This window comes from Salvia hispanica, chromosome 3, assembly GCF_029641045.1.
Source record: "Salvia hispanica isolate PSC_SH4W2 chromosome 3, Shi_PSC_v1, whole genome shotgun sequence".
NCBI classification, from domain to species: Eukaryota; Viridiplantae; Streptophyta; class Magnoliopsida; order Lamiales; family Lamiaceae; genus Salvia; species Salvia hispanica.
In genome coordinates, this window is record NC_142694.1 from 2,968,483 (window position 1) to 3,248,137 (window position 279,655).

The 279,655-nt window shown below is 35.6% G+C and overlaps 36 protein-coding genes, 1 long non-coding RNA gene, 3 other non-coding genes and 9 pseudogenes across 62 annotated transcripts; 18 read left to right on the forward strand and 31 right to left on the reverse strand.

The window, feature by feature from the left end:
* Positions 1-9,294: 9,294 nt before the first annotated feature.
* On the reverse strand, positions 9,295-14,324 carry LOC148929945 (endoribonuclease YBEY, chloroplastic-like). Of its 2 annotated transcripts, XM_089069247.1 has the most exons (12): positions 13,917-14,323; positions 13,404-13,655; positions 13,233-13,328; positions 11,775-11,955; positions 11,560-11,628; positions 11,355-11,455; positions 11,157-11,249; positions 10,792-10,863; positions 10,268-10,387; positions 10,134-10,184; positions 9,840-10,028; positions 9,295-9,700 (listed from the first exon to the last, which is right to left on the reverse strand). In XM_089069247.1, exons 1-12 carry the CDS (start codon positions 14,298-14,300, stop codon positions 9,533-9,535), a joined length of 1,776 nt encoding a protein of 591 aa, XP_088925373.1. In that variant the 5' UTR covers positions 14,301-14,323; the 3' UTR covers positions 9,295-9,532. The 2 variants fall into 2 exon arrangements, with proteins under 2 accessions (XP_088925373.1, XP_088925374.1); XM_089069248.1 differs by lacking the exon at positions 9,295-9,700 and having other exon boundaries at positions 9,874-10,051; positions 13,917-14,324.
* A 381-nt stretch (positions 14,325-14,705) lies between these two features.
* On the forward strand, positions 14,706-17,568 carry LOC148929946 (uncharacterized). Of its 2 annotated transcripts, XR_016136520.1 has the most exons (7): positions 14,708-14,881; positions 14,977-16,400; positions 16,493-16,576; positions 16,671-16,826; positions 16,986-17,091; positions 17,186-17,335; positions 17,439-17,568. It is a non-coding gene; the product is annotated as an uncharacterized LOC148929946 (long non-coding RNA). The 2 variants fall into 2 exon arrangements; XR_016136519.1 differs by having other exon boundaries at positions 14,706-14,881; positions 16,671-17,091.
* LOC148929947 (receptor protein-tyrosine kinase CEPR1-like) lies at positions 15,246-17,642 on the reverse strand. The gene is made up of 2 exons (XM_089067301.1): positions 15,860-17,642; positions 15,246-15,565 (listed from the first exon to the last, which is right to left on the reverse strand). Exons 1-2 carry the CDS (start codon positions 17,640-17,642, stop codon positions 15,246-15,248), a joined length of 2,103 nt encoding a protein of 700 aa, XP_088923427.1.
* Positions 17,643-17,952: 310 nt separating this feature from the next.
* LOC148929948 (amino acid permease 8-like) lies at positions 17,953-21,472 on the reverse strand. The gene is made up of 7 exons (XM_089069418.1): positions 21,324-21,472; positions 20,678-20,902; positions 20,252-20,345; positions 19,574-19,791; positions 19,017-19,156; positions 18,701-18,922; positions 17,953-18,506 (listed from the first exon to the last, which is right to left on the reverse strand). Exons 1-7 carry the CDS (start codon positions 21,412-21,414, stop codon positions 18,084-18,086), a joined length of 1,413 nt encoding a protein of 470 aa, XP_088925544.1. The 5' UTR covers positions 21,415-21,472; the 3' UTR covers positions 17,953-18,083.
* Positions 21,473-25,239: 3,767 nt separating this feature from the next.
* Positions 25,240-27,928, reverse strand: LOC125214820 (amino acid permease 8-like). Its single transcript, XM_089067356.1, has 7 exons — positions 27,723-27,928; positions 27,137-27,364; positions 26,898-26,991; positions 26,580-26,797; positions 26,289-26,428; positions 25,980-26,207; positions 25,240-25,788 (listed from the first exon to the last, which is right to left on the reverse strand). The coding sequence occupies exons 1-7, from the start codon at positions 27,823-27,825 to the stop codon at positions 25,357-25,359; spliced, it is 1,443 nt and encodes a 480-aa protein (XP_088923482.1). The 5' UTR covers positions 27,826-27,928; the 3' UTR covers positions 25,240-25,356.
* Positions 27,929-29,775: 1,847 nt separating this feature from the next.
* On the reverse strand, positions 29,776-32,294 carry LOC125212482 (mitochondrial import inner membrane translocase subunit TIM17-2-like). Of its 2 annotated transcripts, none has more exons than XM_048112670.2 (3): positions 32,155-32,294; positions 30,800-31,588; positions 29,776-30,001 (listed from the first exon to the last, which is right to left on the reverse strand). In XM_048112670.2, the coding sequence occupies exon 2, from the start codon at positions 31,496-31,498 to the stop codon at positions 30,815-30,817; it is 684 nt and encodes a 227-aa protein (XP_047968627.2). In that variant the 5' UTR covers positions 31,499-31,588; positions 32,155-32,294; the 3' UTR covers positions 29,776-30,001; positions 30,800-30,814. The 2 variants fall into 2 exon arrangements, with proteins under 2 accessions (XP_047968627.2, XP_047968628.2); XM_048112671.2 differs by having other exon boundaries at positions 30,791-31,588.
* A 291-nt stretch (positions 32,295-32,585) lies between these two features.
* Positions 32,586-34,720, reverse strand: LOC125212485 (signal recognition particle 19 kDa protein, putative / SRP19). The gene is made up of 4 exons (XM_048112674.2): positions 34,597-34,720; positions 34,014-34,199; positions 33,823-33,922; positions 32,586-32,898 (listed from the first exon to the last, which is right to left on the reverse strand). The coding sequence occupies exons 2-4, from the start codon at positions 34,188-34,190 to the stop codon at positions 32,768-32,770; spliced, it is 408 nt and encodes a 135-aa protein (XP_047968631.2). The 5' UTR covers positions 34,191-34,199; positions 34,597-34,720; the 3' UTR covers positions 32,586-32,767.
* A 4,589-nt stretch (positions 34,721-39,309) lies between these two features.
* On the forward strand, positions 39,310-42,557 carry LOC125212484 (cell division control protein 2 homolog A-like). The gene is made up of 8 exons (XM_048112672.2): positions 39,310-39,982; positions 40,063-40,247; positions 40,498-40,618; positions 40,873-41,046; positions 41,378-41,541; positions 41,656-41,743; positions 41,828-41,881; positions 42,166-42,557. The coding sequence occupies exons 1-8, from the start codon at positions 39,974-39,976 to the stop codon at positions 42,253-42,255; spliced, it is 885 nt and encodes a 294-aa protein (XP_047968629.1). The 5' UTR covers positions 39,310-39,973; the 3' UTR covers positions 42,256-42,557.
* Positions 42,558-43,185: 628 nt separating this feature from the next.
* Positions 43,186-48,457, reverse strand: LOC125215819 (histidine-containing phosphotransfer protein 4-like). Of its 6 annotated transcripts, none has more exons than XM_048117384.2 (8): positions 48,194-48,457; positions 46,740-46,880; positions 44,672-44,726; positions 44,132-44,262; positions 43,973-44,041; positions 43,815-43,886; positions 43,562-43,634; positions 43,186-43,478 (listed from the first exon to the last, which is right to left on the reverse strand). In XM_048117384.2, the coding sequence occupies exons 2-8, from the start codon at positions 46,799-46,801 to the stop codon at positions 43,458-43,460; spliced, it is 483 nt and encodes a 160-aa protein (XP_047973341.2). In that variant the 5' UTR covers positions 46,802-46,880; positions 48,194-48,457; the 3' UTR covers positions 43,186-43,457. The 6 variants fall into 6 exon arrangements, with proteins under 6 accessions (XP_047973341.2, XP_088923401.1, XP_047973342.2 ...); XM_089067275.1 differs by having other exon boundaries at positions 47,689-48,457; XM_048117385.2 differs by lacking the exon at positions 44,672-44,726 and having other exon boundaries at positions 46,769-46,880.
* A 4,248-nt stretch (positions 48,458-52,705) lies between these two features.
* On the forward strand, positions 52,706-57,314 carry LOC125213166 (casein kinase 1-like protein HD16). 2 transcript variants are annotated; one of them, XM_089068149.1, is made up of 16 exons: positions 52,706-53,282; positions 53,636-53,767; positions 53,848-53,921; positions 54,006-54,075; positions 54,179-54,234; positions 54,346-54,420; positions 54,708-54,802; positions 54,911-54,977; positions 55,075-55,204; positions 55,284-55,502; positions 55,607-55,749; positions 55,823-55,997; positions 56,115-56,205; positions 56,318-56,475; positions 56,566-56,754; positions 56,833-57,314. In XM_089068149.1, the coding sequence occupies exons 1-16, from the start codon at positions 53,190-53,192 to the stop codon at positions 56,890-56,892; spliced, it is 1,827 nt and encodes a 608-aa protein (XP_088924275.1). In that variant the 5' UTR covers positions 52,706-53,189; the 3' UTR covers positions 56,893-57,314. The 2 variants fall into 2 exon arrangements, with proteins under 2 accessions (XP_088924275.1, XP_088924276.1); XM_089068150.1 differs by having other exon boundaries at positions 54,349-54,420.
* Positions 57,315-61,605: 4,291 nt separating this feature from the next.
* LOC125213167 (lachrymatory-factor synthase-like) lies at positions 61,606-62,290 on the forward strand. The gene has a single exon (XM_048113549.2). It carries the CDS (start codon positions 61,708-61,710, stop codon positions 62,149-62,151), a length of 444 nt encoding a protein of 147 aa, XP_047969506.2. The 5' UTR covers positions 61,606-61,707; the 3' UTR covers positions 62,152-62,290.
* A 3,056-nt stretch (positions 62,291-65,346) lies between these two features.
* On the reverse strand, positions 65,347-68,686 carry LOC125214348 (alpha/beta-Hydrolases superfamily protein). Its single transcript, XM_048115339.2, has 7 exons — positions 68,145-68,686; positions 67,184-67,222; positions 67,004-67,074; positions 66,503-66,567; positions 66,296-66,385; positions 66,112-66,204; positions 65,347-66,029 (listed from the first exon to the last, which is right to left on the reverse strand). The coding sequence occupies exons 1-7, from the start codon at positions 68,564-68,566 to the stop codon at positions 65,592-65,594; spliced, it is 1,218 nt and encodes a 405-aa protein (XP_047971296.2). The 5' UTR covers positions 68,567-68,686; the 3' UTR covers positions 65,347-65,591.
* Positions 68,687-75,245: 6,559 nt separating this feature from the next.
* On the forward strand, positions 75,246-76,091 carry LOC125216124 (uncharacterized). The gene has a single exon (XM_048117749.2). It carries the CDS (start codon positions 75,413-75,415, stop codon positions 75,986-75,988), a length of 576 nt encoding a protein of 191 aa, XP_047973706.1. The 5' UTR covers positions 75,246-75,412; the 3' UTR covers positions 75,989-76,091.
* A 6,532-nt stretch (positions 76,092-82,623) lies between these two features.
* LOC125215279 (Leucine-rich receptor-like protein kinase family protein) lies at positions 82,624-86,703 on the forward strand. The gene is made up of 3 exons (XM_048116650.2): positions 82,624-82,794; positions 83,077-85,596; positions 86,175-86,703. Exons 2-3 carry the CDS (start codon positions 83,121-83,123, stop codon positions 86,507-86,509), a joined length of 2,811 nt encoding a protein of 936 aa, XP_047972607.2. The 5' UTR covers positions 82,624-82,794; positions 83,077-83,120; the 3' UTR covers positions 86,510-86,703.
* Positions 86,704-93,555: 6,852 nt separating this feature from the next.
* Positions 93,556-98,427, reverse strand: LOC125214361 (homeobox-leucine zipper protein ATHB-8-like). Its single transcript, XM_048115358.2, has 17 exons — positions 98,175-98,427; positions 97,460-97,673; positions 97,210-97,369; positions 96,963-97,063; positions 96,780-96,870; positions 96,594-96,689; positions 96,388-96,501; positions 96,237-96,320; positions 95,981-96,136; positions 95,816-95,890; positions 95,413-95,712; positions 95,149-95,334; positions 94,838-95,053; positions 94,416-94,741; positions 94,201-94,306; positions 93,962-94,111; positions 93,556-93,864 (listed from the first exon to the last, which is right to left on the reverse strand). Exons 2-17 carry the CDS (start codon positions 97,669-97,671, stop codon positions 93,718-93,720), a joined length of 2,520 nt encoding a protein of 839 aa, XP_047971315.1. The 5' UTR covers positions 97,672-97,673; positions 98,175-98,427; the 3' UTR covers positions 93,556-93,717.
* A 10,070-nt stretch (positions 98,428-108,497) lies between these two features.
* Positions 108,498-110,123, forward strand: LOC125215680 (GATA transcription factor 9-like). The gene is made up of 2 exons (XM_048117175.2): positions 108,498-108,898; positions 109,188-110,123. The coding sequence occupies exons 1-2, from the start codon at positions 108,656-108,658 to the stop codon at positions 109,884-109,886; spliced, it is 942 nt and encodes a 313-aa protein (XP_047973132.2). The 5' UTR covers positions 108,498-108,655; the 3' UTR covers positions 109,887-110,123.
* A 6,356-nt stretch (positions 110,124-116,479) lies between these two features.
* Positions 116,480-119,241, forward strand: LOC125211211 (Regulator of chromosome condensation (RCC1) family protein). 2 transcript variants are annotated; one of them, XM_048110928.2, is made up of 5 exons: positions 116,480-116,640; positions 116,725-116,901; positions 117,288-117,323; positions 117,427-117,551; positions 117,631-119,241. In XM_048110928.2, the coding sequence occupies exons 1-5, from the start codon at positions 116,544-116,546 to the stop codon at positions 118,930-118,932; spliced, it is 1,737 nt and encodes a 578-aa protein (XP_047966885.2). In that variant the 5' UTR covers positions 116,480-116,543; the 3' UTR covers positions 118,933-119,241. The 2 variants fall into 2 exon arrangements, with proteins under 2 accessions (XP_047966885.2, XP_088924571.1); XM_089068445.1 differs by lacking the exons at positions 116,480-116,640; positions 117,288-117,323 and having other exon boundaries at positions 116,773-116,901; positions 117,404-117,551.
* A 125-nt stretch (positions 119,242-119,366) lies between these two features.
* LOC125211212 (uncharacterized) lies at positions 119,367-121,590 on the reverse strand. The gene is made up of 2 exons (XM_048110929.2): positions 120,490-121,590; positions 119,367-120,417 (listed from the first exon to the last, which is right to left on the reverse strand). The coding sequence occupies exons 1-2, from the start codon at positions 121,322-121,324 to the stop codon at positions 119,645-119,647; spliced, it is 1,608 nt and encodes a 535-aa protein (XP_047966886.2). The 5' UTR covers positions 121,325-121,590; the 3' UTR covers positions 119,367-119,644.
* Positions 121,591-122,623: 1,033 nt separating this feature from the next.
* On the reverse strand, positions 122,624-127,377 carry LOC125213430 (protein unc-13 homolog). The gene is made up of 5 exons (XM_048113981.2): positions 126,754-127,377; positions 125,009-125,878; positions 124,299-124,754; positions 124,017-124,206; positions 122,624-123,914 (listed from the first exon to the last, which is right to left on the reverse strand). The coding sequence occupies exons 1-5, from the start codon at positions 127,297-127,299 to the stop codon at positions 122,986-122,988; spliced, it is 2,991 nt and encodes a 996-aa protein (XP_047969938.1). The 5' UTR covers positions 127,300-127,377; the 3' UTR covers positions 122,624-122,985.
* Positions 127,378-131,338: 3,961 nt separating this feature from the next.
* Positions 131,339-134,383, forward strand: LOC125212292 (YebC-like protein). The gene is made up of 7 exons (XM_048112411.2): positions 131,339-131,512; positions 131,596-131,759; positions 132,361-132,422; positions 132,792-132,948; positions 133,066-133,340; positions 133,666-133,786; positions 133,949-134,383. The coding sequence occupies exons 1-7, from the start codon at positions 131,416-131,418 to the stop codon at positions 134,039-134,041; spliced, it is 969 nt and encodes a 322-aa protein (XP_047968368.1). The 5' UTR covers positions 131,339-131,415; the 3' UTR covers positions 134,042-134,383.
* A 14,319-nt stretch (positions 134,384-148,702) lies between these two features.
* LOC125215432 (dehydration-responsive element-binding protein 3-like) lies at positions 148,703-149,636 on the reverse strand. Its single transcript, XM_048116852.2, has one exon. It carries the CDS (start codon positions 149,491-149,493, stop codon positions 148,819-148,821), a length of 675 nt encoding a protein of 224 aa, XP_047972809.1. The 5' UTR covers positions 149,494-149,636; the 3' UTR covers positions 148,703-148,818.
* A 5,437-nt stretch (positions 149,637-155,073) lies between these two features.
* LOC125215433 (uncharacterized) lies at positions 155,074-158,109 on the reverse strand. Of its 4 annotated transcripts, none has more exons than XR_016136485.1 (6): positions 157,765-158,109; positions 157,286-157,393; positions 157,122-157,192; positions 156,099-156,418; positions 155,646-155,781; positions 155,074-155,434 (listed from the first exon to the last, which is right to left on the reverse strand). XR_016136485.1 is itself a non-coding variant. In XM_048116853.2 (4 exons), exons 1-4 carry the CDS (start codon positions 157,945-157,947, stop codon positions 156,166-156,168), a joined length of 615 nt encoding a protein of 204 aa, XP_047972810.2. In that variant the 5' UTR covers positions 157,948-158,108; the 3' UTR covers positions 155,900-156,165. The 4 variants fall into 4 exon arrangements, 1 of the variants encoding a protein (XP_047972810.2); XR_016136484.1 differs by having other exon boundaries at positions 155,074-155,461; XR_016136483.1 differs by having other exon boundaries at positions 155,074-155,781.
* Positions 158,110-159,693: 1,584 nt separating this feature from the next.
* LOC125214836 (berberine bridge enzyme-like 27 pseudogene) lies at positions 159,694-161,301 on the forward strand (annotated as a pseudogene).
* A 3,049-nt stretch (positions 161,302-164,350) lies between these two features.
* LOC125214842 (endo-1,4-beta-xylanase 5-like) lies at positions 164,351-166,591 on the forward strand (annotated as a pseudogene).
* Positions 166,592-166,593: 2 nt separating this feature from the next.
* Positions 166,594-169,289, reverse strand: LOC148929949 (glutamine--tRNA ligase-like; the record flags this gene model as incomplete). Its single annotated transcript, XM_089068866.1, has 14 exons — positions 169,266-169,289; positions 169,069-169,185; positions 168,945-169,000; positions 168,790-168,880; positions 168,642-168,728; positions 168,400-168,573; positions 168,233-168,331; positions 167,851-167,982; positions 167,634-167,770; positions 167,447-167,549; positions 167,249-167,329; positions 166,963-167,063; positions 166,771-166,876; positions 166,594-166,686 (listed from the first exon to the last, which is right to left on the reverse strand). Coding segments are annotated over exons 1-14 (1,401 nt in total), but the record flags the coding sequence as incomplete, so codon positions are not given.
* A 623-nt stretch (positions 169,290-169,912) lies between these two features.
* On the forward strand, positions 169,913-172,467 carry LOC148929950 (endo-1,4-beta-xylanase 5-like; annotated as a pseudogene).
* A 2-nt stretch (positions 172,468-172,469) lies between these two features.
* On the reverse strand, positions 172,470-175,165 carry LOC148929951 (glutamine--tRNA ligase-like; the record flags this gene model as incomplete). The annotated part of the gene is made up of 14 exons (XM_089068873.1): positions 175,142-175,165; positions 174,945-175,061; positions 174,821-174,876; positions 174,666-174,756; positions 174,518-174,604; positions 174,276-174,449; positions 174,109-174,207; positions 173,727-173,858; positions 173,510-173,646; positions 173,323-173,425; positions 173,125-173,205; positions 172,839-172,939; positions 172,647-172,752; positions 172,470-172,562 (listed from the first exon to the last, which is right to left on the reverse strand). Coding segments are annotated over exons 1-14 (1,401 nt in total), but the record flags the coding sequence as incomplete, so codon positions are not given.
* A 623-nt stretch (positions 175,166-175,788) lies between these two features.
* On the forward strand, positions 175,789-178,581 carry LOC148929952 (endo-1,4-beta-xylanase 5-like; annotated as a pseudogene).
* Positions 178,582-181,926: 3,345 nt separating this feature from the next.
* On the reverse strand, positions 181,927-184,727 carry LOC125214858 (wall-associated receptor kinase-like 8 pseudogene; annotated as a pseudogene).
* A 3,417-nt stretch (positions 184,728-188,144) lies between these two features.
* Positions 188,145-189,403, forward strand: LOC148929953 (E3 ubiquitin-protein ligase ATL42 pseudogene; annotated as a pseudogene).
* Positions 189,404-189,866: 463 nt separating this feature from the next.
* TIP4;1 (tonoplast intrinsic protein 4;1) lies at positions 189,867-191,335 on the reverse strand. Its single transcript, XM_089069246.1, has 3 exons — positions 191,048-191,335; positions 190,632-190,873; positions 189,867-190,435 (listed from the first exon to the last, which is right to left on the reverse strand). Exons 1-3 carry the CDS (start codon positions 191,172-191,174, stop codon positions 190,061-190,063), a joined length of 744 nt encoding a protein of 247 aa, XP_088925372.1. The 5' UTR covers positions 191,175-191,335; the 3' UTR covers positions 189,867-190,060.
* Positions 191,336-193,270: 1,935 nt separating this feature from the next.
* On the reverse strand, positions 193,271-195,262 carry LOC125209008 (bark storage protein A-like). The gene is made up of 5 exons (XM_048108579.2): positions 194,889-195,262; positions 194,757-194,824; positions 194,527-194,682; positions 194,152-194,403; positions 193,271-193,863 (listed from the first exon to the last, which is right to left on the reverse strand). Exons 1-5 carry the CDS (start codon positions 195,103-195,105, stop codon positions 193,492-193,494), a joined length of 1,065 nt encoding a protein of 354 aa, XP_047964536.2. The 5' UTR covers positions 195,106-195,262; the 3' UTR covers positions 193,271-193,491.
* A 1,783-nt stretch (positions 195,263-197,045) lies between these two features.
* On the reverse strand, positions 197,046-201,000 carry VTE1 (tocopherol cyclase, chloroplast / vitamin E deficient 1 (VTE1) / sucrose export defective 1 (SXD1)). The gene is made up of 10 exons (XM_048118839.2): positions 200,738-201,000; positions 200,215-200,459; positions 199,502-199,581; positions 198,983-199,059; positions 198,629-198,798; positions 198,428-198,525; positions 198,110-198,217; positions 197,809-197,925; positions 197,476-197,625; positions 197,046-197,360 (listed from the first exon to the last, which is right to left on the reverse strand). Exons 1-10 carry the CDS (start codon positions 200,998-201,000, stop codon positions 197,184-197,186), a joined length of 1,485 nt encoding a protein of 494 aa, XP_047974796.2. The 3' UTR covers positions 197,046-197,183.
* LOC125211598 (putative beta-1,4-xylosyltransferase IRX9H) lies at positions 200,996-204,078 on the reverse strand. Of its 3 annotated transcripts, XR_016136997.1 has the most exons (6): positions 203,847-204,078; positions 202,489-203,678; positions 202,008-202,257; positions 201,706-201,887; positions 201,521-201,627; positions 200,996-201,122 (listed from the first exon to the last, which is right to left on the reverse strand). XR_016136997.1 is itself a non-coding variant. In XM_048111464.2 (5 exons), the coding sequence occupies exons 2-4, from the start codon at positions 203,385-203,387 to the stop codon at positions 201,711-201,713; spliced, it is 1,326 nt and encodes a 441-aa protein (XP_047967421.1). In that variant the 5' UTR covers positions 203,388-203,590; positions 203,847-204,078; the 3' UTR covers positions 201,312-201,627; positions 201,706-201,710. The 3 variants fall into 3 exon arrangements, 2 of the variants coding, with proteins under 2 accessions (XP_047967421.1, XP_047967420.1); XM_048111464.2 differs by lacking the exon at positions 200,996-201,122 and having other exon boundaries at positions 201,312-201,627; positions 202,489-203,590; XM_048111463.2 differs by lacking the exon at positions 200,996-201,122 and having other exon boundaries at positions 201,312-201,627.
* A 1,316-nt stretch (positions 204,079-205,394) lies between these two features.
* LOC125212884 (uncharacterized) lies at positions 205,395-209,532 on the reverse strand. 3 transcript variants are annotated; one of them, XM_048113172.2, is made up of 8 exons: positions 209,278-209,532; positions 208,319-208,409; positions 207,992-208,206; positions 207,775-207,846; positions 207,564-207,668; positions 206,739-207,463; positions 205,920-206,607; positions 205,395-205,845 (listed from the first exon to the last, which is right to left on the reverse strand). In XM_048113172.2, the coding sequence occupies exons 2-8, from the start codon at positions 208,360-208,362 to the stop codon at positions 205,616-205,618; spliced, it is 2,079 nt and encodes a 692-aa protein (XP_047969129.2). In that variant the 5' UTR covers positions 208,363-208,409; positions 209,278-209,532; the 3' UTR covers positions 205,395-205,615. The 3 variants fall into 3 exon arrangements, with proteins under 3 accessions (XP_047969129.2, XP_047969128.2, XP_047969127.2); XM_048113171.2 differs by having other exon boundaries at positions 208,319-208,438; XM_048113170.2 differs by having other exon boundaries at positions 208,319-208,494.
* A 6,871-nt stretch (positions 209,533-216,403) lies between these two features.
* On the forward strand, positions 216,404-219,795 carry LOC125215802 (protein tesmin/TSO1-like CXC 5). Of its 3 annotated transcripts, none has more exons than XM_089067724.1 (9): positions 216,404-216,580; positions 216,708-217,037; positions 217,214-217,318; positions 217,441-217,579; positions 217,831-218,127; positions 218,525-218,622; positions 218,714-218,808; positions 219,052-219,450; positions 219,525-219,795. In XM_089067724.1, exons 2-9 carry the CDS (start codon positions 216,709-216,711, stop codon positions 219,551-219,553), a joined length of 1,491 nt encoding a protein of 496 aa, XP_088923850.1. In that variant the 5' UTR covers positions 216,404-216,580; position 216,708; the 3' UTR covers positions 219,554-219,795. The 3 variants fall into 3 exon arrangements, with proteins under 3 accessions (XP_088923850.1, XP_047973312.2, XP_047973311.2); XM_048117355.2 differs by having other exon boundaries at positions 219,049-219,450; positions 219,525-219,794; XM_048117354.2 differs by having other exon boundaries at positions 216,404-217,037; positions 219,049-219,450; positions 219,525-219,794.
* A 1,227-nt stretch (positions 219,796-221,022) lies between these two features.
* LOC148929954 (polygalacturonase pseudogene) lies at positions 221,023-223,506 on the reverse strand (annotated as a pseudogene).
* Positions 223,507-230,176: 6,670 nt separating this feature from the next.
* Positions 230,177-235,870, reverse strand: LOC125214380 (TOM1-like protein 9). Of its 2 annotated transcripts, XM_089068571.1 has the most exons (11): positions 235,511-235,525; positions 235,099-235,177; positions 234,085-234,178; positions 233,867-233,965; positions 233,667-233,780; positions 233,401-233,561; positions 232,887-232,968; positions 232,626-232,711; positions 231,715-231,906; positions 231,082-231,506; positions 230,177-230,979 (listed from the first exon to the last, which is right to left on the reverse strand). In XM_089068571.1, the coding sequence occupies exons 3-11, from the start codon at positions 234,085-234,087 to the stop codon at positions 230,369-230,371; spliced, it is 1,773 nt and encodes a 590-aa protein (XP_088924697.1). In that variant the 5' UTR covers positions 234,088-234,178; positions 235,099-235,177; positions 235,511-235,525; the 3' UTR covers positions 230,177-230,368. The 2 variants fall into 2 exon arrangements, with proteins under 2 accessions (XP_088924697.1, XP_088924696.1); XM_089068570.1 differs by lacking the exon at positions 234,085-234,178 and having other exon boundaries at positions 235,511-235,870.
* Positions 235,871-237,285: 1,415 nt separating this feature from the next.
* Positions 237,286-240,246, reverse strand: ADCL (D-aminoacid aminotransferase-like PLP-dependent enzymes superfamily protein). Of its 2 annotated transcripts, XM_089067094.1 has the most exons (5): positions 239,857-240,246; positions 239,731-239,780; positions 239,263-239,441; positions 237,929-238,602; positions 237,286-237,569 (listed from the first exon to the last, which is right to left on the reverse strand). In XM_089067094.1, the coding sequence occupies exons 1-5, from the start codon at positions 240,041-240,043 to the stop codon at positions 237,475-237,477; spliced, it is 1,185 nt and encodes a 394-aa protein (XP_088923220.1). In that variant the 5' UTR covers positions 240,044-240,246; the 3' UTR covers positions 237,286-237,474. The 2 variants fall into 2 exon arrangements, with proteins under 2 accessions (XP_088923220.1, XP_088923221.1); XM_089067095.1 differs by lacking the exon at positions 239,731-239,780 and having other exon boundaries at positions 239,857-239,994.
* Positions 240,247-241,082: 836 nt separating this feature from the next.
* On the forward strand, positions 241,083-243,438 carry LOC125214890 (uncharacterized; annotated as a pseudogene). The gene is made up of 3 exons (XR_016137185.1): positions 241,083-241,591; positions 242,317-242,393; positions 242,694-243,438. The product of XR_016137185.1 is annotated as an uncharacterized LOC125214890 (transcript).
* Positions 243,439-243,661: 223 nt separating this feature from the next.
* Positions 243,662-247,691, reverse strand: LA1 (La protein 1). The gene is made up of 10 exons (XM_089068664.1): positions 247,546-247,691; positions 247,372-247,450; positions 246,603-246,752; positions 246,383-246,525; positions 246,012-246,160; positions 245,377-245,475; positions 244,918-245,293; positions 244,378-244,525; positions 244,098-244,176; positions 243,662-243,961 (listed from the first exon to the last, which is right to left on the reverse strand). Exons 1-10 carry the CDS (start codon positions 247,588-247,590, stop codon positions 243,850-243,852), a joined length of 1,380 nt encoding a protein of 459 aa, XP_088924790.1. The 5' UTR covers positions 247,591-247,691; the 3' UTR covers positions 243,662-243,849.
* Positions 247,692-248,199: 508 nt separating this feature from the next.
* Positions 248,200-248,616, reverse strand: LOC148929957 (egg cell-secreted protein 1.4 pseudogene; annotated as a pseudogene).
* Positions 248,617-249,572: 956 nt separating this feature from the next.
* LOC125214901 (transcription factor MYB3R-1-like) lies at positions 249,573-256,371 on the reverse strand. The gene is made up of 12 exons (XM_089068487.1): positions 256,076-256,371; positions 254,838-255,059; positions 254,550-254,604; positions 254,055-254,112; positions 253,762-253,856; positions 253,565-253,668; positions 253,097-253,225; positions 251,135-252,959; positions 250,539-250,783; positions 250,343-250,457; positions 250,034-250,258; positions 249,573-249,952 (listed from the first exon to the last, which is right to left on the reverse strand). The coding sequence occupies exons 2-12, from the start codon at positions 254,921-254,923 to the stop codon at positions 249,827-249,829; spliced, it is 3,063 nt and encodes a 1,020-aa protein (XP_088924613.1). The 5' UTR covers positions 254,924-255,059; positions 256,076-256,371; the 3' UTR covers positions 249,573-249,826.
* A 1,408-nt stretch (positions 256,372-257,779) lies between these two features.
* On the forward strand, positions 257,780-257,891 carry LOC125217300 (U5 spliceosomal RNA). Its single transcript, XR_007175712.2, has one exon. It is a non-coding gene; the product is annotated as a U5 spliceosomal RNA (small nuclear RNA).
* Positions 257,892-258,286: 395 nt separating this feature from the next.
* On the reverse strand, positions 258,287-260,607 carry LOC125212762 (2-oxoglutarate (2OG) and Fe(II)-dependent oxygenase superfamily protein). The gene is made up of 4 exons (XM_048113008.2): positions 259,912-260,607; positions 259,131-259,306; positions 258,926-258,996; positions 258,287-258,821 (listed from the first exon to the last, which is right to left on the reverse strand). The coding sequence occupies exons 1-4, from the start codon at positions 260,590-260,592 to the stop codon at positions 258,619-258,621; spliced, it is 1,131 nt and encodes a 376-aa protein (XP_047968965.1). The 5' UTR covers positions 260,593-260,607; the 3' UTR covers positions 258,287-258,618.
* Positions 260,608-261,298: 691 nt separating this feature from the next.
* On the reverse strand, positions 261,299-261,418 carry LOC125217294 (U5 spliceosomal RNA). Its single transcript, XR_007175707.1, has one exon. It is a non-coding gene; the product is annotated as a U5 spliceosomal RNA (small nuclear RNA).
* Positions 261,419-261,948: 530 nt separating this feature from the next.
* On the reverse strand, positions 261,949-262,067 carry LOC125217295 (U5 spliceosomal RNA). The gene has a single exon (XR_007175708.1). It is a non-coding gene; the product is annotated as a U5 spliceosomal RNA (small nuclear RNA).
* A 176-nt stretch (positions 262,068-262,243) lies between these two features.
* LOC125212928 (BURP domain-containing protein 6-like) lies at positions 262,244-263,858 on the reverse strand. The gene is made up of 3 exons (XM_048113230.2): positions 263,702-263,858; positions 263,499-263,610; positions 262,244-263,287 (listed from the first exon to the last, which is right to left on the reverse strand). Exons 1-3 carry the CDS (start codon positions 263,738-263,740, stop codon positions 262,377-262,379), a joined length of 1,062 nt encoding a protein of 353 aa, XP_047969187.1. The 5' UTR covers positions 263,741-263,858; the 3' UTR covers positions 262,244-262,376.
* Positions 263,859-275,989: 12,131 nt separating this feature from the next.
* LOC125211436 (indole-3-pyruvate monooxygenase YUCCA6-like) lies at positions 275,990-278,894 on the forward strand. The gene is made up of 4 exons (XM_048111227.2): positions 275,990-277,006; positions 277,638-277,886; positions 278,016-278,138; positions 278,265-278,894. Exons 1-4 carry the CDS (start codon positions 276,347-276,349, stop codon positions 278,481-278,483), a joined length of 1,251 nt encoding a protein of 416 aa, XP_047967184.1. The 5' UTR covers positions 275,990-276,346; the 3' UTR covers positions 278,484-278,894.
* The last annotated feature ends 761 nt before the right edge of the window (positions 278,895-279,655 follow it).

Here is a 279,655-nt window from a genome sequence, read left to right on the forward strand (position 1 = left end):
TGACATATTATGCAAGATGAATTGATATGTTGTTTTACGAAATTTATGAAGATTTACGGAAATTTTATCAAATTTTGACATCGATTCATATGCATGTAGGATCTCGCTGGAATCCATATAATATCATCTTTAATTTCATATATTGTGCGGAAAAAATAATTTAAATCGAGAAAGTTATATGCTTTAAATTTTTAAAATATTTTTTAAAAATTAATTATAACTAATTTGTTGTTAATTGATATCCTAATTGACATTTTTACACTTTGGAGAACTTTTTCCATTTTGAACAAATAGGTGGTGTACTTCATTTCACAATTTTACTTTTAAGTTTAACACCCTAATTTCCACTTTTGTGGGGTGCAATTTTTATACTTATACGCGATTATTTACTAATAGGGTGAGAGAAAAAGGAAAGTGATCCATAAAACCAAAAATAATAATGTGATAAAAGTGGGAAAACATGTGGCCCTAAATTAAATTTTGTGATGCGACTTAGGGGCCTTTTTCAAAAATTTAAACACCTCATTAATGTTGTTTATTTCAATAGCACATACATGTAATTAATATTAGATGATATGTCTAGTCGCCTATTTAATACTATAAATAATAATGATACAAAATTACATAGCATATGTATTTTCGTTGATTTTTTAGCAAATGTTTAAAAAAATTAAGTTAGATCAATGAAAATAAAGGTGTGAGGGACATAATTATAAATCAAGAATACCTTAAAAAAAATTATGAATATTATTAACAATAGTCAGACGACTGAAATGCCATTTATTTCCAATTTTAAATTAATAAACACACACGTCGCACTAATTAAAATAGTAGTAAAAATTAGAAGAGGACAAAAAAAGAGTGTCAATTTAAACAAGTGGCATGTTTGTCAAGAAACGTGTCACAAAATTGGACGTTGATGCATGAATTATATATGGTGTTATTCGTTTGTGTATAATCTTAAGTGGCGATAATAAGATAACACGTATACTAAAATTACGTGAAATCAAAATGGTGACGTGTATTATTATTATTTTTTGTAAAAATACCTATTTAGCTGTACGCCACCTACACCTTTGCTTCTATATAAAGTAGCTTGTGATTATCACAGGCTTATTATGAAGAAGCAGAAGAAGAAAGTACTAGATTTAATCATGGGATATTGCATAATTTGGAGATTTGTTATTTGACCTAAATAATCAATAAATTATATAGTGTAATAATTATACTGCCCAATCACCCGTTATATTTTAGTAGTTCATGGCAGTGTTATATAGTTTTTAAATTAGAGGGAACATATTTTTTTTTCCATGAATTTTGCCAAAGTATCATTTTAGGTCCGTCAACTATGAAAATATCATTCGAGGTCCATCGACTATGAGTTAATATCATTTGAAATACTTTTTTACTATTTTCAAGTTTTTTAATGAAAATACCCTCAATACCTTGAAGAACATGTATTTTTAATAAACTTATCATATACTCATATTTTTTATAAATATATTTACAATATATTTTTTACGAATTTTTTAAATATAATTTGACCTTCAATATCATCACTTAATTTTGTGACAGGTAAATAAAATTGCTTCTTAAATTTTTTTATTAAAGAATTTAAAATTGAATAAAGAACTTTTCTTTAATAATAAAAAATTGAATAAGGATCTTTCTTGCATGTCCCAAAATTAAGTGATAATATTTAAGGTCAAATTATATTTAGAAAATTCATCAAAAATATATATTAAAGATATTTATAAAAAATATGAGTATATGATAAGTTTATTAAAAATATATATACTCTTAAAGATATTGAGGGTATTTTCATCATAAAAAACTTGGAAATAGTAAAAAAGTACTTCAATTGATATTAATCCATAGTTGGCAGACCTCAAATGGTATTTTCAAAGTTCATGGACCTAAAATGATACTCTGGCAAAGTTCGTGGACCAAAAAAAATGTTCCCTCAACCTTAAATTTATTTGTTCTTTAATTTTTCTATAATTTTGGATTTAATATTAACCTTTCTACAAATAAAATAGGGAAAACAATAAATTTTGGCTTCCGAAATTTCAAGCTTTTGATTAGATCCTTCTAACGTGTTTTATGATTTATTGAGCTACCAATATTATTTAGTTATAGTAATCTTAATGAATTTTGAATTATTTATTTGCCCTCTACACTTATACACTAATTAAATAAGGCGGCTATAAAAATAAGTACTACTACTACAATTTTGAAAGATACAAGAATATCCATTCACGATTCTCTTATTTTTCCTTTTTATTACGTAGGTATGAAATATTTTGAAGTGCTAAATGCCAAACACGTGCTACGTCATTTATTGAGGTAAAATAATACTCTCCTAATTTAAATATCCCAAAACTTAAGCCGTTGATACTCGGTAGGAGTATATAAATTTATACGCTTCAATCAACCTAGTGCCTACACTCAAAAAATAAATTAATGATAATCAATCGTGTTATAGCGCAGTTGGAAGCAGTGGCGGATCCAGACCCCAAAAATGGTGGGGGCGAAAATTTAATATTTAAATATTTAATATTTAATTTATTAATATTTTTAATAATTAAATAAATATTATTGTATCAATATTTAAGTAGCACTAGCTTCGTTAATAAAATATAAACATGAATTACTATGCAAATATAGGCAAATTAGTAAAAGTTTAGATTTCATAAAGTATTTAAAGGTATTATTTTGATGATAAGAAATAAATATGAATAGATTTTATAAAGTATTTATATAAATATGAATAGATTTTATAAAGTATTTAAAGGTATTATTTTGATGATAAGAAAGAAATATGAATTGATAAACTAAAAGAGTATAAAATTAAAAAAAAATGCTCTTGTTGAGGATTGATCCTTAGACCTCTTAGAAAAAAATCAACACACGAACCATTAGACTACTCCATTTTATATGCTATTTATTGAAAACAAAGTATATTTCTACACTCCACGGAGGGGGCGGATATGCTATTTTCGGCTCGAGTCAAGGGAAAGTTTAGGCTCTACGAACGGCCGGGAAGGGGCGACCGCCCCCTCCTGCCCCCCCCCTAAATCCGCCGCTGGTTGGAAGTGCGGAATTATGATGACCTTGATGTTACGGATTGAAACCCTCCATCAACTGAGAGATTTTCGGCCTTAATTTGCAAACTCGATTAAGTAGAATTAGTCGGATTCCGCCAAAAATAAATTCGATACATCGGTTGTCAAAAAAAATAAATAAATAAATCAATATATCAATGCAGTACTGTATACAAATAAGAAGTTCAAAAACTATAGTAAAATCCAACACTACATGTCATAATTTAAATATTCTTAAAATCATAACCATAGCGACAAATCAGTCGACATTGAAATCTTGTTTCAATCTTCGAAGATTGACCATTCTCTAAAAAATTGATGAACGTAACTACTACTACTAGTCTACTATAGGAAATGTAATCCAAATATATAGAGGTGGGTTTGATTTATTTAATTAGTTTAATAAAATATACTAGGGGTAATATATATTTCGAGTATGAATATTAATTCCTTAATGCATTTTTCCATGATGTCATTTTGATATCTTTCACTTTCACATCACTAATTTAGGATATTGGTATATAATGTCAAATAAAAATACTCACGACCATCAACGACGCTGTTTCTTATCCATTTCTTAATCCCCTCATCTTTTCACTATTAATGGCCCCACTGCACTTTTTCACTGCATCTCTTAACTAAAAGACAACACCTACATCCATCCATCTCTTAACCATCTCATCTCTTATTCATTCAATTTTATTTTTTATTTTTATTTTCAACAAATCTAATTAATAAAAAACATACTTCATTAAATAAAATAAAATTACAATTTAAAATCCTAAAAATATAAAAAACACATAATTAAAATCCTAAAAAAATAAAAACACATAATTAAAAAAAATTATGGATAATTGAGTGAGAATAGAGAGTTTTTTTATGGTGGATAATTTGTGGGAATGATTTGGTATTTATACAAGTGATTGGAGGCTTTAAAAAAATTGAAAAAAAAATAACAAATTTGAAAAAAGCGGCTATAAACGGCTAATATAATTTTTGGAATTTTTATATATATATTTTTTAATTTTTTAATTTTTTCTGAATTAAAAAAAAATCAATTTTAACGGATATAAACGGCGAGTGAGCGTCACGCACGAACCATAGCTCGCCACGTCGCCAAGGCGCGTGACGAGACGTCTCGCCAGCTGCCTCTTCGGAAGGAGACGCGGGACACGACGGAAACGAGATGACGACGAGACGGAGCTTGCATCGTTGTCTCACTGACGAGATGGAGACACCCACGCGATGCGGGTGCCCTAATAAGCTCAATACTCTCTCCATAACTTGTCCTATTCAGACCGAAACGGATTTTAGAAAATGTTAAAAAAAATTAATAGTAGAATTGATGTCTCAAATTATATACGAAATATTACTTTTATAACAAAATATAATTAGAACAAATTAATAAAATCGAAAGTCTATTTATATATACTCCTACTATATTGTACTATGATGTATTTAAATCTCTTTGCATTGCAATGTGAACAGTCAACATATTCACTCGTTTAAATTGAGTTCACAAACAATTTAAAATATCAACAAATCAAGATGAAGGTCTTATTTGTAAAGGTAAAGTGATCTATGCGATGTGTGACTTAATTACTACTCAATATAATTGATAAATTTTCTTAAACAACCATATGTTGAAAAGTAAATATTGAATGAGTGAAACAAAGGTTGACTTTTAGATTGTAACTCAAAACCAACTACCACCTCTCTTGCCCAACTACCTACCACAAAAAAAAGGTTTAATTAAATGGTGGGAAATAATCATAATAGCAGTAATATAAAAACAGTAATAAATATAGGTAATACAAAGAATAGTACTCAGTAATTATTTTCGCAATTTAGAACACTTATTGAGTTGCTTAAATTATTTTAACTCATTTAATTTTAAAGTAAATGAGCTATCTATCCTGAATTTACATAAGTGTAAAATGGATATGTTTGTAGCTTTGCTACCTAACATTTTTATTCTATTCTACAAATTAAAAGAGGAAAGTTGAGAATTAATTATAAACATAGGCCACAGGGTTAGTATTGTCAGTTAAAAGTATTATAAATAAACTAGGTATTTTTTGAGGTAATAAAGTGTGTTTATTCTTCATAATGCCGTAAATATATGGATGGCAGTTTTACTTTTGATTTTTTTTATCCTTTCCCTAAAATGTTACTACTACTACTTATTTAATTCATATTCTGTAACATTTTAATTATGAAAAATATATTCCTTAAAATGGAAGACCATGAAAAACCTTTATTTTTAAAATATACGGAGTATTTAAAAGGAATAAGTTATGCTCATTAAAAGTTTAAAAATATTCCGTTATATAACCAAAAACAAAAAAAAATATTCCGTTACTTTTCGTAAGTCAAAATATACTGTATATTTTGTTATCATAGATTATTACACAATATCTTACTGTATTTTTAAATTGGCTAATCGGTCCTCGCACTTCACACTTAATATTATTATTATTATTTATTTAGTAGTAGTAGTATTTTTTAATATGTTGCATTATTTAGTTGACGTTTGATATCGGCTGTTATATTTGCTTGAGTTTTTTGGATTTTTTTAGTTTTTAAATAGTCGTACAATTTTATTTTTGCGCGCGGGGACACGCAAAATTAAATACAGATATGAATATTTAAAATGTACTCCCTCCGTCCCCGATTAGGAGTCACAGTTTGACCGGGCACGAGTTTTAAGAAATATAAAGAAAAGGTGATTGAAAAAGTTAGTGGAATGTGAGACCCACTTTTTTATATTGGTTTTATAATAAAATGTGAGTGAAGTAAGTTAGTGGAACGTGGGCCTACTACCATTTATGGTAAAAATAAAGTGTGACTCTTAATTGGGGACGGGTCGAAATGGAAAAGTGTGACTCTTAATCGGGGACGGAGGGAGTATTTATGAATTTTTAGAAATATGTGAGAAGTCATTTTCAATCCTTCTGAAACCACGGTGGTGGCTAAACTGCACTTTTTGAGGACAGCTCTCATCTCAACTACCCCTTAATAAACAAACCCACCATTCAATGGTAATAACCAAAATAAAATAAATAGTGATAATAATTACTTTTCGGGATATGGTCCTTGAAGTTTGGAACACGCAACTCATCTTAAATTAATTTAAAAAAATCTCAAATGAATGTAAATTTTTCGATCACAGTGTTTAAACTGTGGTCATATTTCTTGCATGTTGAAAAATATGCTTACTATAGGAAACTTGGATTTTCAAAAGCTGAGGTGGGGCTGATTTTATTTTATATTTTTGTGGGATAATGGGTCCATTAGTGTTTGTATTCTTTGTCTATAAAGTTTGAAAATCATGGGAGCCAAACAATACCCAAATTTGGAAGGAAATAAAAAAACTTTGGAAAAAGTCGAGAAGGTTAAAAGCCTAAATATGCGACTTTGGTTATTGAGATGTTCCCCCAAGCAGGGTTCAACTGTTTGGCAACTCGATACACGATTATTGCAATAACATTTGCGATTTTAGGGTTCCAAATAAAATAAAAAATTATTATTATATATATATTTAAAATTTTATATCATAGATCATTATAATTAAAAAAAATCTATTTTAAATGAGGCTATTATATCTAAAAATTACTAATAGTTTTTTTTATTGATTTTAGTCAGGTTCATCTACTGATTTATGTGTGTCAGTTTTATGCATGACCGTGCTAGTCTTTATAAAAACTTTAAAATTTTATCGAATAAAGGGGTCATTTGGTCCATGTTTAGGTCAATTTAATACAATCCGTTATTGGGTTCACACATTCGATACCTCTATTATTAGTGGTAGTCACTGGTAGAGAGTGTATGTATGTAGTGTAGTGACATATAAAATGAGAGGCACGAGGGGCTTAAGTTCCCTACAAAAGTTTTTTAAAATTATTAATTTTATTGAAATTGCTTAAAATTATATTTATCGCTTATTAAAACGATGTAGATTAAAATCAAATTGTTATGGGGATTGAATACCATGATGCTAAAATTAGAAAACAAAGTAAGAAAAACACTAGCTCCAAAAGCTTTCGTGTCCTGCATTGCATGTGATTCAACTAGTGCACTTTATATTTTAGGGTTCGTCTGATAAATTATTCATATTTTGACTCATTAGAATAATAATCATGATATGCATCTAATTAGTGTGTTTGATAGCTTAATTAAAACTTCAAACTTCACCTCATATTTATTGCAAAAAGATAAAAAGATAAAACATCATTCCTAGACAAATTGGGAGTAAGAAATATGGAAGACATTTTAGTGATTTCATCTCAATATCTAGGTCCATCCAAAATTGTCATTATATGATACTCTCTCCGTCCCAGATAGTTTGTCCCACTTCTTTTTTTCCACTCGTTTGCAAAAAATAATAAATAGTTAAAATAGAGAAAAAATAAAGTAAAAGAGAGAATAATGTAGAGAATAGTTTTACCTATATTATTCTTTCTCTTCTTTACTTTCTTTTAACTTTACCTATTTATTATTATTATTTTTATAAAATAAGTGCGAAAAAGGAAGTGGGATAAATTATCTGAGACGGAGGGTGGAGAAATTTTGTAGGCTGAAACATAAGCTTCAAAGTGTCTTATCTGAATCTAAGTAATACTATTTGGATTGAAGAAAGAATAAAATGTGTTAAATAAAGGTTGAATAAGAGGAGCGATCGAGAGCACTCGGCGGAGGAGGGTAGGCTATGTGGTGGTGGAGTTTTCTTTCATTAATCAACAAAGTCCCACTTTCATTGGTTCTAAAATTTGGTCCATGCATTCCTCAAACATAAAAGAAAATAAAAAAAAGTTGGGCCATGGATTCGGATTTAGAAAGTATAGTACATAAAGCATAGTCACGAGTAACATTTTAATCTTTATTTGTCTTTCCCTCGAATGAATGAATATGTAATAATCCAAAATTAATTAAATTAAATCTTACTACTAAATCTAAGGGTTTCTACACACTTTTCTCACCGTCTCCCGAATGTCCGAAACTAGGAAAAGACACGAATATTGGTTACAAACGATAATACGCTCACACAAAAAAAATATTTAGGAGGGGACAAAAAAAATATGAGTAGTGATAAACGTACGTATACGTACGTACATAACCGAACTTTTTTAAACATTTTACATTGAAAATCATTTTATAAACATTAATTGATTTAAAATAAATTTCATACTAATCATTTTGCAACACTTCAAGAAAGATTTAAAATTTATACTTAAATATTTGTATATTTAATAAAATATATATTTTCTACTAAATATTGTATATTAATTCAAATCATAGTCGAAATCATGCTACGATTCGACATAAAATTTCTATATCACTTCTTTGTTATTGCTACATATATTACAATAAATAACAAAATTAATTTTTAATTAAATTCACTTAAATCTAAATTTTTTTAAAATATTATGTACATGTACAATTATGTACGTTTATCTTTTCCCAATATGAGTTTATCTTTTCCCAATATTGAGAGCGACTAAGTTTTCTAATTTCATTCAATAATATATTTATATAAATATTTTTGTATAACAGTTCACATAAATTTTGGATAGATTTAAAAACTTTATAGTTAAAAAAAAATCTATGGAGACTTAAGCCCCTTTAACCTCTTATTTGTGTCTGCCACTGTCTTCATCTCATGCCAAATTGCATCTAACAAAGACGTAAGTATAAGCTACTGTCTGCTACATTTTCTTTGTGGAACCTACAGTTGGTTTTAAAAGCTAAGTAGGAGAGTCAAGTTGCATCTTTCTAAAGACATAGCTTATACATACGTCTTATCGTTAGATGCAATCATGCAACTATAAGTCATGCATGCTTTTTCCGAAAAAATCAAAACCTTATTATTAAGAATCGTAGTCTATGATATATATCCTCTAATATTCATTACAGATGTCTAAGTCATTAGAATGACCCAACTTGGGAACCCATCATTGCAATTAGTTTTTCATCTCTATACTTAAGTCAGACGAATGATTTGCACAACCTCGCGAATTTTAGGCTGGCCTAACATGCCAACCTAGGCTCATCTGGAACGAGAGCCGTTTCGGATTAGCCCGAAAACATAATCTATAACTTTTTGAACCGGTCTGGCTTGAACCCATATAACCAATTCAGCGATGGCAGTGATGATGTAACGATAATTATCAACGTGAACTTGACAACAAAAGGCAGAAAATTTGGGCTTTCAAGGAGTACTATTAATTTTGTTTTTCCTGATACAAGTCATTCAAGAGAATGGAATGAATTTTCTCAAAATTCTGAGTTTATAATGAGAGTCGAACGACAGCTATAAACCAAAACCTAAAGTCTCAATATCAAGAGACTCTTCAATCAAATGGGATTGATTTCAAGGTACATTAACCTTCAAGAGCGACACCAACTGCATACGATTTGCAGCCAGCGTCTCAGAATGCATAACGATATATAGCGTCAGCAGCTCCATCTTCATCGTTGCTGATGCCTATGATGTTCGCTACAGCTTTTGCCTTCTCTGATCCGTTGCTGAGAGCAACACCCAAAGAAGCCAACTGCAGCATCTCCACATCGTTTTCCCCATCCCCAATGGCCATGACCTAGTATTCAACGAGAAACACCAATGAATGCAAGACTTTGACAAAAATTGCAAATATAGATAATAAGCATCTTAAACTGGAATCCTTGATCAGAATCGTGCTGACTTGAGATGTGAAGATATGAGGACGAGCGATATACCTCATCCGGAGTAGCACCAAGATGATCAAGAAGTATTTTTACTCCGCCTCCTTTAGATGTGCCAATCGGGACAATTTCAAGCATATCAGGTTGTGCTTGGACAACAGATGCACGATCACCTGTAGCTTCAGCCCAATATGGCCGTATAGTACCAGCAACTCCCTCAGCAGTATCTAAGAAAAGGAGCTTCTGCAAACGATCGTGGTGTTGCACTATGAATAACAATAGCTGCGTGACAAAAAGTCAACGGAAAAAATGAATATGCATAAACAATAGCAATTAGATTAAACAAACCTGTATCTCAGCACCTCCCATGAGCTGCTCAACTGATGGTATTATTTCTGCCTATAATGAGAAACCATATGTGAACTCACTAACATAAACAGTTTAGAAAATAAAGTATAAAAAGGTATATATAAAAAAAGTACCTTTGGCTCGTTGTACACGGTATGAAGTGAGTCAACAAGTTGGTGTTCAAACAATGTCAAGCACCTATCCTCGCTAAAGGCAATAATCGGAATTTTATGCTCGAGAGAATAGAGAAGTGCCTGCAAGCAGAAACACACAAATTTTCTAAAGCTACCTGATGGAAAACAAATTGCGAATTCTCTACACAGACAATACCAAAAAATCTCCAAGTCAGTAAGAATTAAAAACGATAAAGCACACACTCAAGAAGAATGCGGCCCTGTCAGAACTCAGGTAAGGTTGTAAAGAATAATCAGGCAGCAGACATAAATCAGCCAGATAACACAAAAAAGATCAACTGTAAGATATTTGCTTGATCTCAAGTTATAAATAACCAAATGAAAGAAAAGGCCACTTATTCTTGAACAAAAAAATTAATAGCTTATATAGAAACTTAACAATAACAAGTTTTAGAAATTGCCAAAAAAGTAGAGATTTTAAACAGCAGGACATTTACATCGACATGGAAAAGATATGTACCCACCTCTTTGCAGACTGTAGGCTCTAGATTCTTTCTGAATATTTCTCGTCCCTGCCTCCCATAGACAAGCAATCCCTGGAATTCATAATGGAAAGCATATGAGAGTGTATAGTTGATACACATGATAAAATTTCCAACCCACAGAGCAAATAATTAATATCACAGGTCAGGTTCCCAACTACACAAATCATGTCAGTATTTTATCAAATATGTAAAATGATTATGTCACAATACAATTGAAAATGATGTTAAATTGGAAGTTTGAAAAGAAAATAGTTGTAAAAGAAACCACTCCCTCACAAAAAGTGAAAAAACTGACACAGGAAACCATGGATGCACATGCTCAATCGACATGTTAAAAGCTAGACCTGTACAAAAACTCCCGGTGATGATTCTGAAAGGATGCCATCTTTGCCTGCCAAATCAGCCTTCTTAAAAATACTCATCACAGCTGGGCGACTCTGTATCACAGGTTAAAGCAATGAGAAGATAGCAGCATCGAGCAAATTGTGCCCAAGGAAGAACTACAGATGTTCAACCAGGATGTTAAAAAAGTACATTCATACTTTTCCAGTGGCTATCACTATTTTTACACCCCTTGACGAGGCTTCTTTCAGAGCTTCTGCTGTTGATGAAGAAATTTGACTTTTGCTGTTGAGAAGCGTACCTTAAAATTGTAATATTGAAAATACATAATGAGACATCAATCACAGTGATATCCTGTTTGTAGAAACTGAAAACCATATTGAAAAAAATGACTTCATATCCTACCATCCATATCGCAGAAGATGTAGCCAAATTTTGGTTTGTAAAAGCGGAGACTGCCAGCTTTCTTCCTGTCTTTTGACAATTCAGAAATGTGATTTCTCTGGGATATCAGAAATAGAAATAGAGCTATAAATGAATGGCAATTATGGCATAAAGGTATCCACTTAGATGTTTACGTTAGAAGAGCACAGCCTATGAGAATTCACTCAGAATATTACCATCTGATGGAGGATGATCACATGAAGCTCCATTGGCTTCAGCATCATACGCACTGTGAATCAAACCTTTCCCCTTCCAACCAAGACCCTTCAGCATAAGTTCCTCTTCATTCTCCATTTCCTTTTCTGCTTCTTCACTTAGCTCATGATCAAAACCCAAAAGATGTAGCAGCCCATGAACCTAGAATATAAAAGCCATTATGATAGTTATAACAAATAAATATCCAGCCAGCAGATTATTAATCACATTTTTTCACAGAATTCCAAACCCATTTTACAATGTTATTCATGTATGAAGCAATCATTATACTTACAATCTTCAACAATTATATGAGTCTCAAGACTGCACAAGTGCACATAGTAAATGAGTTTGACCATTATATATGTTTTCTTCCTACTGCAAAACCAATGGCGGAAGGATTTTAATAATGGGGGGTCCAAATTTTTACTTCATCCGTCCACAAAAAACAGGCTCACCTTTTCATTTGTGTCCATCCACCAAAATTAGTCTCTTACTAAAAATGGATAGTCACTCCTAATTTAGTATTCACCTTTATCTTTCTCTTTTCTACTTTATTCACATTTTCTCTTTCTTTCTCCTATTACCCACTTTATGATTATAGAATAACAATGTTTACACAAATAAAAAAATAAACACAAATTACACAAATTCTAATGTGAGAAAATAAAAAATAATCCAGCAAGTTACAAAATAAATAAATCAATTAAAAATAAATGAGAAACAAAATAGACACCAAACACCAAAAAGTTGCAGAAGATAAATAAATCAATTAATAATAAATGAGAAACAAAATAGACACCAAACACCAAAAAGTTACAATAGAGGGGATTCAAACCCATGCTTACTGGGTTCCAAGCCGATACCCTTACCAACTGTGCTAGCAAGCATACTTAACTTATGTCGTATACATACATATAATATAGTAAATCATCAAATGGTTGGGGGTCCCAAGGACCCCCCAAGCTATAAGGTAGGTCCGCCTCTGTGCAAAACTACATTTTTTGTTACACAATCTAATATCTCTCAACTTTGTGAATCTAGTTTAATATAAAGCATGTGCAAGTGCAACCACACCAAAAACATGCTAGGGAAATATCATCAAGAAACTAGTTTTACCAATATGTTTTTCGAAGTAAAGGTGAATCCATACAAAGACCAGTAGTAATATTATAAGAGCTTGTCTAATGTTCCTATGTAAGTCTCAAGTGCCTGAAGATGAGCATATCTATTAAGAAACATGGTCATATCAAATCTAAAACAAAAATATCAATTTGTAGCCCGTATATTCTTCCAATTTTCAGAATTTCAAAACCAGTAACTAGACAGACGAGAAGTTTGTTGAACATGCTCAATTAGTCAATCCAATGGTGATCCTTCAACCACTGGCCCCTTTTCTATCATTAACAAAACCATTGAATAGGTACTGTTAAACCAACCATGAGGATACGGATTTCATCAATAAGAGTGTGTCCTCTCTCCTCTGCCTGCCGTGCAGCCGTCTCAACAGAAATTACGATGTCACCCAACATTAGCTGCAACACAGATAGCTATCAGGTTTGCTACCTAATCTTGTCTACATACAATAAAGAGATTTTAGTGTTGCTTACAATCGGAAGCTTCAGCTCAGGGATGTGTTGCGACATTGAAAGGACATCTGTCGCGTGATCCTCGCCTCTCCAGTCTTTATTTAGTTTCTGAATGAAATCGTCGTTGCAAAAAAGAACTGACAGCTCAACACTCTCATAGCCGCCAACATCAGTTATTACGGGGTCTCTTGTGGTATATTCTGAACCGTTTAGACGTTCAAATGCCAATTTCATTGCCAGTGGAATATTAAGCCGCATGATTTCTGTTATATCCTAAACATGAGTAAAAAATTACAATCAAAAGCCAAAATAATCAATTTATTGCTACATAAACAGCATAGCTGCTCAAATGCTAATTTCAGGGCCATTGGAACATTAAGACGCATGATTTCTGTTATATCCCGAAAATGAGTAATTCAACTAGCAAAAAGTTTTACAAAATCATTTATACCTAAAGAAACACACATCAAATGCGAATAAAAACGGCTGGAGGAGAAGAGCATTCGAGCACAAGCACAAAATCAGTCGATTTACCAGAATTTCAGGATCTTCAGGCAATTGTTCCTCGAGGCAAATCTTCACGCTCAGCTCCAGCTCCTTCTCCTTGCTCTTCTTCGCCGCCGCGACTCTTCTACTCCTAACTTTCCGATATTCTCTCCGCCCTGCCGCCACCACAACACCTCCATTTCTGCCGCCGATACGCGAGCCACCGCCGCTGACAAATATCCTCCTTCCGGAAATAGATGCGACCTCCGCGCAGGACGCCAAAGCGTAGAATCGGCGATGAGGCGGCGCATGAGAGAGCCTTGAAGGCAGGGCGGTAATGGAGGGGAGCACGCGAGAGATAACGCGCGCCGCCATTGAGGAAGGAGGGGGGAGAGGTGCGGCGCGGAGGAGAGGAGAGAGGCGAGAGAGCATACAGTTCAGTCCACGGTTTTATCAATTGCGGATTTTTTTAGGATTTATATAAAATATTTAATTATTAATTAGGAGAATTAATTATTGTTATTAATAAGCTGCTATTTGATAGCGACGTCGCCGTAGGCGGCTGTATCCCGCGGCGGCGGTGATATTAGCCGGTTTATTCAAGTAGTACAGATATTTTATTTGGATAAGAGATATACAGGAAAAATAAAATTAGTTAAAGATACTGAAATTTCATATAGTTGAAAATTGAAATAGTAGTACAATATTAATTTATGGAGTTCCATGGAAACGTTCAATAATAAACACTAAAAAATGAAAATAACTGATGGAAATAGTTAAAAAAGGGTATTTATTTGTAAATTCTTAAAATTCCCCAAATTCTCGGTCGGTAACTAATAATTATCATTAATTCTAATTATTTACTACTATCATTAATTCTAATTATGCAGCTAAACTATTGATTTGTATATGACTTTGCAACCAAACTAATGTTTTATTATGACTTTGAAACCAAACTATTGTTTTATTCAGCAACCAATTAATACACTATTTATTTAGTTGGATCTAAATGGGTATAGTGGAGTTTATTTATTGAATGTCAATCTTTTTCTCTCTCAAGTGAACTTTGAAATTATTTCAGTAACTCGATGCCTCCATTGTATTTCAGTAAGCAAGCTGTTTGATGAAATGCGCGAGAGGGATTTGGCGTCGTTGTATTCGACAATCTATGCATAACCGAGGTTGAATTTCATCATTAAGATCAAACAGTGTTTCATGGTGAATTGGGGAACAACTGAGGCTGCTTTCAGGTACTAATATTTTCACTTTTGTTAAACAATGTTGCATTTCAGGTAAAAGCATAATTTCATGCATACATGTAACACGATATAGCTTTGGATTTATTTACACTGAGCTCGAAGTCATTCGACTACAAGATCAGGAAGAATCTCTTGTGCAATTCTGCAGAATGTGCAAACAATCCTTCATGAATGGCCTATTAGAAGGTGATGTAGCAGTACAGATGACTCCTAGCCGAAAAACGGTTATGATTTGGTCCATGTAGATCGTCTCCCTGATCTCATCATCCACTGCATCAATAATGGCATTTGTATCTCTGTAGTGTAGGTGTGCCCTTGCTGCTAGGTTCATATGATCTCCATAAGTAACAGCTTCTCTTCCTGTAGTCAATTCGAGTAGCACCACTCCGAAGCTGTAAACATCAGTCTTTCTGTTCACTTTCGATGTGTAGGCATACTCTGAAATCCATGTTTCACTAGTGAGGCGATTATTTTTGGCACGAGATTTAATAAAGCTAGGTTTAGTTAGTTCAGCGAAGAACGAATAAAGTAGGAGAGACAAAGTAGATAGAATGAAATAAGAAAGATTTTATAAGTGTTGATTTTTGCCAAAAAAAGGTAACGATTCACTTACCTTTGGATGTCCTAAAAAGGAATATGAATCACTTAACAAGGGACGAGGACAGATGGAGTATATAGTAGTATTAGAAATAAGCAATCAGTTAGAGATGTTGGGGTTTGTGTAACGCATACCGGGGGGAATGTAGCCAAAAGTTCCAGCTATACTTGATGCTGTTTCTGTGTCTCCCTGGCTGCTGAGCAGTTTTGAGAGTCCAAAATCTGCTATTTTGGCATTGAGTTCCGAGTCCAGTAGTATATTTCTTGACTTGATATCACGGTGGATGATAGTTGGGGAGCAGTCATGGTGCATATAGCATAGTCCTTGTGCTGCTCCAATGGCGATATGTAGCCTCATCGGCCACTCCAATTTGGTGACTGGACAGTCACCAGCAGATGATATTTCCCTGTTTCTGCCGTGCAGCCATTGGTGAAGGCTCTTGTTCTCGACATATTGGTAGACGAGAAGCTTCACTTCTTTGCTTGAGAGATAGCATAGAAGCTTCACTATATTGTTGTGCCATATAGTCCCCAGCGTCTTGATCTCTGCTAGGAATTCCTTCTCGAGTCCGTGGTCTGATTTTCTGGGATTCACAATGCTCTTGATAGCAACAGCAATGCTTCCTTCATTCACGAACACTCGATATACCTTTCCCGAGCCTCCATACCCAATCAGGTTTTCATCTGTAAGACTAGACAAGATTTCTGTTTTATTGAACTTCAACCTCTGAAATGTAATCATCTTCCATTCGTCTTCTTCGCTCACAGAAGGACTGGACGGCCAGATTTGCCCGCGTCTTGAATCAGTGATCTTATGCCTCTTGAGCAACCATCTTCTTACCAAGTAGAAAAGTACTGCAAATACTACATCCCCGCAACCAACTATCACTACTACCATTATCACAAAATGCTTCTCTGATTCATCGTGTTTGGATTGACATTTCAGATATTCCGGACTTCCTGGTAGACCATTTCTCGGGTCTTCAGAACAGAGGTTGGAAATATCAAAACAGTTCTCATGAAAGAAGTGGTTCACAAATTCGCGTGGCACCTTTCCTGAGAAGTTGTTAGAGCAAAGCCTGAGTACGCTCATCGGCCTCAGGTGAACCACGTTTTCTATGCCTCCAGATAGCTGGTTTTCAGACAAATCCAGTGTCCTTAATCTCGTTAGTTCAGTTAGACTTTTCGGAAATCTGCCATATAATTTGTTGCGAGTAAGATTTAGCTCTTGCAGCCTGTACAAATTCATTTTCTCTGGCAGTTGGCCGGAGATGGCGTTGTGACCAAGAAGCAGATGATTTAGACTCATTTGGAACAGCCCGGTGGGGAGTTCCCCATCAAGCAAATTCATCGACAAATCCAATGACGTAAGTTTGAACAAATTATGTACATCATCAGGGATCGATCCATTCAAGTTATTTTGAGAGAGATCAAGAACTTCTAACCTCACTGCTTCTATAGGCGAAGGTATCGCCCCGACCAATCTGTTTCCATGCAGCCATATATGCGTCAGCCTTTTATGCAACAGCAGCTCACCCGGGATCGTCCCAGACAGCTCGTTCATGGACAGGTCCAGCCTCACTAGTTTTGAGCAGTTGTAAAGGCTGGCAGGTATGTCCCCATACAAGAAGTTTCTAGCCAGGTTGATCGAATCGAGGTTTTGTAGCAGACATATCGTTGATGGGATTGTTCCTATTATGTTGCTGTCTGCTAGTTTCAGGCCGGTGACTGCACCAAAGGCGCATTTGACTTCTGGCCAGTCACACGAGGATGAGGTCGAATTCCACCAACGTAGCGAGGGGGGATCGTCCCAATGCTGTTTCAAGCTCAAAAGAATAGCTTGCTCAGAAGACAAGCCTTGTGAGTTTACTTGAAGGTGTAGAGGAGTTAGCAGGATGAAGAGGAGAAGAGGTGCCATGGCTGCAAAATTTTTGTATTTTCTTGACTTACATATATTTTCCTAAGTCAAGTCAAGTCAAGTCAATGCATTAAGTATATGTGTCTTTTTTAACAGTGATGTCTTACTATTTCCACGTTGACTCTAGTAAAGTGGGAAGAACACGTCAATGTAGATATACTTATCTCCACAACATAGTAAAATCAAGGAAGAAACTTTTTATAGTAGTAAATTTTCAATACTACTTGCTTGCTATTGTCATTATAATGTTGAACTGATTTGCACAATATCACAAAATGAGTTCAAATCAATAGTTAGTAATTTACAGATAAATTTTAAAGTTGATATGCAATGACGAAAGTTTATAAATTTAAAACTAAATCACCTAAAAACATCACAAAATCCTATTTAACAATGAGCAAATTAATCCCTAAGTCTTGTGCTTGCCTAAAATTTTCTACACTACTCCACAAACTTAAAAGGTGTGTAGCCCGTAAGCCCTCTGCTAAGACCTTCAACCGCACCACAGCCGGCGGCTACAGCCACGAGCAAACAAGTCACGTTGATCGTCTGAAGGCCGAGCCACCGCCACGTGTGCCAAGGGATCTTGTTCGTGGTGATGTACAACTCGATGGGAAAAAACACTGTGAGAGGCCAATACCCCACAGCCCCAAGCAAGGCTAGAATGTCATTGAAGAATGGAATTATCATTGAAACTAGGGTTGCAAGTGCTACAAACATAGTCCTCCAAATCAATCTGAACAAATTTATGGTCAATTTATGCTTGCCAATGCCAATGCTGTATTCTGTGTTGATGAACTTCGATTTCGGGAATCTCCTCCGGGTCCGTTGCTCGATCGCCTTGAAGATGGGCTGCGCGCATACCTATAAAAATGTACGATTGAGATATTTAATTTATAGCAGCACGCTTAGAACAAGAGGTACAACTGTACTAAAATAGCATTGGTGATGTAGAAGGTTCAATTCTTAATAGTACAACTCGCACTCACAAATAAAAAATCATGGATGCGCCACGCATATAAATGCTTTAAAAATAGTAACAATAGGTCTTTGCTAACCTGATACGCCCCGACAAGATGCGCCACAACACAGGCGTTGGCAACATTGACCAACCAGAATGGCTCGTAGAAGCCGGTGAGCATATTCCCGGGCGCGTGGTTCCCGAGCGCCGCGTAACCGAAGCATCCGCACATCATGTAGAACGCGGTCGTGGTCGCCACCGCAATGGTATTGGCCCTTTTCATCACTACGTTTTCCGGAGGTGTTGCTTTTAGTGTATCCTTAAACAAGACCCAAGAAATATAATTTCTAAGCAAATGTAATGAGACACAAATATATTGTCACATTTTTTATTTTATTCTCATATATGTTTACCTGAATTTCAATCAAGATTATGGAATAACTATAGGCAAAAGCAATGTTACCAAAGGCTCTGAACCCTCTCCACATCTTCTGAGAAGGAGATAAACCTATACCGATCTCGATGCCACCAAGGCTGGTCCCTCCCCCTTTCCCTGTCAAATTAATACAAGAAAATATTTGTCACAACAATTTTGACAATTTTTTTTCTTCTAGTTTCACACTTTTCTAAAAATATTTCTCCCGTATATGTTCGTCCATACATGCTCTTCTTCATGGTCACACATTTTCTAAGAAATGTGAATGAATCTGATTGGAGAATGATAGCAAAATGTGTGTCAATTTAATAAAATGTGAGTGAATTACGATAGTGAAATGTAACAGTATAATAAAACTGAAATGAGACGTGTGATGACAATTGTCTCATTTTGACAAAATGAAACATGTAATAACACTATCTAATAAAACAGTAAACGACATTATTTCAATTAAAGAAGGTTTTCTTTCTCTTTTCTTATTTTAACACCGTGACTATCATGCAAAAAAAAATGATCAAGTTATAGAAATTGTACCTGAAACGAATTTTACAAAGGCGAGGCCTGCGCCTATGGAGGCATAGGCTAAAGACATAACAGCTGCAAATAAAGAGAGGAATGATAGTTTATCAAAATTAGGGATTTGTGACAACAATACTTCAACAATTCCCATCCCAATCATGTATTCCATGTAAGAAGCTCTGCATACAGCTTCATGCCCTTTGATGCGAAAGCACTCTGATTTCTCAATCGCCCTATATATATATAATTAAATCCACCATAAATCATTTCATATAATTAAAAAAAATTGCATAGGGTAGGGTAAACTGCAGGATTTGATCAACTTCCACTTAATTCCGCAACTTTTAAAAATGGCTAATTATATTACTTTGACAATTTTTCTCAATTGTCCTATAATTTCAGATTTGGGGAAATTATGTATGTAGTAGACAAAAAATAATATGTGAACAAAACGTTCGACTACTTAAATCATGTCGGTTAATATGTCAAGTCAGCTATATCTTTAATTTTTATGCATGTATACATATGTCATGTCAATAAATTCATACGCATAGTACACAAGGATATTTCATCGTAGGACGGTTGAAAAATACGATATATTTAATCCTTTTTTAAGTTGCGAAATTAAATCAAACTTGATTGTTTTTTAAGCTTATAAATAAATTAACATCATATCATTATAGAGTATCATACACTATGCTTATCGATGTTGTGATGGTGTAACCGACCAGCAATCCACCTAAGATGGCGTATTGAACCGTCGCACACAGTCCATACATCGCCTCACCTAAATACACACAAAAAATAAATATATTCGGATTAATTTATATAAGCATTTTAGCTAGCTTTGCCAAAAAAAAAATGAGTATTAAACTAAGCATTTTTACTTTAAATCCCACCAATTTTGGGAAAAGAAGTTCAATTTATACCTAATACTATTACAAAATCAGACTACGGAATAATGAATCACTTTTCGGTTAATTGTGATTCATCATTCGTAGCCAGATTATGCATCTAATCGCACTTTCAAAATTGAGAGTTTTAAAGTGCGAGTTTAACTTAAGACATCTTTTTTTAATAAATATTGAAAGATGCAAACACAAATTATGAATTTCATACCGAAGTTGTTTTTGATGACTTGTGTGTACGTATGACAAGGCGCGCCGGTAGGAGTTCTATAGCAATCTGCTAGTAGGTTTGATGTGTACAATGTTACGGCAGAGAAGACGACGAGAGTTGTGACGCCGGCGATCCATCCCAACTGCGCCATGGCCCAAGCTAGTGATAGAACTCCCGACCCTATCACTGCTGTGATAATGTGTGCACTTGCCGTCCATAGATTGCCTAATTCATGTTCAACGTGTTAGATTAGATTGCTAGTCGAAAATACTCCTCTCATCCACTATACACTATCCGACTTTGACTCAACTTGCGTTTAATAAACATAAAAGAAAGTGAGTGAAAAAAGTTTAGTCGAATTAGTGGAATGCAAGATTCATTTATAAAAAATGATTAAATGAAATAGTAAGACATTTTTTTTAATAGACATCCATGTTTGGCAAAACCGAAAATGGTCTCCCCCTAGTAATGTTAGTTAGACATACATGCAATTTATATGGCCATAGTTTCATTTAGATGAACATTTCATTTTCTTCACTTTTTTTTAGCTTCAAGAGTGAAAGATATAGAGAACTCAAATGTAGGATTACAACATTTTGATGTTGTAAAAGATAAAACCCAAAAAATTAAAATAATAATGCAATACCTGTCCTCTTAATTGAGTTTTGAGATTTATCTGCTTCCAATCCAGATTCAATGCCTTCAACTTGTGTATTCTGATCTATCACCTCTTCCATGAATTATTATAAAAAATGAGGACTGCAATAATAGCTAATTCATCATAAAATAAACACGACCAAAATACTCCCTAAAAACACTGTTACAACAATTGTATGTAAAAGTTAGTACTAATAATTAATCACGAAATATCTGAATTTGATGAAAAAAAAGCTTATAATTAAGTAGAAGAAGCTTTGAGCAGAAGCTCCATATTTTTATACGTATATCAAATCTACGATGGCATTTAACAGAATTATAGACGTTAATTACGGATAATATAATATATTACCTTTTGAATTGGTAGATTCTGTTTAGGCAGTAGACTAAGCCATATAAAACAAGTCAATTGTCCTAAAATTAAGATTTTAAATTTTTAATGGACGAATGAAACTATTTTCGTATTCTATGCATTTTATGATTTTTGGAATCTTTGCGATTTACAATTAATTTTAATATTGTCAATACAAAAAATAGAGTTTGACTTAGCATCACAATGCTCGCTAAACTCATTCATCGTCGGTGCTTGTTACTCTGTGAGCAATGTTTTAGTATTATTATTCTGAAGGCTTATGATATATAGATCATAATTAAATCATACGTGGAGACATGTAAGCGTTATAAAATCTATGTTCATAATTTGTACGCAATTGAAGTTGTGATACCATGATACAATGAACAATGCAAATAAGATAATTGTTGTAACAAAAGTTACAATTATATCTTACGCAATTTATAATGTGTGTTAGTATATTATGTTGGTACGTAGTACTCCCTCCGTCTTATAAAGATTGTCTCATTTTAACTGGGCACGGATTTTAAGAAATGTCATAAAAAGTGAGTTGAAAATGTCAGTGGAATGTGGGTTCTACTTTTATATACATTAGTTTTATAATAAAATGTGAATAGGAATGAGTTAGTGGAATATGAGGTCCATTGTCAAAAATAGTAAAAAGTGAGATAAATTTTGTGGGACAGATGGAAATGGAAAAATGAAACAATCTTTGTGGAACGAAGGGAGTATATTAGTATATGGCAATGATAATGATCTGATCATCTAGTTACGATTTAGGTACTCTCTTTGATTAAATAGATTCTATTTATTTGTCTTAACATTTAATTATACCGAATAATGTTTTTCCTCAAATTTTATAAAAGAATTACCAAATACGGAGTAAAACATAGTACTTATGCAAAATATGCGATGAATTATATCAGATCCATTGATAAAATGTTTCCCCTTAAATTAATAGGTTGTGGATCAATCACCTATTGTATACGTGAGAATGAATTATTTATTAATTAAATAAAATTATCTTATTTATTTATCGTAAAAAATCTATATTTAGCATAATTTAAAACAAGTAAAAAAATTACTAATAGTATTTTTGTGCATCCCGGCGGACTGGCCCACCTAACCCGCCAGCCTGAACAGGCTAGCTTTTATAATTGGGTTTTAACTTTCCAGCCCTAATTCTCTAATTTTCCAGGTTAATCGGACTAGCCCATCCATCGTGCTTGAGTTGAACTAAGAGCATCCGCATCGCGTCTCGATGAGGGCTTGATCTCGTCTCGGCGAGACGAGGCCGCATCGAGACGGTGATGCAAAAAAAAATCCGTCTCGTCTCGGCGGGTGTCTCGCTCGGGAGAAGCAGCTGGCGAGCGCTGGCGCGAGGCGTGACGCCCACTCGTCGGCCCGCGAGTGGACGCCATCATGCTGACGCAATAAATAATTTTTTTTTAAATCGAATTTCAGAAAAAAAAAAATTAAAAAAAGATAATATTATCATTGTAAAGTTAAAAAAAATATTTTTTTTTTCTTTTTTATTCTATAAATACTCCTATCCTCTTTCATTCTCATCCTCTTACTTTCTATACACAAACACACAAATCATCTCTCTTTCCTCTCCAATTTCTGTAAAAATGTCCGGTGACGGAAACTCCGTCGGCTTCGACTTGAACGCGTTTGGCGACTGGGGGGCATGTACAATGTTTTGGGTGCTTCCGGTTCCAGTTCTTCGCCGGGCACCCAAGGCTCGTCGACGCCGGCAGCGTACCAAACACCATATTTTGATGTGATTGCATACTATCGTCCCTCTGCCCCGAGGTATGGGCAAACGCAGGGATTATCCCAAATTAGGGAGAATATTCCGGATGAACGCACTCCGGAAAACCTTCCGATAGGAGCTAGAAGAGGAGGAGACGGAGGAGGACGAGGTGGTGGAAGCTCCGCTAGTCGCGAAGCCGAGGAGGAAGAGGAGGATCTAGGCCGTCATCCATACATCCGCAACGAGACGATGACTCTGTTCAACGCTTGGGTCAGCACCTCGTACGATCCCATCGTCGGGAATCAACAAACCTGCAAGTGTTTTTTGGGAAAAGGTCACCGACACTTACAACGAGCAAAATCTAAAGGGGGCCCGCCGCCGCAACTTGAAGATGCTCCGCAGTCATTTTGACCGATGCGACAGAGATGTCATAAAATTTTGCGGGATCTACAGGAATGAAGTGGCGAATTACCAAAGCGGAGCCAGTGGAGCCGACATTCTGAGAGCGGCTTTGCGAGTCTTTAAAGACGACAACAATAAAGATTTCAAACATGTCGATGTTTGGCAGTCGGTCAAAGACGTTGAAAGGTGGGCTGGCGGTGTCCAATCCTACACGGGGTCGAACTCGAAATGCACGAAGCACACGGCGGGTGGACAATACTCGTCTAGTGAGGGCGGGGAAGGCAACGCCTCACAAGAGGTTGGGGGCCCTTCAGCCGATGCAGGAGGCTCATTCGATACACGAAGTCGGCCGCAAGAGAACAGGGCGGCGAAGGCGGGTAGAGGAATGGGGAGAGTGAGGGGGAGGGGCCAAGGCGAATCAAGTCAGACGGGCTCCCAAGGGTTGTCGTCCTCCCTAATGCCCATGTACTTCACCGCCACGATGGCGGACACTTCTCGCATGACGCCTACCCAATTTCAAGCCCATCATGCTGGCATTGTGTATCTGGCGGGGCAACTTGGTATTCCGCCACCGCCACCGCCTTCGTAGGATGATTCGCCGGCGGAGATGGTTAATTGTAATTCTCTTTTATTAAATGAAGTGTGTTTTTATTAATTGAATTTGTGAAGAAAAAAAAAATGAAATTGAATGAATAGATAAGGGATGAGATGGTTACGAGATGGAGGGATGCAGGTGTTGTCTCTTAATTAAGAGATAGAGTGAAAAGTACAGTGAGACTCATGAATAGGGAAGGGATGAGACGGTTAAGAGACAGGGATACGGATGCTCTAATGCCCCTATTCAAGTTTTACTTGGGCTACATGATTTAAATGATAATGCCTAATCCAATCCGGATTTAATTGTTTGGGGATAAGGAAGAAATGTAAAATGAGCCCAATTTAAAATTAATTAAAGCTGGGCCTATTTCTAATCTATCATCATGATAATTAATATTTATACATGTATAAAAGAAAGGTTTTAGAAGAAATAACAAGGATGCCCCTCAAAATTAATATAAAATCATAGTATTAAAAATTAAATAAAGTAATTAATATGAATTTTGGCCAAATTCTGAACTAAAGGTAACTCTAAGTTTGTATTTGATTTGCCATACATTATTTGGTTAAATGATTTTTAATATGCATGATCATTGTCTAATAGTAAACTTATAATGCGCAGGTTGGATTCTATCTGGGCGGCTGTTGGGTGTGTCGCCGTGGAGAATGGGTCAGTTCAATTAATCACATTTATTTAGTTCAATCTATCTGCTGGGGTGGCTGTTGGGTGTGTTACCGTTGGAATATAGTTAGTAACCTATATTCCCCCTTTTCTTTAACTATTTTCATAAACACATATCAATCATTTCACATTTATTTGAACATTATAAAGTTCAACTTTAGTTCAATCAAGATCTTCAAACAGAAAAACTACCAACTCTTCTACAAAGAGTTGTTAAATCTCCATGAACCATCCTAGTCCTTCACCTTGAAAGGCTCATAGGTCTCGAGCGACTTCCCGAGCCCTTGGAGTGAGCCGCAAGCCGCAGCCACGGCCACGAGCAAGCACATACCGTTGATGAGTTGGAGGCCGAGCCACCTACGGGTCCACTTCCCAACCCTATTATTGGCAATGTACATTTCAATGGGGAAATACACTGTCAAAGGCCAATATCCTATTGCCCCTAGCAAAGCTAGCACATCATTGAAAAATGGCATCAACAATGCAACAAAAGTTGCAAATATCACAAACAAACTTCTCCATATCAATCTCAAAAAGTTAAGGCTAATCACCACCCTTTGCTTTTTGTCAAGGCTTATGGTGTACTCCCCGGTCACTAGCACCGACCTCGGCCACTTCTTCCTCGCCCACGACTCCACGACGCTGTAAATAGGTTGTGCAAATACCTAAAAAGAACATCAACATTGTCAAAAAGAGAGAAATATTAGACTTATCAAATGGGCCGACACAACCCAACTTAGCCCATGCCCGGTATAGGTGGGCCCACCCAGCCCCGCCCAATCCAGCCCACTTCAAACATGTGCTTTGGGCCCGGCCCATTTGACAAGGATAGGAAAGATCATAGCATGAAGTATACTTGATATGCTCCAACTAGGTGTAGCACAATGCAGGCGTTGGCCACGTCCACGAGCCAGAAGGGCTCGTAGAAACCGAAGCCCGTTAGCAGATTCCCGGGTGCATCGTTGCCAAATGCAGCATAGCCGAAGCAGCCACACATCATGTAGAAAGCTGTAGTAGTTGATACAGCAACAACATTGGCCTTCTTCATCACTTGGTTTTCAGGAGGGCTTGATTTTAGTGTATCCTAAATAATTAATCATGCAAATATTTTAGGTGTCTTAATGTTTGACAAAATGCAACATAATTAAAAAAAAAAAAAAACTACCTGAATTTCAACCAAGATTTGAGAATAAGTGTAAGCAAAAGCAATGTCACCAAAGGCTCTAAACATTCTCCAAATCTTCTCAGCTGCTGTTAGACCGGCTCCGATCTCTACACCCGTGAGCGAGGTTCTTCCCCCGTCCCCTGCTCGAGCCAAGAACCATGTTACTAACGCAGATTTTTCAAATAAATGAGGCGTTGATCAATTAAACTCGTCAAAATCAATATTTCAAGATCATTTAGGCCAATCAACCACTAGAAAACAGAGTTCACAGAAAAGGGATCCATTCATAACCTGAAACAACTTTTGCAAAGGCGAGCCCTACGCCTATAGACGAGTATGCAAAAGACATGATGGCTGCAACGACAGAGAGCATCGACAACTTGTGGAAGTTGGGGATTTGAGACAGGAAAATCTCAAGAACTCCCAATCCTATCATATATGGATTGTGAGAAACACTGCATGAAACCTCGTGGCCTCGGCTATGGAAGCAATCCGACTTCTGGATAGCACTGAAGAACACCAAACCATAACAAAGATCATCTCATAAGTTATAACGAAGATCAGCACCGTCTCATGACAGATTTTAGACAAAATTTTCATCATACTTACGCCATACTTATCGATGCTGTGATGGTGTATCCGATCACCATCCCGGTTAAGTTCACATATTGAACCATTGCACAGAACATATACATCACTTGACCTAAAAAATCGAGTAAAAATAATGTAACTTCAGAAAAGTTTCAAGATGAACCAAATAAATCCTATTTAGACAACACAAGTATACATGTAATTTCAAGTGTTATGTAAGTAAGAGATGTCTCAAAAGGAAACAAGAAATTCATTACCAAGGTTGTTCTTGACAACTTCCTTGTAAGTATAGTTGCGTTTTCCAGTAACTGGGGATCGATAGCAATCTGCGAGGAGGCTGCCTGTATATAATGTGATGCCGGAGAAAAGGACAAGAGTCGTAACACCGGCAATCCATCCAAGCTGTGCAACTCCCCATGCTAGTGAGAGAACTCCAGAGCCTATGATTGCTGTAATAATATGTGCACTTGCAGTCCAAACGTTTCCTATTTCGACAACACAAATGTATGCTATTTCAACTGCTGTTTATAATTATGATGCATATATAAACATGATTTTGGATGTAATAATCTGTGCACATATATGCAAGTTCAAGTGTAATGCAAATTTGCAATAATGCATATGTAAACATAGTGTTAGATGAATTAATTACATATGTGCACATATTTTTTAGATGAAGTGATTTAGTAATGTGCATAAAGCCAATAAATAAACAGACATAACAAGTCACTTTTCCTTGCTGTTTTTGATGCATTTAAATGTAAATACATCTTGAAATTAGTTCAAGCAAACATGAATGCAATTTTTCAAAGAGAAATTATTCTAATAGTAGTAGGTTTTTACCTGTTCTCTTAGGCTTCCCATCATCATCAAACTCATCATTTCCAAGTTTCTGAATTTCCAAACCAGATTCAGAGCTAAAAATCTGGTCCCCAAATCCCTGCATTATTAACTCTTACTCTTGCACTAGAATAAGTAACTTAGATTTTTTATTAGAGTTAATATGCTCTTGCAGTTGCTAGAAATTTTGAAACAAGAACACTAAAAATGCAGATTTTATAGACCTGCATGCACCAAATATACTGTATAATACTATTCCATAATCCCAATAAAATAATGAAAAAAGGGTGGAAAAAAGTAGGTATTGAGCAAATCTGAATAAAGGGAAAAAAGATGAAGAGGTGGGGTTTTTTTATATTTACTTTGTTTTCTTTTCAAAAAAGGGGAATTTTGGAAACTTTAAAAAACAATAGCAATTGACTGTTCTTCACTTGTGTTATCAAGATTGATGATAATTTCAGACTGCAGTGAAAGGTGAGACAAGTGTAAAGCACACATTGTCTTTAATGCTAAATGGAGAATCATTTCTTTATTTTTAAAGTGAAAAGATATTTTAAATCATCGATGTATCCGTTTCAAGAAAACTGGTGAAAATAAATGCTCATTTTGAATGGTAATATACATCTTGAGGAATAAAATGCAAATTCTGGATAAATTAATCTTTAGCTTAGTTTATTAGTACATTTGTTTTTTTCTTCTTCTGTACATATTGATATAAATTGTTGGAGATTAGTTTCAGCTCAATATGTTATGATGAGAAACCGACAGGTTATTAAATCTTATTACTCCATAAAATTATGTTTAACAAATGATTTATTTGACCGAAAAAATTTCTACTAGTTGTGGGTTTTTTTTTCAAAAGAGGATCAATAATATTTTCATTTATCATGTAGTAATCATGATTGGAAATTAGGAACCCTACTATTGATTAAAGAGAAATCGTCTTACTCAGTAGAAATTTTTCTTTTTCAAATTTTATATATTAATTTGGATGGTTTATATTAGTGCTACACAAAGCAAGAACGCAATGATGTATAATCTTGTAAATGGAGAATAAGCAATGATACGATCTCCTATGATTTCCTTTCGATAAGTATCATCCCTTATAATATTTGCCATCATCTTCAAAAAGGCTAATTTTCGAGCTTTCTTCCTATAAATATATACTAGTAGCAATTGACCAATTAAAAGTTGATGAGACTCTTCAAATTTGTACAACTACAATCACAATCCGTCACAACTTCTTCGTGCCTAGTGTTTGAATTAACTCCTTCCGATCGTATTTCTCCCAAAATGAAAGAAAAAAAAATTTGTTTTTCCGAAACTACGGTCTTAGACTCTTAATCAAAAAAATCTTGTAACCGTAAAATAAGGAAATTACATTTCCGGTTCTTTACCCCGATCTTGCTACGATATTCACTTCTTAAAATATCCTACATAGGTATGAGATTCCGATAGTCGAAAAGGAGAAAAGTAATTACAAGTTGAAGGGAATTTGTAGCAATTATATCATCTTTATCATGGTAATTATTTGCTTTTGAATAGACACTCATGAACACTGAATTGAAGAAAAAAGTGATGCCTTTCCCACCTAAACTTCAAACCCAAATATATAGGTTACGAATAAATTGTTGATGACATGTCTAAAGAGCATTTTACTTCCCTTGATAAGATAAAAATAATTGCACTTTCTTGGTTGATTTTATATACAAAAAAAAGTCCAATATAAATGAAATAATACTGAACAATACCAAATTCTGTTAAGATTTCCTTTTACTTGACTTTGTAACAAGATTCTTCAAAATAATGCAATCTGCATTTGCTGGTCTAAAAGAAGTAAACAATGCCAATGGATGCATGTGGATAAAATTAATCAATTTAACAACATTTTAATGATATTGTTATGTAACTCAAGGTAGTTAAAAAGACAAGTTTTCCAAGGGAAATGTGAAAGGAAAGAAATGGTAGCACAATAATTGGCTGAATAAATCTGGGAAACTAAAAAAAGTTTGATCATGACCTAAATATTCCTTGTTATAAGATCAAAACATATATCTAATTGGAATATATTATGTTAGATACTTAGATATATTAAAGTGTCAAGTTCCTGAGATAGCAAGCACATTCTAGATTCAAAATACAGACAGCCGAATCAAGATTATCAAAAAAAAAAGATAGATAGATGAAGCTGCTTTTATTACAAGTTTCAAGTGCTCTTATCATCAATCTCCGACCGTGCATGGATCACAATGCTGAAACCCGACTACCAACAGTGGATAATCCTGCAGAGTCACACAAGAAGATCGAGCTATGTCACAAATAGCATCATACAAGAAAAACATACAGTGTTCGAAATTGAATACCTAACATCATTTGCAATGGAAAATAAATGGTTTTTTCAGTCCTAAATTTTTTAATACAATTCGAACTCAAACTGCTGCACACGAGTTTTTCAACCCAAAACAATAGCTTTTGTAGTCATAGCTGATGAAGAAGCTGTTAAGCCAAAACACTTAGTTGTGAGTGAGCTTGGTTTATGCCTTCTATTAAGTCATCTTCCTAAGACATGAGCTTTTTCACCAGGAATCATTCTTGAAACATCCATTTTGATAGATAGCATTTTGACCGTTTTACATTTAATAAAGTGTGTGTGTGGGTGTGGCTGTGTGGGTGTCTCACAATGCCATAATACGGATGTTCAAAAGACACGAAAATAAGGTACAAAAATTGAAGAGACATCATAATAAGTGGATACTGGATTGCATTCATACTGAATCTAATTTAGTGGGGATTTTAGATTTTCAAAGAATCAAAACTCATCACTATCTCATGGCTATAATATATGCAACAAATGTAAGGCACGCCAGAAGGTCTTACCGATAAATGAAGTGATACTTAAACAAAAATTTAATCAAACTCAAAAAAACAAAACTGAATATGCAGCTTAACTATAGCCTATATCAAACAAATGCAGTATTGGATCCCCAAAACGACTAATTAACAATGCAAGATCAGAACCAATCAATTCACAGTTAAATGTAATAGATGCTAAATGAAAATCATGATCGTACCTCCCTTACCAGATATTCCCTTCATCATTTGTACTCGAACGTTGGAGGAGTTGGCGCATCAAAGCTCTCCAACACCTTCGTCTTACTTCCATCACCTGGCGCTGCCTCTTCCTTCTGACCAAATAGGCCTCCAAACCATGACGAAGAAGATGAAGATGGTGATGAGGAAGAAGAAGATCCTGCACCCATGCTGTCAACACTAACTGGAGGCTGACCAGGCATTTGACCGGGATATCCAGGCATACCAGTCACGTTTGGAACAGGATCCTCCATGGGAGGTAAGTTTTGTGGTGCACTCATCACTTTGTTCAACATTATCCCAGCTCCCTCAATCAAAGCAAGTAAAACGCCACCAAACAATGCTGACCGAGAAGCAGCACCCATTCCCTGACGCATCTGCAGAAAGCCTCCCGTTGCTGCACCTGCTATGATCGAGTTCCATGGATCCTCTTTCTGCCGCATGTACACCATGGTACAGTCAAAGGTGGAAAAGAGCCCACCCCACACTGCAAAACTCCCACCAACACGAGGGGCATTCATGCGAACTGCTTGAGAACCCCCGATCAGACGCTCACCTTTGGGAGAGTTATAGGTACCTTTCAAGAAATGGAAGGCTGCACCACCAACAGCCCCCATCCCAAAAGCTCCACCTACGTCATCAAGGATACGATCCGGGCAAGGCTCTCTAGATGTTTCCGGAGTGCCCATAGATCAATTCCGGCAAGCCAACAAGATAAAACGTACACAAGTATTCCTAACACTTGTTTCCGGCAAATCAAATTATCTCGATCGCCTCCCCTAAAAATTAACACGAATTAGACCACTTTCAAAAGCAAAACGTATATGCTTGTTTGAATGATCATATAATGTGTAATTATCAATTCCACACAACAAAGATCAAGCTACTTTTCCATAAAAATTCATTCATCACAACACACGCACACAACATAGTAATAAAAAACTTGACTAAAAACTCAATTGATTATCAATTCAGTGAATCCTAAACAAAATAACACACATCCATTTCGCTAAATTCCAGACATTTAAAGTATTATTCGTTTCATTCAAAATATTTCAACAATTTTAAAAAATCACAACGAGCTGAAAAAACAACTAAAAATGGAGATTAGCAAAATAAAACCCAAATATTGTGGAGTGAAGAAATCTAACAGAGTAGTATTTGATATCACAAAAATTTCAGTCCACCAATTAATTATCCGATAAGTTAATGGTAGAAATATAGCTAAAAATAAACAAAACATCGTAAACGAGAAAATAATGCATTCGTATATTACGCGGCGATGAATTCAATAGGCAAAACAGGAAAAGAAGAAAGAAAGAGCTAGGAAGCAAGTAGAATTTACCTCAGAATGCGTCGTTTGGTGGGGTTTTGGACGATCTTCAAGGGTGAAGGGTTTAGGGGAAAGCCGGTGACAGAGATTCGAGAAGAGAGAGAAGGAGAGAGTTATAATTTGGATTTGGGCTTCACAGTTCTAGTTTTGGATTTGGGCTTCGCCTATTTTTTAACTACTGATTATTTTCTGATAATTTGAATAATCAAATGAGTTTCTACAATTTGCACTACTACTTAATATTGGTAAATTTATAGTATTAATTTATTCATGTAGCCTCAAGAAAGAAAAAAAAAAGACCTCAAGAATTATTGACCTTATAGCATATTTTTGTAATTCAGGTTACATCAATAATAAAACCTAAAAGAGTGTACAAAAATGAGACACGAAATAGTATGTTGATGTTCAGCAATATATGTGGAATAGTATCAAACGCCAAGACATTTGCAATGTAAAAGTACAATAATTATTTTTTTCAACCAAAAATGTAGTACAATAAACAATAGTAATTTAGTTAGAGCAGCTACAAATTGACATTTGAACAATCCACCATTAAGAAGTACAACACCATCTCCAAAAATGTCTCACAACACAGCATGGGAAGTTTGCAGAGCCACACTATGTTCTACCGCTTCTTCTTTCCACCCTTTCCAGATTTAGAAGAGCCGGCTGCAGCTGATGAGGCAGCCTCCTGTTTCTTCGTTCGACCCGGATGTCGAGGAACCAGCTCTGCAACTTGAAGCATTAGTTGCTTCCCTGCAACACAGCAGGAGATCGAATTAGCAAGACCAGGACAGAGCTCATGGTACCAATGCGAGTAACCAATCACCATGACAGAAAAACACATAACAAATTAACAATGCCATAATAAAAGGCATTTACTTCAAAATTCCACTAGAGGAAAGCCTAGGACAAGTTACTCGAATAATTTTTATGGTGGAACAGGAATGAGAGTAAGAACAAACGCACAAAGGGAGAAACTGTTTTTGCATTAGAAATTGCTTTGAAATTGTGTTGAAAACTTGAAATGTATGAGGTTAATTTAGACCTTTCACAGCAACTACTTTGAGATATGAAAAAAAAATTGGTTTCTCAATTTCACTAGTCAAACAAGTACCCAGACAGCCATGGTGGTGCAGATCAATAAAACAACACATTTAGATACTCATGTCTTCACTGAGATGATCCTCTAAATAAGCAACCACATATCCTCGAAACATAATTTATTTTTAGAGCCAGAAAGTGTTTCTGTAAATGAGCCTAACATCCTTTTTCATTGTCTGCCTGAGTACTTTCCTGAATACTTAATGAAGCACTTTCAATACGAGATTTTGTGTTTCAAGTGTAAGTGGATACAATTAACCATGCTGTGCAGAGCAACACGGTGGAGAGCATGCCTGTGACCAGTGAGTTAGTGACACACCAATAAGAAAAATTCCCGAATTCCCTTTAATATGGCCGCCAGAAAATTTACTCCTGAAGCAGCAACCCCCAACTCTAATACACTGTACCAATCTCATAAGATATCATAGACCTTTACCATGCTATCATTAACCACAGACAAATGAAATCGAAATACAAAAAGACAATCATCCCAAATTCCAAATTAGACGGAAAACACCATAGCAAAGGTAAAAAAAATGCTGCAAACACACAACAAGACCAGAGGGGACTACTTACTCGAAGTAATAGCTGGATTAGAGAAGCTACCATCTGCCTTTTTCAACATCACTCTCACTCTACCTCTTTGCATAAAATCTCGAGGGTATGCCTTCTCAGTCTGATGTGAAAGTAAAATCCAATCAAACCAATCCAATTTATACAACAAAAGATAAACTAACAACAACAAGAAACTAATCAGAGGAACATACCTCAATCACACAGGGGATTTTCAGGTGAGTGCAGCAATCATAAACCTCGGCACATGTAGGATTTTCACAAGCTTTGCTGGCATTAATTCTCCGCCCCTCGGCTAGGGTTTTCTTCGAATTTATGTAAATTGGGTACAAGATCACCCATTTCTTGATATTCTGCAAATCGACATCCATAATTTTGTCCTAAAATAAGATAAAAGTAAATCAATTCAATATACCATAAAGTAATCCCTAAAATTTGTATCAATGAGCACACTAAACTGATCAATGCATGTCAGTTCTGAACTTTTCACAATTCCTCTATCAGAATCAACTCTCGCAGAAAATCGAGTTACACACAATTACAGATCAATAAAGCCAGGCGAATTAAATTCCCGTTCAACAGTTCTGAATCTCCTCAACTACGTCATAAAGTAATCTATAAACATCGACGGCGTGATACTCCAATCAATTATTCACCACATCTTATTAATTTGATTTGGAACGGAAAAACAGAAACAAAACCGAAGATCAAAGAATAAAATTTAGATTGTGCACCGATCGCTGCGAAGAAACAAGGAGAAATGAATTGGTGATTTACCTCAGGCGGCAGCGCGACGGGGGTTTTTGAGAAATCTGGAGAGGAACGCCGGTGGTGGTGTGAGAAGTTTTAGAGAGAGAATTGGTAGTGTTTTGCGTTATTGGGCCTCAGCTTTGGGTGATAATGGGCTTTTTATGAGATTGAAAAAATATATTGATAATAATAATCATTTGGAGTAAATCACAAACTTGTTGTAATTAATCTTATAATCTTTAAATCATAATATTTTTAATTTATTTGAAATTATTCCACAATAATAAAATGAAAATTAATCTGACAATAAATTCATTTCATCCCGGATAAATCAACACTTTTTTTTTACTTAAAACTGAAAATAGAATGACAATGTTCTATGTCAAACTATTAGTTTTAATTTTTACCATTGAAAAAACTGCAAAATATAATAAATTCTAATTTTTTATTTAGATTGAACTGCATAAAAGGACCCTAACTTTTCGGTTTGTTGCACCGGAGACCCCTAACAAAAAAAAATCTCATCACAAGTATCCAACAAAATACATAATCACAAACCTTGTGTTTTTTGCCAATTTTCTGACGAAAATGCCCAAATGGGTTGAAGAGCAATTTAGTCTCATTATCCCTCAAACCTAAACAACAATGCACACTACTCTGTCAGTACTACACTATTTATAATTGATTTGTCAAATCATAGAGAATTTTGTTTCCACTTTTCTATGATGAGTACCTGCAACTATAAAATAACTAATACTCAATAAATTATTTAATAAATTATATCACAAAATCACACAAAATAAATAATTAATACTAATAATTTATATAAAATAAACTAAATATCAACTCACTTTTTGAACTAATTATTTGATAAAACTATGCATCATTACATTTATACATATAATAATTAATTAGCCTATACCATTAATTTTTATTTAGTTTAATTAGCCCATACCATTAAATATTTAGACCATGTTATTAAATATATTTTAAACCTAATTTACTCTCTTTCTCCCAGCGCGCCGTATCTTCTTCTTCCCCTTCTCTGAATTTTCGCTCTCTGTTCTGCATCTCAAATTTCCTCCACAACTTCTTCAACCATCTACAACTCTCCAAAATCACTGCTCCCATTCGAAAATACAAAGGATGAGGGGACCAATTACAATTTTCAGGAACTTCAAAAAGTAAAAGTGAAATGCAGTAGCTACAGTGCTACTGCATCTTTGCCGTAACACTGTTCCAAAAACGCAAAAAAGGACGATTTGGGATGCGTTTTGGAGTATGATTGGAGGTGTTTTCCACTGCAAATTTTCGTTTTTCAGCATCGTTGGAGATGCCCTTAGCCAGCAGGTCGAAGTAATATCGGGCAAACATATCATGATTGATGGTGTCAGCAGCCTCGGAAATTCTATCAAGAGTCGAGTTGGATGGGAGCAGCGAAGCACTCGCAACAGAGTTCTTCGTAGCCGCTTTACTCTCCATAGAAAGAGGAAGAGACAAGTCGGGTGGGGGCAGCGAAGCACTAGTAGTAGAGTTCTCCATAACTGCCTTATTCTCCACAAGAAAGAGGTAGAAATTGAATGAGGAGTGAAAACCTTGGAAATGGAGTGATGGAGTGGAGTGAGATGAGAGAGAAAAGAGTGAAAGTGAATTAGAGGGAAGAGAAAGAGAAGTCTTTTTTAATGTTTATAAAATAACAATGCAAGTGAATTGGAGGGAAGAGAAAGAGAAGACATGACATTTTGGGTCATATCATTAGTAGGTGTCAGCCACAGTGCATATTGCAGAGGCTGCGTCAGAGCATGCTGGAGCAATTAGACGAGAATGTCCTTTAAGGGCCTAAGGGTGTTATCGTCCGAGAAAACGTGGTTTATGATTGTATGTTTTGTTGATTTCCTGTGGTGAGATTTTTTTTTTGTTAGGAATATTCGGTGCAATAGGCCAGAAAGCTAAGGCCCTTTTATACAGTTCACTCTTTTATTTCAAAATAATGATATTGAAACATAAATTATTCACATAAAAATTAGCAACCAAAATTCAATAGGAAAATCTTTCAAAATAAAAAGGAAAGGAAGAACTACTATGTAAATTACTGTTGAATAATAATTATAAATTACTTCTACCAAAATAAAAATACAATGACAAAGTATGACTATATTTAATTTCTCAAATCTTTTTAAGGAACAACCTGTCTTTTTAAGGACAGTGCAATTACTTGCATCGAAATTTCAATATATTTTGTCAATTTAAATTATATAATTCTAAAATACCATTCAATTCTCATAAAATCAGAGACGGATCCAGGAATTTATATGAAGAGGGGCAAAATATACATAGACAAAATTTAAGAGATTTAAGAAGGACAATTAGTGAGAAATTTGAGGTGGGATATGTGATGAAATTTGAGGTGGGATATTTGCTCATGCCAACTAGTAGTTGGATCCGTCTATGCATAAAGTTATTATTTTATTATATTCGTGATAAGAAAGTTGAGTCACTTTTTATTTCACTTGTTTTAAAAAATATATACAATAAATAGTTAAAATGGATAAATAGTAAAGCAAAAGCAATAATAATGTAGATAAGAGTAAGTATAATTATTGTTTTTTTCGAATAGCAAAAATTGTTTTTAGCCATTATGGAATAATTGTCTTTAAAATTACAAAAATAGTTCAACTCTAATACAACTAATATTTTTTTCTATGTCCAGTCGTTAGCTTAACGACAGCTACATGCAGAGAAGATCTTATGCCAACAGCCGTTATGATTAAAATAAACGTCTGTTAGAGTGTCAGAAAGGCGTGCTAGTGGGTACTAGAAGTCGATGGATACACTTGTGAATATTCAAGCCTCAAATAGATAGTATAGTGGATATGAATTTGGTATGTCACATAAAATATTCCTTGGCGTCCATGAAACCCTAAACAAGCCTTCAAATACATGCTATGGTTGCTACTTATGATATACAGGGAAAACCGAAGTGGCCAAGGTATTGGTGTATGCTACATACGATATACAGGGTTAATAGAGTTGTAGAAATTATAAGTGTGCGATTAAGTATAGACGATCATACTAATCGATTCTTAAATACAAATAGCATTTCAATATAAAAGAATATAAGTCTGTTGATAATGGAAAAAGAAAATAAATATATTTAAAATGGAAAAAGAGAAAAAAGAGAGAAAAAGGAAAAAGAACGAGTCATGGTAAATAGTTGGAAACGTCGTTTTTGCCTTCATTTATACTTGGACCATAAATTTAATTAATGGTCCTGCGTTATTTACAAGGACAACAACCTTACATAGCATTTTCCAGATTTTGATTTTTTTTATATCAAATAATTACAATAACATTATAATTGACATTGGAGATTGAGAATATTGCTTTGTTTTTTGGATAAAAAAAATTAAGTCTTTGACTCTTTGGTCAAAACACTGACATTATAGTTCCTCCGTCCATAAATAGATATTCTACTGATTTTTGCTGCACTGAATTTATGAAAAATAAAGAAATAGGTATGAGTTAAAAAGGTTTATTGCATATAAGTAAAATGAAATGAGACTTAAGGAGTTACTGAGCATATTAAAATGGCTAAAAGATATTAGTACAAAATGGCAAAAAGATTTGTTAGATACTTAGATGTAGGGAATTACAGTATTTTGTTTATCAAAAAAAATAAATCATGTTTAACGATTAAAATAAGTAAGGCCCAAGTTCGATCCATTTTCCTGTCATGGGCCTTTTGTGTGGGCTTGATCTTGTTTTACGGAGTAATTGATATTACTACTATTAGTTAATGATTTTAAGAATACCAATTTAAGTAGGGTGATCGAGTGACACGTAACTCGTTCGTCCTTAGTTATGAGAGGATTGATTCTTACTTTTGGGTATAAATCCTTGATAATTACCAGAAAAAAATATATTTATTGAATACCCATATTAGAAATTTGATGGAGGAAACTTTAATTGGATAAATTTACTTTGCAGAAAATCACATGCAAATAGCAGAGAATGATTTATAAGCATAGAAGTCAGAAGAATAACATAAACTAAACCAGTATAAAATATTTTCGTCGATAAAAATAGTCTTACTTTTACTTTTTGGTTTATCCAACGAATTAGTATTTTTATTTATAATAAGATAGATTTTGTTTTTTCCTCTTCATCTCTCTTACTTTATCAAAAGTTCTATGAAATTATGTCGGCCACTATTTTCGTGAACGAATTTATACAGTACTCCTACTCCATAGCAATATCATTCCACACATAAATTATTAACCTACCCAGCAATCAATTTAATTATCGAAAATATGATTGATATGATAAAAAATGTTAACAATATTAATAATGTAGATATTCATTTATAATCCCACAAGTATTGGAATATAGCATACTGTATGATTACTTTTTTCTCAAATAACTATATAGGCATGAAAATAATTAGTAAATAAATTTGCTAAAAAGAAAGAAAAAGAAAAAGTAAAAGCAAAGAAAGTGACCTGACTTACCCTTTGGTCAAAACGTTCAACCAATGGATGCATAGTAAAATGGAGAAGAAAAATTAATTCAAAGCTTAGCCAACCCTATATAAAAGCTCAGGCGAGGGTAAACTGCAGTAAACTGAGTCCATTCCCTCCCTTTTTACTTGCTCCGTTTCTCTCTCGCTCTGCAATTCACCGATCTCTGGTACGTAAACACGCCATGATTTATGAAGTTTTTTTCTGCTTGCTTTTGCATTTAATCAAAATGCAACTAAGTTAACCGTGTTTTTTCTCGCATCATCTGATTTTTTAATGCTCGTGTGTGTTTTTTTATTTTTTATTTACTTGCTTTGACTGATTAGCTTTGATTGATCTTGTTCGTGTATATTAACCGGTGAATTTGTGGATGCGACGGTGACTCACACCAATCGGTTGCTTTTTACTGAATCGAGTATTGATTTGCGGTTGATCTGAGGAGTTACTTTAATTTTGCTTTATTTTCTCGAAATGAAGAGAATGCATGTCGATTTTAGTAATTTTTGTGCTGCTTCGGTAGTTTCTATGCCGGAATTTTACTCTTGACGCGAATCAGTGCCATATCTGTTTGTTATTTTGCTAGCATTGTGTGCTAGATAGATACATTGGATATGGAATTTGTTTCATGATGGTTTATGTGTGATTGAATGGTTGAAATTGACTTCAAGTCACGGATCTATGTGATTTATGGAAACATGAAGATATCTTACCTACTATAGTTGATTTCAGCACTGTTTTTATGAGAAAACTTTGCCGATCAAGTATAAATATCCATGAGATGTGCTACTTTCTTATAGAATTATTTGCATTACACACACTAGTGCATTGTGTTCTGACATTTCCTTTGTCCTTCCTCAACTGACGGTGAATTAAATCAATGGTGACAGATGGAGCAGGTGATTCTCGTTCTCACTAATTTCCGCATTAGTAATGTTATGTTATTTGTGGTCCTGATCATTTATGATTTGTGGTGCAGTATGAAAAAGTGGAGAAGATTGGCGAGGGAACATATGGAGTAGTATATAAAGCTCGTGATCGTGTAACTAATGAAACCATTGCGCTGAAGAAAATTAGGCTGGAGCAAGAGGATGAGGGGGTGCCAAGCACTGCTATCAGAGAGATTTCTCTTTTAAAAGAGATGCAGCACGGAAATATTGTGAGGTATGATGAAAACACAGTTTGGCTGCTTAGCTAATTAGATTCTCACAAAAGAATATAACAAAGAAGTGAAAGCAGGGAATTCAATGCACACGTATATGCCATTATCTGGTTTAGATAACCTCATTGAAAGTTCTGTTTCTTCCGTATGACATTATACTCTAGATAACCTTATTTTTGCTTCATTATACAATGTAGCTATCTCCGATTTCCAGGGTTGTGCTCTAAACTTCCTCTCATGCTGGTGTTGCAGGTTGCAGGATGTGGTGCACAGTGAGAAGCGTTTGTATTTGGTATTCGAATATTTGGACTTGGATTTAAAGAAACACATGGATTCTTGTCCAGAATTCTCACAGGATCCTCGTCTCATAAAAGTGAGTTGACTTCACTTCAGTCTGCTTTTTCTTTTATCTATGGAAAACTGCTATATTTAAATAGAGTACTCTGTATTTAATTTGAACCATGCAAGTATATATATAGAAGAAATTTTCCACTCAGAGACTAGATAGAAATAAGTAAATAACAATATGTGCATGTTTTTCATAAAGTTGTAATACGTCATACAGTGTTTTGAATAGTCTTTTGCTAGCAAATTAATATTATTACTAAGTTGGCTTCACTCTTGCAGACGTTTCTGTACCAAATACTACGTGGAATTGCCTATTGTCATTCACATCGCGTACTTCACCGAGACTTGAAACCTCAAAACTTGCTGATAGATCGACGTACCAATTCACTGAAACTTGCTGACTTTGGACTGGCCAGAGCATTTGGTATTCCTGTCAGGACATTTACACATGAGGTAGATGCTTCAAAATATGATACTATTTGGCAGTCTTTTCTACAAAAAAAAAAACCTTTGACTGCCTCAATTGCATGGTTTGTAATTGTGACTTGGGAGAATTGTTTCTGATCTTCTAAAACAAGACTTCATGAGAACCCCAATCTTGGAAAACTGCTTCATAGTATTCTATTCTGGTCTTTATTCAACCTTATCCCTTTCCAATTTCACTGGGTGTATATCTCAAATAAAATTGGGCCAGAAGTTTCACATAATAGTCTATGATCATCTTAAAACTGACTCAAGAAAGGATCTCTTACAAGCTGGCTGATACATTTTCTCTCTTTTGTAGGTTGTGACTTTATGGTACAGGGCTCCAGAGATACTCCTAGGATCAAGACACTATTCTACTCCCGTTGATGTGTGGTCAGTTGGCTGTATATTTGCTGAGATGGTAAACAAGCATGCATTGTTTCCTGGGGACTCTGAAATTGATGAACTGTTCAAAATTTTTAGGTGATACATCTGGAACAACAAATCATTGTTCACAATCATCAACTTTTCCTTCCACTACCGAGTTTCATTCTATACCAAAGTTACCTATTTATGCTTTGTATTAACATAATGCAGGGTTGTGGGCACCCCAACTGAAGACACATGGCCAGGAGTAACATCCCTGCCCGATTTTAAATCATCATTTCCAAAGTGGCCATCCAAGGTGATTAGTCTACACAGATTTTTTCAGCCCCTTACTCTGAAACTAACAGATTATTGAAGTTTTAATTGATATCTCTATTTGCAGGATCTGGCAACCGTGGTACCAAATCTCGATTCATCTGGCCTTGACCTCCTTCGTGTAAGTTGCTTGGAACAATATTAATGAAAATTTTCTAATTTCTTCACATAGTATTACAACTTCAAATGAAGATTACATTGCTCAATCCTTCACTTTGTTTTTCAGTAAAGTGGTTTGCCATTGGATATCACTGGGATGAAATTTGATCTACATTCGTTTTTTTATTTTTAATTTAATCTTGACCTCCTTTAAATCTGTTAAGACTAGCAATCACATTTTATATAATCAGATACTAAAAGATAGTGTGATGTTAGGATAACTAATGTATAGTTTCTCTCTTGCAGAAAATGCTCTGCCTAGATCCGAGCAAAAGAATCACGGCAAGGGCTGCTCTTGAGCACGAGTACTTCAAGGATATTGACTTTGTTCCTTAATAAGGTATTATCCGCATCCCGGTGCAAATGTATATTATGTTGTGCATCTGTGAGGTTATAATGGATCAGATACGAAACACATGATATCCGGGTGATTCTACCTCCCTGTTTTTTGATTTCTCGGGTTGTTCTGGGCAAAGCAACTCTGGATTTAACAGTAGCTCGTTCTCTAACTTGCTAATGGCCCTCCTTGTGTGGTTTTGATTGCTTCATTTTTGTCGGGTTTGTTGTAGGATCGGGATGTTGCAAGACGTTTTAAATTTGGTTTGCTCTATAGTAAAGTACATTATGGTGTTGCCTTCTGCAGTTTTTCAACATACTACTTAAAATAATCACAGTGCGCATGTTTGGACATTTTCGTTCATTGAATTCAATCCCTAGATAAATTATCTATCCTAGGAAACACGTACTCCGTAATAAAAATATTCACACTTCTGCCATGATTTTTAACACTTTTTTGGAATAACTTCATTAAATCTACCACAAACTCACGGGCGAGGGGTGATCGTAAATCAGATTTCAAAATTTAAACTTGAATGGTGAATTGCAATAAGAAATTTATATATTCCTTTGAAATCGACAACTCTTAGTCTTAGTCCTAGTCTTTTTTAAATGTAGAAATTATTGAAACTATTTTCCTTGATTCATCTCTTCACAGTTCAATCAGGAATAGTTCTTATTCAATTATTCTGCCTTTTTGTAGTAAGTTGAGATTGGTCCTTCACGAAAAATGCCTTGAGCCACATTCTCCTATAATTGAAAGAAAATTTTTCATCGTCGAAAGCAGGATCTGTATCAAGTTCATAGCGAACTTTGTAAAAATAAATGTCTTACTTGATGCATGTTTTAAAAAATGTAAAAAAATTAATATAATTTAAATCCTACTTTTATAAATTAATTAATTGATAAAAAGTACATTTATTAAAAATATTACAAATAAAATGAGATACTTATTCCAAAATGACTATGAGAAATAAACACGAGAATGTACGGAAACTGATCATCCGTATTCACCTAGTCAAAAGTTATTTCCATTCTACTGATAGTAACATTTTACTTATTCAGTGAAAAGTTATTTCATTCTAAGAAAGTACAAACATTTACATATATAGTTAACAGTTTTTCATTCTACAAGTAGTAACGTTCACTTATTTGGCATCACCATCTTCATTCCTCCGCATTGCGGCTTTGACGTAGGCGAGTTAACGAGCTTCTCTTACAAGCTGAATCACGAAAAGGAAAAACCGCGTTTAGTTTGTAGACATACAAATGAAATCTATACACAAAAACTTAAAACAAGGAAGACCTGAAAATAGTTCTCAAGCTTCCTCTTGAGGGTTGCATGCTCTTGTTTTACCTCTTTGAATGTTCTCACGCACCTGCAATAGAGTATACTCAAATTATAACTACAAATAAGAATACTATATAATGAAGAAACAAATTAATAAAACCCTGCCAAAATGGTGTAATATTCTAAAATCTGGACATCTCACATATTATATACCACTATACCAGTATAAACTTGGTATGTAAGAATAGGATAAGGGAAGCGAAATTACCCATCAATATTCTCTACTTTGCAGTATTCTTGAAATTGTGTGCATTCCTTCTTGACTTTTTTAGCTCCAATGCTACAGATACAGAGTCACCGACCAAATACGATCAAATATACACCAAAGATTAGTAGAAAAATAAGGGAATAGTGTCATGTATATACCTAGAGCTGCTGCCCTGGTATTGATGCATAATATTATCCAGTTTTTCGAAGTCCCAGGGAGTATTTTCTCTGAACCAAAGATCATCAATAAACGTTATAGTAGAAAACAACAAAATTCAACGAGGTAGAATCTGATGATGTTATTGTTTTGCAACTTACAGTGTCAGTTCTATGTTTCGAATAAGGCGGGCTGAGTCTGTGTAAAATAGCTTGACCACTTCTTCTACAAAGTTAGGGTTAGCTTCATCTTGCAATTCTTCCAATTGAAGGAACTGCTCATCAAGATATCCCTGAGAGAGAAGCAGCGCTTAGTTAAGGATGCAGAAGTGGTATTGATTATGGGAAAGGGAACGCATCATCTTCGAAGTTATTGATGAATAAAATATCAGTTCTTCAAGATTGTATTAAGGGAAAAATCTAACGGGGATGGTTTCCTCTTTCAGGAATTTTATATGAAAGGCCAAACAAAAGAAAGGTTGATTAACGTGATAATATACAAAAGCAATTCATTCGAATAACAACTTCATATGGTTCGAAAATCAAAAGGCTAAAACATTGGCAGACTTCATTAAAATTATATATATATTTTTGCCGTGGTAAAGTAGAAACTAACCTAACTTAATAAAGCATTCCTCGTGTAGGAAGCTCCAAATAACTCGTAAAATATAATATATTGCTATAGCAAAAAGAGAAACTAACCTGATTGAATAGAGCATTTCTCAAGTAGGAGGCTTGGCATTGCAGTTGATTGCCCCTTTCCATTGTATAAAATATGAAGAAAATGCACAAAGCAAGTGAAAAAAATGGGATTTCTGGATTTAATGAGAAAATAGCCTAAGGTTGCATGCATTATATATAGGTGAGAAAATTCGGCACGTAAATGGAGATAAAGATCCAAAGAAGGTCCCCCATTTCCATATGTACTACTATTAGTGTAAATGGAGAAAAAATATCCAAGAAAAAATATCTTGCTTTCAAAACTTTGTAACATCTTGCGGTTGTTTTAAGATGTCCAGAGAGCTTGAATGTGTTAAAGAAGTATATAGCTTTAACATGTTCAACAGTGAGACATACTTTAATGAAGAGCTATCCAATGACATAGATAGATGGGGACAACCAATTCAATAATGAATTAATGACTAAATTTTTTCATAGACCAACCACATAATTGCAATGCGCTTTAGTTTCCATACTAGGATAATTTTGATATTTTAGCTATTTAATCTGGGATACATAAATCCTAATAATAATAATAAGAAATCTCTTATGTTATATACCTATTGTGGAATTGAATCATTGATAGGAGGATAGATAAACCATATGACTGTATTACTTCAAGAATTGGAAGATCAAACAAGTTCAAAATTAACAATCCATCAAGTAAGTGGCAGCTAAGCTTATACTTATTTTTCTGTTGTTCCTATCACAGTAAACGCCCCCAGGAATATCAAGTAGTGGCATCAGGCTTAGAAACAAAGAAACTGTGGGAGTATGATATAAACGAAGAGATGGAGGAAAGATTCTATCCTTGGGAACATACAAAGACATGCACACATAATATTCTCTTACAGCTGAGGTTTTTGTCATCCCAGCACATAGTCATACGTGTCCGTTCTTGTGCCACCTCCAAAATCCCCACGATACCACACAACACACGCATGCATGCACGTACACGACATTCGAATAAATATTAAGCATCAATCTCTCTTCTAAACTCACTGGATTAGAATCTAATTCATGTCTCTTAGGTAGGATCTAATAACATATAAGCGGATAATTCAACTGACAGCAGTTTTGGAGCAAAAAGGATCAATTTATCTATTGCTACTAAAGGATGCTTTGAGGTATCCAAGACATGACACGACCAAAAATTACAAGCTGTTAAAGATAACTAGATAAGGACATTTCAGCATACCTAGAGTGCGACTGGTAATTTAAATGCTAGAACGATCACTCCCTCTGAACAGTCAAATAATTGCGGATGCTGTAAGTGAAACTAGAAAGACCAAATGAAAAAGACCCGAGGTCGCTCATATTCATACACTTGTGTCACAAGGAGTTCTTATCCTCATCAAACTTTTCTGAGTCGGTCATTTGTTAATAATTGGGATACCACTTTTAGCTGATATAACTTTTTGTATCCTTTTCCAGAAAATTAGGATACCCTGTGTGCCACTTCCAAGGGATCAATGAAAATATCATGGCCATAATTTCTCTGGCTAAAAAATCATATGATAAACATAGTATTCTTATTCTTATTACAATCACTTAACACAAAACCTTCAAAATAATTAGTCAGTTTTTACTAAACACAATCACTAGTGTTTGTGTATACTTTACATGTCATACAGGTGGTGCATATTTATGTGTGATGTGAAATACAATAAGACTAAATACCAGCACAGAATCATCCCTAGTACTTGATGGGCAGGCACGAACAACACTTTAAGATGTAAAATCTAGCCTAGCCTAGCCTGCAGTCAATAATAAGTGATGAGAACCCACAGTTGTCCATGCTGTAAAACTCCCCAAAAAGATTCTGTATTTGGTTCGGGTAGTGGTAGCATAGATATTTCTAGGCAAGTATGATGACAAGATAACTGAAACACGTCGGATATCATTGCCATAGAACTATATGAAATTAAAATAAGTAAAAATGTTTAAAATTCATAGAGCTAAGACAATGAACCACAATTAACAGGAGGAATAAACTACAAAAATGAGGAATCCAAGAGACAGGGATATTTTTAAAATAAACAAAACTCACCAATGATTAGAAAGAGAGAGTGAATTTACCCTTGGATAAGCAGCCTCAATCCTTATCGCCATTGCAGTAATTCCACCATAAGGTGCAAAGTGAGAACACAGTTCATAAATGTTCCAGGAATAATGAGGCCATGAGCAGTCTCTGTCCATGTGTTGTTGTGGATGAGATCATGAGAGTGGTCACAAAACCAGCTTTTTTAAAGAAACAAATGCTTTAAGGCATCCATAAGAATGTGATTTTGATTCACTAGAGACAATGGATTCTCTTTTCCTCTGTGTTGTTGATAAGGAACCCCACTGAGGACATGATAATCCTCACATATGTTCAACTTCATTCCAGAACAAAAGTAAATATGTAAAGAAGTAGTATTCCTTTGCATCCAATAAGCTTCCAAACTTTCAACCCCAAACTACAGTTAATGATGTATCTTAGGATTTGGAGCCATAATCATGTTTCAGCATGCTCAAACCTCCTTATGTCTCGTTTTTAGGTGTATACAAAAGAAAATCAGATCCATCATATTTGGGCCTTGGACTTTTTGGACTGAACTAAAATCTACTGTACTTATTTGCTTGCAGAACTTTTGTGGCATGGTGAAGGATTATATTAACACGATTCACATTCAAAGTAAGTGTCATAGAAATTCATTCATCTGCATAAGGATAACCATTTCATTGACACACCCATGGATTCTCATCAAATTGTATGCAAGTAGACAGTCGTCACAGTACCCTAAACCTCAAAACATCAACATCCAATCTGCTTCCCACACTAATATGGCTTCATTTCTCAACCAAACTATTCACCGAGTAACAGATAAGAAACCAAACGGCACAAATTCAAAACTCATGCAAATCAAATATTAGATGAAATATAAACTGGAAAAACTTGATTTATTCTTGAAATCAAATAAGATTAAATCATAACGAAAACAACGAATCAAACTCACTAGAATAAGCTCCAGAAGGCACACAGTATAACCGTCATGATTTTAACCAATTACACACAAAAACGCGTTCCTAGTAAAACCTACAAATGAAGAATATCCATGCAATAAGGGGTCAAAATGAGCATATATGACTTTATACACCAAGGTTCAATCTCATTCAAAAAAGCAAGATTACTATTTTCCCCTTCTCAGTAACAGCAATCTCATCGTTGTTAACCAAAATTCAGCTAAACAACAATAATCACTCACTGTTTAAGCTACAATAACATTCAGAATTACTATGTTCCCCTTCTCATCGTCAACAATCTCACACTCTCATCGTTGCAAACCAAAATTCAGCCAAACAAAATTTGAACTACAATAATCACGTGGAGTGGATTATAAGCCACAACAGTCGGAATCACGATTTTCACCTTTCTCATCATCAACAATCTCATCGCTGTAAACCGGAATTCAGCTAAAAAAAAACGTGTCACCTACTACTGAGCTACAATTATCACTTTACCGTTCAAGCCTCGGCACTCAGACGGCCGATCGCAGTCTTCTTCTAGAAAATACCAGTTCCTACGCGAAAATCGTACCATGAAAACCTAAAACGATGCAGATTCTACGGGAATGATGATACTCGATCACATTTACAAGTACAAAGAGAAATCGGCTGCTGTTACGAAACGATAAAGCGTTTGGTGTTGACTGTTGGTGATTGAAATTCAGAGCTTTGATTTGATAATTTCTGCATTGCGACACTCGGCCACTTCTGTATCAATTTCAACTTCGGAAGCAATGAGCCAATGACTAAGTAATTCATGTTTTTGTCTCCGACTAAATTTCTACTAACTAAGGGATATTCGGTTTGTAAGATTGTATCGGGATTAAATTTATTAGATGTTTGGTTCATGAGATTCAATCGCACAACTCAATCCTCAATCCAAAATGGATAATTATGAGATAATTAGTCACAGCTAACCCACTATGACTAAAATAATCTCACAACTCAATCCTCAATTCGCGGTGTTCGGTTTCCAAGATAAAATAATACCAAGATACAATCTAGGATTGAGTTGTGAGATTATTTTAGTCATATGGTATAGGGATGTGATCATGGACGAAAAATATCATTTTATGGAATAAAAGTATCATTTTATGCCTGCTGAAAAAATATCATTTTATCGAGTTATAATATGATCGCAATTACTAATTATCTCATGATTATCCATCTAGGATTGAGTTGTCGGGTTAATCTCATGAATCAAACACACTACAAATTTAATCTCGGATACAATCTTGCAAACCGAACACCCACATTGTATATTATTTTATCTTACAAACCGAACTCCAGAAAAATTATAGATTAATTTCTTGTGATATAGTACAACATTTTTTATATGGTATATATTGAGTTATCATTATATGTTAAATGGATAGTAAGTTTTGATCCATGTTGTTATTAATGCGAAACGGATATAAATTCCAATTATGATTACTATGATTTTTATTAGTATTATAAAAATTGAGGGTTTAATTGTGTATCTTCTTCTTATGAAATTTACTATCCATGCAGTGAATTTCCAAGGCTTTCGATAAATTCTGAATTCTGACATACACTCAGTGTTTATTGAAGGCTAAGACTTAAAGATTTGACATAATTTTTAATAATAAATGCCATATCATACAATATAAATTTATTATCTCAAATTAAAAGTTACCCATGGCTTACTAACAAATTGGAATATAATGTGAGGTGGACTGAAGATAGCTTAACATTTGGATAGTCCAGTTTGTACCTACTCTCATAGTCCAATAATTTGGGCTTTAGGTGCATTGAAAGTTCGATATGAGCGAAGTATTTAGTTTGGAAATTAGCAAAATTTAATTGTTAATTTTCACTTAATTAGTTTTCAAATATGAAAACTGTATAACTTTATTTGGATCTTGGATGGGGAAATATTGAAATCTAAGGGTGTCTCCACCGGCGGCCGTCTCGTTCGCCCGTCTGCGGAAGTCCGCCGACGGGCGAACGGGACGGCCGCCGTAGTGAGCGGGACGGCCGCCCACGCCCGTCCCGAGTGCCCCTGCAATGGGCTCGCCCCTCGCGTCGACGTCCGACCGGACGTCCGCCACTGTGGCGAAGGTCGGACGTCCGACATTTTTAATTTTTTTTTTAAACTCTATAAATAGGGCTCCCTCAACTTCATTTCATTCACACCACTTGTGTTGACAAGTTTCTCTCTCTTAACCTCTTTTTTCAATTATCTATAATGGCGAGTAGTTGTGCGGGTGGTAGTGGCGGATGCGCTAGTGATAGTGACGGTTATAGTGATGATGAATTGGATTTCGCTGTGCAAGAAGCGATTGATCGATTGCTCCGGCAGAGTCAGCAGCGGCGGCAGCAGGCGCCGGCGGCGGTACCTCGGCCGATCCATCGCCGACGGCATGTACCCCGGGACCACATTGCTGCACGTATTCGGTTGTATGAGGACTACTTTGCTCCGCAGCCGCGTTTTGGGGATGCCTTATTCCGCCGACGTTTTAGGATGCATCGTCCTCTATTTATGCATATCGTTGGTGCATTAGAGAGAAGGTACGAGTTTTTCAGGATCAGGGAGGATGTAGCTGGCAAACCCGGACACATGCCAATACAGAAGTGTACGGCCACAATCAGGTAACTGGCGTACGGAGGCCCGGCCGACATGTTCGATGAGTACCTCCACATTGGGGAGTCTTCAGCCGTCGAGTGTCTGTTGGAGTTTTGCGCGGGCGTTAGAGCGATATTCGGGGATCAGTATCTTCGGCGTCAGAGCCCCGAAGACTGCCAGCGGCTGATTAATATGCACGGGTCGGTGCATGGGTTCCATGGGATGTTGGGCAGCATCGATTGTATGCATTGGGAGTGGAGGAACTGCCCCGCCGCCTGGAAGGGGATACACACTTCCGGCTTCAAAGCCAAGCATCCCACGATGATCCTTGAAGCTGTAGCTGACTACCGGCTGTGGATATGACATGCTTATTTTGGAGTGGCCGGGTCGAACAACGACATTAACGTCCTCCAGTCGTCGCCCCTGTTCAACGATCAGTGCAATGGTGTTGGTCCCGCCATCAGTTTCATCGCCAACGGCAACCAGCACAACATGAGATACTATTTGGTGGATGGGATATACCCAAACTGGCCCGTCTTTGTGAAGACGATCAAGCATGCGATCGGGCCAAAGAAGTCCTACTTTGCGACCCGGCAGGAGGCAGCGCGCAAGGATGTTGAGCGCTCATTTGGTGCGCTCCAGAGTCGATGGGCGATGGTGAGGGGTCCGGCACGGCAGTGGTATATTCCCAACATCAGCGATATCATGTACGCGTGTATCATTTTGCACAACATGATTGTCGAAAGTGAAGGGGACGAACTGACTCAGTGGACCAGCGAAGATGACACGGGTGCCGGTCCAAGCCACGGCGTGGCCACCACGAATGTGAACATGGGGGTACCTCATGGAGAGGTTGAGCGGTTACGCGCATTTGCCGACATGCGGCAAAGAAATGCCCATATTCGACTTCAGGAGGATATCATCGAAGATGTTTGGACGCGAAGGGGTGGACACTAATGTGGTTGTTTTTTTTTTCTATCTACTATGTAATTTTTTTTTCCGAATGATGTATGTTTTTTTTTAATGAAATATTCGTATTTCCCGTTCGTATTCGTGTCGAATTTTAATTTCGTGAATTTTAATTTTAATTGTGAATTAATTTAATTGTGGGAAGGACTAGTGGAAGGGCTAGTGGGAAGTCCTAGTGTAGTGGGAAGGGCTAGTGATGTGGCAGATGAATGAAAAGAGCTAGTGCTGACATGACATGCAGTTTTTGTGGAAAGGACTAGTGGAGGTCCTAGTGGGAGGGGCGCCACCGGAGACAAAGAAAAGTAGTCTTTTTTTTCTTGTTAAATGAGAACAGCATTTGAATCAGAGTGTGAACACTCTTTTTCTATTTTCTCTTTCTATAATTTGAAGAGTTTTAATCTATAAAACATTTATTAGTCCAAATGCATTCTTTATAATATTTCTTGGCTTCACATCGAAAAAGCTAACTTTTCTGTACGCGTAAGAGCTCTAATGTAATTTGACTCATTCGAAATATGAAAAAAAAAATTCAAATTTAGAATTGCAAATAAATGTTTTTGTCCAATGTCAAAAATGTTGTACTAGTATCGTAAGATCAATTTGAAACTTAGAAAAAGATAACGAACTATCGAAATTATTATATACCCATCCACTCAAGAAAAATAATTACTTTTTTTTATTTTAATTTATTCATAAAAATTAATCTTTATCGATTTATAATTTTCTTTTATTATATATCTAGTAAAAAATACTACATCCGTCCACCAAAATTTGTCGCATTTTTCCATTTCCGTCAGTCCCCTAAAATTTGTCCAATTTCACTTTTACCATTTTTGGTAGTGGACTATTCCACTAACTCATTCCTACTCACATTTATAAAATTATTATATAAAAGTAGGACCCACAATCCACTAACTTTTTCAACTCACTTTTAATTACATTTCTTAAAATTCGTGTCGGATCAAAGTGAGATAAATTTTGGTGGACGGAGGTAGTAAATTAGTAGAGTTAACTTATTCATGATTTCAAATATAGTATTTTTTTTTGTTTTCATACTTATTTCATGCACTGTAATAAAATTTCATAAACAAAGGGAATGTATAAACAATATGTTTTCAAATTTTAACACTCCCAATTTTTTATTACTTCAATAAAAATACTGAAAAATGAAACATACCATAATTCGATTGGAATTGTGAAAGACACCAATAATAGTCAAAGAGAAAACTCCACAGCCAATTATATATTGACACGTCACTTCTACCAAAAATAAATACCCGCCCCACAAAAAATTAAATACAGTAAATTTCAATTCATCCGCGCCAAAAAAGTAAAAATAAATTTCTTTGGCGGTAAAAATAGTATTATTATTATTATATAATAAAAAAAACCCAATCTCTTCAACCACACTATCTCCTTCTCTCACTACCTTTTGGGTTGTAATTTTCCCCCAATTTATGAACCCTAATTTCCAAAAAAGTTAATTTCTTTCCATTTATCGATTTCAATCGCCGATTTCCTTTAGGTGTATTTTCTCCCCGTTTCACTGACGTTTCTGACCCTGACGCTGCCGATCTGAAAGTTTGGTGAGTCATAGCTCGGGTAATCTACGACGGCGTCGATGGAAGATCGCGGATATTGAGAAATTGTGTAGAGGCATGCGCAGATGTCCCTGACCTGGCCTGGATAAGGAATAATCGAGGCGAGGGAGAAATTGTACGGATTTCCAGAGGGATAGTGTATCTACAGCTGGAGGTAGGATAACGGATTTTGGTGGCGCATAATGATGGTTGTGAGAGTGGAAATGTAGGTGTGCTGTGTCTGCGGGGATAATTTTGTTAAGACTGAGAATAGTAGTTGAGCTGAGATAGTCTGGTAACCAAAGCGAGATAGAAAATGGACGAGTTCGATAGTGGCGGCCGCGGCAGCAGAGGCAGCGACAGAGGGGGGGAAGCTGAGGATGAGGGGAGCACTCCTCTCCCGGAAAAGGTAGTGTGATGTGTTTATTATGGAGAAAATGTAGGGAGTTTCCTCATATGCGGACTTTTTATGGAATGTTATTGCAATGTTTTGATTTTTATGAGCTACGTTGTACCGTTAGTGGGTGGCGACGAGGGTTGGTGAACGTGTTAAGAGGTTTGTGGGGGTGGTGATGTAGTATTATGAGTTACGTTACATATGTTGTTTATTTTGAAGTTAAAATCTTGTGTGCTAATTTGAGTAGTAGGAGACCCCCTGTCTGAAAAACATATCCTACCTTAATATCTTCCACAGGTGGAACCTTTTTTTTTCCTGCTAAATTGGCTTGTTGTAATAACTGGTGTTTGATTTATCTTTAACAGGTCCAGGTTGGTGGTTCTCCTGCATATCGGGTTGGGAGAAAACTAGGGAAAGGGGGATTCGGACAAGTGTATGTTGGTCGCCGAATCAACCCTCCAATCCCACATGAAAGAATAGGCCCTGGAGCTTTAGAGGTATATAATACTCATATGCTGATTATTTTACATGTTGTAGGGATTTCTGGTATTGATATAGCATTTTTTATTTGTTGTAGGTTGCTTTGAAATTTGAGCATCGGAGTAGCAAAGGCTGTAATTATGGACCACCCTATGAGTGGCAAGTCTACAAGTGAGTCTCACTTCTTTTCATTGTTTTGTTAATATTTGTTTGTGTATGCTTGCTCATTATGAATAATTTCTTGGGTTTTCGTAGTGCACTTGGTGGAAGTCATGGCATACCGCGTGTACACTACAAGGGACGTCAAAGTGACTACTATATTATGGTATATGATCCCCAGATATCATGTTTTTTTTTCATATTATACTATATATTATTAAAAAAAAATCTCTCTTTTTGGGGTTGGTATTAACATTTTGAACTTTCAGGTTATGGATATACTTGGCCCCAGTCTGTGGGATGTCTGGAATAACAATTCCCACACGTTAGTGTCTTTCTCCAAGACTCCAAGAAATTATGATTGTTTTTGTTCTTCCTACTAGTTTCATTTTGTCATCGATGAGGTCTTGCTCTCATGTGTAAATATCCTTTGTAGCAGAATGTCCATAGAAATGGTGGCATGCATTGCAATTGAAGCTATCTCCATTTTAGAGAAGTTGCACTCTAGAGGGTAAGTATTTTAAAGTGCATTTACTCTTATTTTGATATGATTTGATTTGATATGGCTATGACCTTTTGATGAGACTTGTTTCCAGAAATTGACTTGAGGCTTATGAATGAAATGCTAATTTCTAGGCATAACATACTAAGATATGCGTTTACTTCATTGCTACAACGATTAATATTTCCACTCTGCATTTGTTTCTTGAATACAGGGAACATAATTAGCCATTTTAAGAGTGCTGAGATTTAGAAGCTTTTTGAGACATAGTATTATAGTTTAAATGTCAATTGCAGATATGTGCACGGAGATGTAAAGCCAGAGAACTTTTTGCTTGGTCCACCTGGAACTGTGGATGAGAAAAAACTTTTCTTGGTGGATCTTGGCCTGGGTATTATTTCTTGCATGCTAAGCCTTTTATCTAAAAGAACTCGCCTATTTTACATATATTTCAATTTACAATAGAAAATTTATCCTTATTTGCCCTTTTTATTTGTAGCAACCCGTTGGCGTGATAATTCTACTGGTCTTCATGTTGATTACGATCAACGCCCAGATGTGTTTAGGTGAAAATATGATTTATAGTTTCTTGTTGTCGCTATATCCATATTGATATTTTGCTCTGTTCATGGTTCTAACATGAAGAGAACATTGATCTTGCAGAGGAACTGTCCGTTATGCTAGTGCACATGCCCATCTTGGAAGAACTGGTAGCCGCAGGGATGATCTAGAGTCCCTTGCATACACACTCGTTTTTCTTCTCCGAGGTCGGCTTCCTTGGCAAGGATACCAGGTTAGCCATCGGTCTGGAATTTATATTTTACATTTGAGTAATATATATATACTTGACAATTATTTTATGTTCTATTTAGGGTGAAAATAAAGGCTTTCTTGTTTGCAAAAAGAAGATGTCGACCTCTCCAGAATCTCTTTGTGGCTTCTGTCCTGCACCATTTAGGCAGTTTGTGGAGCATGTTGTTAACTTAAAGTTTGATGAGGAGCCTAGCTATGCTAAATATATAGCCCTCTTTGATGGGATAGTTGGTCCAAATCCTGATATCAGGCCAATAAAAACTGAAGGTGCTCAGAAGGTATTATTTGAATTGTTCGGTGTATGACTTAGGCTTGTTTCCTGACCTCGAAACTTTATAGAAGTTATGGTTTTGTTTCTTAAAACTTATTGCATATTTTGAAGCTTGTATATCAAGTGGGACAAAAAAGGGGACGGCTTATGATGGATGATGATGATGAAGAACAGCCAAGGAAAAAGGTTCGCATGGGTTTGCCTGCAACACAATGGATTAGCGTGTATAATGCTCGACGGCCAATGAAGCAAAGGTATCATGTTTTAACTGTTTACTGCTAGGTGTTCAGAAGAATAATAGGCTCCACCTTGTATCTCTTCTTGTAGATATCACTACAATGTTGCGGATGTGAGACTTTCTCAGCATATTGATAAAGGAAATGAGGATAGGCTATTTATCAGCGCTGTGGCATCATGTTCAAACCTCTGGGCCTTAATAATGGATGCAGGGACTGGCTTTACTAATCAAGTTTATGAGTTGTCACCTTTATTCCTTCACAAGGTCTCCCCCCACATCTATAATATTTGTAGCAACATTAATTTGCTTATTTACGATTGTTATTTTTTCATATAGTTTGTGGTCTGAGATAATTGGTTGTTTTTCTTGAATTAATTGCAGGAATGGATTATGGAACAATGGGATAACAACTATTATATCAGTGCACTTGCTGGGGCTAATAATGGGAGCTCATTGGTAGTTATGTCTAAGGGTTAGTTCTGCATTACAATATATGAAATCTTATTTTGATTGCATTGATGTTCTTGTAATGACTTTGACATTGCATTGATGTTCTTGTAATGACTTTGACATATAAAACACAGGTACCCAGTATCTGCAGCAATCATATAAAGTTAGCGAGTCTTTTCCATTTAAGTGGATCAACAAGAAATGGAGAGAGGGTTTCTATGTTACTGCAATGGCTACTGCAGGAAGTAAATGGGCAATTGTCATGTCTCGTGGGGCTGGGTTTTCGGATCAAGTATTTCCAGTCACTATCACTTTCAGATTGTGGCTTGTTTTAGCTGCCCTGATATAAAGTAACTGATAATCATTCTTGTAATTAATACAGGTGGTGGAATTAGACTTCCTTTATCCAAGTGAAGGTATTCATAAGAGGTGGGATGCTGGTTATCGTATCACATCAACTGCAGCAACATGGGATCAAACTGCTCTTGTTCTTAGTGTTCCAAGAAGGAAACCTGTGGATGAAACACAGGAGACTCTTCGAACTTCTGCTTTTCCAAGCACACATGTCAAGGTTAGCTTCCCTCTACTTCTTCCATTATATTTAATGAACTTGCTCTCCTTGATTCTTACAGTGCTTAATTATCTGCAGGAGAAATGGGCCAAAAATCTATATATTGCATCTGTCTGCTATGGGAGAACTGTATCCTGAGGCGTGAGAATAATGCTGAGAAATATTTAGAGGACTTAAGGAGGATTGCCAGTTACTCGTTTTGTTACGAGCAAATTTTGTTGTCGTATTGGAGAACCAGGATCCCTTTTTCTTCTGCTGCTCTGATCTGGTTGCAGCTACTGGCAATTTGATGTATGCTTACTCTGACCATCAACGTATAAAATTATATGTAAAAACCTGTGCACTGTGCTACAGCTTTGTCTACCTTAGGCAGTTTTGGATCCCCCAGTGGCTCCTGTTCCCACACTGATTAAAGTTTGTATAGCATTGAACGGTAGTTACTTTAAAGCATAGTGCACATGCCATATTTTCATTGCTGGTGGTACTATGGTACATACCTTCAGATTTTGCAATGTGGCTAGATTCTTTAAATTAAATTCAAGTTCTTCCTTTCTGAGTTATTTTTATTTGCTGAGCTGGCCCAGAGAATTCTGAGGAACGGGATTTGTGATTTGGAGTTGTGATATACTTATTGAATGTTGACTTAGGGGTCCTTCGTGCTGTATCATTTCTCTGTTTTAGTAGCATTTTGAACATGTGAATTTATAGAGCGGAATGTCGTTCTTCTTTATCAAGTATACGCCACAGGCATCTTTCCTTAATCCTTACTTGAGTACATCACTGCTCACTGGAATTAATGACATCTATCGTTTCTGCTGTTTACTGCTTATGCTAACTAGCTTTTTATTTATGTTGCATTGGCACATTGACAGAAAGAAGATTTATGAGGTGCATCAACAGATTCATGACCTCCAAAACTACAGCTCATTGCCCCTGCATTTCTTCTACTAACATTGGATTCTTGTAATTTTATGATCCCACTCTTTATTAGGTGCAACTAGCAGGCTCCTGGTCAAAACTCCTGCTGATCTGGCAGTTTGGTAATACGTTATCGTTCACACTGGTAAAATTGTTATATCTATGTTCATGTGATAAGTGTGGATTCCGTTTTGGCAAAAGGAAAGGATGTTATGTTTAGACCCTATTTCTCGACGATGCTGTCTGTTGTGGCCTAGTCTCTGTAGTTTTTACTGTGGATGCATAGCAATTACTCATGAATATTCAAGGGTTGGAATATCTGTTAGATTCTTTTATATGTGTATATATCGATCATTTGCATTTGGCTAGTGTCTTGTTTGTGTTATAGTGATCTGCAATCTTATGCCAATATTTTCACATGGCTAAGGGCAGAGTAGCCATGGAATAGTTTGTGATCACGGTGCAAACTTTACCGACTTCCCCTCGCCCCTTGCAGTCCTTGTAGAAGGGCTCGCACTCGTCCCCAGTGAATTTTGGTTTGTCCTCAATTTGGCCTTGATTTTCATTCACTGCCAACTCTATTCATTAATTTGCTTCCTTTTTTCAGATCGTTCGAGCAATTCGTAACAAGACAGCCAACTGCTGCTGAAGTTTCTGCAGCGTTTTCATGTGAAACCAATTTAAGGTATAAAGCATTTTGTGAATATTTTTGCTCTCTCTGGAATAAGAATTGGTATTCATAGTTTTAGTCTTCACCCTGTGATGACTTTCTTATTAATGACCAACCAGTCCCCAAATAATATCAAATGAGCCTTTTAACACTGTATCTTCGTCCGCAAACCATAGTCATATTTTTCAATTTTAAATTTTCGCATAAATTAGTCGCATTCTATTTTTAGTAAATTATCTAATCTAATTTTTTTCTCAATTCACTTTTTTTTTTAAAGTGTGAACTCCTTAAAACACCTAGTTTTATTAAGGAAAAAAATGCTACCCACTTAAAAAAGAAAAGAAAATTGGAACAGTGGTAGTTAGGTAGTGTTATTAATATCTGGAAGAAAAAATACTCATAAGCTGTTGAATAGTCGTTGCGAACATTAAAAATCTTTAGAAATTTACATCCATTTATGAAGGTTCGATGCAAAATGTGCAAAATGTGTTGTGATGTTCAAAATGTGCAAAATGATCAAAACTATATCCTGTTAATAAAATAAGAAAAGAAAAATACGTATTTTAATTTTGGATGCTCTTGTTCATTTGGCACTTGGCAGATGACTGAGGCAAGTTTTGTGTTTATCCTATTTTAATTATGTTATGTCATGATCGATAATTTAAATGAACATTTCACGTTGGAGCAATTACTGAATATACACTGTATAATTTAATTTTTAAATCACAGTACTATGTTATATATATACGCCAAACGTGTACGGAATTTCGTGACATCACCAACCTAAAAGTTGTTATATATTGACAACTCCAAAACGGAATATACAGGTCAGCAAAACTATCTCAATAATTTGGATGTGGCTTTTTTTTTTAACTATTTCAAGTCTTTCATGATTTTTTTTAAAACCAAAATGTCGCTTACAGAGTGAAAGGGCTTTGAAGTTTTTGTATTTGTGTCGTGAGGGAGAGAGATTAATAGTTTATTCAATTCAAAACACTATCTTCCAATTAATTTAAAAGAGGTGTCCGAATAATTTGTATATATAACCACTTTAAATAATGTCGTTTCAAATTTGCGTAAAGTATTATCAATTTTGGCAATTCCAACACTAATTTGCGAAGTTTCGGTTCTACTATAATTTTTTTAGTACTCCCTCCGTCCCGCTTTAGGAGTTCCGATTGAGTCGGACACATGTTTTAAGAGAAAAAGTGTTTGTGTGTAATAAATAAATACTGTAGTGGATATTGAGACCCACTTTTAACGCTTTATAGGAATTTTTTATTAATTTATCTCAACCGGGACTCCTAAAGCAGGACGTCCAACATTGATCAACTGAGACTTCTAAAGCGGGACGGAGGGAGTAACTTAGAAGTTTGGTTAGGATAAATGACTATATGTGTAGTGAGGAAGTCATGAATTTTGTTATATATTGTGAAATACTAACAGACAAAATTATTTAAATAACCCCTTAATTTACCCAATTTCGATTTGGTGTTGCACTTGCCATAAAAAAATCAATTATGTGATATCATATCAATCACTTTATACCATTTTGAAAATTCAATTGTAATACGCACATTTTTGTTCCTTTTCTTTTTCAAATTTGTAGTACTCACTTTTGTTCTTATCATCATCGACTTGTGAAATTTCCATTTGAAATTGGCGGTGCACAATAATTAGTGGTGGGGTAGAGAATAAATGCAAAGGCATACCAATAATAACTACACCGTTAATAAATTTGTCACTAAGAATTAAATCATATTCCTATTCATATTCTTAAATATTGTGCTCTTCTAAATAAAAAACACATTAAGAAAATTGTTGGACTATTTCTAAATACTTTATTATGCAATTTGTTAGTTTATATGAAAAGTTCTAGAGAATTTGACTATTTGATAGTTTTAGTTGGTGAAGATTCTTAGTATAAAATGATTCTCACAAAATAAAAACCGTCGAAGTTATCGAAATATAAAATTCTCATACATATCTGAATTTATTAATGCACTGGTCCATAAATAATATTATATGGTCTTGACATTTATGAGTCATCACTCATCATCATATCTATTTTATATGGAGTATTAAAAACAAACAGTAATTAAAAGGAAATATAAACTCATATTTTGTTGGGATAAGCTATTGATGAATATAATTAATTAAATCAAGTGGTGTTTACATAAAATGACTAAATCAGTTTAATTTTAGTCAATCACCAATCAATTGAATTATAAAATATATTTGCAATTTGGAAATATAAATTCAAATCGAAATCTTGACCAGTCACTATTAGTTCCACATTTTTTTAAATCTAATTAATTAATAAAATCTACTCCATTAGATGTCAAATTGCTAAGCTAAGACGAAATATATAGCACGGCATCTATATTATCCGTATCATATACGTTTATATTGCCTAGTGCTATTTAATTTACACAAATATACAAGTAGGTCCACATAAATATGCATTAATGCACATATACCATAGTACTATAAGAAATCATAATATTATATAGTTTGAGGGTGTAGTTTAAACAATTAAAATTCTCTAATATTTAATCAATAACCAATACAAATTACTATGATAGTGCCAAATTGGGTTAATTGAAAAAGAATTTCGACCAGCCATTACAATTTAGCAACCCGATAAAAATACGAAACTTTCGCATGATTTTGGTTTTATATATGTATTAAATAGAAAATATTCACCTCTAAATTTATACAAATCTTTTCTTAATTTTCACACAATGAACATTTAAGACAACATTTCTTAAATGAGCCAAACGTCCGTATCTTTTTGACACAAGTGCCCCATAAAAATATATACTTCCCGCCACTATTAAATGTCTCATTTTTCTTTTTCAGTAAGTTCGCCAATAAATGTTTAATATTTTGGTAAGTAAACTCCACATTCTACTAATTCATTTCATTCACATTTTTATTGTAAGACTAATTTATTAAAAATGATTCGTATTTTTTATTCATTTTTTTCATAAAGTAAAATTATTTCTTAAACCCAGACCGATCAACTATGAGATATTTATGATAGACGTCGGACAGATGGAATACTACATCCGTTCAGTTTGTTTCATTTTGGTCCGTCTATCAAATTGTTTTGATAAGTTAAAACTCATACTAGTACTCCATTTATTATTAATAGTAATAATAATATTTAAAATATTTATTTTTACAATTAGTCTAATTTTGACTGCCCAAATCCCAAAATACTACTCATATTTTTTTTGTCAACGAAAGGTGCCAAAAGTTTAGAACACTCCAACCACCTTAAACGACATAAACTCCCTTTCACAACAATATAAAAAAAAGCAAAAACATCATTCTCTTCATCACAAAAACACCAAAAAAAAATGGAGAAATCAGCAAAATGGGAAGGCAAAGCCAGCGCAAAGCTCCTCCGGCCCACCGCAAGCGAGGTGTGGCCGCTCGTGGCCGATTTCTTCGGCCTCCACAAGTTCCTCCCCTCCATCGACGCCTGCTTCCAAGCCGACACCCTCGTCCGCCACTGCGCCGCCGATAAACACTGGTGCCGCGAGCGCCTCACAGCCATCGACCCGGCCGAGAAGCGGCTGAGCTACGAGGTGGTGGATAGTAACATGGGGTTCAAGCGGTACGAGGCAACGATGAAGGTCGTGGACGGCGGAGATGGAGCGGGGTGCGAGATTGAATGGTCGTTCGTGGCGGATCCGGTGGAGGGGATGAGCTGCGAGGATTTGGCTAAGTATGTGGCGGTGGGGCTGCAAGGGATGGCTAGGAATATGGAGAGGGAGTTGGAAGCTCAGTTTATTAAGTGAATTAGTTTATTAGTGTTTTTTAAAAAAAATCATGTTTAATTAGTTTTTGGTTTTTGTGTTTTGGTTCAGTGTAATTGTGAATTGTGGTTGTGTTGGAAGCTTGGAATTGAGAAGAAAGAAACTTTTAAATTTTTAATCATATCCGAGTTGGCTCATATACTAGTTTTAATCTATAATTAATTAAGCGAGAAGAGAAATAGAAAGAAAAAATTGACTGGGACGACACTACTTCATTTTTGTGAATGACACACAAAAAAAATTACTCCCTCCGTCCCGCATTAGGAGTAACAGTTTGACTGGGCACGAGTTTTAAGAAATGTAAAGAAAAGTTGGTTGAAAAAGTTAGTGGAATGTGAAACCTACTTTTTTATATTGGTTTTATAATAAAATGTGAGTGAAATGAGTTAGTGGAATGTGAGACCTATTTATCATTTATGGTAAAAATGAAGTGCTACTCTTAATTGGAGACGAACCAAAATAGAAATTAGTAACTCTTATTCGGGGACGGAGGGAGTATGACTGTTGAGATTATGGACATTGGAGAATGCTACTCCATTTTTTCATTTAAAAGGAAAATAAATGTTTAATTTTTTGAGTAAAGGAGTAATGGAGTGATATAATAGGATTATAAATGATTTTTGTATTTGTTTGAAGAACGTCAATTATTGAGATTGAGAATGTGGTCGTAAATGGAATTCAACTTTCGGAATGGGTATCCATTTGGTCTTATTACGGTCTTCTTACGAAAAACAAGTGTAGAGGGCTATTCTAGCGATTCAACCTTTTTACAATATGTACCATGACTTTGACAAATTATCTTACAACTATACAATATGTATTTTACTATTTTTAATACATGAATTGTCGAGTCTAGATTAACACGTGCAATTGAACCATAATACATAATTCAATTTTCATTGCAATGAAAACCTATTGCGATTTATTATTATTTTTTCATAAATTAACATAAAAATCATGAAACTTGGTAAATTTCAATTCGTCATTCAACTCACTCCAAAATCAGCTGCAAAAATTGCAAAATTTATATTTATTCGAACTGTAATTTAAAATTGATTCCAATATGACAGCTAAAAAATCAGAGGAGGACATCCTAACCAGTGAATTAAATTATAAAAACGATGTTGTTTGATTGAAAAACACTAACAATATGGAGTATTATAGTATACATGTGGGTGACCAGATTCTTTCACCATGTGATATTTGCGAATAAATTCAAACTTGATTTCCAACTTTTTCATTTAGTTTCAATTGAGATTATAATTCAACAAAATTTCAGGATTTTTTCGACAGTTTAGTCTTTTTTTATATATACCTCGATGTGTACATTTTTAAGTATAATACTCCATGTCAGATTCCACGCAGGTGAGGTGGTGATGACGAGGATTTCTTAAAAGCGTTGTTTGTTCTCATCTTTATTTTAATAAGTTCATTGAATTTACGTTACGTCGGCATTATCTTAGTAGGATAAGGTGTCTTCATGCGATTTTTGGACTATTTATATGTTAGGTCTTGTAGTGAAGTTTTATGGTATTGGTAAAAGCGTTTTGTTAGTTTTCCCCAAATAAAATTGTTTATGTCAAATCTATGTTTACCACGTCCTATAGTTTAATTAAACATCATTGATAGTATTTCCTAAAATTGTATTGTTGCAACTTAATACTAGTATTCTATTATTCTAATGAGTCTTTGTTCAGTCCCATCTATATTATATATATGCAAGTACTTTTTTTACTTCTTTTGTGGTGCTAGATTGATAATTTGATAGTGTCATAGTGAATCAGTGATCCACTTATTATTGTTGGCAATATAGTACTCCTACTACATAACATTAAATTTTCAAAAGAAAAGTAGAGTACTCCATAAATGATTTTTAGGCTGATGCCCAGTATTATCTTATTGGGCTTTTATGATTGGAGCTATGCAGGTCCACATACAATTTGGATATTGTTCAAGGGATAAATAAATAAATTTTTAGAAAAATAGTATTCCCTCTGTCCCACAAAAGATGTCACACTTGTGGGACGGCACGAGATTTTAGGAGGTTTTGTTTTGTGTGTTAAATGGAGAGAGAAAATATAATTTTTATATTCACGTGAGAGATAAATTTTTCTAAAAAGGAAATTGTGACATCTTTTGTGGGACAAACTAAAAAGGAAAGTGTGACATCTTTTATGGGACGGAGGGAGTAGTAGCAAAGTTTAGTAAAATCCTTGTGACAAACAGCTCGACAAAAATTCAATCGCCTAGGTATGTGAAATTGTTGATGGTTTTAGGCAAAAGGACTCACATGCTAGAAAACTAGAAAACAACCATTGATTGAAGACCATAGGAGAGACATGTAAGCTACGAAGAAGAGGACAAAGAAATCAACAATGACGATCGTTGATGGTTAAGTAACCAGATTTTTGCTTAAATAGTACTCCCTCCGTCCCGCTTTAGCAGTCCCATTGACTTTTCTGCACTCGTTTTATAAAAATGATAATAAATAGTTAAAGTGGAGAAATAATAAAGTAAAAAAGAGAATAATATATATAGAGAGAAGTCTTATCTACATTATTCTCTTTTTTACTTTATTATTTCTCACTATTTATTATCATTTTTACAAAACGAGTGCAGAAAAGTCAATGGGACTGCTAAAGCGGGACGGAGGGAGTATATTGTAAAATCGTTCTTACTCCATCGTATACAGGCGCACATGCACCGTTGCACGTACATTTTAGAAGTCGTTTCATATGTTGTCCCCCTCTGTCTACACATGTGAGATAGATGGCCCAGAATGTTATCCACTACTCTACTATACATGGCGTGATAGATTGGAGTTGAAACACTCCCCCCTAAGATATTTTGTTTAGTTTTTCTGGCAACCGTCATTTTCATTGGATGGTCCCAAATGGGACTATTGTACTTTGTAATGTTCAATTATTTGGCTTCATTTATTTGTTATGTTTTGCTTTTTTTGACTTTTGATACGAGCAAGTTATTTAGTGCTAGGTTGTTCGCACCTATAAAATGTTAAGACTAATAATTTCACTGGGAATTAATGCACAATGTATTCGAACCTTTCGACTTATAATTTTCAATTTTCCCAAGAGAAAATCTAAATCATAAAAGTCCAAATATTATAAGCAAATGATTTCAGGTCAGATGCTAAATGCAAAAGTGTAAAATCGCGCATCAAAGTTCCAATCGAATATGTATTTAATGCAGTTTGTTCAAACAAGATATGAGGCTTTTCTTATAAAAGCGCTATTTAACACGGTTTTAAAGAATTAAACTGTCCTTATATACAAATTTCGAATCACATTGGCGCCAGACCTACAGTCTCTACACACTGAAATCTCCGATCAAAATCAGCGTTATCCCAACAGAATGCTCCGAATCTCATCCTGCTGATAACCTCCGGTGTCGTCTGACTCGTCTCACCAGACACCCGTAGCTTCTTCCGGGCAGGCAGGAGTCAGTCGGCTCTCCATCCAGTCAATGATGTCCTGAGCAATCTCTTCACGTTCGGGCTCAAACAGAAGGTCGTGCAGAAAGCCCTCGTAGAGTTTGATGTTCTTGAATGCAGATGGCGCTTCGTTGTACAGATCCTGGGAAGCCAGCGGATCAGTGACCCTGTCGGCCGTTCCGTGAAGGACGAAGAACGGGACCGTGACGGAACGGAAGTTGCGCATCAAGTACGAAGAAATGCGCAGAATCTCGTGTCCAGTACGGACTCTGATTGGTCCGGTGTAGACCAACGGATCCGAGTATTTGGCCAAGAGAGCTGCGGGATCCCTCGAAACTGGGATTCCCCTTTTGTTAGCACCTTTGAATTGAAATCTTGGAGCCACCAACGAGAATATTGGTGCAACGGCCTACACAAAGTGGTAGCAATAAGCAACTTCATTTTTTTTATTTCTTCAGAAATCTATACAAGAATGAAAATATATGACGTACACCAACAATGGGATGGGCCGGCTTGACGCGCAAAGCAGGTGAAGTCAGTATGACTCCTTCGAGCATTTCTTGTACGTGGGGATACGAGGCAGCCTGTTCGTACAATCAGGTTACGGATAAAGTAAGGAGATAGTTAAGTATATGACGTGAAAAAGGATCTCGGGTTTGGATGGCCCATACGTACCTTCAGGACAACTGCCCCTCCAGTCGAGTGACCAAACAGAAAGCACGGTACACCTGGGTTCTCCGATTTGATCTTTTCCAGGAAAGCCGCCTTTCAAAAGAATGAAACAGGGATCGTTAACAAAATTTGTCAACTTAGCATATTCTTAAGTAATATGACACTATCACAAAAGAATAGACTGCTCGAGACATGGACAGCTGAACTTACAGTATCATCAACAACGTGATCGAGTGAAGGCACATATCCATGTAAACCATCGCTTCCGCCATGACCTACCAAAGAAGAGTCGAAACCAATTTTAATGCAACTCAAGTGGTGGCAGAATTTCAGTAATTAGCATTTCGTTTATCACAGTAGACAGAATAACATCAGAGCAGACACACAAACCAACCAAGAAAGTGGGTTTGGATTTGCAATTTTTTCAAGACAAACTGTTTACAATTATATTTCGTATGGGGCATCAATATTATTCAATGTAGTGAAAGGATTTGGCTAGTATTACACCTGGCTTGTATAATGACCATCAGTTGGCTAATGCCTTGGTTGAAAAATAAACAGAGCCTGTTATCATTCTTAATTAGATAAATTGTTATCAGCAAGGAAATCTAAGAGAAAAACAAGTTGTGATATACTTTTGTGATTCAGGAGCAGCAGATGTTTAAATAATGCAAGATCTAGAAGATGGTTGAAAACACTCTGAGCACTTACCTATCCAGTCCATTGCATATGCCCCAAACTTGTAGGAGACTAGTTGTTTAGCAAAATTAGTGTAGCGCCCACTGCAAGGAGAATATTTCATGGTTAGTATTACTGATCATAGCTAGCAACAACAGCTATCGTTCGTCTATGGCAAAAGAAAGAAAAATATGAGGTCAGGTAATAATATACCTGTGCTCATTCAGCCCATGTATGATGATAAGAATGCCCCTGAAACATAAGACACTTATGAGTATAACATAAGAACTGCAAATGAAAGACAGGCTGTTGCCAGGAAAAAAATACAAAAAGAGTAGGTGTGTAAACAATAAGAAGTAGAATCTAGACATTTCATCATAAACCTATCAGTAAAAGCCTCAGGTTCTAACCTCTAAAGAAAAATTGAACTTTGATGCCAAGTATAATCGGTAGGTGTATGCATAAAAAGTATTGAAGCTTCAATTATAAAATGTAGAACCAGAACATGTAATTGGCCTGAAGTATTACTCTGTTCTAGTACTATGTCAACATTTCCTTGTAAATGTTTTACTATTATATCTTGAAATCATATATATGCATCATAGCTCATGTCTACACTGCTCTTCCATAAAAGAAACCTGGCATAGTTTCTATGACTCAAATCAGCTTGTTTATGTACACAAACCAGCACAATAACACAATTTCCATTTATACACGAATCGAAGAAGCTATAGCACAAATTCTAGTATGTATAATAATCTTCAATGGAGAAGAACATTTTCACCAAAAGCAGGACTAAGGTAATGCAAAGAGTATTGCTCAATCAGTCTAATTCCAAGTCTGCATCAAATTGAACACATGATCAAGTGAAATGCTTAATTCTCAGCTCATAATTCTAGTGCTAGCAGAAAATTCCACAACGTAACTGTCCAATTCTTATATTGAGATTATTGAATACAAAACCTCCAAATCAACTAACCTAAACCTTCTTCTCACAGTCACGATTCAAGCATGTTAAAGTTTAACAAAAAATTATTCAGCTGCGTACGGCCACAGAAGTTGCGTGTGGAAATAGACAGCAAGCGAGAATAAAGCAATTCGATAAGCGAAAGCGCGAAAATAAAAAATTCCCCAATTCGACATCACACATCAATCAAAACGACCTAAATCACACCTCAATTCACCCGAAACCGGCAGCCAGGACCTACAGAAGAGCGCATTCCGCTTCACTCCGAAGAACAACGACGTCGTCCACCTGCACCAGCTACTACCCTCCGTCGCCATCTCAACCTCCTCAGCCAAAGCCCTGCGCCTCATCGTGTCCTCCTCATCTCTCCGGATTCCGAATTTCCGACGCCTTACCGACGACGACGCCGTCCGGGGGGAGGACGGCGGCGAGGCGGCGGCGGAAATCCGGTGGAGGCGAGGGAGGAGGAGCAGGATCCACACGAAAAACGAATAGATTAGCAGGAGCGATCTGCGGAGAGAGTCGTAGGAGAGAATCGACTGGCGGAGGTTTTTGAAGACCGGAATTATGCGGCCGCTCGCGCCGGATGTGAGCTCCTCCACCGGCACCGCCGCCGCCGCCGCGTCCATTCCCCTCTTCCTCTTTTTTGCGGTGAAATTGATTGATATATTGCTCGTCTATGGAATTGTGTAGAGAGAGAAAAAAATGGAGCGGAGGTCTACGCAGAGGAATCGATGGTAGAATTTTGACGCGTTACAGGAATTTCTATATAGACGAAATTTTGATGGTGCGGAGTGCCGTCTACGGTTTCGGTTTTACAGTGATGTCAAGTTAGAATATCCGAATTCCATTTCATCTCCACGAGCGAATCTTCGTTACAATAAATAAAAATATTTTATTACTTTATGCACATTTTATTGTCAAAAGAAATTAAATATTACTTTATCTTTTCACAAAATGATAAAAAACGGTCTCATTACAAAATAAAAGTATTTTTTGGTGTATTGTCCTGTAAAATAAAATGAATGAGACCACCTTATTTATCAAGCACCTTTAAAATATGGAAATAAATTATGAAAGTATGAGAGAGATATTTATTACTCTATTCCGTTCAGTTCCGAATAAAGCAATGAATTTTTTGCACCGAAATATTTGAATAAATGATAAAGTAAGAGAATATGGAATACTACGAGAAGAATGAAAATTATTTAAAAAAAAAAAAATGCATCACTTACTTTGAGACGTTCCAAAAAAATTCAAATCACTTGCCTTGTGATGAAAGGTGGATAAATGTCATTTAATCGTACATGCCATCATATTAGGAAAAGTTTGTGTTACTATTATTTATGCACATCACCAAAATTTTGTATATGCACATCAACTCAACATTGCATTTGTCTGAAAAAAATATCGTCTTCAATTTTATCATTTTATAAATTGAGTCATATTTCTTTTTGGAATATCCAATTAATTTGAGTCATTTATCTTTTTTTTACAAAAAATATAATATTCAATTATTCTTACTTTATTTATCACATATATTACTTAACCTTCTCTCTTATCTTTCCTACTTTATTATTCACTCTTACAATAACTTTTGAACATAAATTCTTAATCTTCATGTTAAAATTTTTTGACTCAACTTAATTGAGTAGGATATAGTATCTAAAAATACTGGATTAATCATTACCATAATTTATAATTTATAGAGACAATTAAATCGTACACGCACATGTTAAATCTTAATTTTTGTTACTTCACTTATTCTTCCATCCCAATTCCCACATTCCCAAATTTTATTTGGGTCCAGTTATTGACTTCCAGCAAACTGAATAAATTTATACTCACATACATAATAAAAAAAATGGCTGCACAAACCGACATTAATTATAGATTTTAATAGCTACACGTGATTATAGGAGAAATTTCACCTCTTATTATCAAATGCCACGATAATAAAATTCAAATTTAATAAGAGCTGAGAAGAATTTTGCAGGAACGACTGCAGTGAATTGCAGGGAAGGCAACCGCAGGGAGAAAGCTGCATACAGAAAATGGGAAGGAGGTGTTTGGCGCAATTTAAAATGATTATTGGACTTATTAAAAGATAGACATGTCCGAAAAGGAGGTGGGGATCTCCTGTTATTCGGGCTACAGTAAAACGGTGCTTTATCTGACGTGCCACCTTTAGCGTGGCCCCATCGGTCGTGAGGAAATCAATGCCTTCAATAAAGGTCGAATAGATTGATTTATTCAAAAATAGGTCACCAATATTTTTTTAATTTATTATTATTGGTGCCGGGTTTAGTTGAAGAATTTATAATGTTTTTTTTTAAAATTTATTGTGGTATTTGGAAAACATTGTGATTTGGAAGAGCTCGTTTATTTTTTTTTTTTGAAACACTTACCCTAAGATTTAACCCCTCCCATATCTTTAGAGGCAAAATTCGAAAATTGTGGTAATTTATTTTAAAGGAAAAGGTTAAACCTTTTTGTGGAGTAATATATATGGCCATATTAATTAATTTTAATTAACGATGAAGTAATTTTAAGAAGTTACTAACTAGAGTAATTTAACGACGTATTTATGATGGAAATGAAAATATTAAAAATAAGCATCAAATATTTAGTACCCTATGATCCCTTTATGGCAAACATTTTAATTTTATTTTAAAATTTTATTTTGTAGCTAAGTCATCATTTTCTTGTGGGAAAATAGAGTAAGTTTAACTATCCACACAATCAAAATAAAATGAGAAATGAGAATCATAAGGAAATCAATCCAATTAATTGGGGTTGATTTATTGACTCCAACCATTAAACAATTTAACTCTAATATAGTCTTACTTGTCCAAAAATAATTTCTTTTTTTCCACGCAATTAATTTTATTTTGACTATCATCTCTCTTCACCCAATCTCGTTACCATTAAAATGAATATAGCTCAACAAACATGTGATGATGAGGTATGTGTGAAGATAAGATCATAGACATGTAGCTGTATAAACTAATTTATTGAATGAGTTAAACGAAATAATATATTACTAAAATAGGCCAAGTTTTGTGGATATGTATAAGGTTGTGGTTTGGAGAAATCTATGATTCTATTCATAAATTAATATTGGTCGGCATGTGGGAAAGTACTTCACTCGTGGTCCATTATTTCTTTGAATTAAACTATATGATCTCCATCTTCCATATATTTAATTGTATTTAATATAATTATGATTTTTGTAACTGTCTTTGATCTCTCATATTAATATGTTAACTATAATGTTGTTGTTCGGTTGTTACTAAATTAGGAATCGGATGTTTAGCCTAAATTTAATTTTACACGGTAAAATCGAGGTCTATATATATTATCGATGAAGAAATTAACTAAATAAAATTATTTGTCATTTTTCAAGAATTATTTGATGATTTCATGATAATATTGATAAGGTTAATGCAAGGATATATTGTTGCCTTTAGTAGGATAGGTTAATTTGAAAATTTTCAAGAGTCGTCCGAATTATAAATTGAATATAAAATACTTATATTCATTTTGTAAATTTCACTGTCAAGTCTAAATTGGTTAATAGTAGTTAATTTGGATTTATTTATCATTTTCGCAAATTTTTAACACAAAAAATTAAGGACACGTAAATTTTTAACAAATTAAAAAAAACTAATCTAAGATATTCCACCAACTTGAACCACAACTTGCAAATATATACAAATATTTCAGTTATGCATAATTTTATATTATTATACTCATTGAATTATTCTAATATTGTGTTTTATGACCATAAATAATTCATCCCACAATATTGTCCTTTTTTTCTTTTTGTCGATTGCTACATTAAATGAAACCAACAATCCTTTAATTTGTGGATTTCAACTTAATACTTCCACGGCTGAAACTCATTCCTCAAATGTATAATTTGAGGCTGAAAAAGTACAAACACTCTTTAAATTTGACTCAACAGCTCTATCAAGAGTGTGACTGTTAGAGTCTATTACAGCCACTAATTAAACAGCTCATGTATATCTCTGTTTTATCAATATCAATTTCAATTTTTTTAGTTTTATTTTCAAAAACACTTTTTGAATTGAGTTTGTGGACAGGAAAATATCTTATTAGTTATATTGTAGGACTAACAAATTTCATAAGAGTGAAGTTGTTATTGTGTCGATCTAGTAATAAAGTTAAATCTGAATATAATATATTAAAGAAACTCAAAACTCAAGCTCGACTTGCACACGTCACGAACGTGTTAGCGACACGGCGTGTTGACACGACACGATAACGACGCATACTTGACATGGCACGATTGCAACGCAAACCTCGACACGATAACCTAAAGTGCATATAAAAAGTGAGAAAATAATAACCTAATTTTAATTGTAATAAAATGAAAAATTCAAATATCAATAGTATTAATGAGTTATATGAATTTGATTCGAACCCAACCTGAAATTATTATATCCTTATAAGGTCGATCCAATAAGGACTTGAATACGATAAGATTTGATACTAATTAATTAATTTCGTGTGTGTTTATGTCGTTTATCCGGATCATGCAAAAATATTACGAACTCTAATAATAATGATTAATACTATTAGATAAAATTCCCGTTTCGCCTAAAAAATGAAGCAAGTTGTATCATTAGTAGTATGCAGTCTAGTGGAGGAATTTAAATGAGCTATTAAATCCAATAATGTGCTAATTCTATCAATTTTTGTGGGTCCAACGTAATGTACATTATTTCCTCACTTTTCGTTCGATTTCAATTATTCATCAAAGGGTCCTCACCTAAGTCCTATCACGCAGAAAAAAATTAAAATATTAAAATGAGCTCATATTAAAATACTTAAATAAATCTGATTTTGAGCTTGTAAATAGTGCATTGGATTTTGTCAAATTGGCATGGGTGGAGTCGTGCACGTCACAAATTGCCATAGTATTTGGCACAGTTTTTACAATCAAAATGCAAAACTTTTGTTGTGGATCGAATATCACTGATTTGAATCAACTAAACGTATATATTTTTGTAATAAATTTTTAAAAAATATACTGTATTACTTCCCAAATTTTTGCTAATCATTTACTCCACATATTTTAATAGATGCCCATGTTGTTCTTACATATCTATATCTAGACTTTTGGGATTAGGTTTATGATCTAGTATGCATATTTTTTTTTTGTTGGAAAACTTCGATTCTCCTAATTCGGGCCGGGCCGGTTGAGCTGCATTCACATTCGGGCCCATATTGGAGAAGGCTCTTCAAAATCAGCTATGGCCCATGGGCCATACATTTGGGCTTTATGTATCTCAACAACTTTAGAGAGAGAGAGAGAGAGAGAGGAAACAAGAGGGGATGTATACTTGAAAAGGAATAGTGGAGTAACAAAATTTGGTTCTCATGATGCAAGCAAACATTTTTTCAATGGGAAAATTAATACTACTAGTTGGTTATCAACTTTAACTCCATAATATAAGTCAAATTTGAGGCAAAGCGATACAATTTCCATTCATTTAAGTCATATCAATTCACCAGAAAGACAATAATAGAGCGCAGCTCAATTGGTAAGACGTTTCATCTCTAACCAATAGATCGAGAAATTATTATTCATCTTCTTTGATCTAAGAACAAAAAAGTCAAATCAATTCGTCTATATATTCTGGTGCTACGGTGCCAATGCCAGATCCGAGGCCGGAGTTTTGCTCTCGTCTCTCTACAACTATCCATTTATATCACACCGGCAATGAAAATGTCGATCATCTATAAACATGTAAATCCCCTATGAATATTTGTGTTTTCTGAATTTGAAATGTAATTTCGAGACTTTTGCACACGTGATTTTCCATTTACATACATTTTCTTTATGTATAGCTTTATATTTCACTTTTAGTAGTAGCATGCCATATCATTTTCACGGACAACAACAATATAGGAGATGAAAAAAATTAATTGCAGTAATTGGCATCCCCTTAACTATATGCCTATTTTTGATCCACTAATATTTAGTTTCTTTCTTCTTTTTTTGAGGAGGGAAAGCTTTTGATTTGGTTCATACAATTTTGAATGTACTCAACTTTCTGCTTGGCAGCGAATATAAATTGCATTTAAATCAATTGAATTTTCAAATTATTTTTTCTAATTAACTCTTTACAAGTATTTTCAACACAAAGGGGACAGTCGAAATCCGTTGGTTTTACACTATTCTCGTCAAGTAAATAGACGACGACCATTGTCCGTTGATAAAGACGACTGCAACTACAACAAATAAACCGGTAAGGCCTTTTTTTTGCCCTAAATTGTTGTTATTTCTTAAAACTTTCTAATGCAAATAATTGCGTCTCGATTTTTGTATCCTTAAAAAAGAAGTTTTTTTTTGTTTATTTTTAGCAGTGTGCCGACGTTTTTTTTAAGATTTCAACGAAATTGTCCGTTATTAATTTTGAACATTCACATATATGAATATTTGTATTGATAAAAAAACCTCCATAGAAAAGCCAAATAAGTTACTCCTTCTTTTGGCTACACATCAAGACTCATGTGAATTTGATACGATGCTAAAGAAAACTTTACTTTCTTTAAAATAGTTATACCATAAATTTCGTTTGATTACTTTCTCGTGATGGATCTGTCTCCTTCTGGTCTCACTATATACTATGTCAAAATCAAGAAGAGCAAATTTAGCAAAAAAACAGACCCTAAAAATTTAATAATATTACAAAAGAAAGATACATACATTTTGATGTATTAGTTTCATGATATTGTGTGTTCATCAACAAAAGCAATAGTTCATGGCTACAATACAATATCCGTGAAAGCAACATATATTATTCATTATCATAGATTTATTTAATTACTAATTTCGTCATGAGCAGAGTTTTTTTAATTTGCATTAGCCATTAATTTATGCTGCTATATCTACTTTTACTTAGGGTTTTCAAGATTTTGACCTAATTATTTACTAATACTATTAAATTAGCTAACAAGCTTGCTAAAATATTTCCCATCAAATATTGAGAAAAAAGAATCTGAATTATATCTATAAAACTATGAAAAAAGAATTTATAAAACTATGAAAAAAGAATTTCGAATACGTGATTTTGGTGGTGATATATTATAAGAAGTGGAAATTCAGTTTTTTATTTAATTCTTCACATATCTTCATGATGAATCTAGTTCAATCTCCCTCTTTTTATAAAACCACAAACATATAAATGCAAAAATCTTATCCACATAAAATTTTTAACAATCACTCTATAAATATATAGCTTGGGTTATACTACTATCTTACATCAATATTAATGAACTTGTCTTTTGAATTTCCACTATATACTTTCTACTATTCTTCATGCTTATTCCACCTATTTCAACCTAACCAACACCTTTTCAACAATTAGACAAAAAATCCCACACAATTCTCTATATAAACAATTGAAACTCAACAAAACCCTACATATTCTCTTGAATCCAAAATGGCACCCAATATGGACAACAACTTTCTCCAAAAGCACAACAACAACAACAACAACAACAATCAGAAGCCTTCGAGGCTCTCAATGGAGAGCCTCCAACGCACGATCTCTGACATCTCGTTCGAGCTCATGAGCCAGGAAGCCCTAGCCTCCGGCCCAGAGAAGCCGGCCCCGCCCTTGCCCCCGATCTCAGAGGTCGAGGACGCAAAGTGCGAGTGCTGCGGGATGTCAGAGGAGTGCACCCCGCAGTACGTGAAGAAAGTGCGCGGGACCTACGGCCAGATGATATGCGGGCTCTGCTCAGAGGCCGTGAAGGAGGAGATGGAGAAGAACGGCGGGAAGAGAGAGGAGGCCCTGCATGCGCATGTGAGCGCGTGCGCTAGGTTTAACCGCCTTGGCAGAGCATACCCAGTGCTCTGCCAGGCGGAGGTCATGAGAGACATTTTGAGGAAAAATAGGGCAAAATCACTTAGCCCTAGGGATAAGGGAGGCACGAATCAAAGAGGGGGAATCGCTAGGAGTTCGAGCTGCATACCGGCAATTACTAAGGAGATTAATGATTGGAAGAAGGCCTAAGCTTAATTAATGTTGACTTAATTATGTGTAGTTGATTATGATCAATTAATGTATGTGAGATCGATGTCAATAAAGAGAAGGGGGGATTAATTAAGGTTTTTAATTGGTTTTAGTGTTGTTTGGTTTGATTTGATAGTGTAATTTTCTGACTTCTAACATGTTATCTGTCCCAACTTAATGGAGGTTTTTTTTAGCATTGAAAAAAAATACTCCAGTGTTTGGCAAGTTAAATAAAGATATAATTAATTGAAAATTTGATAAAAGATTACCGTAGTTAAACAAAGGAGTTGGATTCGATGTCGATTTAATTTGGGTCCAATTTTTGAATCAGCATATTCTAGTTAACCAAACGGATCTAATATAGATGCCCAAATTTGTTGGGCTGGGCCTTCTGTGGGCTAATGGTGTTTCTTTTAGAAAAATTAGATGTAAAAAAATTCTACTACAATTTTGTATGGAGTATTAGTTAAAATGTGAACTAATTTATTAAAAATAGTAAAAAGTAAAATGTGACACGTGGATATTATAAAATGACAATATGAATCATAGGGTATGTTAGGGTCTTTACAACATATTAGTATAAAACACATCACAAATCACAACCCTAGGATCTTTATATTAGATGGTTGTGATAAACTACATTATTATACTAAAAATCTACATTATTAGCCGAGGTACATTATCAGATTGGAAATGTACATTATTAGACCAAAAGTTTACATTATTAGACTAAAATGCTACATTATTATAATCTGATCGTTAGATCACAAAATTCAATGGACTGCAAGTGTTTTGTTTTACTTATACTTAGCGTTTTGATATAAATACATCCCCATGAATCATTAAGCTTCCTGCATATAACTTTTGTAATTCACCCGTTTAGTATATAAGTTCGATATTAATTAAAGAAAATTGTGAGATAAGATAGAGGTAATTAATTAAATAGTAATTATTATCAATAGGAGTAAAACTTATGTTTCGTCCAATCACACGAATTATTAAATTCAACTCTCCCATCTAATGTTAGAAAAGATACAATCAAAAATTTCTCATGTAATATCTATTCCAATTTAATGATTTATGCATAATTGATTGATACAAATGAACAATCATCCTCTTTATCATTTTGTAAAGGACAAAATGCATATCAAAAGTAATATGAGTGCGATAAAGAAGATGTTTAATGGCTACATTTCTAGTAAGTGGTCCTAAATTTGTATATATAGTGTTCATATTCAATAGTTGGCCAATCATAAACTGCAACACAACACATATCTATAAGAATCCATTAGAATAGTGATAATTTGTGTGAATCATTTTAAGTTCTTTGATTACAAAGATCTGTGGTGTGGATAAATCTCCCAGTTACTGGATGAATATAATAATAAGTGACAAACACAAAAAGCATATTTTAGGCGATTCAGATTATTGATAAAGAGTTTTGCATAATATTACACAAAACATGGATAAATTTAAATAATTATAAAAAATAGTTTAAAAAATAGGCAGAGTATATGTTTTAGGCCCCAGTATTCCACTATAAAGAGTCCCTCCGCGAATAGGAGTCTCATTTTTTCATTTTAGTCCGTCTGCGAATAGGAGTCCCAATTCATAATTACTATAGAGTAACAAGACCCCACATTCCACTAATTCATTCCTCTCATATATCATTTTAAACTAATATATACAAGTGAGACCCTTATTCCACTAACTTTCTTCCACCCACTTTTTCTTAATATAGTATTACTTAAAATCTATGCTGAAAAGAAATGAGACTTTTATTCACGGACGGAGTATCTCTTACTCCTTGATTTTATGTACTTGTTCGCCATTTTCATTTCTCACGAAAAAATCAATTGTAGTTGGATCTATACCATATATATGTGTGTGTAAGATAAGTAAAAATGGTCCCATACTTCACAATCCAAAAAACTTTACCTCCCCATTATAGAAGAAGGTAAGCCAAAGTTCAATGTTCCAACCCTATAATTGAGTCTCACACGTGCACTTTCTATTTGCTTTAGGGTTTTAAATGTGAAAATAATGGACCACTCTGGTTGTTTTTTTCATAAAGTAGCATGTGAATTCAATCATACTTGAAAACGGTTAAATCAATACAAAAAGAAAAAAGATATTGCTTATAGAGAGGTCGATGAGCACAAAATCACTATTTAAAAAAAAATCGATATATTTGCAAAAACAAAATCCGGTGTAATTATTTTTTTTCTTAAGTTTCTTTCTTATAATTCATAAAAATTACAGTAGAAGTGGTTCTTATTGAAAAATACTAATGTAATTTTAGATGCAAGCATTTATGCAATTAATGAATGTGATATCCCAATAATTCTGAATTTTCAAGATGAAATCCGACGTTCCATAACATTAATTGTACATAATATATTGAAGGGATATTAATTAGTAGTGATAAATTTATTTTTTTCATCGGTGATGTATAATTAGTTTCAGTGATAAAAAAAGCAAAATAGTTTATTAAAAAATGTTTATTGGAAAATATATTTGTCGACATTCCCTGATAAATAACAACTTGATAATTAATAATTGGACATACCGGGCCCAGATAAGGCCCGTATCTTTCAAATTGCATCTTTTTATAAAATAATTGGGCCACTCAGTTTAAGCTGGCCCGTTTGTAGACATGTCCCCTAATATAATGAATCTTTAATTAAAATGTTTTGACAAAAAAAGAAAAAAGCTAATTTCTACAAGAAATCAAAGAATAGTCTTTTCGAAAACAGAAAAAGCTGGATTTTTAGAAAGAAAAAGAAGAGTAAATAAACTTGAGTCGTGATTATCTGATGGCTGATAATGTGCACTATGTAATTAATATTTTAATATATCTTGTGGATTATAATCCATACCATTTTGTGGCCAATGTGCCTCTTATAATGAGATTTTTATAAAATGAAATATATATTGACCAAATTATGTAGTTCATTCAAAGGCCCAAATACTTTATTATCTCTTGATAATGATGAGTGTAAATAATGTATTTTATAGCTTGAAAAGAAGTGCAATGTTATTAAATATTGGACTTTGTTAAGTGAAAGTGGGTAAATTTTAAGATCTTTTCTTGACCACGCACACAAACTAGTGAAAGTGGAACACTATCCTTGTTCACACTTACAATTTTGTAAACAAAAATTGCCTTTTATTTTTGTTTAATGGACAAATCTTGTTTAGTGGGATTGGGTCACGCCTACCTCATCTCACCTAATAAATGGGTTAAAATAAAAATGACTATATTATGGAGTAGTATTTCAAATATATGTGTCAATTCAATTGTCATTGGAACTAATTGTGTGAGACTTTGCCGTATCTAATGCTCTAGAACATCATGCCGTGTTTGATAAGATGATAATACCAAGATAGAAAATTATTTGTGGATATATATAATTGTTTTACATTATATTTAAGCGTAACTTAAAAAATCCAATATAAGACAATGATCGTCCCCAATCTTGCCATAATTATAACTTTAACCATATTTATGTAAACCACCAATTTGTCAAGTTAAGCCGCTATTATTTACGATACAAATTTAGATAATTTCTTTTCTATCAAATAACAACGAAAAAAAAATCTTATCTCTACATATCTTGACATGAAGCCCGTATTTCTTATCTTGTTTTACATATCGTCTCATATCACACCTTTCTTATCAAACAGGTCCTTATAATTAATTTTGTTGGTGTACGTTTAATTTTATTTGATTCTAAAATGGCTACTAGGTAAATATGTGACCTTCAAGTTTAGTTAGATTTATATAAAAATATCCAGTCTAATCTCCAGCTAAGTCAGATATGGCTCATAAACATTTACTATAAAAACTTAATACTAGTATTTTTTTACATATTAAAATAGAAAATGACTATTTTTCGTACGGAGTCATTAAGTAAATAAGGAGTCATATGTAATTAAGAAATAAGAATATAACAAGCTAATGATTACTTAGTAGGAGCTTAATTGGTGGCTCTTTTGTTTATCTACATATATAAATAATTTATTAACTTTAGATGTAAAATAATAGGCTACTATTTTCTTCTACCCATGCGCTGGACTAGTTTAAATTAAATCGACAAAAAGGTGAAAATTAAAATTTTTAAGTGAAACAAGCTAGGGCACTATGTTTTGGATTGTTGTGCTCTTTACAGCACATAATGGCATAAGTTAACTTTCCAATATCACATGAAAGTGGCTCAAGTACTGCATTACTACTTCATCGTGCTCAATATTTAATTAAACTATATAACATACTCTTATATATTAGTACTTACAACCTTGATAATATTTGGATTATTTTTTTAAATGGATTTTTATTATTATCGACTTGATAATAGAGTTCGGAACAATTATAAAATTAATAATTATCTTACTGTTTTATCTAATTTTATTACTGTTTAAAATATTATTTAAAAATTAATTTCTTAATGGATTCAATGTCACGGCCCACTCCTGACTAACCAGCCCAAAGTAGCACTTGATTTCCCCACTATTAATTCAAGTCCATTCACGTATGTATAACAATTAAGTCATTCCCTCTCAAAGGCTAAAACAAAAAAAAGATGATTGGTGTGCGTGTGTTTGCCTAATACTTGAATAGTTAATGCTCGATGTCAAAGGTCTTGAATTCGAGTTTACTATGACATGACCTTTTACCATAATTTAAAAAAGGAAAAAGAAATGGAACGAGACTAAATGGGCTATGGTTATGGGAATAAACCCTTAACTTTATTTGAGTGAATATGATTGATATTTTCCATTGAATATCCATAAATCAACACAAATTAAATTTAAGACTATTATCATCATAAATATATCAAATTAACGAATTGAAGAAACAAAACTCGTGAAATTAGAGCTAGCAAACATATCATCGATAGTGGTTCGATAAACCAAATTTAATTACACTCGAATTTTTACAGTGTTCATAAGCCAACGATGGAATTGACATATCCCGCACGACCCCACCTCCATCAGTCCCGAAAATCGCACGTACACTCAACTAAGAAGCGATAGGCTAAATGGGGGCAGTAGATGCAATACCAACATCAAAAAAATCTTATATATAGGAATCATAGAAATGCTTCTCCCCACATAAAATAAATAGAAGAAGACGATAAAACATACTAGTAGAAAGCATGCTAAATTGACAAAGACATCACACTATATAGTCCTTCGAGAAAGAGAATGGGAGGGTCCCAAAAAGCACCCATATTTTGATTAGCAAAAAGATATTCTACTTTTTAATTGTACACATACACAAATATATTGTTCTTTTTTATCGTATGTATTTTCCCTTTCACGCTGTATAAACTTTGTACAACATATATGTATGTGGAGTATATCTCTATTCTATCACAATCTCAGTTTCCACTACTTTATGCTTTTATTAGTCTGAAACCACAGCTGACACAATTTTGTCACAGTGTTCAAGAAATCTAGTGAAATAGATGGAATATTCAAGAATGTTATGAATTTCGTTCTCATTAAATGCAAATGCAAAGTTTTATAAGTATTGTGGGTGGTTGTACAATTTCTGCAATTGCCCTTAGTAAAATTAAATAAATTAAGCCAAAAGTCATGATATTTTCGATTTGGAAGCCATTTTCTTATTTTATAGGTTTATTTATAAACAAACAAACACCAAGTTAATTTATTATTTCCTTTATAACTTTTTTTTTTCGATAAATAAAAAATCTCAAACCACCCAAAAGTGGCGAGGTAGAATACAACAGCTTTATGCGTACACGGATTAAAAAACGGAAGAAAAAGCCAACAGAGCTAACAACATAACAAGTGCAAAAACAACAGAGTTAGAAGGCAAAAACAGCAACCGAAAACAAGGCCACCACTAACTAACAAAGAGAAGGCAAACAACAGGAAGCTACCCGAGAGAAGATAGCGAGTAGGGAGGAAGAGGTAGCGCCCACCTACTTCAAATGTTTCTCAAGCCTTCAACCCTAGTGTCAACCCTCCCACTCTCTTATGACATTCCAATCCTAGCTCCTATTTCCTTTTGAGTTCTTCTATTTTACTCTATGTAATTTTCTTTTTTAGCAATTAGTTGATGTTATAGGAGTCACACATCTTTAGGCATAATCTTACACTCCTAAATAACTACTGTATATCGAAAAGAAATGAGCCAAGTCGAGTGGAATAGACTTATACCACGAAATTAATCAAAACGATGTTATTTTAATAAACTTAAAATAAATAAAATTTTAAACTCAATTTTCTTAATCCCCGTCCTCTCTCTCATTTTGAACTTCATGAGCTCAAAAAATGAAGTAACACCAAAGTTACACTTGTGCTCTCTCTCTCACACACAAATACACATGAGAACAAAAGCTAGCTCACACCATTTTTGCAATGTATCATCAAATAAATCCAAATTGCAAAGAGAATAATAAGCATGGCTTCACCAACTTTTTGAGCTTCAACGGTTACACAATGCATTTTCCCTTTGTCACTTTCAAAACCAATCAAAGGAGTATTTTGGTAATATCCCACAAAAGCCATAGCTTTTCACCCAACATATGTACCCTCCCCCCCTTATACTATATTTTATGAGAGAGAGAGAGGAGTTTATTTAAGAACCTAGCTAGCTCAGAACCTCCATTCTCGTATATATCCACAATTTTCTCTCTCCAAATATTTTGTCTATTACACCACTCACAAATTCTTGCCACAAACCCTACTATATTTGCCTTCAATTATCCACTGCTTCTCAAACCAAAAAAACCTTGTTTCTTGCACATCAAACTTCTGCAGTTACTGAAAATAAGGTACTATTGTCGTCTGAATTTATTAATTAAAACCCTCCTTTTATTCCGAGGGTTGTTTCAATTATTAATTATTTTCTAATTTATTTACATGCAAAAGCTCCTGATTTTATGTATTTGATGCTTTCTTGCCGGTGCTTTTTCTTGTCCTAATTATGATGCCAAATGCCGTTTTTTATTCGTGAAAAAGCTGCTTCTGTTATAGAATTGCTATTTTTAAAATTATGCAATCATCAGATCCAAGATTTATAGTTACAATTATTTGTTAATTTCCCATTTTTGCAGAAAAAAATGAAGCATTAAAACACATTTTCATCCAAATTCTCACTATGGAAAGATCAAAAGCGTTTGTGTTTCTGTTCGTGCTCGTGCTCGTGCTCGTGTCAGCATGCAGAGGCTCCGATCTCGAACTACTCCTCTCTCTCAAATCATCAATCAACGATCAATTTCAAACCCTCAGCAGCTGGAATCCTTCAAACCCCTTCTGCAAATGGGACGGAATCTCCTGCTTAGATTCCTCCCATGTTGCTAAGATTCACTTGCCAGGAAAGAATCTTTCAGGGAAGATTCCGGAATCCATCTTCAGATTCCCCTACATCCAATCCATCGACCTCTCCAACAATCACTTCTTCGGAGAGATCCCACGGAATCTCTCCTCTCCCTATCTGAGGAATCTCAAGCTCAGCAGCAACAACCTGACGGGGGCGGCGGTCCCGCCACCGTCCAGCGTCCCGTCTCTCGAGACGCTGGACGTGTCCGACAACGTTCTCTCGGGAGAACTCCCCGCCGACATCGGGCAGCTCTCCCGCCTCAGGCTGCTCGACGTCGGCGGGAATTTGCTGACGGGGCGCATCCCGAGCTCTGTCGCTAATCTGACGGGGCTCGAGGTTCTGACCCTGGCCTCGAACCAGTTCATCGGCGAGATTCCGCGGAATCTCGCCGTGATGAGGAGGCTGAGATGGGTTTATCTCGGGTACAATAACTTCTCCGGTGGGATTCCGGCGGAGCTCGGCGAGCTGGCGGCGCTGCAGCATCTTGATCTTGTTTATAACAATCTCACCGGAGAAATTCCGGCTTCGTTGGGGAATCTGACGAATCTTGAGCATCTTTATCTCTACTTCAACAAGCTCACCGGTGGAATTCCGAAGCCGATTTTCGATTTGGGGAAATTGATGTCGCTTGATTTGAGTGATAATTTCTTCTCCGGCGAGATTCCGGAGATGTTTGTCAATCTGCGGAAATTGGAGGTTTTGCATTTGTTTTCCAATAATTTCACTGGAAAAATCCCAAATGCGCTATCGTTGCTGCCGAATCTTCAAGTTCTTCAATTGTGGTCTAATAATTTGTCTGGTGAAATTCCTCGAGAGCTTGGGAAAAGGAACAATCTTACAATATTGGATCTCTCCACGAACAATCTCGCCGGAAAATTGCCGGAGAATCTCTGCGCGTCGGGGCGTTTGTTCAAGCTGATTCTGTTCTCTAATTATTTGGAGGGCGAGATTCCGGCGGATTTAAGCCGTTGCAAGAGTTTGCAGCGCGTCCGCCTCCAGAAAAACCGGTTTTCCGGCGATATTCCGGCGGAGTTCACCGTGCTTCCGAGGGTCTATTTCCTGGATATCTCGGGAAACTTTCTCTCCGGCGGGATCGCTGACCGGAAATGGGACATGCCGCAGCTTCAGATGCTGAATTTGGCGGGAAACAAGTTTTTGGGGCCGTTGCCGGGGGATTTTGGCAGTGGGAAGCTCGAGAATTTGGATTTATCGGGAAATTCCTTCTCCGGCGAAATTCCGGCGAGTTTCGGCCGGTTCTCGCAGCTCGTGGAGCTGAAATTGGGCGGGAACGGGCTCTCTGGCCGAATCCCCGCCCAATTATCCGACTGCCGGAAGCTCGTTGCGCTGGACCTCAGCCGCAACACGCTGACCGGAGAAGTTCCCGCCAGTTTCGGCGACATGCCGGTGCTCGGCCTGCTCGACCTCTCCGTCAACGAATTGGCGGGAACGATTCCCGCCAATTTAGGTCAAATCGAATCCCTCGTGCAAATCAATGTCTCCTACAACCCCCGCCTCCGCGGCGGCCTGCCGGCGACGGCGGCGTTCCTGGCGATAAATTCCACCTCCGTCGCCGGCACCGGCCTCTGCGGCGGCGAGGAGGCTACAGGCCTGCCGCCATGCAGCGGCGGCGCGAAAAGCCGCCGCCTCCGCTGGCTCGTGCTGGGCCTCCTCCTCGCCGCCGTGCTTGTCTTCGCCGCGGCGGTCCTCGCCATGCGGCGGCGGAGCCGCCACGAGACAAAGAGAGTGGACAGCGAGGAGGGCGGCGGCAGCGAATGGGAGCTACAATTTACGAAATTGCCACGGACGATCGCATTAAACGACGTCGTTTTGGCAATGAGAGAGGAGAATCTGATTGGTAGTGGGAAGCTAGGTTTGTCATACGTTGGGAAATCGTCGGTAAACAAGAAGCGGTTTTTCGCGAAGGAAATCGCGGCGGTTCCGGCGAAGTGGTGGGCGGAGTGGGCCCGGCTCTGCAAGATCAGCCACCCGAACGTGGTGAGGTTGCTCGGGATGTGTCGATTGGAGAAGGCGGCGGTTTTGGTGTATGAGTTTGTTGAAGGGGAGAATTTGAGTGAGGTTTTGGGGGGATTGATTTGGGACCGTCGGATTAAGATCGCGGTCGGGATGGCGCGGGCGCTCAAGTACTTGCATTGCCATGGTGTGGCGGCCGGAGATGTTGCGGCGGCGAGAGTGATGGTGGATGAGAGAGGAGAAGCAAGGTTGAGGTTGAGTCTTCACTCCTATGTTGATCAAGGTAATTAATCCATATCCTATTTCTTCAATTTTTGGTGTGATCATCTTTAGTTTGAGGTTTATTTCATTCAATTATTTGTTTCACATAAGTTTGAGATGACAAATTTTAAGTTAAAATTCATATCTTGCAGATTAGAGAATTGTGCTAAAAATACATTTGGATAAATAGCTTATATATGTTCTCTAATTAATATGCACTCATATTCTATAAAGATGGATACTTATAATTATTCCTAGACTGCAAACATCTTATAATAATGATTCATAGACTTGATTTATATCTATAGTGTCAAAATGGACCTTATGTTTTTGTTTTTAATGGCTTCCACATATTGGTATGATTGCTAACTTGAATGAAATTTCATTTTTTTAAATTAAAAAAATACATATAGTAAATTTCAATCCAAAACCCCTCATCCTAAACCATGCATAAATTCATCATAAAAAGTTATCACTTTTTGTCGCAAGTACATTCTTTAGTGGTGTTGCTTTTATTTTCATATAAAAAATACTACTATTAAAAACGTAATCATATGTTCATGCAACGTCTTATTTTCTTCAAAACTAAAAATTGAACAGGTTCAAAAGGGCCGACCCAAACCAGCGACGTTTTCGGGTTCGGGCTCCTCCTGATCGAGCTCCTGACGGGCAAGAACCGGGCCGACGACGGCGTGGTGGAGTGGGCGAGGTACTGCTACGCTGACTGCCACGTGGAGGCGTGGGTTGACGCGGTGATGAAGGGTGACGTTGACCGTCAGAATGAGATGGTCGAGACCATGAACGTTGCGCTGCAGTGCACCGCAGGGGATCCGGCCGCGAGGCCGACTGCGGCGGATTTGCTCAAGAATTTGGAGTCCATCGTTAGATCGAGTTCATGTGTTTCTTATGGGTTTAATAAGCTTTTTTCTTGCTAGTTATTTGGATTATCTTGTTTTTGTTAAGGGTTTTCTTTTGATCTTTTTTTAACTTCTTGATTTTAGTTTTTTTTTTCTTCTTATGGCAGTATGGATGTTTTGGTTGATGATGTAATGACGTGGTACTGAGTGTATAATTGTAGATAGGAGATTGAAGTTTCGAAATATATTTATAATTAACTGAATTTTACTAATTTCTATGCTAGTTTATTGTTTCCTTTTCTCTTTTAAGTTTTTGTGGTGTTTGAAATGAACTGATGTTTGTTATTAAATGAAATTTTTAGTGACTTATTTATTATAAGGTAGTAATTGAATTTAGAGTATAACATAATACAATTAGTTTTGAGAAGTTAATGACATGTTCATTATAAGAAATACTATAATTTTATACTTCTACTACTACTTTAAGAGAACTACGTTGGACACATCTAACTTATTACTAACGCATTGTACACACCTCATGAAATGCACGCGATTGATATATTAATAACATTTAATTATTCTAATTAAAATTAAATCATTCTAATACTCCCTCCATCCCCAATAATTGTCCATTTTGGTTTCAGCACAGGTTTTAAAAAATGTAAAGGAAAGTTGGTTGAAAAAATTTGTGAAATTTGAGTTCCACTTTTATAAATTAATTTTATAATAAATGTGAGTGAAATGAGTTAGTAGAATGTGAGATATATTACCAATTATGATAAAAAAGTGAAAATGGATAATTAATGGGAGACGGATGAAAATGACAAAAGTGAATAATTAATAAGGGATGGAGGGAGTACATACTTCAATTCAAATCGATGATAAAAAACTTATTCATATGGTGCTTTTTAAAGAAAATCTATACTACCTCCTCCGTCCACCCCATAAAAATATGTATATTTTGAAATGTTATAAGAATTAATGCACAATTGATAAAATAAGAAAGAGAAAAAAAATGATAGTGAAAGTAGTGTTAGTGGATAGTAGGACTCATTGCACAATATTATTATTAGTATTTAATGAATTGTAGTAATAATTTTCCATAAATAAAAATACTCATATTTTTAGACTGATAGAGATAGAAAGTGCATATTTATTTTTTATGGAGAGGAGGTAGTATTTAATAAGATTCGGGAAAGTCTATATTTAGCGATAGTTTGTATGACTTTTTCCTTTACTACTAATTAATTATATGTTGCGGGGTTCGAATAGCAACGTTAATTAATTATGAAAGAAAAATAAAATTCATTTTCAGTCCTTCAATTATGAAAATATTCAGTGACTGCATCTTTACTAGATGATGATGATGATTGCAATAATAGGATTTGAATCCTATAAGAAGCAAGTTACTATTATTTTGTCGAAAGTCCATTTTCCAGTAGCTAGCATACGATAACTATTTTTAACAAAATAATGTAACTTGCTTTTCTGTGGAAGAAGGGCCCTTATCAACAGTCATGTTAGGTCAACAACAAAAAACAAAAGAAATTCTAATTGTTGGAGGGACCATATTACAAAAAATATAGAAATATTATCTTATTTATTTACATATGGTCTGATGTATAATGATGATGATACCTTTGTCTCTTTGTCTAACACTGCTTTATCATGGAGATATAGCAAAAGTTCAATGTACGCAGCACGAAATTGATAAACGATTTTTATTTATTAGATTTTCTATTAATATAATATTATTTAAATAAAAAATCTTCTTTTTAATTTTTGAGAGTTCATGATAGTTAGGTCGAGTTACACAAAATGGTACATAATAACATAATTAATTGCTTAAAAATAAAGTAGCCATGAATCATGATAGTGAGCAAATGGGTTTATTCAATTCAAATAATTATTGATTTATTAATTATAGAGTATAAAATCAATATATATACGTTGCATGATATAATTAATGAGCTAGAACATCATAATTTCTGATAATGTTTTTCAATTACGTTACAGACTGCGCAGTTGATGTTGTAATAATTACTTTATGTACAACATATGATTAATAATATTAAGAGAGAAACTACAGGGGCTGCTCCCATAGAAGGCTCCATTGATTAAGCATAATTAGGCCACAGACATAATATAAATAATAAACTATATATTATAAAAAATGATTCATAACTACTTTTGTCTCTCTAATCTATACTTGTACTCATGCCCACACAATTTTAAAAATACTGTATTAATTAATTCATATAAAGAATATCATTTATTTTATTTTTTTTAATTTAGCATAGTTAAGCACATATGTATGTTTAATCTATGCATGTGAGAGACATTGATGAAAGTGGTATTAATAAATGGTAGCAATAAATTATCAACTTTGCTTAAAAAAATATAAAATCGCAGAATGGGTCTAATTATAAATGGTAAAGAATAACGAACTTATCAAATAAATTCTATATACACCTGCCTGCAAATAGCGACAGTCTCGAAATGACTTAAAATTCTCATGAGATATGTGAAATGAGCTAGTAAATCGGACTCAACGTTACAACGGACGAGTGCTAATACATGATGGATTTTGACCATCCGACATCGTTAATTAACGGGCGAAACATCATTATACCAATTTTGGATTTCATGTTATTTTCAAATTTTATTAATATCTATTTCCATTTTATTATTTCCTTTCTGTGTAAGGTTTGAACCTTATAAGTTATAACTATTTTTGAAGTCAGTGTGATTGGTATTCAAGAAACTATATATAGTGTTCTTTAAATTATTGCATGGTTACGTCATTTGTGCATGTCAATGACAATATATATGAATTTAAAAATTATCAATAAAATTGAAACTTATTATTCGATCTAATTGTGTCTTGCATTTGTAAATTGAATTGCAACTAGAATTACCCAAATTAAGTCAAAAGAACCAAGATTTTTCGAATGTGAGAACTCTTTCCAACCAAGTGTTTCCATTCACTTTTTCTTTCTGCATTTAATCATGGTTCTACACAATCATTTCCTAGTTTTATTCTTCAATTTAAAAAAAATATTTACATTTTTTATTTTATTTTACAGACTGAAACAAATCAACAATGTTAATTGTGAACAAGAAACCCCCTTTTTCTCTTACTTTTGCACAATGAGAACTCGAAGATTCTGTCCAAAGAAGAGTCTATGCATATAAAAATAAATTATCTGACATACGAAAAAAGATCAAACAGCTAAGATTTGCTGTCATGAATATGAAGTTTCTTTTGGCCCTTTTTATTATAGTAAAAGAATAAATATATTTGCTTTCATCTCAAAAGATTAAAGAATTACAATCATAACTTCTTGGAGACCATGCACAAAAGTTCTTCAACTCTCTTCTTCTTTCCGTTGAAAAAGGCCCTTTTTCATTTCATTTGGAAAAAAGAAATTCGTCTTTTAATCAAAAGAGTTGAAGAGATATTGGAAGAACGTCACTTCTCTCTTTTGATCATATAAAATAGTAAATTTTTAGCTTAGTTTAAAATTAAAATCAAATTAGTCAATATTTGTCATGTGGTGATAGATCAAAAAAACCATGTGTAGGAGCTTGGTTTTGTTAGGAGTTTTACTATATGATTTTAACGATTTTATTATATGTCCAATTATATTTAGACCAATACTCTTTCATAGATGAGTAATGTCCTGATGTATGTTGCTCATTTGCTTTTGTTTTCTAGTTTCAACAATTGTTTTAGATAAAATGCTTGCTTATTAGTACTTTTTATTGTGTTTATATTTTGAGTATTGGTTTGCATCACATCAAAAAATTATTCAATGGCCCAATGCGAGTAATATCAATTAAAATAATGTGGAGTTCATGTGTTCATCGAAGAATTCTTTCAAATTTTATTATTATATATTTATACTAGAAATATACTACTATCATTCAACACCATGGTTATAGGTGAAGTTCTTTAAATAACAAAATAAGAATGCAAAGACATAAGGATATGCCTAATTGTGTCCATGCATGTGTATATTATAAAGTTGTTATTCAATAACAATAAAAATAAGTAGGTGCATGTGGAAACATCAATTTACTCAATCTCAACGTATAAATTACTTCAATTTCTTTATATAATTATTCGATAGAAGACTGAAAACCAATATATTTCGCTTGTATTTGATATATAGCCCATGATTAATTTCCAAATATATATAGTAATTATTTTTCTATGCAAGATTTTGTGTAATGATAATTTTTGATTGGGCACACACGTGCAGGCTATTATGGGAATCCTGATCCATGCATACCAACCCACTTTCAATCAAGAGCTTTTTCCCATTTTAAAACCAGATAAATTCAAAATTGAGTTAAAAATGGGGGTAAAAAATAAGTAATGAATTATAACTTTTTGATAATAAGAGATTTGGTGCCTGGGCATTGACATGCACAAGACCAAAAACATGTATAGAACAAAGTGTTATTAAGAATCTTTGTCTGAGGATTTACTCTTGCATATCATCTTTTCTTTTTCTTTTTCTTTATTTTTTGTCAGAGGAAAAAACTTTTTGTCTGGATAAATTATGACCTAGTTGACAACCATTATATTTTGAGTACTTTTTTGACTTACTGTCATCTATTTATACATACTACTCCATTTATTAAATATAGTTTCTACAGCCAAACCATTGCTTTCTTAAACATAAAAATCTTTAGTAAATCTCATCTGCACTCTTATTAATTTTCTTGTTGATCATATCAACTTTATATTCTTTAGAAGATTTTGTTGTTATGTTGAGATCAAGTTTAAGAATATTATACTAGTATTATACAGTATTTTACAAATTTATTCTATGCATGGTGTTTTGTGTTTCATATTATGTGTGTTTTTGTTCAAAATGTATAGATACTTTTGTTTATTGGCACATATTTCCACAAATCAACACAAATATTCTCAGTGTGGAAACGATGATGCGCCTATCAAATATGCTCAACTCTTCTCGAATATGCAGTCCTCATACGCGTATATTTTCATACTCTGTATCCTTTTGACGATATGACTTTCAGATTGACGATTATGGCTAAACCCCGCTCAATCATAGATTTTTTTTATCTGCGCGCTAGTAAAAGATGCATTGTTTCTATGAACATTTATCTTTTTGATGTTTCGCTTTTGAAGTATATATGGGTCGTTTATTGTTTGTGTTTAAGCAGCAACATTACTCTCTATTTTTACCCAGCAGGATGTACGCTTTTTATTATTAAAAATTCATTTAATTTTTAAAAAATTACTCCTCATCCATTGAATAATATATATTGTCTAAAATTTAAATACAATGTGATAATTTAATTCTTTGTATTGTGTGGATATAAAATCCAAATGTGTACAACCGACAATTTGAAGTTTATTTTGGCACACATATTTTTGGTGCCCGAGAGCACGCCTATTTGATATGGACCAATCATGCAACTACTCTTTTGAAACACATGCAAAGTAACAAAATGAAATCGATTTTCTAAGCAAATATATTTGCTTTTGTGGGGAACAAATTGGGGTGACTAACTAAGTCAGGAAAATTCAACCCCAAACAAGAAAATATATTTAAATTTCTAATGAAAGCCACTTTCCTTTCATACTATAATATATAAAGGGGCTTTGCAAATTTTTTTTATACTTTTGACCACATTCAAAGTAAAAAGATGTGAGAAATAATCATAACTTGAATTTCTTGAAATTGGCGTTTCGAATTTCAATTGGAAAAAATCACTACTTCAAACTGCTGGATAAAGGAAACATACATAATGTTAGTCTGATATTTAAATGTGAATAAGACTTAGTGGAAAACTTTTTTACCACTCAATTATAATTTGTCAAACAAACAAAGCATGCTAAATTTAACAGCTAGAGATAACTTTATTTTGTCAAACAAATTAACAAAGTGTGACAACTGTGAGCTTCCGAGATTATTATATTTATATACCTTTATGTTTATTAAAATAACTTTAGGTCGAAATCTCAATTGTATGTGATTTAATTTATTTTAATAACTAATCTAAAGTATTTTGATTTGTACCCTTAAAAATATCAGTAAAAAGATCTATGTATATACCACAACTATTTCTTGATTAAAAACATTGTTGTAAGCCTTCTAAAACTAATGTAGAGTTCATATGTGCATCGTCGACTTCACACCATCTATCAAAATTATCAAAAATTACTATATTAGAAAGAAATAAAAAGTGTCAATTCATATGTTTGTGGGCACGATGTATATAGAAGGCAAAGTAATGATGCACACTTATGTTTCCATCAAATGTTGTTTCTCCTCATTCAAGAAAAAAGGGGGATAAGGCAATTTTTCTATAATGGAAGGGTCGCTGTGAGAATTTATGACCAATAGAAATCAGACACCTCTCTCACTCAAGTGGTGATGTTTGTTTTTTAATAGTGATATGTTTTCCCAAATTTAGAAATTGATTTAAACATGACTCTAACACCTGACTAACTCATATCTATTCTTGGCTGTTTTATTTTTTTTAAAATCCTTTATTTACCAAAGTTTTCATTGATTGGGATTTTAGGATAATATTGAAATGTCTGGTTTGAGGTAACTTAATTAGGTGAAAATTTACTTTCAACGTCCAGTCTGATAGTTTTTGACGTGTGGGTCTCGACCTTTTAATTTATATTCATTTCTTATTATTTTATTTACTCATATATAATAATTAAATCAAAAAATATGACATTATATAACTTAAAATTTGCACAAATAAAATATCCTTATATTACATATAAAAAATTGGAAAATATATAATACATAATGAAAATTTAAAAAATGAAATTCATTAAAAATTAAAGTTCATTAAACGAAATAATAATTGGATATTTTAAATCAATATTATTGTATTGATAAAATGTAAATTTAAAATTTACAAAAGAAAATGAAAACTAAAAAAAAAGTTATAGTCGCAACCCTTATTATTTCGTCTCTTAAATGTCCTTGCAACATGCACTTACAAGGTATTGAAATCAAAACTTTATCAAATTTTGAGAGTAAAACAGTGTAGTAATTCTAAAAGTGCACTTATCATTCGCCTAAAATTATTGAAAAGCAAGTTATACTACTGATTTGCACATATAAACTCAAAAACAGAGAATTTAACATAAATTAAGGCCAAATTGTGTTAAAACTACAAAACTAGTAGTGTTAATAATAAATTAAAGAGAGAAAAGTTGAGTCTGAACATGAAGTGGTGTCACAACTCATACAAAGATGTCAAAATGTGATGGTTTTTGTGACTCAAACAAACGACCAGTTTACAAACATGAAGCATAGGCAGTGTGCATCTTCTTCTTCATTCAAAACCTTCCACGCAACGGCTCTTTCGTACGATATCGGCCTCCCCATGCTCGACAAACAGATGCCCCCTTGTAGGCACGCGAAGCCCTGTAGCCACACACGATCGAGTTAAGGACGAGGTAATTTTGAAGAGACGGAAAAGTACGTGAAATTTTAAAAAAATTAACGTATTTTTCTTTTTTACCTGTTGCATGATCTGAGGGAGCTCCGCGAAGAGAGTCTTCTTCCCATCGTCGTTGAAGATTTTCTCGAGAGTCATGTCTTGTAGCGCGACTAGGGTGGTCTCGAGCATGTCGAGCCCTGCTTGATTCGCGAATGTGAAAACCGGCAATGCCTGCAAGCAATTGGGAATGTTTAGACACGAAAATGACACGACCACGACTGATGCTGAACGAGACGAGGATAAAGTAGGTGATGTCTTACCTTTAGTGAGCAACATAGTACAGCATCAGAATGATGCCAGAGTGTTTTGAGAATAGAATCATTTCCTTCTGCTGCAGGTTTGAGCAGCTCTACTCCCAAGAAAAACCTGAGAAAACAGAGTTTATAAATTCAAGAATTCTTCGAAAAACGTGAATTTTACTCGTCGAGTTTAGGGGTTAGGATTTAGGATTTAAAACGTGTTTTGAGTTATGTACCTATAGCTTTGGTAGATCCAGCCTGCGAGCGTATGTGCCTCCGGTGTGGCGGGAGGGGGGCGCAGAGTGGCGGGAGGGGCGAGACGGGAGGGCGAAAGCGCCAACGCCACTCGTTGAACGGATGCAATGATGCTGCGGACATACTGCCTCGCCATTGCCGCAACACTCTCTTGAAGATGCATCTCGAACGCAAATTGGAATGCGATCGTCATTACGGATTTCGCGGTCCCGGAGCTCCTCATTGGGTCGCCGCTCGCTCTGCTCCCCGCGGCCCCGACTTCCAGAGTGGATGCAAGGTCCAGCGTACGGTTAGGGCTCGAGGCGTCCTGCGTGACCGACGGGCCCTAATGGGGTTAGCACGGAACGAGATCGAACAGCAAAGAGATAGATTAAGAGATGCTAAAGGAAACAAACAAACATACAGATTTCGATTCGAGAGGGATGATGCGGAAACCGGATGGAAGGAGAGGAGCATCATCGGAGAAAGAGGCGTCTATTGGAGCAAAGATGAGCTCCGCACAAGTCCCGACAGCGCTCTCGTCCACGCCGTTGCAGACTTGCAAGAGGAAGATGTCACTAGGCATGACCACATCATCTCTATATTGAGCCATGTTTTCAAGCCTAATCACCTCCATGAACTATTTCAAAACAAGAAACCAACATTTAATTAAAAAAACATACAATCTATATAAAATAAGACATAAACTAACACAGAATGTTGAATGAAACAAACCTCTTCATTCTCAATGGTGTGAGCCAAGGGAAGGATCACCTGCCCTCCGAAGCATCCAACGCGAGAAACGGGGATGCTGCAAGCCCCGGTTTTGACAGCAGCAACCGAGTAGGCGTCAATGCCGCTGTCAGCCCATTCAGACCGGTGCTCCCTTAGAAACCTCAACAGAATAGCCGGAGGTACGTTCTGCGAGAAGACGACGTTTAAAGTAATGTTTCAAAAGTAAGGTTTTGGTAAAAAAATCGAATCTCTAATGTAACTTACTTGTAACAGCATGGATGCCTTGGCACATAGCACCGCGTTGCTCATAGACGGAAATCCATTTGCATAAGTTAGAATCGTTCCCATCAGTTTCCCGGGGGAGGAGTTTACGTGCACGGTAACATCATCTATTCCGTCACTCTCTATCATCGACCACCCTTCATCCGTGAAGCCATTGACCGCCTCGTTGAAGCCTCTGCTCAGCCTTTGTCCAAGAGCACGCAAAGCAGCAGGTCGTCTCCCCCATCCCGTTACATTGGGCTGAGAAACTTCTTGAGAGATCTGCCTCAACTGGCGCAAAGCCTGAGACGAATAAGGATAACTTTTGTTAAGAAAGAGGTGAGACGACAGATACTTGTCCGCGAAAAACATGAAAGATAAGTTGATGAATAAAATCGATCCTTACAGCCAAGGTTGTCCGCTGAGAAAGCAGAGTCGACGACTCGTACAGAGGGCGCAGTACTTCAGGAACACTCCAAGGCTGAAAGAAAAACATCGATACACAGAAACTGTTACTCAAATCAGCTCAAGAATCGAGCATCAGTACTAATCAGCATAGCAGATAAAATACCTCTAAATCCATGTGATCAACTATGTGAATGATGGATCCACCCCCTTCACACGGCCTTATCAGGTATCCGCTGGGAAGCAGCTCTGCTCGTACGAAATGCTGCACAGGTGGCATGCTGGGGCCGTTCTGAGTGTTGTTCAGAGATCTTTCACACACCTTAAATGCAGAACCCGCAATCTTAGACTTCACCCGAAAGAAAATAAATAGAAAGGGAAGATATCGATTTTCTATTTTTGTGTAGAGGTTTAGTACATACCACAAGGCTGCCATCCTCCATCACAGAAGTATAGCGTAGCAGCCAGAAGTCTCGAGCAGGTGCGAGAGTAGTTGGCGCGTAGAGCTGAATCATTAGGTGCGTAAGTATTCAGTAAAGACAAGAAAGTTTAGGAGATTTTAAAAATTGTTACCTGCATATACATCAGCTCAATTGTTCCACCATTTCCAGTAGACATCACATTGAGGACATCCACAGCTCGACAATCACGGTACCATGAAGGTCGATCTTTGAGGATCTCGGCCACCTGATCAAGCATTCGAGAATATACAACATCAAACATAACTCAATTGAACGAAAAAGAAACTGCAGTTAGAAATGGTTTGCTTATAGACTCACTCGAGTGGGTTCTAATCCCACGAGGCCACATGCACGTGATGCTACACCACTGCATCCATGAGAAATAGCGATGATTCCAATGGAATCCGGACCAGGCTGCCAATGAGAAAGAGCAGAACCACGATAAATTAGCTATCAGAAATGAGTTTAAGATGTTGGATCATCCAAACAAGGACGAAACGATACCTTCATCCCGGGCATTTGGACCCACTCCACAGCGGTTCCAGTAGCCTTCGATAGAAACTCTGTTAAAGTCTCCTCTGCAATGGACAGCAGTCTAGAAAACAAGCAAACACAGCCTTTAAATTGAAGCAACGAACTAGCATTGTTTCTAAAGCGACAAAAGAAAACAAGTGATGAATTCCTTACCCTGCAGGACTTGCATCCTTGGGTGGATCTTGAGGAGTTAAGTGGTGCTGACCACTTGTCACCACCGATTCACAACTGTTATCCGTGGAGGCGAGCGTTCCCTGTCAAACGACAACACAACATCATCATAAGTATGGAAATGAACCCTATTATCATATGACAATACTATAGCATAAATACCATTATCATATATAATACGACAAACTTAAAGAATATAATCGAAGAAATCTAAAGAAAAGCAGTTTACATTTTGAGTTTGTTGGCGGAAGAAACTGTTCTCGTACACCAAATGAGAGACTTGTTTCTGCAGCCGATCATTTTCCTCCATCAACAGCTTGTTCATAGCTGTCAATTTCCTATTCACAGCTTGAAGCCGCGACGCCTCTTTTCGCTGCTTTTCCCTACATCTATTATCAAGAAACAAGAACAAATTAATTTAACTAACTAAGCAAGAACTTTGATGATCTAATCAAGAACTGAATCACACACACACATACCTTCTGTTTTGGAACCAAACTTTGATCTGCTTAGGCTCGATGTTGGAGAGGATAGGGCACTCTCTGATCAGCTGCTGTCGACGCAACGAGCTTGGCTTCGGGCACTCATGGTACAGCCTCTCCAAAGCATCCACCTGCTCCGGGGTGTACCTCACATACTTCCCATTATCCATCCCCATCTTGTCCTTGCAAGCAGATGTTACCGCCATCATAACTTCAACAAAATCAAGATTCACTCAGCCAATCAAACAAGTATCATCACAAGAATCAGTTCATATCAAGAAACCACTTTTCCTCCTTAAAAGGGAAGACTAATTTGATCAAACTGTGAAATCCCAAATCCAAAAATTAGGAACCATCTACATGTGTGAACACTAAATAGAGTAAAGCTGGCAACTTTCTCTCTCAAGATCCATGGCATCCCATTCCCACACAAGATGAGATTCAAGGGAACACGTCTCTTCTCTCACAGTGTGGATGCGTGTGTGTGTTCATCATCTATCCATCAATCAATTTATAAATAAATAAACAACTCACACGTTTAACCACACACACACATAAAATTGTTTAATTTTTACGATAATCGCATGTGTCTTTGCAAACAAGCGTAAACACCCGATTCCTACTAAAAAACTTGTGTCCGAAGCGTCTCGAAACTTCCACCACCCTTCAATTTTGGAAAACAAAGGGGCAGAAAAAGAGGAAGGCTATCTACCTGTGGGGTTGTTCGAAGGCGAAAGGTAGCGTCTTGTTTCTTCAGAAGGTTGCAGCGTGGAGCACTAAACGCAGATCTTCCATGCTGGTTTTGGGTTTCAAGAAATGGCCCTTTTTGGGAAAGATTGCAGCCTCTTTGTTTGAATTAGCGAATTGAGGTGATCGGCTTCGGAGATTGATCAAGAAGTCATGGAGATGGATGCATATGAGGTGTTTGTGTTTGTGTTTGTGTGTGAATGAAATTAGGAAGGTTTTGATGTGTGTGTTAGTGTATGTATAGATAAATAGAAAAGAGGGGACAGAATTTGGAAGTGGAGACCATTTTTAAGGAGTGAAATCAGTTTGAATGTTCATTTGCTTTCTGCTGCTCTTGTTTTTTTTTTTTTTTTTCCTTTTATTTCTTTATTCAATTATTCCCCAATTTTTTTAATGATGTATGTACTAAAAATAAATACAGTAAATTTCTATTAATAAGGATGAATAAATAAACATAAAGTTTGAATATGAGTAATGAGTAATATGCATAAGTTTGAATATATACATTAATTTTATTAATGAGATATGAAAAAATAGATACTATAAAACTTTCGCTCTTAGTGAAGTTCGAATCTTACTTTATTCGCTCACCTGTTATTCCTGAAATTTATGTGTTTATTCATATGTAATTCATGTCACATTCTCATTGGATTTCTCCCATAAATTACTAAACTATTTTCAGAATTTGAATAAGCAAAGATATAATAGGCAGATCAAAATATATAAAAATTCTATTTATAGAGTAGTAGTGACAAATTGTTTAACCATGCACTAAAGATGTGGGAAGAACTTCAATAAATACATGGAATTTATGTTACTTTCAATATTATAAAAATTACATGGTATCATCAAAATCTAAAATAATTATATTACATTGTTAGGTGGTTGAAATGCCCCACTCCCAAAAATCATGTCTACCCAAATATATCAAATCTTTACTACTCATATCAACATCACCAAAAAAGTGCTAAAGCCAAATCCCACTTTTTTATATGGCTAGTTTTATTATTTTATTTTATATTTATTTTGCTTTTTACAACCAAACCACCCCTTCTAGTTTTTGAGTGTCCATGCCAGAATTATGAGAACAAGTGTGATAATCTTTTTTTAATTTATTTTTGAAGTTTGGAATCTTTTAATCAAAAGAGCATGTGTATATATGTCCAATAATTATTCAAAGTTTATTTCTTAAAATTTACGCCTGTTTTCTTTTAAGGAATATATGATTTAAGTGCAAAAAGTATTGGCCAATAAAAAATCAAAGTTCAGTCTTCAAAAAGAAGTTAGATTCTTGTATTTGTTCCGATGATTTTCAACTAAGCATCTCTTTTGACCTTTATAACTCTTTTACAAATATTTGTAACAATTTTTTCCACATCTTGTTTACTCTATTATTCTCTATCCTCGTTAACTTTTTTTGCATACAATAATATTTTTATACACACAATAACGTTTTGCTACAAGTAACAATTTAAGAAGAGTTTCATTTAATCAATCTTTTTTGTTGAAAAAAATGAACACTGTTATAATAAGATACTTATGTGACATATATGCCGGGGTATATACCACCAATGATTATACAATATTTTCACTATACGAATTAGATACCATAGTAGTATTATGAATAACTTTACAACTTTATATACAACATTGATTTATGAAATCAAATAATCCCTATTACTCATTCCTTTCGTCCCAAAGTAAATGATGCGATGCAAACGGCCCACAAAAATGACCAAACTGTAGAACTATCAGAGAAATTCTAGTTTCTTAAAATTGAACTACATTAAATAATAATAATGGTAATCAAAACTTACCGCAAAAATCTGAAATCACTATTTATAAGTTGTGTGAAGACAATAATATGACGATTTCGCTCCTTAAAAACAATAAATTCGATCGTACACCATGGTGAATCCGGCATCGTCCGATGAAACTGCATCTTGATTCTTATTATCTTCCGTTTTCCATACTTTATCATTTTTCGATTTAATTTTTTTAAATCTCGTACTGAAATGCAACGCATCAATTAAGTCGGGACTAGTAGTACAAAATTGTTGAGGTAGTGGGGGAGGGGTAAAATGGAAGGGAGGACAGAATAATGAGAGAGGTTGTGCATGCGTTTCACAGAGAAAATTTGATAAGCTTTACCGGCAGAATGATGCTCTTTTTTCATTCCTCATCATTCTCGACACATCTCATTATTATTAGTTATCAAAAGTATCAACAATTTTTCCTACATTCCATTTGTCTCTAATTTTAATACTACTATCTTCACTTACTATTTCTGATTCTCCATCCCATTTAATGTCTTGTCAGATATCTACCTACATGCTACATTGCTACCCTATTAATTTTGTAGTATAACATTTATTAATTTCATACTTATATATTAATTGTATCCTCTAATGTGAAACCATGTTGCAGAATTTAAATCATATATTCCTTGTTACCTTGTCCGGATATGAATGATGAAGTTTCAAGAAAATTTAATTGTCTTATTTGATGAAATTTATATTACTTAGTTTTTTTAGTTTCATACGTTCAAAACAACATGGTTTAGTCATTCACATCATCATATTAATGTGTAATACTTCCTCCGTCCATAAAAATAGATCACATTTACCATTTTTGGCCGTCCACAGAAAATAGAGCATATTCATTTATGAAAAGTTTTCAACAAATAATAACCCTACACATCATTCCACTATCACTACTTCTCACTCACCTTTTCTCCTTCTCTCTTACGTTTTTCCCTTCTCTCTTACTTTACCAAATATACATTAAAACCCGTGTCGTACATCAGTTGCTCTATTTTTTGTGGACGAATGGAGTATTCCATATCACCATAAATTTAGACTCGTGCGCTCAACATTGCATTTGCCTAGAAAAAAAGTTCGTTGTGAGACAATTGCATATTTTTTAGATTTTGTGATTTGTCATTCAAATTTTAAAAAGTCAGGATAAATTAGAATTTAATCAAACTCTGTGATTTTAAAAGTAATGAACCATTGAAAGATGCATATTAATTATATTAATTTAGGGGATAATGATTCCAAATTCTGGGAAATTCAAAGTTCATATTTTTTTTTATCAAAATTTAGAGTTTATAAAAAATATCAAATTTCAGCCAAAATTTGATTTTAGACATCAATATACTATATATGGGATTTAATATTAATAGTATATGAATTGTGGAATGTTTATACTTTATACCAAGTCAACAATGGTTGTTCCTGTTGTAGAAAATGTAGGCTCTCAAATATTTCCAAATTATGCACTGGTCTTCCTCAAATTCTGCCACTAAAACTTTGAAAAATCTCAACATATTTTGGTCGAAAATGGAAAATGGCAGACCAATTGAAGTGGCTACACCAATACACTAACTACTTATATAAATGTGTATACAACATTAATTTATCTTGATTTTACTATTTCCAAGCACTCTAATGTAGACCAAAGAAAAATGAGTTACAAGGATGACATACGTAATCTAAACGATTCCTCGTATTTTATATGTGGAATAAATAAAAAATTGACAATCCAAAACTTTGTCAAAACTTTTTAGTGAATTGGGTTAAAAACGTGTTTGCACCAACATGATAAATTAGGTGATTTATTTTCTTTATCTATGGAATAAGCTTTTCCGTTGATAGAGGGTTAGTCATTAGTGGCCTTCGATTAGACTATGTCAATCAATAAAGTTTCTACACATGCACTATTGAGTTTGAAAATAAATTTGATTTTTTTAGTAACCCTTTTCAAAGACTCAATTGCTATCCCTCAATTTTTAATTTTTTTGGTTAGAGGATTAATTAGACTATATTATATTCTTATTATCAACTGTATCATGAGGTGACTTGAACCTATATACTTATTGATTAAAATGAAATTGTGTCCAAATAATAGTTAGAAAGAACTATATTATGCTATCATAATTAGGCTATTAGAATAGTTTAGCTACATCCACCTAAGTGACCAAACCATCACTCTCGACATCTCATTCACATTAAATCCAGCTGCATAATTAAATCATTCATCTATAATTCTCATCTTGTATAGTTAATGATTGTTTTATGTCTTGTCATAAAACATTCTGTCTGAATTCACAAGAATATGTCGAATGTTATTACATAAGTGAACTGGATTATTGCATTAACTCAAATTCATTATTTATTTTATTTATTACCGCTCTTTAATTACAAATATGTCCTTATTATAGTACCTATGTTCACAACCAAATTCATTTTTCTATTTTGAGAAGTTCCAAGTTAATTGAGTTATTTCTATTTTTGGCAAAAAGAAATTCTCCTTATTACTTTATTCTCTATTCGTCTCTCTTATTTTACTTTCTCTTACTTTTTTCACCATCTATTTAACACATAATTCTTAAACTGCGTGCCAAAAAGAAATGCCTCTAGTAACAAGAACGGAGGGAGTATAAGTTTTAATATAAAATTATTAAAACAAAAGGCATTCAGAGAGAAAAAAATGATTACTTAAATATTTATAATACAAAAATTCTTATGAATAATCGTATTCATCCAAAACAATTCAAATAAAATTTGAAAAAGAGAAGCTCTATATGTACTCACAAACAACATCCAAACACCCACATAAATTCACAATCATAAGAAGTCACAAACATTACACTATAATTCTACTAATAAAATAAATATAAAGAGAGAATTAGGAAAAATAAAATAAAAAGAAAATGGAGGAGCAGGCACGTGTACCAGAGAAATGTCTGGCGTGTAGTTAACGGGAGCAGACCGTATCTGGAGTGGGGGCCCACAATTCTGGGAGTGTGGCCCGCACGCGTGAAGATTGGGTGGTGCATTACACCTTTATATCGTGCCCCGCCTTCCCTCTTTCCTTTACCCTTATTTATTTCTCACGCCAACTCCCCCACCTCCACGCTCCCTCATCGCGCGTGTCCCCCAAACCAACAGTATTTTCCATTTTAAATTGAAAATCATAAATCACCTAGCTGGCTGTCTATTGAGTATAAGATCCTATCACTATTTGTCCAAAATTTTTAATTTGATTTGTGGATTGGATTTCTTATCTTGTCATGTTTTTTGAGAGGGGTCGGGAATAATTTTCGGACTAATTTTTATTGCTTTTTAGCCGCATTTAATATATTTTTAATTTAATTGTATAAAATGATCTATGGGTGTGTGGGCAATCTCTATCCTTGTGTTTTTAATGAAAAAGGAGGTATATTAAAAATAGAACATCTACCTGAATTTGTGCATGCTTGTCTATTCTTATTCTTTAGTTGTGATAAGAAATACTCCTAGCAAAGATTAATTTCTCAAAGCATATGCCTTTTTTGGTTCAAGAGTGAAAATTTTGATGCAACAACTTCGTAGGAAGCAACTTATTTTTTATTTAAATCCCTGTAATTCATAAATAGAAATAGAAATAGAGATTATATTGCCATGTAACACCCACCAATCCACCATGTGAAATCCTTGACAAGAGAGAATAATTTATTTATTAGTACTATGTTTGAATTAAGAGAGATGATTAGCCAATAATACAATTGTGAAAGAGGACAAAAAATTCGTGTTTCAACATGAAATGACTAGTAGTAGTAGTAGGAATAGTAGATTTATTTGAATGAGAGTGTTGAAAATGAGGTATAAGGCGACAAAAGAGAGATTCGGATACGGTACGGCGCGGAGGTAGATACGTAGGAAATACGGTACACGCGTATGGAGGAGAGTGGAGGCATGGAAAAGAGTGTCGGCTTCGGCGTGAGCCGACAGCTTGTGGCTGGGCCCCACAAAAGCGGCGCCAGGAAAGAGAGCTTCGCATTTTCATTGGATGGAGCACGAGAATATTCGGCGGCGCCTACCTTTTTCATTGTTTAATTTGGTGTGTATTTATATCTAATCAACTTAATTGCTTAATGGAAAACTATGTTTTGGAAATAAATAAATTTGATGTTCTGGCTACTTGTTATTTTTAATATAGATATATAAATTAATAATTCTCTTTAATACTGTAATATTATGTTCACAATTTAAAGTTCAACTTTGTCATTTGCAACGTTTAAAATTAAGAGATCCATTTATTTTATTCTTTTGGCTGTATGAATGACTCCTTAACTCCTTAAATGATGGATGAATCTTAATAGTTTAACATTTTATTCCACAAAATATTATGAGGGTGTTAAATTTAAAAGATTGTAATCTTATAATTAAATATGTAGTTTATTTGGTTCATGAGATTCCTCGCACAACTCAATCTTAAATGGATGATCATGAGATAATTAGTTATAGCTAATCCTTTCAAACTAAAATAATCTCACAACTCAATCCTAGATTACACTCCTTCTGTCCGCGAATAGGAGTCCCATTTTTCCGTTTTAGTCCATCCGCGAATAGAAGTCCCAGTTCACTTTTACCTTAAATGCTAGTAATAGAGTCTCACCTTCACATAAACCCGTGCCGCCAAGGAATGAGACTCCTAATGGCAGACGAAGGGAGTATCTTGCTACTATTTTATTAATAAAACCGAACATCACCTATATGAACAGACATTCCCAATATAAATTAAGATAAATGTACATAAATTTACATGGAGCATTAGTGTTCCTTCACCCTCAAAGTTTAACATACCTCACGTAATACATAATGCAAAATAACAATGCTAATGAAAAAAAAACGTTAGTGGAATTCTTTGATCCTCCTTGTTACCTTCCTCATGATTTTTCAAAAATTCTCGTTGACAGAGAATATGTTATATTTAAATTGGAGATTAATTTATTAAGGCTCGATGTCAAAACAAGGGAATTTTTCCATTCTTAAATTTTTCCCTCGGCTCAGAGGTCTCGGTCTTGGTCAATTAAATCGAATGATCTAATCATTCGGAGAATTAAATCATCGAGGAATTATCTTATTCTCACCGGGGTTCTCCCTTTAACATCTCCAAATATTAATTCTTTAACAAAAATTCAAATTTTAAATTTGAGCATTTTTTAAAATAAAAATGCTCAAAATAATTAATCGGGGTTTAATAATTTTAATTAAATCGGAAGATTTAATCATGGATAAATTAATTATTTAGATCATTTAACAATTAAAACAGGCCTAACTTATTTGATTTCGAAATTGGACTTCTTTAATTCTATTCCCCCTTCAGCCCAAATAATTAAATATAGAATTGGGCTCTAGATTAATTTCATAAGAAAGACATCACTTCATAGCCCAATTCAGAGGCCCAAAATAAGACCTAGCCAATGATATTACTTGTCAGCCCTTCTTCATTCTCCACACTCCATAAATTCACAGCCCAATTCGTAGGCCCAAAATTAGATATCGTATCCATCATTAGAAGCCATTTAATATGTGTGTTGTTTTTTCAGCATATGATTTTACTAAATCATCCCTTCTTTTCATAATAAAATCACATAATAGACTATTAGAGTAAAACTAAATTTTTTTTCACCATATTTCCTAAACTAGGTATTACTCATCCGTCCTACAAAGTATGCACTCTTTCCTTTAGTCTGTCCTAGAAAAGTATGCACTTTATAATTTTATAATGTTTTCTATATAATAAAAACTCGTGCTCAACCAAGAGAGAAATATTCTAATTTCTAAAATGTGCTCCAACTTTCTCAGAATATGTTTAATTTTTATTTTATTTATACAAATTCTAAATTAGTATTTTAATTATATTTGAGTTTAAATATATATCTCACAATCATCATAATTAAATATTTACACGCTTTAAGTATTGTACTAATTTTCATCATTATGTATTGGATTGACCCCATGTTATGTAATCGGTAGCAGTCCAATTATCCCACTGGGCTAGTCCAAAATCAGAACATTTACGGTAAGGGTCGAATATTTATAAATTATAACCTGAAAAAATCACAGTCCGATTAGCCACGTATAACCTGCAGTTTGAGTAGGGTTGGCCCAATACCTGTTGGGCTGACCCAATTGACTTCCCTAACCATCTCCATCGAAATTTCTCAACACTGTTTTGGGTTGCAACTGGGTTAAGCCTATATTTCAATTACAATTGGGCCCGATTCATCTATTATACGGGCTTGGTGGTAAACGGTCTTATATTGTTCAAGTATATACTATTCAATTGCAATTATAAGAAAATTTTGTTAATGCACAAACTAAACATATGAAGCTAAGTGATGAAATTAAGAAATAACTAATCAATTTTTTTTTTTAATTTTTATTCAAGTCGTGTCATTTGACCACACACAACTCACCAATTTCACATTATCCGAATTCATAAATTATCAATTGTAATTATTCATAATAATCAGATATGAGATATCGCCTCGTGGCATTGATTACCATTTCTAGCTTAGTTAGCAAGCTTAGCCCCCTCACATGGTTAGCTGACACTTCCTCCACCCTTTATCACGTGAAGTTCTAGCCAACTTTTAATATTCTTCTTAATTCAATCTGTTTTTCTACTAATATATTGATTATAGATATATAATAAGTATAACTAATTTAAAAATGCGTAACTAGTTAATAAGAATTTAGTTCACTGTAATAGCGATTTTAGTTCATTATTATAAGAGCGATTTAGTTCACTATAATTTATAGTAAACGATTTAGTTAATCTGTATTTTCAAATTCATGTTATGAACTAAAACACATCTATAGTGAAGTAAATTCGTGTTTTTTAGTTATTCATTTAAGTTTTGATTGCCCTATATCACTATTTTTTTTAATAAACTAGTTGAATCTGTCGTGACTTGATTGTTTCGTTCACGAAGAAATAATTTGCATTAACAAGAATGAAATCACAAACACAATGAATTTATGTGCATCTTTTTCTTGTCATTTACTACTTTAATTTAAGTATCATTGCATGTGAATTCACCGGTTTGAGCATTTTCTATTATTTCTCTCGAATCATGGTAGTGTATTAAATCGTTCATAACAAAGTTGAAGGGAAAAACTCCAATAATTCGGTTCAAAATAATTAGTTTATTCAAATAATCATACCATCGTAAATTTAAATGAATCCCAAGATCAATTCCTTTTTTTTTCAATTCCTTTTTATGCATAATCTTCAAAAATTCCTCTATGGCAATTATTAATCAATTATCACAAAAAATTCACTCAATGTGATGAAACCAATTACATGTGCTTAATTTTCAGGATACCCTGAAAATTAATGTTACACTAAGACTCAGACTAGAAGAATCCACCGTGACATGAATCTACAAGTAATCATTAACCAAATTAATGCTAATAATTTGTTAATTAATAAAGCATAAAATCATAGCACCGAGCCCCTACTTTGGATGGTCCCATAACATTGTCATCTGAAAAAAGGGTAAATTTTTATTTTTATTATTTTGATTTTGAAAGAGAAGGTACATTTTAAGGTGACCTAGTTCTTAAGTAAAGACCATGACCACCACCTCACGTGGTCCACCAATTTTATACATGCTCCCATCATAACACCCCATATACCAAACTCCATCCCTCACTTTGTCTCCCTAATTAAAAATAAAATAAAATAATAAAAATAAAAATAATACTAATAAGAATGTTGTGTGCGTGTTGGTTTAGCTAGTAGAATTATGGTTAATGTCCGAAGTAAAAGTTAGGCCTTGAATTTTCATTTGGTTCACTTCATTGATTTAGTTTGTCATTTATATCATGAGAATTTGTATTGTTGTTTCTTATACACATTACATGCGAACCCTTGATCTTTTAATTTGAAGTAGCTAGCAAACTATTTATCCAAATCTATTAATTAAAAATATGGCAAATTGTTGGAAAACTACCAAGTTTAGTTAATCGAGCAACTCGCAAAAATAATTGATTATACTATAACTTAAACATTTTTCTTAATTGTTTCACAATCTCGAATTTAGGGGAAGTTCAATATGATATAGCAGCAGAAATGCCATGTAGACCAAATGTTAAGCTATTCAAAAGACGTCATTTAATACACATAGTCAGTCACATTTTTTATTTCTACACATGTATATATGCATTGAAATTTTTCACTTGGAAAAATTGATAAAATGATAGAGTAACGTTATAATCAAACTTTTTTACAATTTTTTTCCTAAATTTATTCAAATGCATGGTACAAATGTGGACAAGTGATCACATAGAGATAAGAAGTAGATAAACATAAATTGCATAAAGATAGGAGGCGACACAATATTGTGAGAATCTCGTATTGGGATTTTAAACCAATATTCTATATAATTTCACAAAAGCCTCTTCTCACATGCCATAATATTACTATACTACAAAAATAAACTAACTACCCCAAAACTCTTTTTAAAGCCATAATTTCCCTATTCAACTTCCAATTTTTTAGGTGCCCCCTCTCCCTTGAAGCCCAAATAAACCCCTACCCTCACTCCTCTCCTTCCCACTCTCCTCTCCTATTTTTTCACACACTAAAAACACATACATTCTTCTTCCAATGGAAACCCCAGAATTCTTCCAAACAGATTACTACACCTCCCAATTCACGGCGGAGAACGCCAAAACCACCGACCACTTCATCATCGACGACCTCCTCGACTTCCCCAACGACGACAGTATTGACGCCGACGACTCCTCCGCCCCTCTTGACAACTCTTGCAACTCCACTTTCTCGGCCACCACCGGCGAGCAGCCTTTTTTTCAGGCGGCTGACGTCATTTCCAATGAACTGGCCGTGCCGGTATGTAATTTTGGATTAAATTTAGTTCATGCAATTACCTAAATTGTCTATGTAATCAAATTCTTGAAATTTTTTTAGAAATTATTTTTTTAAATATTTTTTTAGCATTATTGACCTCTAGCACGTAAATATCTTCTCTTTTTTTCTTTACTTATTTTCATATTTATATAGTACAAATATACAAAGTGTGAATTTTCTACTTTTTAGCTTGTATCTTAGCTAAAAATGAGAATGTACCATTCCATAGAAAATTGATTTTTTTAATTTTAATTATTTGGAAATTTTACAGTATGATGAATTAGCTGAGCTGGAATGGGTATCGAGCTTCGTGGACGAATCATTTTCAAGCGATGATTTGCAAAAGCTTCACCTAATTCAAGGCTTGAAGGCCCGAACCAACGAGGCCCCACAGGCCCAACACTACAATTTCCAGCCCAACCCGGCCCAAACCGGCCCGACCCTCCTCTCCGACATGTCGGTCCCGGGCAAGGCCCGGAGCAAGCGCTCCCGGGCCGCCCCGGGCAGCTGGACCTCCCGCCTCCTCATGGTGTCCCCGACACCCGAGGTGGCACCGCCTGCCGTGTCATCCTCGTCAGAGTCTGACATGGCGGGAGGCAAAAAGCCCGAGGCGGCCCGGAAGAAGGAGGCCGCCCCGGGCCCGGGAAGGAAGTGCCTCCACTGCGCCACGGACAAGACGCCGCAGTGGAGGACCGGGCCCATGGGCCCGAAGACGCTGTGCAACGCGTGCGGCGTCAGGTACAAGTCGGGCCGGCTGGTGCCGGAGTACAGGCCCGCGGCCAGCCCGACTTTTACGCTGACGAAGCACTCGAACTCGCACCGGAAGGTGATGGAGCTGCGGCGGCAGAAGGAGGCGGTGAGGGCGCAGCAGTTCCACCACCACCACCACCAAATTAGTGTTAATTTTGACGGCGCCGACGATTACTTGATCCATCAACACATCGGGCCGGATTTTCGCCAGCTGATTTAGGGCTTTTTTAATTTTTGATTTAGTTTGGTAGTGTTTTTCGTCGAGAATTTTTTTTTTTTTTTCAAATTATTAGGACAATAGAATCCAATCTCATCGAATTTTGTCGGGCTTTTGTTTTTTAGATTAAAAATGAAAAGAAAATAGTATAGGCCTGAAAAAAGGAGAAAGAGGGCTAATGTCCTAAAATTGAAGTGTATTTTTGAGCAAATAATTATTGAACAATTTTTCGTTACTCCATTTTCCATTTTTGAATAATTTTGTGTTGAATTACTATTATTATCTATATAATGTTTGCGGCCTAGTTTTATTAGTCGTGCGACAATTAAACATTTATTTTTCCATGCATTTATTTCCAATTGAACCACCAATGTCGGTAGCGTCGGCAATCTCCAATACTTTTTTGCCTTTACATATTTAACACCCGCGACAAAAGTTAGATGTATAAGTACATACAAGGAGAGGAGGCAAGGAGTTAAGTTATTTTTACTCCAAAAATAGAGAATATAAATAAATCGAAACACACAATAAAGAAATGAAATCCAAAAACATCTAAGTACGAAATTTGTTAACTTTGTGTTGGTAGGTGGGACAATCAATTTGAAATTGAACCTCTCACCTCTCAAATTGTCAATCCAAAAGTTGAATACTTACAACATGAAAATCACAATTACTATTCATTTTGGAATTGTGCAAAAAGAGATATTCTGTGTTGGTATATATCAATATAAATTGAACGAGCATTCATAATTTGGTGAAATTTAGAAGCGTGGCATGGTTATCCTTCTATTTTATGTTGAGAAATATATTAATCATTATAATTTGCTATATTTTCTTCCATAAGAAAACAATTTGAAGTGAACGAAAAATGTGCATGCACCCAAAATAAAATTATTCCAAGAAGAAAATTTTAACTAAATGTAGAAAAAAAAATGTGAATAAGCAGTTGTTTGGATGCATGAATTTCAGTGAGGAAGTTATATTGGGTGGTGAATTTCAAAGAGAAATTTACAGAGAATGTTAGTAAGTATAGTACATATTGTTTCATTGTTTTTTCACCATTGTTGGTGATATAAGTAACATTTGGATTAGTGTTTATCAATAGTTACCTCGTTTTGTGCAGCATATTAAAATGAGAAATTTGACAATGATATCTTTAATTAAGCACGGAAATCAATTCTACCACCGAATTGCATTGATTTTCGAGAAAGAATACATTAAATTTGAAAAGTGGAAGTTTTTTTTTGAGTCAGACGTGCCTACTTTCATGCACTCCATGTGAGAATCCACATTCTTCACTAGTTTTTATTTTTATTTTTTGAGTTTCTAATTTTTAATTTAATACATTTCAGATTTCAGAATTAGGTTTGGAGATGTTGGATACACAAAAAAGGTAGAGATTTTTGTTCTTAATTGTAAAAATACAAAGTTTGTGGGGTTAAAACTTGAGCAACGGTGAATTTTCTAGATTGATTTTGATTATTTTTTGCATATAATTAGAAATTAAATTAGTTCTTTATTGTGTATGTGTAATTCGTTATTATTGTACCATATGTGCGATCCCAGGCTACACTGATCCATAGGCCTAGCTACTATTTTAATTTAATGGAATCTTATTATTTTTAAAATATTTATGCTGACTAACAGTGTACTAGTTTAATAATACTCTGATTAATATACAATAAAATTCTGAAGCCATGTACTGTAATTGTCCTCTGCAGCAAGGTTTATTTTTTGAGTAGCGCAGTATTAACATATAATATGAGTATCAGAATATATATTAACTATTTCAATAAAAATGAAAGTGACAGAGAGCTGAAAAGATAGTGGTGGGTGGATCAAAGATTAGTTTAGCATATTTATTTTGTTTTAACATTAATTATGAGGTGCAGAATTTTGCAGTAATCACATGTATGAGCCTATTCTCTCCACCCCTCATGCATCACTCGTAGTAGTAGTATTATAATACTCCCTGCGTCTTATAAAAATATTCACATTTGGTTCAGTGGTTATGCCCGAGTTTTAATGCATAATTGATTAAATAAATGAGACGTAAAAAGAAAAAAATAATTAAAGTAATGTTAATGGAGAACGAGTCTCACCTCATTAAAAAGAAAAAAAAAATCCAAATTTAAAATGTACATATTTTTATAGGACGGACTAAAAATGAATACATACTCTTGTACTCCCTCCGTCCCAAGATAAGTGACTTGTATTCCTTTTTGGGGTGTCCCACTATAAGTGACCTATTTATATTTTTAGCAAAAAGTCATCTCTCTTACTTTATTCTCTCTTCTCTTCTCTACTTTTCCCTCTCTCATACTTTACTCTCTCCACTTTAACTTATTTAAATACTATTCCTTAAATTCCGTGCCCAAAAGAAGTAGGTCACTTATCTTGGGACGGAGGGAGTAGTAAGTTTTACTCCCTCTATCCCAGATAATTTGTCTCATTTTTCTATTTCGGTTCGTCCCACATAATTTGTCCAATTTTACTTTTTACTCCCTCCGTTCCTTCATAGTTGAGTCATTTTTCCATTTCGTGAAGTTCCCTCATAGTTGAGTCATTTCCATATATAGTAACTTTTTCTTCTTTCTTACTTTACTCTCTCTTACTTTATTCTCTCTACTTTATCACTTTTTACTTTATTCTCTCTACCTTTTTCTCTTTCTTACTTTTTAATCTATTTATTTAACACACTCAACATTCATTTCTTAAACTCCGTGCCGAAAAGTTCCGCCTCAACTATGAGGGAACGGAGGGAGTACCATTTTTTATAGTGGACCTCATATTCCACTAACTCATTCTTACTCATATTTTATTATAAAACTATATAAAAGTAGTATCCACATTCCACTAACTTTTTTAACTCACTTTTCGTTACATTTCTTAAAACACGTGTCCGATCAAAGTGAGATGAATTATCTGGGACGGTAACTTTTAAACTTGTTCTTGGTCATGTATAGTGTATGGCATAATTAAGTCTTGAATTTCAAGGATATTTTTTTCGATACACACGAATAAAAATAAATATTTACTACATCCATTCTACTAGTTTGGTATCTATGAAACGACGTGTGTACCTCAACTCATGTGACTATATACTCATGAAAGGTTAAAAATAAATAAATAAATACGTTGCTTAATCAAGAATCATAATCTAGATTTGGTTCAATAGGGTGACGATTTAAGAGATCCTACTACATTTTGTCTCTATATATGCTACATGTATATCTTCAACGTTACTCAAAATTGATTATTTTGAAAGTGAATATCCAAGATTTAATCGACACGAGTCTTGGATTCCCTTTAATCACAATATTAAACTGAAAGATTAAGTCTTATAGTAAAACTTAACAAGTTGATTAATAGTGACACAAATTACATAGCCATTTATTTATTTTTAATTGTAAAGTATGTGAATAAATAAGCATACAATGGGCTCCCATGCATGAGGGATATTTCCATGTTCATTGTATAAAGTCTGTCTCCAATCCTCCACTATATGGAACTGACACATACATGGTTTTTAATTTTTCTCATAATTGATTTTTCGAATTTCTAAAATTGTTAGTACTACAATTTAATATGCAAGATGACCATTTTCCTTGAAATTGGCAAATTTGGGGCCACAAAATTTAATTCACTTAATGAGTTACTATTAATTACTCCGATTTACTCATATTTATATATTATTATATTCCACGCAATGTATTTCGGCATCAACAACTTTTCTACTATTTTTTTTTATTGAAAATTCGATAATGCAAATTTCGTAAAAAAAATTAAACCTTGAATATTTGCACGAGTGCACAACGACTAAATCTAAAGCCAACTCATGGTCAGCCATGGGAGGTTGAGACTTTTTCAATTTGACTGTAAGAATATAATTTATGGTGTAGTTGAAGTTGTTGAACTAAATACACTTTTTTTTTTTAATTTTAAAAAATCATGCATTTTCCTCCCACTTTAATTAGACTCACTAAAAAGCTCTAAACTTTGTGTAGTAGTAGTATTTTTTATATTAGAATACCAATAGGGCTCCATTCACCACGTGCCCCTCACGTTGCTCAAATATTAAAATACAAATTCAAGGTTTTACAAATAAAGTAGGAGTAACAAATTGAACTTGAATTTAATCTACGTGAGTAGTATATTTGTTTTATATAAGAGCAATAAGCTAAAAAGGCTGTGAAAAAAGATTAGGCCCAACAATTTTCACAAAGCTTAAATGGCATGAAATTCTTAAACGGCCTCTTTCTCTGGGATTATCTCAGTAATATTCACAGGCTTTTATATTTTAATGGCCCAATCTTGGAGCTTATCGTTGTAAGAAACAACAAAATGGCCCAAATTTGTTAATAGTATTTTGGTAGGAGTTAATTATGGTTTGATAAAAGTTGTACAGGAAGACTTGTGTTGGATTTAATATGTACGTGTTTTGTGAAGTACTAAGTCTAAATATGAAAAATATTTAATCAATTACACACTATTAATAACATAGATTTCTTAATTCACTTATACTATTTCCACTATATATTTTCCTCTCTTTTTTTTTCACTCTTGCTCATATTAAAATTCTTGTCATTTAAAAATTTATCTGCTTTTTATCATTACGGAAGAGTAAAATTTAGAACTCCATAGTAAATATTTTCAAACAAAAAGTTGATGTGTCCGACACATTTGATAATATTATTCAAACTTTATCAAGTCAGTAGTTCCCCACACGGAAAATATTTCTGAGAATATATATTTCTAATAAAATAAAATATACTCCCTTCATCTTATAATAGGAGTCACTCTCATTATGAGCACGGATTTTAAAAATTTATCACTTCATAATAACAATATAAATAAATTCATATTCCACACAAATTTTAATAAATCGAAATTTGTTATTAGTAAAAACTAGCAACCCGGTCAAAGTCAGTGATAATATTTGTTAATTTCAAAATCAATTGTAAAAACTTATTTTTAAATATTAGGTGAAAAAAAAAATTCTAATTTTGAATTTTATATATGGAAATTATTTAAACCCTAGATTCTATATATGGAAATTGGAAAACTTTCCTTCTCTAATAATATAAAGACCAAAATCGAAATCTAAAGAATCCTAATAACACTCCAATTTATATATGGAAAACTTAATTTTGAATTTCACATAGCACCAATTTCCTTTGTTTTTAGTCTCGGCGATGGAAGAAACTAGAAAGTAATGAAGCCGAAGATGATTTCGTGATCGGACAGCCGGTGGAAGAAACGGTTGGTTACGACTATACAACAACTTTACGTTGATGTGGGGTCGACCAACGCCGCCGCCGCTGCCGTCCCAAGGTGAAGACGGAGGCGGAGACGAGGTGGAAGAAGCGGTTGATTACGATAACTCCTTTACGTTGATGCAGTTCGAATACGAGCTGCTCTCTCAATTCGATACGCGTTACTACAGCAAGGACGACGACGTTGTTGACGATGGAGAAGACGACTGCTGCGTATGTCTCCAGCGTCTGCACCATGGACTCGTTGCGACTCTGCATTGTCGCCACGAGTTTCACGAGGACTGCATAGGGAGGTGGCTTGTCCGTGGCCATGATTCGTGCCCCCTATGCCGCCACGAGTTTTACGGCCATCTGTCTTTTGTTCTCTAGATATGCATTTAAGCCGTTGTTGCCTTATATATCACTATTTGTTAATTGATTATTGAGAGATGTGGTGTGGCTACTTATTTGAGTGAAAAACAATACAGATTATACATAGAACAAATTGTCTGAAAAATCAGTATTTAGTCAGATTTTAGTTGTGTAGAAAAATCATAAAACAAACGACGTCGTTTAACTCATCATCGTTGATGATGATTTCTTAATGAATAAACAACATTGTTTGACTTGCTGGTAATGAAGCTTATGCATGATTTTCATCGCGCGATGATTGAGATGAATCCAAACTATGTCTAAGTTTGGAAATTGTGAGATGAACCTGAATTTCCGCAATTTACTCTTTATTTATTTGCATTAGAAGTTTCTATTCTTGATCATAGAAGTTTCTTTAGATTGTATCCATAAAGTTACGGGTGTTAGAGGACGCAAGATACTTTTGATTTCACTTTTCTCAAATCAAGTTTTAGGAGCATAACTAGAGAATAAAACACAACAAAAATAAAGAATAGTGGATTCAAAAAATTAGTGAAATATAAAGTTCATTTTTTTATATTTATTTTATAATAAAATATCTGTGAAGTGAATTAGTGGAATGTGAAACCTATGGTAAAAAATAAAATGTGACATATAGATTGAGTAATAAATAAAGATACATATACTAATAAACAAATATTTAAAGAATATTACTCACCATAAAATGCAATGCATATAATGACAACAATTTTGAATAATTGTTTGTGCTTATCTATAACCTTATCACGAAAAGAGAGAAATTTATATTATCGTCGAAATTTCAAAGCACACACGGCTTCTAGTGTCCCTCTAATAATATCACCACCTATGTACATCAATTTGTCGAGTGACTTTTTTTCTTAAAACTAATTATTTCCTGATTATGATAAATAATAAATAATTATAACTATCATACCTCTATAAAAAAAAACAGAATTTTATAGGTGAAATTATACAATCTCTCTTTTTCTCTCTATCTATCTCTAAATTATACATGGAGCAAAGTGATGAAATCCCGATACAGTCCAGCAATCTTTCGAGAAAAATCGTAGCGATTTCTGCTGGAGAAGCACACACTCTCGCTCTAACTGGTCAGCTCTATCTCTCTCTCTCTCTCTCTCGTTCTCACGCAGTTGAGTGGGTAAAGTGTGAATTTTGGATATAATGTTGTGTAGGAGATGGAAAGGTGTATTCTTGGGGGAGAGGGACATTCGGCCGGCTCGGCACCGGTTCGGAGGAGGACCGGAACCTCCCGGTTCTGGTTAAATTCTTCGGTTCCGGTGATGAGAGGGAAGAGAAGCTCAAGATTGTTGCAATTGCTGCTGGGGCATATCACAGTCTTGCTCTTGCTGGTGCAATTTCTTTTCTTTTTTACTTCAATCTTAGTGTTTGGTTGATGTTTTGGGTGTTATTGATATTTGGGACTCTTTTGATTTGGTAAAGATTAGATTTTTGAGAGTTGGTTTTAGGTGTCAAGAATTAGTGGTGGCAATGGCATTACCATTTAGTGGAACGAGTAACAATGAAGTTGCAGCTATGAAATTTGATTGATTTGTTTAATGATTCTTTTTGTTGCCAATAGTTTTCTAACCTTGAATGAAATTTAGTACTACCTTGTTTGATTGCAGTAGTTTTGTTGAATTTGGAATTGTTGGTGGTTTGTATTGTGATTAGTAGTAGAATATAGTGGTGTGTAAATGTTTGCTTTTGCCTTTCCACTGACTTGTTGCTATGGCAGATGATGGATCAGTGTGGGGATGGGGTTATGGCTCGTGTATCCTTTATTACAAGTTCTTAATATGTGCTGATACTTGTCTATATGTCGTCTTGAATATTTTCATTTCATTCCCAAAGTGTGCTCCTTGACATCGATACGGATGGCCAAATTGGTGCTTCTGGAGAAAACTCTATGGTGCCTCGCTTATTAGACGGTTTCTTTGGACTGGGGTCCCCGGGTTCTTCAGCACAGGATTATGAAACGAAGAGAGGGAAGCCGCTTAAGGTGTGATCTAGGTTTGGTTTTCAATTATCACCGAGCGTTTCTCTGAAGTAATTGTTGAGCTTTTCACTTAACCTTGCAGATTTCGTCTGTCAAAGCTGGGGGAATGATGTCACTGGCGATAGACGATATTGGGTCGCTTTGGATGTGGGGGAACTGTCCCCATCCGCCACAGACCGGATCATCGGAAGGAGACCTTGAACATGAAAGTATCTCGGCGCCAGCTCCGGTCTGGGATTTCCATGGACACACTGTTGTTAAGGTTGCGTGTGGTGACGAGCACGTTGTTGCACTAGTCAGTGCTGGAGAGGCATATGAAGGCGGCGACCTGTTGTGCTACTCATGGGGAAGTAACAGCAACGGCCAATTAGGATTGGGCGATACGGAAAGCAGGTGGCAACCGGCAATGGTGGAAACGTTCAACTTAGAGTCCCCGTGGGAGGTCTACGATATAGCATGTGGTAAGTCGCATACGGCTCTACTGGCTCAGAGGAAGAGACCGAGTGACACTTTAGAGAGTGTTTGCTGGACGTTCGGCTTGGGGGACAACGGGCAGCTTGGTCACGGAACAACCCAAAATCTAACGTCCCCTCAACTCGTAAAGGGATTGCCGGAGACTGTGTTCCTGGTATCGGTAGATTGTGGCTTGTTCCACACGAGTGTCGTCTCGTCTGCTGGAGAAGTGTGGTCTTGGGGAATGGAGAGGGGCCTAGGTTTATGTCCCGATGCTAGGTATTTTGGGGCGGACGCGGGAGATGCTCTTTCTCCGTTATTGATTCCTTGCAATGGGGTATACGACCCCCGGTTCCCGGAGCCCTTGCAGGTTGCGTGCGGTGCGGCCCACACGGTTCTTGTTGCGGACTCCGGGTATAAGCTCTGGTCGTGGGGTAGGGGACGGAGTGGTGTCCTTGGAAATGGTAGGACGGACGATTGCTACGTCCCCACCTTAGCACTATGGCCTCTTCTCTCCGAGGATTTCAAAGAAGAGAAAGCAAACAATGTGGAGCAAACCGAGCCTGTCGGAGAAAAAACTCCCGAGGGAAGTGTGGAAGCAGATAAAAAACTGTCCGCGGCAATGGCTGAGATGCAGCTTCTCCAATCAAAACTTTCGGTAGTGGAAAGATACGCAAGCATGCTTCATGGCTCGATTTTTGGGAGGCCTCTCCAAGACCACGAGATAGCCTCTCTCCAGGAGAACACTAAATTTGATATTGCAAAAGAGTGGGAGGCTATGCTGGAATCATCGGATCAGAGGAAACTCGCACACCTAGAAATGTTCTACCGTAACATGCTTGCCGGTGTGAAAGATAAGCTGATGAAGAAAAGGATACAAGAGATCGTGAAGGAGTGCCTTAAATCACAGCCTACCACCCGAACTGAATGAATGCAGTCGTGATTTGCAAATAGCGGGTACAGATGCGAACGACTCAGGTTATTACGTTCCAAGTATCTTTGTGTACAATGTGTAGCATTTAATACCTTCTGAATCAAGTTTGTTCTCACATGCATGCTTGATTAGATCTCACGTTATCGGCTTTGTATTCGTGTCGAAAAAGCTATAGTCCAACAGAATGTGATTGTACTAGTTTGTAGTCCCCGTAATTCGTGGTTTGTTGTCCAGCATTTCTTGCATTAAATTGAATAAGAATGCTTTTCCTTTACTTTACATAAACGTATTTGTCCATTTCCGATATTGTTTGCTTTCGATGCTTTTTTTATGTCTCGGTTTTTTTTATGTGCAAGTAATGTAGATTTCCGATTTGATCACTGAAACTAGGAGACGAGTAAGCAGAGCTCCGATAGGGAAAGAAACGGACGTTAAATCCAATATAGAATTTGTTACATTAACAAGATAACTTCTTGTAGCACAGGAACACGGTTAAGCTGGAATCGATCAAAGGAGATTGGATTCAAGGTACATACGTTTTTTCTATTTAGATTCACAAATTACACAAATGGGATAAACATGATTTCATGTTATTATTCATGTGAATAATTGGATAAAAAGCTTATTTTTTGTGGATGCGATACTATGTTATTATATTTTTATGGCACGATAACATTTAGCGGCCTCAAATAGTGTCGATGAAACCGACTTATCTCTTGCACACCACTCCACGGCCGTCAAGGCCACTTGCACAGTTTAAGCTTGCATGCTGAAAATTGTTCGAAGAACTCATCAGCTGCGTCCCCTTGAACCTAGCGACGTCGCAGTCAGTGGAGAAGAGGCTCGAAGATGCGAATTCTCTCTGTCCTCCCAAAACCGGCATGCTGACTCCCATCTTCACCCTGCTGACGTAGTTGCTTGCGTATGTCTGTCCCAGGACTCCCTTCACTTCACCGCTCAACGAGTAAAACTTGAACCCGAGATCAAGGTGGGCGAAGCAGTCCTCGTCCGTGATCCCGTAGTTGTGAATCATGGAATCCTTCTTGGTGATGGGAACAACTGCTGCTTTGATCTGGAAGTTGCCTTCCACCTCGATCACCACTGCGTTCGTGTCGAGGGACCTGGTGATGCTTATCCCGGGTGCGGATTCTGGTTGCCATCTTGCGCCCTCGCCCATAGCGAGGAAGACGGGTGATGCATCGAAGGAGAGTTCCAAGCGGTCGACAGCGTCGTCCCAGGTAGCCGTCTTCTTGGCGCCAATCGAGATCTGATGGTCGTCGAAGAGGATCCCAAGCGACTGGACCCAGGTGAAGTCCCTTCCCATGTTCTCGTTTCTCCTACCGATGAAATGAGCATTTATGTGCAGGTTGGTGTCGGAGACGATGCAGAAATCTTGGTCCTTTTTGCCGTGGAAGTAGAACGTGATCCCGTCAGCGCCAACGAATCTCGGGTCTTGGCAAACTGTTCCCGGCCTATCGCAGCCTGTTTAAGTTGCAAAAAAAATGTTAAACACCAACATGAATGCGTTTGTGAGAGAGATGGGAGAGAGCTTACTGCAAACCGGGCTGCAAGAGACACAATCAACCTCACAAGTTCCGGGGCAATCTTCTGGACACGGGTGCTCCTGGAGGTAGCAGTTCGGGTAATTCCTGTTTCTGCAACGAGCTCTCTTAACTCCGGCAACAACTGGAGGCGGGCTGGGAGGCGAAGGAGTTGGGCTAGGAGGAGTCCCCTCCGGTGGCGGAGGAGTTGGGCTAGGAGGAGTCGCCTCTGGTGGCGGAGGAGTTGGGCTAGGAGGAGTCGCCTCCGGTGGGGAAGGAGTTGGGCTAGGAGGAGTCGCCACCGGTGGTGATGAAGGAGGTGGGCTAGGAGGAGTCACCACCGGTGGTGGGGAAGGAGTTGGGCTAGGAGGAGTCGCCACCGGTGGTGATGAAGGAGGTGGGCTAGGAGGAGTCACCACCGGTGGTGATGAAGGAGGTGGGCTAGGAGGAGTCACGGGTGGCGGAGGTGGGCTGTAGCCTGGAGTCGGGGGAGTTGCGGGGCAAATGGCCTTGCACGAGACACAGTCAGCCACGCACGTGGAGGGACAATCGTCGGGGCAGAGGAGCTGCTTGTTGCAAGTCTTCTTGTAGTTCTTGTCCTTGCACTTGACTTTGCTCACTTTAGGGGGTGGAATAGGAGGCGAGGGCGGGCAGACGGGCTGGCACGACTTGCAGTCGACGAGGCAGTCGCGAGCACACGTAGTGGGGCAGTAGAGATCCTTGTTGAGACAAGAAGGGTAGTTCTTGTTTTTGCACTTGACCTTCTTGGGCTTGGGCCCGGCCGCGGACGCCCCCTGCGGAGTAGCGAGCAGGAGGAGGACGACGCCCGACAAGACGAGGCGGAGCATGGCTACTGGCGTGTGATCCCTCAATGTAGTAGTGTGTGTTGTTGGTGTGAGTTTGTGTTTGTGTGAGTGTGTGGTGTTGTTGGGGGCATGAGGTTCTTGTTTTATAGAGGTAGAGAAATGGTGGGATCATGTGGCCTTGAATCTAGGAGGCATTAGCTGTTTCAGATGTAATACTACGTGATCTTGTTTTGTAAATCAAGTTTTCTGCTTTGAGGAATTTGTGGGGAGTTTTGTTTTGGTTTACAAGTTTTTATTTTTACGTAATTATGGGAGATGTAAAGTTGTTTTTGTTTTATTATCTTCAATTTGTGACATTACATGGTTGAATGTTATGTTCTTTTTTCCTCTTTTTTTAATGAGACGATTACAATTTTTTGGGCTCATTTTTCCTGTTGTCTTTTTTTAGTGTAATTTTGTGTGTTGGGTGTATTTCTACCATTTTTATTGTAATGTAAAGAATACATCTGACATATTCTAGTGAAACTGATTAAGCCAAAAATATACTACTCCACAACATTATGGTTATAAATGGATATTAATAAGATATTTTATAGTTAATAATGTTAACATGTTTTCTAGGGATACTTTCTGCATATATAAAATGCACATCAAATATGTTATTTTGTGCCAAAACAATTTTAAACTTTGATCAACATCATTTTCAATAGTATTTTACTCATTTTTGTAGGAAAAAAAAACAAAAATGGAAATTGTCGATAGTATTTTACTTCTAATAGTCGGTGGAGAGGGAGGTTAATCAATAAGGAAAGCTGGAAAGGCCAATACACTTGCCTGTAGGTTAAGTAAATATTTAATCTTTGGATAATTTTCTAAGTATTTTAAAGTAATGACTTTAATTCGTTACTAAGGAAAAAAGTCAACTAAAAAATGTCAACGGCTTAGGTTCAAGGAATTGTACTAGACTTGCAGATTGAAGGTAGTCAATTCGAAGCAAAGGCGTAAACAAAGCCAAGAATCTAAGCAACAATAAATGTGTTCGAAATATATGTGAAATATTGTGCATAACATCTAACACACAAAAAAAAAAAAAAAAAAAAAAAAAAATTCTACTCTTTAAAAACATGTTTGAGAAAATGTAGCCAAAAAAAATGTCACATTCTCATTCAATACTTTAGTTTTTCAAAACAAGATCACGGTGCTTTATTTATAGCTTGCAACAGATTTTTTGTTTTTAAATTATAACTTGATTTTTCTAGCTGAAGGTATAGTTTATAGCTTAAAAAAATATATATATATAAACTGCGAAAAAGTGAATGTAGAAAAATTCAGACTCGTAACTTCATCACAAAACACCAATTTCATATATAGACAAACACAAAAAGACAACCATTAAAGAACAAATGAATATAGGTTCAATTCAATCAATCAATATTGCAGTCAATCTACTGCCTAAATATATAATTTCAATAGATATGTAGATGAATAAATGCAATCTCACAGCAAACCTTGGAATATTCATCCTTCCAACATTTTTCTACGACTCCAAATCTGTACAAGAAAATGATGCAACCTTGGGTATTCGAGTTGCACCAGGGTGAAGGTTGCAGACGATGCTAACTCAGACACGAAGGCGTGCTTGCACCTTTGACCGAGCTGAACTCCAGCCCGGTAATGGCAGATTTGATGGTGCCTGTGACAGCTTACAGCTTCTTGGGCAGATTGTAGGTTTTCTTGAGAAACCTTGTTGCAGCTTCGTCGTTCCTGTAGCACAGAACTCGTAGCAAAGTGTTGGGTTCGGTCGGGCTCCATTGCCCCGACGTTGCAGGTAGAGGGAGCCGAGCTTTGGCAGAGGAGCCGTATGCTTCCAACGTCAGGCGTTTGAACCGATCAATGAGGGTCTCTGTGTCTGTTCGGAGAAGTGGGATGATGTTCCGCACCGTGGCTGAGAATTTATCGATTATATCATCAGGTAAACCATCCCCATCGGCCGAGAAAAGATCTGAGAGGGCCTTGAAATCATCCTCTATTACCGCTGAGTCTTGCTTGGAAAAGGCGCGTGATGGGCCTCCAGCGAGCAGCACCAACAAAAACCCATCGAAGGAAGCTCTCATTACGTCGGCTATGATGCGTGTACGGACTCTCTCGTTAACAGTGTCAGCCACGATGGTCAGATTCCGCTCGAGTTCGTGAAGGAAAGGCTCGATTCTTGATGATGAAACATCGCCAACATATAAAGAATCCCATAAAACATGGCTTAGATCGTGGAAGACGACTTTATAAGCCAGGCCCTCGGACAACTGTTGTACCGCATCGATGCAAGTAGGCGGGGTGAGCTCAAACTTTTTCCCCAGCCCGTTCGAGAAATCTTCTACATGGGCTGAATCCGAGTTCCTCAACAGGGTAATTATTCTTTTCTCAACAACTTCCAACTCTGATCTTATTTTATGCAACGAGTTTATACGTACGCATAGCTGTGGTACCCCAGTGGAGCTATCTCCGTTGACAGTAGCCACCTGAGGATTTCTCTTCTGCAAGGTGCCCGACTTCTCTTTCTTCTTCCAGTTGAATGATGATCCTACGGTGCATCTTGTTAAAGCTGGCATTGTAGGGATATACACGTTTCTTGATCCTGCAGATGGACAGTTAGTTATATTTCATTCATTGATTGCTAAAAATTACTATACTTTATGTATCAGGAGAGAGATTTTCATGTAGATCAAAGCAACGTTACCACAGCCTGATTTTGCTTTAGTTGCATAATATTGAAGACATTTATCGAGGCCAGCCACTAAGTCCGGAAGTATTGCAGGATGCATCGGTATTGGCAGCTCAAAGAACGCCTCTAATGTCTCATCGACTATCCGTAGAACCTCTACCGATGAAGGAGCAAATCCCTCTTGATTTGCTCGGGGATTCCAATCCTATCAAGTAGAAAAGTAATAGATTCAAATAGTGTTCATATTTGTATCGTACACCTCTAGCTCGATGCATAAACTGGATTTTGAGTTTATACCTCTTGTTGAAGATTTCTATCAACCCATTCCTTTAGCCTGTCTAATCTCGTCTTTATCCATGCTTTTACCAAATTGGCTATCACGCCTTCAGCTTCGTAAGGAGGCATCTCACGAATAATGGCCTTCCCACCATCATCACTATCCACCGAGTCTTCAACTGCAATTTGGACCAGATCTTTTTCCAACTTATCTGCAGCTCTCAAAATTTGTACTGCATCAGGTGTCAATTCTGTAATGCCCGAAATGAATTGCTTCAGCTCGTTCCCGTAGCAAACGTGTAGAGTGGCAACAGCAACCCCTGCAGCAAAGGGGTGCCATATCTTCAAGATAGGACTAAACGTGTCCTTCTCTTTGACTGCAAGCTCGCCAACATCCTTGGCCAGGATGGCAAGGACGGGAAGGGAATTCAGCTGGTTTCTTGATGCTCTCCTGCTAGAGTCAGCCTTTTCCATCATCTGTACATAAAATATAAAACATGTTATTGAAGTCACTATCGCGCATAACTAAAGAAACTGGGAAATGAGAACTGCAAAGAAGTATTGAAGTTCAGGTAACATCAGATAAAAGAGGTTATCAGTCTTTAGAGCATAATGCATGGTGATTTTGTAAAATGCAGTAATCATTAAGATAGTTTCATGAAAGTGATGATGGTTTGGATTGAATTTCATGCAAACTACACCTCAAATTACTAATCATATCTTCAACTTGCCTGAGCAAATGCAGTGCGAAGGGACGACCTAATGTAAGTGTCAATCCTGCTAAGAGCCACATCCACTTCATTTTTCCTTCTTCGGCGATACTCATTTGAGATGTCTTCAACCAATATTTTAGCAGCCACTACCCCAATGGACACAATGCTTTGCATAGAATCAATATTCCCACTGTCAAATGTTTCATGATAAGCCAAGAGTCTTTTCTCGGCCCAACCCAACATGGCTGTCAATGCAGAACTCAATATCTTAGCATAAGCTGGATCTTTAGTCATTTTAGCATCTTTGGAGACATCAGCAAGTTGATTGTCGGCAGCACATAATAGATCATTTTCGACTTGCCCGGTTGCAACATATCTATTGAACAAAACCCATGTAAAGCATAGATTGTGCAGCATTTGATTCAGCCCTAGGACTCCCCATGTTTTCTTTATGAGCTCCATGAGCTCATCAACTTCCTCTACAAAGGATGTCTCCTCATTAAGATCAAAACATGCTTCTAGAAGCATTTCATAAAGACGGAGATTCAGCGGGAAGCCATCTGCCCAGTGGCTAGATTCAAGTGGGGCACCATCAGACATTCTATTTGCCAGCGCCATTACTGTAGTACGCAGAACTTGCATGGACTCATTGTTTCTCCCAGTTTCTATCGGCCGATCCAAGGCTGCCTGAATTATCTGTCGCAGTCGTTGAGCAGCAGTATTACCCCTTTCCAGCGGCAAGTGAGGGTGCAGCAGAAGACCAGCCTCCAGCATTCTAAGGTTTCTCTTCTGCCATGCTTCGTATTCATCTTGATCAGTAAAATCAGAAGCTTTGAATTGCTGTAATAGCTCCAGTGGAAGAATCATCGACTCATTTCTTCTCCCAACCTACACAATAAGGGCAAATCTTCATTTAATTAATCCTCCACACAAACCAATCAAATTACATTTCTCAAAATATTGTAGAGAAAAAAAATTAAGAAAATTCAAATACGACTCCAGATATCAGCCTAACTTCTAGGTCACACTGACATCTAGACTTTGGCAGGTCCCATGCAACATTACATGTCATTTAATGCACAGTAAGACATCAGTAAAGGTTAGGTTGAAAGTCAGCATCGCAGAAGTGTAAAAGTTAAGATATGTGTCACTGTTAGAAAGCAATTAGAAATTATTTAATCAGTAGTTAGCAATAATTTGCAATAGTCCAACCAGTAGATACTAAAAAACAAATAAAACACCTTCTGCTGCTGCTGCTGTTGCATAATCAAATGCAAGCAATGAAGCTAATTCACCTTATTTACAAAAATAAGGTCTGTGATAAGCTTTGAAACAAAGTTGGATTTTTCCAGCTTAGAATCTCACTTTACAGCAAAAACCCAGGCTCTCAAAAAACAAAGACTTTGGACTAAACAAACCGAGATTTACACTGGAGAGAAGACAAAATCGAGTAAACATATACCAAAATAGGAAGAATAATAACAACAAATCAGCAAACATTAACTGAATATCCACTTTATTTCACCAAGCACATTAAGTAGATCACAGTAGCACACGAATCCAATTCTCCCATGCATTGATTAAACACACTGAAATCTCTATTTGACTCCTAAAAGGCAAAATTCTCAATGTTTGGATACTGCACACCCTAGATCAATACACAAAACTCATTGAAAAAACGACAAAATTACTAATAAGTAGTCCAAACGGTAAAATCAAATCTAGTTTCCCCCATTTTGGGAGTAAAAACGCGTTTTCCTAACCTGCCCAGCGGAAATCCTCAGCAAACCCCTACGAATCCTCGAATCAGCAGCCTCGGAGATCCTCATCTGAATCCTCATCAGCTCTCCGACCGTCACCGGCTTCTTCACCTTCCCTCCGGAGCCCGAATTCCCCGAATCGGAGCTCCGCTTCGAGCTGGTGGATCTCATCCCCAGCGCCTTCTTCATCTTCGACGCCGCCGCCGACGTGAGCGACCTCTGCAGATTAGCATTCGCGCCGCCGGGGCTGCTGTTGTTGGGGGAATTGGCGTGGCCGTTGCTAGGAGTGTAGGCGAGCGGCCTGGAGGAGGAGGCGCGGTTGGCGGAGACGAAGATCTCGTAGGCGGTGGCGCGGAGGTCGGCATCTGAGAGTGTGGGGGTCAGGTCGCCGAATGGGAAGGGGAGAGCGGCGGAATTGGCGGCGGCGGTGAAGCGGGAGGTGGCGGAGGAAGGAGAGGCGGTGGCGGCGGTGTTGGTGATGGAGGAGGAGGAGGAGAAGGAGTCTCTCTTGGAATGGCCGAAGGTTCGGTCTCTGAAGAGAGACGCCATTGTCGCTCTGTGTAGAGAGAGAGAGGAGAGAGAAGGTGAGTCACAAAAAGTAAACCAGAGAGAGAGAGAGAGTGTTTTGGAAGATAGATTTATTTCCCGTTTCAAATAAAACAGCCATTTCTTTTTCTGAAAATCAAAATAAGAAGCACTTTCTTTTTTAAAGGTTTAAAAAAAGCCTTAATTTCTTTTATTTTAACTATTTAATAGTTTAAATTTTATTTGAGTTTTGTACTGGTTTAATTAGGAAATTATTTAATTATATTTGTGGTCATGTCAAAAGTATGCTAATAGTTGTATTTTACCAAAATTAGACTTGAAATGAGTATTGATTACTATAACCATGAGCCTATATAATTTGCTATTATCGAATTATCGATACTTTCAGAGTTACGAATACTCTCGGAATCACTGATGTTGTCAGAATCATAATTGTAAAGGTATCATTTTTCACGTATGATTCCAGCTATAGTCTATGCTGGTGATTCGATGAAGAATGATTACTTTTATATAATTGGTTGTCGTCTTATGTCTACTTTTAGCGATAAACGATAAATGTTATTGTTTTAGTACAATTGTGACGGTCATTAAATAATTTATTAAAATTATGCTATGTACAAATTAAATTAAATTCTATAAACTCTAAATTTGATATAAATCATGCTATAAGTAAGTAATTATAGACTTATTTGCGTCGGTGTGAATCTAGTACAACTAGATTTTACGGTATGGTTTATCAAATGTAACAAAATCACTACAAAATGGAGAAATAGACACATTGGTGTCACATCCTTATCAACTTACATTGACAAACGCCACAACACAAACTTACTATATTAAAATATCATTAATATTATACTAATAAAATTTCAATTATTATTTCTCTTAAATACAGGGTTGGGCCTTGGAAAATTGGACATATGCTGCATGCCTAAGATCCCATATTTTAATTTGTATAATTATAGTTCCAATTAATATATTACTACTACTTTTTTCTATTTGTTACCCGTTTCACCTAGGGCTGGGGAAAAATACCGAAATACCGAAATACCGGCCTTATCGTACCGAAAAAATACCGAAAATACCGAATTTTCGGTATACCGTGACTTTTGGTACGGTATGATACTTTACCGAAATATTTTGGTAAGGTAACGGTATGAATTTTCAAATACCGCGGTATACCGTTGCATACCGAAATTCGGTATATACCGTAAATTAAGGTATATACCGTAAACTATGGTATATACCACAAAAATATAGACGCAATTATATATAAAATATATTTTGTATATTTTTAAATTATAAAATCATCGTAAAATATAAATATAATTATGAATAAATTATATTAAATTTATTTTGAAAATTATAAAATATAAATAATATTCTAAATACTCTAATTTTCTATTTTAATTGATGTTGATAGTCAGGTATACCGCAAAAGTAAGGTATACCGAACTTCGGTATGGTATACTGAAAATGAGGTACGGTATCGGTATGGAAATTCGTCATACCGAAAATAAGGTATACCGAAGTTCGGTATACCGAAAACTTTGATAAGGTAAAGGTATGACTTTTTCGCATACCGTATTTACGATAAGGTATACGGTATGGTGGTTTCGGTAAGGTATACCGTACCTACCCACCCCTAGTTTCACCATCAATGTTACATTTTTAAAGTTGTATCCACCTCTAATTTTGACTCAGTATCAAATAATATTCGTGGATTGTAATTAGATATGCTGTCAAATTAAATATACATCTCAATTATTAGCCAAAATAACTAATTGAATCAACAACAACAAAGTCGAGCACCCATGTGATAAGACACCATAATAAAACTGAAATTGTAATGATAATAAACTATAATACTCCCTCCGTCTCCCGTTATCTATTCCAATTTCTATTTTGTTCCATCCGTTGTTAATTATCTCATTTTACTTTTACCACTTTTGATAGTGTATTTTAAATTTTACTAACTCATTTTTACTCATATTTTATTATAAAATTATCATATAAATGTATGACGCAAATTCCACAAAATTTTTCAAATCACTTTTCATCATTACTACTTATACATTTCTTAATATCTGTGCCGAATCAAAGTAAGACACATATTAAAGGACAAATAGAGTAATATTATTGGTATGGATATTAATAGTTTTTTTATTTCCGCCAAAAAAATATTCATAGGAAAGATATATATGAAAAAACTAAATCCCCTCTAAAGTGGCGACGTTCATATTATGTTACTTATATTAATTATTATGCAGCCAATCAAGATCTAGTTTTGAAATGAATTTTTAAATGTAGACACATAGAATTCAGATTTGTGTGAAGTGAAAATATAAAAATCCAATACTTATAAATTTTAATTATAGTTTTTTAATAAAAATTCAACCTATTAAACCACTCGATTCTAATTTATTTGCAAAAAAGTGCATGATTAAAAATTTAGTTAACTGCGAGGCACTAAATAAATAAAGAATGAACTGATTTGAAATGATTTAATGTGTATATGTCTGTCATTTTATTTATTGGGGAGATACATATAATTCATCATATATTTGAAGTTTCTTATTCGAGCACATATTTTATATCATTAATTCGTGGAATGTATTTTTTTTTTCTTTTCCTCCTTATTTATTAAGTTTTGTTTTCTAGAGGAGGACGTAATTTGGAAGCTGGAAAACATGGGAAATTGGCTGGACTTTAGTTGGCTGATAATATATCAAGTGTGGGGCTCACACCCATTAATAAATCAATAATTGGTTTTGCAACATTTTTAATTTGGTTTGTGCTCGTATAATTTAGTAGTCAAACACATTATCGCATTGCACATCCAGTAATTAGAGGATCTCCAATCATTTACCCTAAACTCAAATCCATTTTATCGTAAATGTCACGTTAAATATGATTTTATTCCAACCATTTATACTAAGAGGATCTTCGGTGGCGCCCCTCCCATTAGGACCTCCACTAGCCCTTTCCACAAAAACTGTTTGCCACGTCAGCACTAGCCCTTCCCATTTTACTAGGACTTCCGTAATAAAATTAATAAATTCACAATTAAAATTAAAATTTACGGAATTAAAATTTCGACACGAGCCGTATTTATAGAGTTTTTTTTTTAAATTTTTTTTAAAAAAATTATTTTCGGTGGGACGTCCTACCCACGCCACAGTGGCGGACGGGCGTGGGCGCCCTTCCCTCTCCCTACGGCGGACGTCCGGTCGCCCGTCGACGACGGGCGAACGGGAAGGGCGACGGTGGAGACACCCTAAACTCAAACTTAAAAGAATATTCTCTATATTATGCTATTTTTACTCACAAAATTTGAAATTTTTTTGGGTTTGAGTTTAGTGTAAACCTAAAGATAGGTATTTTTTTTCTCAAAAACAAAAAATGAGATTGGTTTTGGAGTACTATTGGAATTAATTACCTATCTTATTTTAAGTTTTAGTGTACCTTTGAAGATGGTCTTACAAGATGGTCTTACAATTAACTGAACACATCACATAATAAAATATTTAAATCATTAATTTAATTTCATACTCACTTATATCATATTTAAATTTTCACCAAATAAATGCTCGAAATGGGATAAATTTTACACTACTTTTATTCCAGAATATCCTATTTATATCCGTACTATATTTTTATTTTGTAGCGGAATATTCATGAATATCATTTCTTTTGGAATATACTCCCCCCGTCCATGAAAATTCATCCCGGTTTGACGGAAAGTGAGTTGAAAAAGTGAGTAGATTGTGAGTCTTACTTATATATATTAGTTTTTTAATAAAATGTGAATATGAATGAATTAGTGGAATATGAGGTCCACTACCAAAAATGATAAAAGTGAAATGAGATAAATTTTAGGAAACGGACGGAAATGAAATAATGAGACAAATTTTGGTGGACGGAGGAAGTAGTAATCCAACACCTAACTTGATTAAATACGCCTAATTAAGTGTACAACTAGAAAAATGAAAAAAAGGAAAAAGCAAAAAAGAAAAAGCAAAATGGTTTTACGAATAAAAATTGAATTGGCCAGGATAAGAAATTTTTCATAATGATAAGAAATTTTGGCTTTTGATTCCACCCGAATATAGAAAAAAAATGTCGTCTTCAGCTGCAATCAGAGGTTTTGGTTCATTACTCACCAGATTTTCCAGTGGGGTTTCTGTTAAACCCCTGAGCTCTCTCAGTCCCCACAGTTAAAACCCTTCCGCTTTCTAGATATCGATTTTGCAGCGTATGTCGGATTTGGATTAACGAATTCAATTTATTATGGCACAGGAAATGGTTATTCGATAAGAAATTTATCGTCAATTTCTAGGTGCTCGTGTTCTGGAGATTGGGCTTCGTTTTTAGGGCTTAATCATGGAAGCTGTGAGAGGAAGATCTCAACTCGCGCGCCGCTGTGTATGGGCAGACGATCGAGTAAAATTGCCGGCAGAAAGGTGTTTAATTTAGCCCTGTGATTGTGTGTGGCAATGTGATTTTTGTGATTTATCAATAGGGATTGAAACACATTGATTTCACAGAGATCGTGTTAACAGATTTTTAGGTTAGTCTTGCGCAATTTAGTAATGATTTGCTATCCTTCAATTAATCTGGAAAAATAAAAGTTACATGTGTATTTTAGGGGAAACGCTAGATTTTACTCTTTATGAATGGAATTCACATTAACATGTAGAAATAAGTCATATTCATAATTGTGTGATGAGATAAGAATCGATTTTAGATTGGAATTGGCTGCTCATCATTGCTCGAATGCTGAAATGTGAACCAGAAAACATGTTTCAGAAAGGAAGCTGCTGATTCTTAGGCTTACTAGAGTTTTGATTGCTATGCCTGTAGCAATGCATGATGTTTGTGAGATCATAGTTATCAAGTAGGCAATGCCGTTAAATTTGCTAGTTGGACTGTCAGTTTAAGCTTAGCCCAGAGGCCGATAAACTATGTAACTATGTGGAGTTAGATTTGATTCTGTATCATATCATATCTGAAAAATTAATGACAACTTGGTTCTATGATTTTTTTTCTATTTCTTCAATGCAGACTCAAAATGATCTTAAGAAGGGGAAGCTGTATGCTAGATTTGGGAAGGAAGTTGTATCTGCGTAAGTTAGTTGCTACAGTTATCGGACGAAATGATATGGCACTTTTCATAACATTTCAGCTATACTCAAAGTGAACTATGAAGAGCACTCATACCTTAAAAATCAACGTGAAGCTACATTATTCAAATTTCATGCACAGTGTTTGCCAATTTATTTTCATTCATGTTTGTTGTTGATCATGACTGTTTTCACTGTCTCGTAACTCCCATTCTAACCCATGTACAAGAGCCAAGCCATCACAGCCTCATACTTTTGCATAATAGGCATTCGTCTCCTCTATACCTCTTTGCACTTTTTCAAACAACTTCCAAGATTCTTGCTTTTCAGTATTTTAATTTAGACAATGGATTTTCTTTTGTGAAATTGCAGGGTTAAGAAAGGTGGTGCTAGTCCAGTATCTAATACAGCTTTGGCTGCTCTGTTTGAGAAAGCAAAGGAGCTTGATATACCGAGGGATATATTAGATCGCAACATTAAGAGAGCTTCAGAGAAGGGCCAGGAATCCTACATTGAGAAATTCTATGAGGTGGTCTTGTGTACTACTTGCAGTAGCTGTTTTTCACTCTAGGCATGTCGTAATCATCTCTTACTCACTTTTTTGGAAGATTTGTAATCATAACAAATGAACAAATTATATTCACAGGTCTATGGCTATGGTGGGGTAGGAATGATTGTTCAAGTGCTAACAGATAAAGTAACTAGATCTGTGGCGGCCATTAGGGAGGTCGCGAAGGACTGTGGTGGAAAGATGGCAGATTCTGGATCGATTATGTTCAAGTTTAGACGAGCTAGAGTTGCGACTGTAAAGGCTTCTGATGTTGAGAAAGACGAGCTTCTTATAATAGCCTTAGATGCTGGTGCGGAGGACATAATTGAGCCCTGGATGGATGTAGATAATTCGGAAGAAGATTCTGAAAGGTTTTAGAAACTTTTCTTTGCATACAATTTATGATCATCAATCTTTACATATTTGCTGTATGTGCCATCATTCCTCCCAGTATTGTTTACACATCACTAGGTATGTATAGTTGTTTCCTGATAACAACCAAATGCTCAATATCTTTTTGAACTACACTATTTTGTAGTCATATTTTATCTTTTACTGGTAGCAACGCTTTAGATTCACCCAAGAAACAAGAACTCTCTGTCTTTCTCTCTCTCGTGCATAACATTTGAATCATACTAATTTTCAATGCATATACTGCAAGATTTATTTTAATCCATCTCGTTTTCTTTGTCATAGACACTATAAAATTGTAAGTTCGATGGAGAATTACGCTGCTATATTGGCAAAACTACGCGAGGAAGGAATTGCATTCGAAACTGATGGTGGGTTCGAGCTTATTCCCATAACGCCAGTTGAGGTATGCCAATAAACGATTCCAAATCTGTAATGTATAAAACCCTCATTCAACATCTGATATTATATGACATCTCTGCTGCTCTAGACCTGAAGACTTCTTTCTCGTAGTTTCAAGTGTCTGATCCCAGTGTAGGATTACAGTACTTATCGTTCTTGGTTGCAGGTTGATGACGAGGCTATGGAGTTAAACAAGGAGCTGGCGTCCAAACTGCTTGAGCTGGATGATGTCGATGCAGTATATACAGATCAGAAATGATTTTGACCTTCTACGTATCTTTGAGCTGGTCCTTTTCTTCTCCTTCAGCTGCTCAGCATTCAAACTGAGATTTTGGGGCTGTGAGTTTTACGGGCTCGTCGTGTTTGCTCTCCAATGTGCAAATTCCGGCGGTTGCCAGATGAGTTTGCTATATCTGCCAGAATATTCAGTGAAGGCTCATTATTTCATAGTGATATATTTACTGATTTGAGAAAGAAAAATAAAATAAACAAATAATGGCATTACATTTTTGTTGCATCTTTATTTTTAGCATTACTCAAAAATTTTGTTGTACGATAGTAGCTAATTTTTTTTACTAATTTATCTCTTTTTCTTTGAATATCTAATTACTAATTGGGCCTTTTGTGTTGAGAGTTGAAATGGGCCCATTTTTATGTTGAGAGTTGGAAAATATAAAATGGCATGAAAAATACTAGTACTACTTTAGGAAAGTATTAAAATACCATAGCTACATAATTCTTTTATTTGAGAACTAAATATAATTAACAATTCACCGTTTTATTTTGTCACCCTATAATTTATTTCTTCTTTAACATTTATTCAGAGCCCAAATAGTTTGGATTGTGAAATGTAGAACTTTTCAAACAACCCACTAGAAACAATTTTTTTTTCAGATGCTATTTTTAGCAATAAATTATACTCAAAATATTCCACAATTCCTAAATATTGAGAGCCTAGTTTATGATTTTATATTGAGGGTGTTACAAATCTGATAAGTATGTTGGGTCATTTATCACATTATAGTATTTCATTAGTATGTAATTAAAATAATTGAGAAAAAAGTGATGAATTACCAATTAAAGTCTATAATCAAGATTCAAGAGTACAAACCATGATGATTTAGTTTCATTAGGCATCAAATTTAAATCCAAGAACAAGTTGCCATAAGAGTATTGAAAAAAAAAAAAAGATCTACACATATCTCGTTGATATTTTATTATTCACTACGTGAATACCTCTCATACCACACAAATATAAATAAAATAGCAATATCAATGCGACAAGATATTAGAAAAATAATGGACATAGCTCCAAAGAAAGAAAAAGAAGACAAAACCAAACCCATTTCTCTCTCTCTAAAAACAACAACATTATAATGTGCAACTGATCACTTTGAATGGCTTTTCATTTGTCTGCATTCTCAAAAGTCATCATATCTTTGCTGTAGGTTCCATATATCAAAACCAATCTCAAATATAATGGACAAAATTTGAATGCAAATTCAACAAGAAATAAAATTGGAAAAAATGCATAGATCGACTGTAATGATTCTGATAGATTTTGAGTCAGACATCAAAAAGTTATGTGGTCCATTTTTTTTTGCCACATTAATTCTACAATGAGACCACTAAATATGTAAAAGTCGATCATAGTTGAATTTCAGTGGTGCATACGCACTATTTTTAGCGTAACACCTTTTTAGTTGAACTTTTACACATATTGATTCAAAATCGAATTTGTACATTAGTATACAACATCCAAAGTCATGGTGCCGACAAGGGCGGACGCAGAAAATTGTTTGTTACGAGCTATATATTCTATTTTAATATTTGAAATTTTGTGACAATAAATTTATCATGTTTATTATTGTGACGATAGAGGCTTTTTCACTAAGAATATCATAAAATATCAAAAGTTTAAGATTTATAAACAAATAAAAATTATTTCTGTAGCTTTGGAGGGGCTCAAACCCTCCTTGGGTGTAGGTCAGTCCACCGGTGACCGTCAGTGACAATGCCAAGATTTTGACGTTGGAGGCCCGGGCCACTGTCAATGGTCATAAAGACTATCACGAGGAGATTCGTAACTACAATAGTGTGCACTATTTTTTCAAAATATATAAATAAAAACTTTGATAGGTTTGTTTTGTTTTATTTTTATTTCTATAAATTATCATCATTTTTAGCATACAACTCTTGCTCAATGATTTTATTTTATCCTATAATGAACTCATACTCGTAAAAATCAAGACAAAACTGTCACATATATATCTCTCTCAACATGGGCTTCATTTTGCATGTCTCTCTCAAGTTGAAGTTTTTACCCTCTCATTTCCGACAACTTAGCCTTATAGCACTATAACCTAATGTTTTTTTTTCTTGCAGACTGACACCACTCATCTTCAGTTGCTATCATTCATGCTTGTAGACAGTGAATTACTATAAATTTTCACCAAATTTTTGTGTTTTTTACCCTCACACATTGATGTTGAAAATTAGGGTTTTTTTTCGTTCACTCATACGCGTTGTCTGAAGACGCGTATTGATGATAGTGAAACGCGAGATGTAACACGATCTGCGTAGGGTTGATGTGTTGGGAAAAATATATTTTAATTTTTGAGAATTTGAATAGTGTGGAGAGATTGGACATTTGGGAAAACACACAATGAAAAACAGTGAGAACATTTAATACTTTCATATTTTATGTTATAAGGGTGAAGAAGGGATAATAGTGGTAACTCAAGTTACCTATCTTTAGTAAATATAACTGAACATGATGGGGATTTTTAATAATTGTGTCGTTCATATAGTTGAATTCTATTTATTCAATGAGAAAAGATAAATGTACATAAATTGTACATCTATATAATAGTAATCCTTAAATTTTTAAATTTAATTGAATTTACTTAAAAACTAATTATGTTATTTATTGTAGTATAGAATATGTAGCAATAAGAAAGAAGTGATATAGAAATTTTATGTCAAATTTTAACATGATTTCGAACTTGATTTGAATTAATTATACAATATTTAGTAAAAAAAAGTAAGTTTTTTTTTACATATACGAATATTTAAGTTTAAATTTTAAAATATTTTCGAAGTGTTGCAAAATGGTTAGTATGAAATTTATTTTAAATCCATTAATGTTTATAAATCGATTTTCAATGTAAAATATTAAAAAAAATTCGATTATGTACGTACAATTATGTACGATCATCACTGCTATCAATTTGCGATTTTGCAACAGATTATTTAATTATCGTTCTAACAATTTACACTCGACCTATATTTGTACTATATATAGGAGGTGCGTTATATTGCTAACTCTGCTAACTCATCAATGCAGTGTATTAAAAATGTCAACACAGTAATATTAAAATGTCAATACATAATATCAACCCATTATATTGAAGTTTAACAAAATTATGTGTTGACATTTTTAATATATTGCGTTGATGAGTTAGCAAGTTAGCAACTTAAGAAAGTTAGCAATTGATCACACCCCATATATATATATATATATAGTATGTTTGAAATCTTTAGATCACAAATCAAATTACTGCTATTAGTCTTGGTTATTACTCATATTTGAAATGTGATTATTGTCTCAAATATGTAACCTAGCCTTCTTTTTACTACACATTTCACTATTTGATTAATTAATTTGCATTGCGTTTAGATTTTTATTTGAAGATCGTGGTTGTGTAGATGAATGAATGTAAACAATACTCTGAAATTAAATTAACCCATTTCATAACTATTACTATTACCACTTTTTAAAAATTGATTTTTACCGTTGTTGGACTTGTCGATTTTTTGTTTGAGGAAAGGCACGTGCGTGGAAACTGTAGATCACGTGCGAGTGTCGTTGAATAAATCATTAAATAAAGCCGCAATCGGGAATGCGTTAAAATGACTGGGCGTTGCGTGAAAATCATGCGACAGAGATGCCGTACATTAGAAACGTGGCAGCATCACAATCCTCTAAAACCGTGCTACCGTTCGTTATTTTAGCACACTCCAATATCGTTCCTGTGCCGACATTATTTATAATTTATAAACTAGTCCATAGTTTTCATTTTCTTCTTTTTTGACTTGATGTTTTATAGTTCTACTATAAAATAAATGAAACAAATTAACTTACAATGATCAAATCACTATTTATTGTATGTTTCTACTATTTATAAGCAGTGTTTATTAGTGATAAAGACAACATTAATTCAGATTTTATTAATCGAATTTTTTTTATTCCGCCGGTAACACTGAATCAAAAATGAAGAGGGATCGTCGATACATAAACATAGACAATGAGCAGCTTATAGGGAGTGGATGCCGACGCATAGACACAAACAAAAAGCGGTTTGACTTTCAGGGAGTGAACGTCAATGCATAGGCACAAATAAAGAGCGACACATATTTCTGAACGAAGAAAAACATGACTGGATAAAACACATGAATGAAAATTTTAATATTGTTTCAGATGCCATCAAATGACCCATGTTAGTGGATATAATCAAAACACCTCATATGTTATTACCCTATAATATTAAAATTTACCATTGACGAAAAGATTAGAACTGATCAATTGTCAAAAAAAACTATTTTTGCAGTTCACTCTATTTTTTTCATATAATATAACACATCAAGCATAAGTCATGTAGATCATGCTCATGTATATATGAACACAAATTACACATATACGAGTCAATATACTATGCCTCCTCTTTTTAGTTAATTAAAGTATCGAGGTCGGCAATAATATGACAGTAATATACTATATAGTACTTTTATTTCTGTACTTTTGTAGTTTGTGGTTTTATATTGATCTGCATTTTATTGGGAAATTATTCAACTTGTTTGACAATTTTGCACCCTATAAAGATGTCAAAATCGCATTACTACTTAATTGCTTCGACCTTTATGGCTTTATGTATAAATTTGATACAATAAGTTGTAAAGGTTCTTTGTAATGATTCGTTGCAGACGTAGTGGAAAATATCGACATCAATTTCAAATGAAAGAGAGACCAAAAAAGTAGTAAGAAACTTAAGAAAAATGAAATCAATCAAAGCAATCTCTAAGTCTCTAATTGAAACAAAATAATAAAATCAAACAAAACTTGGCTTATTGCTATCCACAAATTAGAAAATAATTAAAAATTGGTAGTAGAAAGAATAATACTACTAGTATATAATAAAATTAAATTGATATTTGTGCAAATGGTGATTAAAAGAAAATTAAAATGTCCAACTTGTAATAATACGACATAAAACATTAATTATCATAACCAACCTGTATACATACATTTAATCGAATGTCGAGTTTGAGATGTATCACATTTTACGGTCAACAATCTCATATATATATATAAACTGATTCTAAAGTCTGAACATATATAAGTTGATCATACGTAACAATATAGATTTGTGTTAAAATGACAACACCTCTTAAAGTGATACGGTGACACTACATATACAACAATATTATAAACGCTACACAACAATCTATAGACTGTTGTATAACCTGTTGGATATTGCTGACCGAGAAAAATTGCTGTATAAAGTGTACCATATTGCTGGCCGTGTTTTTTAGGTTTTTTTGCCACATGGCAGCTTATTATTCGTCCACATGTACAAATGATTGGCTAAGAATTAATGATGGTGATATGATGTTATTTTAAGAGGCGGTGACACCCTAACACTTCCCTAACAATATATCCACAAAATGGCATAATTAAGCATCCTAACGTTTCACTTTGAACAAAAAATCTCATTAGTTACAACGGAATTATAAATATAATTAGGGGCGTTTGCATGAATGTAATTAAATTTTCTATTCAAATAATCTGAAATTAACATAATCCAATTGATCAATTATAAAACTTAAAATTCAAATCAATCCTTTTAATTAAAATATCGAGACAAACTCAAAAAAAGAAAGGCCAATATGGGTGAAGTGAAACTGACTCGAATCAAAATAAAGATATACGAACAATATTTTTTAAAAATATTAAGCACTAGCCAAAATGTTTATGATTGGATAATAGACATTTATATCGCGAATCTGGTTGTCTCCATAACGTTTTATATCACGAAATATTCATAGTTCACCTTATTTTATAGATCACCAAAAGATGTCATTTTATACAAAAATGAGACAATTAAGAGAAAAATTAAAATTTTATAGTTTAATATTTAATCTTAAATGTTTTATCACTTTATGACACTAATCACAAATTTTTCAAATTTCATATACTTCATATAACTATTATCTGGTTGCTAATATACAAAACATATGTGTGACACACCAGCATACCTTTAATTACTAGATTAATAGTCACTTGGGACTCTCTAACAATAGATTAGGGTTTTCCCCTACAAAATTCCCCTGTTTCCCAATTCAGATAATGCTAATTGCTAGAAAACCCTAACTAGCTAGTGGAGGAATTATTATTTATGTAATAAACCCTACTTAGATTAATTTATAGGCCTACCAGCAATTAATAATTCTATTATTAGTATGGTGGTATTAAAGCGAATCTTAACTGAATCAAATTGGGTCACACATAATCATTTCTTAATTCCACTGTACACGTAGGATTTTTGTACTTATTCCCTAATTACTCATGCAAATACACGATATTATTGGGATTAGTTATTAATGTTATTCTTTTGTTAGTTTAAATATAATTTTCATAGTTTGGAGTTTAATAATAGTTTTTACTACCCGGATTGGTCCCATTTGTACTATACCATTCTTGTTCCCGACAATATATTTGATAATAATAAAAATAAAACATTTCAGTTACGACGTCGGTTCGCATTTGCAATTATTTAACAACCTGTATTTTTTAAACACATAGTTTATATATTATAAACGTAGTCAATTCTACCAAAATATGTCTTGTTCAAATCTTATTGGCTTCTACCTAATAGTTTAGGGTTTTGTAGAAATAATATCTTCAATTTTGTATACTTCTTGCCACGCTCAAATAATGTCAAATACATGTATAAATACGTCACGTTTTGTGAAGGCGGTATAGCTAATTAATTTTTTAATAAAACCATTTAATCATTGAAGAACTTTGTAGATGGTATACGTATAATCACTTAAATATTATATTTTTATTTTATTTTGAATAAGTTTTAATGTCGACGTGTGAGAGAGGGTGGCCTCTATTTTTTGGGGAAACATTGCAACTAACTTTTCAGATTAAATTTGCTGAAATAATATTTTGGTCAACTAATAAAATAGAAGAAATTTCGGCTACTCACTCATTAATTTACGAAAGTAAACAGAGAATATTTTTTAAAAAACATTTATAAAATTATTTGGTCAACCTCATGAATTCAATGAAAATCTGATATAGTAATAATTTGTTTTCTTGGATTTCGGCTGGCGTCGAAAAATTAGTCTTTATATTCCGCATTAAATGAAATAAAATGGATGATTTGCAGACAAAAAGTGTGACATCCATTTTAGTCGGAAAATTTCAAACAAAATCCACTCTTTTTGTTGTTCCTCCTTTTTTTTATACTCAAATTAAAAATTAAACATAAAATAAATCATTAAAATATGTGCAGCAAGATTTGAATCTTGCTAAGAAACCCTAATTTTCAACTCATGTCCACGCTAGCGACAAAGTGACTGGGCCATCCTTTCATTTTCCCCTTTCCTTTTCTCATAAATAATTTCCGGTGACAATTTATAAAAATATTATACATTTTCCTTTTATTAATATCACATACATATGGGTGTAGTCAATAATTGTTTGCATCCCAAAGAAAAAAAGGATTACATATGAAACAAAAAAAATAATTAGTTGACATATTAAAATTCGTTATATGATTTGAAAATGATTACCGAAGTTATAAACAATTTAAATTAATGAATATGTAAAGTTATGAATACAATTTGAGAAAGCGAATAAGACACATAAATCATATACTTATGTGTGTATTATGGGGTGTCACATAATTTATTCAACCACAATATATATAATTTAATGGCTCAAACGTCATCGAAATTTCTCCTTTCTTCTTCGTCATTATTAAACCCTTTGTCGTTTATATTACAATAAAAGAATCTAATCATCAAATCATGCATATATATAGGAGTAAGAATATTATAATTATTAGAGAAATATTATAAAAACATATGGAAAAATAGGTATTTATGGCCCCTAGGTAGGGTGGTGGAGTTCAATAATTTGTGTTGAATTAAAACTGACTTTGGAGGTCTCAAATTGCAACCACAGAATGACCAACTCGTACTATTATTAATCCTAACATCGTCCCATCATTTTCATTTCATTGTTTCTTCTCATACAAAAAAATATGTAAGTCCTTACACAATTCATATAGCATTTAAGGATGCTGGCCCCTCTAAGTTTATTTTTTATATTATAATTTATATATATACGGCACATCGTGGATGCACCACCTGGTTCGAATCCTACGAGAGGTGAAAATTCTATTTTCTTAATGTTGTTAATTTCACTGGAAGTGAAATGACATTAATATATAATCGGTGCAATATATAAAACAATTCAAAAGATTAATACAACAACAAAGAGTAACGAAATCAAAGAAACAACAAAGTACTAACAAAGTAAGCGTTCTGTCTAAAATCACACAGAAACCAGAAAAATAGAAGTAAATGAACAATACACGTAATATACTAATGTGTATATTTGGCTCATATCCGCATCATGAGGGCGTATAGGTGTATATGATGTAACATCATATCAAACACCAACCATATTTGAGAGTATGTCTTTGATATTGAGTTGTCCAATTTTAATTATTGTAGTGCTTCTTGAAAATGAAAATATATTGAGATGGAAAATAGAATTGATGGGCAGTTTTCGTCCACCTCTCTTCCCCTCATCACTATTTCTTCTGCACATTATCGACAATTCTGTTCACTGTTGTCGGAAACATAATACATGCTCGATTTTGGCAGCCAAAAAAACAAGGAAAATGCTAGAAACGAAAAGAAAGAAAATGGGCTAAAGAAAAAAAAAATACTACTATTTCTTATAAAGTAATATTGTAATAGAGCATATTACCTTTAGTAAAATGAATACTCCTATAAATTAATAAAAATAATATACTGTATAGAGTTTTTCTTTTACTGTCTGGAAAAATTTAAAGCTCCACTGTAATACTAGTCATGACAACAATGACACCATTGGAATTAATCAATTAAAGTCTTCCACGTTTCAAAAAATTCAAGCCTTTTATTTCAGCATACATGCATCCAAGCATTTTGGAAAACACATCAAATTTAATTAAGGTTTCCTAATTACAAGGTTTTAATCATTTTAATGAAAGTATATCCTTCTAACAACCCTTTGATTACAAGACTAGCCCATTATTCATTTTATCATGTTATTCCAGTTTTCTTTTATCAAAACCAAAAGTTCCATTGCACGAATATTACAATATCATGGATAAACTACCATTAATTAATCATAGCCCAATATTAATTTAATGAGAAAATTGTCAGTGTAATTTGATTAAATTCTAGTTTGTCCTGTGATTTTAAAATTCCGTCGAAAAAATTATGAAATTTGACTTTGTTCGCAATCCAACAACATAAAAAATTGGTTGCCTACGTGTAATATATTGTTGATGGTTTTCTAACTACAACACCATTTCCTTTATAAATAGACAACATAGTTTAAATGATCGCCAGTGATGTTTATGTATGATTTTTCAATAGTCATATCAATTGCAATTTTAACACAACACTTCATAAATATTCTAGTTGATTTTTTTTTATAAATTGAAGGACTAATTAAGATTTGATCAATTTTTATGATTTTTTAGCAACCTGTGCGATTCTAATTGTGGGAATCCATGCAAAATATCACCTTTCATGCTTTCACTATATTCAGTCAACATTTTATGCTCGGCAAACTCACGTGCTTGAGATTAAACTAATTAAACATAATTATTGCAAATAGCACATTGCTTTAGTGACAATTAAAATAATAAATTAATACTAATATTCTTTTTGTCAACACCGCAATTGGTCGTTTACTAATCCATTTTTAAGTCACTTCATGAAATAGATATTTGTGGATGAATGATTAGTTGGTTCAATATTCAATCGACTAATAGGATCTTATTATAAGAAATAATATATATTGATGTATTAATCACGTGACTAACCCTATATTAGTATCAGAAGCGTGTGAGAATGCCACCTTATTGGTTGCTTCCCCATAATTAACTATAAAATAATACTATTAATCTGTCTTTGGAAATTTTTTATTCTATTGGTTGACTGTTAAGTACTGTAAGTATATAACTACCTAAGTATCTATAGCTCATTATTCTAAATAATTATTTCATCTTTTTGTGTCATTTATTTTTTTTTATTGTACTTTTCTTTTCATTCTATGTTTTATTTTTATTTTTGTTATCTTCCTCCTTTTTTGTAAATTTTTGTGATTAGCTAGCTAACAACTTCAAATCATCAAATGTGTGACAGAAGATAAATTACTAAGAAATTAATAAAAATAATAAATTAAACAGGTCGATCATGTCAAGTACTACTCTGAAAAAGAAATGTCAATAATATTCTAATATCTATCCATATTATACAAATTTATTTATAATTTTTATTTAACATTCATGGACAAGCATATTGGTAGGTGTATGAAAGTATATATTTGCTGTTACACCACGAAAATCTGTGGGCCCCCTCTTTTACACATATATATAATGTTAGTATTTCAGATTCAGATTATTTACCATTTCGAATTTAATGATAAATGAAAGTATAAACGTATAACAAATTACGACTATAGATTACTCCTTTTTATAGGTATTGAATAGTAAAAAGTAATAATATGAACTCCTGCAAAAAGGAAAAATTGGTTTATAAAAAGTGTAATTAATATACGTCCCACTATTTATTGGGATGGTAATTTGTTTAATTCAAGGACTAAGGCATCGATATAAATAGTGGCTTATACGCTAACTCATAACTTAATTGTTAACTATAATTAAATAATAATCATTAGTATTCAAATTAAGGGCTTAGATCATTAATCCCTAAATATCAATACGATCAACGAAAAACGTCAATAAGGCCATAGGATTAATTCAAAAAAATATCAATAGGGGCATTAATGTCAATTAACTACATGTTTAGTTATAACTAACTTTTAAAAGAAATCCCAAAACTTTAAATTCATATAACATATATCAAATTATAGATAATTTCATAAGGATTCCAGCGATATCATACATGCATATGTTCCGACGTCAAAATATGAAAAAAAAATTCAAAATTTTTAAAATTTTTCGTACAAGTAGAAATGTCAACATACTATATAAAATATGTCAATATAATACATGTAGAATGTCAATATAAGCAATGAGTTAACATTCTTAACGCATTGTATTGACATTCTCAAAGCATTGAGTTGATATTTTCGGAACACTATATTGACATTTTCATCTAAAACCCTAATTTGGAATTTTTTTATCTTTTTCGATTTAATTAATAAAAATAAAAATTACACGTGGCAAATTGTAGACCACACATTTTCTAAAATCCTATGGCCTTAAATTAGTTGTAGTTAGCAATTAAATGATGAGTTAGCAATTGATCACTCCCCGTGGCTTCTAATTATATATCTTACTAAAAAAACATGTTATCTAATTAATTTTTATGTAGCTCGCTTTTTTAAGAATCCAAATATGTTCTATGTTGTGTCTATTGACATCTACTAAAAAATTTAATAGTGGAGATGATTTAACTTGTATCTATGACGATGCATAAGATCGAGTCATCATCATATTTAATAGTGCGTTTTCTTCAAATTGGACCATAAAAAAAAGGAGAAAATAACAAGACAAGAAAATTAATTACTACTAGTATTATAAATAAGTCCTTTCAATTTGTGTGTTGAAGAGTTACAGTTGGCAGAGGCTGAATAGGTGCATATACTTCAATCAATTTTAGTTGTTTTGAAAGAGATATGCAATTAGGTGTATTTCATAATTTAATTCAACAAAACAGATATATAAGAAGATCTTATTTTAATAGTGATGTGTAGAGTTTTAATCATCATGTCATATATATAGAAAATTAAAATTTACAAGAAAATGGTTGATTTTTTTGTTTAAATTATAAAAAGGAGAACTAGAAATTATAACCATGATTAAACAATTGTTATAATTTTCTACAAGCTAGGATTTAATTATTAGAATAACAAGCCAGAAAGATCCCTTTTCCTACAAGAAATTAATTGAATTTGGGCAACAAGAATCACACTCAACTATTATTATTATTGTTATTTTTTTGGCTGGACATTTTCTCTAAACAATTTTTCTCGAATCCTTAATTAAATGTGAAGTCAAATACGTGAAAGTAGATGATTTGGGTCACTAGTTCCCTTCCCATAAATGGAAAAGCTTCTGGTCAAATTAATTAACTAATAAATAAGAATATCGATATGTATTTGCTAGCTTTAAATATGTTAGGCGTAACGCTTTCAACTCTTTGCCTACTCAATAACAGAATTAATGAAACATTAGAACATGTATATATTATAGAAATAATAAATTATCTAGTACAAAAGACATAATTAATTTTCCCGGATTAATAACACAAAAAACATTTTCACAAATAAATGTGATTTAATTGTGAACAACTCTAGGCTTGTAGCTATACAACATTGAATAGCTATAAAGTAGTACTAGTTTTTTTTTCCGGTTTCACTTAGTCAAGTAATCGAATTAATTTTTTGATTCACTCAACCTCTATAATAATAATAATAATATAATTACTTTAATTACAAAAGAATATGCTCCTACATGAGTATTCATGTGAAATTAGTCTCAATAAACCAATGATTTAAATTTAATACTCGAATTAGTTAAGTTTCTGGGGTTGGGGCAGTAGTAAAAGTGCAAAGAATTAAATTTATTATTTTTAAATTTTCCCAAATTAAAAGGCTAATTTTACCCTTTGCACATGGGAATCATATATTCAACAACTACCTAACAAAACAAGAATAAAAACCAGTTAAATAGCGTAGTTAGATCGAAATGTTTCTAAAAATTCCATCTAATTTATTTTTTGTGCATTTTTACCTAATAAAACAGACAAACACTACTGAACGGTTTTATTGCATGCGTCTAACTAATCACATTTTAATACACGTGATGTCATTTAATTATTTTCTCTATAACTAATACAAATAAAAAAACAAATATTCTCTGTAAAGATGTACTCCTATTTATCAAAAAGGAATATGCCAGCAGCTAGTTACATTAATTGTTCTTGAACTGGCTAAGATGCCTACAACAAGCAATTTTACTGCATAAAATAAACAAATAGTACTAACAAGAAACAAAGATATTTTAATTGTATCCAATGTCAAGAACAATAGCACGAGTTGAGAAAAAGTATTTTCAATTATTTAATTAATAAAGATGTCAAAATACAAAGAATGTGACAGGGATGGATTCGAAGGACTCGGTGGTTTCATTTAATTAATAATACTGTATATGATGGTCAAAATAGAAATTAATTCTATAAATGATGGAGTATAGTTCATTTTATAGTTGAGATCTTGAATTTTTGGTGTTTCAAGAGAACCCTAAAAAATACTAGTAATAAATTATTTTTATTTAATCTATTACTATAAAATTAATAATGTGAATAATTTTTTTTTAATTTTAAAATTAAACTAAATACATAAAACAAAAAAAATAATGCTAAATGTGGACTAAAAAAGAGTGATGTTCATGAAAATAACACTTGAACTAAATCACTCGAGTATGATTAATGACAAAAGCCCTTTTCTCATAAATTAAAAACGTGTACACACCTTTATTTTCTCAAAACAAAACCTACACTATCTCAAACTAATTGAAAATCACAGAAATTCAAAAAGTCATTCTCCTTTTTCCGTTAGTAATATTTGAAAGGGACACTAGCTAAATTCCATTTCTATTTATAGATCGTGTAACGTTTGATACAATAGTGACAAATAAGTCTCAATTCCACAACGGCTCAAGAAATTTCCAATTCCAAATGCGCTGTGTATAATTCCAAAAATAAAAAGCTACAAAGGGAAAAATTATCATAATTTCCGAATGTCAAAAGCTTGCTCATTTTTTTTTATGTATGTGTAAAATTACAAATATGGTAATAGAAATGGAAGATAACGATAGGAATACTGTTTGCCGTTATTGGAAAACTTGTCAGTTTCTTAGATTCTCTTATCATCAAACTCCAACCAGTCAAAAAAGAAGAATATTAAAAAAATTAGATAAATTTAACTCCCAACCAACCACCTCTGATAAGATGGAAATGCTTACTGTCCATAAATATTTATTGGCGCCGTAAATTTCACACCTGACCATTTTTATTGCTTCCAACTATTTCCATTTTTTTACTATTTAATAATTCATCCTATTTTTTTTACCATTGTTGATCATATTTCTACTTTAATTTTTATCCACCGCAGTTCGCATTTACCGCATATAGAAACATTGAAAAATAAGTCTAATTTCTATTGTGAGCGGATTATTAAATACTCTCTCCGTCCGCCAAAAAATAGAGCAATTTGTGTATGACACAGATTTTAATGTAGAATTGGTAAAGTAAGAGAGAAAGAACAAAAAAGCAAGAGAGAAGGAAAAGAAGTAAGTGAGAAGTAGTGTTAGTGAAATAATGTATATGGTTATTATTTGTTGAAAACTTTCCATAAATGAATGTGCTCTATTTTTTGTGGACAGCCAAAACTGGTAACTGTGCTCTATTTTTTTTGGACGGAGGGAGTAATTTTTATTTGTTTTGTTATGATTGTGATTAATTATAGTGTTAATTTTCAGAAAAGTGAAGAAGAGTTGAGGAATTTTAATGAGGTGAAATTTGTACAAAGATGGGATGGAAAAAGGGAAAATATTTAGCCCTTAAATAATTAAAACGAGAAACTACACATGAATTTTAAAAATAAACTGCAAAAAAAAAAAAAAAAGAAAAAAAAACACTTAAAATTGGGTCTCAGTAATTCCACAACGAAAAGAGTCCAGAAACCCCACCGTCGTCAGCGGCGCCGCCGCTCCACGGCGGCGGCGGATCCAGCCACCCCTCGATCGCGGCGTTATCGACGTACACGAAATCGCTCCCCATCTCCACCGAATCGAAGCACGATCCCAAGCTCGGCAGCTCCACGATCTCTCCCAGCTCCTCCGACGCCGCGGAGATGTCAATCGACGACACCAGCGACGGCGGCGACGAAATCGAAATCGACGACGAGGAGGAAGACGGAGACGGAGACGAATTCGCCGGCGATAGGATCTCGAATTTGTCCATCGCCGCCGCCTTGGCCGCCGCGGCCTGGACGTCGCGGGGGCTGAGGGAGGCGGGGCGGGGCAGCGCCGCCGCGAGCTCGGGGAAATTGAGCGTGGCGGAGGCGCCCTTGATGCTCAGCGCGGCGACGTCGTGCGCACGCGCCGCCATCTCCGGCGTGGGGAACGTGCCGAGCCAGATCCTCGATTTCTTCCGCGGCTCCCGGATTTCCGACACCCATTTCCCCCAATTCCGCATCCGGACGCCGCGGTAGACCGGGTGCTTGCTGCTCCCGGAGCTGCTCCCCTCCCGAATCCGCTTGGCCTTCTGCGGAGGAGCAGCAGACTGCTGCTCCTCCGCCGAAGTGTGTTGCTTTGGTGAAGCCATGATTTTTTTTTTGATCCCTTTTTAGTAATTTTAGTGAGTGTGTGGGATTTGGCAATTCACATTAGCTTTCCTAGTTAGGAAAATGTACAAATTATGAGATCAAAGGAGGAGAGGGAATTTGATTTGAAGAGAGAAAAATGGAATGAATATATATGCAATAGAAAAAGGAGTGACACCCTATTTTATTTTATTTTTAATTTTGTGCACTATCATTGAGTCATGAAAAGGGAGAAATGGGTGGATGACCCGACCCGGTTTGTGAAGTGGGGCCCCATTCAATTATACACCACGCAACTATTTTGGTTCAATTTCAAGGTGTTACTGATTTTCACCTATGTTGACACTGTGGATTTAATCATTTAACACTGTTATAATGATCAAACACGTATTGTAAATATATGTCATCAATCATCCACAAGATTATGGAGAGAGGGATGTATCAAATTCATACATAAAGCCTTTCTCTCACATGCATGGCTTCACGTACACTCTCTCCCTTTCCATCCTTCAAAAGTAAATTTAGTTAGTTACCAAGAGACATGCCTCGTGAAATTGTTGTGATTTGGTAACTTGACATATGAGAGCGATCGATATGTGAAAAAGGAAGAATACTAACATGTTTTATGTTTTGTGAATATGCACACATCTTTTGCGGACATGATGGAAGATTTTACTTTTTACCGGTGATTCACATTTATTTTAGAGTTTGTGGGTGAATATGCATATTAGTGTTATCAATCGAGCTAGTCCATCAGGTTTTGAATCCGTCTTTGTGATGTAGTTTTAATGGAATGTGGAATTTATAGGTTTGAACTTGTATTAGGTTATAGGAGTTTGTGGGTAAATGTGCATATTATAGTGATATCGATCGAGCTAGTCCATCGGGTTTTGAATCAGTCCTATTTGGGTTGTAGTTTAATTGAATCAGTCCTATTTGGGTTGTAGTTTAATTGAATGCGGAATTTATAGGTTTGAACTTCTATTAAGGAGTATATTTTAATCATATTTTTGTACAGATTTTGGGTTAATCCCCCTAGATAAATCAAGCTAAAAACTAAGTACAATTAAAATTAACATGTAGTACTACTATATGCTAGTGACAAAACAAAACTAAATTTCAATTTCATGGAAATTATTTATATTGTGAGATAGTATATTATATATTGTGGCCTATGTTTGCTTTGGTCCCGAGCAAATATGACAAGTTGAAGATTTCAGCAAATGGGTCCATTTCCATGGAGGGGGGAAAATGTAAAAGTCCTAACTTTTTAATAAAAGAATTTGATATATCTTTTCTGGTTGCTTGTATATCTTCCCCTTTGAGACACAATGTTTTGTCTTTCTGTGTAAAAAAACAAAATGAATAAAAAAATATAATTATTGATATTTTCGATAACTACCCATTTTAGACATCAGATTTCAGACATGAAGCAGCCTTGTGAGAGATTGATTTATCATCATTAATTATACATGTATATAGTTTGCTAAATAAATAAGAAAGTTTGTTTTGACCATCAATATACAACCTGTCAACACACACTAATCCATCACAAGTTAAATAGCTTCATTCAATTTTTTTTTGTATTTCCAAATTGATTTCTTGTACAAATATTTTTGGTTGTCAACCTAATTTGCTTGATGAAAAACAATAACATATACCATGAAATAGTAATACTATAGTGTAATGGGGAAAACCGAATATGACATGATAATCAAAACAACGTCGTTTCAATCAAAACCGCATCTCTTTATATTTTGATTAATCAAAACGATAAAATTATTTAACATTTGGTTAACCAAATGCCTAACTAAACAAATTTTAGTCATTTTCAATTTGTAATTTGATGGGATATTCATCACACTATTAGTCTATTACTTAGTGCACTCCCATAACCAATCCACAATAGTGACAGAACGTTGCATATTTTCTTGCATACAAAAGAACGTTGTATATTTATTGTTCAATAAATTGTAACTTTAAATGATTGACCAATCACTATGCAACGGTGGATACACAATTTCATTAAAAAATCATATATTTTCCATACCAATTTATTTGGACCTCATATTCTTTCTTATTTTGTTTTGGGGTGGGGGGGTAGGGGTCCTAGGGTTTGGTTTGGTAGCAGTTGCATTGATCTTAATTAGTCACATCTCAATTGGGTCAAGTCCCCTACCCTTTCATTTGTGCACCCCAATTTAACATTTTGTGGACCAACTATTTCCCCTTCCCTATGTGCATAATTATTATCTACTTTTATTGCTCCATTTTTTGATTTAATGAATATATAAATACATATATTAAAACGTTTGAAATTATATATATGTGGATGCAGTTAGAATTGATGGATTTTTTTTAACTCGAACCCTGTCCAAGCATTGTGGAATGAAGTACTACCAAGCTATGACCTTACTTAATTAGTTACTTCCTTTTTTTTAATGAAAAACTAAGTCATGGCAAATTATACTTAGATCTTTGATTATTTTCTTGTTCATAAAAATAATGTACTTGGCAAAAATTACTCAAATGAAACTATATATAAAAAGAAGTGAAAAACATGAAATCTAGTAAAAATTATGTGAAGAGTTATCTTAGTTTAATCCGAATAAAAAGGATAAAACGAATGTGATAATAGCTTTCATTTATAATAAGATTGGAGTTGAGCAGTAGTGTAGATTAATGCAACTTCAACAACATGCTGAAAATCACTTTCAATTACAAAAAAAAAAAAACTTGAGGGCCCCCTAACTCGAATGTTCTTTTAAATCATATCATTGCAAATATATGTAAATGGTGTCATTATCAATGTGTATTAATTGAGATTTGAGAACGATATGATTTTTAATCATTATACTAAGACAAATGATAAATAAGTTAATTAATTCCTGTTTTGTCGATCAAGCTTAGATTAATTGATCCACTCAAAAACTTTTTTTTATATAAAAGGTTTAATCTCATGATTATATCTGTCTTAATTTTTGCACTCAAATCAAATCTAGTCCCGGCCCATAAAAATATCTGACCGTGATACTTTTGGCATCAATAATGCATCAATATAATAATATATTATATTTGATTAAATAATTAATATTATCGGTCCATTTATCTTTGCTTCCCCATTTAAAGAACCCATGTGTAACACCTATGGACACGATTAATGTTCTTAGAATATCGAGATGAACGAAATTTAATTGGTGAGATATTTTGGTTTTAATTAATTAATTAATAGTTTAAGAGTTAGTAGTTTTTTTGGGACTTATTCAATCGGGCTGTTTATAATCTTCCTGGTATATGTTTTGATGTTTGTTAAAATAAAATTAAGATCGATAGTTTTGAGTTACCATGAATTAAGAAAAGAAATACTATTTTTTTGATTTAGAATTTGTATTTTCTAACTGAATGCTTAATTATGTGGTGAACATTGCATAAAAGAAATTAAGGATAAAATCCACAATTTCAAACTATCTTATAAAGATAAATATGGCTATTTGCAACTAACCTTATTGAAAAAGACTATGATGTAGTGTAGTTATCAAATCTCAACTTCCGATATTATTATCGTCTTTATTTAGCACACTTTGTTTTTTTCTTCTTTTCTCCATTATATTATGAAGTGTGCTTCCAAACATGGTTTTGTCATATGACAAGTGAAGTGACTCATTGTCTTAAAAAAAACTTAGTAATATGAAAACTAAGTTCTTAGAAACAAAATTCATTTTATTCATAAATATTAGTAGTATTTTGTATATACATTTCAATGATAAATATTTATGTGAGGAAGAAATTTATCAGTATGATACAATAATTAGGCTCATAACTATTTTTCTACTGCAGATGTACGGTGAGGGATGGGGAAATTACATTGACATAAATATTTGGTGTTCTCATTCAATATTTAGAACTAATTTCAAAAAATTGCATTGGAATAAAATAAATGCAACGCCAACGTACTGGACTAATTTTTGTGACTTTTAATGGCGCAGATTAATTAATTACATGTATTTGTTGGATCCTTTAAAACTATCAAATTCTTTTTAATGATATTTGGTTGTTTGTACATCTTTTATGTAACCTGTCAGCACAAAATAAATTACAAGATGAAATAAAGAATCCGTATGCATATATATAATTAATATAACACCTTGATCTCTCTAGCCAGCTCTCTCTCTCTCACACATTTTTTCTTTTAAATAATAATTATTGCTACTATTATTTTAAATCCAGGGACCCGTGTAACTACTGATGTACAACATTAGTAATGAAAAATTAAATCTGAAAAATACCTACTTTACCATTATATCATATAAACGGGATAACTTGATATCTCTTTGTTAAATACTATATTTATTTCATGTCAGAAATTAGTACAACAATGTGTCACATGTGTTAAACATATGAAACTGAATTATCACATTTCTTAAAAATATCGATGCAACTTGAAAAACGAAATCAGTTTAAATCATTTTTTAAAATGATTTTTTTTAAAATATTAGTACTATATAATTAAAAATATTTTATTTGTATTAAATTTTTTAAAACATTGATAATATAGAAAGAATTAGAAAATGAAAAAAGAGAAAAAGATTTGGGACAGGAGATGAACTCTCCCTCTCTCTCTAGTATTCTAAGGTAAGGTTCTAGATTTCAATCAACATTATTTATTGAATTATTGATCCTCTCTCCTCTCTTTGAATAGTAAATGGAAAATTGTTTCCGTATTTAATTTGTAACAAATGATGAAAATAAATTTACATAAACTTCATTATAACAAGTCCCGCGACTTCTGCAAAAGAATTATTGAAAGATTATTTGTCGTAATATTAATATATATGTTTGTAGTTTGACTTTCCAAAGGAGGAATGAATCTTTGTTTTTTTTTAAAATGTAGTGAAAAATAGAAAAACGATTTGCAAACAAAAAAGGAAAATGAACACAAAATTTGATGCGTGTTCTAAGGCATTTTAAAATTCATTTTACACATAGTTTTTTATTGGTCTTCTTAGTGATGTCATGCACATGTTAAACTTTCGTCAGTAACTTGGAGTTTTAATTTACTGCAGATTTAATTCTTAGTTCAAAATTCTACAATAGGATATTAAACTTGTAGTAGTAAATTTTCCCCTCAGATTGAATTGGAAATTTTTATTTATTTTTTGAAGTTCAGTGTATAACTACGTAAAATTTAAATTGTTAAATGAGTAGTGGAATTCCATACTTTTAGATATTTTAGCCTAATATTTTCCCTTAATTAAAATAGTTTAAAGTGACTTTAATTTGTACATCACCTAGAGAAAGCGCCAATTCGGAAAAAATAATTTAACTAATTACTTAGATATTCAGTTTCTGTAAGAATAAAGTCCTTTTCAAAAAAAAAATCGAATGATAATTTTCTTGACATGATAAATTCCTGACAAAAACTGACTTATTTATTAAATGCACCAATATTATGTCATAAATAAGCAGAAAAGCTTTAGTTTGACCACTCTGTCACAAAATATCCACCACTTTTGATTTTGACCACTGTATAATTTTATTTAATCACGGATAGTAATAAATACACAACATTTTTTCCCCAAATATGACAAAACAACAACACAAAACACTGTTATACTAAACTGTGCAAAATTAATTGTATGGAAAATGGATACAAGTTCAATTGTGGATAAGGGATGAAAGTTTTTTCCTAATGCTGTTGGTTTGAGATCAAATGTTTCACTTTTACCATGTCAAAATCTCACCCTCAGTGTGTGTTTAGTGTGTGTTGCCACATAAGAGAAAGCTGTGGTTTGTCCTATTCCACCTATTGCTTAAACAGTGATGGCCCCTACACTTCAATGCTCACCATCCATCAACTCTCCCTCTCCCTCTCTCTCCAATCAATGAGCTGCCAAACTCCACTCTCCAATTCAGGCAACAACAAATCCATCCACCCAATGCAAACTGGACCAGTTGTTCAATCCCATAAAACTTTAGGGGGAGATTCATGTTAGGACCATGTTTGCACCATAACAAGTTTCAAGATCAATTTTTTATTTTATCTAAGTTCAATGTGTGTGTGTATTTATTGAGCAATGTAGATATTTATTTTCTGTGTTTGTGTCACATGTAGAGCCATGTGTGTATTTATGAATGCTAAATTTGGTTTTCTGACCTGGATCATGCTTCTTCTGCATCTTTCTCTTAGCTTCCTTTAACATTTGGGGAAGTTTTTAATGATTTTTTCCCTCTGCTGATGTTCCATAACACGGTCACGTTGCAGCATCTCCGTGGCAGAGGCTATCCTCGACCTTGGCAATGAGCATTTATAGACCAATATGACAAATCAGGATATCAAGATTTAGCATTCAATCTGTCTGTCAATTCAAGACTCTGCATTTGCATAGAATCATAGATGGCACCACGAGAAGTCGAATGTAACGTATGGTAGTATATGATAAATTCAAGATCAAGATCCATAAACAGGCACAAATTTGGTGTATAATCGGATTACAATTTGAAATGTGAAGGATGCTACAAGTTACAACAACTTTATTATTTGATCCAGAAGTGAAAGAATGTGTCAAATTCGTCGTTTTTTTCATAGTTTATGATGGTTGTAGTGTACCTGGAGGCTGGAGCTGTAATTGTTGTACACAGAGTACAAACTGATGGTTTTTTTTAGTATGGTTTGTTTAACCTTTTCTCCTCTTGTGGCTTAGCACGAAATCATCGTCATCGTCGCTGTCTTCCATTATCCGCTTCTTTGCTTTTACGTCACCATTCTTGGGAACTAGCTGAGGCTTCTTGGAGCTATCGGGTCTACTTGATGTGGAGGGCGGTGGAGATTTAATGGGAGTACCCGAACGTAGCTGCTTTTGTTTCCTCTGCTTCTTCTCATGAGCTTTTCTCGCCCTCTCGGGTGACAGCATGTCGTGTTCCATCAACCTACCGAGAATAGGATTATTCATCTAAACCATATGATACAATGCAACGAAATAACAAGATAGACAGTAGAATCATAAGCTAATTAATGCAAGCAACCACAAGTTCTGTATCGACTATTAACGAATTCATATAGCTAGCATTTTGTAAATAAAATTATACCCCGTGTCCAAAGATGCATATTTATCCACATAATTCATGATGTGTCCCGGTTTTTCTTACCACAACATCAAGATTCAATTTTTACCCGAATCCTCATTTACGCATCTAAGTAAGGAAAATGGTCAGAAGCACAACAAGCTATTCAAGACTATCATCAAACAACAAAAACTCCCTTTTTAAGTTCATTAAATTTGGAGTGTAATCACGAGAACGCAGTCTGAAACTATAAAAAGCCGTTGGAAAACAGACAAACTGATCGTTTATGAAGATACGATAAGTTTATGTAGATATCGATTATTAAATGAGATACTGGTGCAGTATTCCAAATGTAGAATGTATCACATTATGTTATCTACGTTGAATCGACTAATCTAGTAACAACAACAATTTTTTTTGTCACATCACAAAAATTGCCTATCCTATCTCACATATTAGCCTCTATCTTATTGCTCTAAAACAATTCGAGCCATCCTCAAGAATAGAAAATCTAGCAAGTCATATCAACTTTAAACATTCACACAAAATAGCTGAGGGAAAAACTCACCAAAACTCAGCCATTTCACTAGAAGGAATCTGCTTAGACAACGATTCGTAAAATATTCTCAATGGCTCCCGCTGCAGATCAGACAAGAAACAAGACAGAGTTAAGCCAGCGCTCGTTCTAACAGGAACATAACAATATGAAGCGAAGGTCTACGGATACAAAACCTCTTCAGGAACATCAAATTTCTGGCCAGCCAAAGAATACACTTTCTTCTCTCTGGTTCTAGTCACAGTTTTCTTATTATCTTTCGTTTGAGTAGCCGTTTTCTTCGTCTTCGCTTGATCAATATATATATCAGAATTCAATCAGAGGCAACTCCACAATCACCCCACATGATCAAATCCAACAGATTTCAAGTGGAATTTCATCAAATTTGAGTCATTCAAGTGGATTAACATCATGATTAGGGCTAAACAGCTTCATCAACAGTGCATAAAAGGCAATTGATTGGATAGATCAGCTGTAATCACCCAATTTCTCCACAAAATAACAATTTATTAACACAAAGGGGTACTAAATCAAGTTGAATGATGAAAAATTAGTCTCAATTCAACAATTAATAAATGAAACACTACACAATCGAAACCTCAATTTCAGCCCAGAAAAAGGAAAAAAATACAAAAAAATTGGAAATTTCAATTACCATTTTAGAGCCGGAGCTGAAGATGGATCTATTTTTGGAATCAGCTGCAGAATTCCTGATTGATCCCCCAATAATTTTCTTTTTCGATGCAGATGAATCGATTCTAGGTTTTGAAGAAGAAGGGCCATCTCCCACTCCGGGCTTCAGTTTCGATAAATTACTCGATTTAGTATGTGTGGCCATCGCTGTTTCTTCGGTAATTGATTCCCTCCTTCTCTCTAAAACCCTACCCAAACCCCAATTTAAGCCTTATTCCTCTTTCTCTGCAATTTCCATCGCCCAAAAATTGTTGTTTTGAAGAAACAGATGAAAGGGGAAAAGATGAAAATTGATCGAATTGGTTGAAAATTAGTTACTCCAGTTTTTAACCGTTTTACATTTGACCAAAAAAAATATTTATGAAATTGAATTTACTGTTTTTGAAAATCTATGTGAATCTGGATTTATTGTTGAATTGTTTGATTCAAGTGATTTATTGTTGAAATAAGGTCGTAACAGTCTAACAGAATAATCAATGCTTTGGATAGCAAGTTTTCAACTTTTTTACAAATTTTGTGTAGAGAAAATGAGACTAAGAAAGTAATGAAATTTTTTAACTAAACCCAATTGTAGTTAGTTTTCAGTTTTAGTATACATAGCTATTTAGTTTTCATTTCTGAAATAAAGCATAAATTGCTACATTCACACCACGAAAAATTCCAATCATATTTAATTCATTATTGAAATTCTTTGTAGTACTATATAGACAACCCATTGAAGTCTACTACTACTTCTAACAGTTGATATACTATTAGATATAATTTCACCATAAAATAATTGCGATTGATTCCAAACTTTATGATCTTTCAGCTGATTAATATATTTACAATACAAACCAAAATTTAACTTAATTTCATCATTTTTTTTCGATTTGTCCAAATAAAAATTTCACCCCGTGTAGGTCATGTAATATTCAACCCAAATGAAAATGCAAGTTCTTAAGAAATTCTAGTTTTGAAGATGTTTTTTGAAATATTATTGATTCTTTTTCAGTAATGTGACGAAATTGGATTGTCAGAATCAACATACTATATTTAAATGGCTCATTACTTAACTACAAAAACAAACAAGCCTACGTAGTCGTTACTCTTTCAATACGCTTAATTTTGTTATCTATATGGTAATTGAACTAATCTAATAATGATTAAATATTAAGTATTTTGAAATAATCATTATTTAATTAAATTAATCAATAGCACATATAAAAATAGGATTCACATGTCACTAATTTTTCAACCTACTTTCTATATCATTTCTTAGAATCCGTGCAAGGTCAAATGGTGATTAATTATAAGGGATGAAGGAAGTACATTTTTTATTTTTAAAGTCCACATAATAATATCGTTTCTTATTCTAATAATTTATTATGAATGTGTAAGTAGTATCTGAAACTTATTTGACCCGTACATCGCACGGGAGGTGACAATAGTACTGTGTTTAAACATATGACTTCCTCTTAGAAAAATCAAGGGAAAGGATCAAGATCCAAGCTAATATTTAAATAAGAAAGATAAACACCATCCATTGCATGAGATTTCACCCACAATTCTGATAATGAGAAAAATTATGATATGAATCATGATGGTTAGCACATATCTATCTTGAAGCAATTAAAGCCTTCGGTTATAAGATGAAAGGATAATAAATAAAATGTTATACTACAAACTAAGAAGAACTGCAATTTACAATAACTATCTAATTATAGGCGTTTGGTGCAGTTCAATAAATATATTATATAATAACTGCAATTTACAATAACTCTCTAATTAAGGCGTTTGGTGAAGTTCAATATTATATAGTAACTGCAATTTATTGTTAGTCTACACAATAAATTGTGAAAATTTAGGACCCAAAAATTTCCCATTGTTTGCTTTCTCAAAAGATAGTTCAATGGCCTCTCATATGCTACAACATATTTTGTTATATCTATCCATTTTAATTGGATGTTGCTCGGCACGTAAAGAGAATTTTGTTAAATGTGTGTCCAACCAATACTCATCAGTCGATACTAAAACCTCCCAATACGTCTATACACCTCATTCCCCAACATATTCCAATCTATTGAACACTTCCGTGCACAATCCAAGATGGATAAATTTTGTTAATCAAAGGCCCAAATTCATCATCGCACCAACTAACAACGACCAAATCAAAGCCGCCATAACGTGTGCCCGGGCCCACGGCTTAGGAATAAGGGTCCTAAGCGGGGGCCACGACTACGAGGGCCTGTCCTATAGGTCAAAGAGCCGGTTCGTGCTCATTGACCTAGTCAACCTCAATTCCATCACCATCAACATAGGCGACGAGACGGCCTGGGTCCAGGCCGGGGCCACAATTGGCGAATTGTTCTACCACATCGCCAACAAGAGCAAAACCCACGCCTTCCCCGCGGGGCTATACCCCAGCGTGGGCGTGGGGGGCCATTTTAGCGGCGGCGGCATTGGGACGCTAATGCGTAAGTACGGCCTAGCGTCCGACAACGTCCTGGACGCAAAAATCATGAATGCGGACGGCGAGGTTTTGGACCGGGAATCGATGGGTGAGGATCTTTTTTGGGCGATTCGAGGCGGGGGCGGGGCCAGCTTCGGCGTGATACTTGCGTGGCGGGTCCGGCTCGTCCGAGTTCCTCCCGTGACGACGGTTTTCACCGTGGGGAAAGCCCTAGACGACGCGGGGATCGAGGTCGTCAACAAGTGGCAGAAAATAGCATACAAGCTACCTAATGATCTATTCATTCGAGTTCTCCTCCTAAACATAGCCGGAAAGAACACCCCAAAACCTAAATTCGCAATTGCCAATTTCAATTCCCTATTTCTCGGAAATGCAAAAGATTTATTAGCATTGGTGGAAAAAGAATTCCCAGAATTAGGGTTACAAGAGGCAGATTGCAAGGAGATGAGCTGGATCAACTCAACACTCTACTTCCCTGGAAAAGCAGGCCAACCCTATGAGGTTCTCCTGGAACGGGCTGCCAAGGCAACCGGAGGCGGCAGTAAGGGGAAGTCGGACTTCGCCACGAGGCCTATCCCGAAATCCGCGTACCGGGGGATCAACGAGCTGCTACTGAAGGAGGACCTAGCGTTCGTGATCATGGATCCTTTTGGCGGGAAACTAGACGAGATTGGGGAAAACGAGACGGCATTTCCTCATAGGAAGGGGAATTTGTTCAATCTGCAGTACTTGAGTAGGTGGGGTGAGGGGGAAGGGGAGAAGAAGCATTTGGAGTGGAGTAGAGAGGTGTATGAGTTCATGGAGCCTTACGTTTCGTCGTCGCCGCGGGGGGCTTACTTGAATTATAGGGATCTTGATTTAGGGTTTCAGAAGAGGGGAGAACAAAGCTACTCGAAAGCTAGGGTTTGGGGAGAGAGGTATTTTAAGGGGAATTTTGAGAGATTGGCTAAGGTTAAGAAGAGGGTTGATCCAGGTAATTTCTTTGGGGATGAGCAAAGTGTGCCTCCAATTTCTTGATTGTATTTGGATGATTTAAGATAAGGTAATGGTAACTTCACATTAAATAATTAGACATGTTAAATGTATGAATTAGAAGTTGTAATGTTTTGTTATAGACATTTGATAGTTCAATTGCCAAAAAAAATCGATTTATTTAGGTTTAAACGAAAGTAACATCCTTAATTGCCGACACTCTTTTACACGAAAGTGAGTAGTTGTAAAATTTGAAAAGTTCGATACAATAAAGGGAAGAAATAAACTGTTGATGATTTAGAGAAGAAAACAAACAGTGCAGGGGTTGTTTATGAAGAAAATAACCACAAAGACAATTATATATAAGTGTTAAAATTAGAACTACTCCCTACTTGCATTAAACATATAGTAGTATCTTTGATGGATACGTCGCTTTCGAATGGGATGTTTATATCTGATGAAGCTGATACAAGAAAAACAAAATGAAACACAAAGTAAAACTTCAAATTTTTTTTATTGAATTAGAATGATCCCTATATTGTGATGAAGATCATTATATTAATCATCATAAACCACGACACAATGATAGAATTTCTAACATGATTAAATTTGATTTTAACCCCAAGGATCCTTTTGGTTTGATAAAAACTGCAGCTTTAGGTACTACTTTTTGTTTGGGCTTTAGTCCAAATAGAGTTGGACCGGACACTCTTTTAATTCTTGATTAGGCTCGAAATATCCAACTAATTAATATACATCATCATTTATAATTCTATTATTAGAATCTCTAACATCTTTTTTATTAATTATTTTTAAGATACACCATAAATTAAGTTAAAACCGATATCAAGGTTGTTGGCGTTGCGATAGTTACATTCATGTATAAAAGCCAACAAACTAAAACCACAAACATAAAAAAAAAAATGGCGCTCAAATTGTTACATTTGGTTATCCTCTTCATATTTGTTTCTGTAGACATCACATGCACCAATGCGGTGGGTCCGCCTAAGGTTCATGTGATTAATGCATTGACCGACCCGTCTCCGGTGCATCTAAGGGTTACTGGTGCAAAAGATGACGATTATGAAAGGAATGAGATCTTGAAACAAAGTGAGAGTCTTGATTTGGCGATTAACAGATGTGGTGAATTTTTTGGTGATTTTAGGCGAGGAGAAGGAGAAGGGTTTCAATCTGTTTCTGTTATTCTTTATTTTGTGGCCAGATCGAGACAACCGTAATCCTCAATTTCAAGATGATATATATTGGAAGGTTGAAGATGATGGAGTCTCTTTTAGCTATGATAACAATAGTCAATAGTTATGGACCAAAGGATCCTTGGCACTGAAATCAAATTCTATAATTGTATTGTGGTTTACGATGTTCAATATTATAATCTCTATCACAATATAGTGGTCATTCGAATTAAATAAATTATTTGAAAGATTTTTTTGGTTTGAGATATACTTAGTTTGTTACTATAATTTTATTTTATAGTAATATTTCTTTGTGATTATTCCCTCCGTCCTAGAAAAAATGAATATTTGGAACAGCCAAAAAAACTGAAATTTAACATAGATCATAATGTTTTCATTGAAATAATCGAATTCTAAGATTCAACACACAATTTAATTGCATTTTTAATTTGTGAAATGAATGGAGAAAAATGTACTCTCATTTATTAATTAGAATAAGATATGAAAAAAAAAAGGAAATCTCCATAATTCTGAGCAGCCCAATACAATACAAATGGAGACATTTCATAAGCCCAAAATTGTTATTCTTACGTTTTTTTAATAACAACTAATAAATTTATTAACATAGTAAAATATACTAAATTGATTTTGGTGGCGACGAATCCTAATCCCATCTCGCCTCTACCGACGAAACCTTGGATTCACTCCAGCTAATGAATCGTAGGCATTCAAAGTTAAAATCAGCATCCAATTTGATTTTTTATTAGGTTAAACAAATTTTTATGTGAGCAATCTTAAAATTAAAAAATTTGTTCTAGCTCAAAAATCAAGCTGGTTTGCAACGTAAGTGGGTAAATCCGTTTGTAGCAAACCGAACCATGAAGTCCGGATAGTCCTATTGTTGAGACTAATTAAACATGCAAATAGTGTCTTTGCTAACTATATATTTCCTTTAGCTGTATACATATATATTCAATGCTAATTTTCTATAATTTCCTTCTTCTCATTGCTATGGAAATGAATGGCAATTCAAGCATATATTTAGAGGTTTGTTTTCTAGTACAGTAATTGCTAATTGTATTGTTGTTTTGAGACTATATAGAGAAATTTATGGTGTGTAATTTATAACTTTTACTAAAAATGTGAATTTAAGTACTCACCCATTCCGTTTATCAATGATAAAGTATGATGTGTTTCAATTCTCATTTGGCATGTACAATTAGGTTGATTAATTGAGGGTTGGCAGCTATACTTTCATTATGTCTAATATAGTACTGTAGTATAAATTTTAACACAATAGAAAATTGATTTAAAGTTATCATAAATTCAATTACTCAACAAAGTAGTGATTACAACTATAAATAAGCCACAAAAATCAATGTAGATGTTAATTTTTAATTAGTAATACTAAAATCAAGAAATATCATAATTTTTATAAGGTTCCTAAAATTATACTAAAACTGGTCTGTGTAATTTGTATGTTCAAATAATTTTTTAATTTACATCTAAACTTTACTGATATAGCTAGTCTGCAGTTTTTTCTATTTTTTAATGTTGTGAAGTCAAGGTCATTTAGAAATTACCCAATATGTATGCCATAATTTGCTAATGACTGTGATATGTTGTTATTCTCATTTGGCATGTACAATTAGGTAGATTAATTGAGGGTTGGCAGCTATACTTTTCATTATGTCTAATATAGTACTGTAGTATAAATTTTAACATAATAGAAAATTGATTCAAAGTTATCATAAATTCAATTACTCAACAAAGTAGTGAATTACAACTATAAATTATTAAGCCACAATCACTAATTATCACTCAACTACCCAATCATCTCCCCTACCCAATTTTTATACATACACTGATTCTCCACCTCAGTCTATCACTCATCAAAATCAAACTCACTCCATCTCTACTATCTCCCCAAAATGAACACATCTTTCAACTCTTTCCTCTACACTTTTTTCACTCTGATAAATGTTATCTTTGGTAAGTACACTAATATATCTCTCTCTTGTGTTTTTGTTCTAATCACAAACTCTGACATCTATTTCTGTATTGTGTGTTAGGCTTTCAAGTATATGCACTACCTTATGATTACTCATATATACTCGAGGTAATTAGTTTAAAATGTATTCTCTAGTAAGTAAGTATTACTAGTACTATTTTTTAAGTAATGGAGTGTTTTGAAATAAATTTCAGTGTGTGGCGAAGCCCGGGGCACCTCTATACAAGGGTGGAATCGTCAAAAATCCCGAATTCAACGAGGAATTAAATGGATGGATAGCGGGCGGAGAGGCGAAAATAGAGAATGCGAAATCAGTGGATGGAAACCGCTACGCGGTCGTCTCCAATGGCGTTTATCAGAGCTTCAATGTGGAGAAGGGCAAACTGTACAGTGTCTCCGGTAATTCAATCACTTGTACTAGTAGTAGGAGTACATTTTATTTATTTATTGAATAGGAGTAGTATGTAATTAATAAATAATATGTGCAGCATGGTTCCAACTACGCAAGGGAAAGGGTGGCGCCGTGCAAATAAAGTTAGTAACAAGCAACGGCGAACAAACTGCAAACTTCATTTTTCCAAAAGCCGGCTGTTGGAGCATGCTCAAAGGTGGGTTCGAGTCGACCGTGACGGAATCGGCCAAGCTCCAGATCGAGGCCAATGTGACCGGAGCTGTTATGTGGGTCGATAGCGTGTCAGTGCAACCGTTCACACAAGAAGAGTGGAATTCACACCGGGTGGAGAGCGTTGAAAAGGTACAACAATTACATTAATTATACTACTACCAGTTAGTGACGGATTTTTCCGTCACTAAACAGTTAAATTGCTTCACATAGTAGTTTAGTGACAGATCCGTCAATAATAAACTTGTCAGTAAAAAGATTTAGTGACGGAATTTCCGTCGCTAAACATATTGTGATAGAATCATAAGCTACTGTTTGGAATTAGTGACGGAGTACTTTGTCACTAATTAGTGACAGTCATGCTTCAGTCACTAATTCCGTCACTAGATGTTGAGCTACTAATTTCCGTCACTAATTCCCGTTTTTATTTTGTAGTGTACTAGCTACTAGTACTTAATTATATATATAATCAGATTTATAAGATGATCACACTTGCAGGTGCGCAAGGGGAAAGTGAAGTTTGAAGTGACGAATGAGTTAGGAATGGCGGTGGCAGGATGTGTCGATCAAACTAAAAGAGCCGCGGTTCCCCTTCGGCAACGCCATGAGCAATTCGATCCTCGAGAACCAAGTGTATCAGAAATGGTTCTTAGAAAAACGATTCAAGTATACCACTTTCGGGAATGAGTTGAAATGGTAATTAAATCAGTTTTTATTGAGTATTAGTACTCAAATAAATACTAACACAAATTTATTATTATAGGGAATACACCGAGCTGGAGCAGGGGAAAGTTAACTACACCAAGTCGGATGCGATGATGGCGTTTGCGAAAAACAACGGGATCAAGGTCCGGGGCCACAACATCCTGTGGGACGACCCCAAGTACGCCACGTGGAAGGCAAATCTAACGGGAGACGCGCGGCGGGGCGCAGCGATGAAGCGAGTGGAGTCGGTGGTGAGCAAGTACAAAGGGCAAGTCATCCACTGGGACGTGATCAACGAGAACATGCATCACCAGCTCTACAGCAACGTCACCCACAACGGCGCCGACGTCTACAGACTCGCCCACCAGCTCGACCCTCTCCCCGTCCCCTTCCTCAACGAGTTCAATGTCATCGAAGGTGTCGGCATCATGTCTCTGCCACCACCGCCAGATATCTCCAGAAAATCGAGCGGCTAAGGAAAGGAGGCTATGACGGGCCTCTAGGGATCGGCCTCCAGGGTCATTTCCAAATTAAAGTGCCCAATTTCCCGTACATTAGGGCCGCCATCGATATATTCCACGCCACTACATACCATGTTTGGGTCACTGAGTTTGATGTTTATGGCCAATCACCCTCGATGGTATATTTTCATTTTCATTTTCATTTTCATTTTCATTTTCGTCCGTCCGTATAATTAAGTTTGGTTCGATTTGGGCATCCATCCAGGTTGATTTAATAGACCCCCTGCTGCGTGAGCTTTACTCGCACCCCTACATGGACGGCATTATAATGTGGGCTGTGATGAGCGTGGACGGGGGTTGCTGGCAGATGTGTTTAACCTCAGAGTTGAATAGTTTGTCAAACAATCTAACTTCCACCTTAAGAGGATCAACTCCTGGTGAAGATTCTGAAGCCCAGTTCAGAACGCCCTGTAGCACAGAATGTCAGTAATTTAATATTATTCGAGAAATCTAAACATTCATTCATGTCCGTCATAACTATTAAAAGCTTACCTTTGGTTTGCTTTCGTTTGATGGAATGTACAAAGCAATAATTCCACACACGGTCTCATTATCATCGCCTAAAACCACACCTGTGCACTTTATATGAATTGAATACCTACATTATGGGGAAGCATATTTCAGTGCTATCTGAAAATACCAAGCAATGGTGAAACTTTAAGATTAACTGCCAAAAAAAAGCACCTAAGGAGGACAGAACTCCCAAGAGAAAGTCCACAGTAATCCATAGAATCTTTCACCCGAAAATCAGACTGTTCAATGTAAACAACATTGGATGAAGGAACCTAAATAAAAGGAGCAAGAATAAACATCAAATTGCCATCACCAAATAGCAATAACATGTAACAATGTGCAACATAACACATAATTATAATAGGCAGATTACTCTGAAGTAGTGATGTATTAAAATGCAAAATTAATAAAATCAGGTTGGACGATGCATCATCGGCAGGAGCATCAAGATCTATACCGATGCATTATCTGCAGGAGCATCTGTTAATTTCATGGCTTCAAAATCTTGGACAGCAGCATCCATGTTTGTAATTACAACCTGAAATACAGAAAAAAAGTGAGAATGAAAATTCACGTTCCAGTATTCAAAAGTTACACGAAAGAACTAACAGTAATTTCTAGAGACAACACAAATGTAAGTTAGGAAGATGCACACCTTCAATGGATTTAGTACAACCATGGCGCAGTCGAGTGCTTTTCTGTTCAGGTCCTCCCTTATATGGTCCTCTAGGAGGTTCAGGCGTATCAAATTATTGCCACTGCAGAACACATATCTTTTATTTCTTAATCATCAAAGAAAATGGAGAAATAAAATAGTGGAATACAATCAACGGATAATCAACCTTCTTCTAATCCCAATTCTTCGAAAAAAATCAATTAATGAAGTTGAAGTCACGCCTCTATGTACCAATCCAGCCAGGGTCATGAGGCGAGGATCATCCCAATCATCAACCAACTTTTCATTCACAAGTCGAACTAACTGCAAGAGCATGCCAAATAGGATCAGATCCTATTATGAATTGAACTGCCCACTCATAGACTCTCCATACTTCAACACACCTTATGATTTGACATCACTGTATGGGTAATATTCAGTGGAGAATATTCACACACACATGGTTGGTAGAGACCCAGTGCGCTCAATAACCAGTGGTATAAGGCAGCTCGTGTCTCAAATTCAAGTGAGAACAGCTGCATGAAAAGATCGACCACAACATTCAGGAATAAAATATCACGAGATATAGCAATCAAAATTACTTAATTCTGCAGATAAAAAGAAGCTTTTGTTTATTTGTTAAGAGAACGACAACAAGAAAACCATTTTAAGTAGAAAAGGTTATCACTAATATAGTTAGAGTGCAAGCATTGAGTATCAAGTGATTCTACAGGAAATTCAAACATAGTCAATAAGGAAAATAATTCCTCCAGCAAAGTTACTAACCGAATGTGTTATGTTTTCAAGAGAATCAACAATGCAATGAGCATATTCGTAACTTGGATAGATGCACCATTCAGATCCTGTGCAGGGATGAGGTTTGGACTGAACAGTGGAAGAGCACATTAGCATCCCGCATCACAGAGTCAAGGCATTAATGTTAAGACACTTACCTTGATACGATAAACAATTGGATCATACAAATTGAAATTCTGAGTCAGCATCTTCAGTTTGATTCTTAATGTTGCTTCTCCTTTCTTATACTCCCCATTCTTCATTCTATCAAACGACTCTAGAGAATCGGAAATTGATCTATCCCTCCAAGGACTGTCCGTCTCATTATATCCCTGTGAAATTATGGTCAACCATTAAACAAAAAATAATCAAATATAAAATTAGAGTGTCCAAAACGCACCTCATGATCAACATACGCATGTCCACGACTTATAAGCTCCACAGCTGAATCATAGAGCTGTTTGAAATAATCACTGACGCGGGTGATCTGAAATTTCAAAACATATATTAGACTATGTACAAAAAGATTTTCAAGTAATGGACTATACCTTAAATGGTTCACAACCCATCCATCCCATATTCTCTTCAAGCGGGTCTATATAATTGCTTTCGGCAGCTGCTGGTTTCGTGTCATCCAATCTATTTAGAAGACAAAATTTGTGTGATATCTCAAGTTAGTAAAACAACTAGTATAGAAGCTTACCTGAGGTAAGCTTCACCTCCTAGCTTCTTAGCCACGTGGAAGTTAACAAACATGGCCTATTAAAAAGAAAGAATTGAGAGCAAAGCTAAAAAAAATACAATTACAATTAGACATAAGCTCTTACCATGAGATGAGCTATTTGCAGATTCCCATTTCGCTGAGCAATAAAGCGTGTGCGTACGTCGCTTCCACGCTTGACAGGGAAATGCTTGTTAAATATATCCACGGAATCTGCATCTACCTACAGCCCGACAATTTCATCAAAGACAATTTAATAAAAGATAATTCATCTATAAAGGAAGACAATAATTAAACAGGGACCTGGGTGAAGGCGATATCGTCCATCCTCCGGTTCGGCGAAGAGGTTCTCGCTCTTTCTCGGAGCGAAGAGGTTCCGGCGCAGGTTTTCGCTCTTTCTCGGAGCGAGAGAAAGTAATTAGATAAATTTCTCTAGGGTTCAATTGGGCCTAATGATTTGGGGCCCATCTAATAAACTGATATAATCCAATTTAATAAACATATCCAATTAAAAGTGAAAGTGAGGTGTTTTTTATGTGTTTGTTTCTTAACACTAAGAGGATTCTAACAGTGTATTTATGGTCCATGAAATCGACTTGGTGTTCGTTTCTTATAGAGTATGTGTTTTCTTATCATTTCTTTATATTTTTTGTAATCTTAAAGCATATTTTTTTCCTGAATTTTGACACGATACTAGTATTAGGTAATTGAGGGTTGGCAGCTATACTTTTCATTATGTCTAATATAGTACTGTAGTATAAATTTTAACATAATAGAAAATTGATTCAAATTTATCATAAATTCAATTACTCAACAAAGTAGTGAATTACAACTTCAAATAAGCCACAATCACTAATTATCACTCAACTACCCAATTTTTATACATACACTGATTCTCCACCTCAGTCTATCACTCATCAAACTCACTCCATCTCTACTATCTCCCCAAAATGAACACATCTTTCAACTCTTTCCTCTACACTTTTATCACTCTGATAAATATTTTCTTTGGTAAGTACACTAATATATCTCTCTCTTGTGGCGTTTTTGTTCTAATCACAAACTCTGACATCTATTTCTGTATTGTGTGTTAGGCTTTCAAGTATATGCAGTGCCTTATGATTACTCATATATACTCGAGGTAATTAGTTTAAAATGTATTCTCTAGTAAGTAAGTATTACTAGAACTATTTTTTAAGTAATGGAGTGTTTTGAAATAAATTTCAGTGTGTGGCGAAGCCCGGGGCACCTCTATACAAGGGTGGAATCGTCAAAAATCCCGAATTCAACGAGGAATTAAATGGATGGATAGCGGGCGGAGAGGCCAAAATAGAGAGTGCGAAATCAGTGGATGGAAACCGCTACTGCGGTCGTCTCCAATGGCGTTTATCAGAGCTTCAATGTGGAGAAGGGCAAACTGTACAGTGTCTCCGGTAATTCAATCACTTGTACTGTTAGGCAGATTCAATATACTGATCAATTAAGTTAATCCAATTACACTAAAATATCCAACATTTAGGAGTACATTTTATTTATTTATTGAATAGGAGTAGTATGTAATTAATAAATAATATGTGCAGCATGGTTCCAACTACGCAAGGGAAAGGGTGGCGCCGTGCAAATAAAGTTAGTGACAAGCAACGGCGAACAAACTGCAAACTTCATTTTCCCAAAAGCCGGCTGTTGGAGCATGCTCAAAGGTGGGTTCGAGTCGAACGTGACGGAATCGGCCAAGCTCCAGATCGAGGCCAATGTGACCGGAGCTGTCATGTGGGTCGATAGCGTGTCAGTGCAACCGTTCACACAAGAAGAGTGGAATTCACACCGGGTGGAGAGCGTTGAAAAGGTACAACAATTACATTAATTATACTACTACCAGTTAGTGACGGATTTTTCCGTCACTAAACAGTTATTGCTTCACATAGTAGTTTAGTGACAGATCCGTCAATAATAAACTTGTCAGTAAAAAGCTTTAGTGACGGAATTTCCGTCGCTAAACATATTGTGATAGAATCATAAGCTACTGTTTGGCATTAGTGATGGAGTACTTTGTCACTAATTAGTGACAGTCATGCTTCAGTCACTAATTCCGTCACTAGATGTTGAGCTACTAATTTCCGTCACTAATTACCTTTTTTTTTGTAGTGTACTTGCTACTACTTAATTATATATATAATCAGATTTATAAGATGATCACACTTGCAAGTGCGCAAGGGGAAAGTGAAGTTTGAAGTGACGAATGAGTTAGGAATGGCGGTGGCAGATGCGGATGTGTCGATCAAACTAAAAGAGCCGCGGTTCCCCTTCGGCAACGCCATGAGCAATTCGATCCTCGAGAACCAAGTGTATCAGAAATGGTTCTTAGAAAAACGATTCAAGTATACCACTTTCGGGAATGAGTTGAAATGGTAATTAAATCAGTTTTTATTAATCAAATAAATAGTATGTCCCTGAAAATTTGATATAGTTTAACATTTCGGTCCGTCCCTGAAAATTCGATACACTTCACTTTTACTATTTTTTGGTAGTGGATTCCATATTGCACTAACTCATTCCTACTTACATTTTATTATAAAACTACTTTAAAAGTAGGACTCACGTCCCACCAACTTTTTCAACTCATTTTCCATTACATTTCTTAAAATCCGTGTCGGGTCAAAGTGTAGCAAATTTTGGGGGACGGAGGTAGTACTACTGTATGTTTTGTAACACAAATTTATTATTTATAGGGAATACACCGAGGCGGAGCAGGGGAAAGTTAACTACACCAAGTCGGATGCGATGATGGCGTTTGTGAAAAACAACGGGATCAAGGTCCGGGGCCACAACATCCTGTGGGACGACCCCAAGTACGCCACGTGGAAGGCAAATCTAACGGGAGACGCACGTCGGGCCGCAGCGATGAAGCGAGTGGAGTCGGTGGTGAGCAAGTACAGAGGGCAAGTCATCCACTGGGACGTGATCAACGAGAACATGCACCACCAGCTCTACAGCAACGTCACCCACAAGGGCGCCGACGTCTACAGACTCGCCCACCAGCTCGACCCTCTCCCCGTCCCCTTCCTCAACGAGTTCAATGTCATCGAAGGTGTCGGCATCATGTCTCTGCCACCACCGCCAGATATCTCCAGAAAATCGAGCGGCTAAGGAAAGGAGGCTATGACGGGCCTCTAGGGATCGGCCTCCAGGGTCATTTCCAAATTAAAGTGCCCAATTTCCCGTACATTAGGGCCGCCATCGATATATTCCACGCCACTACATACCATGTTTGGGTCACTGAGTTTGATGTTTATGGCCAATCACCCTCGATGGTATATTTTCATTTTCATTTTCATTTTCATTTTCATTTTCGTCCGTCCGTATAATTAAGTTTGGTTCGATTTGGGCATCCATCCAGGTTGATTTAATAGACCCCCTGCTGCGTGAGCTTTACTCGCACCCCTACATGGACGGCATTATAATGTGGGCTGTGATGAGCGTGGACGGGGGTTGCTGGCAGATGTGTTTAACCTCAGAGTTGAATAGTTTGTCAAACAATCTAACTTCCACCTTAAGAGGATCAACTCCTGGTGAAGATTCTGAAGCCCAGTTCAGAACGCCCTGTAGCACAGAATGTCAGTAATTTAATATTATTCGAGAAATCTAAACATTCATTCATGTCCGTCATAACTATTAAAAGCTTACCTTTGGTTTGCTTTCGTTTGATGGAATGTACAAAGCAATAATTCCACACACGGTCTCATTATCATCGCCTAAAACCACACCTGTGCACTTTATATGAATTGAATACCTACATTATGGGGAAGCATATTTCAGTGCTATCTGAAAATACCAAGCAATGGTGAAACTTTAAGATTAACTGCCAAAAAAAAGCACCTAAGGAGGACAGAACTCCCAAGAGAAAGTCCACAGTAATCCATAGAATCTTTCACCCGAAAATCAGACTGTTCAATGTAAACAACATTGGATGAAGGAACCTAAATAAAAGGAGCAAGAATAAACATCAAATTGCCATCACCAAATAGCAATAACATGTAACAATGTGCAACATAACACATAATTATAATAGGCAGATTACTCTGAAGTAGTGATGTATTAAAATGCAAAATTAATAAAATCAGGTTGGACGATGCATCATCGGCAGGAGCATCAAGATCTATACCGATGCATTATCTGCAGGAGCATCTGTTAATTTCATGGCTTCAAAATCTTGGACAGCAGCATCCATGTTTGTAATTACAACCTGAAATACAGAAAAAAAGTGAGAATGAAAATTCACGTTCCAGTATTCAAAAGTTACACGAAAGAACTAACAGTAATTTCTAGAGACAACACAAATGTAAGTTAGGAAGATGCACACCTTCAATGGATTTAGTACAACCATGGCGCAGTCGAGTGCTTTTCTGTTCAGGTCCTCCCTTATATGGTCCTCTAGGAGGTTCAGGCGTATCAAATTATTGCCACTGCAGAACACATATCTTTTATTTCTTAATCATCAAAGAAAATGGAGAAATAAAATAGTGGAATACAATCAACGGATAATCAACCTTCTTCTAATCCCAATTCTTCGAAAAAAATCAATTAATGAAGTTGAAGTCACGCCTCTATGTACCAATCCAGCCAGGGTCATGAGGCGAGGATCATCCCAATCATCAACCAACTTTTCATTCACAAGTCGAACTAACTGCAAGAGCATGCCAAATAGGATCAGATCCTATTATGAATTGAACTGCCCACTCATAGACTCTCCATACTTCAACACACCTTATGATTTGACATCACTGTATGGGTAATATTCAGTGGAGAATATTCACACACACATGGTTGGTAGAGACCCAGTGCGCTCAATAACCAGTGGTATAAGGCAGCTCGTGTCTCAAATTCAAGTGAGAACAGCTGCATGAAAAGATCGACCACAACATTCAGGAATAAAATATCACGAGATATAGCAATCAAAATTACTTAATTCTGCAGATAAAAAGAAGCTTTTGTTTATTTGTTAAGAGAACGACAACAAGAAAACCATTTTAAGTAGAAAAGGTTATCACTAATATAGTTAGAGTGCAAGCATTGAGTATCAAGTGATTCTACAGGAAATTCAAACATAGTCAATAAGGAAAATAATTCCTCCAGCAAAGTTACTAACCGAATGTGTTATGTTTTCAAGAGAATCAACAATGCAATGAGCATATTCGTAACTTGGATAGATGCACCATTCAGATCCTGTGCAGGGATGAGGTTTGGACTGAACAGTGGAAGAGCACATTAGCATCCCGCATCACAGAGTCAAGGCATTAATGTTAAGACACTTACCTTGATACGATAAACAATTGGATCATACAAATTGAAATTCTGAGTCAGCATCTTCAGTTTGATTCTTAATGTTGCTTCTCCTTTCTTATACTCCCCATTCTTCATTCTATCAAACGACTCTAGAGAATCGGAAATTGATCTATCCCTCCAAGGACTGTCCGTCTCATTATATCCCTGTGAAATTATGGTCAACCATTAAACAAAAAATAATCAAATATAAAATTAGAGTGTCCAAAACGCACCTCATGATCAACATACGCATGTCCACGACTTATAAGCTCCACAGCTGAATCATAGAGCTGTTTGAAATAATCACTGACGCGGGTGATCTGAAATTTCAAAACATATATTAGACTATGTACAAAAAGATTTTCAAGTAATGGACTATACCTTAAATGGTTCACAACCCATCCATCCCATATTCTCTTCAAGCGGGTCTATATAATTGCTTTCGGCAGCTGCTGGTTTCGTGTCATCCAATCTATTTAGAAGACAAAATTTGTGTGATATCTCAAGTTAGTAAAACAACTAGTATAGAAGCTTACCTGAGGTAAGCTTCACCTCCTAGCTTCTTAGCCACGTGGAAGTTAACAAACATGGCCTATTAAAAAGAAAGAATTGAGAGCAAAGCTAAAAAAAATACAATTACAATTAGACATAAGCTCTTACCATGAGATGAGCTATTTGCAGATTCCCATTTCGCTGAGCAATAAAGCGTGTGCGTACGTCGCTTCCACGCTTGACAGGGAAATGCTTGTTAAATATATCCACGGAATCTGCATCTACCTACAGCCCGACAATTTCATCAAAGACAATTTAATAAAAGATAATTCATCTATAAAGGAAGACAATAATTAAACAGGGACCTGGGTGAAGGCGATATCGTCCATCCTCCGGTTCGGCGAAGAGGTTCTCGCTCTTTCTCGGAGCGAAGAGGTTCCGGCGCAGGTTTTCGCTCTTTCTCGGAGCGAGAGAAAGTAATTAGATAAATTTCTCTAGGGTTCAATTGGGCCTAATGATTTGGGGCCCATCTAATAAACTGATATAATCCAATTTAATAAACATATCCAATTAAAAGTGAAAGTGAGGTGTTTTTTATGTGTTTGTTTCTTAACACTAAGAGGATTCTAACAGTGTATTTATGGTCCATGAAATCGACTTGGTGTTCGTTTCTTATAGAGTATGTGTTTTCTTATCATTTCTTTATATTTTTTGTAATCTTAAAGCATATTTTTTTCCTGAATTTTGACACGATACTAGTATTAGGTAATTGAGGGTTGGCAGCTATACTTTTCATTATGTCTAATATAGTACTGTAGTATAAATTTTAACATAATAGAAAATTGATTCAAATTTATCATAAATTCAATTACTCAACAAAGTAGTGAATTACAACTTCAAATAAGCCACAATCACTAATTATCACTCAACTACCCAATTTTTATACATACACTGATTCTCCACCTCAGTCTATCACTCATCAAACTCACTCCATCTCTACTATCTCCCCAAAATGAACACATCTTTCAACTCTTTCCTCTACACTTTTATCACTCTGATAAATATTTTCTTTGGTAAGTACACTAATATATCTCTCTCTTGTGGCGTTTTTGTTCTAATCACAAACTCTGACATCTATTTCTGTATTGTGTGTTAGGCTTTCAAGTATATGCAGTGCCTTATGATTACTCATATATACTCGAGGTAATTAGTTTAAAATGTATTCTCTAGTAAGTAAGTATTACTAGTACTATTTTTTAAGTAATGGAGTGTTTTGAAATAAATTTCAGTGTGTGGCGAAGCCCGGGGCACCTCTATACAAGGGTGGAATCGTCAAAAATCCCGAATTCAACGAGGAATTAAATGGATGGATAGCGGGCGGAGAGGCCAAAATAGAGAGTGCGAAATCAGTGGATGGAAACCGCTACTGCGGTCGTCTCCAATGGCGTTTATCAGAGCTTCAATGTGGAGAAGGGCAAACTGTACAGTGTCTCCGGTAATTCAATCACTTGTACTGTTAGGCAGATTCAATATACTGATCAATTAAGTTAATCCAATTACACTAAAATATCCAACATTTAGGAGTACATTTTATTTATTTATTGAATAGGAGTAGTATGTAATTAATAAATAATATGTGCAGCATGGTTCCAACTACGCAAGGGAAAGGGTGGCGCCGTGCAAATAAAGTTAGTGACAAGCAACGGCGAACAAACTGCAAACTTCATTTTCCCAAAAGCCGGCTGTTGGAGCATGCTCAAAGGTGGGTTCGAGTCGAACGTGACGGAATCGGCCAAGCTCCAGATCGAGGCCAATGTGACCGGAGCTGTCATGTGGGTCGATAGCGTGTCAGTGCAACCGTTCACACAAGAAGAGTGGAATTCACACCGGGTGGAGAGCGTTGAAAAGGTACAACAATTACATTAATTATACTACTACCAGTTAGTGACGGATTTTTCCGTCACTAAACAGTTATTGCTTCACATAGTAGTTTAGTGACAGATCCGTCAATAATAAACTTGTCAGTAAAAAGCTTTAGTGACGGAATTTCCGTCGCTAAACATATTGTGATAGAATCATAAGCTACTGTTTGGCATTAGTGACGGAGTACTTTGTCACTAATTAGTGACAGTCATGCTTCAGTCACTAATTCCGTCACTAGATGTTGAGCTACTAATTTCCGTCACTAATTACCTTTTTTTTTGTAGTGTACTTGCTACTACTTAATTATATATATAATCAGATTTATAAGATGATCACACTTGCAAGTGCGCAAGGGGAAAGTGAAGTTTGAAGTGACGAATGAGTTAGGAATGGCGGTGGCAGATGCGGATGTGTCGATCAAACTAAAAGAGCCGCGGTTCCCCTTCGGCAACGCCATGAGCAATTCGATCCTCGAGAACCAAGTGTATCAGAAATGGTTCTTAGAAAAACGATTCAAGTATACCACTTTCGGGAATGAGTTGAAATGGTAATTAAATCAGTTTTTATTAATCAAATAAATAGTATGTCCCTGAAAATTTGATATAGTTTAACATTTCGGTCCGTCCCTGAAAATTCGATACACTTCACTTTTACTATTTTTTGGTAGTGGATTCCATATTGCACTAACTCATTCCTACTTACATTTTATTATAAAACTACTTTAAAAGTAGGACTCACGTCCCACCAACTTTTTCAACTCATTTTCCATTACATTTCTTAAAATCCGTGTCGGGTCAAAGTGTAGCAAATTTTGGGGGACGGAGGTAGTACTACTGTATGTTTTGTAACACAAATTTATTATTTATAGGGAATACACCGAGGCGGAGCAGGGGAAAGTTAACTACACCAAGTCGGATGCGATGATGGCGTTTGTGAAAAACAACGGGATCAAGGTCCGGGGCCACAACATCCTGTGGGACGACCCCAAGTACGCCACGTGGAAGGCAAATCTAACGGGAGACGCACGTCGGGCCGCAGCGATGAAGCGAGTGGAGTCGGTGGTGAGCAAGTACAGAGGGCAAGTCATCCACTGGGACGTGATCAACGAGAACATGCACCACCAGCTCTACAGCAACGTCACCCACAAGGGCGCCGACGTCTACAGACTCGCCCACCAGCTCGACCCCCTCCCCGTCCCCTTCCTCAACGAGTTCAATGTCATCGAAGGTGTCGGCATTATGTCCTCTGCCACCACCGCCAGATATCTCCAGAAAATCGAGCGGCTAAGGAAAGGAGGCTACGACGGGCCTCTAGGGATCGGCCTCCAGGGTCATTTCCAAATTGAAGTGCCCAATTTCCCGTACATTAGGGCCGCCATCGATATATTCCACGCCACCACATACCCTGTTTGGGTCACTGAGTTTGACGTTTATGGCCAAGCACCCTCGATGGTATATTTTCATTTTCATTTTCATTTTCGTCCGTCCGTATAATTAAGTTTGGTTCGATTTGGGCATCCATCCAGGTTGATTTAATAGACCCCCTGCTGCGTGAGCTTTACGCGCACCCCTACATGGACGGCATTATAATGTGGGCTGTGATGAGCGTCGACAGGGGTTGCTGGCAGATGTGTTTAACCGACGTAAACTATCGAAACCTTCGGACGGGCGACATAGTGGACTCGTTCATCAACGAGTTCATCTGGGTGAATGACACCAACGGGAAAACCGACAATGCTGGCCTCTATGAAGCTGCCCTCTTCCTCGGTGAATACGAGGTCACTATCACTCTCCCAAACGGAGCTCAGTCTCCAGCTCCACACCCATTTAGTGTTTTGCCTGGAGAACAAGTGACCCTAGTTGAGATAAACATCACTCCTTGATTATTTGTATTTTTATTGTATCTTCAACTATAAATTCTCTCTTTATATAATTGAATCTTTTTTTATAGTATATGAGTATATCACCAAGCTTCTCAAAATTAAATACTCTTATTACGAAGTATAAAATAACAAAGACTGAATTTTAAAGGAAATTAATACAGTAGTACTATTATTCTATTAATAAAGCACTGCTACTTTAAAAGATTTCACTTATTGACCTATTCTTTTAAATTATGTAATCATATTCCTATGCCAAACTCAAACAATAATGGACGTTTGTGATCTCTGCCAAACTAACTAAAATAGAAATGTGAGATGTCAATTAGGTGCAAGTTGAAAATTTTGAACAGAAATATTTCAAAGTTTGTTTTTACGATATTGTACATACGATCATTATCTTGAGTACACAAATGAAATATTGGAAAATTCACTATTGAGGCACATTTGTTGATTGATGGCATATATAAAATGAGATAATAAATTATGTTTATCATGGAGTATTTAAAGAATCCCAATCCTTACTCCATTTTGCCTCTTGGTAACTCTCTCTCTAGTCTCTCCTGCCCCATTTTGGTCGTATGAGAAATTTACTCAATCTGTACACAATCTTTTAATGCCCTCAGAGGGACATGGCATGACGAAATGAATGGACGGGGAAGAGAGATTGTGGTTTGTAGGGAAGAACATGGACACAATAAAAGAGACATGGCATGACGATTCTAATGTCTAGGATTAATTGACCTCCAATTTATTGTATGTTCACAATCAAATTTTGATTTGCCAATTTTTATTAATATTACAATGCTACTGCAAAAAGTCTTGTTATGAGATAGATGTACATTACTAAACAGAAATCAACAAATAAATACTCCCTCCGTCCCAGATAATTTGGGACACTTTGACCTGGCACGGGTTTTAAGAAATCTAATAGAATGTGAGTTGAAAAAGTTGGTGGGATGTGGGTCCTAATTTTAAAGTACTCCCTCCGTCCACAAACAATAGATCTATTGTTGTTCGGCACGGCCTTTAAAATACTTTATTTAATTCAAAATTATCAATATTGAGCATCATAAACTACAATACAATGATAGAATTTCAAATACGATATTAAATTTGATTTTAGCGCCAAGGATCCTTTGGTCCATAACTATTGTTATCATAGCTAAAAGAGACTCCATCATCTTCAACCTTCCAATATATATTATCTTGAAATTGAGGATTAGATCTGTCTCGATCCACCAAAAAAAGAATAACAGAAATAGATTGAGCTCCTTCTCCTCGCCTAAAATCACCAAAAAAGTCACCACCTCTGTTAATCTCTAAATCGAGACTCTCACCTTGTTTCAAGATCTCATTCCTTTCAAAATCGTCATCTTTTGCAACAGTAATCCTTAGATGCACCGGAGACGGGTCGGTCAATGCATTAATCACATGAACCGTAGGCGGACCCACCGCATTGGTGCATGTGATGTCCACAGAAGCAAATATGAAAAGGATAACCAAATGTAACAATTTGAGCGCCATTTTTTTTTTTTTTTATGTTTGTGCTTTTAGTTCGTTGGCTTGTATAAACGAATGTAACTATCTTAACTCCATCAACCTATATCGGTTTTAAACTTAATTTATGGTGTATCTTAAAAACAATTAATAAAAAAGATGTTAGAGATTCTAATAACAGAATAATAAATGAGATGACGTATTAATTAGCTGGAAATTAAGATATTTTGAGCCTAGTTAAGAATTAAAAGAGTGTCCAGTCCAACTCTATTTGGACTAAAGCCCAAACAAAAAGTATTACCTAAAGCTGTAGTGAGAGATTATTTGTTAAGTTCTTATCAATAATATAATAATTAGAGAATTATTTGGGGTACACTCGTACAAGCATTGACTGCATGCATTGAAAATGGAAGAATTGTCCGACTACTTGGAGGGGGCAATACTTAAGCGGCCACAAAGGCGGCAGCCCTTGAAGCGGTCGCCGACTACCGCCTATGGATTTGACATGCATATTTCGGTGTTGCCGGATCCAACAACGACTTGAACGTGCTATATTCTTCACCACTATTCGATGATGTTTTGAATGGTGTAGCACCGGCGATCGACTCCACCGTCAACGGAAATGCATACCACATGGGTTACTATCTCGCCGATGGTCGACTTTCGTGAAGTCTTTCAGCAATCCACAAGAGCCGAGACGGATTCTTTTTGCGCAGCGTCAAGAGTCTGCTCGGAAAGACGTCGAAAGAGTTTTTGGGGTCCTTCTAGGCCGATTCAACATTGTGAAGTACCCTTCTCGGCTTTGGTACGTTAAGAATATCGCCGACATCATGTACACGTGTATTATCTTGCACAACATGATTATAGCTGACGAATGACCGATGGCAGCTAACTTTTATGACGAGGATGAAGCCGGAAGCTCAACTGCAAGGTCTCCCCCACGTCGAGGTGTGCATACGTCGGTGAACGAGAGGATCGAAACAAGACACGCAATGTGCGATACAAGAGCCCACATTGAGCTACAAAAAGATCTAATTAATTACATTTGGGCGAAATTCGGCAACGAGTAGTGGGTCTTTTTAATTTTTATGGATTTTAATTACGTAATTTTTAATTTTTAGGATTTGAATTATGTAATTTTTAATTATTTAGTAATTTGTAATAATATTCCGGGTATTTTTGATGCATTTTAATATTGTGAAAATGTTTTTATTTAAATTGAATAATAGAATGGTGGGACCATTGAGCTTGTCCTTAGCTAAGAGCACGGATGTGGGTGTTGTGCTCTTAGCTAAGGACAAGGAGTAAAAATGCGTCCGGGCCCACTTCCGTGCTCTTAGCTAAGAGCACGGATGGAGATGCTCTAAGGACTATCCTACAATTTGTCACCTAAATCAACATAATATCCGTAGTTGTGTTAATAAAAATAAGAATTCCAACACAAAACTACAATCTGATTACATGAAACTAACAAAGGATAATCAAGTGACTAAAGCAGTAAAAATATAATTACTGACTGAATATTTCTATCATTAATTAATCCTCCATAAAACTTGAAAAATTATTGACATAGAAAATAAAAAAATTTTGAACATAAATGAATTTCATTTAATTATGAAAAAAATACTACAAAAACAGAGAAATATGATTTTGCTAATGCTGAAGAATGTCAAGAGTGAATATAATTAATCGATGAAAAATCTAAACTAGACCCTAAAAATAACTCTTGTCATGTAATAACCTGACACCCACACTATGATACATATCAACAAATATATTTTCAACTTGTTTTGTCATTACCATTTCAAATTTCAAGTAACAACAAACAAACTATGTATAGCACAAAATCTAAACTAAGAATTCAGCACTACGTGTCCATGAATCATCCATATCCGCAAAGCTGATATCTTGAAAGCTAGATTCAACAAGTGATGGATTCTCATCACTGCTTCCAATGCTCTCCAACTCCATCACCACTTCCCTAATCTTTGGCCTTTTCTTCCCATTCAAGCTCAAACACCTCTTTGCCACGTCAGCAACGACCGCAAGCTCGTCCATAGCACTGTCCGCTATCCTATGATCGAGAATCGCCCTCAGGCGATTCTCTTCCATAGCCCCGAGAAACCGCGTAACTAGACTCATCTCCTCTTCCTCCCCCAATCCCATCTCTATAGGCTTTTGACCGGTCAAAAGCTCGACCAGAACTACTCCAAAGCTGTAAACATCGCTTTTCTCAGTCAACTTCCCTGTCTGGAAGTACTCTGGGTCCAGGTACCCGAAAGTCCCCTGGACTTTCGTGGTCACCTGGGCCCGGTCCACAGCAGGCGACCTCGAGATCCCGAAATCCGAGAGCTTCGCCCTGTACCTCTCGTCGAGAAGGATATTACTGGACTTCATGTCCCTGTGGTATATCGGGACGGAGGTGGCACAGTGGATGTACGCGAGTGCGTTTGCCACCTCCGTCGCGATCCTCAGCCGGATCTCCCAGGTGAAGGGGATTCCGGTGTGGGGGTCGTGGATGAGGTCGTGGAGCGTCCCGTTGGGGACGAACTCGTAGACGAGGAGAGGGACCTCGGTCTCGAGGCAGCAGCCGAGCAGCTTCACCACGTTGCGGTGGTTGATCTCGGATTGGAGGGCGAGCTCGTTGATGAAGTCTTTGAGGTGGCGGTGGGAGGTGTGCTTGGACTTCTTGACGGCGACGAGGCGGCCGTCGGAGAGCATGCCTTTGTAGACGGTGCCTTGGCCGCCGCAGCCGAGGATGCGGCTGGAGTTGAAGCGGTCCGTGGCCTTCTCGAGCTCTTTGCTTGTGAAGGTGCGGAGCTTGTCGTGGGCGTGGCCGTGGCAGGGGATGTTTTGCTGGTGGAGGAGAAGGGAGGTGTTGCGTTTGAATAGGATGTGTTTTTTTTGCTTGATGCTTCTCTTTTTGAGGAGTTTGTATGACCAGAAGATGAAGAAGGGTGTTATGAATAGGAGCAGGCCGGCGCCGGAAGCTGCGTAGACGGCGAGTTTTGGCGGAGGGGAGACGTATATGCAGCCGGTGCCGTGGTTTGTGCCGTCGCCGACGTAGTGAAGAGGGCAAGAGCAGTTGAAGGAACCTTCTAGGTTTGTACATGTCGCATATTTGTGGCATGGTTTGCTAATCTCACATTCGTTTATATCTGTTGCATTTGATACATAAAAAATGTTACACCATGATTTTGCATGATCATTATTTTGCATAGTTATATATTTTGTGGTATTTCAAAGAATCATACCATTACTATTATTTTTCATCTAGAAACACACCACACTCTAATTTTAATCGGCTCGGATTTTAAGAAATTTTTGACTTTGTAAAGAAAAATTGATTGAAAATAGTTAGTAGAATATGAGTTGTACTTTATATATTAGTTTTATAATAAAATGTGAATGAAATGAGTTAGTGGAATGAGATGCCCACCTACCAAATATAGTATAAGTGAAATGAGGCATTTATGGACGGACGAACGAAAAAGGAAAAATGAGACATTTAATGACAGACGGAGGAGTAGTTTTTTTTTTGTTTGAGTTATTTTAATTATAATTTTCTCCGTGTTTTTTTAAATTTTTCATAAATCAATTTAATTGTTAATTATAAAAATAAAAGAATTTAAAAATCAGAAAATTAGTTTAAATAGTCTAATTAATGTTTAATTTCACAATCCCAGATAGCGCGAGTAACGCTTAGAAGTAGGTAAATATTTGGATGCTCAAGAGTTGTAGATAACGTCCCATGGTCTTAAAAAAATAAAAAACGATGAAAGTTTAGGACACAAACCTCGGCAACCAGGGGAAAGATACGGATTCCCCTGGTATCCGGGGGAGCAGCTGCAACGATACCCTCCAAGACTCGACCCCGAGTCCACACACACACTATTCCCCTGGCACACGGTCTCCCCGAACCAAAAACAGCTCCGCTCCCCGATAACCCAGTCGACGACGACCGGCACGCTCTCCACCACTCTCCCGACAAACAGCGGGTCCCACACGTCCGTCACGTTGAAGCCATACCCTCCCGCCTCCGCCAGAAACGCATACCCACACGAGCTGAAGTTCCGAACCTTATCGTGCGCGTTGATCGTCTCCATCGACACGTACACCGACTGCAGCCCCTCGGGCACGGCCGCCTCGCAGCACCCGATCCCCGAGCACGACCCGGCGCGGAGCTCGCCCGGCTTGGAGCAGATGGCGACGCACGAGCTGATCATGTCGCTCCAGTCGTCGAAGTCCCGGGAGAGGAAGGCCACGTCGTCGCAGCCGACGGCGGTGATCTTGTTGGAGCTGGAGAAGGCGAAGGGGGAGCCGGAGAGGTTCATGAAGGACTGGATTATGTTAGGGGGCTCGGAGGAGTTGTGGTAGCAGTTGACGGAGACTCTGTTCTTGAGATGGATTGTGGAGTCGGAGATGTGGGAGATTTGTAAGGTGTTGTTGAGGGTGAGGAAGGGTTTCGGGGGGGAGAAGGAGGAGTCGCAGTGGACGGAGAAGAAGGGGTTGAGGGAGCAGGAGGAGTTGGGGCCGATGCCGAAGGGGTATGGGATGGGAATGTCGCCGCATTGGCTCGGGCACCCGGGCTTGCTGATGTCGGCCTCCGCGGCGGCGTGGAGGAAGAAGAGGGAGATGAGGAAGAGCATGTTTGGGTTTTGGAGATTTCAGGTGAATTAAGTGTGTTAATTGTGGTGGATGGATTCTTGTTTTGGCCGTCGATTTTTTTTACGTATCGTTTCTACTTTGTACTCAACGAAGGCCAGCAGATATTTGGTGTGAATATAACATTGGCTAAACAAATTTATTTTGTTAGAGATTGTGTATTGGAGAAAAAAAGCCTGCATTTTGTGACTTCAAATTTAATGTCGCAAAAGGTTGCGTGCGTGGAAATTAAGACAGTACAATGTACAATCAACATTTTTTTTATGTTCTACTATGAATTTCAAATTTAGTTAGAAAAATTATACTCCTAGTAAAATTTTAGCAGGCGTACTATATCGTTGATTCGAGACGTACGTATTTTCAAGTTGATACAACCTCCGTCCGCTAATTTTTCTGCGCTCTTTTTATAAAAATGAAATAGTATTCACCCCGTTCCATAGTAAGAGCATCTCCAATATCGGCTAGCCGATTCGCGTCGCTAGCCGAACCATTGGAGTAGGCCAGCGGGAAATCGGCCAAAATTTCGGCGTGGGCTAGCCGATGGCGTGGCGCTGGCCGATGCGCTGGCCGCCATCGTGGCGTGCCGATCGGCCAGCGCTATTTTTTATTTTTTTTTTTATTTTTGAAAAACTATATAAACGCGATTTTCTCTATCTCTAAATTTCTGTACAAGAGCAACATCTAGTGATGGACAACAACAACTAGCCCAATACAAAATTAAGACCTAAAACAGAAACATGCCATACCATCGGGGCGGCAAACTATAACAAATTCAAGGCATACTAACATTTTTTAATGTATTTTTTTTAATAAATTAGTGAGGAGTAGAGTGGGGCGGTGACTCGTGTGTGGAAGCCCGGATTTTTTTTATTATGTAATTTTTTTTATTTTTAATTAATGTAATTTTTTTTTATTTAAATAAAATTAATGAATTTTTCCGTATATGTCTCGTAAATTTAATTCCGTAATTTAATCGTAACTTTAATTCCGTAAATGTAGTATATTTTGAATTATTTTTATTGCGGCTGGCCTATGGCTGACCTAAATCTGATGTGGCAGGTGGATTTCAGGGAGAGAGAGTGGCTGGCTTATGGCTGACCTATTTGCATTGGAGATGCTCTAATGAAGGCGAAACTTTTCATCACAAAAATTAAGAAAAATTGTGTTAGGTGAGGTAAGTAAATGGAGAATAAAGTGGAAAATGAAAAAGTTAGAGAGAAGAAGAGAGAAAAAAGTAAGAGAGAGTAAAGCAGGTGTGAAAAAATGTGTTGAATTTTACTAAAAAGAGAAATGACTCTATTACTATGGAACGTACCAAAATGGCAAAATGACTCTATTACTATAGAACGGAGGGAGTAGTAGTTAAAATGAAGAAGTGGTAAAGTAAGAGAAAATATTATACTAGTATAGTTATCAACTATACTACTCCCTCCTTTCTTCAATAAATGTCCACTTTGGTTCCGACACGGTTCTAAGTTTTGGATTTGTTTTTAGTTAGATGTGAGCTCGCTATGAATTGTTGGTTCTAATCTTGCTGGAAGTGTAAAATGATCGATGCACATTGTATCACACATTAAATTGTTTCGTAGCTATGTTCTATGTTGATTGTAGTGGCTTGATTAATGATTGTAATAAAAGCTTCCCTCTCATCGCCATAATTCTGTGTTTCTATGTCTGGCATTGCCGCATTGCATTTCTCATAATGGTACTAATTTTGGTGATGACCTGAGGAAAATTTATTTAGGGCTAATCAGCTCCAGAATTTCTTACTACCTTTTCTTAATTACGTGTTTTCTAGAATTTGGTTTTTTTTTTTATGTCGTTGTTTTCTAAAAGAATCAGATACCAAAACTTGGTATACTACATAACAGAAAGCCAATATCTTCCTGCGAAAAATTAGATTATAAACCTAAAGTCTCTACTAAGGACAAGACTGAAAGAGATTCCGGTGAGCAAATGTATAACATCTGAACGTAATGCTGAGAATTTCTTACTACCTTTTCTTAAAATTAAGAAGAACGAGAATCCCGAGAGAGCTTGCATTGAAGTCATTTGGAAACCCAAAACAGGGCAGCTTGGTGTATTTTCAATGTGGTTTCTGTGTATTTAGTGATGCCACATTGGAACTGAGGTTGTTTATACAATGTATTATGGCACAATTTAAAAATTAAATCATCTGGAATAAAGCTCGATGTATTGCAAATTCGTTTCCATTTGAACCTCCTTAGAATTTTATCGTTTTCTTTTATGTGCTGATAACTTTTTGTATTTTTCTTTAATTGCTACTTATAGTTGATTTCGGGACACGGGGATTTGCTACGAAAAACTGAGAAGGTGCTTGAGATGATATTGAAGAGAACATTGCAAAATACTATCTGTCTTTTGACTGTTCAATGTCAATGTCAATGTTTCTCTCCCTCCTTTATAAGGCCTATAAATATATCTGTTCATTCTTTGACCAAGCATTTTTCAGCTTCTTCCATGTGCCATACACGCACAAGGCAGCTTGAGCTTTGTTACAGCCAAAAGCAACAATGTTTTTGGATAGATTAAGATTTCAAATTTGTTGTATGTAATTGGTTAAATTTTTTATGATACCTTATGTACATATTTACAAAACAAAATATGAAGCTATGAAATTATTAAGACGCGTGATTCCTACTGTTTTTCTAATTTAACTGATGTTTAATTTTTTTCTCTCATAAATCAATATGCCTGGTGATGTATCCACACATTTGTTTATTTCTAAACTTTAACTTATTTACTGTAAGTAGTCAATTTTAATATTAGTGTGGTCTCTTTGAAATCTGTGAGCTAGGTCTAGTCACACAAGAAAAATAAAGTGTTCCTTTCATATGATGTGAGTGTAAAATACAAATCTTGAACATCAGAGAAAGCTGTGAAATAACCTATCACGCCATGAGAGTTGTCAACGAGTTGGGTTGTTCGGGAATGCAGGCTCTTCACTCAGCTACCTTAGAACAGGTTGACATGTGTGCGAGTCAACGGGATAGCAAGACACAAGGATTATTACAAATAAAAACTGTAACCAGTTTGAATAGTGATAGGTAATGGCAATAGTGGAATTTGTTTTATTCACTGTCCTATTGTGTATGAAAACAAAATTCATATCATCACACAGCTACATCTGCAGAGTCTTCGTTTTTTCAACATGATAAAATTTAAGAACATGGTTTTTGTGGTCAAGAGAAAGAAATTTCCAAATAAAATATGAAAAAAAAACTCCTTTAGAAAGTAACATCTTGGCTTCTTGTTGTAACAAGATTATGCACCAGCAATCTTTCAAAGATGCTTTCTTGAAAATAAATTAAGTTGATCAGAAAGATCCCAAAGAGTAATCCAAATTAGCATCATTATCCATTAACTAAATTTGAGTTATAACATAATCTCTTCCTCTCATGATCAAGAAAGATTGCATCTAAATGGATCATCTGATGCAGCTGGCTGCTGCCATCTGCTTGCTGATATGTGTCGAAGCTCAAAGCACGACCAACGAGCACGACGTAGATCCACTCCATCCGAGCATGGCAGTGGTGCTAGGAGTCCTATCCATCATGTTCTGCCTCACTTTCCTCATTCTGGGCTATGCCAAGTTCTGTCACAGAATCAGATCCCAGCCGCCCGATATTCTCCACAATGCTGACCGTGTCGTTGGATCAATATTACCCCGTTCCTCGGGCGTAGACAAGACCATCATAGAGTCACTCCCATTCTTCAGATTCTCCTCACTCAGAGGCTCAAAGGAAGGCCTTGAGTGTGCTGTGTGTCTGTCAAGATTCGAGGACACGGAGCTCCTCCGTCTCCTGCCCAAATGCCGGCACGCCTTCCACATGAGCTGCATCGACACATGGCTGGAGAATCACTCCAGCTGCCCCCTCTGCAGGTACAAGTTCGATGCAGGAGACATCAAGAGCCTGAGGCACAGCAGCAGCTTCAGATGCCCGAGCAGCTCGAGGGAGGAGCCTAATCTCGAGTTCTTCATACAAAGAGAGCAGAACCAAGGGAGGTCATCAAGGTTCAACCTTGCCAACACATTACAGAAGCTTTCTTTGACACAAGAATTCAAGAATCAGAGCAACGGAACACGGATTCTGCACAATGTCAAGCATAGGATCATTGTGTCAGATGTCATACACAAGAGCAGGTGGAGCGATGTCAACTCCTCGGACCTGATGTCTCTCAGCTCCGAGATGCTGAGAGACATCAGGCACAAAGGGCTTCCCACGAGCAGGAGGTTCAACGAAGAGGCAGCAGCCAAAGAGCGAATCTCGAAGATCAAGGAGGATATGGAGAGGAAGAGGCTGTTCGAGTCCAAGATTGCTGCAAGAACTGAGACTAGCATTGATTTGGAGTCTAGCATGATGTCTAAATCATCGGATCCGTCCCAGAAAAGATCGATGTCTGAAATCACAAACGTGTCGAGGTTCACAGAATTGAACTCAAGCAGTAGAAGGATCACTGGATTCTCAACTTCAGTGAGCTCAGAAAGAGAAGAGAGAGTTAGAAGTATGTGGCTACCTTTAGCTAGGAGAACCATTCAGTGGTTTTCTCATCAAGAAACGAGCTCCGATGCCAGACAACCTAAGATGGATGTCTGAATCCATATTATCAAACCAGATTGTTTTACTATCTTGATGTTATAATATAATTCCATTTGACTACTGAAATCCTTGTTATCACACTCTACATTACTCAAACAACTAAAATCAAGCACTTTTCTTTCAAAAATCAGAAAATATAGTACAATGCTTTCATGTGTATTCCTTCTCATTCATGCACTTCACCTCAATCACAATTTTAAGCAGATATATAACTATTAAACAACAAGAAAAAGATTCAATTTGAGTAATAACTGTAACCACACAATGATAAAAAAATCATGATTCAATTCAAGCTTGGTGATATATAAAAAAAGATTCAATTTGACTATAAAATGATCAAAAATTTAGAGACTTTCATCACTTTCTTGCATATATTAGAAACCATAGTAATGCTTGCTTTACCACTATAGAAACCATATTAGAAAAGAAGATATTGACAATATGGGCCTTGGCCCAACATAGAGCCCATTAGAGACTCCAACGTGTCAACAAAAGTAGACATATCCATCATCACTAATATTACATTTCATATTTTATTAATTGCTCGACCATCATAATAATCCACAAAACACAAAATTACATGAGAAAAACTAGCAACAATTCAAATGAAGATTACACCAAAAAAAAAAAAAAAAGGAAAAGTCTACAAAATAAAATCAACCACGATAACAACACTGACATGAACAACTCTATGATCAGAATGGTTCATCTCTAGCCAGAGGAACGTGCGTCCTAACAATGAAAAAATTCTCATACACAAATCCAGCGAGACCACCCCCAATAAGGGGCCCCACCCAATAGACCCAGTGGTCGGTCCAGTCCCCCGACACGAGGGCCGGACCAAATGACCTAGCCGGGTTCATGGAGGCACCGGAGAAGGGGCCACCGGCCATGATGTTGGCCCCAACGACGAGCCCGGTTAGGAGTGGGCCTAGGCCATCTAGGTTCCCCTTCTTTGGATCCACAATTGTTGCATAAACGGTGAAGAGCAATGAGAATGTCAACACAATCTCCATTAGTACACCTTGGATGGACCCCACTCCACTTGCTAGTGAATGAATTGGTGTCGTCTGCATCATTTTATTTTATTAGTAAATAAATTGTTATCAACATAAATTAATAGTATGTGACAACTTATTATTGAAGTATCATAGTAGTATATTCCTTGAATCTCCACTTTGTGACAACTCATTTACATACTTTTATTTTATTTTATTTTATTTTAATTATATCTTTTTGAAGTGGATGTATAAAAATAAGTCTTACCATCCCTCCGGTCATATAGTTGAGCAAAGCACAAGCGGCGACCGAAGCCAACAACTGGTCAATCCAATAAAGAATGGACCTCACCACCGTGATGTGGCCGCCGACGAGGAGGCCGAGGGTGACGGCAGGGTTGAGGTGGCCGCCCGAGATGCGAAAGCCGGCCGAAATCATCACCGCCACTACTAGAGTATGCGCCATCGCCACGAAAAATAGTCCCACCAGTGGATCCCCATTCAACTTATCTGTACATCCAACAAAAATTGCAAAATAGTGCCACGTCACTATCATTCTCAAAATCACAAAATATTACTTAGTACTATTAAGTGAACGAAATTTATGAAAAATAAATTATCAATTGAACTGGACTTCATCGTTGTTAAATTTATTACTAAGAAAAGGTGCGAGGGGAAACTCACTGGTGGCCATGGCGGAGCCGACACCGGCAAATACGAAAAGGAAGGTGACGATGAACTCGACTACCAATGCTTGAAGGGTCTCCGGCTGGTAAGCCTCGGCGGCGTTGCCAATGGCAATCTTCGCCATCACAAAATAAAATAAATAAAAACTTAATTAGAGAGGAATTCTAGATATGTAGTGTTATTTGGCTTAACATATGGCAATAGGATTTTCCAAAATTGATATATTTATAGGAGAATGCACATGCATGAACATGCGCATGACTCCATAACTAAGATTCCATGATACATAGTAGTATTAGAAAAATAAGTAATTTATTCTTCGTATTATTATTTTATATCATCTTGAGATGGCTAGAGGTTTTAGGCATGTGATGTGAGAATTATTGGTGAGGAGTAATGACAAATATGCCAGTTGACTTGTGTAGAAATATTGAAATTGCCATTCTCAATTATTGTTGACTACTTTTGTGGGTTTAATATGTGTTTTGTATATATTTCAATTAAGAGTTTTTATAATATTATATTTAAATTTTAAGGTAATTAATATGTATAAGTATCAAACCAGAATATATGTTCTACATTTTATTAACTAAAAGCATTGGTAGTGCATATTGCATCACACAAATTTTTCTTGATTCTGTCTTAATCAAAACTACAATTTATATATTCACTTATATAAATAAACACCTTTGTTGGGGCATAATATGGCAAATTAAGGTTGACACTTTTATATCATAAGGCATAACCACTTATTATTAATTTAATAGAGTTAGAAAGTTTATAGATTATGAGATGATGATCATGAGAAACAAGACTAATTAATCAAAAAAGATACTAACTTGTTGCAATCATGAACTCAAAAACTTTTCCTCCACGAATTAAAAGTTGAATTGCTATTGATCAGATAAATTGCTCTATGCAATGAGTATGTTTCTATGATTGTTGTGATCTTCTTCATACATTTTGTTTTATTGAATCTTTCACACTAAAGAAAGGTGGTAAAATAAAGATCACATTTTTATCATATGAGGAATAGCTGTCAAATGAAAACAATGTCTCCATTTCCTAATTTCCTTCAATTTCTATATCTTTTGAATTATTGGAGTTGAAATTTTGGAGCATGCTGAATCACATCATGCTTATAATTAATCTTACCGATTAAAATATTGCATAGTTGATGATATTTTAAGCAACTTTGTTTTCATTTGAGAATTATTTGTACTATTTCCTCATTCGACGAAACAAACTTGTGATTTATCATATTCTCAAAGAATGAGGAATAAATTATTCCAAAAAAGTTTGGAAAAAGTTTTAGATTGTTTAATAAATAATATACATAATATTTCTTCTTCTGAAAAAATACTTCGTACTATAAAATATCAACACCTGCGTTGTGACGACTACTTCAGCTAATCCACAACAAACAAAATTAATTTTTAAATAGAACTCTTTCAATAGAAATTTTTGTAGAACTCAATTTTGTACAAAATTTTGTTTGCCCACAATTAACAATATTGTTCTAAATTGTAGCATCAAAAATTTCAGCTGATTTTGATGGTGGTTTTTGTATGCATAGTGAGTGAAATCCAACTCATCTTATATTATTGCTAAAGATAGCTGAGTCACCATTTTTGTCTTCTACTTCAGTTTCCACTGTTTCTTTTTTTCCTTTTGAATCAAAGAACAAAATGTGGTCGATGAATCATTTCACATAATAGTGAGTCAATGCTTTTTTTTTTTGTTTTTTTTATTCTTCACACTTAGTAATGTATGGTGGGTTTTGATAGAATAACGACGTAAGGTGTACATTTAGATAAGAATAACAACTACAAATAATTAAAATGTCAAGGCTTATACCATATTATGTTACATTAAATCTATTGACTTATAGCCAACCCATATACAATTAATAAAGACAATGACAGAGTCATATGAGGCACTCCTACTTCTTATTTTAATCACTTAAAATTATCACCAAATTATCTAGTACTTGCTAAAATCTAGTACTTGCTAAAAAATAAAATTATAGTACCTCTGTTCCATAGTAATGGAGACGTTTCTTTTTGGCACGGAGATTAAGAAAAATTGTGTTAGGTGAGTTAAGTACAGGGAGAATAAAGTGGAAAATGAAAAAGGTGGAGAGATGAAGAGAGAAAAAAGTAAAAGAGTAAAGTATGTATGAAAAAATGTGTTGACTTTTACTAAAAAGGAAAATGACTCTATTACTATGGAACAGATGGAGTATTAATAAATTACGAACTTTAGATTCTAAGTACAATAATAATGGGCCGCGGAAGGCGACCGAAAAAATAGTTGGCCCAAATATAACTTTTTAATTTGGGCTTAGAGAATGTGGCCCAAATATATAATAAATGTTGAAATATTAAATTTTGTCACTATGACATTATATGGACCTAAATAACGTGACAAGAAAATAGTGATCACATATTTAGACTTTGCCATTCCCACTCCATGCTAGCCAATATCCTAACGAACTCCACCACCACCACAACCGAGTTGTTCGCCGCCAGCGATGCGAAGGCGGCAGCCTCGTTCGACTCGGCTGAGCCACCCCCGGCGAGGTCGGAAAGTGCCCGGAAAACGACATAAGGAACCCTCTGTTGTCGGCACACCAATGCCACGGCGGCACTCTCCATGTCCACAAGGCTAATTCCAAATTTGTTATACAAAAAATCTCTATATGAAGCATTGTCCAAGAAAATATTGGCACTTGCACCCTTTGAAACAATCGCCACTTTTGGAGTTGTAGACAAACACGTTGTTGAGTTCACACACTTCTCCAATTCTAGACCCTAATCATTTTATAAAAAATTAGAATAAAATTCAAGAAAATACACATATGTAGTCATACTAAAAATTATTCTTCAAATGAGAATGTGAGAATGTTGCATTTGCAATGAAAAATCAACTATACTACATTAGAATTAAAATTTTAAAATAACCTTTTTGTCTCTCGGCTATAAACAATTTAACTTATAAAATACTTTTTTTATATGAACTAACGTAGATAATGCGTGTAATATTTTTAAGGTCGGATTATAATTTAAGAATGTAACACTAAAATAAAATTAATACGATACCTCTAACTTCTTGGAGATTTCGAGGTAGTACGAATCTATAGGGAGCCAAAATGCATGTTGCCGTTGCTCCGGCACCCCGTCGACCGGAAAAATTTCTTCCGGTTGATACCATACATTGTTTAAAAAATTGTCGCCGGAGCTGCAGTTACCAACATTTGTGGAATAATTTGCAAAATTTAAGTACCCAATTTTTCTTGTGTAGTCTCCATTGATTTCGAGGGCAAGTTCATCATCTGGCCCATCTCCATACCTCTAAAAATTAAAATAAAATTACTATTAATAGAATCGACATTTGAACCTTGGTCTATATTAATAAAATTATATGTACATTAATTTATAGAAAAATAAAATTATGAAATTTGATATTGTACACACCTGCCAATTCCAGAGGGCTGTATGTGCCCAAAATTGAGGAATTGTGACATCTCCTATATTCATAGATGAGTTTGCATTTCCAGCTATGCCATAATGCACCACTCCTTTTATGTTGAACAAGCTTAACAGTAGCTGTGTCGTGGCACCTGCGTTTATCTGTCCACGTATAACTTTGAAGTATAATTAATATCGTCTATATGTATACGAGAGACAAAGACAGAGACGAGTACCATGGCTAGGCCAGTCATGACTAGTACAACTTGTTGCTCGTGTATGGTTCCAAATCGGAATCTCTTACCTATTGAAATAGAAATCAATTAGAAAGGACTAGAACATATAAATTCATACACATGAAAATATACCTGCAAAATCAATGGTATTAGTGGATTGGAAATTAGAGTGTTGAAGAAGAGGGTTCATCTCAAACATGTTTGGAATCACAATTCCAAGATAAGGCCCATCTTTGTTAACCTTATTGATCAATCTTTGTGTTGTTGAAGGTATTGCAGCATAACATGGGATTAATGTAAACAAACCCAAAATTACTATAACAAAAATCCTTTGAACTACCATCTCCATTTGCTAAACATGTGATATGTGTATGAGTGTGTGAGAGAGAGGGGGTGATTTATAGAAACAAATCAATTTGATAATAAGTACTCCATATACAAGTATTAACTAAATAATAGTACTCATAGTATGTTAAATTTGAAAATCTATAGTTGAAATTTTGAAATGAGATGCCTTCATGTATTGGACTAGTAAAAACCTTTATTAAAATAATATTGCCGAAAAAGAAGGATATCCTTAGTCAAGTCCTAGGATGATGAATTGATGATAGCTTGGTTATATAATACTCCCTCCGTCCCGCTTTAGCAGTCCCATTGACTTTTCTGCCATCTTTTTGTAAAAATAATAAAAAATAGTTAAAGTGGAGAAATGGTAAAGTAAGAGACATAATAATGTAGATAAGACTCTTCTCTATATTATTCTCTCTCTTAATTTACCATTTCACCTCTTTAACTATTTTTTATCATTTTTACAAAAAGAAGACAGAAAAGTCAATGGGACTGCTAAAGCGGGACGGAGGGAGTATTGCATATTGTAAAAAAAATTTGACTTTTCAATATTACAAATCAAGGATTTCATATTAGCACATAATACATGTGGTGAAACATGATAAAGTATATTTATATCCTTAAGGGCACCCATGACTCACGACCACACCGGATTTTTGGTACGGACTCGAGGCTTGAGCAAGGTTGGGTGTTGCGGGTGATGGTCGGGCCGCAGTTATGGTCCGATTCCGGGCCCAGATCACAACTTATTCTTTCATTTTATTCTTTTTCTTGATTCTTTTCAGTTTTTAATTTGTTTCTTTTTTCCCTTTTTCTGTTAGCACTTATATTTCATAAATTTTATTTTGTCAAAAAAAAATATGCATAATTCCTGATGGAGAAACGAGTTTACAACTACTAGTATAATATCATAAGTACTACTACTTTTTAATTTAGTTATGTAAGTTTTAAAATTGGAAGTAATAATTAACCATGAATAGTTAACTAATCCGAAGGCTTATGGAATTTGCACATTAAACATTGATTTAATAGGAAAAATTCGATGCCTAATATTTTGAGTTACTAATTTAAAACCTGACCAAAATTAATTGAGAATGGTCAATTTGGAAAATTATCACCAAATCAGACTTTAGTCTTGGATCTAGATGAAGAAAAAAAAAATGCACATTACTACACGTCTTTTCTTGATAAGTTAAATGCACATTACTACACGTCTTGATAATTAAGAATGGTCAATTTGAAAAAAAATGCACATTACTTCAACTTCAACGTAGTTATGCCGATAATTACTGATAATGCTAAAGTAAATGTATTTATCAAGCTGCAAAAACCATCAAATATTACTACTCCCTATAGATGTACAATTCGTAGAGACAGAAAGCAGGAAAAAATCTTTGGAGTTGTTGATAAAAAAAAAAAGAACCAAAGTGGAAAAGAGAGAATTTTGTGTTGGGTGAAAATTTAAAATTGCGACAAGGACATTTCCAGTCCATATACGATATCATCATACTATTAATATTTATTCAACACCCAATTTGGGCAATACCAAGTTAGTGAAATGTCAACCAATCAAAATATTACTCCAATACTCAGTCATTAACCACTTCATGAAAAAAAAAATTGAAGCAATTTTTGTGTAAGAATATGTCAAGAAATGGTATGTATATTATATGCGAGGGTGACATTCGTGAGCATTGTTTTCATTTAATCGTCAAAGTTAGTTTTTTTCATTTAGTTTCATTATAATACCTTAAAAATGATGATTGACGCCATTAATTTTAAAAATAGCATAGTAAAGATCAAAGCTCAATTTATTCTTTTATTCATTTTTTGTAAGTTACAGAGAAAATGGACGATCAAGCTCTGCTTTTATTATACACATCCTGTAAATTTAATGACATCAATAATGACTTTTAAGATATTAATATCAAACTAAATGGATGAAACGAAAAGATCAATACTTACATGAACTAAACGAGAATGATTTTCACGAATAATACTCACATAAAGTATAAGATATAGAATGATTTGCAGCATGTATGTATTTTTACAACTATGTTTCTCTGCCGATGCTGCTACTTACAAGCCAGGGGGTTTGAGGAAAGGAGCCAAACCGAAAAGCCCCTCTACGTCAACGGGAAGCCCAATAACATTAGTGACAAGGTCTGGCATTCTGGTCTTGCCTCTCCATGTCGAGAACCACGGTCCTCCTCCGACCTCTGCAGCTGCCATGTTGCTTGTAACATCCAAAATAACCTAACCACGGAAGGGGAATCGAATGTTCTAGTGAAGTCTATTCATGGCAAGCACATTTGTAATAGAATTTCACTATGATCAAGTAAATGGGGGGTGAAGGGAGGCTGGAGTATACCTTTCCTGCAGTTCCATCATAACGCTTTTCCCACAGTCGCATTGTTAGATCACCAAAACAAGTGTCCTTGCAGGCTGGACTAAAGCCAGATTCTGTGGTGGGAGCGCGTAGTGGTGTACCAGGATCTTTTGTAGTGACCTCTAATTCCACCTGCTCAATAAACTGCTTATTAGAAAAGGTTTGACATAATCAATGTGCAAGGTCTCTCAGGACATTCGAGAAGAAGCATAGTTGGGTTTAGTCTGTTTCTTTCGTCTTAAGCTCCACACCTAGTAAAATTATAGAATTTGGAGCTTCATCGGATACATCAAAGTAGAGGCGAAATGTGATTACCGCATAGGCTTCATTCTCTGCAGAGAAGAACCAATGGCCCCATGGATCAACTTCCCAGCTGACCACTCCATTCCATGGTACAAACTCGTAGAAAACCCCGCCATAATGAACTCCAATCTGCATAACAATTTAGCTTGTGTTTCATCTTTTGTTATAATCATAGATTTTAGCAAGCAATGTCACCAAAACAGGTATTTCCTTACAAATTTCTTTCACAAAAGCATTGTACTATGATCATATTCTTCACATGTTTTAAACAAGGTGTGAAACAGGCATAAGAATTCACATAATGGATGATTACCAGTGCAGCATTTTCAAAAGTATCACCCAGTCCCGGCAGCTGTCTCAATCCACCACCAGCAGTCAAAGCAACTTCACCATCCGCTCCTTTAAAGACATTGCATTGCACCTATAGAAAAGAGTAGGAAACATATTTAGATGTATGCGTGTCACCAACTGATAAACTCTATCAAGAGATCCTACCCACTGCATGAGAATTCAACCCAAAATAACATGCAAAATTTGTATTTACATTGATACTGAAAGTTTTCCAATTTCACACGAAGAGCATATTCAGGAGCAGAATAGAATAATCAATGCAAGAAGATATTCCACATACCCAGAACCACTTTCTAGGGAAGCCACCACCCCAGTTCTTTTCAGAATATGATGGAGCATTTTTAAACTCGTATCTTTTATCATCCCACTCAATCCAACCTGCAGCAAGAAATCATAGACAAAGGTAAGCTGGTGCAAACAAATGATATTGAGAATTACATCCTCCGGCATTCTAAACCAAAGTAGTTGATAAAAGAAATACCTGTTGAAAGTCCGCCTGCCATACATATTTGCCAGTGAGGTTCAAATACAGGAAAAGCAGCAAGCCATCCTGCTGTTGACTTCTGTTTTGACCCAACATTTCCCCATCCATAAACAGGGCGTGTGCTGTAGGCCCAGCGTGCAGTCTTTACAATTTCTGCAAAATCATTCCTGTCAAGCTAATCGTGTCAATACAAGCTTTAAACAATCTCTAACTGGTTTCACTTTAGTCCAAAGAATCACAATCTATAAATTTATGAACTATCTGAGGTGCAGCTCATTGTAAGAACCACACTTGCTCAAGTAAATAAAGAATGCTTTGTGCAATCCAGGTAACTTTCAGAAGAAGATTTACCTTCCATCATCACGAATAGAACCCTGGTGCCAAAGTGGGGTAACTTGGAAGCCCTCCAAAACCCTGCTGTTGAACTCCTGAACAAAATATTTGGCTGAGTTAGAAACTACCATGTCCCAGTCCATATATAAACACTGAAAGGTCCTTAACTTAGTACTAGTAGTGAAGGTATGGACATGAAGATAAAGCTCTTTCTAAATAACAGCCACTTCCTGGTTTTGCTTGTAATGTACACAGTATTGGAGCGTACCAAAAAATAGTTCCCTTGGTGTGACAAGGATTTTAATAATGGTTAGGTAATGTATTTTGTGAGTGGAGAAAGGGCCCCACTTTGTAATTTTTTTATGTTAGTTAATGAGGGGAAAGTATAAATGAAATATGTCCAAAGAAGGGAGTGAAGAAGTGTGTTTTGTGGGACATCCCAAAATGAAAATTGTGCACTATTTTCTGGGATGGAGGGAGTATAAACTAAACAGCGTTCAGTAGCATTTCAGCAGAATTCCTAGGAGAGGTGCTAACCTGCGGAGGGATCTCTCTCTTTGGGGGTTTCATATTCTTTTGTGGCGCAAAAGTACTCCCAAGCATTAACTCATCCCTGTCTATCAAAAGCAAAGTTATCAATTTGACGACCACTGCCTAATTTCATGTAAGACAATGAGGGAAAGGATGTTCAATTCTAAATTTTCAGTGACAAAACAATGCAATGGATGAGATTCCACTAAGAAAGAGGTAAATTCCTCCTCATTTAGAAAGAGAATACGGTTTCAAATTGAATGTAGTGATCAAGGAGCTCCAAAATGCTATGCTGAAAATCATCTTATTGACTAGTTATAATGGTCATGCTGGTAACGTCAAAACCACCTCTCGGATAAATGCCAAGGAGAATGACAGGTACAAACTGGTTCCTTGATAAGTAAGCATGGTCTACCAGTAACACAGCTAAAAATAAACTGTAGCAGGTCTCAGACAATATTGTAAAGATCTGTACGGCTTAATGTGCAATAAACCATCATAATATAGAAACTGAGTTGCTAAAGATATTTCAGAAAAGAAGATAATAACTCAAAGCTGACTAATGGTCATAATAGATCTACTTTTCTAACCAGGTTCTACCTCCCCCAGGGATATATTTACAACTATGAATATACAGAAGGCCATTGTGATGGGAAAGTGAAGCAAATATAGACAGATACACACACACACACACACACACATGTAACAAACAAACATACCTCCCCAAAAGTTCTTTGTTTCTTCAGAGAACTGGCAGATGAACTTGTCGTCAGCCCCTAAAATTTGAGCACCAATTCCAGTTGATCGCGGCCCGTACTGTGCCTCCTCCAGTCTGCTCAACTTCTTAGAGAATGCTGGGTTCTCTAAAGAGTACATGAAGCAAAAACTTTGCCTGTATTCTGGAATTGAAACCTTGAAATACCAGCCCTCAAAAAACTTCCGTGCCGTTCCATCAAAGTGAAACCTGAAAAAGAAAATGATAACTCCTTCATTCCATCTAATACAGCCATTGCTTACAAGAGTACATAACTGTTTACAAATTACATTAAGATGGAAAACAATTATATTTTGGGCATTCAATTCAGTCAGCAACTTACAGTTTTATACAGACATCGACAAAATCATAAGAGTTCATTTCAATCACACAGTAAAATTTTTAACAGTTACTCAACAAATTTAGAGCGGAGTCATAATCAAATGCGCAGAAATTAGATTCTCGAATTCACAAGAGAGAAAATTTACCCGCTGTGAGGGGTTCGGAGGGGGCGATTGCGAGGCGTGCGTTCGTAAATAGGTTCGGCAATAACAACCCCATCGCCATTCTCATTAACGGCTGGGGAATTAATTGTATTGGCGTTCAACGCAGCTTTCACCGAAGAATATCGACGCGAATTTTTCCTGATCGGCAGCTCCGCCGGAGAAAACGGAAGTGCTGTGGCGGTTTTAGGACGAAGAGGCGACGAATTAAGGCATGGATTTCTGGAAATTGCAGAGAGATTCTCCATTGATGGAGCTCACCGAGCGCAGTGAGTGAGTGTGTGTGGCGGAGATAACATAGAGGTGGCGACTGGCGCGGCGGCGACACTTGTAGTCGGTTGCTGGAATGTGGTGACGTGGCCGAATAATTCTTCATCACATAATTCAGATTTATTTATTTATTTGTTATATTTTTCTGTAAGTTATTTTTTTTCTTTTTTTTAAGAAACCGACATTTTATATGGTCTCTCCTTTTCCATTTGTAATTTTTTGTGTTATAAACATATGTTATTTTTTCCCATTAGACTCTTTCATTAAAAAAAAAAAAAGAATATTCAAATCACAAATTGAACACAAAATTTAAATAGATTAAATCATAGTTACATATCAAACAATTATCAAGAACTACATTTCTTTTTTCATCCTCACTTTCTTCTTAGCATTTCCATTTTCTCTTCCACAAATTGATCTTCAAACCTAATGTTGTAAGTATCCATGACCAATCTTATCAAGATGACAAGAGAGAGCTGTACAGAAATAATATCCAACCTTGAACCAGGAATCCGGGAAAATTCTTCAACGAATCTGTTGGATCGTCTCCAATCTCCATGACCGGGACAATAAATCGCTGCATAAGCTCGTTCGTACACATGCGACTGCAAATGGAAAGTAATACTCGCTCAGAAGAAGGGAAACGGACAAAGGAAATGGCTAAGCAGGATCTATCTTCTTACACGAATCAAAGTTGCAAAGCATCGGTAAGTGGAGAGATGGTGCTCCAGATACTTGTAAACCAGTTATGAGGGTAGGAATATGTGTCAGTTGTGTGATGCCAAACCATGATTCCCGAAGAGGCCATCGAGAAGCACTCCATTTGGCTCTCATCCTCCACGAGCTGCTCGATAAACGTGCTTGCCTGCAATGGAGTAAACATGTTAGCTTGATGCATTGACAAAATTAACATGGACCAACATGAATGATTTCATGTTATCATGTATACAATCTGATGCATGGTGGCAGTTAGAGGGAAACACACTTGTATGTCTGGCTTCACCGTCTCGATCTGCCTGATTGGCTCGATTGTGGGCAAGTGCCATCTCTTCTGATCCCAAATCACGGTGCTATTGAAAGCAAAACCTGACATCTCAGCATGGAATCTCTGAGATCGTTTCTTCCTGTCATCAACGTGCCACCCTACCACTCGAGAGCTGTTACAAATCGGACCCTCAATGAGAATTTCGTCTCTGCTTTGAACCAGCTTGGCCGTTGTCCATGTCCCTATCCGACTGCATCAATAAGAAAGTTGAGTATCACCACAGCCATTTGCACTTTATCACATCCTAATTTGGATAGGTTACTGTTTACTAGCTACATACATTTAAGTTGCTCGAAGAGATGAGTAAGTTCGACCTTAAATTGGTCCCTTATCGAAAATTCACAAGGACACATAATTTCTGAGCAAATATATCTCAAGCAGATGAAATTTCCAATATATGAGTTTGAGGTGGATGCAATACCTAATGTTTCTCATCTGGTCAAAGAGGGCAGTCGAGTATATCCTATCATCGTCTGCAAAGTAAGCAATCCCATCAAGACGGTGTGTCTCTATGTGCGAGAGTGCCACATTCCTAAGGAGTGCGCTTCTATCTGTTATCCCAGTTTCATTCTTGATACGGCATATGAGATGTCTGTACATGACTCCAGAGTTCCTCAAAAGTTCAGCCGTCTCCATGGACTGATAATTCATCTCCACGACTATCCAAAGAAGAGGGTGTCGGATCAGTCTCAACGTGTGTGCCAAGCGATTGAGAAAGTAGGCCTGAAGCGGCTTAGCATGTGTTGGAGTGATGACGATCAGAAGCTTATCAATATTAAACACCACATCACGAGACAGATCCATCGAGTTATTTAAAAGGGTAAGGTCAGAACGAGGATTGCTCACTTCAACATTGACCTTCTTCTCTCTCCCCCACGTAGAGTTCTCTTGCAGAGAAACTTTGCCTACTTTAGGCATCTCATTTTTCAACCCAATCAACTCGAAATCAAAAGCTTCTTGTTTAGGCAAGGAACTCGAGGACATACTCAACGGTACAAATGGTGTAAGCCCAACAAAGATACCAACAACAAAGCACATCAAGATATGCAAGTAAACCCTCCGCCAATTCTGCCCCTTCATCCTCAACCTATCAACATCCCTAGAAGCTCGTTGTGAGAAAAGGCCAAGAACGAAGCTCTGGACTCTGTACAACGCATAGTCCAAGGAGCCCAGCCAGGAAGACAACAGCCCCCCTTGTGGAGGGTAGTTCTGACCGTTTGTAGACGACTTAGACAATGGCGACGCCACTTGACACGCCTCCCCATTGCCTACACCTCCCGGCCGAGGAACGGGAGACAATGTTCTTCTGATTGATGCCATCACAAATCCCTACTAGGAAGATCCAATTCCCCCAAACACACACTGTTTCTATCGATTTTCGCCCTAACAAAGATCCCTCCAACCACAGAATACCTGCTTATCATACCAACAAATGCACTTTCCTAGTGTCTGATATCAAAGTAGATAATCATCTCTTCTTCATCCCATTTATAATATAATCTTTTTATAGAAGATGCTGCATTCTGCAAAACACTCCATTTTCAGGCACCATAATCAATCTTCAAAGCCTTAACATACATCAAATTCCCCAATTTCCTCCTCAAACAAATCCTGTTAAACGCCTTAACAGATTCAAATCACCGCATAACTTATTATTAAAAAAACAAAAACGAATATCAACAGCTATAACCCCAGCAAAAATTCATCTCAATCCTACACAAAACTAGATTCCAAGCTTAGATAATGAAAAAAAGCAAGGCTTTTGCAATAAGCAGTTACCTTGTTTTCTTCCCAAATGAATTAAGCCTCCAATTTTCGCACCAATCTCAAAGCGCAGTGGCAACAAAAACTAAAAAATCAGCTCAATTTACTATATATTGAGAAATTGCAAAAGAAATTGCCTCCTTTGAGATGAGTAGTCAGTGAATCCGTGAATGCGGACAAGATTTATCTGGACATGTGAAAAGGAGTAGAAGAAAGAGACGAATGATTGTGTAGTGTGTTTTTTTATTTTGAAAGCCAAACTAACTAAATCAAAGATTTAACATAAATTCAAACTATTATTTACTAATTCTTTTTCTTTCTTTTTTGTCTGGAATTATTAGTACTAATTATTTACATCAGATCTGCAACAACGATCACTGAAAATTTATGTTCATTCAATGCAGAAAAAAAAATTAAAAAGGGAAAAAGGGTGTATTTGCATATGTTGGTTACATTTGGTGGTTTTCAGGCAAAAAGTTTCAGTTAAGGGAAATTAATATTGCGTTAATCAAATCAGATATGCCTCTTTCTTTTTTCCTTAAAAGTGTTGAATTTTGTTCAAAAGGTTGTGAAACTTTTATTTATTTATTTTTAGCATGAACTGGTTTAATTAACAACTTTTTAAAGATTTATTAACAAATTTAATCAAGATGTGTTAATTATTGGAGTATTTTATTACTCCATTAATGTTTATTGCGTGCATCTTTTAATTACTACTATCAATTAATCAGTTTGATTATGACTGATTAATTACTACTACATCAATTGCTGACATATTCTCTTTTTCAAGATGAATTTTCCACAAACATAGATTACGTTATATTAATGTATATGTTCTTTTTTGTTTATATCTTTTATTTCACGTATCGTTTAGACTTGTAGTGTTGATTTCAATTCATATATTTTCTAAAATATTTTTTCCTAATGTATTTGGGTGGGGAATGGATCCTTTTGGGTTTTTTCATTTATATATAAAAGGCCCAAAAATCGAAGCCCTAATTTCTAGCTTTGGGGGCGGGCGTGTTATGGAAGAAGAGAGAAAGAGAAAATTTGTTTAATTCTCTGTCAAATAGATGTAAATGAAAAGAAGTGGTACTATAGCGTTATTTCGTATTAAAATAAAATCCATTATTTCCTTATTTGTTTACTTTAGAATGCATATTATTTGATATGCCCCTCTGCGCCCAAAATTATGTTATGAATATTTTTAGTTACTAACGTGCATATTTATAAAAGCAAGTATTCACAAAAGTGAAATAAAACTTCACTTTTAACCAAAAAGATAAAAAAGATTGATTGACAATAGTATATTATTATGGTATGTAATGAAATAAGATCTTACAAACATTTCAAATTATCAAATATTTGGTCATATTTTATCAAGGGATGCACACATGAATAATTGACTTTATAGTTGAATTACACGAGCTAATTACATATGGAGCATTAGATTCAAAGTCATGGACTCATTGTTTACAAATATATATATAACAAAAAAAAAAGTCCAGGATTAATCAAGATAATGGAACACTAAAGTAAACCTTGCCTAAAAATAATACTATAAAAATAAAATAAACTTCTTTTATTTGGCATAAAATGCTCGAGCCAAAAAATTGGCAAACTAACAGTATACCGAATCAATGTTTAAATTACTAAAACATCCTTTTAAATAGAAACTAATTATAGCAATTGCCATGTAGTATCATAATTTGAATCACTAGCTTCCCAAATCATAAGGTAGTAGATACTGATTCTTATTCATCAAAATGAGTTTCTCATTTTGATCACACTCTCTTCCTGCGAGGCTTTCTTCCTCTCTTCCTGCCTTCGACATTGCCTAGCCGCGACATTCCCTTCAAACCATTCGTCTTCGTTCCTCGCTCCAAATCATCTGCGGTTATGGTGAATTCATTTCCTACTTGAGGAATGCTGAAGTCTGCAGGATTCCTGTTGAGAATGCACTCGACTAATGCTTCTTCATTACCTTTCGAGCTCCTTGCCTCATCTTGAGTTACTGAAGAAAACAATTATGTTATGGAAACAAATAAAAAGAAGAGTTTCAGTAGTGAATGGTCTTATCTTACATACCTCTTAACGAAGAGCTGCTGCCGTTTTCAGGAAAGTGGAGGAAGCTCATGAGGTTCTCCTTTCCATTTAGACGCGGGTGGTGCTTGCAGGGAGACAAGGGCTTACCTACTTTGTATGAAGGATCAGGTTCCTTAACTCTCTGCTCCATCAAGGATAACAGCTTCATTGCGGGAATCTTTTCGCTTTGGTAAGGATCTGATGATCCTATACCTCTCCCCTCCTCTCTGAGCTCAGCCACATCAGTTACAACTTTCTTTCCCTTGGCATCGGCGCTTCTCAATTTGTCTAAGAATGAGACTGGACTCGGGAGAATGGGGCGCTTCTGGGCGCGGGAATCTAGCATTTCTTCCCATGTAGTGGACTTTGCACCTGCCGTTATAGAGGGACGCTCTGGTTGCCTAAGTTTTCTCATATCCAACTGATATTTATTTGGTTGGACTCCCATGTTTCCGTTTGAAACATTTATGCTGCTGGGAAGAGGAAATGCGGCTGCAGGAGGATATATTTCCGTTGTATCCCGTCTCCTCGGATTTCCACGTTGTCTTTCATGCAGGTTTTTGGCCAACATCTCAACTATTTCCATCGGTATGTCATCTGATGCTCCAAGTTCTGCATTGTTATCTTTGTTTCCCGGATAAGTTATTCGTTTGCCAGTCTTGTAACTGCGGAAGGCAGAGGCAGAGGCATTCTAGAGAATGAACAGCAGAGGGATTCAATTAGTCACACCAAAAGAAAACAGTTTTGAACTAATACCATTGATTGATTGATAAAGACATGAAATATCAAGATAATGAATATGAGAAGTTAATTTAGTCATACCACAGTTTTTTGCAGAGGATAACTCCTCTCCTTGGGAAGAGTAGTAAATTGCTGCTCTTCCTCCATATCAGCCATCTCGGGTATTTCCACATTGAGATCGGGAATGTACCTACGCTTCCTGGAAGAACTTTGGTCATTGTGATCACCTACAGGATCCTTAAAACTATTGAGTGAAAGGCCCAACTCCATGGTTCCTCCGCCATTGGAATTTCCAAAGATGCTTCTTCTAGGATGCAATAAGGGATCATCCACAGCTCCAATTTTCTGCATTTGTTCCTGTAAACTTGCAGAGGAAATGTTATTTGGATGGAGAGGCTCACCCATTTGGGCTATTTCATTGTCTCTACGGGTGTGTCTCATCTTTTTGTTGGCATCTATAGCTTTAGCCTTTTTGGGGTCAAGCACAAGGGCCTTAGTTCTCTTAGCAAAAGCCCTTGGAAAAACTGACAGCGGAGGCTCTGTGTCTTCTCTCAGCGAGATCTTTCTTTTCCTCTCAGCTTCTGCAAGACCGGCAGGGACGTCTACCTGATGCTGAGGAACTAAAACTGATTCCATCTCAGTTGATGCAACCTTCATTGAGGCAGATCTTGTCCTTATAATACTGCTAGTTTGGGGCCTTTCTTCCACCAATATATCAGCCAAAGAACGTAGCTTCGGCTTTCTCCTGTTTGCCGATGCACTCAAAGGACCATCCCTTCCATATGATACAGTAACTGGCTCGTCAACTGCGCACAAAGGTTGGTCAGCGAAACATGCTATATCTATAGTTATCTTATCATTAGTAGGAAATAATCGGTGAGAAATTCTTTCACATTTTCCGTATACCTGGAGTGTTATTAAGCGTCTTGAGAACCTGCTGCAGATTTACTTCAGGCATATGCAATGAATTTCTAGCTTCTATATCCCTTATATCTGCTTTACCTTTGCTACCTGAGGAGATATTCTTAATGTTACATATGTGGAAAAAACTGCGTTGTGCTCTATGCCAACTAGCAAATGATTTTAATCAATACATGTCTTATGTAACAAAACTTACATGTGAAATCGCCGCTGCATAAATTAAGTGTCTTGTTAATTTTACTTTGATCACTGGCTTCTCCTTCTGCAACTATAACCAAAGTTTATCACCTCAAATTATTGTAAGGATATAAAAAAATATACAACAAAAAGTTCTTGCTAACTGTATTTATAGACGAGCAGTTCATAAATTTTGCACATAAATCAATTTAATTATCTTTAATTTCAGCATTTACCTGTGTTATCTCTCATGTGTGTGGTCGCCAGTACCATTTCTTTTGTAGTTGTCTTCGTTTCAGCATTTGGAACGCAGCTCGAACACTGCCACCATCGAAATTCAGGAACAGATAGAGGAGGCAGCTGATATTTAACCGGATCAACATCATCGCCTTGAAGTGCAAATGGATAACATGTCTTCAAATCCTTTTTCCTCATATCAGCAACAAAACCACTGCACCAACATTTGAGAAATTAAAATACAGCACACTTCACATTGTTAGAAGGAAGCACACAATATTGCACATATATACACTTTGCAGTATAAACGATGTCAAATTACTCACCGTATAGAAAAATGCTCGTGTTTTGGTGGCTCGCTTGCTTCCATGGAACTACTAATGTCAATAGCTACTGAGTTGATCCGAACGAACAATCCTAACTTCGATGTAGAATCCACAAAATCACTATCTCCCATAACAACAATATCCAATTTAGTAACATAAAACCCAAGAACCGGTCACTGAAATGAAGCTATTAGTACACAATTGCAAAAGTTGGGGCATAAAATCATGGAATGAAATGTATGTAACCTAAAACTGAAAGAAGCATTCATCAATTGGAAGATAGTAATACTATAAATTTATTACAAGCCTTGTCCTAAACAACAGTTGAAAACCCTAATTAAGAATCCCAGCAAAGACAAAGCTGGATACAGCAAATCTTACATATGTCAGCATGAGATATAATATTCTAACAGATAAATGAACTAAACCAAAAGCAAAACGAGTGATTAAAAGCACAATAGCCCAATTTCAATTTTAGGGTTTTCCCGTTGAAGAATCTCAATTCGAAACTTTAAATCAGATCGGAAAATTCAACTGGCACCAAAAATCAAATCAAAACCCCCCACACAGCTCACGCAATCGCCAAACCATAAATCGTGATTTTATGTGCTGATTTCATTAGCTCAAATTAGGGTTTTATGAAGTCGTAACGCTATTTTAATATACCAACTTCACCAGCTATACATGGAAAAAAAAAACAGTAAAGAATAAGCAATAAAAAGTGGCATAAAATGATGAGAACGTGAAAACAAAATCACACCGAAAAAGGACAGCTAAAAATTAGATACAGAGGTAAATTTTGAAATCCACTTCGGATAAAAAAAGATGCACGACATATCAGGTAAAACTCAGCTCAAAGTCAGCTAAAACCTAGTGAATTTGTAAAAAAAAAAAGCAAAATTAAATATAAATAAAAACGTAAATAGTACTGTAAGAAGAAGAGAAGAAAAAGTAGGAACCTTTTTTCTCGGATCGCGAAATCGGATCAAAAATCTCCACTCATCGACAGCTTAGATATCATTTCTCCACAAATCACTCCGAAACAATCGCCATTCATCTCAATCTCCGCCGATTCCACGGCTGCGCCGGCGAATTCTCGCCGGAATCCACCGCGTGCCCTAGCGTAAAATCCGATAGCGAAAGAGAGGGGGAAAAAATTGTTTTAGAGAGAGAAACATGAAAATGAAGAGATTTATAGAGATAGAGAGAGAGAGATGGAGTTGAGTTGATATTTCTTTTTCTTTGATTTTGAGTTTACTGTCGCCCTATACGTACAGATTTTTGGCGTGTATACTTACAATATACAAACCCATGTGTTTGCATATTGTGAGAGAGAGAGAAAGATCCAGCCAATCAGAGAGCGCCAGCGCAGCATTTCAGAGCAATTTTTATCCCAACCAACGATGCCCGAAACCCTAGTCAAACGAGAGTCCAACCGTGACCCGCACGCGCTGAACGGCGGGGTTCGTTAAACGGTCGCTGTCTGGTGAAAAATATGGTCCAGGCACTTAACTCGCGTCTCATTGGTGCGTGGGTTTCACCGCGAGAGAGTGAGAGTGGGGTGGGGTTTTGGGCTGCTAGAGAAAAAGAGAACCCTAAAGTCTTCGAGAAAATAAAGAAGGAAGGTATCAAAATACGAAATGGAAAAAGAAGGAAAAGAGCATTAAATAATCATACTCATTAGAAAAATGAGGTAGGTAGGGATAAGATGGGCTAGGGTTTCAATTTCTTTTTTTTTCATTCTGTATTTTGCAATTAGTAAATTTACATTAATAAGATAGATTCTGTCCAAACATCGTAAAATATATAGGCCTAAAGAATAATGAATGTGAAATTATATGTACAGCACTTGTTAATAAATGCATAATTTTGTGGCGGCGATAAATGTTGTAATATGAACGGTAGGGCATCGATAGTAATGGGCCGTCGAGATTTAGAAAAATGTGTTACGGTACTTAGCCCAATACGCATATTATTATTTATGTGGTCATTAAATGCATAATTCGTAGCGGCGTTTAGCATCTATTATGAACTGACCGTTGAGACTGGTATAGATATTTTAGGGTATATTTGGCCCAATGCACAAAATTGCACGCAATGTTAATGGCTACCTCCTTGCATCTTCTTTGCATCCAAACATTGAAAAATATAGTTATAAAGTAAAATGGATGTGAAACTATATGGAATACTTGTTATTAAATGCATAATTTTGTGGCGGCGATAAATGTTGTATTATGAACGGTAGGGCATCAATAGTATTTTGGGCAGTCAAGATTCATAAATATTTTACGGTATTTAGCCCAATACACATACAATTATTTATGTGGTCATTTAAATTCATAATTCGTTTGGCGTTTAACGTTTTCTTATGAACTGCAAGATACCAATAGTGTATTGGGCTGTCAAGGCTAATATAGATATTTTGCGGTATTTGGCCCAATGCACAAAAATGCACGCATTGTTAATGGCGGCCTCCTTACATCTTCCCTGCGTCCAAACATCGAAAAATATAGTTATAAAGTAAAATGAATGTGAAATTATATGTAATTGTTAATAAATGCATAATTTTGTGGCGGCGATAAATGTTGTAATATGAACGGTAGGGCATCGATAGTAATGGGCCGCCGAGATTTAGAAAAATGTGTTACGGTATTTAGCCCAATACGCATATTATTATTTATGTGGTCATTAAATGCATAATTCGTAGCGGCGTTTAGCGTTTTATTATGAACTGACCGTTGAGACTGATATAGATATTTTAGGGTATTTAGCCCAATGTACACACTATTATTTATGTAGTCATTGAATGCATATTTTGTGGTGGTGTTTAACGTTTTATTATAAACTGTAAGATACCAATATAATTTTGGGCTCTCGAGACTGATATAGATATTTTAGGGTATTTGGCCCAATGCACAAAATTGCACGCAATGTTAATGGTTGCCTCCTTGCATCTTCTTTGCATCCAAACATTGAAAAATATAGTTATAAAGTAACATGGATGTGAAATTATATGTACTTGTTATTAAATGCATAATTTTGTGGCGGCGATAAATGTTGTATTATGAACGGTAGGGCATCAATAGTATTTTGGGCCGTCAAGATTCATAAAAATATTTTACGGTATTTAGCCCAATACACATACAATTATTTATGTGGTCATTAAATTCATAATTCGTTTGGCGTTTAACGTTTTATTATGAACTGCAAGATACTAATAGTGTATTGGGCTGGCGAGACTAATATAGATATTTTGGGGTATTTGGCCCAATGCACAAAAATTGCACTCATTGTTAATGACGGCCTCCTTACATCTTCTTTGAGTCCAAACCTCGAAAAATAAAGTCATAAAGTAAAATGAATGTGAAAATATATGTACTTGTTATTAAATGCATAATTTTGTGGCGGCGATAAATGTTGTATTATGAATGGTAGGGCATCAATAGTATTTTGGGCCGTCGAGATTCATAAAAATATTTTACGGTATTTAGCCCAATACATATACTATTATTTATGTGGTCATTAAATGTGTAATTCATGGTAACGTTTAACGATTTATTATGCATTTCAAGATACCAATAATATTTTGGGCCGTCGAGACTAATATAGATATTTTAGGAAATTTAGCCCAATGCACGCTATATTGTTAATGTAGTCATTAAATGCATATTTTGTAGCGGCGTTTAATGTTTTATTATAAAATGTAAGATACCAATTGTGTTTTGGGCCGTCGAGACTGATATAGATATATTAGCGTATTTGGCCCAATGCACAAATGAGCACGCAATGTTAATGGCCGCCTCCCTTCTTCTTCTCCGTTGCCTTCCCCCTACTCCACCCAGATCCCACCGTATCATCCTCCACCGACTCCTCCCTCGCCTTTTTTGAGTTCACCGTGCGTGCACCATGCGCATGCGCACGCGGGAGCACTGCCCAAATTTAAGTCTCGAAATTTACATTTAATACGCATTTGAAATTCAAAACGTGAGAAGTAAGAAAATCGATTTTTTATAATTTACTAAGTATATTATAAGGGTACACATTGACTCTAATCATATAAGGTAGGATACTTCTTTTTCAGTACCATATGTACAGAAGGATGGGTTTCAGTACAGTAAATTTCATGATTGAAACAATACAATAATAGATAAAGATATTATAAAAGTCGAATTGACAGTTCCAAGTCGTAATTTCTCTCCCAAAAACGAATATTGTATTTGAAAATTGATTAATTTTATGGCTCGTGAAAATTTACGAGGGTACATGAGGGTTTGATTCTCTGTCATTTGTCATTTATACGATATCGCGTATACTTTGGCGGGTTAATTAATATATATTCATTTTGTTAATTACATCGCTTACATGTAAATTTATTTAAAGAGAAATTTTGTAATAAAAATGAAACTAACTGGGTAGTCATGAAATGTCGCAATCACGATGCAAATGTCAAGAAAAACCCTACCTATAACGAACAAATTTTCGAATTATCTGAACCAAAACACGAAAACAAAGATCATGGAGGTACTATATTTTTAACACTTTTGAGACTACATAATGTACAAAAACAAAGATCATGTTTCTGTCGATGTGACAATTATTATCTTTTACTATTAACGTATCATGATTCATGAAATAATATTTTTCTGTCTAAATTTTGAAATGGGAAAAGTAGAGTGATCACTTAATTTATACATCACTCAACCCTGAGAATTAATCCTCACTGAAATATTGTTGAATGTTGGATAGTGTTAATTAGGTAACCATATTTGGGTATGGTATTTTATTTAGAATTAATAAAAATAACTTAGAGGACGCATTATTAAGCAGGTGGTCCAGATTACAGGTACTACTTGAAACCGATGGATATACTCTATAATTGTAAAAATCAATATAACATGATTACATATCTTTATATACTTCATATTTGATTACATATTGTAAAAATAAAATTGATAGTCAAATACTATTAATTGTGATATATTGGCATCATCATCATGAATATTGTGATACCTACAGTGATTATGCTTTATTTATATATAAAATCAAATACTAGTATAGATGTATGATTCCTCTGTCAACTATAGTTTCTAATTATTTGATATCGAATAAAAAATTGGTACAATATGCCAATTCAAACTGCACTACGAAGAAGACATAGATGCACTTACATTTTCTTAAATAGCTAAATATTTGAAGTCACATCAAACATAATTTAGTACTGTAATTAATACGTAAATATCTACTATACTATTAGTTAAAAATATGTACAGTAATATTTTTTGTTTATCGTATACTCCTATTATCTATAAAAATATTATAAGTTACTAGTATTTCATAATGGTAATTATCATTACACTTAATATAGATACATAATGTTTTAAATGTCACATCCGCGCATAGTTCATAGTAATACATTAAAAGCCCTATATAATTTAATTTAGTTGAATAAATATATAGGCAATTGAATTTTCGAAATCTTGTAATAACGATAGCTCTTTCTTCGTAAGAAGAAACTACTATACATCTTTGTATTATTCAAACAATATATATACTACAAAAATATGTTAATTAATGAGGTGTAGTGCATATTTCTTTTTTAAAATGGCAGTACGATTTAATTCAGGAGAATCTAGACACCAAATCTTTATAAATTTCTAAACAATTATCGTACCCCTTCAAAGTGATACATAGGCACATGTTCACTCCTTCCATATTAATATGTAGTTAATTAACTAATGAACATCGAAATTAAATAGCCAAAACAAACAATTTAAGAATGAGTATAAATGTTAACCCAATATTTTATTACCTACTTCGACACTATGATAACTGGTTTTGTTTTCACAAGCTAGGATGGTATATATATACAATGGTTTTTAATTAATCAACTCCCTATAAAAAAACATAGAATCGTCACTTTTTTTTATTTTCTACTCCATTACTTCTTAATATTTTTAATTTTTTTTTTCTCTCTCGGTACCTATCTTTTGTAAATTCTTTGTTCTTCCATTTATTATATGCAATTTTAGACCTTTTTATTCGATCTACTAACTAACAATTTATTATTCAACAACAATATCAATATAGTATAAGGAACTGCACTAAATATATAAAATTATTGAAATCGTTTAAAATTTACTACAGTTGAAAAAAATGATACCTCCAACATTTGAACCTACTTAAATTTAATTTTTTTTAGTTCACAACAATTCAACAACAGGCTAACAATAAGAAATGAACTAATTTCAAACTCTCCCATTAACATTTCCACTAATTCGTAGTGACTCATGTGTTGTATTGTGAATAATTATGTGATAAAACAGTAAACCATAAATATTTTAATAATAAAAGTTAACCACAATATCACATTGCACTTTATGTGATGCTACGTATTGAATAGACCCATATTCATATAGTAATTGATTGTCGTCACACAAACGCCTTTTATTTTCCCTAGTACTTTAATTTGATGTGAAATTTATCTCTTAATCCTTTTTGTTTATATACAAGGGTCAAGATGTAACATATTTTACACAATATGACAATATGAGATAAAGTATATTACTACATTATAAATGAAATTACATATTCACACTTAAGTGAGATTATTCGGACCAATAACCTGTTCAGAATCATAATAATCATGTACACTGAATTAATATATTTTTTCACATTTTAAACCTGAACATAGTACTCCATAAACAGAACATATACATTTTACATTTTAGTGTTAGGTTAACACTTAATAATTTTGTTTCAAACTCTTCTATTGCACGTATAGTTATTAACTTATTATCTTGGACAGAGCACTTGACAACCAAAATCGAAATATAACTATCAAATAAAGTAAACCTAATCAAATTTATGTACTGTGAGAGGATTTGGGTCACATTTTATTATATTAGAAATGGAGGAATGGAGAATTTTGTGTGATAAATTATAAATAATTGAAAACAATTGGGATAAAAATAAGAAAAATTAATGTGAAAAATATAACAAAGAAATAAATATATAATTAATTTATGGAAAATTCTAATTATTATTATTAAGTGTTACCAATTTCATTAATTGTAGTGGAGTACATAAATTATGAAAAATAATTTTTTATCATTGTACAATATTTTAATTTTAGGGATTTGGGACGTTGGCAGAGTCACACTATACTCATTTAATAATTGAAAATGAGCCTCGAATTTCAAATTTTAAAATCCTGCAATAAAAAGACAACAGTGGGCCCAACAGGCCCACTATCTGTTAAAGTTCGTGCACCAACTTAATTGTTTTCGTCTCATGCAATCTATCTGGACAATCTCACCAATTACATGAAGCCACGTGTCAAGGTGCATCTTTTTGCATCCGCACCATATTATACCTCCTTTTTAGCGCCAAAATTCAGGTCTCGATGTCATTCTAATTCCTTTTCCTTTGCCATATTTGACTGAGCTTTAAACAAACGCCTCTCCGGTTCCATTCTCTCCTTTCCCTCCAATTTCAGTCGAGTAGCTGTCTATTAATATTTCGTTATTTTTTATCAAATACTATGAGTTAAATCAATTGTGCATCAGAGTTGTTAATGCTACTAATGAATTAAATCAATTGCAACTTTTTTAAAAAAATCTCTACTAGCAACAAAATCATAAAATTTAGATTTATTCTCGATTATTCCATAATGAATTTTTTGGCGAAAGCATATACGATATGAAAGCCGAAAAAATCATATCCGAATGACACTAATTATAAAATAAACAATGTTCTCAATTCATAAGGAAAACGATATCGGTTAAGAAAATACGCCGAATATGTTATACGGATGCGAACAGAATTTTTCATTATAGAAAAATTGAAAATATATCTAAATTTCTTGATTTTTAGTTCATTTTGAAAATATGGAATGAATATTGATAATTGGCTCTATATTTTTAAAGTTTAAATTTGACACCGCCAAAGAATTGGATGGAAAGTCACAGGTGAAAAGGCGTGCGAATCGCAGCCGTCAATCCAAACCCTACCTTCATCTTGACCGTTGATTCTCAAAAATTGAAATTTCAAAGATTTGAATATAGAATCCAAACCCACAGCTCAGTGAAACTCCTCTACTTTCTCTCTCTAAAAAATTCCCCAAACCTCGTTCTCCCCCAAAGATTCAAGCCTATTTATTAGCTGCCTTTTGCGGAAATTCAAGAAGATTTAATTTTCGTAGAAAAGCGCTCGAGATTCCATCCTGCAATCGTCTCTGAGAGCTAAATCTCACGATACGAGGAGGTGATTAGTGTTTTTAGAGAGAGAGAGATTTGAATTTGTGTATTGTTTTTGTTGCTGAAGATGAGCGTTAAATCTATACAATAATGCCTGATGTCTAAAGACTGTGAGTGATTTTTCCTGAATCAAGCATGGAGCAGAGAGGAGCGGGAGAAGCGGCGGCGCTGATGAGGCAGCTTGATTTCGCGGTTAATTTCACGGCTGCGGCGGCGAATGCTGATAATGCCAAGGGGAATTCGCAGCCGAAGTGGCTGGAGGAGGCGAATTCGAAGCACGCGCGTGCAATTTTAGGGCACCAGTCGGCGACGCGCCAGTTGGCGCGAACGAAATTTCCGCCGCGAAAGATGGTGATGCCTCCAAAGTCGCCGCACCGAGAATTGAATCGAATGGCGGAGCAACCACGATCGCCTCCAGTGGGGGAGGCGGTGCATGTGCCTAAGCGTGCATTGCAGCAATTGCTGTAAGGCTTCGATTTTTATGTTTGTTGATTTTGGATCATTTGTGCTTGTCAATTGAATTAGCCTTTTTCTTGTATCCTATTTACAATGCGATAACCGTTGCTTGAAATTTAGCAATTCGCTTCCTTGTTAATGCATAGATATTAGTACTTTCGATAAATCTTGTTATCCGTTTTAGGAAAATGGAGTCCCCGGCATCACGAGAACATAATCCGGAACAGAATGGTGGCACTCCGAAGAAGCAGAAGCAATGCAGGTGTAAGAATTCAAGATGCTTGAAGCTGTAAGTATGTGTATAAAATGGAATAGCTTCTTTGAATTTAGCTTGGCTGTGAATGTATAAAAAGTTGTTAGTATGTAGTTGGACCAGTTTTGATCTTTGGGATTGCTTGTAATGACAAATAGGTATTGTGAATGCTTTGCCAATGGAGTATACTGTGATGGATGTAACTGCGTCAACTGTTACAATACAAAAGAGAAAGAGGCTGATCGGAAGGAAGCAATTGGTGCAGTTTTGGAGAGAAAACCCGATGCCTTTTATGGGGTATGCAAATGATTCTATGATTTTGTGTTGACTCCTTTTAAATTAAAGTATAGTTCACAAGTTGTCATTAACCTTCTGCTTAAAGGGATTTATTATCTTGATGAATGCATTGCTGTTATTTTGCCTATTCTTTCTTATATGTATCTCTGTATACAATCTCCCTGATCATTAAAAAATGCGGAAAATGTCCATTGTCATTCATGTTTATATCTTCAGTTGACTTGAATTTCATATGATTGATTGAATTTTAGGCAGAGCAGAGTAGGGGATGCAATTGTAAAAGAACTGGTTGCCTCAAGAAGTATTGCGAGTGCTTCCAGGCAAATATTCCTTGTTCCGACAAATGTAAATGCGTAGACTGCAGAAACTTTGAAGGATGTGAAGAGAGGAAAGCTCGTCTATATCACCATTCAGCAGATTCAATGGCATTTATCCAGCAAGCCAACGCAGCTATAAATGGAGCTATTGGACCTCCAAGCAAGAAGAAAATTGCATTTGATGAGACATCTAGGGGAAAAATTACTAAATGGCTTCCAGAATCTCACCAGGTTCTTGTTGAATACTATTTGCATTTTCTGCTTTTTCTATTTTCTTACCCCCTCTACTTCCTTTAGTTCTCTGGTTCTGCTGTTTCCTCTCTCAGATTTGTTGCACGTAGCTTTTATGAAGACTCCTGTTCACAGTATACCTTATGAATTCCTACTTTGCTGAAGTGACGAGCTTTAGAACTTTTGGTCTTTTAGTTCATGTACTAGCAATTTCAACTTTCCTTAAGCCATGAGTCAAGCATATGTTAATTATTGAGATATATAGAAATTGGAGGGTCTCAAACATGTCTCATCATTTTGATGTATACTGAACGAACAATTTAAGGTCATCTCATTAATTTCATTTTCCTATATAAACTGATTGGTTGATATCTGATGAAATCTTCCTTGTAGTCAGGAACCTTGCTTTACACCTGGAACGTCATATTTGCCATCATTTGTTCAGCCGTCTAAACCAGACCCTACTAAATTAGGACTTTCTAAATCCTCGTACAGGTAAATCTCGATCCTTGTGGTTGTGTATGAACTTGTTGTGAGTAACCATGTGCCTTGGCCTAAAAATTTTAATTACTTCCCATGGTTGAAGGTCTCCTTTAAGTGGCATCCTCCAATTACAACATGTCAATGACTTCTGCAAACATTTGGTTGAAGTTTCAACAGAAGCAGCCAAGACTCTTGCAGGTATGTTATACCGCCTCAGAGTTTATGAATGTACAGTTTCCAATCGCTGATCGTTTTGGATATGGAGAGACTAGAATATCTGCAACCTAATTTTTTATTCCAGAGGGCACTAAGACCCATATTCTTGTGTTACTGTTTCCAATCTTTGATGGATTAGCTGACCTCTAAGAACCATATTCTTGTATTACTGTATATGTATCAAACTTAAAGTTGACTGTCACTTTGTATTTACCTCCCCAGAAGAACGAAAAATGATCGATGGTGGCATTGATGTGAATTGGGCTGAAACTTCGTGTGGGCACTATGAAGACAGTAATCATCATCAAAACCAACAGAATACTGTGGAGTTCCCAGAAAACAGAGGAAATAGGGATAGAGCGTCGCTGCGTGAAAGTGATGGCTATGATATTCAAAATGGGAGACCATTGTCTCCAGGAACACTTGCATTAATGTGTGACGAACGAGATGCAGCATTTATGGCAGATAATGCTCCATCTACAGTCGCAGAATCTGATACAAGGAGCAACTCAGAATCAGCATCTGCACTTGGTCCCGACCAGTTATACGTTGAACAAGAAAGGCTTGTTCTAACCCAGCTTCGATGTTTTCTCAATCGACTCATCACTTGTGGCTCCATAGAAGGTAATGAATTCAATCAAAAAGTATCTCAATGGACTCATCACTTGTGGCTTCAATTTTGTGTTGGTGCATTGCAGAAACGAGAAAAAAGCCGGAAGTCCCCTAGGGTTCTATGGAGCAAATGAGCAAATGCGTTGCCGGTGATTGACTAGTACATAATCGAAAGGCGGATGAGCCCTTTTTCTTTGCCGTAATGCTGCAAGAATCGTTTTGTAAATGCTAGGGGGTTCAACCAGATTAGGATTAGGATTTCATATTTTTTTTACCACTACTACTATTTATAAATGTTTATACAATCTTTTTGGATAATATAGACCTCTTCCATGGTTATACATCGTTATGTTTTACTATACCAAGTGACTCTCTCTCCCCCTTTATATTTTAGTATATTTAAAATTTAATTAGTCCCTCCTCCTTTCTCAATTTTTACAAGGGAAGTATGAGAAACTTCACCAACCAATCTCCACGTTTCGGATTAACTAATTGTATCAACAAATCACCTTGTATTACTGAAATCGTAATTATAATTATATACACTATCAATAATCTTAATAGCGACGACACATATTTTAATATATCAAATTAGTATTGAAAGAAAAAATTAATTAATTAAAAATAAAATTCAAGGAAAAAATTTTAAAAATTGAAAATTGTTTTGTAAACAATCTAAAATTAGTATTGAAAGAAAAAATTAATTAAAATATGGAGTATAAATGTAAAAATAAAATTCAAGGAAAAAATTTTAAAATTTGAAAAGTGTTTTGTAAACAATCTAAAATTATCAAACGTGGACGTTATTTTTTTATTCATAAACATTGTACTCCATATTCTGTTTAGGTTCATATATATTACTCCACCGATATTTACGCAACATTCACAATCACTATTAAATAAAACAGCATTTAAAATGCGTATTTGTATTTCTTAGCCAACATAATTTGAATCATTTATTTTAAAACTCATGTCATTATTAATTTGACTGATTAATATTATGACGCACTCTCCCCGTTCCACAAAAGATGTCACATTTTCCTTTTTAATTTGTCACACAAAAGATGTCACATTTTCATTGTTGGAAAAAGTTCTATATCACGTGAATATAAAAATAATATTTTATCTCTTCATTTAACACACAAAATAAAACCTCTTAAAATCTCGTGCCGTCCCACAAGTGTGACATCTTTTGTGGGACGGAGGGAGTATAAAACAAGTATTGAACAACAAAAAAAATCATAAAATAGTGTTAAAACAAATTACTCCCCCCGTCCCCCATAATTTGTCACCATTTGATCCGGCACGGGTTTTAAGAAATGTAGTAAAAAGTGGGTTGAAAAAGTTAGTGGTATATGGATCCTACTTTTATATATTAGTTTTATAATAAAATGTGAGTGAAAATGAGTTAGTGGAATATGGGTCCACTACCAAAAATGGTAAAAGTGAAAGGTGACAAATTTTTAGGGACGGACGGAAATGAAAAATAAGTGACAAATTTTCAGGAACGGATGGAGTATATTGTGAAGAAAGAAGGAACAAATATGGGGATGAAACGAAGCTAATAATCCACAAATTAAGTAGCTAGCAGACACGGGGACTCTGCGTGTTGGAGAAGATGTGTTTAATGTTTTTGCATCTTGTGATAGTGTTTGCGTGCTTTTTCCCGGTGTATTTCAGATGAATGAATCCGATCCTGATATTGTCGCACGGCTTGACTTCGCTGCAGATGAATGACATGGCATCCGGCGTGGAGCTGGTCCCTATCACGTTGTTGATCTCGATGTCGCTAATATGTATTAGGGATGGTTTCTCCAGTGACCACAGGTTCGATGGGCAGTTGATAAGGCTAATTTCATGCATCGGTATGTGCAAAGTAATGTTATAATTTGTTGGGTCTAACACGTTTCCGAAGTCAGGTGTGTGAAGAAAATGGCTAGATCGAGGAAGTTATGGAGGAGATGGTCTAGCAGGAGAATGGAACGAAATGAGCAGGAATTAGGAGGAAATTGGCGTGATAAAGGGAGTCTACAGCTGAGGGCAACAAAGTCATTATCAATACCTCGCTGGACCCACTAAAACGCCTATAAATAGAGAGGAGCATGCAGCGCAATGGATATATAGTTTTTACTCTTCTTAGCACATACATTTACACACACACTTGGGAAAAATTCTGGGGATAATCGTGATAGGGGGGGGGGTACTTTCTAAAGATCTCGAGTTTGGTAACACCGTCCTAGTGAGGGCGAAGATACAATTGTTTTAATTTCAGCTGTTTTTGCTAGTTTCCACCGTCGAACTTTATTTTTGGGAGTCGACTTTGATGTTGATGATGTTTAACTGCTTATCGCCCATGGATCTGAGTTTAGCTGTTTAATTTCAAGTTATTTTGCTTAGATCTCTATGCTGTTAGCGTAATTCTTAAATTGCTATGTCGATCTCTGCTTATTTCGTTATTGAGGTGTTTGATGTGGAATTTGGTGACAGATCTGTGGTTGATTGAGTGTTCGGAGCTTAAATTTGTAAATCTGACGTGATGGAGAATTTCTTCTGTTTGGAGTCCGTGTCGGACGCTTGGATCCGGAGTGGATTTAGCGTCTGAAGTTGGTTTTGGCGTGTGAAAGAAACAGTAGTTGATAGACTTGTTTTATTTCCTTTGTTTTCTATTTCACTTCGTCTAGGTATGCAGATCTGTTAAGTTCTTCGTTATTTATGCATAGATTTGATTTCAAGTTAGTAGCCCTGTTCTTTTGATTTGCTTATGTGTTTTCTCAAGAAGTTTTATGCGAATTTGGTTGTAGAAGACGATGTCACTGTCAGTTAGTACGAGAGTTAGTTATTCTGCCACTTTCCAGTCGTACTCTGCTTTTTCTTAGATGTGGTCCCACCGTAGAATTATCTCCTAGGTCTAGCTGTTAGGTTAAGTTTCTTTCTAATATTCCCAAGTCAAGTTAATTTTAATTTTCCTCAACCCAAGAAAATGCGTGGCAGCAGCCAACACCAAAAACACTCCCAAATCCTTGATTACGAGTCTTACGCATCTTTCTCTGTGGGATCGATCCCTACTTCCCTATACTAGGTTTAGTAAAGTGGTTGAGGGTTTTTGAAGCGGGGAAGTACTTGTGTGTCCGACGACCGGGATTCCGCACAACCTACGAGTTCCTAGACCAAGTGATCTAGTGGACTTGCTGGATCTGGGGAACCTGCCTTATTTGAATATCGCAATACTGCACACACACTACACTTGTACTGGCACATCCCAAGTAGCTTCAGCAGTACTCTTGATAAAAAACGACGGGGTTGCCCGCATTGACCATGGTGAGGTTGATGAAGTGGAGATCCAAGATGGTGATCGTGCCCGGCGCAGAGGGCCACGTCTTGATCCTTATCCCGTTCTGCGTGTTGATGAAGGTGCAACCCTCCACCCTTATCTCATTCACCCTCTTCTCATCCGTGTTCTTCCCCAGCCTCCCGATGCTGATGTCGTGCCCGGGCATGTCACGTTCTTGATGAACACTTTGCTCAGCTCGTCCCCCATGGAGACGAAGTCGTCCTCCGTCCCTATGACAGAGTCAAGGACCTTGATGTCATGCCTCCGGGCGATGTGGAGGTCGTCCGTGGTGACGCTGTCTCCCGGGGCGGAGACTGTGAAGCGCTGGAAGGTGACATTGAGGCTGGAGATGCAGTTGGCTTGCCAGTTCTTCCTGTCCTTGCTGGTGATGTCATGGATGACTGAGTTGATGATGAAGTTCAAGCTCAGGTTGATAAGGAAGTGCAAATATGTCTTGTTTTTGTTGCAGTCGTTTGCTTTCCAGGCTTGTTGGCTCTGCCCCCCGAGATGGTTAGGTGGTCCGCGTAGTTTATAGTTATCCACTGGCCGATCTTATTAGATAGTTTGTTTAGCTCTGCGTACGCTTTGACATTGCCTTGGATCTTCATATTGATTGGGGCCTTGCTCCGCCCTAACAGAAGGGCTTGGCTTAGCCTCCAATCTCCTTTTGGGATCACGACTTGACTTGCCGTTGTTGATGCGAGTGCATCATCCCATGCTTTCATCAAGGCCTGCATTGCATAATTTAGTGGTGATCATACTCATTAGAAAGAATTTTTTCATAAAATCTCGTCTAATAACAAGTACTAATAAATTAAGACTCTATTCGAACACGGAACGAAAAAGACAACATACATAATGGGTCGAAAGATTTATGATACTTTGCTTTCAAAAGTTAAAACTATACAATGTGACCAAAGTAATTACCTCACCGATATCATCATCCTTCCTTGCTCCGTAAAACTGCAACTACAAACAACAATTGAAGTTTTATTTTGTAATATTTTTACTCTATGTTTTCACGATAAATACATACATGATACACATATATATAAAGTAGGAGAAGGTATACCCCGTTCTTGTACATTTCTTTATAGTAGAAGGTAGCATATTTCATTTTTATATGTTCACACGCTAATTAGGATAGTTTTTGTATATTTCTTTTAACATTTCGTTATAGTAGAAGGTAGTTTATTTCCTTTTCGTGAGTTCTCACGCTAATTAGGATATTTTTTGTACATTTTTTAGCATTTCTTTGTTGTAGAAGGTATAGCACATTTCTTTTTTGTTTGTTCACACACTAATTAGGATATTTTTTGTATATTTTTTTTAACATTTCGTTATAGTAGAAGGTAGTATATTTCCTTTTTGTGTGTTCTTGAGCAATCAGATTTATCGAGCAGGGTTGCAAGCAATCAGATTTATCCTAATAAAAATAATTTATACTTTCTTCGTCTAATAAAACTTGAAAATAGTACGAGTTTTAATTTGAAAATGGCACGGGTTTATAATCATTAATCAACAACATATTTATATTTTGGCTATTAAGTATTTCTTTATTGGGCTAATCTATTTTATTTTAGTTTTGGGTGGGAGTAGTAGGATAATTTATACTCCCTTCATCTAATAAAACTTGAAAATTGCACGAGTTTTAATTTGAAAATGACACGGGTTTATAATCATTAATCAACAACATATTTATATTTTGGCTATTAAGTATTTCTTTATTGGGCTAATCTTTTATTTTAGTTTTTGGTGGGAGTAGTAGGATAATTTATACTCCCTCCATCTAATAAAACTTGAAAATTGCATGAGTTTTAATTTGAAAATGGCACGGGTTTATAATCATTAATCAACAACATATTTATATTTTGGCTATTAAGTACTCCCTCCGTCCTGGTTTTATAGTAACATTTTGCCATAAAAGTCCGTCTCACATTTAGAGTCACATTTAGAATTTTCCATATTTGGACATAAAATTTTACCCCATTATTCACTAAAATTACACTCAAATGTCATTATCTACATTAAAATAAACCAAAACAAAAATAAAAAAAACCAAAAAGTCAAAATGGACTCACCTTCAACCAACTCACTCCATTTATTACACACTTCATCATCTCACTTCATTTATTACACACTCCACCTCTCACTTCATTAATTACACACACCACCAATTCCTTAATGAAAAATGTTTTAGAGACATAATGTCTCCAAGCCATAATACCATAATGAGGTTAAAATTATAATCTTATACTATATTATATTTTTAATTAAATCTACATTTTTTTACATCTACCTTTTTGCCCTTACATCTTAAATAAGGATGTGGTAGCTTAATTATGGAATATATATAAATGTGGAAGATATGATTTAAAATTAAAATATATACCTAAAGAAATAGAATATTAGAGAAATGGGAGACTTATTCATAAATGTTTTATTCAACGTAATGTTCCAAAACTAAGGGAATAAATTATGAGATTTGAACTTAATGAATAAATTATGAATCCATTTTATAAAAATACTAATCCTATATTATTTTCTTCTTTTTTCTTATATAAAATGTTAGAGTTTTAAGCTCCATTCAGTATATCATTAACTAAATTAATAATAATAATAATTATTATTATTATTATTGACTTTATAGTTTTTATTTTAAGAATTTTGTAATTTTTATTATACTACTTCTTTCCTTTCCAAAATTTTAATTTATTTAAATTTTTAATTTTTAGAACATTGCAATCGAACTTCGATCAAATAAATAATTACAAGCCATTTTCTCTTTTGCTTTATAAATAATTGAGTTATTAGCTCAATTCACTATATCATGAAATAAAATTAAGAAAATATGTATGATATATTATTACTAATTGGGTGTAGGTTTTTTTATATCATACTTACTATTCTAAATTATTCAATTTTGAAATTTTAATTTATTCAAATTTTTAATTTTTGAAAAATTATTGTCGAACCTTAGTCAAAATAAATATAATACTAATTGAATTTATTATTTTAATTTTATGTATTTTATAATATTAGTACTCTAGTTTGATTTTTGAGTATTTATTTTTATGTTATTCCTATATAAAATATATAATATACTCTATTGAATTTCACCGTTAGCTTTATTATAGAAATTAGATCACCCCCTAATGATCATGCTAATTGATTTTATCCAAAAATAGCGTTTGGTTATATTTGTCCACATATAAAATATAATTATGGCATAGAGACATAAGAGTATTATGGCATGGAGACATTATGTCTCTAAATCACTACTCTTCTTTAAAACCCGTACCATAACTAAATGTGACTATAAATGTGGGACGGAGGGAGTATTTCTTTATTGGGCTAATCTATTTTATTTTAGTTTTGGGTGGGAGTAGTAGGATAATTTATACTTCCTCCATCTAATAAAACCTGAAAATAGCACGAGTTTTAATTTGAAAATGGCATGGGTTTATAATCATTAATCAACAATATATTTATATTTTGGCTATTAAGTATTTCTTTATTGGGCTAATCTATTTTATTTTAGTTTTGGGTGGGAGTAGTAGGATAATTTATACTCCCTCCATCTAATAAAACTTGAAAATAGCACGAGTTTTAATTTGAAAATGGCACGGGTTTATAATCATTAATCAACAACATATTTATATTTTGGCTATTAAGTATTTCTTTATTGAGCTAATATATTTTATTTTAGTTTTGGGTGGGAGTAGTAGGATAATTATACTCCCTCCATCTAATAAAACTTGAAAATTGCACGAGTTTTAATTTGAAAATGGCACGAGTTTATAATCATTAATCAACAACATATTTATATTTTGGCTATTATTCCATTAAGTATTTCTTTATTGGGGTAATCTATTTTATTTTAGTTTTTGGTGGGAGTAATAGGATAATTTATACTTCCTCCATCTAATAAAATTTGAAAATTGCACGAGTTTTAATTTGAAAATGGCACGGATTTATAATTATTAATCAACAAGGAGCTGGCCAAGACCAGTAATCTGCGTACTGTTAAGCTATCCGAAAATGGGTTGAGCGGGGAGATTCCAGAGGGAATCTTAAATCTTAAGAGTCTCGAGGAGTTTGTTTTGTGTTTCCAAGCCACCGTTTCTTTTTGTGTTCACACGGTAATTAGGATAGTTTGTTTTGTGTTCCCAAGCTAAAAAGTTTAGCTTGTGATGTGTATCAATCCATAAAATTTGCAGTTTGCTAATATAGTCATAAAGTTACAGTAGTACTTAATTTTTTACTATACTCACTAACTCGTTACTTATAATTTTATAGCATGTTCATGTCCACACTCCAACCAAAAAATATACTCCACTACATCTAAGTTGCTTCATATAATACGTTAACTTTTAATTTTCATCTTGATTAAAATTGGAACATGAATAAATGAGATAAAATTGTGTTCACCTTATCGGAGTAGTATTTTTAAAATTTGTGTACAATAGTACTCTGCTTGTCGCATACTAGTATTACCATGAGGAAATTAGCAGTCCTCTTGATTATTAATAGTATTAATTAGTTACTGATTGATTTGATTATATAGTATTTTTTTTGTATTTATAGAACTCGTAGATACATGTGATTCCTGGAGATTCAGTTGCATTTATAACAGCACAAGCGAGGACGAGGGATAAAGAGGCAACTGGTTTTGTGTTCTCCCATTGCAACGTAACTGGGTCGGGCCGGATTGCATATTTAGGCAGGCTGTGGAGACCGTATGCAAGGGTGATCTTCGCTAACTCCTATCTCAGCAACGCTGTCAACCCTCAAGGGTGGTTCGACGATCAAAATAATAGGACTGCGTTTTCTGGAGGATTCCAAAAATGCAGGCCCGGGAGCGAACCTTGACAAGCGGGTGAGTTTTACTAAGAAGCTCAACGAAGAAGCAGCTAGGCCATTTGTCGGCCTTGATTTTATAGGTGCTTCTGCATGACTCATCACTCCTCCCAAACTCTAAGAGCACTCCCAATGGTCTCCCTTATTTCTCCCTTATTTCTCCCTAACTCCTGCCACATCAGCGCCACATCAACACCAAAATTTATCCCCAGTTTTTAGCCAACTTTTAGCCAACCTCTGCAATGGTTTCTCCCTTATTTCTTCCTTATTTCTCCCTAACTCAACATTTCATTTTTACATCATCACTAATTTAATTGTTTTATTTTTATATATAATAAGCTAGCTTATTTAATTTATAAGATAAAACAAATAATAGTACACATCAACAAATAAAGTTCGTTGTATTAAACACGGGTACACATTACAACGAAGAAAAAAAAAAAAAAGTACACGAATGGATAAAAAAAATCAAAAAAAAAATTCAAAGAAAAAAAAATTCAAGGGCGGTGGGCGCGGTTTCTATTTGCCCACAATTCTTCGATGATATCGTGTTGTAGTGCTTGATGGGCCTCCTTCTGGTGTATGTCCATGAACGCCTGGAACCGTTCATGTTCGTTGTGCGGTACACCCTGGCGAGCGGACTCGGTTGAGACACCGTGACTCGATGATGCAACACTTGGGTCGTTGGTGACGTCGAAGACGCCTTCGTGTTCATATTCGATGATCATGTTATGCATGATTATGCACGCATACATGATATCGGCAATATCCCCCTGGTAGAAAAAGCGCGTCGGGCCCTTTACCAGTGCAAATCGCGATTGGAGCACCCCAAATGCCCTCTCCACATCCTTGCGCGCAGACTCTTGCGCTCGGGCAAAATACCTTCTTCTATCTCCGAGTGGGCATCTGATCGTCTTCAGAAACACGGGCCATTGCGGATAGATGCCGTCAGCCAGGTAGTACCCCATGTTATGCACATTGCCATTGGCCGTGAATTCGATGGAGGGGCCTAACCCGTTGATCCGCTCGTTGAAAAGGGGCGAGGAATTGAGAACATTTAGGTCGTTGTTCGACCCGGCTATACCAAAATAAGCATGCCAAATCCAAAGCCGTTGGTCGGCAACGGCTTCAAGAATGATGGTGGGATGCGTACCTTTGTAGCCGGTAGTGAACTGGCCTCGCCACGCGGTTGGGCAGTTCTTCCACTGCCAGTGCATACAGTCGATGCTGCCGAGCATCCCCGGAAAGCCGTGGGTCCTCCAGTGCCAATCCAGTAGGAACTGGCAGTCAGCTGCGTCCGGCGAGCGAAGGTAGTGCTCCCCAAATATCTCTCGCACGCCCTGACAGAAATTCTTCAGGCACTCGTTGCCAGTCGTCTCGCCGCATTGCAGATACTCATCGAACATGTCGGCGGACCCTCCGTATGCCAACTGCCGGATGGCAACAGTGCATTTCTGTAGGGGCGATAGTCCGGGCTTCCCTGCTGCGTCTCGCTGGAGCCGGAACTCGGGGTAACGCGCGGACAACGCATTAACAATGCGCAGGAAGAGGGAGCGGCGCATTCTGAACCGGCGACGAAATACATCTGCCGGATAACGTGGTTCCTCCGCGAAATAATCGGCGAACAGCCGATCGTGCGCACCAGTGTGGTTGCGAGGGATGTATCGGCGCCGCCGGCGGATTGGCCGTTGGGGGGGTGGCTGCTGCATTCGAGCGATCTCGCTTTGTATGCGGCGGGAGATATAGTTGTTGATTGGGTTGTTGGCGAAACCCGCTACATCCCATCCGGTGGGAGCGGGAGGTACCTCTTCTTCGGAAGAAGAATGTGATATTTCCTCGTCGGACTGAGCACGAGACGATGAATCAGAACTCATTTAATAAAGATGGAGAGAAAAAAGATTGAAAATTTGTGTGAATGAAGTTTGTGGGTGATGAATGGAGGAAGAGGATGAAATATTTATAGGGGTGGAATTTAGAATATGACCGTTGAAGGAAAAAAAAAAAAAAAAAATTTGATCATCGCCGGATTATCGCCGAACAGCTCCCCACAGTGGCCGGCGATGATCCGGCGATAGCCCGGCGATAAAACGCCGTTTGGCGTAAAATCGGTAGGAAATTCGCCGAAAAATCGCCGACCTCCTCGCAATGGCCGGGGATAAGTCGGCGATATCCGGCGAAAAATCGCCGGATTATCGCCGTCGCCATTGGGAGTGCTCTAAACTATCCATTTTCTAACTGTATTTCTAAATCCACACTTATATATATAGTAGTGAAAAACTAGTTTGAGTTGAATGAATGCAACTGTTGCAATTTAAGTCATTTTAAATTTATTTCACATTAAGTAGCATCTATTGCTTTGTAAATGTAAAACTAAATATCAACATTCGAACCCAAGCTCTGCAATTTTTATAAGAAACAATTTATATTCCCACTATACACTCAAAGTAAAACAATTTTTTTTTTCGACACGGAATTTTATGTAGTACCCGAATATGCGTTACAAAGTATGCCCATCGATGCACTCACTCACCCAGCCAAACCAAAAAAGAGAAAAATGTTATTTTCTTTTATACGAGTTTCCGTTTCTACAATGAAAATGTACCTGATTCTACTAACAAGATTTCCATAACAAATAAATACCAAAGAGAGAAGAAATGCAGGCATGACGACGCATGAAGGTGAAGAATATATATATGCAGCAGCAGTCAAAGAAGGACATCTCTCCATCTCTATCTCTCTTCACATGCTCCCAGCTCTACCTGGTGTTGTCTTCCCTGGTTTGAACTTAGAAATGTCTACAAGGTCCCCGAATAGCTTGTCCTCCGCCCTAGCCGGCCTTCCAGATGGAAGAATGTTTGACGCCGGATTTCTCAGCCCGCTGTCATCCCTTACTGACATCGCGGATATGGTTTGCTGAGCAAAGTAGGCATTTTGCATTTGATTTTGGCCTTGGCCTTGGCCATAGCTGTATCCGTATCCATAACCAGCAGGCATTTGGTTGTTGTACATCTGTTGAGGATGATACATGTATCCCATCTGGGGATTAGCTTGCATTTGCTGCGGATACATAACCGCGTGCTGCTGCGGGTTCTGCATCGGGTAAGGATGCAACCCTTGCATTTGGTTGCTCTGCATTGCTGTGAACTGGCCTCCATTATACACACCAAGCGCTGCCTGATCATGAGCCATGGGTTGCGGACCTGTAACATAAGCGCCACTAGGCGATGGTTGGGCATGATTTACTACTCCTTGAGTTGCTTGCATTTCTTGAGCCTGGTTTGCTGCAGGCAGACTGCTGTCAAGTTGTGCTTCCCATGGCGGAGGGGGGAAGGAATCGTTAACCTGAGCGCCTACGACACAAAAAGATAAATTATAGGGATGATTCAGGTACGGCACCTACCTTTTTTTGGGGGGGATGGGGGTAGTTCATATAAAATCAATTGAACATGTACCATAAACTGGTGAGGGTGGTTGCTGCTGTTGGGTCATTTGACCATAAACTGGTGAGGGTGGTTGCTGCTGTTGGGTTACTTGACCGTTCCAGGTGCCATTTGGGTATGCAGAAGGCTGTGGAGCGTGAGAGTCTTGTGGCTGCTGAAACTGAGAAGGAGAAGGATAGACGTGTCCAACAGGAGTCGGTTGTTGATTGCTATTACCATCTGAAAACATGTCGACGAGTGCAAGAGCGTTGTGCTGAGAAGCGGCGGGGCTAGTTGGTTGGGGCTGTCCCACAGGAACAAGTGCCAGTGCGTTGAGGTCATCTCCACTCAAAAGATCTATCTTTGGGTCAGCCTTTACTGGAGTTGACAACTGGCCGTTAGTCGAGGGAGGAGGGATAGACAACTGTGTCGTCCCTACGCTAGTACTCGATGTAGGGCTGCAAAAAAGTGATAACATCAATCACTATTTAATTCATAATCACCTTGAAATAAGTTTCGAATGCAAAAAACCCATTGCAAGAGCTCAACAATGGATGTTTAAGTGACAGCCAAATTTATTTAGGTCTCGGCGAGACCAAAAGACGAAGAAGAAAATCCAAACAACAGTATGGAACAAGGATATACAAGGGCATATTTGAAACTTACCCTCGATCTAATTGTTTGGTATCACCAGTGTCGATAAGAGGAGAATCAACAGGTACCAAGGCTTTAGGTGGTTCAGGATTTAACTTCTCTGACTGAACAGGGACAACACCAGAGGCATGTGCTTCATGCTTTGCCAGTACTCGTTGCAAGTCATCGTTCAGTGCCAACCCTTGGCACAATAGTGATTCGTCCCTAAATAAGGAAGAAAATATTAAAGCATAGCCCAATAGTTAATGTGGCACACTTTCTTTGACAAAAAATCATCGAAAATAACATTGTAGTGCAAGCCACTAGTACAGTTAGAGAATACAAACTTTGGCGGTAGATGTATATAGTACTACATAGTCGAAGACTATACTCTATAGATATTGTAGAGCTTTCTATCCATCACCATGAATCCATATAACTAATGGATAAGAGGTCACATCAATACTAGGTGTAACAGAAGCAACTTGATATCCACAAAAGCATACACAGAAGGCACTCAATTAAAAGATCGTAGTTCTAACTAGCATACAATTATGCGGCAACTACAGATAAAAACATAGACCATTTACGGCGTTTTCCTGTACACTGGAACAATATGATAAATCTATATTAGAGAATACTAATCTAACAAATAAAAGGCAGTTCACCCCAACTCACATTGTGAGTAGTAAGTTGCTAAGCCCAAATAAAATACCAGCTTCTACAAAGCAACTGAAGTGATAACATAAATTTTTCAGACAACTGAAGAGGAATAAATACCTAAAAACTAAATGCACCAGATGGAAGTATCATTTTTCAACATCTATTACAGGACATTCACCAATTAGATGCGCTCTTACAAAATATTATCAAAAACAATAGTATGAATGTAGCAAAACTAAACCAGAACAAATGATAAACACTGCAAGTAAACTAGAGCTTACGAAGTTGAGTTCACAAGGTGCACTACTCTTTGCTTGTAGGTACGACATTGTTCGACCAGATCAACAATGACCTCCTGCTTAATTCCCTGCCAACAGGTACTTGGAGTTCAATGTCTTAAATATAAATTGATTCAAGCAACAACTGAATAAATTAACATATACATAGTATGAGTGAGTTATGTTTCCATTAACAACACAAGGACAAGTAAATCATAAGAACAGAATATTCTGAGAAAGTTTCCATCTTCAGTGTAGTAATACCTCTTTGTTTCCAGGATCTAAAGCACTCAACATTTCTGATAGGACATCCATGATACCTCGTGCATTTTGAAGTTCCGTCAAGCTGACATAAAGCCAGTGATGCAGAAAATATCAGATAAACAGAATTCCAAACATAAAACATCAGGATAGGAAGTAGCCACAATTTTTACCCGGGTATAAATTTTATAAGTGATAAACTGATAATTAGCTTTTACTCGGTACAAGCTAATAACTTCAAATGCTCGATAAGAACTGAATTATTTAACAATGAATAAGAAGAGAAATCTAGAAATGTTTCGCTCTTCACAATTTAAACTTTTGCAAATGAGAATTATCTCCAAGAATCCATTAAATATGAGCCCCATTTACATAGCTGTTAGTGAACTGTCATATACTCATATTAGATAAAGGATAGCATGTTGCATACTTCCAATAAAATGAAATATACCGTCGCATGCCATAATTCTGTGAAATTGAAAACCATTTAAATATTTCTTTTTCGAGAATAATGCACCTCAATGTTGGGAACTCAGCTTCTGCAGAAGACTCAGCTCCATCAGCTCTAGGTACTGGATTGCCAATATTTGGTGGATAAGATGTCAAGGGTTGTGTTTGCGGTGGTGTGAATACAGGAGCTGACCTCTCAGATCTCTGAGGGAACACTGCACCAAGACGCTGATAGGAAAGACACAAATAATAGAACCATAAGGAAATAAAGAAACCACTGTGTGTATGCTTCAGTAATTAAGTGTTAAGACACGAAGTTACTAGCATAAGTACCAATAAAGCCTGGTATGCCACATAATACTGAGGATATCTTCCCCTTGGTCCTCCAAAAGCTTCTTGCCATGTATCTATTAGAATCAATATCTTCTCTTTGACATGGAAGTCTGGCTGCAGTGATAAATTTTGCATCACTAAAAGCAGAGGCACCAAATCAAGACAATGATATATAGTGGGGACATCTATGAACTAGATACCTTCTTTTTCACCATTTTCACCATCTCATGAGGCAAATCTTTCTCAGCAACATGCATATGGACCATATCACCACAGTTCTTCACAACAGTCTCCAATAACTACAGTTATGCAATGAAAACATTTGCAAGTGACTGAACTGTTTGAAAATTTCTTCCATTATAAGGATATGTGCCTCCACAAGAAAGGGAAAACAAATGCATTTTCAGATAGTTCATACCATGATTTATGCATTCTCACCCTCCCTTGTGTTGCATGTCATATAGTAATCATATACGATACAAACACCCCTTACTTTAAGCAGTTAGAATCCTCTGGACAATAACAATTAATCAATTCCTTTCACATATTATCCCATCTTAGCAAATATGCATAATTGATCCCATCTATGTGGTTGCTATACAAGGATTCCCATTCAAGAAATTGCAGGAAGTTATTATCATAAGTAACTTCTTCAAAGTTCTGGAAAAAAGTTAAATAGTCAAACATCAATTACAACAGGAACTTGCTCATTGTTTAAGTGTACAGTCTAACATTTTAGCCTCTTTTGTTACTTATTACTATAATTTATGCCTTTTCTATTAACATTCTTCAGTTGTTGAATAGGATTGAATTCCTAGAAGATCACTGGTCTTAACAAATACAGTTTCCAATTTCTCCCAGAGTGCAGGCATCTTTACTCTCTTTGGGTCGCAATAAAAATTTCTGTGTTTCTAAATTCTTATACTAACAAGAGTTATAGTTCAGACATCCTTATCCACGATCAAGAAACTATGTTTCCCAACTTATGTTTTGTGCTCTTCTATAGTTCCTTTATCAAAGATCATATAAGCTAGAATACAGTTGTCATCCTAATATCCTATTGAATTACAAGAAAAGTTCTGCAAGAAGAGAATAATTGCACCCAGTTTGCCCATGCTCTACATTAATCAAAAGTAAACGTATCAAAAAGCTTGTTTCCATATATTTTCAGAGTACTGTTATCACCCAAAGGAGTGCAGCCCTAGAAATTGTCAGCAATGACTGAAGAGATAATTTTTCCCTGATGCAAACCTACCTAGATGATTATTTGTATTCAGTGAACAATACTGTTATTCCCAACCCAATTGAGCATTAACAAACAAAGCAGACAAACTTATTAGTATGAACTCGTTTGATTATTTGAAAAGACAGAAATCTTGTGCACGTGAAATCACACAAGAGTGTTAGTGTCAGGGTATTGAATTAAGCTTACTGTTAAGGCAAGCAGCTGAACTTTCGGATTCCTGCTACCAAGACGCTTTTTAATACCTCGAACAACATCTTTTGCTTGTCTGGTGAAAATAAAATTGAGCATAAGTTCACAAAACACCACTCACCTTCAACAAGGACACAAACTCCCCCCACCCATCCGTGATTCCTCATTCCCTCCAATTTCCATAGAATTATCATAAATCAATCCAGAACAAAGAACAGCAAAACAGTCCAATTGCCAATCCGTGAAAGCTGTAGCTACATAATTTCCTAAATTATAGGGAAATTGTAAAAAAAAAAAATTATAAAGTCTGAGCTCACAGCAAACATGCCTCTATTTTTTCTAATTTGTTTTTTTTTTGCAAAAAAAGGAAGGAAAAAAAAAAGGAGCTAGAAGAAGAAGAGAAAATTACGCAGGATCGTGATTGCAAATGTCACAGATCTCAATATTCATAGCCCAATCCGGCCCGATCAGCATATCGCTGGTAGCTCTATCCACCATAGCATTTACCATCTTCTCAATCCAGAAACCCTAAATCCTAAATCCTCAGCGAATTGGAGTCTACGCGTCAGCGCCGGCGAAAACCTACCGCGGAATTCCCCCGAGAATCGAAAAATCTCGGAAATGAATAACAAAATCGACAAAAATAGTTGTCTCGGGGGATCCGATCGCTAGTTTCGATCAGTTGTGTTAATTTGGGATTGCAGAATCAAGAAAAAAAATGCGAAAAAAAAAATCAAGTTTAGGGGTTGAAGTATTGAATGGGTGAAGCCAATAAATTAGCGACGCGTGGATCTGTTCCGTTTTATCGATGACTGACGCCGCCGACTATGAGGATCGGACGGTGGTGGTGGCGTTTGGCTTTTGTGGGCCACGTCGGCTTTTATTGGGCCTGCGTGTTTTCAATTATTGATGTTGTGACTTTACAATTATTCCTTTCTAATTTGTTCTACTACTATAATACTATAAATATTACATCAATTAAATATTTCATTTTTTTATTAGATCAAAAATATTATTGACGGATTTATTGAATATATTCCAGAAGAATGGGATTGACCCAGCTCCACTTTGATCCATCACTACTTTTTAAAATCTAAAAGAGAATTAGTAAAATAATTAGTAGAATCAACAATTATATTATTTTATAAACATACGGCCATAATCTATAATCTTATTTTTATTTTTGGCAATCCACAAAATTTATTCACCTACTACTTTTGATAAATATTGGTCTGCTAACAATATCTTCTTTCACGTTTTTTTTCTATCTCTCGCATACTGGATCACGTTTACGTTATTATTGATACTATTTGTAGTGAACATTTTAACCTTCATTTTTATGTTAAATTTTGAATGTTGTCATGAACTTTATTCAATTTATATATAGTATCGACCTATGCTATCAATTTTATTATATCGACTGGAATTATCAACTTTTTTTTATCTGTATGCATTTTCAGAGGTTAGAATAACTGTTCCATAAATCTGAAATTTTTTTCCATAAAACGTGTCAATTTAAAGTTTAAATTAATGCTCGTTATCGAATATTTGTGAGTAGTTATTTATTTATTCATAGACCACCCAAGTTGACATGATACTATATAATTAAGTTGAATTCTATGACTCATTCTATTTTAGCCTATATGGGTGTCTTATTGGTCGGTTCATTATTCTATATTTAAAATATGAAATAATTATTGAGTTATATTAGAGTCGGACACATTTTTTGGCTGAACCACGCCATCAATTGTTGTTTAAAAACTATATATTTCTCATTAAAATAATTAAAAATAAATAAATCATGGCATGGGTCATGAATCATGATAATATTTAGCAACGAGACTTTGCTTTTCAGGATAAATCACCTCAACATGATTTAAATTTTGCATTAAAGTGACATGGCATAATTTCCTTAATCAAATAATGGACGGCTATAGTATCCAATAATTTTTTATTACAGGAATCTATCTATTCATATGACATAGAGAAAGGTATTTCACAAAGGAAAAATAATTGTTCTAGATGTTCTTGATTAGTCAAAGCCACAAACAATGTACTACTGCTAAATCATGGCCTGTTTTTTCATTCATACTCAAAATTTTGATTGGATTTGGTGCATCTTGCTCTCTTTGGCCAATGGATCTGATATATATAGTATAGACACTCAACTTGTGTACCGATAAATAAGACGATTATACACGTGAAATATACTGATAACAAGAAAGTTCACATACATCATTTGCAACTTAAAATTTCTTTTATTGAAAAATAAAACCTCATGTGAGACACAAATTTCATACATTGTGTGACCAGAGATGATTGATAATCCTACAACTTCACGGCAACCGGCAGCTAAAAACGATCTCAATCGGGTTAATAAGGAACAACAACCCTAACTGTGTCCGGACCCGATTTCATGTCCTCCAAAATGAGATTCAAAAGAGACTGAGCTACCGGACCTACATTGCCTGCCAAAAACAAAAACATAGACATATTCACTAGGTATCCAAACTCTGGGTCGGGTCGGGCTGAAAATCGACCCGGGCAGCATTAAGTGTTCTATGCTTGTCCAAAATACAGGCCTACATCTTGCATTTTGGGCCAGCCCAATGGGCCAACAATGAAGGCCAAACCAGATTATGGCCCAATTGGACCTCATAAAGCATGGCATACTTATGAATGATTTTCCATCTAAAATCAACAAAATGCATGCATAAACAAGTTATATGTGTAAGTCTGAGCAATTGTTTTGATGCATTAATCAACAAAAACAATCTTTCAACTAAGAAGAAGCAAGTTATCATGCCATAAAGAGAAGTAATCTTACCATCACCAATGACTTGATCATCCCATTGCACGACTGCACGAACGAGAACTCCACTCCCGATGAGCATCATTTCATCGGCTTCCTTCCCCTCCTCCACGGTTACATCGCCCAGCCGTATCCCACTGAGTGTTCCCTCCTCCACCAAACTTTCTGCGAGCACCAAAACTCTCCTCGCCGTGCACCCTCTGAGAATTTTATCAAACTTTGGCATCACAAGTTCCTTTCCCTTTGTGACAAAAGCCACATTCATGTTAGGCCCTTCGGCTATGTAACCGTCCCCATCCAGCCAAATCGCAGCGTACGCGCCTTTCTCCTCAGCCTCCATCTTCGACAGTGCGTTGGGAAGATAGTTCACACTCTTCATCACAGCAAACTGTGGAGGTTTTATTGGAACTGAAGATGTTACTACTTTTATGCCGCTGTGACTGGAGGCTGAATCATCTTGAATCACAACGGCATAAAGAGACGACCCGTGGCAGCCAGATGGAGATAGCTGGAAATCGCCCGGTCCTGCTGAAAGCCAATACCTTAGTGACCCTTTCCTACATTTGGCAGCACTCACAGTTTGTATGAGTATTCTTCTGATGCTTTCCCTATCGAATGGAAGCTTTATCTTGGCCATAGCAGCCGATCCAATGAAACGATCGAGGTGCTGATCCAGCTCGTAAAGATATCTGAGATTCAAAGAGAATTTATATAATTATTGCAAGTCAACAAATTAAGCTCTGAACAAAAAGTAGTTACACAAGGTATACACAGTTTAAATGTTATTCTGTCTCATTCGCAGCCTATTCGATCCACAATAAAGCCACAGTAAAATACCAAAGTCGTGTTACCATATTTGCAGATCACACGCTGCTTTGAACAGAGAAGTTAATCGAGCACATGTAATAAATCTTGCATTGTATCCACCATAAATAAGAAGCATCACCAATTTAGCAAATTCCTTACAAAGCAGGAAGGTCTTTTGAGCACACAACAAAGATATGTTCGTGTAGAAACAATTGAATACCAACCCGTCAATGATTGCTGCATCATCAAAAAATCATGCCCTCTATGCACCATCTGATCAAATGCTCGTTTAAACAGATAAGGGAATCAAACACCACACATTGAACGAATTCCTCATAAAGAAACAAGTGATTCAAGTAAGCAAGCACACGACAAACATATATCCGTGTAGAACCACTAGCTCATAGGATACAAACTCGTCCATAATTGCTGCAGTATCAAAACACTCGCACCCTCTTGTGATCAAATGTACTTCTAAAAAGAGAGGGATATTAAGCACACGATAATCATAAATCCGTATAGAATACTCATTGTATACCAACCCGTCCATGACTGCTGCAGTATCGAAAACTCCATGCCCTCTATGCACGATGTGATCATCCATCGGGATCACCATTGCTGCTGGATCGGTTGTTATTCCACCATATATGCTAGAGTACATTGCCAAATACTGCTGCTTGCTCTCGTAGCTCGACCGAAAAGTTCTCAGTCTTTCAGTAGCCTTCAAGTATAAGAAAATAAAAATAAAAATTTCACCCCAATCTTCCTCCAATTCTAATTATACACTACTACTATATCAATTGGCCTAGGATTTACAGACTCCAAAATCACAAAAGGCCCTTCTTGAAATTTTTGTACTATTTCTTTCCCAATTTTTAATCTTTCCTCTATCAACACACAAATTTAATAAATCATGCTTACTTTTTTCAATGAATTACACACAAAAAAATCTTGTCTTTGTTTCCCAATTTTCAATAAATTACATACAGAAACAAGGTAAAGAAACAGACCTCTGAGCAAGAAAGAAGTGGGACATCAAATATTTGTCCCAATTCCGTTTCTACAACACCATTAAACTAATATCAGAATCCATTATCACCAAATTCCCAAATACATCATAAAAATTCAACTTTTACCAGAAGAGATGCTTGAATTCTTCACAGCGTTCAATTGTAAAAGAGGGCTTTGGGCCACCCTGAGCTGCAGATACGAAGACCCATTTCGAAAGGAGAGATTTTTCGAAGAGAGAGAGTGAATCGAGGGAGAAATCAGCCATCCTTGGCCGGGAAATGAAGGATTAGCTAGAGTTGCCGGAGATGCCATTGGTTAGAAGGTTGACTCACTGTGTGTAGTATGCGAAATCAGAGATTCCACTGCTCATACGAAAAAAATAGGAGTAGATGAAGCTTGTTTTGAGCTCGAAAAGATTCCATTGACAAGACATTGCCGGCCGAGTTGGAGGATCTTACGTCGGATTTTTCAGATGAGACAAGGATATTCAAATAATTGTACAAACAGTCGATTAAATTTGCAATAAATTAAGGGCTTTTACTGAACTCCATTTATAATAGTATTGCATGAGAGTCATAATTTTGTCACAAAGCTTAACTAGTTTGGTTGTATTCATTTTTTCAAATTATAAGTATCATTGCCATATTTTAAGTTTTCACGAATGGCCCTGGATTTATTGCAAAAGAATATAATGTACATTCAAAATGATATATCAATCGTCTAAAATAAATATCCATGCGTTAAATAAAATCGTTTGTTGTAGGAAAAATCAAACTAAGCCTTCATATTCCGCACACCTCTAAAACAAAAATACTAACTTATCAAGAAAAATCTTACTATAATTACAAAAATTATGAATCACACTAAAAAATTGGAGTAATAAATATCCCAATTGACAGCTTATTAAGTAAATTTTAATGTAATTTAAATTATTGATTATTTACTTACTCCCTCTATCCCATTAAAAATGAAACATTTTTCTTTTTTTTGTTATTCCATTAAAAATGAAACGTTTCCTAAAATGGACACAACTTTATCTCTACTTTTTCATATCTCTTACTTTACTCTCTCTACATTTACTCACAAAACAACACTACATAAAATTCTGGGCCGATTCCCAAATGTTGCATTTTAAGTGGGACGGAGGGAGTATTTTATTTATAAAAATTTAATTGTGAAAATTTGCTTCAAATATATTGTCAACCTACTAAAAATTTAGTCAACCTACCAAATGATTAATTAGATTAAATAAATAGTCCTAATAATTTTCTGTAAATTCTATGTAATCATAATTCTACAATGATCAATCATAATAAAATTGAAGCAAGCAACGTCGACTAACACTTAAAATGCTCCCCATTTTCTGCTCCTCAACACTGAAACGAAGAAAAAAAATGAAAAACACACACAATGAAAAAGATTTCGTAAAATGTGAGATAAATCGCCTCGAATTCGAACGCAAATGGCGATAATCGGCGATGCTCTGCGGCAGGCGTTCATGCCGAGGCACGAGTACGAGAGCCTCCGCGAAGAGGACAAGGCATTGCACAGGATGCAGAAGCCGCTGATTGTGCTCGCGCTAGCCCTAATTTCGCTCGCCATTTCGGTTTCCACTGCGATCACCTTCAGAATAGTGTTTCCCGCCGACAATCTGCGCCGGCCGTTCTGCCGCGACCTTCGGATTCACCCGCCGCCACTCAATTTCACCGGGGAAGGAGACTCGGATCTCCTAACTAACGCGTTTGTTCTCACGGATCAGGAGACAGTTGATTACTACTGGATGGTGATGTTTCTCCCGTCCTCGATGCTTTTCGCGGTTTCAGCGGTTTACTTGATTGCTGGTGAGGAATTCTGAATTTTGCTTATGCTTTCATTCTTCGAACAACTGTTTTATATACTGCTATTGATTGTATCAGTTATTAATCAGTACCTAAAAGTATGAATGGCTTCCTAATGTGTAAATGTCTAATGTTCTCATGTTTTTCTGAAGTCCGTACTGAATAATGATGAGGATTTGATAACCATACTTTCACATTAGCTAGATTTGGTTGAGGTAGTGGATTTTAAACTCACAACATAGATAGACATTCCTACCAAAATGGATATGCTAACCTGCATTGTTTTGCCTAATTTTACATATCTACAATGAAATGCTTACCTAATTTGGGGTGGTCTCAAAGTTCGGTGTTAAAATGCTACTTCATATACAGATCTGCTTACCAGTATATGGTAAATGTACTCTGATAAGCACAACCAGTACACGAGTCTCTTTTCTGTTTCGGAATAAAAGGGGAATGTACTAAGAGGGTCTAATGTGTTCCTTATCTCCAGTAAGGTGCTTGGTAGGGAGGTTTTGATGAGGACAATATAGGATTAATGATTCCAATTGCTTGTTATAGAAGAATATATTCTTCATTTCTCATGGCCATGCCCATGCTTCCTTTGCCATTACATCACCTAAAAATCTTTCTCGGAGATCAATCATGCCATCCGACAATATCATGTTCCAACTGGTTTTGTTCAATAGACTAAATGAGGAGTACTTTTTTTTATCTTAGTATTAATAGCTGTTGCTTGTCATACAGGAATCATGCCTATACTGCCCCCACACGAAATGGATGCTTGAAGGTTGTTGAGAACAATTACTGTGCTTTTAGAAGAGGTACAATATTTTATTTAACTCTCTGTTTTAACTTGCACGTCGTTTCTTTCTTAAGTTATAGCTGATGAATGAATTTTTTAACTAATCTTAAATGGTGAAATAGACATCCTTTTTTAAAAAAAATCAGTGTGAGTGTAGGTTTCTGTGGTACGTGGCTGTTTGTTATTTCGAAAGATTGCCATGATAAGTGCACTATAGTTAATACAAGCTGTTATAGACCTTTTAATTTTATTTTGGTCATTACCATTTTCTTTCTTGTGCTTGACATCTTATAAAGATCCTCATTGTTGTCACCTGTAGGCAGTGTTAGATGTCTATCCATATTGAATCTCTGTGTTTTCCATCATATTTGGTCTTCTCGCACTATTCCTTGGCTCCACTCTGCTCACACTTGGCAGCAGCTGCTCTTTGCCTCTGTTCTGGTGCTATGAAATCGCATCATGGGGCTTCGTCATTTTGCACGGAGGAGCTGCCTTCTTTCTGAGAAGAAAGGCAGCTGTGGAACTAGATGAGAGGGAGACAGGTGGTAGAAATTTCGGGCTGGAGATGCTAGAAGCAACCCCGATAGAAGTCACACCAGAAGTGGAGAGACGTGTCACTGATGGTTTCAAATCATGGATGGGTCCATCTACCCTATCCTCAGACGACGAGGATGAACTTGATGGTTATCTAGAAGTGCCAGACAGTGTGCATTCAAGCTCTGCTCATCAAAGAGTCTGATTCCGTCTCCCCTACGGCATAAAGCTCTATATATCCCCATGACGCCTGGAGCATGGCGTTATGCACACATCAAAACCGTTGTAGTATAGCACAGTAGAAAAAGGATGTACAGTACAAAATTTTACTGAGGAATCTTCCATTGCAGCATGGAAATTGGTAAATCTCCCCATGCCGCGAAGAAGTTTTTGTAATTTTTCATTGCCATGATGTAGTGTTCTGCGATTGTACAAAACTCATAATACTTGAAAGTTGAAACCCCTCTGTAATGAGTTTGTAATATTACAAAATGAAGTGAAAAAAAAATTCAAACAGACATTGACTTCTAGTTGGGTGCGATTTTTAATACCACAAGTGAAAAGTGTAGTGCATGGAGAAAATTGTGTAAACGGATGAAAAAGAAAAAGAAATAGAAAAAATAAATTTTCGTACTTATATATATTTTTGAAAACCAAACTTACATTTGCAAAAAGCAGCTTTACAAAGTATGTGTAGCGTTTACGACTAGGTATAATCCTTCAATAATGAAACATCAAGTAAATTGCTTTAGGTAAAAATGAAAATCAGTCACATAACCATTATATATAACCTTAAATAAATTTGATAATGCTTAGGAACCCCATAATTTAGGAACAATCAGTGTATAGTCGTGAACTATATAGAAGTGCATAATACACATGCTGGCCAAAAAAAAGCAACGGGTAGAGGACAAAATTGGTCAGATGGTGCGTTGCTTTGCTCATACTTTCTGAGCTTTGTTAGCTCGTCGATCGTTGTTGTCTCTACCACGAGAATGCTTCCAACCGGCATGCCTACCACCACCTCGGTTATTGTTGTGCCTACCTCCACCCCTATAAAACACAACCACCAATCAATTTGTTGTACAGGTGGAGACGAACATTATCCCTATTGCGTACAGAATCTATCTATTGAGTTGCAATATCTCAATTAGTGCATGTGGTAAACAAAAAGTGTGGTAGTATATACCTTCCACGGCCACCTTTGAAGTCACGGTGTTTCTCCTGACCACTGCGCAGTGCATTCCAGTATTCCTTCTCAGCGTCACCTGAATCAACAAGGGCGTAATATTAGAGAGACAAATGTTGAAGCAACCAAAGCGACATGCACTTTTCGTGGCTGTATTACTTACAATTTCATTGCAAGGAGAGAATAAGATTCACTTCCAGTAGAATATAAATAATGATAACAGCTTGTAAATCACACAAGAATAGTTCAAGATATGACGATGTAAGAGAATGTTACATACCGGTCAAAGGTTCCAGATTGGCAATGAAATTTTTCACAACCAAACCCCCCTGCTCAGCAAGCACAGCAGCAGCGCGAGCTTTCTGAGCAGATTCAGCGTCTTCAAACCTTATGTATCCAGAGTTTTCACCTATCTTGAAATCAATGAACTACACAAAAAGATCATCAGATACTAAACAAAATTAGACAAGAAAATTAGATGCAAAAAAATTATACAACACTTCAATGATTGGAGATGCACTAACAATATTGAATAACTACAGCTGAAAAGTGTGAGGGAGGCCTATTCAAATCATTGTGTTGACGGTTGTTTAATAGATACTAGTAATACTAATCAATAGGTAATACATAAATAACAAAAAATTGTGTTAGCTAGTGGATTTGGTCCCCTCTCATCAATTATGTCAGCCACATGCCATATGATCAAACTATGACAAAAAATGTGTTCACTAGTGGATTTGGTCTGTCTATCGAAGATGTCAACCACATACCTTGTTTCAATCATCACTATGAATTACAACGAATGAGGATAAATGAATACCTTGATGGTGCCATACTTTTGGAAAATGCTTTTCAGATCCTCTCTTGAAACAAGGTTTTTATTGTCCTTGCAAGCTGCAAGGGTCAGTCTTTCTTCTTTTGGGATATCTGCTGATTTTTCATCACCCTCACATTGTTGGGCTTCAGTGTCTGCACCATTGTCATCTCCTTCCTTGTCTTCATCCTTCTCAACATGATTCTTTGTATCTTCAACAGCTTCTGGAATCTCCTTTTTAGTCTCTTCATTATCCAGCTCTCCATCTTTCATAGAGACATCTAGGTTTTCACTCAGCTCTGTGTGGTTATCATTTTGCTTGGCTGAATCTTCAGCAGAGAGGCTCTTCAGTGCGAATGCAACAATTAAGCCTTTGGGGTAGCTGACAACAGCCGCTAACAAATTAACAGATGATGGGGGTAATAGAAAGGACAGTTACAAATAAATGATTAATCAAAAACTCACTCAGGCTCAGAATTGGTCTTCTCCTTGCCATTGCCCACTTGCTGTCGAGTTTTTTTAAACTCCTCCTCTTGCTTCTCTCTTTCATCATCAAATTCCTTCCTGCACCAAGGTAGTAAAAATCAGGTTTGACAGATTGAAGTATTCTAGAAGTAGTATTAGAAGTCTTAGATACTATTGATGCTTAAACATGAAAAAATAAACTGTGACTCAATGCTTGAACTTGAAAATAGAGACTTGATGCTTAAACAAAAGAACATGCACACCAAGAAATACTTATAATCCTCTCTTCCACTGAAATGCAACTGAAGAAAAATTGCTAAGTCTACAAATTCAGTTGATCTATGAATATCTACTTGAAACGCTATAAACAGGGAACCATGTTCCATAATGATAATCAGACAAACTAACAGAGATCATAAAATCAAGTGCATTTTCTTGTCCTGAACATTATGCCAACGAAAGAATCATGCAGCAGGTAACAGACAGAAAATATCAACTTCTGTATTTTAGAGTAAATTATATGAAAGTTAGCACAAAGGCTAATTCCCTAGTTTGACCGAAATATTTTACCCCCAAGTACAAGAATTTTTTAAAAAGTTGGAATATTTTCTGAGGTATTCCATCAATATACTTACTTTGTCTTCAGTTCTAAATCAACCCCTGAATAACTCAGGGTTTGCTTCAAAACATTTGCAGCATCCTCCGCAGTAGAAAATTCAATCAAGGCTGTGCCGCAGAGCAGCCTGTTGTCAGCAACATGTCGAGGCAACCTCACACTATTTACCTAGCATAAGAATAACAAACCAAGTTACATCCCACTCTCTGAATAAGAGCCTGAAGATAATACTACATAGAACTCTCAGTTTACAAATATCGTACGTGCATGCAGAGCACAAGCCGGTTAACTGTATATACAAAGATATATTGAGCAATCACAACTGAAGAAAACTACAGTCTGGGCAACAAAATAATCTGTATATTGGCAATGCCTGAGTAGCAGGTCTACCTTAGCATGTTGGCTGAAAAATGATTCTACTTGTTCAAGCTTGACATCATATGCCAGCGGAGATGCAGCAATTGTCCTGTCATCAGCTTGCTTAATCACTTCCTCAGGCTTTGGAAGCTCAGTAACTCTACCAACCTTCTTCCCTTAATAAATAACAAGAAGGAATTATCAGTTAACAAAAAATGCCAGTGCTACTCTTCAATGATCTTTGAAACCTCACCATCTTCAGAAATTTTCAGAAAAGTGGAGGTCTTCAGCGTTTCAGCCACAGCCTGAACCGTATCTTCTGATACATCTTCTGGTTTCACATCTCCTAAACTCAAGTGACCTCTCATTCGAGAGAACGAGCAAAGCAATGACAAACTTACCACTGTAATATAGTTAAGGAGGCAAATTCAAATTTGAAGGCTCCCAAACTATATAGACTATTATTCCAAATCATTTTTCACAATAGCCTCTGAAAAGTCACATAGTAAACATGAAACGACAACCAGCCCATAATTAAAAAAATTCCCATTCAATATTTTTACTGGCTCACCATTGCATATAACTCCTAGGCCATTATTTCAAAATATGACTGATCTTTCATATCATTAGTTAAATTGTACTCCAAAATATACAAATACTTATCATTCAAAATAAAAAAATTCTGAGACAAGACTAATCATAAGTACAGATATTACACCAATTGTTAATTAATCAAAGTAACATAACTTGATTCTGAAGTCTAACATGCTCTTCTTATCTCATGTTACCTTGTTATTGTTATTCTCAATAAGAAGTACTAGTAGATAATATTATCCGCAGCGAGAGAATGAATTAATGATTCTGCAAAAAGATAGTAGCTTTTTGTGAGCTATGCACTCAATACGTTGTAAAACTACCATGTAAGCTGCAAACTTCTTCAGCAAAAAGGAAAATAAAAAAACTCTAACACACGTACATACAACATTGAGCACAACCAACTATTGAAGCATAAAAAAGGATACTTCCATCTTCATTCTCGCTTATGGTTTTCATCAAAAAATTATCCCTCGGCAGATTACTGTCGCTAAAATAGAACTCCACCTGAAACATGAATGTAAAAATCGATCAAACAAATAGTACTCCTACTTGATTTACTTGAAACCGTAAACTAATTAAAGAGGATACGTCGTTCTCACCTGACGAATGACTTTCTTCGCTGTCTCATCGTCCAAGGGCGCCATCGCTGCTAGAGAGAGAAAGCAGAGCTTGTTGGGGAGTGAATTGAGAGAGAGAGGGAGCAGCGGTTTTTCTAGGGTTTTGGCAATTTGGGGTTGAAGAAAAGACTAAATAACCTCCATTAATATAGTGCTAACTTTCCCCTACTTTTTAATTTAAATTTTTAATAATTAAATACTTGTACAGTTTACTAATTTTGTTACTTTCCAAATATTAAATTATGGTAGTACTATATTATTTTTCCCTAACTTATAGGAGTAGTATTATTATTTTTTCCTCTTTTGAGAAAAAAAAAAAAAGAACTAGTATCGTTCTCATAATTAAGGTAAACAACAATTTCTAATACTCCATGTATTTTTTGATGTGAAATCTTATCTTATATTATTAAAAATACACATGTAGTTACAGTTTTATCGTTTTACTACACAATTTGAAGTTATATTACTATAGTCAACAATATATTTTCACATAAGTTGCAAAATAAATTGTAATGTTCATGTAGATTCAAGCTTTTCATGTTTAAAGATATATGACAAGATAAAATTCACAAATTAGATGTGAATAGCAAAAAAGTGTTATTGATCACTTAATATAGAGAATACTAGTGGTACAATTCAGTGTTGCAAGCGTGGGAAACTGTAGCATTGGCCGACGGTGGATGCAGGAGGAGGAGCGGCGCCACCGTCAGCGTTGGTGGCAGCGTCGCAGTAGCCGCGGAGAATGTTGCCTTCTTGAGTAGTGATGCCGAGCGTTCCGAGCATCGAGGGCCAGCACTGATGCTCGATCACTCTTATGGCGCTGCAGCAGTTGGCTCCGAGCGCGGTCTGTCCATTGAGGAAGAACATGACCACTTCTCCCCCGCAAGAGTGAAGCTCCGATAGCGCTTCCCAGCAGGTGCTAGGCCCCTCTTCTGCAAGCTTGAGGCGCGCTGCTAGGCTCGGACCCCACTTCACTTCTCTTGCCGAGACCGTGAGGGGTGATGCTACTAGAGCGGCGAGGAGAACTGCGAGGAGCTTCGTTATGAAAGCCATTGTGTGTGTGTATTTTTTTTTAATGAAAAGAGAGGATATATATACTTATATAGGGATTCAAAAGTTATGAGGAGTGTGAGGAATAGGTGAAAGATGTAAATGTGTGGGAAGAGGAAAGGATTCTAATTTAGTTCACTAACTTTGTTGTGACTGATCGGTCTTCATATTTGAATAGAAAGGAGGAAAACATATCAATCGTCTATTCCAACTTATTAATTTGGTGGGATGTAATAACAGCACTTAATAGTTAAATTTTGACGCACTACATTATTATCTTGGGAGTTTTTTTGGCATTTCATTGCAGCATAAAAGGCGATTCCGTCGCCTGGGCGGTCCCCACAATCCGGCCCGACATCATGTGAGGGGATTCAATCAGAGTACGCAGTAGTCCGTTAAAGGGAGGTCTTAATCCACTAGCCGCTGCCAGAAGTCCATCTCCCAAGCCCTCACACTTGTGCATGAGAGATAGAAGCAACTACGCGACAGTAGTGGGATTCGAACCCAGACTCACACTTGGCATTTCATTTTCACATTTGTTGCAGTGAGGGAGGATTGCAATGGAACAAACTTTGGTAGTGTAATGATGATGTGCAGTTTAGTTGATAAGACGTTGATCTTTCATCCGTTAGGCCGGGGTTTTGTGTTAACGGGGAATAAGAAAAATGAAGGAAAAAACAACATTTGGTGGTATAAGAATTCTCTCGGATCTTCATAAAATTGTGTATAAATGCATCAAGAGGGAATGAAATGCTAGTACTATGTGTCAAGTACTCTTTGTCTGTTTGATTTTTCTGACTTTTCTAGCATAGATTTTGTCATTTTGAATCTTTGATATTGTTTGAGGTTACACAAAGGTTTACTGGAGCTGTCTGAATTATCAAGTTCTGATGGAAAATTGTTAGTTTAGTTTAGTTTTTAATATTTGGAATTGTGGATGTGTAAGAGCCGTCAAACACTAGCATAATATAATTACTTTTACAAATCTTTTGCTCTCAATATGGTTATGAAATGCATACAGTTTTAGCAAGTCCTTTTCACTACAAGGAAAGAGACCAAAACTAATTCTCATTGACACACCTGAAGAGATGTGTGAATATGTATTTTCTGGGATGGTAGAATAAATGAATTTGGACAATAAATGACACCAAAATCACAGGTTCGGAACTAGTATTAGCATACTTGCAGCAGTGAGGTCACGAATGTTGTCTACCTACCTGCAACTCTTCAATAGATAAGAAGACGGAGTTGCACCACCACCACCACTGCTGCTTAAAAATTTCCTAGCTTCCTTTCCTGGTGTTCCACATTCGCTAAAATCAAGTGCGCGCCTCTCTGCCTGCAATGCATTTCCCCGGGTTATTTTACTTTAAGCAAAACATGTGAATGATGGAGTTCATAAGATCTTAAAGGAAAATACCATCAAATTTGAAGCTGAAAGGGAATGATGTTCTTCCCGAGTGTGTTCGTTCTCCTTCTCTCGTTGCTCTTTTGCGCAGCATTTTCCCTTGAGTAATGACTCTGGAGTTTCATCGCCCAACACCTTCTGGGCATCAGACAATGCACCAGCAGTCTGCTCGCCCAGGTGCTTCATTAATCCAATGGCATCGTAACATCGATTCCTTGGGCTCAAGTAACCAATATCCTACAAAAGAATATGCATTCTGTGATAAGATCTCAGTGGATGAAGAACTTCTTTATACTTCTTCATCACTCGCATTTCCCAGACCTCAATAGTTATATCAGTATTGACTCTGGGTCCCGGTAAGATAGTGTTACCAAACCAAGGTGATTTCCAAGGTGAAGGACATTCCATGCTCCACTTAAATGGTGTTCCCACATACCTAGTAACAGAAATAAAAAAAAAAAAATCAGAACTGAGAATCCGACTGCTAGCAGATGAGATACAGTGGCAGTTATCTTACATTCCAGAACTTTCAGCTTTCTTCTGTGTAGGACTCAAGGACTGAAGAGTAGTGTTGTCTTTCTCAGCTGAAGATAATACACGTCCAGGCTTGGATATTGATTGTATTCTCCTTGTATATTGATTTCCAAGAGCTTTGGCACTAGGACGATTTGTTCCGTCACTCTTAGTTCCAAAGCGATCAGGAGAAAAGAATAGCATGTCATTTATGTCATGCTCAACAAGGATCCCAGACAACTCTTTTGCCTGTCAAATAAGAGTAGTGAGATTATTATACTATGATAAAAACCAAGAAAGACTCGTCTGATTCATAATTGTGATTCGTATATGAGCTTTTACATACTTCGTAAAATATGATCAGAACAAGAAAAGAAAATCAAACTCGATTAACCATTACTACTTTGTAATTACAATGTCTAAACCTTTTTTCACTAAGGAAATTGATAAGTGCATAAACATTTGGTGCAAATTTTCTACAGTAAGCTATTTTGTGATTCTCTTTCTTGGTTATTTCATTTCAAAACTCAACTGCCGTGCATATTAGCACCATTGCCACTGAATCAATCCACATGGAGAAGGAGACCAGAGAGCACTCACCTTATCCATTACATCTTTATCAATGACGTTAGTTTGGACTTCTTCCACAGCAGCTTGTTCCGTTTGCATTCCTGAACATTCACTGACAATATTGTCTTTCTGCGAGTTTCTGCTCCCTGCAATGAGATAATTTTGATTGTCCTCATTCTTTGCCTCTTCACAAGCATGGGTGACGTTTCCTTTTTCTATGGAGTCTCCTTGCTGGTTCAAACCTCTCTGGTCTTCCATACATTCGTTAAACATAACCTCCAAACAAGATACTTGATTAGCCATATTCGAAACTGATTCAGGCTTAGAACATGCAAGTTTCTTCTCGTATCTCTTTTCTGACAAAGGGGACAACAAGTCGCGGGGTCTTTTCCTCAGTATTGATGGCGTGCTTGTAAAACTTTTGGCAGCACTTTTTAGAGAAGATACAGGACTAGCATCTCTAGACGGTGAATCCCAAAGTTTTAACGGCGTCATGGAGGATAACATCAGCTGGCGGATTCCCAGCGGACTGTACTCCTGATGCATGTCACTACAAGACTGTATAAGATCACAGCTGAAAAATGGAATATCCAAGCTTGGAAAACGAGGAGGCTCATAGAATAAAGCTCCTGAATCCTGCTGTTCAACTGATTTTTTGTCCTTGGGAGAACAGCATGGTGAATCAGCATTCAGTGGTTGCAGTACAAAATCATTGGCAGGAACTAGTTTTGGTGATCTCTTGGCCTCATCAAAATTATCCTCATGTGGAGAACAATCAGATTCATTAGCACAGAAAAAATTGTCCAGTGTCCGCGGGGATATAAGCACAGGCTCATCATCCACATGTGTAGAATAGTCAAACTGATCTGTATATGATCTTGATAAGACTGGACCATCATCAGGTGGAAGTTGAGTAGGAACATGGTCAGGTTGAGTAGACAAAGCCCCCTGCATACTTGAATAATCATGGACAGGAACAAGGTCAGGTTGAGTAGACAAAGCTCCCTGCATACTTGAATAATCATGGACAGGAACAAGGTCAGGTTGAGTAGACAAAGCTCCCTGCATACATGAATAATCTTGGACAGGAACAAGGTCAGGTTGAGTAGACAAAGCTCCCTGAATACTTGAATAATCATGGACTAATGAGTTTTCTGATTCATGAACATTGGAAATATCATTTACAGAGAGATGTCCACCATGGCCCATGTCAGGATATACCATATTGCAGTCTGCATTAGTTACTGGATTAGGGGTGTCAGAAACCACACCCATGTTTACCATGGAAATGGAACCATCCAGATGCATGTAAGTCTCTGTTGGAAAGTTTATTGCATCATGATTCTCACTCCCATTTAAAGCTTGCATGAATGTTCCAGATGTTTCATGCCCAAGATCCAGCATAGACATGTCAGGATCATTGGTATTTGCTTGCCAATCTTCCCCGGAAAAGGTCCTCCAATCTAGAGATGTATCCTGCTGTATTAACTTAGCACCCATTTCACAATGTGCTTCTAGTGTGGTATATGTTACTTCTCGAAACGCAGGAGGATAATCATCAGTTGCTTGGCGATCCTCATCGTGATGAGTGGTTCGGTTGATTGTGTTGTTTAGTGGTTGAGAAGTGCTGGGAAAAACTGAAGCTTGACTGCATGCTGAAGCTCCCTCCACTTCTGCTCCATCTTTATCCTCTCCACTGCTTTGTTGTGCCTTTGAAGAGGATGAAACTGCTGACTGATTTGACTGGATAACAAGTGGTGTGCCTTGGTATTTTGAAAGTAACCCTGACGCCACATACATATCCACTTTCTTCTTGACAGAAGAATTCCAATGATTTTTAATCGCATTATCGGTTCTGATGGCATACATCAGATAGAAACAAAATGAGTATAAACAAGAAGATATAAAATGGTATGTGGATGATATAGGAGTCAAAGCTGATAGTATATTTTTGTGGAATTATTAGTTGCTCTATGTTATATGATTCTGTACCTTCCTGGCAAGAACTTTGTCAACTCTGCCCACTTGTTTCCATAAATTTGATGTGCACGAATCAAAGCTAGTTCCTCCTCTTGTGTCCAAGCTTCTTTGTTTATATTAGGATTAAGATGATTGTGCCACCTTCAATACAATATCATCAATAGAGGAAGCATCCTAAGGAGTAAATTCAAGAAATGATCTTTACATTTGCAGATTTTGAAGGGAAGTGAAGATAATGTACAAGTAGTTTCTGTTTGTTTTTTCAGCTACGTAAGTGCTAGTTAGGTTCGATCTTTTAATTCACAAATCATGCTTCGCACAACAAATATTTTGATCAGAAACTTTCACCTTTTGAAAACATTGATAACCAATCACAACCAATAATGATTTAATGTGTAATTAACAAGTAGAAAATTCAAACAATAATCTTATAGATCTTGCTATAGAAGATGAACAGCAAACAGAGTCATGCAAGCTTACCGTTCCCTACATTGCTTTCCAATACGCCCAGGAAGATGCTGTGCAATGGTAGACCACTTTTTTGGACCATATTTGTTCACCAATTCAACTATTACTTCATCCTCCTAATAATTGATAAACAAAAGAACAGTTGCATTTCCATTATGTCGTCCAGAAAGATCAGATGCAAAAACGGTGAAAAAGAAAAGGTGCCAAACCTCTTTTGACCATGGACCTTTGACAAGTTCTGGATTCAGAACTTTTTGCCATCTGTGTAAGCACTGTACATCTGCTCGATCCTTGAAACACTCGGCTACATATCAACGTTACATAACACATAAACAGAAAACTGCTGCATCATCTCATGTACAAATATCAAAAAGAGAAAGAACAGAAGGCTGGTAAATGCTTCAGGTGTGGAACCCAGTAGTTGGAGAAGTTACAGGAAATTCAATGCTAGTTTCGGATTTACAGGTAGTAAATGAAAAGAATCTCAAATTCGTAAGTCTACCTATCTTTCTCCAGTTTTTCCCTTTGAATCGTTGAACAGCCATCCGTAAAATTTCATCCTGTCAGAAAATAGAATATAGATATATATACTGAATCAAAAATAAAACTTAAGTGCCAGCACCTTTGTTACGCTTCAGACTGAGGTAAACAGTGCCAAAATCCAAAGGAAAAAGTGAAACTCGACTTAACTACCAAAAGATCAGAACTCGTTTTATAAGAAGTCAAGCAAACTACTTTTGAGTGCTTATTAGGTTGGGGAAGGTAGGATGGTTTTGACTAAAAAGCATCGTCATAGTAAGGTAATGGTAAAGAGTGCATATTGATGCATCATATACGTTATTTAACTTCCAACTTTTCAAGCATGCCTATACATCTAAAAGTATCATGCTCTAACATAATGGACATCTGATATTTTCACCAGATAAACGAAAAAGGAAATGAGAAAGAAGATGCTGATAGAGACAGATAAGTATGCATCTAGAGAGATATAGATAACCTCTTCTGGTGTCCATTGCCCTTTAGTCGAACGTCGTGTCGGACCACTTCTTCTCCTACACAAAGAGAGCACAAGTCAGGTATACCAACTCCAATCTGAAAAAAATAATCTCGCGTAGTGTAAAGATTAAGTTCGGCTATGGATGATGCAAAAAGAACGTGTATATTTCTAAAGGTGCCTTTACCTCCTAATGCAATGTTAGTACATGACATACTTAGCAGAAAACAAATGTAAAATGGTAATTACTTAATGCATAGGATAAGCATTATATGGGCTCAAAAAGATTACCCTTGCGAAGTTTGAACTCTCTGTAGACCATCTCCAGAACCTTCTGAAGGAGTATTCGTAATCTGATGATTCTGATCACTTTCCATATTCACTTAAAAACAAGATAATCGGCATAAGCCAGTTCTCTCACGTTGGCAATATTCTCCAGAATGTTTTCTCCATATCATGATATGCCACCCTATAGAATGGTATGCACTGCCAGATCCAGGATGAGGTGAAATGCTGAGAATGTGGTATCAGACAAACAAGAGGTCAGGTTAGATGAAAGATGCAGATATGCAACAAAATTATAGAAGTAGAGATTCATTTTCTTTGGTCCGTAATTTGCCATCATATCATGAAAGCCAAAGTTGTTATGTTGTAAGCTTTTTCAAAAAATGAACAGGGTTCTAAGGCTTTCTGCATTTATTACCAGCTGAATATACTAAATAGTTAGTACAAAATAAGTCCTTTGAATGACAGATCTGTATGTGAAGAAAACTAAAGTATTTTTGTTGCCTTCTCTTTTCTGACAACATAACAACAGTTGAGGTCTTGTAAAAAATCTCACAAAATCAAAAGTTAAAACAACCTAATGACAGCTCAGATTAAGTAAAAAATTAACAGGGCAATGAAGTGCTGATATATATCAAAAGTACTACTAGCAAGCCTCTGTATGTAGTCTTCAAACTCCATAAACTAAGCACCACACTAAATTGAACTCACAAAAAACTAAACGCTAAATCTTGCATAGTTGGTAGAGATGAAAAGTGCATGGAATTCCACCATCCATTGGAGCTGGCTAGCACAAACCCCCATGATTACATGATTTAGAATCAACAGTATTGGCCCCAACTCTCAAAATATAGAACTAATGTAAATCAGAACATCCTCACACTTTCTTAAACAAACAAGCCAAACTACTAAGCTTAAGGACAATCATGAACAGTATAAACTACATTTCCAATTTATCAGCCAATCCAACATTCATGATTCTGAATGCAAAAGGATAATTCGCACACAAAACGTCAACTGAAGCAAAATATAGTGCAATAGCAACTCTAACGTGATATATCTCAGACAAATGATCAAACAGAAAAAAATCCACGCACAAATACAGAAGAACAGCTCTAAATTGAAATACTATTTCCTAACTACAGCTCGAAACGTGAAATCCTCAGTTCATAAACCCGGCCACACCATTACAGAAAATACAAATAGCAAATTCACAAAATTAACCACGAGTTTCAGAATCTCACCGATCTCAGCTCGACGATCTTCTCCGACAAATGAAATGATCAAACTCTGCCCGATCGGTTCGACGCTCATTTGCAGATTCTAAACCAATTCTTCGTCTTCACTCGAATTCGCACTGCTCAAAAACTAATAATCGTCCACGAACACAGCTCAAAAACTGTTAATCGTCTACTAACAGCTCAGAAAACAATAATCATCCACCTCAGTTCAGTGCTTGCCTTCGTTGGTTTGGAGAGATAGAGAGAGAGAGAGAAATGAAGAGAGAGAAAATAAACGGTCCCCGAATTCAAAAATAATAGGGCGGAGAACTGTTACACACACTGACGGTAAAATACGAATAGTTTTATTTATATACGCGGATGGCTACGAGCTTGCCACGTAGGATATCTGAGTTCGTTGTTTAAAGACTTTTTCAAATAGTATTAAATGTAAACGTATAATTAATCCCAAATTTATGATAAATTAATCCCATGATTACGATAATTAATCGTACCTGAAAAGGGATCAATTGTGTTAATGCTAAATTCCAAAATCACATTGTATTTAGACTAATTTACTAATGTTTTATTTGGAATTTTATTTTATGAGTTATGGAAACTCGTGTGCACGTAACTTTTTTTCTATTAATGAAAATCAGTTTTCAAATTATGTGTTTTTTAATGATACTATTCGTGCTATTTGAATATTGATGCACGTTCGAACTTATACAAGTGTTTTAATTATATTTTTTTTTTATTTTGAGGTCACCATCGATTTTGAATTATTATTTTACCACTCGATTTATATCGGGGCTAAATGTACTTGTACAAATCATGCTAAAAATACAAATGGGTAATTATACTAATTAAGTATTTAAGGCAATTAGTCAAGTTGAGACAAATATGTTCATCTTTTGAATTTTGAATTATCATCTTATTACTTATAGGAAGTTTGAAAGACCATTTATAAACATCATAGTATCATATTATGACGAACAAGAAATTTTTTTAGATAAATAAGAAATAAAAAGATTAGTAATGTCATACTGGCACAAATCAATTATCTGGCACCTGATTTATAAAATTTATATTACTATTATTAACTATTTTGTCTACTTTTACTTTTTATGCTTAGATTATAAAAATCATTATTTTATAATCATAAATTTAAATTATTTACAGTACAAAATTACTAGCTGAACATTAGTGTGACAAAATTCAAAAAAACATTAATGAATCATCAGCTATAAGAAAATTAACAAATATATAGGAGTATTTATTAGGTCAATGGATTATTTTTTATTCTTATACTATAAAGAATAAATACTCCTTTTATTTCCATAGTCACCTCTCTCCAAATAAACGGCTTGGCAATTGGGTGAATTTGGGGGAGAAAAAAATTTTGGGGGGCTAAATTAGTCATTTCATCCCAATTTTTGATCAAGCACAAACACAAACCTCAAATTTGTATATCACATTTTTAGATAAAATTGATTCTTGTCAAATATTGATTGAAATGCGGGCTTTATTACAAAACTTGGGCCTGCCAGAAATAAATCCATCACATTAGTAAAAGAAAACAACGAAATAATTTTAACTACATTAGTTACTCCATATACATATGACTTGTCGGTCGATACATACAATCTTATGAAAAAACATAAACAAAAAAATGAGACCAAAGATTGGAAATATAAAAATTAAACCAAAGATCTCATGAAGATAAGCAGCCTCGCATTGAGCACTAAGCGAATTATTCTTTCGCCTTTTACTAAAGAATACCGAGTGCTCGTTGCAATCAAAAGGCATATGCCAATTTTTCAAGGGAATTTGCTCTCTTGAGCTAGGCTCTCATAATTTAATCACAAAATTTGCTATATATTAAATTTAATTGTGCGTGCAAGAATAATACTCCCTCCGTCCCAAGATAAGTGACCTACTTCTTTTGGGTACGGGATTTAAGGAATGGTATTTAAATAAGTTAAAGTGAAGAGAGTAAAGTATGAGAGAGGGAAAAGTAGAGGAGAGAAGAGAGAATAAAATAGGTGGAGAATAAAGTAAGAGAGATGACTTTTTGCTAAAAATGGAAATAGGTCATTTATAGTGGGACACCCCAAAAAGGAATACAAGTCACTGAGGGAATATCAAATAGCAGCAAAATAATCTTAACTATACTAGTAGTACCTCGATGTTGCAATACATGAGGTAAGTGCATAACATAAATAATGCGATTGATTGAAAATTGTATCGCCTTTTATAGATGAATACAAAAATAGAGTATATAATGAATTGAATATATCAATTACTACAAATAATCACGAAACTAGGAGCACAAACTAAACCAATATAAAAAATTAAATAAAACACACTTTGGTGGAACTTGAACTATAGGCCTTCAATATGAGCTACCCACTTCTGCATTGAATCCAGCTTTGAGCATCAATCTGTATCAACGAGAAGCTCCATCTCAAGGAAAAGATCCGACAGCAGCATATCCAAAACCCGAACAGGCTCCTAGCTCAATTCGTATCGTCACAAATACTACAGAAGGTGTAACTCAGCACCAATCAGTAGTTTTCATCATCACCGGCACCTCTAGTGTCATGAGACACTTCAATATCCGATACTTCTCCTGAGCTGCACAAAGATATGCCAGGACGAGCTTTGTCATTTCTCAATCTACACCGTGATGGATCCTCAAATAAGGTACTGGGGATAGATTGCAGGAAGTTGAAGTAGGCGTATTTGATGTCGAATTGCATATCATACCCTATCAGTCAGTCATCACTCACTCAGGTAAGACTACTTTCATATCAAGATCTCTTATCTTAAGAAGTGAAAAGATAATCACACAAAGATAGGTTTGGTTAGTACAGTAGTTTATGGCAATAGTGAGGCCCGTGTCGTCTAGGCTCTGTCTAACGTGATGAAACCACATGCTCGGCCTGCACAATATCCCACACCAACATTATGATCAATAACGATGCCCAAAAGATTATTACCAGTCTATTTGAAGTAGTACGAGTTTGAAGCTATAATAACTGAGTAAAGGAATCGAGGAAGGGAAGGAGAAGCTCACAAATAAAGCATCTCGCCCGCCTTAACAGAAACTTCAAATGGCTTTGGTCCATTGAAATACAGGGGAAACTTCTCCATTTCTCTCCGCTTATCTTGAGGCAAAGGATATGGATCCACACTACACCATGGCGCGTTCGAGTTTGGATCCTCTAACTCCAGCGAGAACTCTCCACTATCCTATCATACAGAAACACCCAGTCTTAGCCAAATCGACCCACAAGAAAGAATGATTCAAGGCAATATTTATTTCTCATTAACCAATACTCTATGCTCAATTTTTTTTTATCCACAGCCCAGAAACATAGAACATCCTCATCAACAAGATTCTTACGAGTTCACCTCTACATAGAGTCGTGATTTCCAACTTTCCAACTCTATTCAGAAAGAACGGGACAAGCCCCAATCTCAAGCCTTCACTCAGTAAGCTATTCAAGCTGCATTCATTATTGCAATCAGACAAACTTGCAGCAATTCTCCATCACTGAAGAACAAGATGAATCCTAATCTTCAAGATTGCACACATTAATCTATTACAGCTGCATTTGTGATTGCAATAAAACAAATTTCCACCACTCAACCTAATCACTCACATACAATCAACACAAACGCAAAGGCCATCAATATTCAATTCATAACCCTAATCAATGCATCCCAATTTCCCCCTCTACCTCTACTTCTAATCAGGGACAAAACAATAAACCCTAATTCCCAAAACTGCACAAATTACTCCATTCCAGCTCAATTCCAACTGCAATCAATGGAAAACAGAATCAATTAATCACCTGATCACAGGCATACTTGGCGGCCGGATATTCGCGAACGTACATTCTATGAAAATCGGTAGGCGGAAGCAAAAGAAATTTCTTCTCCCCAGTGATCACAACATAGAGATTTTCGTAGTGATCCTTATGGAACGATGTCTCCGAGAAATGATTCCCGATCCACAAATTAACCGCCTCCGGCGCGCATCCCAGCGCCGCCGTCGCCCACGGCACGTGCTCCTCGCAATCCGCCGCAAGCGCTCCATACTCGCGGCGGAAGCAGTCATTCTGCTGCTGCAGGTACGCCACTTTCTTCGCCTCGTCATCCGACGCGAGAACTGAGTCCAGAGCTTCGGGAAAGGGTAGGGTTTCGACGTGTGCGGAGGCGAAGCAGAGCGCGGAGGGGTCGGAGGGGTGGGGGGCTAGAGCGTCGGCTCTGCCGGTGGGGGTGAGGTGGAGGGAGACGGGGGTGGTGGAGAGGGCGGTGCGGAGGTAGTCGGTGGAGGGCCAAAGGGAGAGCGCGGGCCAGTCAGGGACGGCGGCGGAGATGAGGCAGGGTTTGTTGGCGGCGACGTAACGGCGGAGGAATTGGAGGGGGGTGGGTGGGGCGGGTAGGTTGTCGACGTGGGGAGGGCTGCCTAGGCTTAGTTCTCTCACGTCCTGCCATAGGTTTTCAATCGAGGATTCGATTTTTTCCGCCATTGACGAAGCTTTACGAATCTCCGTTGAATTCAAATTTTCAGTCCTATGTTACACCAAATTACAATTTTGTCCTCTATTACGTGTAACGAACTAAGAGCATCCACAATGGCTCAAGGACTAGGAACTAGACACTGCCACATCATCAGGATTAGAAATTGCATGCCACATCACTATGACACCCAACTGCATGCCACCACTACCACCCACGTCGCTGCCACCCGCATCACCATTTCGCGATATTATGTACAGAAATTAAGAGGGAGAAATTAGTTAAAACAAGTGGTGCGAATGAAAACGACTTGCAGATATCAGTATATATATATATAGAGGTTCGAAAATAAATAAATAAAAAATACGCTGGCCAATTATTAGCCGATTGGGAGCCTGCAGTGGCGGCTAGCGCCCGCGAATTGGCGTGCACTAGCCGATCGGCTCGTCGAATCACCGCTCACCGGCTACAATGATAGGCTAGCCAGACCGCTAGCCTCCGTTGGAGATGCTCTAACTACAACGGTTTCATTTTATTATAGATGGATGGACAACAAGTTGTAATTTATCAAATTATTACTCATAAATCTAAATAATATTTATGTGGCCTTTACCGTAAGCATTTCCAGTTTCGTCAATAAATTTGGTACATACAATGATACAATTAATTTAATTTAATAAATTTAAAGACAGAAAAATTAAAAACTAAATTATGGGGACATGCTCAAAAGAGCAAATCCCCTCCAAAAATTGGCGTATGCCTCTTATTTGCAACGAGCACACGGTATTCTTTAGTAAAAGGCGAAAGAATAGTTCGCTTTGTGCTCGATGCGAGGCTGCATACTTTAAAAGAACCATAGATTTCCTTTTTATATTTGCAACCTTTGGTCTCCCTCTATTGTTTTGGCGATGTGGGATTTCCTGCCATTATATAAATTTAACTTTTACAATTGTAAGAGCATTATGTAATTAATTCGTTGGTTGCATAAAAGAAGGGATAGTAAACAAGCGTTCATTTTATGGGCGATGATTATTCCATAGCAGAAATCATTCGATGGCAGTAACATTTTTTTTTTTCATCAATCAGCTTGCTTGCATTTTATACAGAGAGATGTTGAATTCACTAGCATTGCTCTACTCCTTCACAAACCACAGTTCTTCATTTATCGATTACGGTAAATCCCGAATTCATTCGTCATTTAGTAAATAAAATAAAATAGCCGGCGTCTAAAAACTGAGATGGAAATTCAATATACATGACACAAGAATTAAGAAATTGATATTGGTAGAGTTTAAACTTTGAAAAAACCTACTTTTGTAAAAAAACTGATTTATATCCAGAAAATTTAAAAAGTAAATTATGGGGACCTTACTCAAAAGAGTAAATCCCCTCCAAAAATTGGAGTATGCCTCTTGATTGCAACAAGCACACGGTATTCTTTAGTAAAAGGCGAAAGAATAGTTCGCTTTGTGCTCAATGCGAGACTGCTTATGTTAAAAAGAGCCAAAGGTTTGATTTTTGTATTTGCAACCTTTGGTCTCACCCTGTTGTTTTGGCGATGTGGGAACATTTCTTTTACAACCATTATAGCATTAGTTAATTAAACCATTGATTGTATTATTATAATTCGACAAAAAAAGGGATAGTAAACATAACAACTCATTAGCTGAAATCATTATCAGTACTAGCATTTAGCATTCAGATTTCATATGTTGATATTTAAATTCAAAAATACATAACACACACACACACAAAATAACTTACTACTAGTACTACTACTATGTTAGTACTCCCTCTAATTCTTTGAAACCCACACAATGTGATCCTCAGGTAGATAATGGCACACCGGGACCGAGCCGGGCTTCACCCCGAGCACCTTGAAAGCCAGGTGCTCGGGATTCCACCCGGACGTGTCCCTATGGCACACAGCCACCGCCCTCGCCCTCACCCCACCGGCCCCCACAAGCGACACGCGGTGAGCCACCGTGCCATCCATCTCGTGACAATAAAACACCGCATACGCATACTCCTCCTTGTGGCACGCCGCCACCGCCCTGCCTCCCCCAATCCTCCTCACACCCTCAACCAAGTACTCCATCCTCTCCGCGCTCTCGGCCTCGGTCGACACCGCCCGCGCGTCCGCAGGCCCTACCGCGGACGCGGCGAAGTCCACCATGGCCTCGAGCGAAGTCGCGCAGAGCGCCCGCTCCTCCTCCCTCGCCGCGTCCTCGCATTCGCGGACCGTTTTCGTGATCGCCTCGGCCTCGCCCGACCCGGGCCCCACGGAGAGCTCGCGGTAGATCTCCGGGAGCGCGGCCGAGGAGAAGGGGAGGGAGGCGGCGGCGCGGCGGGGGAGGAATTTCTGGCGGTTTGCGGGCTTGGTGAAGCGGAGGGTCATCTTGGTGGCGGCGCGGAGGTCCTTTTCGAGGAAGAAGAGGGCCGCGGCGGGGTCATCGCGGAGCTGGGTGGCCGCGGCGGCGTATCTGTAGATGAAGGGGTTGGAAGAGGGGGAGACGCGGAAGTAGATGGGCTTGCCGTTTCGGTTGTGTGATCCGACGGTGATGCCGCCGCCGGGGCCGCCGACGCTGACGTGGGTGCCGTTGTTTCTGGTGGTGTTGACGCTCACGCCGCCGCTTCCGACGCTCACGCTGGCGTTGTTGGAGTTCACGCCCACGCCGCGGAGGCCGCTCTTGTCTTCCAGCCATTCTGGGGAAAAATCGTGAATTTTGGTCAAATTTTGGTCGATTTCATAATTTAAAAAATAAGTTCAATAAATCGTGAAATTTGTTAAAACTAGTCGGAAAAATTACGAACGTTAAATTACTATTGCATGCATGCTACCAAATTTTGACAAAACTTCGTGATTTTTTTTGTTGTTAATTTTAAAATCACGTGACAAACCAGAAGTTGACCATACCGGGAGTTGGCTGCAAGAGATCTTTTAAAGATTTGGGCATGGGAGTGTTTGGCAACATTGAATTCCAGTACTCCTCTGAAGGAAAAGCTGCATGGCTTACAACTATTGCCACCTGAAAATTTTATTTACATCCAAACACAAGACAACTTAATTAGCAAAAATAAAATGAAAATCAAGATTCTAATCATCAAGATTTCACTCACATAGAGAGAAGCAATAAAGGCCAAAATCTTGGACTCCATAGCGAAAAATGTAGTAGAAGTTTGCTACTCAAAACAATGAAAGATGCAATGTGGAAGAAAATGAGATAATACCCACACTTATTTATAACTCATAAACACAGACACATGAATGAAGAGAAAATGTCACTACACACCACGTCACCATCTAAAAAAATGACTAGTTATTACTACAAACTTAAATGTATTCTGTATAATTATGCACACACAGTCACTTCGACTGATTTTACTATATAGTGTAATTGTGTAAATAATTAATGGTTAAATAATCAATAGTTTAGATACGTACAAAATTGTAAGCTATATATAGGTGTGGACAGTGGGCAGTTGCCTCTAAAACTTGGGGTGGACTAATGTCATCCAATAAAATTTTTCGATGTGAACTACTACTTCACTTTACTAAGTATTTTGCAAATTGCAATGAATTTAATAGTAGTTATTGTAAATTAAACTGGTGGGCTAGTGCATCCCTAAACTATCAACCACCGATATATGTTGGTGGATTTGGATGGGAGTTGGAGCTTAATAATTTAACTTAATATTTCTCCTTTATTATGATGGTTACTATTCTAATTAAATTAATCTTACTGTAAATAGAAAATAGTAAGAAAAATCATAAATTTTAGTTCGTTTCGACTTTCGAAGCTGTGAAAATATGTCATAAAAAATTATGAGTTGTATCATTATTCTCAAATTTTCCACGAGATCTAATTTTGGTTGAATTGTTTAATATGACATCCAAAAAATTCTATAAAGATGAGATCCATAAATTTTATCATTTTTCTTTGCACACTTACAATAACTCACCTCGTCATCAATTAGAAACATGTATGTGCCAGATCAACAATATAAATAGAAAACTAGAATATTTTGTCCTGATAAAATGGAAAACAAAAAAAGAAGAAGGGATAAAATTGATATTTTTATGAGTAATTTTTAAAATTGTGAATAAAACCAGAAAAACTAAATCAAAATTTATGATTTTTCTAGAATTTGGTAATGTGAATATCGTAATGTTGGAAGGTATAAGAAGTTGATATCAAATTCAAAATCCCTAAAAACTAGGGGAACAAAGTGATTGTGTGCAGAAAAAATGTGTATGTGCATGTGCACCAATAAATGGGCCATGAAATGTTGTTGAAAGTATCCCTGTTTGACTCTTGTTGGACACGTGTTGGTTATTAAATCAGTTGCCAATATTAAATAATTCATTAATTCATTGTATAATAATAAAACTATGATTAGTAGCAGAAGAATTTTCAATGTTGCAATTGAATTACAAGATCTACTCCAAAACTATTATTTAAATTAAAACCACCCAAAAATAATTAGCAAAGTAATTGTATAAACCGTTATCTACCTGGGGAGGTTTCGGTTGCCAAGATTAAATTTCATGATTAAATATGTATCATGTTTGATTCATAAGATTGAACCCTACAATTTAATACTAGATGAATTGTCTCATGATAATTAATAATAGCCTTCCTTCTCCAACTGAAATAATCTCTTAACTTAATACTAGATGGATAGTCTCGTAATATTAGTCATGACAATCCAAAACCAATAAATCTCATTTTGGCCAACCACATCAGTGGGCTTTAACAAATTTTGAGTATTTCCCAACAAGATTCGGAATCAAAATTCTACTAATAATGGGCCTTACTCCCTAATATAGTAATATTGGACCCAATATATACATTTTACTCAAATTTTGTTATTTACTAGTAGTATTTGTTAGTAGTATTTAATAATGGGCTTCCATATTAACATATTCCTCAACCATTATATTTGTTCATCTATTTAATAATGGGCCCTACACCCTAATATTGGGCCCATTATATACATTTTCTGCTCAATTTTTGTTACTATAGTTTTTAATAATGGGCCTAATTAGTACTAACATTTTTCTCAACCATTGTTATTTGTTCACCTATTGAATATACCCTTATATAAGGCCCATCATGAATACAATTATTAGCCAACCTCAAAACTTTTTTTAAAAAAAATGTACAAATAAATAAATAAATAATAATAGTAAAAAAATGTGGATACTTGGTCCGATCAAGAAGTTTGCCCTTCTTTATGGTTAAAATACGAATTAATCAACTATTTATTATAATGGCTAAATTTAAAATCTTAAGTAAATTTTTTGAAATCTCTTATGCTAATTGAGCAAAATCAAATTCTTATTTAGTAAAATTGATCACAAAATATTGATGGTCGAATAATTTGAAAAAAAAGGGTTGGTCCCTTTGTTTGTTAATGGAAATTTTGGCCTACATTCCAAAACACAAAAATATTTAAAAGGAAAAGGCGCACTCGCGATTTCGTATATAGAATGCAATCTCGCTGTGGGATAAAAATATACTTTCTTCACTAAATGTCCCTTTCCTCTTTTCACTTGAATATAAATAAATAAAACTCATTTTTATAATGATTTGGGCCTGTGTCTCCACTTATTTTAATAAAACAACCTTTTCAGCACTTTGTGAATTTCATAACTACTTAAATTGCCATTTTTCCATCTCAAAGCAAATATGAACACAAAAAGAATTTTGAGTTTGAGTGCCGACTTTGTTTCTGTTTTTGTTTTTTCCTCTTCTTTCAATTGCTTCACTTGTAAGTTGGTGTATACAATTAATGTACGAGAAATCCAACAATTGACACGAATAAATCATTAGCTCACTTTGAAAATTTTTAAATATGCACTTGGGATGTACATTTCTAGATATAGTAAGTAACCTAAACAAGATTTACGTAATTAGACACAATTATATTTTATAAATTAAAACTTCTCAACCCTCAACAACGATTCGACTCATCAAAAATGACCCCAATCTTATTATTTAAGCAATAAATTAATAGAGGATTTGGGAGTCACAATCAACCGGAACAAAATTTAGTTGTCCGAACATATTGACATGTAGTACAATATATATATCTAGTCAATTATAATTACATAAATATTATCTCTCTTTTTACAATTGTGATTGGCTAGACATACCACATGATAATATGTCCGGAACTTTTTATCGTTCATCCCCCTATTTCTCGATTCTTGATGACGAGCTTCAAATCGAAAAAAAGTGATCAATCCAAAAGCAAACAATCAGCTCGTAGCAAGCAGCAAACAACACAAACAATAGCGCAACCACCTACACAACCTCCAAAGGAATATTACTAATATTGTTCTTGTTAATTGTGCTTATCTTTCCATCTAACTAATTTTAAAATTTTGTTCTACTTAATGAGTAATAAATAATTGTTAAGGCGATCATTTCTATTGGTTTAGAATTAACTAGAGATAGTTAAAGAAAAAAACTTTAGATGATTAGACAGGTTATCCGATTTATTCCATAATTGTGGTGTGTATCACTAGAGAAAATACTAGACATAACTATTCTGTTCTTCCATACAGGGAAATGTTTCTAAGAATTGCGAAATAGGATGTGATAAATTATGAAGAGAATCACTTATAAATGTGAGTGGCCTCAAGCCAAAATCTAGATAATTTACTAATTTAATTACTTTCTTTTTAATAATGTAAACATTTTATATGCAGAAAGCTGTAAAAAGTGCTTTATATCACAAGAAAGTGAAGTCCCTACTCCTGTCTTGTCAATCTTCTAAGAGAAGTGATTAGCAGAATTAATTAATTTTAAATTAAGGAAAAGAGCAAACTTTATGCTCATGCTAATTTTTCTGTCTTATACTAGTTTTGCCAATTAGAAAAGTGGGAAGAATATTTCCATAAAGTCACATTTACCCCATATTTTCTACTATAATTCTTTGATTTTCAATTGCATGACCGTCACTTCACTAACTAGATTATTCATGGAGTCTGTTTTAGAAATATTATTGATAATTAACTAAATCGAGCATATAAACACTCCCACAATGAGGGTTATCACCGAATCCCATGATTTCTTTTTCCATAAAATTTTAGACTTATATATTTAGTCTTATTTGTTCATATTCTTTCTCAATAATTTGAATTCCAACCCTATTTACAATTATGCTATTGGCCCAAAAGTGTAACTTTGATTTTCAATCTTTTTCTTAGATTGTTTTGAAGTGTTCACACATATACATGTCTTAATCACAAAGAAGATGCATCATTTGTGGACAATGATTCTTGATTGAAAATAAAGTTGGTCATCTAATTTTGCTATTAAAAAGGGGAGTAAAAGCCTCTAAGTGTGACATGATCAGCTGCATGGAGATAAATATTTTTGGGAGGTGACAAAACTTGAGACACATAATTGCAAAATCTTTGCAACAACTGGAGTTAAATCATCTTCAATTATGTCTAGACCAACCATGGATTAGATTTGACTAGCATGATATTTATTGTTCATATATATAATCATACATTTAGATTTGGGATCAATTATTGATGTCATCTTAGTGTATTTTTATATGATATCTTGAAGTCCTTTTGCAACACTGAAAATTTGAAATGATGATGTGTATATTATGGGACTAATTTTTTAAAAATTCACCAACTTTGATCCAATTTTAATTTTATATAACTTCTAGTAGTAAACCATTGCAGTATTAACGCATTTTTACATGAATATTAAAGCACGAGATTTCAATTTTTCTCAATTAATTGTCACAACAACATAGTTTCATTAAAATAAATATATATTTTTTATAATTTTTATTTTTTCTTATTTTAATTAAATGATGTCGTTTTGACCTCAAACATCACCAACAACATCATTTTCTACACAGATCTGTTAGTAGAAAACATTAAAAATTTCGTATTTTAATACAGTATTCCATTTTCAAATCTTATAACATTGACCAAAATTTTACAAAATTTATTATATTTAAATATCTACTGTGCTTTATTTTCGCGTGCTAGAAAATGTTGGCTCGATTAATATCACACTAGGTTACTTTCGAGATCATTGAAGAACTTACTGAATCACATATATCTTGCTTCTAATTTAATAAAATGAATTGAAATGATTTGTTGGGCATGTGTGAAATCATAATTATGTCAAGTATTTGAAGTAACTAAGGCTGTATTTGTGCAATACTAATGTCAAAAGTTTACTTACAATTTATTACACAGAGTGACATGCAGAAAAATTAATAAGTTTATCACTTTTAGTTTAGTTTAGTTGTTTCCAATGTCATCAATGCACAATGTTAATGAAAAGTCAACACTTATATGATTGATCGCAACATTCTTTGCTTACTTAACATGCAATTTGTTTTATTTATTTTTTATATTTATACTCCTATTTAATTAATCACTTATTCCTATCCTTTTTCAGCCCATGCTGCATCTTTTCAAGTACAAAACGGCTTCATGGTGAAGTTCTATATGGAGTATTATTTATTTATTTATTTTAGGTTCTACTTTTAATTATTGCAATTACACTAATTCTATTTCTGCATTAGTTAACTATGCATGCTTTATTTGATCAAAATTTATCCTTGTTTAAGTACTTCCAAAGTAAGCTAGCAAGCTAGATAGATAGCTAGCTAGTAAACTTTTTAAAACACTTTTAATCACCCTTGGTTATTTTAATCAACCTTTAGATTAGTAATCATAACTATAATTAACAAGATTGTGTAACGTGATTGTACTCAACATATACTTTCCGCCCATTATTATTTTTACATTTATTATAAATAAATGATCAACCATTGCTTGTGAACTCAATAAGTCAAATCAGAAATAACTTTTTTGTTACGAGGTCAATTAAGATATAATGGTGGAAATTAGGCCGGCCAAGTAATTACAACTCTATAACTTAGAGTACACATATAGTAATTCAAAAAAATGATGACTGTGATAAATAAATACCATAATTTTTCGAGTGTGGCTAAGAAAAATGATACCTTAATTTGATGATAAATTATGACCATGATCTAGCTCCTCCAAACGAGCTAGCTCGAGTATGAGTATGACCATGATCAATTGATGATATTAAGTTAAATATGAGCAATTTTGGTATTTATATGTACTAAAATTTGAAAGCAAAAAAAAACACCCACACGCACACAAAGTAGTAGGGCATGACATTAGAGACATGCCTCAGTGCTCATTAATTACATTACTTGTTAGTGGTTTGCTCATGAATCTATGGCCACAAAATCATTAAGTAGGGTTGGCAAAAAATTGCAAATTGCAATATATCAATTAATAAATTTTAATAAAATTATGCATGAAAAATTTCTTATATTTATCACCATTACATGTATAAATACACAGATAGAGAATGGAGCAATTAATAGTACAAGTATAATTCGTACTTGGGTAAATCTTGGAGAGTGAAAGTTTGTAATTTGTTTGACAAATATATATAGGAATAAATTTAGATTAATTTATGAATAAAAAATCACTGCATGATTCAATCAGTTGGTGCTTCTGCAGGAGAAAACACATAATTAGTGTGGGCCTTCTTATGATTCTGTCTTTTTTTATTACATCAATGAAGATTCTAAGCTTTCACGTCTTAACTAACTTTAATTTTTTAATCTTGAATTCCCATGCTTAAATAGGGAGATTGCAATTTGCATATATTTTGGGCCTACTAATAATACTTATATATGTCATGCTTATATATTCTTTCATCATTATATTGACTTAAAAATCCCTTATATAATCTAATAAATTAGGTTTTGGAAGCCATGTAATCATGCCTAATTCCATTGTAAGAATTTTTTTTGTAGGTTTTGCATAAAGCTTAATGCTGATTAAATAATAGTGAGTGAGTATCCCTAATTAGTGGGTGGATTTAAAATGTAAATCATTTAATTGGACCTTGGGCTATAAATTAATTGATCTACTATAAAGTCATTTAAATCTATTTATTTCATAACTCCTAGATAGCCTTTAAGTAGAAAAAAGTTATATATACTCAGAGAAAGTTGTTGGCTTGTACGGAACTATAAACAAATATAATGACAGATTTTCGAGCAATGTCCAAAATTGATCTTGTTTATAATTAGTCTAAATATCTGATCCCAGACAAAATGAATTGATCAGAATAGTAAGTTATAATATTACTTCATCAATTTAACTAAATTGATTTAACGATTAAAGTTCATTTTTCACACCAAACATTATATATATATTTTTCAAAAAATATAATTTATTTCCTCTAATTTTTTGTTCAATTTATACTAGCAATTTGAAACAAGAGGTACGACAAAAAAATCTTTTCGACAAATGTCTGGGACAAAAAATGAACCTTAGTTTTTAAATTGATTATATAATACGGTTTAAGTCCGGTCAAAATGTTTTTTTTTCATCAATTTTAGACGAAATCACTAAAATTGGGTCGATTCGTGTTGTATGCCGTATGGGATTAGAAGCTACCAATTGGATCAATTTGCTCTTATTGAAAATGAGGGTGTGAGAAATAGAAACTCACATATATATACACGCGATCAAAATTTATACATAAGATAGATAAGAATAGGGGTGGGAATATGGATATCGGGTATTGGATTTACCTGTACTCGACCGATATCCACCGGGTATTGGATACCCAATATCCAATTTTATGGGATTGGATATTGAAATTTAAGATAAATCGGGTATTGGGTAACCTGAATGGGTATCAGATATTACCCGAATATCCAATTTATTATTTAAAGCATTTTTTAAATTAGGTTTAGCCATTTTAGGCTTCTCCAAATTCTCAAGTTTTACGTATTGCATAACCAACTCATGTGGTTTTTATATTTTAGTTAATTATTTTGACTTTTAAATTATATAATTGGTTGCTTCTACAGTTTAATTAAATGCATAACTTTTATTATTTTACTTACATATTGCATAACCAATCCCCATAAATATAATCATATACTTTAAAATAAAAGTAACACACTTTTTTTATAGTGTTATAGTACTACAAAATAAATGCAACATTAAAGATATTAGTCAATTTTTTAAATATTTCTATATTTATATTAATATACTAATAAAATTTGATTTTTTATTTATTTATTTACACATGTAAAGAATCGGGTATTTGGGTACCCGATACGTCGGGTATGGATACCCGGGGTGGGTATTGGAGTATCCAAAAATATATCGGGTCGGGTTTTGGATAGACATATAGATGATTTTCGGGTTTGGATACCCGGTCTTTTTGGGTCGGGTATCCACGGATACCCGTATTCCCACCCCTAGATAAGAACAAACTTAGGAAACTGATCCAATTAATTTCAGCAAAAATCGGCTATAAAAAACAAACATATTGAAGTGTACATGCTAAATTAATGATAAACATGAATTAATCAGTCAACGAATATGTCACACTCGTACAGTACCAACTTATTATAAACTCTTATATATAGTGAAACTTTGCTACATAATTTGATAGGTCTCAAAATCAAACATGTATTAGTATTATTTGTAGCTAATGTATTGTAAGGCACTCAAGAGTTGAGAGGGACCATCTTAATAAATTTGAGTTAAGGGTGGATGGAAGGAGCCTTCAAACATGGCCCCCTATTTTAGCCATTTCTTTTTTTAAAATGGTATTAAAACCATATCAAATGAGTGGCTAGCAACACCAATATGTGGGCCTCAAAACTCACACCCAAACAAATTGCCTCTCACATTCACAACTCAATTTTTTCTCATTTGCAATTCCATTACATAATAGCTAGGGAAGAGATATATACATATACATGTACATATACATAGCTACTCTATAGGCCTTTTAACCCTAGGCAAGCTAGATTCTCCAAAACCTAGTTCCCATATAAGAGGAAAAAGAACAAACAATTATAACTATTTTTGGTAATAACTTTTTTGACTTATTTCATACCATTATAGTTTTGTTACTTAACTAGGAAACCACTCTTTAATTATTCTAATAATCTAATTCCTCATATTATTTACTTTTCTTATAATTGTCATTAGACTAAATATTTGGTGTCCTATATATCTCACATTTAAATATTATAAAAATGTATATATATAATCAGGAAACATATTTTTATAATATATACACTGCAGGTTATGACTACACAAGAATTTTCGTACAGGGACCACACAAGAAACACAAAAAATCCAAAAAAAAATGTTTTATTCTTTGATTAGTCTTTTTCATTTACTCCATTATGAATTAATAGTGGTCAAAGTCCAAATTTGATGCATGGTTTTTATGAAATTTCGTAGAATAATTATGTAAAAATCGGCGGCTGCCTACTTGTATAATTTAATAAGACAAATTAAATGGGTTGCATTAATACGTACATATATAAATTAGAGATAAAAATAAATAGATAAAATGTGAGAGAAATATTCCATTACGAAATAATTTTAGAAAATGTGATATATTATACTTCATGTAATAAATAAATAGATATTAAATGTGAGAGAAATATTCCACAATGAAATAAGTTTAGAAAAATGTGATACTACTCCATGCATGTAACACTAATGAGATTTATTAGTAATTTAAAACACCCTATTGTAATATTGAAATATCAGGGACAATAACCTAAATAGTCTGGTATATATGGTTCCATCCAATCATATTCTCTATTTGAAAACTTTACAAAATAATGTTTATAAAATTGACAAGAAAATAATTAATTAATCAATTATTGGAAGCGTGTCCATCTTTATTTCGTAAATAGCAACAATGTGTGGAATAATGTGTCATCCAACAATCTACACAAAACTATTCTAGGCTTATAACATGATAAATAAAGGGAGAGCAGTACTGACAACTTCGAACAATTGGGATTGGACAAATTGATTTTATTGAAGGAAAAAGTGGATTTTATTGACTCATGGTATTCTCCAGAGGCCTAAAACATATTTTTAATAAATATATAAATATTTACTAAAACTAACCCACCCCCACTCATATATATCTATATGCATACATACAAACACATAAATAGTTTGGGATGTTGTTAAGTTAACAAATATGATTAACACATTATTAAAGCGGTAAATCGAATTTTGTGTAAATTATGGCATGGAAGGAATAAATTCTAGTGTTGGAAAGCATTTATAGTCGAATATTTTGAAAAATGCATACTTTTTTCTTTTTCAAATAAAAAAATATCGGAACTATTGTCACATGGCGAGCAAGATGAATGGACGCGATACTTTCTAGGAAACTCGACCCGATCAATTGACCTGATTCTAGAACAAGCTTGGTGCATATATGTATGTGTCTAATTAATAATTTTTCAACCATGTTTTGTAAGCTATCACTAATGATAAGTTCAATTAGTACCGTACCACATGGTTAATGTTAATTTGGTATTATAATAGTTTATAGTATTTGATTTTTTATATAGGTGGAAAGTAATGTTTAAATTTGAGTGGAAAGTAAAAAAGAAGAGCTAGCTAGGGAAATGGATAGGTACCCAGCCCAGTGTGAATTAAAAGGCCAACGCAATGCCAACCCACAAACTATACTTTTCTAACCAATGAAAAGAAATGAAGGTATATTAGTTTAATTCGACTTGTACTATCGCTAAATTGACTTATAATCTTAATAAGTACTAATTCATTAAAATATTTATATAATACCACTCACTGGGTTTCTTTAATTGGACATCCAATGACTTAATCTAATTTCGCATATGACGAACAGAGTGACGTTATTTACTAATATTGAAATGCAAATGCAACCATCTAATTAATAGTTCTAGCTTATTTGAATTTAACTTATTCATCCCTATAGTGTACCTATTTATATTATAATGTAGTAACTAGTTAATACCGGTAATAACTAGTTAATTCATTAATCACTTTCAAATTATTCTTAAAAATATATAATCATACATGATAATTATTTTTACTAAATTCATACCAAGGGATGTATTCAAATTAAATCATAACCAAATCTTATTAGCTAGATAGTACTATTAAACACTATTATTAAATATTAAGTCATTGGATTGGAATATCTTATAGATATAATAAACCGGTGGGGATATAAATTATTTTCAGTAATGGTATAAGTTATTTTTCTCATTTGATTCGATTAACATAATTAATATGATTATTTATGTATCTATCTTAGATTTCAGGCCATTTTCTTCGTCATATTGTTCATGTGAGTTCATTCCACGACAATATAAAAAATTGAAATTTACATGTGAATAAATATGAATTAAAAACTAAAAATGAAGTACATAACTCACATTTTTCTTGTTGATGACTTGACGTAACAAACTCACATGTCACGTCTGAATTAAAGAAATTTACATTTTCACCAAAAAATCGTTTTTGTTTTTCACACTATTTAATAAACCACATAAATTAATAATAATACTAGTAATCATAAACTGTATCCTGCAAGCTCAGCTAAATCCTCCCACACCAATTTGATACAAATGATTTGTATGATGCATTTAAAAGAGTGAGATTTGGTAGGAATTAATTAATCAAAGTATAGATTTTCAAATCTTCTTTATCATCACACAAAGAACGTATCCAAATAACCATCATTAAATTTGTTTCTAAGATACGAAATCAGTGTGTGTTCAATCCAAACTCCAAACATCACAACCCAATCCAGCCATATCCGTTACTATAGTTTATAACCCAATTTATCACAAATATTGAAGTCAAAACTTAAAAAAAAGTTTCACACATGTACCTATATAAACATTATATATAAACACACAACATATCCTAAGCAAACAAACTATAATCAAGAGAAAACATATGGGAGAAAATCTACCAGTAGTAGCACGTTTAATTCCTTTCATACTCCATACTCAACGAAACATACAGACAAAAGCATCATAATCTAATCCCAGTCATAAAGGAACTGAATTGGGCCTAAATATATATCGTACGAAAGCCCAGATCGTCGCACAGGCCTCCACAACCTCATGTATTCGTTAGATCGATTCACTTTCCTTTCAGACTCCACAAACTATAATCAAGATAGAAAACATACGGTAGAAAGTCTACCAGTAGTAGCACTTTTACTTCCTTTCATGCTCCATACTCAACGAAACATACAGACAGACAGACAAAAACATCATAATCTAATCCCAATCATAAAGGAACTGAATTGGGCCTAAATATATATCGTACGAAAGCCCAGATCGTCGCACAGGCCTCCACACCCTCACGTATTCGCTAGATCGATTCACTTTCCTTTCCGACTCCAGAATCACCTTTTATCTACCTATCTAGTCACTCACTCAACTCAAAAACACACACAAAAAACACACACAACATACACTATATATATGCCCCACCAGCATTAGTTTCTGTTCACCGCTCACTTGTGTAAATCAAAAATCGACTCCAAACTTCTCACCGCTTCAAAATCACTTCAAAATCAACCCTCTCTCTCTCTCTCTCAAACATATACATATAAATAGATACAATTTCCATCTTTGTTTTGAGAAATCGTATTTATTCTCGAAATGAATGCTGATTGATCAGCACCCTACCCATCGCTACCACCTCCAAAGATTCAAATTCAATTCAATCACTCACCCCAACACCAAATTAAACCTCATTCCATCACAATTGGATAAGAATTCAATTAACCCTCTCCCCTCTCTCCCCAACCAATCCCCCAAATTGAAAAACAGAGCAAAATTCAGTTACCAAAGATTGAATTTGATCACTCAAATCAATCCATGGACAATGATTACCTAAGAGAGATGGAGGGAAAATCCGCCCACGACCCCTACACCAAGTCCGCCGTGGTCGCGGGGCCGCTGATCGTCGGCGCCGGCCCCTCGGGGCTGGCGGCGGCGGCGTGCCTGAAGGAGCGCGGCGTGCCGTCGCTGGTGATCGAGAGGTCCAGCTGCATCGCGTCGCTGTGGCAGCTCAAGACGTACGACCGGCTGAAGCTGCACCTGCCGAAGCAGTTCTGCGAGCTGCCGCTGATGGCGTTTCCGGCGGATTTTCCGACGTATCCGGACAAGCAGCAGTTCGTGGGGTACCTGGAGGCGTACGCGGCGCGGTTCGGAATCCGGCCGGTGTTCAACCAGGCGGTGGTGAGCGCGGAGTATGACGGGAAGCTGCAGATGTGGAGGGTGAGGACGGACGCGGCGGCGGAGTACGTGTGCAGGTGGCTGATCGTGGCGACGGGGGAGAATGCGGAGGCGGTGGTGCCCCGGATAGAGGGGATGGGGGAGTTCGGGGGGAGCGTGGTGCACACGAGCGGCTACAAGAGCGGGGCGGTGTACGAGGGGAAGAGGGTGCTCGTTGTCGGGTGCGGGAACTCCGGCATGGAGGTTTGCTTGGATCTGTGCAATCACAATGCAAGGCCTTCTCTTGTGGTTAGAGATACAGTGAGTTTTTTTTTTTTTTTTTTTTGAATTCATTTTTTTTTGTATTAGTGTATTTGTGCATGGGAGGGAAGGTAGTTATGTGTTTTTTCTTGGGATTTGTTGTGTTGTTACACACACAGTATTGTGTTTTTTTTCTATTTTGGTAAAAAAAAACCCTAATTTTTGGTGATAAGGGAAGAAAATAACTTTTTATTTTAATGGGAGTGGGATGGGATTTGGGGAAAAGATCTCTTCTTTTTCTTTTCAGGTTGTAATAGTTCAAGTTCCAAAGGTTTTTTTTTTTTAATTTTAGTGAAGCAACTTATGTTTTTTAATAGGTGCAAGAAAGAGAGAAAATGGAAAAAACAAAAAAAGAAAAGAGAACATCCTTAAAAATGTTGATGTATTGCACTTTCTTGGGATGCTCAAGCATGCGCAAATGGCTGGGAAAAGGGTTTTCAAGATTTTGTATTTTATAGGTGGAAGAACAACAAGTGAATTAGCTGGAGATTAATGTGTAGGAAATGATAATACTAATAAACTCAATCTTTGTATGATTAATTTCTCTCTTTATCTTTTTCTTTAATTGAGTTGAGACCCATGTTCTTTTTTGGTACAACTTTTTTTACATGGGCTTTGTTGATGAATTTAGGTGCACATTCTACCAAGAGAGATGATGGGGAGATCGACTTTCGGGCTGTCCATGTGGTTGCTAAAGTGGCTGCCCATGCGCCTTGTCGATCGGTTTTTGCTAGTCTCGTCATGGCTAGTGCTAGGCGACACCGCCCGCTACGGGCTCGACAGGCCCCGGGTGGGGCCTCTCGAGCTCAAGAGCTTGTCCGGGAAAACCCCGGTTTTGGACGTAGGAACCCTTGACAAGATCAAAAGTGGAGACATCAAGGTACAATTAATTTTGATCAAATCAAATCAAAACGCTCCTTTAATCTTGTCACTCCACTTTTGTACAAACATTCTTTTGCTATTTTAGTAGAGAAATTAATTAATGTATTGTTGATTAATTGATGATTAGATATGCCCCGGAATTCAAAGGCTATGGTATAAATCAGCAGAATTTGTGGATGGAAGAGTGGAAAATTATGATGCAATAATACTAGCAACTGGTTACAAAAGCAATGTACCATGCTGGCTAAAGGTATAATATCGGCTGCCTTCTTTTTACATTACATAGTTTACCTTAAATTTGTAATGCATTCACTACTTCAAAGTACTAAAGAGAAAAAGGCATGTTTGGCTGAATTTGTTTCTCTCTCCTCCTCAGAAAAGTGAGATGTTCTGTGAGAAAGATGGGCTCCCAAAAAGGCCATTTCCGAATTGCTGGAAAGGCGAATGTGGCCTATACGCGGTTGGGTTCACCAAACGCGGCCTTCTTGGGGCGTCTATTGATGCCAAGAACATCGCTGCAGACATCGCGAGCTCTTGGAAGCAAACCATCTCGCCGCCCAAATACTCCCCGAATTTCATGCAAAAACACCTTTAATCTCGATGATGATGATGGCGCCTTTGTTCGGTGTTTCCTCCCTTTTTAAGGGTGGGGGCCGGGGAGAGATGGGCTCTGCCCGGCCCTTAATGCCCATGTCGGGTTTTATGGAGTCGTGGGTTGGACTTAAGCAAGAAAAATACGGATGAAAGAAAATTGGAGAATTTTTGGGGGTGCTAATGTTTGAGATACAAGGATTGGTACCAAAGGAATCTCCATGAAAAATTAAGGTTGATTTTGTTAGGGTTTATAGTAGTAGTAGTAGTAGGTGCAGTACATTTTGTACATGGAAATTTTCATCTCTAATTTCATTAGTGATTTATTGACTTTTAATTGCTAGGTGAAGAATTCTTGAAAGTGGATGGATTGTGTTCTCGAGTGGTTTAATTATATGTTAATTAATTTTTGCAATGCCATGCTTTTTAATTTTTAATTTTTTTTGGTGATGTGATGAGGTTGAGAGGAAGAATGGTTGTTGTGTAGGAATGTGTAGAAGGTACACAATTAAAAGAAGATGGTGAAATTTTGATACCAAAATTGAATTGTGGCTCATTTAGTGCAATTTTAAAGAGTTGTGACAAATTGGATGGAGAAATGATTGCTATCCCCAGTAGTAGATAGGACCACTAAAATTAAAGAATTAACCAAATTAATGTGCCAGACTCGTCAGATTGTGCTGTGCCAAGAAAATTAAAAATGGTAGACTTGACTATTTTTTTTATATGTACCCTTCAAATTAAAAACACACACATGCATCAACAAGTTTAATTTTGTAATATTTGGTAGTGTAATAACTAATTAACAAGTAAAAACTAGGAAACCGAAAAGTATTAATCATGTGTGGATCCAAATTTATATTGTAATTTTGCTAGTATCTAAAATAAAATTTGAATTCGTTCAAACAATTTTGTCTCATTAAATAACTTGGCACAAGACTCCTCTTTAGCTTTGTAGTATAACTTTTTTAGTGATATAAAGTGATCTTTTATGGTCTGATGCTGTGATGCATATAAAGGGATCGATTATAATATTAGTATATATAGAATTCTAAAAATAGCTTCGTCACATAGACCCAACCATTATTCGCAACTTATTTGGATATTTCATACTTTGGCACCATTATTATTTCATCACTTATACTCCCTCCGTTCCACAGTAATAAAGACGTTTCG

Coding starts and splice junctions, on each gene's coding strand:
- LOC125211598 (XM_048111464.2), bottom strand. CDS start 203,387: ATGGCATCAATCAGAAGAACATTGTCTCCCGTTCCTCGGCCGGGAGGT. Junction 202,258..202,488: donor GACCAGATGAGAAACATTAG/GTATTGCATCCA, acceptor TTATTGATGCAG/TCGGATAGGGACATGGACAA. Junction 201,888..202,007: donor CGGTGAAGCCAGACATACAA/GTGTGTTTCCCT, acceptor ACTCCATTGCAG/GCAAGCACGTTTATCGAGCA.
- LOC125211211 (XM_048110928.2), top strand. CDS start 116,544: ATGGAGCAAAGTGATGAAATCCCGATACAGTCCAGCAATCTTTCGAGA. Junction 116,641..116,724: donor ACACACTCTCGCTCTAACTG/GTCAGCTCTATC, acceptor AATGTTGTGTAG/GAGATGGAAAGGTGTATTCT. Junction 117,552..117,630: donor AGAGAGGGAAGCCGCTTAAG/GTGTGATCTAGG, acceptor TTAACCTTGCAG/ATTTCGTCTGTCAAAGCTGG.
- LOC148929948 (XM_089069418.1), bottom strand. CDS start 21,414: ATGGAAGAGGTGATAGATCAGAATACACAAGTTGAAGGCATTGAATCT. Junction 20,346..20,677: donor AGTCATCAAAAACAACTTCG/GTATGAAATTCA, acceptor GTGTGTATTTAG/GTGAGGCGATGTATGGACTG. Junction 19,792..20,251: donor ACAACATCGATAAGCATAGT/GTATGATACTCT, acceptor ATATATATATAG/GGCGATTGAGAAATCAGAGT.
- LOC125216124 (XM_048117749.2), top strand. CDS start 75,413: ATGGCACCCAATATGGACAACAACTTTCTCCAAAAGCACAACAACAAC.
- ADCL (XM_089067094.1), bottom strand. CDS start 240,043: ATGGCATCTCCGGCAACTCTAGCTAATCCTTCATTTCCCGGCCAAGGA. Junction 239,781..239,856: donor GAATTCAAGCATCTCTTCTG/GTAAAAGTTGAA, acceptor ATGGTGTTGTAG/AAACGGAATTGGGACAAATA. Junction 238,603..239,262: donor ACTGCAGCAGTCATGGACGG/GTTGGTATACAA, acceptor TTTGAATCTCAG/ATATCTTTACGAGCTGGATC.
- LOC125213166 (XM_089068149.1), top strand. CDS start 53,190: ATGGACGAGTTCGATAGTGGCGGCCGCGGCAGCAGAGGCAGCGACAGA. Junction 56,206..56,317: donor ATTGGTAGTTATGTCTAAGG/GTTAGTTCTGCA, acceptor TATAAAACACAG/GTACCCAGTATCTGCAGCAA. Junction 56,476..56,565: donor GGGCTGGGTTTTCGGATCAA/GTATTTCCAGTC, acceptor TAATTAATACAG/GTGGTGGAATTAGACTTCCT.
- LOC148929947 (XM_089067301.1), bottom strand. CDS start 17,642: ATGGCACCTCTTCTCCTCTTCATCCTGCTAACTCCTCTACACCTTCAA. Junction 15,566..15,859: donor TTTTGGCTACATTCCCCCCG/GTATGCGTTACA, acceptor CATGGATTTCAG/AGTATGCCTACACATCGAAA.
- LOC125212484 (XM_048112672.2), top strand. Junction 40,248..40,497: donor CAGCACGGAAATATTGTGAG/GTATGATGAAAA, acceptor CTGGTGTTGCAG/GTTGCAGGATGTGGTGCACA. Junction 41,882..42,165: donor CTGGCCTTGACCTCCTTCGT/GTAAGTTGCTTG, acceptor TCTCTCTTGCAG/AAAATGCTCTGCCTAGATCC.
- LOC125212928 (XM_048113230.2), bottom strand. CDS start 263,740: ATGGAGTCCAAGATTTTGGCCTTTATTGCTTCTCTCTAT. Junction 263,611..263,701: donor CCTTTATTGCTTCTCTCTAT/GTGAGTGAAATC, acceptor TAAAATTTTCAG/GTGGCAATAGTTGTAAGCCA. Junction 263,288..263,498: donor TCTCTTGCAGCCAACTCCCG/GTATGGTCAACT, acceptor ATTTTTCCCCAG/AATGGCTGGAAGACAAGAGC.
- LOC125211212 (XM_048110929.2), bottom strand. CDS start 121,324: ATGCTCCGCCTCGTCTTGTCGGGCGTCGTCCTCCTCCTGCTCGCTACT. Junction 120,418..120,489: donor CTCTTGCAGCCCGGTTTGCA/GTAAGCTCTCTC, acceptor CAACTTAAACAG/GCTGCGATAGGCCGGGAACA.
- LOC125212292 (XM_048112411.2), top strand. CDS start 131,416: ATGTCGTCTTCAGCTGCAATCAGAGGTTTTGGTTCATTACTCACCAGA. Junction 131,513..131,595: donor GAGCTCTCTCAGTCCCCACA/GTTAAAACCCTT, acceptor ATTATGGCACAG/GAAATGGTTATTCGATAAGA. Junction 132,949..133,065: donor ACATTGAGAAATTCTATGAG/GTGGTCTTGTGT, acceptor TTATATTCACAG/GTCTATGGCTATGGTGGGGT.
- LOC125214361 (XM_048115358.2), bottom strand. CDS start 97,671: ATGATGGCGGTAACATCTGCTTGCAAGGACAAGATGGGGATGGATAAT. Junction 96,321..96,387: donor TTGAGCTGATGTATATGCAG/GTAACAATTTTT, acceptor CTAATGATTCAG/CTCTACGCGCCAACTACTCT. Junction 95,891..95,980: donor TTGATCACATGGATTTAGAG/GTATTTTATCTG, acceptor TTTTTCTTTCAG/CCTTGGAGTGTTCCTGAAGT.
- LOC125215819 (XM_089067273.1), bottom strand. CDS start 46,888: ATGGACAGAGACTGCTCATGGCCTCATTATTCCTGGAACATTTATGAA. Junction 44,042..44,131: donor CGAAACATAGAACTGACACT/GTAAGTTGCAAA, acceptor TCTTTGGTTCAG/AGAAAATACTCCCTGGGACT. Junction 43,635..43,814: donor AAAGTAGAGAATATTGATGG/GTAATTTCGCTT, acceptor ACTCTATTGCAG/GTGCGTGAGAACATTCAAAG.
- LOC125214820 (XM_089067356.1), bottom strand. CDS start 27,825: ATGCAGGGATTTGGGGACCAGATTTTTAGCTCTGAATCTGGTTTGGAA. Junction 26,208..26,288: donor AAATCTTGGTTGAAATTCAG/GTAGTTTTTTTT, acceptor TTAATTATTTAG/GATACACTAAAATCAAGCCC. Junction 25,789..25,979: donor ACCTAGTTGGAGCATATCAA/GTATACTTCATG, acceptor TGTTCTTTTTAG/GTATTTGCACAACCTATTTA.
- LOC125212482 (XM_048112670.2), bottom strand. CDS start 31,498: ATGGGCACTCCGGAAACATCTAGAGAGCCTTGCCCGGATCGTATCCTT.
- LOC125213430 (XM_048113981.2), bottom strand. CDS start 127,299: ATGGCGTCTCTCTTCAGAGACCGAACCTTCGGCCATTCCAAGAGAGAC. Junction 124,755..125,008: donor TTCGCACTGCATTTGCTCAG/GCAAGTTGAAGA, acceptor TTTTATGTACAG/ATGATGGAAAAGGCTGACTC. Junction 124,207..124,298: donor ATAGAAATCTTCAACAAGAG/GTATAAACTCAA, acceptor TCTACTTGATAG/GATTGGAATCCCCGAGCAAA.
- LOC125212762 (XM_048113008.2), bottom strand. CDS start 260,592: ATGGCGGAAAAAATCGAATCCTCGATTGAAAACCTATGGCAGGACGTG. Junction 259,307..259,911: donor CCAAGTATGCCTGTGATCAG/GTGATTAATTGA, acceptor TCTGTATGATAG/GATAGTGGAGAGTTCTCGCT. Junction 258,997..259,130: donor GCGGGCGAGATGCTTTATTT/GTGAGCTTCTCC, acceptor GATATTGTGCAG/GCCGAGCATGTGGTTTCATC.
- LOC125215680 (XM_048117175.2), top strand. CDS start 108,656: ATGGAAACCCCAGAATTCTTCCAAACAGATTACTACACCTCCCAATTC. Junction 108,899..109,187: donor CCAATGAACTGGCCGTGCCG/GTATGTAATTTT, acceptor GAAATTTTACAG/TATGATGAATTAGCTGAGCT.
- LOC125213167 (XM_048113549.2), top strand. CDS start 61,708: ATGGAGAAATCAGCAAAATGGGAAGGCAAAGCCAGCGCAAAGCTCCTC.
- LOC125212884 (XM_048113170.2), bottom strand. CDS start 208,449: ATGGGAGATAGTGATTTTGTGGATTCTACATCGAAGTTAGGATTGTTC. Junction 207,847..207,991: donor ACACATGAGAGATAACACAG/GTAAATGCTGAA, acceptor CTTTGGTTATAG/TTGCAGAAGGAGAAGCCAGT. Junction 207,464..207,563: donor GACGCTTAATAACACTCCAG/GTATACGGAAAA, acceptor CTTTGTGCGCAG/TTGACGAGCCAGTTACTGTA.
- LOC125211436 (XM_048111227.2), top strand. CDS start 276,347: ATGGACAATGATTACCTAAGAGAGATGGAGGGAAAATCCGCCCACGAC. Junction 277,007..277,637: donor CTCTTGTGGTTAGAGATACA/GTGAGTTTTTTT, acceptor TGATGAATTTAG/GTGCACATTCTACCAAGAGA. Junction 277,887..278,015: donor TCAAAAGTGGAGACATCAAG/GTACAATTAATT, acceptor ATTGATGATTAG/ATATGCCCCGGAATTCAAAG.
- LOC125212485 (XM_048112674.2), bottom strand. CDS start 34,190: ATGGATGTCGATTTGCAGAATATCAAGAAATGGGTGATCTTGTACCCA. Junction 33,923..34,013: donor AAATCCCCTGTGTGATTGAG/GTATGTTCCTCT, acceptor CTTTCACATCAG/ACTGAGAAGGCATACCCTCG. Junction 32,899..33,822: donor TAATCCAGCTATTACTTCGA/GTAAGTAGTCCC, acceptor GCTGTGTTGCAG/GGAAGCAACTAATGCTTCAA.
- LOC125215432 (XM_048116852.2), bottom strand. CDS start 149,493: ATGGCTTCACCAAAGCAACACACTTCGGCGGAGGAGCAGCAGTCTGCT.
- LOC125215802 (XM_048117354.2), top strand. CDS start 216,709: ATGGAGCAGAGAGGAGCGGGAGAAGCGGCGGCGCTGATGAGGCAGCTT. Junction 218,623..218,713: donor CTTTCTAAATCCTCGTACAG/GTAAATCTCGAT, acceptor CCATGGTTGAAG/GTCTCCTTTAAGTGGCATCC. Junction 219,451..219,524: donor CACTTGTGGCTCCATAGAAG/GTAATGAATTCA, acceptor GGTGCATTGCAG/AAACGAGAAAAAAGCCGGAA.
- LOC125215279 (XM_048116650.2), top strand. CDS start 83,121: ATGGAAAGATCAAAAGCGTTTGTGTTTCTGTTCGTGCTCGTGCTCGTG. Junction 85,597..86,174: donor TCACTCCTATGTTGATCAAG/GTAATTAATCCA, acceptor AAAATTGAACAG/GTTCAAAAGGGCCGACCCAA.
- LOC148929945 (XM_089069247.1), bottom strand. CDS start 14,300: ATGCTCTCTCGCCTCTCTCCTCTCCTCCGCGCCGCACCTCTCCCCCCT. Junction 10,864..11,156: donor CACCGGGAGTTTTTGTACAG/GTCTAGCTTTTA, acceptor TATGAATTCCAG/GGATTGCTTGTCTATGGGAG. Junction 9,701..9,839: donor TTGGTGCTACTCCGGATGAG/GTATATCGCTCG, acceptor GTTGAATACTAG/GTCATGGCCATTGGGGATGG.
- LOC125209008 (XM_048108579.2), bottom strand. CDS start 195,105: ATGGAGATGGTAGTTCAAAGGATTTTTGTTATAGTAATTTTGGGTTTG. Junction 194,404..194,526: donor CAGCCCTCTGGAATTGGCAG/GTGTGTACAATA, acceptor TTTAATTTTTAG/AGGTATGGAGATGGGCCAGA. Junction 193,864..194,151: donor AAATCTCCAAGAAGTTAGAG/GTATCGTATTAA, acceptor TAAAATGATTAG/GGTCTAGAATTGGAGAAGTG.
- LOC125214348 (XM_048115339.2), bottom strand. CDS start 68,566: ATGGACGCGGCGGCGGCGGCGGTGCCGGTGGAGGAGCTCACATCCGGC. Junction 66,386..66,502: donor ATCACGTTGTTGATGATACT/GTAAGTTCAGCT, acceptor TTCTTTTGAAAG/GCGGCTTTCCTGGAAAAGAT. Junction 66,030..66,111: donor CGGCCCATCCCATTGTTGGT/GTACGTCATATA, acceptor CACTTTGTGTAG/GCCGTTGCACCAATATTCTC.
- LOC125214380 (XM_089068570.1), bottom strand. CDS start 235,611: ATGGTAAATGCTATGGTGGATAGAGCTACCAGCGATATGCTGATCGGG. Junction 232,712..232,886: donor TAGATCCTGGAAACAAAGAG/GTATTACTACAC, acceptor ACCTGTTGGCAG/GGAATTAAGCAGGAGGTCAT. Junction 231,507..231,714: donor ACCAAACAATTAGATCGAGG/GTAAGTTTCAAA, acceptor ACTTTTTTGCAG/CCCTACATCGAGTACTAGCG.
- LOC125214901 (XM_089068487.1), bottom strand. CDS start 254,923: ATGGAAAGTGATCAGAATCATCAGATTACGAATACTCCTTCAGAAGGT. Junction 254,113..254,549: donor GGCAATGGACACCAGAAGAG/GTTATCTATATC, acceptor ATTTTCTGACAG/GATGAAATTTTACGGATGGC. Junction 253,669..253,761: donor AAGGTCCATGGTCAAAAGAG/GTTTGGCACCTT, acceptor ATCAATTATTAG/GAGGATGAAGTAATAGTTGA.
- VTE1 (XM_048118839.2), bottom strand. CDS start 201,000: ATGGAGAATCTCTCTGCAATTTCCAGAAATCCATGCCTTAATTCGTCG. Junction 199,060..199,501: donor AGAGAGAGATCCCTCCGCAG/GTTAGCACCTCT, acceptor TATTTTGTTCAG/GAGTTCAACAGCAGGGTTTT. Junction 197,626..197,808: donor CAGAGAATGAAGCCTATGCG/GTAATCACATTT, acceptor TTTATTGAGCAG/GTGGAATTAGAGGTCACTAC.
- LOC125215433 (XM_048116853.2), bottom strand. CDS start 157,947: ATGGCCACACATACTAAATCGAGTAATTTATCGAAACTGAAGCCCGGA. Junction 157,394..157,764: donor TCAGCTCCGGCTCTAAAATG/GTAATTGAAATT, acceptor GATCAAGCGAAG/ACGAAGAAAACGGCTACTCA. Junction 157,193..157,285: donor AATTTGATGTTCCTGAAGAG/GTTTTGTATCCG, acceptor TCTGATCTGCAG/CGGGAGCCATTGAGAATATT.
- LA1 (XM_089068664.1), bottom strand. CDS start 247,590: ATGGCGCCCTTGGACGATGAGACAGCGAAGAAAGTCATTCGTCAG. Junction 244,526..244,917: donor AAAAGTATGGCACCATCAAG/GTATTCATTTAT, acceptor CTTTTTGTGTAG/TTCATTGATTTCAAGATAGG. Junction 244,177..244,377: donor CAATCTGGAACCTTTGACCG/GTATGTAACATT, acceptor TTGTTGATTCAG/GTGACGCTGAGAAGGAATAC.